General features: G+C 31.4%; 6 protein-coding genes, 2 long non-coding RNA genes and 4 pseudogenes across 9 annotated transcripts; 7 read left to right on the forward strand and 5 right to left on the reverse strand.

Moving 5' to 3' along the window:
• Nucleotides 1–4064: 4064 nt before the first annotated feature.
• On the forward strand, nucleotides 4065–10545 carry LOC114721903 (L-ascorbate oxidase-like). The gene is made up of 5 exons (XM_028908157.1): nucleotides 4065–4155; nucleotides 7881–7987; nucleotides 8523–8615; nucleotides 8949–9161; nucleotides 10432–10545. The coding sequence occupies exons 1-5, from the start codon at nucleotides 4065–4067 to the stop codon at nucleotides 10513–10515; spliced, it is 588 nt and encodes a 195-aa protein (XP_028763990.1). The 3' UTR covers nucleotides 10516–10545.
• Nucleotides 10546–16640: 6095 nt separating this feature from the next.
• On the forward strand, nucleotides 16641–22839 carry LOC114744397 (L-ascorbate oxidase). The gene is made up of 5 exons (XM_028932598.1): nucleotides 16641–16981; nucleotides 17515–17607; nucleotides 17935–18147; nucleotides 19463–19657; nucleotides 21723–22839. The coding sequence occupies exons 1-5, from the start codon at nucleotides 16712–16714 to the stop codon at nucleotides 22686–22688; spliced, it is 1737 nt and encodes a 578-aa protein (XP_028788431.1). The 5' UTR covers nucleotides 16641–16711; the 3' UTR covers nucleotides 22689–22839.
• Nucleotides 22840–23359: 520 nt separating this feature from the next.
• On the forward strand, nucleotides 23360–31186 carry LOC114722776 (L-ascorbate oxidase-like; annotated as a pseudogene).
• Nucleotides 31187–38533: 7347 nt separating this feature from the next.
• LOC114744653 (uncharacterized) lies at nucleotides 38534–39491 on the reverse strand. The gene is made up of 2 exons (XR_003740132.1): nucleotides 39460–39491; nucleotides 38534–38686 (listed from the first exon to the last, which is right to left on the reverse strand). It is a non-coding gene; the product is annotated as an uncharacterized LOC114744653 (long non-coding RNA).
• A 93-nt stretch (nucleotides 39492–39584) lies between these two features.
• Nucleotides 39585–42429, reverse strand: LOC114723677 (disease resistance protein At4g27190-like). Its single transcript, XM_028910246.1, has 2 exons — nucleotides 39724–42429; nucleotides 39585–39620 (listed from the first exon to the last, which is right to left on the reverse strand). The coding sequence occupies exons 1-2, from the start codon at nucleotides 42427–42429 to the stop codon at nucleotides 39585–39587; spliced, it is 2742 nt and encodes a 913-aa protein (XP_028766079.1).
• Nucleotides 42430–92302: 49873 nt separating this feature from the next.
• LOC114724570 (leucine-rich repeat protein 1-like) lies at nucleotides 92303–96218 on the forward strand. Its single transcript, XM_028911299.1, has 8 exons — nucleotides 92303–92519; nucleotides 92624–92657; nucleotides 93400–93519; nucleotides 93902–93973; nucleotides 94156–94299; nucleotides 94618–94689; nucleotides 94771–94842; nucleotides 96012–96218. Exons 1-8 carry the CDS (start codon nucleotides 92303–92305, stop codon nucleotides 96082–96084), a joined length of 804 nt encoding a protein of 267 aa, XP_028767132.1. The 3' UTR covers nucleotides 96085–96218.
• A 993-nt stretch (nucleotides 96219–97211) lies between these two features.
• Nucleotides 97212–99114, reverse strand: LOC114725452 (zinc finger CCCH domain-containing protein 48-like). Its single transcript, XM_028912318.1, has 7 exons — nucleotides 98851–99114; nucleotides 98460–98645; nucleotides 98227–98328; nucleotides 97981–98133; nucleotides 97671–97856; nucleotides 97479–97576; nucleotides 97212–97365 (listed from the first exon to the last, which is right to left on the reverse strand). The coding sequence occupies exons 1-7, from the start codon at nucleotides 99112–99114 to the stop codon at nucleotides 97212–97214; spliced, it is 1143 nt and encodes a 380-aa protein (XP_028768151.1).
• A 2850-nt stretch (nucleotides 99115–101964) lies between these two features.
• On the reverse strand, nucleotides 101965–105971 carry LOC114726355 (zinc finger CCCH domain-containing protein 48-like; annotated as a pseudogene).
• A 19407-nt stretch (nucleotides 105972–125378) lies between these two features.
• On the forward strand, nucleotides 125379–131533 carry LOC114714584 (L-ascorbate oxidase-like; annotated as a pseudogene).
• Nucleotides 131534–132034: 501 nt separating this feature from the next.
• LOC114727231 (L-ascorbate oxidase-like) lies at nucleotides 132035–236893 on the forward strand (annotated as a pseudogene).
• Nucleotides 138506–141634, forward strand: LOC114743187 (uncharacterized). Of its 2 annotated transcripts, none has more exons than XR_003739982.1 (2): nucleotides 138506–138705; nucleotides 140306–141634. It is a non-coding gene; the product is annotated as an uncharacterized LOC114743187 (long non-coding RNA). The 2 variants fall into 2 exon arrangements; XR_003739989.1 differs by having other exon boundaries at nucleotides 140332–141634.
• Nucleotides 236894–247330: 10437 nt separating the features above from the next.
• LOC114728105 (disease resistance protein At4g27190-like) lies at nucleotides 247331–250121 on the reverse strand. Its single transcript, XM_028915307.1, has 2 exons — nucleotides 247482–250121; nucleotides 247331–247366 (listed from the first exon to the last, which is right to left on the reverse strand). The coding sequence occupies exons 1-2, from the start codon at nucleotides 250119–250121 to the stop codon at nucleotides 247331–247333; spliced, it is 2676 nt and encodes an 891-aa protein (XP_028771140.1).
• Between the last annotated feature and the right edge of the window lie 38237 nt (nucleotides 250122–288358).

Here is a 288358-nt window from a genome sequence, read left to right on the forward strand (position 1 = left end):
GCACGTAGATGGGGAACAGCGTCCACTGCTGACCAAGGAGGCGCACGTACTTGTTGTACAACTGGCCACCTTTCTTTGTCGGTTGGCCCAACTCATTGAGCGGCACAACCACTCGTCCGCTCGTCATTATAGACAGCTCTCTGGCTGTCAGCCTCCGATAGGACCTGTTCCCCTCAGTGTCTGCAAATTTAATTAAGAAATAAATTATATATCAATAAATTAATACAATTTCTATATAAATTAAATACTGATCAAAACTTTAAAAAGTTAAATAAATACTTACCGACAAATTCCACCTTATAACCAGCCTGACGTCTCGGAGCAGGACGCTGCGCAGCCTGGGGATACTCATTCCCCTGATCCTGCTCCTCCTCCTCCTCCTCGTCAGCAGCATCAGCATCAGCATGGGGTTGCTCATCCCAGTAAAATGAGCTTCCTCAGTCCGCTCAACATCATCCTGCTCCATAAAACTGAGGATATCCTCCTCGCTAAGATCGTAGTCATGAATGCTGGGGAATGGCTCACCAGCATCATGATGAACCTCACTGGGTCCAGCTCTCTCAGGATCAACTGGGTCTTTCCCGTGTCGACGAGTCATCCTAATAACAATAAATAGTAATTATTTATAAATGAAATAAAAAGAAAAATTATTTATAAGCTACAACATAATAAAATAAATAAAATAAAACATAAATAAAAAGTATTTATCAATAATTACTATTTTTACCTGAAAATAAGGATCTGCAACTGAATCAGAACTCGAATATGTTTGTGGAGAAAATTCAGCAGAGCTTCGCTTCCAGAACGATTGAAGAAGTGAGAGTGTGGGGGGTATATATAGACCGAGAATTCCTAGCGGTTCGGTCCAAACTGCTAGAAATTTCTAGCGGTTTGGGCCGAACCGCTAGGAATTCCCAACGGTCACATGTGCCTCGGGAATTGGCTAGCGGTTCGGTCCAACCGCTAGCATTTCTGGCGGTTCGGTCCAGAACCGCTAGAAATTGCTAGCGGTTCTGGACCGAACCGCCAGAAATTGCTAGCGGTTCTGGACCGAACCGCTAGAAATTTGTAAACTCCTCGGGGAATGAAAAATATTTCTACCAGTTCATGCATCAACCGCTAGAATTTTTCGGTGTCTAGCGGTTTATTGGCCTGAACCGCTAGAAAGTAAACGCTACAAATTTGGCGCCAAGTTCCCGCCAAAGCCCGGGGAATTTTCTAGCTCTAATTTTCTAGCGGTTAGGTGGTAACCACTAGAAATGTGTGGGCAATGGTCAAACCATCTGTATTTTGCAGCGCTTTTTATAGAAACCGCTAGAAATATTTGGAATTTCTAGCGGTTTAGTTGAACCGCTAGAAATGTTCCGCTGCTACTTCAACATTTTCTTGTAGTGTATCAATTAACAAATTTGATATACATAAAATATAGTTACTCTAATTTAGATCCTTCTTATTACTAAAGTTTTTAACAAGGAAATTTTTTGTCCCATTTTTCCCTTTTTAAATAGACTTTGCATATTGTTAAAAGTATTAATTAATTTTTTAAGTATCTTTAATTACATAAAGAATATACTTCCTCCAAATTTAATCATGGGACAAAGTTAAGTACTAGTGCTTCACAATTTTTTCCGTTTGGCATGAGGGAAACAAAATGAAGGGAAACATGGCAAAAAAAATTAATGAGCTCAATTTAAAAAATTAAAGAAGTGGGCTTAAAATTTTAAGTTAATTTTGCTCGTTCTTTTACCTTGTATTTTCTTTTTTACTATAATCTCTCTTTTCTAATTTTTAAAATTGAGCTTAAAATTTTTTCTCCCCTCCTTCAATTCTCTCACACCAAACATAGGATAAGCGATGATGGTTGGCAACTTAGCATTCTCAAACTCAGAGAAAAATAACGAGAACAACAATAAATAAAGGGACAGCATGACTGAGAAAAATATATATAAACTCCATATCTTTGCTATATATATATATATATATATATATATCGGATTAAAGAAACTTTGCTTTATAATTAGGAGTTTCAGACTGAAGGAAGTGCCAGTTTAGTAAACTATACTGAGGAAGTGCCATTTGCGAAAATAATTGAAAACATGGACATATTCAATGAGAGTGATTAATTTTAACTAGTTTTTCTTTTCAAAACGAGTATCAATGATATGAATAAATGTATAAATAAAATGAAGTCGAAGCTCCTAGATGGATTGAAAAGAGATTAAAGCATGCGCGCTGACAAATAATAATTGGAGATCAAAAGCTCCATGCTCCATTATATTTATACGAGGGAAATTAAATAAATAAATAATAATATATACAAATAAATTCGAAATATGAGGGATAAATATATTAATTTAATAATATACTCGAACAAGGTAAATAGTGTATGCTTTAATGCTTTTATTTTCATGCATTAACAAAAGTAATAAAAATTAAGAAGAATTTATAAATTCCATATTTTTCTTGTATCTCCACAAAAGACATAAATAGATTATATTTATATTTTATTTTAACTAGAGTAACCTTTGTCTTGAGCATTAATGCGTATGACCCATAGAGGTTTGATCCAGCTGAAGAGACTAGTCTCTCACGATGTGATGAACTAAGGTTCAAATCCCAGTTGAGAGAGGTGCTCACATTTAGTGTCTGACAATACCTCAAATAGAATTGTCCCTAATAAAAGGATACCTGTGCTTAAAAAAAAAAAAAAATCTTTGTGAGAAAAAAAGGCAATTAGCAGGATCATATCCCTTTTTATTTTATGCAATCGTAAACTAAATCTTATTTAGATTTTACATGCATAGTGAAGATGATCATGAGCTATGAATGTTTTTATTGCATTCCATCCTAAAGTAAAACATTAATCCACTTTGAAATGATTAAAGTATTATTTTAAGCAAATTAATATATATATAAATAACTAATTTTTTTTTGGAATTATTCATAAGTTACATCATTTAAAATTTTTTTATGTAAACGTATCATTTTAACCTTCATTAAAAAATACATATATTAAATAAGAATAAAGTTAAAAAAATCAAATTTTAAGACAAAATGAGGTTTAAGATGTATCTTAATTCTGGTGAGACATGCTTGGAGTGATTTATAAATATGATTAGAGGAGTATAACTTAATAGCTAGTTCTCATAAATAATAAATAAATGGTATAATTCTACAATCATATGAAAAATTTAATAACATGGGTTATAAATAAGATAAATATGACCATATAAGAATAAACTCTTTAAATACGCAACTTGATTATTAAACAATAAGCTGCGTGGACTCAATTATTGGTCATTAGCAATTAAATAATGCCATTTAGGAGATGCTACGTTGGGTATAACCAATTGTTCCAAATAAGAAATGAGATTAATCAAACCATTAATTAAAGCAAAAGTTATGGAGATGCTGGCGAAAAAGAATCATGAGCAATAACACACAATTATCACACAAATAAAAGATAATGATTATAAAAGTGACATTATGTTGTTAGTGAGATACAACTCACAAGACGCACATAGGATTGTGGCAATGTGGTGGTCACATCTTTTATTTTATTGATTTGAATGTGACGGTGCAAACGTGGTGTGCCAAAGCTGGGATATTTTCTTAAAGCTAAATTCATCATTGATTATTATATTTATAAATAGTAATTAAATATCCCTTTTCGGAAGCCGTGTGCCTCGTTGATTGAATAAATGAAAAAAAATAATTTTATTGTTAAAATATTTCAACTTGGTAATATTTTTATTCTGCTTCAATTTATTTTTTCCATTCGATTACTAAGCTTGGGATTTGATTCAATACATTTATGCCTCATTTGGTACAGTGGAAGAGTTTTGATAGAAGTAGAAGTGAGTTTAAAACATGTTTGGCAAGTTGATGGAAGTGTGATATAATTTTTAATTAAAATATGTATTTTAATATGAAAATACTAAAATACCTCCAAAAAAAAGGCTCCACCACATACAACCACCGCCATTAAAGAACACTGTGGGAAGGGCGCAGTCAAAACCACACAAAACTTGGGCAAAAATTACAATCTAAATGGAACGAAAATCATGCTAGAACCATCAGCAACGACAGAAGGTGGGAGATGGGGACGCCTGAGATTGCGGAGGTTGGGGATGGGGACACCGGAGATTGCGGAAGGTGGGGACGCTGAACGCCGGAGAAGGCTCGTTGAGGTAGGAGGAGAAGATGGAATGGGGTATAAAAGAAAAGGACAAAGCTGGCAATATGTTAAATTATTAAGGGTATAATAGTCTAAAAATTCTGAGTTTTATAGAAGTAATCCAGTTCCCGGGGGAGTTCCATGGAACTGACTTTCAGTCCAACAAACAAATGAAGACTTAAATCAAAATATCCCAATTCCACTTCTACTTTCACTTCCTTCCTCTCAGTTTCTAGCAGGGCATATAAAGAAAATTTTTTTTATCTGTCAGAAAGACTTAAATCAAAATATCTAGTGTGTATAAAATTTTTAGAATATAACACTGATATTTTGTGTGTATAAAAATTTGTCAAGTTGTTCTCACTAATAAAATTTTTAATATGAAAATTTCCCCACTTTTCTCAAGATTTATTTGTATTGTTAAACCACGACTCTTTGACCATTGATACATACTATTTTCGGTTTTTAATATAAGATTTAGTTAACTAATTTGAAAAGATTATGAAAGTTACTAAATTACTTTTAAATGATTGCATATGTTACGTGATTTCTCTAAAATACTTATGTGTATCATTAAATTATATATCAATTTATAAATGATGCAAATTAAATTAGAAAAAAATGTTAAATATAAATACTTTAAAATAATTTAGTAACTTTGTTAGTTTCTTCAAATTAGTTAACTACTTTTTATATTAAATATGAGAGGTAGTGTGACTATATACACACAAACATATGTAATGTTAGTCAACAAATACTACTATGAAGTATGATTTTTAGACTTTGTCCAACGAATAAAAAGCCTACTTAAGTAAACCTATGCATGAATTTGTATTTCTTTACTTTATGAAAGTGAGTCAAAACTACGAAGCTTTTTTCCTGAAAATTTCTTCAAAAATATTATATTACTTTCTTTTTTTAATATGAAAGCTAATTAATTAATTTAAATAGATTAAAAAAATTAGTTAAGTTAGTTATTTATAATAAATATGTATTGTCTTCTTTAAAATATCCTTACTAATCATGTATATTAATTAGAATTACTATTTGATGAAAGTTTTAATATATACAACTACTATAAGGACTAGCTTAGAAAAAATAGTTAAATATGAGAAATATAGTGAATTGAAATGTTATATTTAAGACTAAATTGAATGTTAAACTAGCTTTTATATCAAGAATTAGAGGTAGTATATATATTATAATTTTTTTTAAAATGGAATATTTATATATATATATAAATATAGAGCATATCCATATGGATTATTTTACGTAGCTATAGACCGACCATAAAAGAGATTCATTTTTGCATCGCAGACACGCAAGGTCCATATATATTCTTGTACAGAGAAAACAGGCTGTATTCCATATAATATAATTAAAAGTACATGTGCCAAAAAAGACAATTAAAAGTACGTGAACCAAAGAAAGGATATTTTAGTACTAAAAAAAATAGTAATGAATTAATACTAGGGTTAATTAAGTGGACTAGGATTAATCGAGAACATTGGGTCACGTGTTATTATACTACTAATATATTATATATGGCACAACAACTCATGTGGGCTGGTTAAAAAAAAAAAAACAACTCATGTGGACTAGTATTAATCAAAGAGAAATTAAATGTTATGTGTGGCCAAAAGCAATCACACAAGTTTATCAAAAAGAAAATAATAAATAAATCATACAAATTAATGATAATAAAGAGTACAAATAAAGATCCTAATCATACAAATTAATGATAATAAAGAGTACAAAAATAAAGATATAATAATACAAATAATGATAATAAAGAGTACAAAATAAAGATACTCCATCCGTTCTCAAATATAATATATAGTTGTTAAAATTATGCAGATTTTTATCTGAACATTTTTAAAATTTTAAATCTATTCCAAATTAAGTAGGATTTTTTTAAAAATTATTAAGGCATGGACAAATCATTAAGCATGAATTTTTTTAAAATAAATTTTTTAAGACCAACTATATAATATGAAAGGGATATCAGTTAAAAACTTGTGTACTATATTATTTAACGGCGGAGAGTGTACATACGAGTAAATAATGAACTATTAAGCTATATACGAAAAAAACAAAAAATAATAAAATATATATTAAATTATAATTTCTCAATAATTCATCTTGAAATTATCAATCACATAATCAAATGATCGCCTATTCAAAACGTGTATTTTTCTTCTATATTTATACCAAAGAATTCCGGTATACATACAATTAAAATAAATTTTTAGTGTAAATTTATTATAGGTTTCCATTTTTTGGTGCTTCTAATATTATTCTTACAACGATTTTTTTTTTGACCTCGTTCTTACAACCACAAAACATCGCACAAAACATGCATGCAAATTATATTGAAGAATATTAATATAACGCCGGATAAAACAGTAATTAGCTAGGGAACAACAAATATGACTCAAAATATTTGAAATAGTCCAGGAGTAACCTTTTGAATGAACTAATATATAAAAATATCAAGGATGTGATTCGGTGAGAAAATGAAGGATTTGGAACATCATTACTTTTTATCTGTCAATGATGGCTTCTCTTTATTTCTCTTTAATAAATTAGGTAGGTCTCGTAGATCATACTAAAGTCGAAAATATGAGTTGTCCAATTTGTTTTTCCACTAAGTGTTATCTTTTTTTTGAGCTGATACTAAATGTTGATTGATATTGAGATGATACGTGATTTATTAAAATTAAATAAAAATACACTTTTACTCTTCTGATTTTATGTAAAATTTTAGTTTGGTCACAGTTTAATTTTATAAAGTATATAAACATATATAAAATTTTAATCTCCTATCAAAGACAATTCTATTCGAAGCACCGTTAGTACTAAACTTCTATTAAAGATTTAAGTTTTGATTCACCACGTTGTGAGGAATTAGCCTCTTTCATTCGATCCAATATTCATTGGTACCTTAATATGCTAATATTTGATGATGTCTTATTAATATTTAAAATTTTAATTTTTATATTTTTTTATTAATGAAACTAACTATATTAGTGTTGGAGGATTGAAAAAGCACTTTATAAAATTAAGAGATTAGAATCAAACCAAAAGTTAAAAAGATATAAAAACGCACTTTCATCTTGAAATTTTTTAGTTTTTTTCTTCTACTTTTCATCTATCTCTAAATAACATAAATATCTGGTTTATATACATTTTAATATTCACACAACTTTAACACTATTGTCAAAATGTTATTTGAACAAATCCATTAGATAAGCACGCCAATCAAGCAATGCCGCACGTGAAAGGCTGTGCCTTCAGAACAAAGTTATAATTGGCTGTGTCTATAAAATATTAACTCTATTTCTACAAAAAATTTTCAAAAAAAAAAAAAGATATTTACAATCTTTACAGGCATGCGAAGAAAAAGTTTCAAGGAGGTCCTCGAGTTCTCAAATATATAAACCTCCATTTAATGTTCTTTCATCACATAACTTCTTCTTTCTCCTTCCTCTTCCTCCTTGCTCAGTTTCTCTCGAGCTTGAACTCCCTTCACCAAAACGACAATGGAGGGCTTCAAAACTGTGATGCTATGGTGCGTTTTGATGTGTTTATATTGTTTGAGTCATCAGTAGAAGCAAGGGTGAGGCATTACCAGTTCGATGTGGAGTACATTTATAAGAATGTGGACTGCTTGGAGCATGTTGTGATGGGGATCAACGGCCAGTTCCCGGCCCAACCATCCGCGCCGAGGCCGGCGACACCCTCGACATCGCTCTCACCAACAAGCTTTTCACTGAGGGAACCGTCATTCATTGGCATGGAATTAGACAGGTTAGTTTCTGATACCCCATACATATAGATCCGTGCATATATATACATGCATACACACACATATATATTTATTGGAAGGGAGAGCTATATAAAATAGTGAGAGTTTTTGAATTTTGCAGCGTTGTTACATGAGTGTTTGTTTAGAAGCTAGCCGTTTCTCTCTCTCTCTGTCTCTGTCGCTAACAACAAGCACTCGTGAATGTATAAAACGATGAAAAAGGTGGCTAGGTGTGTAATTTAGATGGAGATGAATAGAAAAGAGAATATTTAAACCTAGATCTATAGGTTGCAGCTTTTCGGATGTAAATTTTATATTGTACATAAATACATAGGAAATAATTTGTAACAATAAAATTCTGAAAGCAACGGTCAGTAATGGAGGGCTAAATATTATATATATATATATATATATATATATATAAGCAACAATATAAAAACGATGTAAACCTACCTTTTAACATCAAACTATGAGTGATTGGGGGGAAAAGTTTAGTTTAATGTTCCTCAATATTTTATTTATGTTTTGTTTGTGCAGGTGGGGACACCATGGGCTGATGGAACAGCCTCCATATCCCAGTGTGCTATCAACCCAGGAGAGACATTTCATTACAGATTCAAAGTTGATAGGGTAATTACACACACAAACACACACATTGAGCTATATTATTATTTCCATCTAATCTCTTAATTAGTTGGTTTTATTATCTTTGAATCTTTAACTAAAGTGATTTACCCGAAGAGTGGAGATAGACATATATAATGATGTTTCTACTTTTACATGATCTACATGTCAAAAGCAATTGAATCATTGCGATCATGTATCTATCTCTCTCGTTGTATTGAGAGGGATTTATTTATGTTTTGGTTCATATATAATTTAAGTATTGGAATTTTAGAGTTGTGGGGTAACTAGTTAATATATAACATAATTAATCCAAGGGGGGATAATGATTTGGTGCAGGCTGGGACATATTTCTATCATGGACACTTAGGGATGCAAAGAGCAGCAGGGCTGTATGGATCGCTTATAGTGGATTTGCCAAAGGGACAGAAAGAACCATTTCACTATGATGGAGATTTCAACTTGTTGCTCAGTGATTGGTGGCATAAAAGCGCTCATGAACAAGAAGTTGGCCTCTCCTCTAATCCTCTCAAGTGGATTGGTGAACCCCAGGTAATAATTAATCATCCTCACACATACAAATATCTTTTTCTTTTTTCTTTAATCAAAAGGAAAAAGAGAGATGTAGAAAAATAAAATAGAAAAATGAGTATGAGAGAGGATGCGATCCTATTCAAATGCCACCAAGCCCACATTTTAAAGTATGGGATTGTGAGTTCGAAATCTCTCTCTCTATATATATATATGAGAGCGTGAGTTGCAGGAAAAAGAAGAGAGAGAAAGTGTGTGCGCATATGCGCATAGTTTTTTCTTTTCTAAAAGTAGCCACCCTCCTTGCATTCTATAAATGAACAAGATTAAATTAAGATGCAGGCTTTCATTCTTTTTATTAGAGAATGACTCATTTTGAATAAGTGTACAAATGTGCTAGATGACTCATTTTCACAACTCCATTTATGTAGGTGGAACTATTTCAATAAGGGTTTTTCAGGTATTTTCATAATTATTTTTTTTGTATTTATACATATAATATTTTTACAAATTCTTGATAAATTAATTAAAAATTTTTAAAAAACAATTTCTTTTGAAGTTATCTTCTAAAGAATGAATTTCATAGTTCGTCTATCTATCACTATTCATTTCTTGAATAGTGATAGATAGACGAACTGGAGACTAAAAATAGTTTCTAGGCTTCTATGTTAAGCTCGTAGTTTTTATAAGGAGATTAAGATTTCATATTCAAAATTTATATATAAAATACACAATACATGATCTGGCCTGCTTGTTATTTTAAATATTAAAAATCTAGTTTTTTATTATTAATGTATGTGTCGTCCCTTGGGTCCATGTGATAGGAAACATAAAATAAAGAGGAATAATTTGAACTCGAAGAATTAGATTCCAAAGTTGCAGATCGAAATCTTGCTGAACACTCAATAGTAAAATAAAATAATTGCTGATATGGTTTTTTAATTTAGGTATCATTGAACTTTGTCCCCTACTTCATGAAGCAACACAATCTTCAAGTCGGCAAATTATTATATACTCTCTTAGATTGATCGGTGAGACTTGTAAAATTAATTATTTTAAATATATTGGATTAGTCATACTTGTTTTTATCTGAAATCATTTAAATGTCACCTCAAAATGAAATTATACACAAATCAGTCCTATCAAGTGAAAGTAGAATAGAGATTTGCTTAATTTCAGCAGCAAAAATTAGGAGAAGTTGGTATAATATGTAATTGTAGCAAAAATGTATACTTTGGTGGCCCAAGTCTTGTTTGGATAACATAATTATGAGTTGAATTCATTATTGTAGACATTGCTGATCAATGGAAGAGGACAATTCAATTGTTCATTGGGGCCAGGCCAAATTTATGAACACAAGCCTTCCTCAATGTAACGTCAAAGGAGGGGAAGAATGTGCTCCTCAGGTTCTTCATGTTCTCCCAAACAAGACCTACAGAATTAGATTGCCAGTACCACTTCCTTGGCTTCCCTCAACTTTGCCATCTCTGTAAGTTTATCTCTCTCCGCCTCATCATATCCTTATACAGGGCACTTTTAAAAGGTTTTTTAATCATTTTGATTAGATATTTGATTGATAGTTTGAGGGACTATTAAATATTTTCCTCCATGTATATAATACATATATGTACCTATATTTAATAGGCAATATGTGAGAGAGTAAAATTTAATATGATATTAGAATTTAGAATAGTTAATAAGAATATTATTGAAAATCACTTGATTTCTATGATAATAATTAATATTTTTAACTGTTTTTTTTTTGGTACGTATGAATTAGTTAGAAATGAATTGTACTTAGAATAAAAAAGATAGATTAATTTTTAAATTTACATTAATCATGCTAAAGTGCCTATATATTTCATTCCACATGCAATGCACGTGGAAAGTATCTATTTTTTTCTATATTTTCATCTTATCTATTTTTATGTGGAAAAACTTAACAAATCACACTATTGATAGATTATGAATGATAAGACTATTTTTTAAACTATATACTGTTATTAACGAAGAGGGAATCTCATAATATGATAAGTAAAAAAGGTCATAATTGTTACTGAAATGGTGGGATTAGAATTTATTGGAAAGTCAGTTGCTAGGTGTTTGACTTCGATGTGGCCACATTAAGTGCTTTATTGTATTGTCACTTGTCACTAACAGTACCCAACCCAAAAAGACAAAGCCAGGGTCAACATATTAGAAGGAATGATCATCCGTGATTCCATTATCATGATATTAGTATAGTTTAGTCACATATAATTTAGTTTGGAATTTATTAATTATTTCAGCGTAGATTTGACACAATACTCAACAAGAATGAAAATTAATCTGTCATTGTCATTGAAAATTTTACTGAAAAGACAGATTTGCTTACTCTGATTTATGTCATTTTCATACATAAAATTTTTTATTGAAGACTTTTTTTTCTCTTACATATATAATTTTTTTAAAACTAATTTATTTAATTTATAAACAGATTTATAATTTAATATTGCATAAAAATATTTTATCACGTTACATTTGTTAAAATTAAATAATTTTTAATTTTTTTAGTATACTCAAATTATTTAAGTAACTTCTAATAATACGTATTATTTACTAAATATTAATATTTTATCTTGTAAAATGAAAAAATATGTAATATCAACTTTTGAATTATCTTGGAATTACTCATAAGTTACATCATTTAAATTTTTCTTATGTAAACGTATCATTTTAACCTTCATTAAAAATGCATATATTAAATAAGAATAAAGTTAAAAAAAATCAAATTTTAAGACAAAATGAGGTTTAAGATGTATCTTGATTCTGGTGAGACATGCTTGGAGTGATTTATAAATATGATTAGATGAGTATAATTTAATAGCTAGTTGTCATAAATAATAAATAAATGGTATAATTCTACAATCATATGAAAAATTTAATAACATGGGTTATAAATAAGATAAAAAATAAAATTGCTTTGCCTTATAAATATGACCATATAAGAATAAACTCTTTAAATACGTAACTTTATCATTAAACTTTATTATTAAACAATAAGCTGCGTGGACTCAATTATTGGTCATTAGCAATTAATTAGTGCCATTTAGGAGATGCTACGTTGGGTATAACCAATTGTTCCAAATAAGAAATGAGATTAATCAAACCATTAATTAAAGCAAAAGTTATGGAGATGCTGGCGCAAAAGAATCATGAGCAATAACACACAATTATCACACAAATAAAAGATAATGATTATAAAAGTGACATTATGTTGTTAGTGAGATACAACTCACAAGACGCACATAGGATTGTGGCAATGTGGTGGTCACATCTTTTATTTTATTGATTTGAATGTGACGGTGCAAACGTGGTGTGCCAAAGCTGGGATATTTTCTTAAAGCTAAATTCATCATTGATTATTATATTTATAAATAGTAATTAAATATCCCTTTTCGGAAGCCGTGTGCCTCGTTGATTGAACAAATGAAAAAAAATAATTTTATTGTTAAAATATTTCAACTTGGTAATATTTTTTATTCTGCTTCAATTTATTTTTTCCATTCGATTACTAAGCTTGGGATTTGATTCAATACATTTATGCCTCATTTGGTACAGTGGAAGAGTTTTTGATAGAAGTAGAAGTGAGTTTTAAAACATGTTTGGCAAGTTGATGGAAGTGTGATATAATTTTTAATTAAAATATGTATTTTTAATATGAAAATACTAAAATACCCCCAAAAAATGGCTCCGCCACATACAACCACCGCCATCAAAGAACACTTTGAGAAGGGCGCAGTCAAAACCACACAAAACTTGGGCAAAAATTACAATCTAAATGGAACGAAAATCATGCTAGAGCCATCAGCAACGACAGAAGGTGGGAGATGGGGACGCCTGAGATTGCGGAGGTTGGGGATGGGGACACCGGAGATTGCGGAAGGTGGGGACGCTGAACGCCGGAGAAGGCTCGTTGAGGTGGGAGGAGAAGATGGAATGGGGTATAAAAGAAAAGGACAAAGCTGGCAATATGTTAAATTATTAAGGGTATAATAGTCTAAAAATTCTGAGTTTTATAGAAGTAATCCAGTTCCCGGGGGAGTTCCATGGAACTGACTTTCAGTCCAACAAACAAATGAAGACTTAAATCAAAATATCCCAATTCCACTTCTACTTTCACTTCTCAGTTTCCTGCTACCAAACAGGGCATATAAAGAAATTTTTTTTTTAATCTGTAAGAAAGACTTAAATCAAAATATCTAGTGTGTATAAAATTTTTAGAATATAACACTGATATTTTGTGTGTATAAAAATTTGTCAAGTTGTTCTCACTAATAAAATTTTTAATATGAAAATTTCCCCCACTTTTCTCGAGATTTAATTGTGTAGTTTAAACCACGCCTCTTTGACCATTGATACATACTATTTTCGGTTCTTAATATAAGATTTAGTTAACTAATTTAAAAAGATTATGAAAGTTACTAAATTACTTTTAAATGATTGTATATGTTACGTGATCTCTCTAAAATACTTATGTGTATCAGTAAATCATATATCAATTTATAAATGATGCAAATTAAATTAGAAAAAAATGTTAAATATAAATACTTTGAAATAATTTAGTAACCTTTTTAGTTTCTCCAAATTAGTTAACTACGTTTCATATTAACTATGAGAGGTAGTGTGGCTATACACACACAAACATATGTAATGTTAATCAACAAATACTACTATGAAGTACTATGATTTATAGACTTTGTCCAACGAATGAAAAGCCTACTTAAGTAAACCTATAAATGAATTTGTATTTCTTTACTTTATGAAAAAGCTAAAAAAAATGAAAAGTGAAAAGTGAGTCAAAATTACGAAGCTTTTTTCCTGAAAATTTCTTCAAAAATATTATATTACTTTCTTTTTTTTTATATAAAAGCTAATTAATTAATTTAAATAGATTAAAAAAATTAGTTAAGTTAGTTATTTATAATAAATATATATTGTCTTCTTTAAAATATCTTTACTAATCATGTATATTAACTATAATTACTATTTGATGAAACTTTTAATATATACAACTACTGTAAGGACTAGCTTAGAAAAAATAGTTAAATATGAAAGATATAGTGAATTGAAGTGTTATATTTAAGACTAAATTGAATGTTAAACCAGCTTTTATATCAAGAATTAGAGGTAGTATATATATTATAATTTTTTAAAAATGGAATATTATATATATATATATATATATATATAAAAAGCATATCCATATGGATTATTTTACGTAGCTATAGACCGACAATAAAAGAGATTCATTTTTGCATCGCAGACACGCAAGGTCCATATATATTCTTGTATAGAGAAAACAGGCTGTATTCCATATAACATAATTAAAAGTACATGTTGCCAAAAAAGACAATTAAAAGTACGTGAACCAAAGAAAGGATATTTTAGTACTAAAAAAAATAGTAATGAATTAATACTAGGGTTAATTAAGTGGACTAGGATTAATCGAGAACATTGGGTCACGTGTTATTATACTACTAATATATTATATTAGGTACAACAACTCATGTGGGCTGGTTAAAAAAAAAAAACAACTCATGTGGACTAGGATTAATCAAAGAGAAATTAAATGTTATGTGTGGCCAAAAGCAATCACACAAGTTTATCAAAAAAGAAAATAATAAATAAATCATACAAATTAATGATAATATAGATCCTAATCATACAAATTAATGATAATAAAGAGTACAAAATAAAGATACTAATAATACAAATTAATGATAATAAAGAGTACAAAATAAAGATACTCCATCCGTTCTCAAATATAATATATAGTTGTTAAAATTATGCGGATTTTTTATCTGAACATTTTTAAAATTTTAAATCTATTCCAAATTAAGTAGGATTTTTTAAAAAAAATTATTAAGGCATGGACAAATCATTAAGCATGAATATTTTTTTAAAATAAATTTTTTAAGACCAACTATATAATATGAAAAGGATATCAGTTAAAAACTTGTGTACTATATTTATTTAACGGCGGAGAGTGTACATACGAGTAAATAATGAACTATTAAGCTATATAAGAAAAAACACAAAAATAATAAAATATATATTAAATTATAAGTTCTCAATAATTCATCTTGAAATTATCAATCACATAATCAAATGATCGCCTATTCAAAACGTGTATTTTTCTTCTATATTTATACCAAAGAATTCCGGTATACATACAATTAAAATAAATTTTTAGTGTGTTGGCAAAAAAAATAAATAAATAAATAAATTTTTAGTGTAAATTTATTATAGGATTTCAATTTTTTGTTGCTTCGAATATTATTCTTACAACGATCTTTTTTTGACCTCGTTCTTACAACCACAAAACATCGGACAAAACATGCATGCAAATTATATTGAAGAATATTAATATAACGTCGGATAAAACAGTAATTAGCTAGGGAACAACAAATATGACTCAAAATTTGAAATAGTCCAGGAGTAACCTTTTGAATGAACTAATATATAAAAATATCAAGGATGTGATTAGGTGAGAAAATGAAGGATTTGGAACATCATTACTTTTTATCTGTCAATGATGGCTTCTCTTTATTTTTCTTTAATAAATTTGGTAGGTCTCGTAGATCATACTAAAGTCTAAAATATGAGTTGTCCAATTTGTTTTTTTCACTAAATGTTATCTTTTTTTTTAGCTGATACTAAATGTTGATTGATATTGAGATGATACGTGATTTATTAAAATTAAATAAAAATACACTTTTACTCTTCTGATTTTATGTAAAATTTTAGTTTGGTCACAGTTTAATTTTATAAAGTATATAAACATATATAAAATTTTAATCTTCTATCAAAAACAATTCTATTCGAAACACCGTTAGTACTAAACTTCTAGTGGGGATTTAAGTTTTGATTCACCACGTTGTGAGGAATTAACCTCTTCCATTTGATCCAATCTTCATTGGTACCTTAATATGCTAATATTTGATGATGTCTTATTAATATTCAAAATTTTAATTTTTAGATTTTTTTATTAATGAAACTAACTATATTAGTGTTGGAGGATTGAAAAAGCACTTTATAAAATTAAGAGATTAGAATCAAGCCAAAAGTTAAAAAGATATAAAGACGCACTTTCATCTTGAAATTTTTTAGTTTTTTTCTTCTACTTTTCATCTATCTCTAAATAACATAAATATCTGGTATCTATACATTTTAATATTCACACAACTTTAACACTATTGTCAAAATGTTATTTGAACAAATCCATTAGATGAGCACGCCAATCAAGCAATGCCGCACGTGGAAGGCTGTGCCTTCAGAAACAAAGTTATAATTGGCTGTGTCTATAAAATATTAACTCTATTTCTACAAAAATGTTCAAAAAAAAAAAGAAGAAGATATTTTTACAATCTTTACAGGCATGCGAAGAAAAAGTTTCAAGGAGGTCCTCGAGTTCTCAAATATATAAACCTCCATTTAATGTTCTTTCATCACATAACTTCTTCTTTCTCCTTCCTCTTCCTCCTTGCTCAGTTTCTCTCAGACCTTGAGTTCCCTTCACTAAGACGACAATGGAGGGCTTCAAAACTGTGATGCTATGGTGCGTTTTGATGTGTTTATTATTGTTTGAGTCATCAGTAGAAGCAAGGGTGAGGCATTACCAGTTCGATGTGGAGTACATTTATAAGAATGTGGACTGCTTGGAGCATGCTGTGATGGGGATCAACGGCCAGTTCCCCGGCCCAACCATCCGCGCCGAGGCCGGCGACACCCTCGACATCGCCCTCACCAACAAGCTTTTCACTGAGGGAACCGTCATTCATTGGCATGGAATTAGACAGGTTAGTTTCTGATACCCCATACATATAGATCCATACATATATATACATGCATACACGCACGCATATATATTTATTGGAAGGGAGAGCTATATAAAATAGCAAGAGTTTTTGAATTTTGCAGCGTTGTTACATGAGTGTTTGTTTAGAAGCTAGCCGTTTCTCTCTCTCTGTCACTAACAACAAGCACTCGTGAATGTATAAAACGATGAAAAAGGTGGCTAGGTGTGTAATTTAGATGGAGATCAATAGAAAAGAGAATATTTAAACCTAGATCTACGGGTTGCAGCTTTTCGGATGTAAATTTTATATTGTACATAAATACATAGGAAATAATTTGTAACAATAAAATTTCTGAAAGCAACGGTCAGTAATGGAGGGCTAAATATTTTATATATATATATATATATATATATATATAAAGCAACAATATAAAAACGATGTAAACCTGACCTTTTAACATCAAACTATGAGTGATTGGGGGGAAAGTTTAGTTTAATGTTCCTCAATATTTTATTTATGTTTTGTTTGTGCAGGTGGGAACACCATGGGCTGATGGAACAGCCTCCATATCCCAGTGTGCTATCAACCCAGGAGAGACATTTCATTACAGATTCAAAGTTGATAGGGTAATTACACACACAAACACACACATTGGGCTATATTATTATTTCCATCTAAGCTCTTAATTAGTTGGTTTTATTATCTTTGAATCTTTAACTAAAGTGATTTCACCCGAAGAGTGGAGATAGACATATATAATGATGTTTTTCACTTTTACATGATCGACATGTCAGAAGCAATCAAATCATTAGGATCATGTATCTATCTCTCGTTGTATTGAGAGGGATTTACTTATGTTTTGGTTCATATAATTTAAGTATCGGAATTTTAGAGTTGTGGGGTAACTAGTTAATATATAACATAATCCAAGTGGGGATAATGATTTGGCGCAGGCTGGGACATATTTCTATCATGGACACTTAGGGATGCAAAGAGCAGCAGGGCTGTGTGGATCGCTTATAGTGGATTTGCCAAAGGGACAGAAAGAACCATTTCACTATGATGGAGAATTCAACTTGTTGCTCAGTGATTGGTGGCATAAAAGCACTCATGAACAAGAAGTTGGCCTCTCCTCTAATCCTTTCAAGTGGATTGGTGAACCCCAGGTAATAATTAATCATCCTCACACATACAAATATCTTTTTCTTTTCTTTGCCCCTATCAAACGGAAAAAGAGAGATGTAGAAAAATAAAATTGAAAAATGAGTATGAGAGAGGATGAGATCCTATTCAAATGCCACCAAGCCCACATTTTAAAGTATGGGATTGTGAGTTCGAAATCTCTATATAATATATATATATATATATATTTATATATAACATGACAGCATGACTTATAAAGGAAAAAGAAGAGAGAGAAAATGTGTGCGTATATGCGCTTAGTTTTTCTTTTCCTAAAAGTAGCCACCCTCCTTGCATTCTATAAATGAACAAGATTAAATTAAGATGCATGCTTTGATTCTTTTTATTAGAGAATGACTCATTTTGAATAAGTGCACAAATGTGCTAGATGACTCATTTTCAACAAGAGAGAGTGTGTGTATATGCATAGTTCTCCTTTTCCATTTACGTAGGTGGAACTATTTCAATAAGGGTTTTCAGGTATTTTCATAATTATTTTTTTTTGTATTTATACATATATATTTTACAAAATCTTGATAAATTAATTAAAAATTTTTAAAAAACAATTTTCTTTTGAAGTTACCTTCCAAAGAATTTCCCAGTTCGTCTATCTATCACTATCCATTTCTTGACTTCCTCATCTCACACAGACTAATAGAGACTAGAAATAGTTTCTAGGCTTCTTTGTTAAGTTTGTAGTTTTTATAAGAAGATTAAGATTTCATATTCAAAATTTATATATAAAAGACATAATACATGATCTGGCCTACTTGTTATTTTAAATATTAAAACTCCAGTTTTTTATTATTAATGTATGTGTCGTCCCTTGGGTCCATGTGGTAGGAAACATAAAATAAAGAGGAATAATTTGAACTCGAAGAATTAGATTCCAAAGTTGCAGATCGAAATCTTACTGAAAATTAAAATAATTGCTGATATGGTTTTTTAATTTAGGTATCATTGAACTTTGTCCCCTACTTTCATGAAGCAGCACATTCTTCAAGTCGGCAAATTATTATATTCTCTCTTAGATTGATCGGTGGAGACTTGTAAAATTATTCATTTTAATATATTGGATTAATCATACTTGTTTTTATCTGAAATCATTTAAATGTTACCTCAAAAATGAAATTATACACAAATCAGTCCTATCAAGTGAAAGTAGAATAGAGATTTGCTTAATTTCAGCAAAAATTAGGAGAAGTTGGTATAATATGTAATTGTAGCAAAAATGTATACTTTGGGTGGCCCAAGTCTTGTTTGGATAACATAAATTATGAGTTGAATTCATTATTGTAGACATTGCTGATCAATGGAAGAGGACAATTCAATTGTTCATTGGGGGCCAAATTTATGAACACAAGCCTTCCTCAATGTAACTTCAAAGGAGGGGAAGAATGTGCTCCTCAGGTTCTTCATGTTCTCCCAAACAAGACCTACAGAATTAGGATTGCCAGTACCACTTCGTTGGCTTCCCTCAACTTTGCCATCTCTGTAAGTTTATCTCTCTCCCCCCTCATCATATCCTTATACAGGGCACTTTTTAAAAGGTTTTTTTAATCATTTTGATTAGATATTTGATTGATAGTTTGAGGGACTATTAAATATTTTCCTCCATGTATATAATACATATATGTACCTATATTTAATAGGCAATATGTGAGAGAGTAAAATTTAATATGATATTAGAATTTAGAATAGTTAATAAGAATATTATTGAAAATCACTTGATTTCTATGATAATAATTAATATTTTTAACTGGTTTTTTTTTGGTACGTATGAATTAGTTAGAAATGAATTGTACTTAGAATAAAAAAGATAGATTAATTTTTAAATTTACATTAATCATGCTAAAGTGCCTATATATTTCATTCCACATGCAATGCACGTGGAAAGTATCTATTTTTTTCTATATTTTCATCTTATCTATTTTTATGTGGAAAAACTTAACAAATCACACTATTGATAGATTATGAATGATAAGACTATTTTTTAAACTATATACTGTTATTAACGAAGAGGGAATCTCATAATATGATAAGTAAAAAAGGTCATAATTGTTACTGAAATGGTGGGATTAGAATTTATTGGAAAGTCAAGTTGCTAGGTGTTTGACTTCGATGTGGCCACATTAAGTGCTTTATTGTATTGTCACTTGTCACTAACAGTACCCAACCCAAAAAGACACAGCCAGGGTCAACATATCTAGAAGGAATGATCATCCGTGATTCCATATCATGATACTAGTATAGTTTAGTCACATATAATTTAGTTTGGAATTTATTAATTATTTCAACGTAGATTTGACACAATACTCAACAAGAATGAAAATTAATCTGTCATTGTCATTGAAAATTTTACTGAAAAGACAGATTTGCTTACTCTGATTTATGTCATTTTCATACATAAAATTTTTTATTGAAGACTTTTTTTTCTCTTACATATATAATTTTTTAAAACTAATTTATTTAATTTATAAACAGATTTATAATTTAATATTGCATAAAAATATTTTATCACGTTACATTTGTTAAAATTAAATAATTTTTAATTTTTTTAGTATCCTCAAATTATTTAAGTAACTTCTAATAATACGTATTATTTACTAAATATTAATATTTTATCTTGTAAAATGAAAAAATATGTAATATCAACTTTTGAATTATATGGACTTATAAAAATAACAACAATGTACCTTAAAAATGTAAATAAGAAACAGATCACATGTACCTTATTAGAAAGTCAATGATATCGAGAGTTAAACCCACCTGTTTTCGGGCCGGAAAGATATATATTCAATACGTCAAAGCAATAAGATTACAGACACCAATCCAAAATACAACTTTATTTACTGTAGTTGAAAGCTTGGCCTCAAAAGTCAAAATACAACTTTCTTCTTCTTCTTCTTTTTTAACACAATTTGAGTTACAGGCGTGTCATAGCCTTTTGAAATAAAATAAATAAAAAATATGTACTGGGCCCAATGTTAAAGGCAGGACAGAACTTACTTGTTGATGAGCTTGGAGGCCAAAGTCTGGATCTAACTTTATTGTCGTTTATTTTGGTTGTCATTTGCATTATTTTAGACTTCTTTTGGTTCCACTTTAATAAATTAGATTCTATCACTTTAATAAATTAGATTCTATGTGAAAACAACATTAAATTTTATGGGTTTTTTATATTGTATATAATATTAATTAATATTAATATTGATTTTTTGAGACATTAATATTGATGTATAATTAATCCATCATAAAAAGAAATATAAAATTTTAAGAAAAAGAATGAAATTCTCTGAGTTATTTTCGAATTTAGAATAACTTTGCATTATCAGAAATGCTTCATTATATACTTGCATAAATTCTTATCCAATTATCATCTAAAGTTTAGTTCTAGTTTGTTTTTATTTTGCTGATATACGAATACACGTGCATCTTGTTCTTTAAAATCACATTACTTTCATACTCTCTAATTTCATCATCTGGCTATCTAGTTTCTGGCAAAAATGACCGAACAAATTTCATCATCTAACCAAATTATCATATATTATTTCTCTAGAATCACAAACTGGTGGTGGTGGAAGCTGACGGCAACTATGTGCAGCCGTTTGCCGTGGATGACATCGACATATACTCTGGTGAGAGCTACTCCGTCCTCCTAACCACTGACCAAAACCCTCACCAAAACTATTGGGTCTCGGTTGGAGTTCGAGGCCGAAAACCTGACACAACTCAAGCCCTAACAATCCTAAACTACAAAACTATCTCTGCCTCACAATATCCTATAATTCCACCTCCAGTGACTCCTCTTTGGAACGATTTTGAACGAAGCAAAGCCTTCACTAAGAAAATCCTTGCCCTAATGGGAACCCCACAGCCTCCAAAGTACTCAAACAAAAGAGTTCTCCTTCTCAACACACAAAATCGAATCAATGGATTCATCAAATGGTCCATCAACAATGTCTCCTTAACCCTCCCTCCAACACCATACCTAGGCGCTATCAAGTTCAACCTCAAGAACGCATTCGACCAACGACCTCCGCCAATGACCTTTCCGGAGGATTATGACATCACGGTGCCGCCAAAAAACTCTAATTCAACAACAGGAAATGGGGTGTACATGTTTCAGAAAGATGAAGTGGTGGATGTGATATTACAGAACGCAAATACGTTGAGTGCGAATAATAGTGAGATCCACCCTTGGCATTTACATGGACATGATTTCTGGGTTTTAGGGTATGGAGAAGGAAAGTTTAAGGACGAAGATATGAAGAGGATAATGAACTTGAAGAATCCTCCATTGAGAAATACGGCAGTTATATTTCCTCATGGTTGGACTGTCCTTAGGTTTAAGGCAGATAACCCAGGAGTTTGGGCCTTCCACTGTCATATAGAGCCTCACTTGCATATGGGTATGGGTGTGATTTTCGCAGAAGGAGTTCAATATGTGAAGAGAATTCCTACTGAGGCTCTTACTTGTGGCCATACAGGCAAATTTCTGATAAACAAGAACAATCACTATTAAGACTATTGAGATTTTCTATGCTTGTGAGATGTAGTAGTGTTGTAATTTTTCCTTCATAATTTTGTCCTTGTTCTTGTTCAGTGAGTGGGAGATTATTGATGACCTAATTGTAACGGGTTCAAAAGCCTATAATAATAGTGATTAAGATTTATCTTCATTCTTCACGTACCATCCATCTTTGCCATCCATTAACGTTTTCTATCTCAGATGGGTAGTGGTGTAATATATTGATGTGATAATGCAGTCTTTGGAGTTAGTTATATATGTTAGATCTATAATTAGAAAGTATAGTACTACTTCTATTTCTTAATATAAGAGCTAGTTTGACTTTTAGTTTGGTACTAAATATAAAACTTCAATCCATTTTGTCTTTCATATTTATTTATTTTTCCTAAAGTGATCTTTGTAATAGTTGCACATGCTAAAAGTTTCATCAAATGTTAAAGCTAATACACTTGATTAGCAAGTGTATTTTGGAGGAGACAGCACCTATTTATTACAAATAATTAACTTAACAAGCTTCCTTAATCTACTCAAATTAGTCAACAAGCTCTTACAATAAGGAGCGGAGTTAGTATTAAATTAGTAATCTTGAGGCCTACTTAACAAATGAATCAAAATGCTTCAAAGAATGGTTGTGGAAATAGAAAAGAATTAGGAAAACAGGAAAAATGTTAGAGGAAATGGAAGTCCCTGCGATACTTCTCCGTATTCATTTACTATATGGGCCGGCACAAGGGAGACTTTAACCAAGCCCAAATATACACATTTCAGAGCTTTTTTTTCCCCCTTCAATTTTTAATATTAATTATTTTATTTTATTATTTTGATTAATATTTTTATATAATTTCTTGATCTTATGATTATCATGATGATTTAATTTTTATGTTTTCAATTTTTTTAATATCATTTAAAATTTAAAATTGATGTTTATAACTCAATATTATATGAAAATAAGGGATCAATGTTAATATAAAAACGATATAAACCTAAGCTTTTAACATCAAACTATGAGTGACTGGGGGGGAAATAGTTTAGTTTAATGTTCCTCAATATTTTATTTCTGTTGTGTTTGTGCAGGTGGGAACACCATGGGCTGATGGAACAGCCTCCATATCCCGTGTGCTATCAACCCAGGAGAGACGTTTCATTACAGATTCAAAGTTGATAGGGTAATTATACACAAACACACATTGAGCGATATTATTATTTCCATCTAATCTCTTAATTAGTTGGTTTCATTATATTTGAATCTTTAACTAAAGTGATTTTACCTGAAGCGTGGACATGGATAGAAATATATGATGATGTGCCACTTTTATGTGATCTACATGTCAAAAGCACTCGAATCATTGCTATCATATATCTATCTCTCTCGTGTTATGTTGAGCTGGATTTATTTATATTTTTGTTTATATATAATTAAAGCATTGAAATTAACTTAGAGTTGACGGGGTAATTAGTTAATATACAAGATAATTAATCCAAGTGGGGATAATGATTTGTCGCAGGCCGGGACATATTTCTATCATGGACACTTAGGGATGCAAAGAGTAGCAGGGCTGTATGGATCACTTATAGTGGATTGAACAAAGGGACAGAAAGAACCATTTCACTATGGTGGAGAATTCAACTTGCTGCTCAGTGATTGGTGGCATAAAAGTACTCATGAACAAGAAGTTGGCCTCTACTCTAGTCATTTCAAGTGGATTGGTGAACCCCACGTAATAATTAATCATCCTCACACATACAAATGTCTTTTTTTTTTTTAATCAAATGGAAAAAGAGATATGTAGAAAAATAAAAAAGAAAAATGAGTATGAGAGAGGATGAGGCCTTATTCAAATGATAGCAAGCGCCAACCTTTAAACATTTTTAAATATGAGATTGTGAGTTTGAGCTCTCTGTGAAGGATATAATGAGTGCGTGAGTTATGAGGGGGGGAGTAAATGTGTGTGTATACATGTGCATAGTTTTTCTTTTTCCAAAAGCAGCCACCCTCCTTGCATTCTACAAATGAACAAAATTAAATTAGGATGGATGCTTTGATTCTTTTTATTAGAGAATGAATCATTTTGAATAAGTGTAAAAATGTGCTGGATGACTTATTTTCAACAAAAGAGAGTGTAAGTGTGTGCGCGCGCGCGCGCGCATGGCTTTCTTTTTCCCATTTGCGTAGGCGAAACTATTTCAATAATTATTTTTAATATTTATGCATTATTTTTTTGAACAAAATCTTGATAAATTAATTAAAATTTTAAAAATAATATTTTTTGAAGTTATATTCTAAGAATGAAGCTCACAGTTCTATCACTATTCGTTTCTTGACTTCATCTCACACAGTCTAATGGAGTCAAAAATAGTTTCTAGGCTAAGTTTTCATAAGGATGTAAGATTTCATATTCAGATTTTGTTTATGAAATACATGATAAATGATCTGGCCTACTTGTTATTTTAAATATTAAAACTCCAGTTTTTTAATGTGTGTCGTCCCTTGGGTCCATGTGATAGGAAATATAAAATAGGGAGTAATAATTTAAACTCGAAGAATTAGATTCCAAAGTTGCAGATCGAAAATCTTACTTAAAACTGACTCAATAGTAAAATAAAATAATTGCTTATGTGGCCCCATTATCCCTTGTTGGTATCTCATTTTTCAATTTAGGTATCATTGAACTTTGTCACCTACTTTCATGAAGCAACACATTCTTCAAGTCGGCTAATTATTATATACTTCTAAGGTTTCATGGTGTAGACTTCTAAGATAGATTAATTTTAAGTATGTCGTATTATTCATACTTGTTTTTATCTGAGATCGTTTAAGCTTTACCTAAAAAATAAATTATATAAACCTCTCTTGCATTTTATTAAAATTCATGGTTTATTAATTTTTGAAATATACACAAGAAGGTCTTATCAAGTAAAAGGTGGAATCCAGATTTGCTTAATTCTAGCAAAAATTAGGAGAAGTTGGTATAATATGTAATTTTAGAAAAATTTTATGTTTTGGGTAGCTTAAGTCTTGTTTGGATAACATAAATTGTGAGTTGAATTTATCGTTATAGACATTGCTGATCAATGGAAGAGGACAATTCAATTGTTCATTGAGGGCCAAATTTATGAACACAAGCCTTCCTCAATGGAACTTCAAAAAGGAGGTGAAGAATGGGCTCCTCAGGTTCTTCATGTTCTCCCAAACAAGACCTACAGAGTACAGAATTAGGATTGCTAGTACCACTTCCTTGGCTTCCCTCAACTTTGCCATCTCCGTAATTTTCTCTCTCCCCCTCTCATCATATCCTGTATATAGGGCACTTTTTGAAAGTTTTTTAAAATTATTTTTATTAGATATTTGATTGATAGTTCTAAGGACTATTAAGTATTTTCTTCCATCTACATAATATATATGTACCTATATTTAATAGGTAGTATGTGAGAGAGTAAAAATTAATATGATGTCAGAATTTAATATAATTAATAAGAATATTATTGAAAATCACTTGATTTTTATGATCAAGTTAATGCTTTTAACTGGTTTTCTTGGTATGACTGAATTAGCTAGAAATGAATTGTTCTTAGGTTAAAAAAGGTACATTAAATTTTAAATTTACATTAATCATGCTAAAGTACCTCTATATATTTCGTTCCGTTTGCAATGCATGTGGAAAATATCTATTTTATTTTTATATTTCTATCTTTATTTATTTTTATGCTAAAAATTTTAACAAATCACGTTACCTATAGATTTTGAATAATAAGACTACTTTTAATATTAGAAAGTCGGGTTATTCCCTGGTCAAAAAAGAAAGTTGAGTTATTAGGTGTTTGACTTTGATGTGGCCATATTAAATGCTTCGTCGTGTTGCCACTAACGGTACGCAAAAAGACACGACTAGGGTCAACATATATAGGAGGAATCTTCAACCGTAATTCCATATCTTGATATAATTTAGTGTGGAATTGATTATATTCAACACAGATTTGACACAATACTCAACAAAAACGAAAATTAATCTGTCATTGTCATTGACAATTTTATTGAAAAGAAAAATATGCACACTCTGATTCATGTCATTTTCATGCATAAAATTTTTGATAAAATACCTTTTTTTTCCCTTATATTTATTATTTTTTAAACTAATTTATTTAACTTTTTAAAAAATTTATAATCTAATATTATATAAGGATATTTTATCATGTTACATTTGTTAAAATTAAATAATTTTTTAATTTTCTTAATATACTCAAATTATTTAAATAAATCTATTTACTAAATATTAATATTTTATCTTGTAAAATGAAAAAAATATGTAATATCAACTTTTGAATTATGGACTTATAAAAATAACAACAATGTAACTTAAAAATATAAATGCTGGTAAAAGAAAACTTAAAAATATAAATAAGAAACATATCACATGTACTTTATCAGAAAGTCAATGATATCTAGACTTAGCCTTACCTGTTTTTTGGTCGGAAAGATGTATATATTTTATTTACTGTAGTTGAAAGCTTGATCTCAAAATACAACTTTTTTTTTTTTTTACCCAATTTGAATTATAGGCGTGTCATAGCCTTTTGAAATAAAATGAATACAAAATATGTATTGGGCCCAATGTTAAAGATACGACAGAACTTGTTGATGAGCTTGGAGACCAAAGTCGGGATCTAACTTTATTTTGTCTTTTCTTTTGGTTGTCATTTGCATTATTTTAGACTTCTTTTGGTTCCACTTTAATAAATTAGATTCTATGTCAAAACAACATTGAAGTTTATGGGTTTTTTAAATATTATATATAATAGTAATTAATATTAATATTGATTTTTTGAGACATTAATATTGATATATATATAATCCATCATAAAAAGAAATATAAATTTTAAGAAAAAGAATAAAATTCTCTGCATTATTTTTGAATTGAGAATAACTTTGCATTATGAGAAATGCTTTATTATATACTTGGATAAATTCTTATCTAATTATCATCTAAAGTTTAATTCTAGTTTGTTTTTATTTCGTTGATATATGAATCCACTGGCTTGTCAAAAAGATATACAAATACATAGTGTCTTGTTCTTTAAAATCACATTACTTATATACTCTCTAATTTTATCATCTGCTGTCTACTTTTTGGCAAAAATGATTGAACAAATTTCATCATCTAACCAAATTATCATAAATTATACTCCAGAGTCACAAACTGGGGGTGGTGGAAGCTGATTTATAAGTTGCATTAACTCTTTATTAAAATATAGCAACTTTCTAACTTACCCCTATTTAATATATATACCTTTGAAAAAATAATTATCTACATTATAATAAATGAAGAACAATATAACACATTCATGGTAAAAATTTAATAAAGTGACTTATAAATAGGAACAAAAAAAACCTTCTTTCTTTGTTCTATAAATAGGACCAGAGGAGTAAATTAAATACAGGAGATATTAGTAATTAAGATTCATCTCGCATACCATCCGTCTCTACCATCCAGTAACGTTTTCTATGATCAGATGTCTCTTGGTGTAATATATTGATGTGATAATGCAGACTGGCCCAAAAATATTTATTTACTATTTGGGCTGACATCAGGGTGAGTTTAGCTAAAACAAACACTTTTCGCTTCAGGTATCTACTAACCTGATGCCATAAGCTAACTTATGGCTTCTGTTTCACACTGAACAAACTCCATAAGTATTTAAAATGATTTTAAATTATTTTTCTTTGTATATATTAGAAATATGGTATCCTTTCCTATGTGAAATAGACACATAAATACTTTACTTTTAATCTTTTTAAATTTACGCTTTTAAAAAAATTTAATTTTTTTAAATATAGGTACTTGAGTTTTAATTAGTTTTTAATTTTCCTTTCACATGGTTTAGAGTTTTTAGTTTTTCAATAAGAACTTTGTTTCTAATTGCTTTTATAACTTATGCAAGTAAAAATTTGTAACTTTTTTTAATATATATATTTAGATACTCTTTCGGTCCTTAATATAGGACCTAATTCTTGAGTTGATTTTGGTCCTAAATATAAGACCCATTTCTTATGTTGTTAGTTTTCTCTAAATTACCTCTATGGATACTCCCCTAACCATAATCAAGTAGAAGAAGGATGAGGTATTAAGAAAGATGATTATGGTGTTTTAGGAAAAATGTGTCACTTTTCTTATAATTAACTAACTTACCTAACTTTCTTAATCTAATCAAATTAGTTAAATAGGTCTTATATTAAAGACTGTAGGAGTAAAAAGGAAGCATTTTTTATTCTACTGCATCTGGTTCAAGGCAGACCAGTAGTTGCATGTCCATTCCAAATCTACCGCGTCTGGCCCAAAATGGAACAGTCTTCATAAGCCTTTATATGTGGCATCGGATCTAGATTGGGCCTGTAGCAGTAAGTATTTTTATTTTTTTAATCACATATTACCAAAAAAAAAAACTTTGCCCTCCCCCTCCCTGGCTTATTTTCTACTGCCGCCTCTCCACTCTGCTCGATCACTTTTTGCCTTGCTTTTGTTCTATCTTCGTTCGCCTCTGGCTGTGGATCTTCGTTGGGTCTCGCCGGCGATCTTCTTCAGTGCCCCGTGAGTCTCGCTCTCACTTTACTTTCTTCTTCTCTTGCCTTCCTCTTCGGCTCTGTCCGTGGGTCTCGCCTAGCTCGGGTCTCATCAGGGGTTTTCTTCAGTTCGCCATGAGTGTCGCCTCCTGCACTCCTTTTTACTCTCATTCTATTCGTGGTTGTTCTCCCTTTCGTTCTTCCATCTCTGGCTGCTCCTTTTCATTGTATTCACGACAACTAGTTTCAAGCGTAGCTCTTAGTAAGTTTTTTTATTTTGCTTCCCATTCTGGATTCTTTTTTTGTTTGGGTTCTTTTTATTCTTGTTCTTTGTTATTTTTTCAGCCAGGTGTTGATTTTTCTATTCTGTATTCAGATGATATTTGTATTCTTGTTCTTTGTTATTTTCTGTTTATTGGTTAACTTAGTGTTGATTTTTGTAAAAATATCTGGTTGAAAATCATATGGCTTGACGATTATGGTATGTAATAATATATTGTACAACTTTTGAATACTATTGAAACAAAGTTGCTGGTCATGGTTTTTTTTTTCTTTTTAATAATGTTTTGGGGGCGTTGAGCATCTAATGATATTTTCTTTAGAGTTTATTTCCTATTTGATATCTAGAAAAAAATCATACGTTACCATTTTATGTGAATCTGTTTCTAAAATTCTGAACACCAAAGTCGGAACTGCAGCATATTTTTATGAACAAGATGATTCACTATGATTCCAAGGAAATAACAAATGTTTTGGTTGACAGATGTTTTGGGTAATATCCGAATGCAAAAATTCATTTAATTTCCAATGTTAGATTTTGACTTCCATTTTCACTTCATTTCCATTTTGACCCAAAAAAAAAACTTCTAAGTTAAAATTGCTTGGTCAGCTAAGAAATAATTTGATTGTTGTATAATCAAAGCAATGAAATCAATTTTTTTTCTTTGTTTTTCTTGGTGAAGTCTGTTGCTGAAGTTTGCTGTCTAATTGGGTTGTATTTGAAATCTGTGATATTTAAAATACTAGGACAATTTATTTAATAGATATTCTACATGGTGGAGATAGTGATAATGGTGCTGATGATGAATTGTCAACCATGTGGAACATGTGCTGTATGCATTCAGTGTAGATATAGTAGCTTGTGTTTGAACTTTGTTGAATGTTAGATGATAAGTACGTATACAAGTATCTTGATTCCTCATAGAAATGGAGTTTCGGAATTTCAATTCAAGAACATTATTGATTAACTAGTGATATTTTATCAATAAACACTAATAGGCCATAGCTAAAAAAACATTTTAAAAAATGAACCGAAAGTTTTGCTTTATAAAAACAGAGGTAATGATCCATTGTTTGTGTTGTGCTCTAGGTTTCTAAGTCATCATTTGATTTGCTTGGGTTGATTCCATAATGAAAAATGTATTGACTTATGTGTTGGAACTCTTGAAGGCGTGTTGGGTTAATTTGAGAAAAACCCACCAATTTCGCAACTTTGTACAAATTTTGTTCTCATTGAAAATTAGAAATGCATAGAAACAACTCCAATATAACATATATGCCTATTATTTACTTTGAGATATCAAGGAAAACATTTTTGTTGCCTCTTCCTGAGGGTGCGTTGGTTGCTACTGACTTTTTGTGGCCATTTTCTTTTGCATTATTTGGAGCTCTTCCTGGCTCAAATTCTTGAAAAATTTTTCAATCCTCTTAAACTAACCAAGTTCCTTAACTTTAAGTGGCATTTCTTTTCTTTTTCATGGGCTTTTTCCTTTGCAGGAATTGTTTTTATTTTATATGCTTTCTAAGATTAAGTTGTTTAAACTTTTGATCATGAAATTTGTTTATTAAATTTTAGTTGCTATCTGGGGCCTTTCTTGCTAGATATAATTGGAATGGTCAGGGGATTGGCTTTGATGTTTACTTCTCCATCCCGTGAGGCGATGCATTTGTAGCTGCTATGGAAATGATCAAGTTGTTGAGTGAGTAGATTATTCATTCATTTATTTGTTGCTCTTATATGGAATAACGTGGGCCGCAGTTTTTGCATGAATGCAATGGTTATTAACTTGAATCAATGGTCTTCAGAAGGTATGACTATACTATTTTATATTTGTTTTGTAAAGTATTTTATGAGTGGAGTCTTTTCTCCTTATTGACACCCTTCTGCTTGATCATGATGTGCAATACGGTATTATCTCCCATCTATTATGGATGATTAATAGTGAACAGCTTTAGTAATACTTTTCTTAAAAAACTTCAATGTGCTCAGGCATCAAATTCATAGAATACAACTGGTAAACGTCCAAACATACTCCTATCTTTAAAACTTGTTGCTTATTGCATTGCAAAGTAATTTACTTTCCATGTTGAGATTCAAGACGTTCATATTTTTGAGTTGTAGAAAAGCCTTTTATTTTTAATGTTTAAGTTCTAGAATGCTTTGAAAGTTTTTTGGGTTTTGACAGGAGGAGGTAATTCTTGGGATATAGTTAGTGAGAATGATCTATGGATAAGTAAAAATATTGAGTCAGACAAAGAATGTTATGTCCTTGTTAGACAAGAAGATATAGCAAAGGGGATGGGTTGCTTCATATTTACTCCCCCCTTGACCATACTAAGGTATCTCCACAATTTAGGAAGCTTTATACATGTTATGCTCTACCTGCGATTTAACAGCGATCTGTATATCCACAAAACATTATTTATTATACAGTTCCATGTTTATAATGAATTGAAAATATGGCATATGCAAGCCCTCGTGCTTGTTATTGGATCCCCTATTTGGACAAGTCCAACTACGTTTACATCTTTTATCAGTTCTAGATTTCAAGGTTATTTTTTTTTCATATTATTTGTCAGCTTTATTTTTCAAAGGTAACATCTTGTATGAAATAATGTTTTCAGGTGGAAGATTTGTCTTTGGGTTTCTCTCATTCCTGTAACAATACTTTCAGCTTGAAGAGCATGTCAGCCAAATTAGGCAGAGCATCTAGCTTTTATATTTATGTGTTATTACAAATTTATGCAGTTGCTAAAATTTAGGTTGGCTTTGGGATTTTTAGTCTTTTTGACTGACATTGGATGTGTACATATGTACAGAGATGCTTGTAAGTATTAGTTCATGAGTAATTGGCGATCATTGGATTTGTGTTTTATTATTATTATTTTTTCAAAAAATGACTACTTATGGCATCTGGTGCATTGTGTAACAGAAGCCCTAAGTTGTGCCTTATGGCGTCTGTTGCACTGGGCAACAAAAGCCGTAAGTTATGACTTACGGTGTCTATTCCTATCTTTCCCTTCTTTGCCTTCTACTACAGCTCCAATGTAGTAACGAAAGCATATTTTTGACTGAAGTGAAAAGGGGTATTTTGCACTAGTGTATAGCCTTGCCCACATATATATGTTTATTTTTTTTTCAATTTTTAATATTCATTATTTTATTTATTTTTATTAATATTTTTTATATAATTTGTTGATCTTTTGACTATCATGATGATTTATTTTTCATGTTTTCAATTTTTTAATTTTATTTAAAATTTTTACATTGATGTTTTAAACTAAACATTATATGAAAATAGGGGATATAAATGTCAATATATATAATTCCAAAAATGATTTTTCCTTATTGCAATATTATTTTTTTTTTAAAGTGAATGCCTTTTTGAATGATAAAAGTTACATTTCTTATTGATCAATAAAATTATTTTATATTTTTAATAATTAGTTTGAAAAAATAATTTAGAGACAAGTGTACGCTTTAACTTTTAATAATAGTGATCTAATAGGTGACATTTCCAAATTAATTTGAAATTTCCTCAAAATGGCAGCTTTCACTTAGGAGTGTTAATATGGGCGGTGTGACTTAAAAAAAGTCTGTGTGATGATGGGCTGGTTTTTAGCCAACCTGACTCATTATGGGGGTTGATGGGATGACTAGCCAACCCACCGACTACTATTTATGATTTTTAAAAAATATTTTCTATTTTTGAAAATTTTTTATTCAATATAAATAAAATATAATAAAATTTTTTGGTTTTCTTTCAGATACTTGATTGAAAATATCAAATAAATGATATTGGTGTTTTTTTAATTTTTAGATAGAATATAAAATATAATAATATAATTATAACAATTAATAAAATTAAAAAAATAAAATAAAAAGGAGGTAGTCAGTGACTTGGCAGGCTAACTCATGATGGGATATAGCTCTAGTAGTACGGGTTGAAAAGATTTGTTTGTTGGTAAAGCCAATCCTAATATGTCATTTTTGATAAGTTAGACTAACTCCACTTTTCTTTAAGGCTGATTGATATGAGAAAAAAAAAATGAGAGGAGAGGAGGAAAAGTTTTAATAAGCTCAATTTAAAAGTAGAAAAATGAGATTAAAAATTTTTAATTAATTTTTATTACTTTTTTTTATATTACTTCTTCTTTTTATTAAAATTTCAAAACCCCACTTTTCTATTTTTTTAAGTAGAGCTCATTATAATTTTTCTTCCCCTCCCCTTCTCTCCATTTCCCTTGTACCAAACAGTACGTTGGTAAAAATTATGAAAAACCCTTGATTAAAAACCTTTATTGACAAGAGTTCACCCAAAAAAAAATTTATTGACAAGAAGGATGTGATGAATTTAATACATATATAAAAAGCATTGATGGTCTGCAAATTTTTATACACAACATATTAATACTTTATAAAACATACTAGTGGTTTTTTTTTGGGGGGGGTATTCATGAAAATCACTTTATTTTGCGCCCCTAAAAATAGTGCACTACTGAAAATGAATGAATGATCATTCGTATATTGGCAAAAGTGTTAATTGGAACTTGAGAAAGTAGTATTTTTGTACGTGGACAACCAATCAAAGTATTTAAATAAAAATGAGACAAACGAATGCCTTCTGCAATGTCGATCGCATGCCATCACCATTCAAATGAAGCAGACTGTACAAATTATATGCCATCATCATCGTCGCAACCACGGTGGCGTCGTATTTTCGCTGCGTGACTGTAGAATTATGACAAAATGAGACATATTTAGTAGAGTAAACAATAGATCTGAGGAAAACATGCAGCATATGTCCAAAAAACAAAAAAAAACAAGAAGTTTCATCCTGCAGTTCTTCCAAAATGTGTAATCAATTACATCTTTCTGGTTGGTGTGCCATGCCAAAATTTCTAAGTTTGCGCAATCAAAAAATATAACGCCGGCAAAAACAAAAGAAGAAATTCCAAAAGAAAAAAAAACAAAACAAAACGATCCAAAGTCAAATGTGCTCACCTTTGAAGAGCCACAAGTGTGGTTTTAGAGAAGATGAGGCAGTCTCTATATGCCATCACCACCATCACCAGGACGAAGAAGACGAGGAGCATGATGACGTCGTATTTTCGCTGCGTGACTGTAGAGTTACGAGAAAAATGAGATATATTTAGCAGATTAAACAATAGATATGAGAAAAACAAACAGCATGTGTCCAAAAACGAAAAAACAAAAAGCTTCATCCTGCAGTTCTTCCAAAATGTGTACATCAATTACATCTTTCTGAGAAGAAAATGGAGAGATCACGAGGAGAGACGGTATATAAATAAGCTAAGGACGAATCTGATGACAACAATTCTCATTAATGCAGCCATATATCTGTGTTAGTATTTGAGTAGTAAATAACGTTAACTCTATTCTTATTAGTTGTAAACTTGTATTATGTCGTGAACATGCATTTGTGTGAGTTGTAAATTTAGAAGCATTCTAAATGATAATTAATTTGTGAATTTGACCCTTTACTGTAATTCTGTTTATAAATAAATTCAAAATTCAGATTGTATGGTGTGCCATGCCAAAATTTCTAAGTGTGCGCAATCAAAAAATATAATGCCGGCAAAAAGAAAAAGGAGAAATTCCCAAAAAAAAAAAACAGAACAATCTAAAGTCAAATGTGCGCACCTTTGAAGAGCTGCGAGTGTGGTTTTGGAGAAGATGGGGCAATCTATAATATCTGGATATGTCAGGTTTGGAAGTATGTTGTTGTAAAACCCTTCCTCTTGGATTTCGGGTTCGCAATTAAAAAGTCCCTTTAGTTCAGAGCACTCGCCAATGGTCAAACAATCCAACTGTGGAAGATGGCGAGTAGAGGGCAGAGAGGGTAAGAGCCATTTCAACTTTCTGCATCTCCAGACTGTAAGTTCAAAAAGTTGTGGGAAGCAGAAGGAATGAGAGGAGGATGCATTTGGAAAGTAGTGATGCTCTTCTTCTGACGACATCATTTCCTCCATCTCTTCACATTCTTCAATGCTTAGATCCTCCAAACATGGTAGGCTTCTGATCACAGTGCTTGGGAACATACACTTCAATTTTCTACATTTACTCACATATAACTGCTTAAGATTTTGGAAGACCATGAAACCGGGACCCTCCCATAGAGATACGAGGTTCATTGAATCCTTCAAATACAAGAACTCTGCTCCTGAGATCACCACCGTCCCTTTTTCTTCATTTACTGGCAATTCTTTTTCTCCATTTGACAAAGTTTGAACACTTGAAGCTTCCGTCGAAACCTGTGGCAATTACAATTTCATTTTTTTAAAGAAAAATGGACAAATTTATTCACATCAATCAAATTTAGAACATTCAAATTTTCTTTTTTAAAACCTCGATTTAAAAAAGTTAGATACATTGTAAGCATACCAAGGAAACTCCTCGCACTTTACTGATGTACAAATCTTTATATATCATCAGTGTATGGTTACAGGCAAAAAATATCAATTTATAATTGATTTCGTTTAATTTCCTATAAAATATATTTTTTATTAAAATAGTCTGTGAATCACCACGCACGCAATTATTCTTTCACTGCCATTTTTTCTGGGGTGAAATTTTATCGTCACAATTTTGATATGAAAAATTTTAAAACAATATATTTAATAAATATTAAAAAAAAAGTGAAATGAAGTCTCACAACACACACATATATATTCCATATAATTTCATCCATTGTGATCTGAAATTGAAAGAAAAGCTATTTGTGTCCATACATCAAGTATTTTTTTTCTTTCTTCACGCCCTTGAAAATCTCCTTGTAATTTATAAATTCCCTATATAATTTATACATCTACCCAAATGAGATACACACACACAGATAATGATTCTAATAGCATATATTCCATCTAATTTTGAAGACTCTAAATCAAAGTGGATATGGAATATTCATTCATACCGATACTGTTCCCAATTGTTGAAGAGCCCTTCCCAAAGTTGAATCCACAAATTTTGGGCAGTTCCCTATGCTGATGCTGTACAGCTGCACCTGAATCTGCAATCCTTGACAGATACTTTTCAAATTTGACAAATTTGTTAGCCTTATCATCCTCAAGCTGGAAAGCACAACTGCCTCACTGGAGTTCGCATCACCTTCACTGCTATGTCTAAAAATCACCTCCAGCTGATTAGCCTCAGCTATTGAGAAAGAGTCTAGTCGTGGAAGAATAATACCCGTGGACGTAGAGAAGAGTCTTTTGAGCTTGTTGCACCTCTTAACCGTCAAATATCTTAGTGTTGGGAAGTGAACGTCAGCACTGGACATGATCTGATGTTCCTCATTTTCTCCAATTATTTCCTCTAGTTCTTCACAATCAGATAAGATTAGGGAATCCAATTTAGGAAGGCTGGTGTGGAAAATAGTGCTCCTTGAGAACAAAAACTTCAACCTTTTGTTGTGAGTTACTTCTAAGGAATGAAGATGTTGAAAGCTCAAAACTTGCGTGGGAACAAGACCTCCCAGCATTTGTTGTTCTGATCTCAACATTCCTGAGTTGTTGGTTTCTTGTTCCTCATCATCACCAATCACTCGACAGTTGTGTTCAACTCCAGGACTTTGAATATCAAGCTCACCAGCATTCAGAACAGAAAGCGGAAGATTATTGAGAGCCTCATTATTATTTAATTGGTTGTATTTCAACACATACTCCCTTACAAGTCCCTGCACATAACAGAGGAGTGAAAAGTAGGCGAAATAAGATATTCTAAGTTCAGTGAAAAGGTTATGAAAAGAAAGAGATTGCAATACATTCAACATTTGTGCCTATTTGTACAGGTTAACATATGCAGTTCATTAATTTGGTAACTTTGATTTGTATGCAGGAATATATGATGTCTCAGTCACTTGCTTGTCTACATGCTAGAATCATGTTAAAACTGGAAATATATAATGCTCTGCATTGCTTAAATCCTTCTTCTTTTCAACTTCTATGATTTGAACTATCATTGATTGTGAGATAACAGGGAATAAATTGGTTGTATTTCAATGCATTCTACGTTCCTTGAAAAGATTATGAAAAGAAAGAGATTGCAATACATTCAACACTGTACCTATATGTACAAGTCAAGAGATGCAGTTCATTAGTTTAGTAACTTTAATTTGTAGGAAGGAATATATCATGTTGAAACATATAATGCACTGCATAGATGAAGTCCTTCTCCTTTTCAACTTCTATAGTTTGAACTATCATTAACTGGGAGGTAATATGGTATAAGAAAAATTTATATCATATTTGTATCAGTAGTACCAAAATAGTTACAAGTTGATCAAGTATATTGGAGAGTGAAAATAAAAGGTGTGAAAATTGATACATGTAAATAATTACAAAAGAATGCTAGATTAAATGTAGGATTGTTCGTTTTCAAACTAGCTTTTGTATGCAATATTTACAAATAAAAGATTGACAAAATTTGCAGTATTGAGAAACGGAAATGTAGAATATTAGTTACCTTTCCGGTCCAATGAATAGTTGCACCTATAATTGGCATGAAATTTGGGCAGTGATAAACCTTAACCTTGAAAAACTCCCCTGTATGCAACTTAAACCCCTGGCAGACATTAACAAGTCGTGGCAAGTTATCGAGTTCCATACGTTTCATGTTTGGGAATGTAATCTCCTTTTCACTGTCAATGTCATGATTTCCAATATTTGAGCACTTGAAAATTTCTTCAATTCGAGAAGAATCTGATATGGTTAGCAAACTTAGTTGGGGAAGTATTGAGGTAGCAGCACTGATCATGAAAATGAATTTAAGCTTGTTGCACTTAGAGATCGCCAGACTGTTCAATTTTAGCAGATCAGATTCAGCTATGGGTAGATTCTTATGAGTCTCTTCATTCCCCAAAAAAATTGCCTCCAACTCCTCACAGCAAGATATGGTTACATACGTTAACTCAGGAAGACTTTGACAAATATGAGCAGAAAAGACAACTTTTAGTCTTGTACAATTATTCAAAGTTAAGCCTTGAAGGTATTTAAATGTTGAACTTTGTTCTCCAACCCCAGTCTTATAAAGGAAAATAGATTGTACTCCACAGTTACGAAGTTCAATACGTTCTATAGCTGCCACTGACTTGCATTCTTCATTCCTCAGTTGATGGCCTCTAAGTTCCTGCAATTCCTTTGTGAAAGAGGGAAAGAGGGAAGAGAAGAAAAGAAGAGGAAATCCATCAACATAATTCCTAAAAAACGATAAATTGAGATTAATTAAAATTCTATATGTACATGTATTATTCCTGCATAGACTTAGTCTATCAATTTTTTGGTAAATTAAACAAGATCAGCCATATGCATATATAAGAAAATAGACATTTCACAATCAAGTTAAGTTACGAAGTTTTTTAGTTCAATTGGTTCAATATATATGTCGGCAAATACACACACACGTGTCACAATCAATGAAGTCAAGGAAAAATTATAATGAGGGGCCCATAAAAATCAATGTTTATTGTGGGCTATTGAAATGGTAAATAAATCGAATGGCGGAAATAACAAAATAACAAAATTAAAATTCTACATGTACATGTATTTTATTTTTTTAATGTGGAGTACGTCTAAAACAAAAGTTCTTTTTAGTAATTGCATTTTTATTTTCATATTGCAGAGTAATTCCAAACCAAAAGCAGGGTGAGACTCAAATGCACAAAAAGAATGATGTATGACTTCAGATATTTTAATTTCATTTCGTATTTTAAATAATAGAAGAACGTGAATGAATTAATTGACTGGATCATGTCTCAAGATGTATTCACTTGAACACTCTATTTGATATTTACCGCTTGCTAAAAAAATTTTTAGTCACATGAACAAAGATATCTTATTATATAAAAAGCTTTAATATTTTTTAACTTTTTTTTCCCAAATCAAGTTACAATATGTGAGGCAAACACGTACCAGATTTGGACAATCCTTCCAATCTATTGTCTTTATTGATGGCCACCTTGGATGATACCTCTCTGAGCAAATTCCGACAAGGTTTGGAAGATTTGCTAGTTTGAGGTATTCCAAAAGAGAAAGAGCTATTTGAGTCTCATCTTGATCACGCAGTGGTTGTTCTTCATCAGCATTTTCACCAAACACAAATTTCATTTGACGAGCATTTTTTATGGATAGACGCTGCAATTGTACAAAACTTTGAGCTAAGAAGACTGAGCATACAGATTCTAATTTGCAGCAATTATCAACAGACAAAATTTTCAATTTTGGGAAGCTCAAATTCTCCCATGCATCACCATCAACCTCTCCTTCTATTACATGCTTCAGTTCACTGCACCTTTCTATTCGGAGCTCTTGTAAGGACAGCAGAGTGCACACAGCAGAGACAGGGAAGAGAGATGTCAACCTCGGACAACCAGAAATATTGAGAAACTTAAGATTGCCTAAGTTGCAATCAGCAGGGAATATATGGAGCAACTGAGGGCAATTGGATATAGTTAGTCTTTCCAGCTTTTGGAACAAGCTAAAAGAAGAAAGACCACGATGTAGTTGTTGAAGATTATCCATATCTTTTAGCACTAACTCATCCAATCCTGGGGCAATCGCATCTTCATGAGTATTAATTTTGTCAACAATGCATTCCATCTCTGAACACCTTCTAAGACAGAGCTTAGTTAACTCATTCATGGCTCCAATAGCTTGAACAACATTAGGCATGAAACTTCTGCTGCCTCCCTCAAGCTCATGAAATTCAATTGCAGTTGCTCTTCGCGCAAGATCCTTGATTCTTGCAGCTAACATGGAGATTTTTAACTGACCCAAGCATAAATATCTTGTGCTTTCATTACGAGATATTGACTGTATTTCAGGCCTCCCCATTTCCAACCTATACCTTCTCACTTTCATCAAAGTAGTGGTGGCCACAAGGTATTCATAGCAATTTGCATTTTTTGAGTGTCGAAAATGCCTGGAAACATACAACTCTTCTAACTGTGAGCACCTTCCTATTACTTTGTAGCAACATTCACTTATCTTACAATCTGACAAATCTAACAACTTCAGCTTGTTTAAATTTTCAATTCCATTTGGCAATCTTTCAAACATACTTATTTGCAAGTCAAGAATTTCAAGTCTTGTAAGGCTTATCACAAAAGAGATGTCATGTAAATTCCAACCTTGCAATCGCAAAGTCCGAAGATTAGACAAGTGTTGAATTGATTGAGGTTGTAGCTCAATCCTATGCAAACACGTGCACATCATAATCAATGCCTTGAGTCCTGTAGAGCCTTCAAATGATGCATGTAATGTATCAACAAGTTTCACAGAATCTAATAATAGAAACTCAAGTTTTGGAGCACCCAGTTGAGACAAAAATTGAAATAATATACTATCATCATACCATGAAGATATAGCATAGCAATCTTTTATAACTTCATCAGAAATCAATCTATTCCATTCCTTTCCATTGTTTACCATAATGGTACTATTCTCTTGAGTTGCTACCCATAAAGCTACATCACGAACTATGTCATGCATTTTCACACATTTTTCTTTTCTGAAGTTGACAGAAAACATCAACAATGAAGAGTCAACGAGAACATTTATAGCTGCTCTAACTTGGCTCCTTGCTATTTCAAATGAGTCAGCATCTTTGCATAGGCCCAATCCAACTCCATATCTAAAAAGATCTTCAATTTCGATTTCATGATCTTCAGGAAACATGGCGCATACCAAGAACAACAACTTAGCCTCTGAATTTTTCAAGTAATCATAGCTTAACTTGAGAATAGTAAAGGCTTTATCCTCATCAAGTGGCTTTGAATGTCTCAATCTGTGCAATGCTACATTCATCTCATCAAGTCCTTTTCTTCTTAAGCACTTCCCCATGGCCACAATTGCAATGGGTAATCCCTTACATTCAGCGACAACTTCTTGAGCCACTTTTCTAACACCATCATCTACTCTACCATGAGTTTGAAATAGATCCCAAGCTTCACCTTCTGTTAACAAACCCAGGGAAATTGTTTTCTGGCAATCCATCATAGTACACACCTCTTGACGACGTGTGGTGAGAAGAATTTTACAGTTTCTTGGACCTTCATCCCTATAGGGATTCCCTATATCCTCAAGGTTCAGCGTATCCCATACATCATCTAATATAATCAAAATTTGTTTGTTTGAACTTTGTAATTTCAATGCAATTCTTCTTGCCCTACCCTCTTCAGTTTCTTGCTTCAGCTCAAGTCCCAATAAGTCCGCAATTTGACCTTGAATCTTCCTGATATTTGGAGTTTGGGTTACTGTTGCAATTATAACTTCATCACATAGCTTTGATTCTTTGGCTTTCTTTCCTATTTCCTTTACCAATGTGGTTTTGCCTGAACCGCCCATACCCCACAACCCGATCATAGAGCTATCATCATCTTGCAATGCTGCCCATAGTTCATCATGTGCTTTTTTCGTTGACTCAAAGAACATAAAACCTTTAGAAGAGTGATATTCTATGCCTTGAATAATAACAGGATGAGAAAATGGATTGAAGCGATCACTCTTTGTGTTTAGATCAATCATCCTCTGGGTTGTCTTAGCCAACTTTTTGCAGAGACAATATCTCCTCCAAGTAGGATACCATCGTCGATGACAGCCATTGTTGGCCCCTAGTTCGTCCTCCAATTCCTCCACCTCTGCTATGAGACTCTTTACATCATTCTTCCACCTGTCAACCTCACCATCAATCCTCTCAGTCCTGTTGATGGCCTCTTGAACACGTTCCTGTACCCTTCCTTGCTTGAGTATCAGCTCCTCCTTTCTGATCTGAACGTTTTTGGTGATTTTGCCGACACAGAACAAATACTGCAACCGCCGTAAAGTTGGATCCACTAGATATTCAGCAAGTTTTGCCGCTAACGACACTCCCACCTCTGCCATTTGGTATTAATAGCAACCTGAAAGGAGAGCCATTCATCATCATCAATTGACTAACTCAAAATTTCATTATGAAGAATTGAAGTATGTTAATTACGCGCTTAATGTTTCATGAAGATATCATGAAGATGAAAAGAATGATTTTTCCGTAATCCAAAGTAAAATAAGAAAGATCAAATGTCTCGGCTCAGCTTTCTCGCTCTGATAACAGGTTTTTTTGGGGCCTCTGCTATGTTCAGATATTAGAGTAACAAAATTTAATGTTTTGTGATTCTATTTTTCCCCTTGCAGATTGATGCAAAGGTGAAAGAAAGAAGAAAAAATGTAGTCTGCATGACAGCAGCAATTATCAGCCTCTAACAAGCCATTGATGCTTTGAGAACTGAGAGATCCACTTTGTAATGTAACTAATTACACTACAAAATGAGTCTTATACTTAAAACTAGAAAAATATCACAGATATAAAAAATTGTGGGCCTGTTTTGTTTTTGTTCTTTGTTTTCTTATTCTCAAAACAATTTTATAAAATTGTTTTTAAGAACAAATTTTGAAAACCAAAAACAAACAAAAAATTTTGTTTGGAAAGTAATTTTTAAAAAATCACATTTGAAAAAAAATATGAAAAATTATACTTTGACAAATGATAGTTATCAACGATAGTGATAAGCAGCGGGTAGTAGAGGAGAAGAGGAAAAAAAATTTCTCCAATTTTTCCAAAAAAGAAAAACACAAAAACAAAAACAAAAAAACATGTAAAGGTTGTTTTGGTTTTTCAGTTTTTAAAAAATATATTTTTGTCTTTTTGCTTTTTAAGACAATCAACTAAAAACAATTGCCAAACAAGTTTTTGGTTTTTCTATTTTTAAAAACAAAAAACCAAACAAACCCTGTGTTTGTGCCTAAATGCTTAGTTTCTCTTTTTCAATTGTTTTTTGTCACCTTCCTTAGCTTCTATAAATGTATGAAATTCAGATACTTTTTTCATTCCTCTGTTTAGGAAATGTCTCATTTCGAACAAGTGCTAGATTTAGTATATATTAAAATGCTAGATGACTCATTTTGACTAGTTAATTAATTAAAAGATAGTGAACGAGAAATTAAGAGATAAAAGATCAATGAGGGGAAATGTGAAACATATGTTCTCTACACACTATTGGTATTATTATCTTCTGTGTATCAATCCTTTTCTAACTATACTATATGGCTTTAGAATATTTAATTTTATTCAATTATATGACTAAAGTTCGATAGATGTACTCATTAAGAACAAAGAAATTAGTAAGTCACACTTTTTTGGGAAATATATAATATTTTAAAAGATTTCACAATGAAGTACATTCGTCATAGATGGGACTTTACAAAAGGGGTTCTCAGGTATTTTCATAATTTTTTTGTATTTTTACTTATTTTTTTAATCAAAGCTTGATAAATAAAATTTAAAAAAATATTTTTTAAGTTATCTTCATAACAATAATATCGTTAATTTCATTAATAAAAACCGTGAGCATTAAAATTTTAAACATTGACAAAATATTTTCTAATATTAACATATTAAATTTTTACGAATAATAATGATAACATGAAAAATCATTATTTATTGAATCCAACAGTATTAGAGTTAGATGAACCGAAAGATAATTGATAAAATAAGTGAACCAAATTGGAAAACGATATGACAGATAATTAATTTTCCAAATACATTAATGCAAAATATAAATTCTGAAGTTTCAAAAAAAAAAAAAGGAAATATAACATTGCCTTTTTACTTTAACTTTTACATTTGGTCCAAAGGCAGCTGGAAAGCAAGTAGATAAGGACACGGCGTCCCCAAACGCCTAATATAATAATCAAGTGGATCGCATGATTATATTGCTTTAACTTTTTTCAATTTTGATTTCATATTTTGAGGACTATAATCTTGCTCAGTTTTAGGGAAAAAGCAAAGGAAAACAAAAGAGCACTATCTTATCCAAGCCAAGATTCATCAACTCAATGTATGAACATCAAAATCTCTTTTTCTTTGCCTCTTTAATTAGGCTTTCACTCTCTGATCAGTGTTTTTCTATTTGTTATACTTGATTAAGACTTTATCTGCTATCACAACCTCAGTTCTCAAAGTATAGATAAATTGAGTGCTTTCATTTTCTTTCAACTTGGCACTGATCTGATAGAAAAACACAATCTATAACAGTAGATTTAGTTACTTTAGTCTCTAAAAATAGCTGCAAAAAGTTTAAGAGATATCTCGTGGCAAGAAAGTTACAATAATTGGTCTTATTTTTCATCAAGCTTAACGTTCAGTTTGCTCCTATATATTTAAGGATATATGAAGCAGTAAAAAGATTCCCATGCAGTATCTTTACGGAATAAAATTTTGATTTTCAAACATTTTTTTATTAGGAATCCCTTGTTGGTATGTTATTTTTTTAATCTAAGAATCACTGGACTTTGCCCCTACTTTTATGTGAAGCATAACACATTCTTCAAAACGGCTAAAACTATTATGTAATCTCTCAGATTGATTGCGGGAAACGTTTTAGGTAAATTAATTTATACAAACTTTGTTTGAAATAAAAATGTATTGAAAATTTACAGATAAGTCCGAATTATAAAAGTTAGTTACCAATAAATCATATATTCTGCAAATTGTCACAACTCACAAGATGACATGCTTATTGGAAGTGTTTAAATAAATTCAGGAGAGGGATATTGCTTCATACCGTGATAGATGAAGTTACACTTTCAGTGTAGGCTTGGAGATTTTGAAGAGTAATCACAGAATTGCACTGCGATGACCAGATCTGGTAAAATTTTTCAGAACTAGTATCTTATGTAATCCCTACAAGTGGTAGATGTACTGATTTTTTAATAAGTTCGTTCATTAGTTTGGTAAACAAAAAAAAAGGCAAACAAAATAAAGTAAATCATTATTTAGAAAGTGTTTTGAGTTGAATTAGTAGACGCAACTCTTTTTCAGTGTTCAACGTGTCTTCACTTATACTCCTCTGGTCCTATTTATAAGGCACTTCTAACATGTTTCGCACAGACTAAGAAAAACCTTAAACTTCATTAACTCTCATTTAAAATTTAATGACTTTCCAAATTTATCCCTATTTAATATACATTATACCTCATATAAACAAAGTCAACACAATTAACAATAAATAAAGGATAAAATTGTACATCCATGCAAAAAATTTCTCTCAGTGCCTTATAAATAGGACTAAAAAATACCTTCTTTCTCTGTCCTATAAATAGGACCAGAGAAGTATGTAAATATTTTTTTTTTCTATATAGCTGAAAAAGTGTTGCACGCGCCGACAATAAGGATTTTTTTTTGTGTGCCAACACATGACAAGGATAAGGTTTTTTTTTTTGGCCACTCATGCTGAGGATAAGTTGCCCTTTAATCTTTAAACAAATTTCAAGTACCTTTAATTAATAAATATTTTAATGAGGGATTTTAATCAGTTTTTCTACTTTATTTAATAAACAAATGTAAAAGTGTTTGAAGAAAATTGAAAAAAAAAAGTACTTCAATAAAAGAAAAATGCATATAAAACATATACAACTTAATGATTTGATTCTGTTTCTTTTCTTCAAGCATCATAAAAATTTTTGAGAGATAATATAAAAATATTTTAATAAAGATAGAACATGTGTGCTAGAAAAATCTTGAAATATTAACTTATTTATTGCAAAGCTATTATTCTTCCAAACTCAGGTGCGTACCGTTTCAAAATCAAAATTTTATTCCATGAAGAGCAATCTTTTTACTGCTTCAACTCCAAATACGTAACAGCAAGCTGATGAAAGGTAAATTTGAAGATGTAGAATCTGAAAAATAAGAAAGATCAATTGTTGTAACTTGATTGCCATGAGATGTAAGCTTTTCGCAGCTATTTTTAGACACTAAAGGAACTACGTACTGTTTTTGAGTGGTATTTTCTATCAGATCTGTCCCATTCTAGTTGAAAGAAGAACAAGTAACAAATGTAATATGTAAGTGACAGCTCCAGAAAACGAAAGACTAACGAGGATTTGATTTTCATACCAGATAATTAAGCTCGCAAAATTCAGCTTAAGATTCCCGGCTTGCAAATTTTCAGAGACCAGATGAACAGAATTCCACTGCGATCACCCGACTTTTCATGAGCTTGATGAGTCGTCAACTGGGTTGGAAATCACACTGCTCTTTCTTTCTCTCTCTAAAATAGAAAGCAAGGATCACAAAATGAGAAACTTAGAGGCAAAGAAAAAGAGATTTTCATGTTCATATATCACGTCAACTTGGGTTGTCAACTCGGTTGGGGCTTGGAAATGATAAGGCTCTTTCTTTGTCTTTCTAATGGACCCCAAAAATGATCCTAGGGAGAGGAGACTCCTAATGCAAAACCCCATCCTATGTACAACACATAATATTTTTATATAAAACATCATTATTATTTCCGAGGAATAAATTTTATTTTTCATTAATTAATTCATCTTATGCTCTTTCTATCTTACTTTTTTTTTTATGGTCTGCATATATTTTAGTGTCATATACAATATTATTGTAGTTTGTGGAATGCTTTTGAATTGGTTTTAATGTATTTAAATATGAATGTTTTGCATTTTAATTGAGGTCCGTATCACATCATTTTGCACTTAAATGTAAATTTGAGAAAATTCAGAAATTGCTTGGCAAAAATAATGATCTAGGTTGACTTTAAAGTTTAAACTACAAAATTTATTTGGACCTAATTTAATTGTGGTAAGTATTATCAGTTTATCATCTTACCTTTTCTTTTTTGAACGATACAGTTACCTTACTTTTTACTGTGAAAACCTATTTTAAAGCAATTGAAAAATTCCCTTTTTTTTCATAGAATTTCCCAAACCACATAACTGGTTTGTAAAGAAAGAATTACAATGAGATTCCAAAAATAGAAAATAATTATCAGTAAATTTTAATGACAAATGAGCAATTATCATTTCCTACTATGAAATTTGTTATTGTTCTATTATCATTAGGGCTTTTTAGTAATTATGTTCATTATTTGGGATTTTATAGTAATTCTCCCTAATTTAAATTTTCAAAACAGTTTATTGTGCAAATCAATATTAGAATAAAAGTATGTTTGATTTTAATAGAAATATAAAATATTTAGTCCAAAAAAATAAAAATATAAAAAAAGGGTCATTGTAGAGAAACACAGTTTTTATTCTATTGATCTAGATTTTTGTAAAACTTAGGATATTCAGGCATTAATTAATTCATGGATTGAACTAATTAATTAATAATATATGTAGTTCTCGGAGCGCACCGCTTCACCTTCAACCCAGGTACGTCCCCTTTCAAAATCAAAATTTTATTGATCTGCGACAGAAATGTTTTACTGCTTCATCCTCAGATACGTAACAGCAAACGGAAAGTTAAATTTCATGTTTTAACATATTTTATAATTAAGTAATTTAGTAATTTTCTTAATCTTTCTAAATTAATCAATTAGGTCTTATATTAAGAATTAAGCATACCGAACAAACTCTTTACCGATATACGAATGCTTATATATCTTTTTTGACCGAATACGAATGTTTATATATCAATAATGTATGATTACAGGCAAAAAAAAAAATGATACATTTCCAATTGCAGTTGCATCTATTTGATTTATACAGTGGCGGGATCCCATGTCATATAATTTTATATAAAATTTCAATTTGGTCCATTCATTTGATGAGTATTTTCTTACTCATCTAGTCATAATACGGTTAGCATCAATAATATAACGATGATTTTATGTCTCATCAATTATTATTTTAAAAATTTAAACTCAATATGTCAGCATCTGAGAATAATTTGTCTATTTTTAAAATTTCAATGTTATCATTTTTTTAATAATGTTATTATTAGATAACTAATTTTGACCTTTATCAACAAAAAAAAAAAGATACTCCTCCGGTCCTTAATATAAAATTCATTTAATTAATTTGATTAAATTAAAAAAGTTAGGTAAATTAGTTAATTCTAAGAAAAGTGACACATTTTTCCTAAAACACCATAATCATCTTTCTTAATATCTCCTCCATCTTCTACTTGATTGTGGTTGAGGGAGTATCCATAAGAGTAATTTAGAAAAATTGATAAATATGAGAAATAGGTCTTATATTTAGGATCAAAACTAACTCAAGAATTATGTTCTATATTAAGAACCGGAAGAGTATCTAATTTTGACAAAAAAAGTATCAGATAACTAAAAACGACATTTTTTAAAATTAAAAAACAAAAATAAAAGCTTGTGAGGAGTTAAACACCTATGATACATCATGTACTAGTAGTATTATTTTTCAGGCTTTCGGCTGCATATTATCCTTTTCACATATCAAAAAGCACCCACTTGGCAGCAATTATTAGCAACCAACAAGCTACTCATGTCATGCGCAGAGAATTGAGATATATATATACATGTACTCTTCTGGTTCTTAATATATAACTCAATTGTTGAGTTAGTTTTGGTTTTAAATATAAGACCTATTTTTCATATTTATCAATTTTTTCTAAATTATCCTTATGGATACTCCTTCAACCATAATCAAGTAGAAGAAGGAGATGGGGTATTAAGAAAGATGATTATGATATTTTAAGAAAAATGTGTCACTTTTCTTATAATTAACTAACTTATCTAATTTTCTTAATCTAATTAAAATTAGTTAAATATGTCTTATATTAAGGATCGGAGAAATATATTACAGAGAGATGCTCATGGATGGAAAAGCAAATATAACAATGGTGAAAGAAACTAAACGGGTGTACGTGCGTGAAAGAATAATTAAAGTTTTGGGGGGGTGGGGATGAGATGAATCTGAATCAGGCTACTCATATCATACGTAGAGAATTGATAGTGCCCTTTCGTTGTCCTTTCCTTTCCTTTTCTCTGAAAGTGAACTTTAACTTCGGCATATGAAATCAAAAAGTCAAAAAAACTTTGCCTTCCGACGATTGATTGTTATTACGCGTTTGGGGACACCTTGTCCCTACTACTTGCTTTCCATTAGACCAGATGTATAAGTGAAAGTTTAAAAAAAAAAAACAATATCAAGACTTCTTTTTCTTTTTTGCAAAATTTCCGAATTTTATTTTGCATTATTTTATCTGGGAAATTAATCATCTTTTTGTTATACCATTTTTCAATTTGGTTGCTTCGTTTTATAAGGTATCTTTGTAGCCATATGGTTAAGACTGACTAATATTGTTAGACTCAAATGATTATTTTTTGTATGAATCATTTTTTTTTTTCAAAACGTAAGTTTAATATGCCAGTATTTAAAAATATTTTATCAATATTTAATATTTTTAACATTGACGTTTCTTATTCATGATATCATGCCAAGAAAACTTAAAAGACATTTTTTTATTTGACAAACCAAAAATAAAATCTTGTGGGACCACATCGGTGATATTTTGAAAAGTTATTCTTGAGAAATTTTTAAGTAGTTTGAAAATTTTTTGAATAAGAATTATTTTTTATCATATCCAAACCTAAAATATTTTAAAATCACGTTTGAAAAAAACAAATTAAACCAAATGCAAATATACTTAAAAGCATTAGAAAGTCAAAGAAATACGCGGTGTCGCTAATGATTGTCCTTCACCGCTTTGATTGTTATTACGCGTTTGGGGACACCTCGTCCCTACTTGCTTTCCAGGTGCCTTCAGACCACATGTTAAAGTGAAAGTTAAAAAATAAAGAAAGCAATCTTATGATTTTCTTTTTCTTTTTTTCCAAATTTTCGGATTTTTATTTTGCATTAGTTTGTCTGGGAAATTAATCATCTGTTTGTTATACCATCATTTTTTTTCAATTTGGTTGGTTCATTTTATAAGGTATATTTGTAGTCATATAATTAACACTAATATTGTTAGACTCAGTTTCAAACGATGATTTTCTGTGTGAATCATTATTTTTTTCAAAAAAAATAAGTTTAATATTTTAAAATCACGTTTAAAAAAAATTTAAACAAGATGAAAATATACCTAAGAGCATTAAAAAGTCAAAGAAATGCGCGTTGTAGCTAATGATTGTCCTTCACTCACCCTAGAGGATTAGAGTATTAAGTGACAATACTGGAGTGAATTCTCAGGGCTAGATTCTTGGAAAAATTTATTTTATGGTTTTTTGTCATCCTTCACTTAATCGAAGAAAATCACCCTACAAGAAAAGCACTACAAAAAAATAGCTTATTACCGATGGAATTAACAACGAAAAAAATTATTCGATCTGTCAATAATTTTGATAGATTACCAACAGAAATTACGTTACTAAATATACCAACAAATTGCCTACAGAATTCCATTCCATCGATAATCTGACAGTAATTTCATCACTAATTTTTTAGTGATTTTGTTGCTAACTTTTGTCGTAAAATTTTAGTTCTATCACCGGCTCGTTAGTAATTCTATTGTTGACTTCCGTCAATAATCACAAGTTTTTCACGGTGAAGGCAGAAAGTGATAATTATCATAGTGTTTTTCATTATTAATCCTGCTGCCATTAAGCTATGCCTTAAACAAACGCAGGTCGCTAGTGTATTTTATTTGGCGCTAACGTGGGTTGATCCAGGCTTGTAAACTAAAGCACAAACAAAAGCAATTGGAGGATCACAACATATCCAATCTTATTAAGTAATGAGTAACTCAACAACCATTAATTAGCCCTAAACCAGAGTTAGAAAGCTACTTTTAACTAAAGTCAAAATAACTTTTATTTTGCAAATAAACCCAATTCTTGTCAATTTTTCCATTTTTCTAGACCCCAAAATACGCAACATGAAAGACAATGGTCAATGGGGTCTCTTGGCAGTTGATAATTTGGAGCTTAGTGAAATGCACTACACTTGGTTTACTTGAAGGCAGAGTTAAAGAAATTAGGGGGATCAAAGGACTCCAAATATACCCATTTGTTTATTTATTTTTTTCGTTGGAATGTACCCATTTATTTCTGTTTCTTAACCTGAATATTCATAATTCCATTTGATCATTTGGTTTTCTCTGTTTTTTTTCCCTCAAAACCTTCTTAAAAATGTGTTCAACTATTGAAGCTCATCAATAGAAATGGCCAAGTGGGAGACTCTGCAAGTACTTTCGTTAGCATTATTGGATTGGGAAATTCTATTAACGTCACCGTTTTACAAACTTTTGAAAACATACCTTTTGTAAATTTGGAGAAACAAAGCCATTTTATAGCTGGTTGGGTCACAAGATTTCCAAACACATAAATGGTCACATCATCAATCCTTCTGTGGATAAAATTTTCTAATACTATTTATATTCTAAACTCAATTTTCTAAGACTGCTCAATTAAAAAACATAAGGGAAAATTGGAGAGAAAGGCCTAGAGAAAATAATATTTATTAGTGAGGACTATAAAAATTGAAATTATTTAAAAGGACCAAAAACTTATGTAAATATAAATTTTAATTTTTTATGGAGAATAATGATTTTTTAACATCTATAAAATTTCTTATGTTTTTTAGCTTATACTGAATAGAGTTTATTAAATAGAGTTTAATTAATCAACATAAATATAGATAATATCAACATGACTTTTTTTTTTGGATACAATTACCTTACTTTTTTACTGTAAAAACCTATTTTGAAACAATTGAAAACTTCTCTTTTTATAGAACTTCGCAAACTATGTAACTGATTTTCGTGCTCATGGCAAATAGTTATGGTAAGATATATACTCTCCAAACATAATTTTAACGACTCAGCACTACTTGAAAGAAAAAAGACCTTTCACTTAGAATGGGTAGTTGAAATCGGAAAGACAATCAATGTAAAAACGGATGGTATTAAAAGCCAATATTTTTACACTGGTTGCAACACCAGTGGAGAAAATTGTTACTTTTAACACTGGTTTTTATTTCAAGCGGTGTAAAAAAAAAGAATAAAAAAATGAAAATGATCTATGATTTTATGAGATTTTATTAGATCTCATAAAATCCAGATTTCATAACATTGCAACAAACAATTTAAAAAATAAGAAATAGCATAAGCGTAGGAACAATCAGATCTAATGAGATCATAAAAAAACTAGTCAAATTTTTTTAGAAATGATATCGATTCATATTAGTTCATACAATAAAAATATATTTGTTTGACAAAATTCAAAATTATTCATCAAGCAAAAAAAAAGAAAGAAAGAGTATAAATTTAAAACAAATATAGTGGTGATGAAGATGAATACAGATCTAAGTAAATATGTGTCTAAATGACAACACAATAAGAGTTTGAGATAGCACATATTTAGAAGCAATGAGCACAAATCTTGATGGACATGCGCAAATGTTGCATTTATTTGTATGAAAAATTAATTTCTTTCTTTATATCGTTTTCAAAAGTTACCTGAATGAATGATTGCGACACTTTGAGAGAGAGGAGACTCCTAATGCAAAACTCCTTCCTATATACAACACATAATATTTTTATATAAAACATCATATAATTTCTGAGGAATAAATTTTATTTTTCACCAATTAAATTCATCTTATGCTATTTCTATTTCAATTTTTTTGGGTCTACATATATTTTAGTGTCACATACGGTATTATTGTAGTTTGAGGAATGCTTTTGAATTGGTTTTAATTTAATGTATTTAAATATGAATGTTTTGCATTTTAGTTGAGGTCTATATATTGCACTTAAATTTAAATTTGAGAAAATTCATAAATTTCCTGGTAAAAATAATGATCTAGGTCGACTTTAAAGTTAAAACTACAAAATTTATTTGGACCTAATTTAATCGTGGTAAGTATTATCAGTTTATCGTCTTACTCTTTTCTTGTTTTTTTTTGTTGTTGATACAATTACCTTACTTTTTACAGTGAAAACCTAGTCTAGAACAATTTTTTTGACCAGATAGTTTAAAACAATTGAAAACTTCCCTTTTTATAGAATTTCGCAAACCATGTAACTGGTTTTTGTGCACATCGCAACGATTACTATGGTAAGATATTCCAAACATAATTTTAACACTGAGATTTAAAATTTTTAAATAAAATATTTTTATTTTAGATTATATATCCGAAAATAATTTTTAAAAACTTTCAAAATAAAAATTAAATCTAAATGATTGAATTAGATGCAAACAATCCTTTAGGTCCTCCTTTTGCAGCTTTTCACTTGTCCCACTCATTTTCAATGGGTCAAGAAATTTAGTGGATCACAATTTTAATTATAAATGTTTTCAGTCATTTCTTTATTGGTTCGTCAACTCTTCCTTCGTCTCTTCGGATAATCAATCGCTTCAAGTCTTGGCCTCTATCAAACAATTTACTTAGCTTAACATCTTCAGAGACAATACTAATGGGATTATCTTGAAGGACATCGTCTTTCTTTATCGACGGTTCTGTCTCATTTTGATGTAGTAATAGTTCATGCTTTGTACTCTGTATTATCTAAATTTTCTCATTTTTTATTTGACTTCAGTTCTGTACTTGTCAAGATACTATCTTTTCTTTTTAATATTATCTGTACTTGTTTTTTTTGGGAAAAAGAATCAAATAATATTAAAAAGAAAAGATAGTATCTTGACAAGTACAGAACTGAAGTCAAATAAAAAATGAGAAAATTTAGATAATACATATCATCGTTTACTTTACATGGGTCTTTCTTGAAGGCACCGCATTGGTGATTACTTTCAGAAGTTATGCTAAGTAATTTCTAATTATTCTTCAAATTATTTTTTATCATAACGAATTTTAAAATCACCTTTATAAATTTAAAATAACATTCATAATCAATTTTGAAAATTATAAATCATAATTCCATGAAAATCGATTTTGTAAATTAATTTTATCAACAATCTATTATTCTCGCTGTTAATCCTTACCTATACTAAATCAAAGGGTAAGAGACTCTTTTGGAAGTTGTGAACCCCATATTTAGCGCGTGTTTGGAATACCGTTTGGGAGAGTAAACGTGCCTGGAAAATCGCACAATGCGTATTGGTGGGTCATATAGAGGTAATTTATTGTTTGGATCAATGATGGCTGAAAAGCTTATTTGCTTTGGCCAAACACTGAAGCTATTTTTTCTTACTTTTACATTGGTTGTCTTGAGTGGCTGACTTTTGGCTTATGTCATCATATTTTTTGCAACCCATTATTACACCACTTTTCATATTTACCCCCTTCTTTTTTCCTGCCAACAAGCCCCCTCTCCTCTCTCTCTGCCCCCTCTCCTCTTTCTTGTTGCACTGCGTGGGTATGTTGAATGGGTTTTCTTCTTTTTTTTTTGATGTGTTATAATTTATAAATGATCTTTTATTAGATTTTTTGGCTACCTTTGATTTTTTATTTTTTTTATTATTTGAAATTTGTATATATTTATTTATTAAATGTATAATTAAATATGTTTAAGTATTTACAGATTTTTCTCAATAATATATTAACTCCTTTTATTTTTATAATTATAATACTTTTAAATTTGTCAAATCATATATCTATAATTTTTTTAAAGCTCATCTCTTTTTTAGTTATTTTACATATAAATCTTTCTATTTCTCATCTAAACAAGTTTTAATTTGTCCAACTGACTTTTCTACAAATATCAATCTAAATATAAATCACATTACACTAGCTGAAGAATTGAAGTTGACATTCCTAATAGTCCAACTATTACCATTTATTCATTTTTTTTTTTTGTATGCACCTGGTATCTCACGCTAGCCGTAAAGAAATCTATAGGTACATACTAAGATGCATTCCCGAATCTTGAAGAGTCAAGATTTTTGATTAAACTGAAACAATCTCCTAACCAGTTAATCCAAACACTCCACGATTTACCATTAGGTTATTGGTGCGTCTTTTATGTCCTTGATTTTTCATTTGTTAATTGATGACTTATGCTTTGGCTGTTGAAATTGAACTTATTAATGAACTTGTGTCACCTCAAAAGTGTTAATATATTTCAGTCCATCGTTCCCCTGAATATTCTTTATGGTTTATCGATAATTCGTTCGCATTATGTTGGTGCATATATTAAGGGAGAGCAACTTTAATACTAATTTGTTGCATTAAGGTTTTTGTCATGATCAAAAAGGGGCAAAAAATATTTGATTCTCATGCTTTGATGATTGTAAAACTCGGAGAAGATTGTTTTGCAAAAATAAAAATATAGTCTCTATATAGTCTATGCATTTTCATAAATTGGAAAGTTAAATTTTTATCAAGACATAATTTTGTATAATCTCAATATTCATTTAATAAAATTAAAAAAATCATTTAATAAAATTAAAAAAATAAGAATCATATAATACTTGATAAGGATATTCTAACAAGCACACTATAATTCCTAAATTCATGTTAATTCAGATGACAATGATGCGCCCTAGCCCTTTTTCCGTGGTAAAAACTTTTTTTTAAAAAAAAAAATCGAACACTTTTCTTGTATTGAACTTCGCAAACTGTGTATTTTCCTCATTCAACTCTAATCAATCCTCGTTATCTTCGGGACTGAAAGCATGTGGCTGTTGTTATAGCTATGATAACTTTAATATATGAAAAGATCAAGATGTGCAATTATATATTGCAAAATGTTGGTTTTGTTGAAAATATCTAAACACCTCTTCACTCTAAAATCTATTTTTGAGCTAAAATATGAGTTTAAATGTTTCACTGTAACCTATTTAAAGAAGCTCCTCATGAGCAACTGTTATAAATTAATTTTATAAATCATAACTCAAATTTTTTATAAATCATTTCTATCAGAATCCTTTGCTTCCATGGGTAATCCAAACACATACTAAATCAAAGGTGAAAATGTATCTAAAATATTGTTGTTAAAATCGCAACTTGACTCTATAAATTTAATGTTTTTATGTTTCTAACTTATATAATATATATAACAGTGTCAACTCTCCCACTTTCTATAAAGTAATGGGGCGTTTGAATTCTTGCCCAAGTACTTTTTAAAAGCACTGTTTTACAAATTAAGATAAACTCTTTCACATAGTTATTTCATATACCGTAAAATTACTTTAAAAACCATAAATTGATTTCCGCCCAAATACCTCCTAATTTAAACTCACAAGTTGACTCTCTGAGATACCATTTTTACTAAGTTAAAGGAGTCAAATATATATTGACAAAGATAAAGTAATAAACTTCTAAGTTCATGAGCTGAGTTCACAATTTGAGCTCATATTCTTATCACAAGTTATCTTCTTTGGGACCGAAAGCGTGTGGCCATTATTATGGATATACAAGATGTGCAATTCTCTTCTCATTGGACAGAGACCACGCTATGTTATTTTTAAAAAATGTATTTTTCTATATATTTTATTTATGAGCATAAATAAATAAAAACAATAAAATTAAAATCAATTTAGACAAGATATACACTTGTTTACTTTACATGGGTCTTTCTTGAAGGGACGCATGGGTGATTACTTTCAGAAGTTATTCTAACTTCTAAGTAATTTCTAATTATTCTTAAGACCATTTTTTATCATAACAAAACATAAATTATTTTAAAATCACCTTTATAAATTAAATTTTTTTAAATAAACCATTTTTATTTTAAATTATATATCTGAAAATAATTTTTTAAACCTTCAAAATAAAAATTAAATCTAAATGATTGAATTAGATGCAAACAATCCTTTAGGTCCTCCTTTTCAGTTTTTCACTTGTCCCCCTCATTTTCAATGGGTAAAGAAATTTAGGGGATCACAATTTTAATTATAAATGTTTTCAGTCATTTCTTTATTGGTTCATCAACTCTTCCTCCTTCTCTTAAGATAATCAATCGCTTCAAGTTTTGGCCTCTATCAAACAATTTACTTAGGTTGACAACTGCGGAGACAATGCTAATGAGATTATCTCAAAGGACATCATCTTTCTTTATCAACTGTTCTCTCGTTTTGATGTAGTAATAGTTCATGCTTTGTACTCTGTATTATTTAAATTTTCTCTTTTTTTTATTTGACTTTAGTTCTGTACTTGTAAAGATACTATCTTTTCTTTTTAATATTATTTGGTTCTTTTTCAAAAAAAAAATACAAAGAAAGAAAGAAAACTCTGGTCAATCCTCGTGAGACGACCGGAGGTTCTATCTTATCTTCTTTGCCATTATTATGGTTATACAAGATGTGCAATTCTGTTCTCATTGGACAGAGACCAAGCTATATTACTGAAAAAAAAAATTGTATTTTTCTATATTTTTATCTATGAGCATAAATAAATAAAAACAATAAAATTAAAATCAATTCAAATAAGATATATACTCGTCTACTTTACATGGGTCTTTCTTGAAGGGACCGTATAGGTGATTACTTTCAGAAGTTATTCTAAGTAATTTTAATTATTCTTAAAATCATTTTTTATCATAACGAATTTTAAAATCACCTTTATAAATTTAAAATAACATTCATAATCAATTTTGAAAGCCAAAGTTGTGGGCTTCCTAGAAACATACAAATGGTTATAAATCATAATTCAATAAAAATCGATTTTATAAATTAATTTTATCAACAATCTATTATTCTCGCCGTTAACCCTTACCTATACTAAATCAAAGGGAAAAGCACCTCAAATCATTAAATCCAAATTGTAAAAGTAAAAAAAAAAAAAATTGGTTCCAACTAATTGTTGTTGGTTTCCTTTGTCTTTTATGACCCCAAAATAAGCAATACGTAATTAACGTGCCTAGAAAATCACACAACGCTCGTTTGGATCAACGATAGATGAAAAGCTCATTTGCTTCCTAACGTGGCCAAACGCTGAGGCTATTTTTTCTTACTTCTATGTTGATTGTGTCGAGTGGCTGACTTTTGGCTTACGTTATCATATCTTTTGCAACCATTATTACACCACTTTCCATATTTACCCTCTTCTTTTTTCTGCCACCAAGTCCCCTCTCCCCCCTTCCTCCTTCTTGTTGCATTGCGTGGGCATGTTGAATGGGTTTTTTCTTTTATTTTGTGTGTTGTAATTTATAAATGATCTTTTATTAAATGAGATTTTTTATTATATTTTTGCTACCTTTGATTTTTAATTATTTTTATTATTTGTAATTTTTACATATTTATTTACTCCTCCGGTCCTTAATATGAGACCCATTTAACTAATTTGATTAGATTAAGAAAGTTAGGTAAGTTAGTTAATTATAAGAAATGTGACATGTTTTTCCTAAAATACCATAATCATCTTTCTTAATACCCCTCTTCCTCTTCTACTTGATTATGATTGAAGGAGTATTTATAGGGGTAATTTAGAGAAAATTAATAAATATGAGAAATGAGTCTTATAGTTAGGATCAAAACTAACTCAACAATTGGGTCCTATATTAAGGATCAGAAGAGTATTAAATATATCTAATTAAATATGTTTAAGTATTTACAATTTTTCTCAATAATATATTAACTCCTTTTATTTTTATAATTATAATATTTTCAAATTTATCAAATTATATATCTATAATATATTTTTTAAAGCTCTTTTTTTTTATCATTTTACATCCAAACTTTTGTATTTTTCATCCAAACAAGTTTTAATTTGTTAAACTGACTTTTCTACAAATATCAATTCAAACATAAATCATATTACACTAGTTGAAAACTTGAAATTGACTTTCCTAACAGTCCAACTATTACCATTCAGTCTCTTTTTTCTTTTTTTTTTGTATGCACCCGGTATCTCCTGCTCGCCTAGTCATAAAGAATCTATAGATCCATACTAATATGCATTTTGGGATGCGGACACCCTTATAGTTGTTACCTCTATCATCAAGGTTCAATGTTGCTACATTCCCAAATCTTGACGTTGAGATTTTTGATTAAACTGAAACAATCTCCTAACCAGTTAATCCAAACGCTCAACGATTTACCATCAGGTTATTGATTCGTCTTTTATCTCTTTGATTTTTCGTTTGTTAATTAATGACTTATGCTTTGGCTGTTGAAATTGAACTTATTAATGAACTAGTGTTGCCTCAAAGTGTTAATATATTTCAGTCCGTTTTTCCTCTGAATATTCTTTCTGGTTTATCTATAATTCGTTCACACTATGTTGGCGCATGCATTAAGGGAGAGCAGCTTTGATACTAATTTATTGCATTAAGGCTTTTGTCATGATCAAAAAGGGGCAAAAATATTTGATTCTCATGTTTTCATGACTATAAAACTCGGAGAAGATTGTTTTTAAAAAATAAAAATATAGTCTCGATATAGTCTACGCGTTCTCATAAATTGGAAAGTTAAATTTTTATCAAGACATAATTTTGTATAGTCTCAATATTCATTTAATAAAATTTAAAAAAAAAGAATCACATAATACTTGATGAGGATATTCTAGCAACCACACTATAATTCCTAGAATCGTGTTAATTCAGATGACAATGATGCGCCCTAGCCTTTTTTCTGTGGTAAAAACTTTTTTTTTTAAAAAAAAACCTAACACTTCTCTTGTATGGAACTTCGCAAACTCTGTAATCAATCCTCGTTTGGACCACAAGAAGTTGTTATCTTATCTTCTTTGGGACTGAAAGCGTGTGGCTGTTATTTTAGCTATGATAACTTTAATATATGAAAAGATCAAGATGTGCAATTATATATTGCACAATGTTGGTTTTGTTGAAAATATCTAAACACCTCTTAACTCTAAAATCTATTTTTCAGCTAAAATATTAGTTTAAATGTTTCATTAAAGGAGCTCCTGATGAGCAATAGTTATAAATTAATTTTATAAATCATAATTCAAATTTTTTATAAATCATTTCTATCAAAATCCTTTTCTTCCATGGCTAATCCAAACACGTACTAAATGAAAGATAAAAATATATCTAAAATATTGTTGTTAAGATCACAAGTTGACTCTATAAATTTAATGTCTTTATGTTTCTAACTTATATATAATATAGTGTTAGCTCTCTCATATAACTAGTAATTTTTATAAAATAAGTTAAACTCACGAGTTGACTCTCTGAATGTACCATTTTTACCAAATTAAACAAGTTAAATATATATCGATAAAGATAAAGTAATAAACTTCTATGAGTTCATGATCTAAGTTTACAATTTAAGCTTATATTCTTATCACAAGTTATCTTAAACTTATGAGTTTCACAACAGCATGGTAAAATACAAATTGAAAAAAGTCAAAGAAATAACACATTGCAGCTAATGATTGCTAGTTTCTTCTTTTTCCAAACCCAAAATACTTCTCTGATCCGTAATATAAAACCTGATTAACTAGTTTGATATGTTTTTTTCCCCCTAAAACACTCTAAGCATCATTCTTAATTTTCTTTCTCCCTCTCTTACTTAATTATTAGTGGGAGAATATTATGGTTAATTTGGGAAAAAATTGATGAACATATGTGATAAATCTTATATATAGAACTAACATCAGTTTTCAAATTAGGTTCTACATTAGGTACCGAAAGAGTACACAATATGTAATTCCTTCCCTACTCCACAAAGATGAACAAATTTGGACTGGGTCATTTGGAACTTCTGAACCGCATAATTGAAGTCGCCTTTCCTAACAATCTAACTACCACAGCATATGTGGTGTATTCTAAATTCTTTGTCTGCCTCCAAAGTTTTATCCTAAGAAGTTAAAATGTTGTAATATCCTTTAGCTTGTAGATTTTCAACCACAGCATTTCTCATATTGAGATTGTATTTGTGTACTTGCTAATCTTGCCACTTTTCCTCAGCACGCTCTCATTTCTCCTGTATTGTTCATCTTCTCCTTCTTTCTTTCTATTGGCAAGATTCTTGTCACATTCCAGGCTTTCATATTATGCTGGATGTACCAATTGCCGATTTTATTACATATATGTTAACATGTAGTAACTTTATTCTTAATATAAAAGTCAGATAACTAATTTGTGAACATGAAAAAAATTAATTAAGTTAGTTATTTATAATAAATGAGTACTATCTTTCTCAAAATATCCTTTAATATAGAATTAGTTAAGTGCATTTTTAACTACCTTTTTGGTGAAAACTTTTTGACATGTGTAATTGCTCTAGAGATTATATGGGAGCAAAATAGATAAATATAAAAGATAAAAAGGATTGAGATATTATATTTAGGAATGAGGACCAAATTGAATTCCAAGTAGGTCTTATATTGGGGGCACATTGCTCATCTTAATGTCTATCATCCAGATCGATTTTAGATAGTTCAGATTCAATTTAATTTTTTATATATTTTAATTTTTTATTTTAATGGATACAAAATTCAAAATAAAAATAATGTTATAACTAACATTTTTTTGAAAAATAAATTGATCATTGAAACAAAAAACTACCCATCATTAAGAATTTTCAATCCAAATCATCCGTATCAAATTATCAAAGGTTTAAATTGCATTACAGCAGCGCTTTATATAAACAACGGAATATGCGTATATAAATAACGGAACATGCATAATATATGTTTTAAACCCAATAAGGGACCAGGGGCCAAGCAATGGGCCGATGGATCATGCAAAAGCCCGAACAAGAATTAAAACAGGAAAGTGCTGATTCCAAACCAAGGCATTGAAGGACAAGAGCACAGCTTACTTAGTAGGGAAAATATGTCAAAAAGAAACATGTTAAGGAAACAACTCGGTCTGCAAGTCACAAGATATAGAAAATTTGCCTTTTTCTTAATCAATGCCACTTTAAAATCAGCATAATTTTAAATATTATGTCTCCTTTTACCTGCAATTGAGAGGTTGCCAGTTTTATTTCGCTTTAGCGTCTACTCCTCTATTTTTTTAAATTAAAAATAGAGAAACTTTTCGAAAGCATACTTTTTTTAATTCTCAAGACAAACTTTTATTCAAGGGACTGCCACCTGCTTCTCCATATAATTGGCGTGAGAGAATATAATGAGAGTGAACGAATGTCTCTTTAAATTCCTTTCTGCTGATTTTCTTTTTGAAACTTAAATTTGAAAGTAACATTAATTCAATATAATAATATTCATGCGGGCCAATTTTTTTAATAATATTTATAGTCTAAACTCAATCCACTAAGACTGCTCAATCAAAAAAAAATCTGTGAAAATTTTAATTCGTTGATTTGGAAGAAGCATGTCACACCCCAAAAAATAAGGGATGACCGCCACAGAATATGTAAGAACTCATAGTCCTTAAACCTTCAAATAATTAAATAATTACCCCCACTTAATAATGTTATTATCACTAAATCAAGCATATAAAAGTATTTATCGTATTCACACAAAAACATAAGTTCCAAAATAATAAAAAAGGATAGAAATTTGCATATAAATTACATGGAGCATTTAAATCATAAAAACAAAACAGGTGTAAATTTAAATTTATGTCAATTAGTGGGCGTACTCAATAAATTTACAAGCTTTGATCAACAATGAAACGCTTCTACTATCAAGCTCGACAATGCTCTCTAAGGCCCAAAAATTTTTTTTCAATGAATAATGTACCATTAATGAGAACAAGATAAAGCAGTGCTTAAAAGAAAAATTACGTGCGTATTGTTTTGTAAAATAAATAATTAATGGTTATTTATAACTCTAGTAAAATATAAAAGAAAATATATAAATGATTTTAGTAGATAAAATTTACTAAACATTAAAACAACTTATGCATGAAGCCTAATCATGTAATAGTGTGAAAAACCTTTTTCGATTGAGGACTTTGAAAGAACGAGCAACAAGCGTGCACACACAATCTATGAGGGTAAGTAACTAAAGTGGTTGAAGCCACGAATACAAGCATAGGAATGATGCCACAAATATCAAGCCAGCTTGATGTTAACCATGGTGCACCAATATAAACACAGTCAATGCCACGAAAAAACACGTAGTCAAAACCACGAATATTAAATGCAGCCGAAGCCACGAAACAAGCTCAGCCAAAGCCACGAATATCAAGCGCAACTGAAGCCACGAAACAAGTGAGCTCGATAGTAATCATAGCACACCATAGACTAATAGTTTTGTTGTTAACAACCAGTGTTTTGTATTCAGTTCTCACAAAAACATTTACAAGCATGCGTAGGGTCGAAAACCATAGCAAACAAAGGTTTTCTTTGTCCATAAAATTTGTAAAATGAATATTTCATAACAAAAGACCCCAACATGAAAGTTCACAAAATCTAAAATATTTTATTCAAATTCTGTCATTGGACAAAACCATTTTTGTTTTTCAAATCTGTATTAATGGCTCGCATAAAAGCATTTCAAGATGTTAAAACAATATGATATCAATAAAGTGAAAATGAATAACAATACATTTCAAATTAAATTGTTTTGCTGAAACCATACTTGAGAAATGTAGTAGCTAAAAAATAATATAACAAATAGGAAAATATCATCTACGAAAATGTTTATGGGATGCTATTTACACACCTGCTGCGCTCTCACTATACAATTTACTCCTATTCATCAGCTTTTAAATTATATTCACTCCTTAATTCCTAATATTCAAACAATGTCATTAGTATTCCAATAATAACTTTTTATGAAATATTTACAGTATCTCACTTAATAGGATTTTCTTTTCACTAACAAGGCTTTCCTTGACTTTTACCATATCCAAACATCATTTTGAGTTTTACAAGTCACTTCACATAATTATACCAACACTTAATATATCAATATGCTCATAATTCAATTCTTAAATCAAAGCTATTGTTTATGAAACCATAATATGTTATACAAAATAAATGCATCCCAATACCTCACAATCAACATTCTACCTTTATAGCTTAAACTTATGTTACTAGAGTCATTTATTAATATTCTTCAACAACTTAACAAGTACAATCAACCACCACATAGGCATTCTAGGGTTTATAAAAATCAAGTTGTAAAACAATCATCATCATCTCAAATTGCTATCCAATCAAATTTAAGCATCCTTGTTAAGTCCCAAACCATATAAATTAGATTTCTTGATAGCTTTTGAACCTATAAATAAACATCGTACTCTGTCATTTAACAATGACATATCATTCAAGTTCAAGCATCATAGTAGTTTCACAAAAGTCTCAATATTCCATTCAATACCAATATTTTGCTTTCAATTATGCTTTCAAACATGTTATCAAACACCTAATACGCATTTAATTCGGAAATCTAAAAAAAAATGTTCCTCTTAAAACTACGGGTTCAAACCACATATATTATGTTTATAATTCAATTTTATTTAATCACCAAAACTTGATAAAGCTCAAATCTAACACCAACTAGATTTCCCGCTCCACACCCATACATGAACCCTTGGGGGGACTACTACATTAAGAAAATAGCAGCATTAAAAAAAACAGAGTAGGAGGAAGATCTCTAAATATACCAGAAAATCACACATGAATAAAAAATGTGAAGCTTTGCTTACACCTCGTCTCACGCCCAAATCACCAAAACAGAGAGGGGAGAAGAAGGTTGGTGTTTCAAAACACACCCTTTTAACCAAATCAAACCAACTAGACAGGCACAGCATTGGCAGGGCGGAAGAACGAGAGGAAAGGAAGGCGATCTCAATATTGAGAGTGGGATCGAATGAGAGCCGCTAGAAATTTCTTCTCCTCTACTTAGGGATCACCCCCGCTCCCCTAGAAAGAATGATGGAGTGATATATATAAAATAAAATATAATAAGTATCATGTTTATTTAAGGGCAATATGGAAATTTTGAGTGGTAAAGATAATAAATAAATCATCTCCTGGGTACACTCGAGACTTGAGCGGAACAAGCAGTAAGGCTCTCTTAGATTCAGTTTCAAATAAAATAATGAGATATTAATACTATTTAGTATTTAATTCCCCATATCAATGTTTTTTTCCCCTTCCTTTTTTTTAATTCAAATTCATTATTTTTATTTTTATTTAATAAATAAATATTTATTCACTACAATAGAATACACCAACTTCTCTTTTTGCATTTTATCCAAAAATTTAAATATAGATATGAAATATGCTAATATAATAATATTGTTATTATTATTACTATTATTCCTGTTACTTTTGACTATATTCATTGTTTCTTCTCTCTCTCTTTTTGATTTTATTAACCTGCTTCATCCATTAATCAATTATTGTTTAATTTAAGAGTTCTCAAATAATTCTTGGGGTCATTACAGATACTCTATATCTGGAATAACAACATGACAAGAAAATGGTTCAAGCTGACCACTCTTTGCGTTCAACTGTGTCTCTGCTGGGCTGTCTTCGCCAACACTTTGCAGAGATGATATCTCCTCCAAGTAGGACACCACCATTGGAAGCAGTTATTGTTGGCCTTTAGTTCTTGCACCAAGCTCTCCACCTCTGCTATGAGACTCACCACCTCATTCATCCACTTGTTAACCTCATTATCGATCCTCTCAGTCCTCTTAATGGCTTCTTCAACAAGTTCTTGCACCCTCCTTTGCTTCAGTATCAATTCCTCCTTTTCGATCTCAACATTTCTGGTGATTTTGCCAACACAAAACAAATATTGCAATTGGTGCAGATTAGGATCCGCCAAATATTGCTGATATTCCCACGTCATCCATTCGGATATGTAACGACAATTCCCGAAAGGTAAATTTCATGATGTAGGATAGGAAGCCTCTTACATACTTAATCGTTCTTGCTATGAGATCTAAAATTTTTCCAGCTATTTATTTTTAGACACTAGAGTAACTAAATCTAATATATTTTAGATCGTTCTTTCTGTCAGTGCGTAGTTGAACAGGAAAAAAGTAACTAATGTGGTTTGTGAGTAACAAATTCCTAGCACAACTATCAACAAGCTACTCATACTTTGAGAGCTTGATCGCGGATAGACCCTCATGTGGCAATTGGAAAACACTGATCAGAAAATGAAAGACTAAATTGAAGAGGCAAAGGAAAAAGGTTTTGATTTTCATTAAAGAGCGAGATGAACAGAATTCCACTGCAATCACCACACATTTCATAGTAAACTCGGTTGGAAATGACAGTGCTCTTTCCTTTTCCTTTATTTTCTTTTTTTAAAAATAAAAATAGCCTTAAATTTAAAGTGGATAATTTGATTAGATAAATTTTCAATTCTAATGGAACCCAAAATATGAATTTAAAATCGAAAAAGTTGAAGATATCATGAGTTCCAGTTAATAACTATCATTGGGACTTGTGATTTTTACTTTCCCTAAGACTTTTCAAGGAACAAACAAGAAATCTTGGATTGAATGTAGCCCTAGTGACGGTTGCAATTAAATAAATGATTAAATTAAATAAATGAAATAAAGAACCAAGCAGTAGAAGTTGCCTTTTCTGGGGGGGGGGGACAAGTGGCTACTATTTTGTCATCGGTTGATTCGGACTTATAAAATAATACATTGACAAAAGATAAAATAGAGAATTATTGATCAATCAAATTAGCATTATAAAAGATAAAGTTCTATGTATATATATTGTCTTATTTCTCTCTATTGTATTTTTTAAAATAATTTGGTCACTATTACTATCATATTATTTTATGCAAATAGTTTGCAAGTAATCAATAGACTTGGGAATAAAAAAAAAACATTTGCTTGGGAATAAAAAAAAAAAAAAAACAAAGTTAGAGTTATCTGAAGAACAAAACTGGTCAACCCAGCCGGCGGGATGATCATTTTGGGCGATCAGAAGACCAAAACTGAAAAAGGAGGAGGAAGGCGCATATATGAGAGAATATAATGGCTGATGTTAAAAATGAAGAAGAAAGAAGACGATAAAAAGAAATAATAAATATAATTTTTGTATTGAAAAGAGGTGGAAGTTGATGAAGGGAGCAGATACTTTTTTGTGTTCCCTTTGATGTTCTCTCTGCGAGATAATGAACATCAGTTTCACACTAAAAAAAAAAAAAAAATAACAAGGGAAAAATCCAGTAAAAATATCAAAAAGAGAAAGACAAAGAAGAAAGCGCGGCAGCTTATGTAGTACTTGACCCGAAAACCAGTATAACTTTTTTTTAAAAAAAAATTGTATGTTTTTAATTATGATAATGAGGCGTACAGAAAAGATGAAAATAGAAGTTGTTATTATTTTATTTTTTGAAATAAGAAGAGACTGCTTAAAAATAAAAAATGTAAAAGAAGAAAAAAGATGTGAAAGAGGATAATTACACATGATCCTTTCAATAAAGGCAGCCAATATAGAAAGATATATAGCATAGAGTAGTAAATAATTACACATTATCCATGGCTCCTTCTGTTTTTGTTTTTAATTAAAAAAGGAAAAAAAGGATTTCTTGACCAACTCAAGAACAGATCAATTGTCGATAAATGACGATGAAAACTACTCCAGCAATACTACTAATTTAGTCTGTTGACAACAGACTGAAAGAAACAATTAAGGAACAAGAAAAAAGGATCATTCATTTTAATTACATGATTCATTTTGTAAATAGTTTTATGCTCTATATTCATCCTCTAGAATTAAGACATTAAGTTATTGTTTGTTTTATGTTTTTAAAATATTTTTATTAAAATTGTACGAACATATATTCTATTTTAAAAAGTTATAGAGGGCCTGTTTCTTTTTGTTCTTTGTTTTCTTATTCTCAAAATTGTTTTGAAAGAACAAGTTTTGGAAACAAAAAACAAAAAAAATTTGTTTGGAAAATAATTTTTAAAAAATCACATTTGAAAAAAAATATAAAAAATTACATTTTAACAAGTGGTAGTTATCACCTGTAGTGATAAGTAGTAGGTAGTAGAGGAAAAGAGAAGAATATTTCTCCAATTTCTCAAAAAAAAAAACACAAAAACAAAAACAAGAAAACATATAAAAGTTGTTTTGGTTTTTCAGTTTTTAAAAACATATTATTGTTTTTTTTAAAACAATGAATTAAAAACAAATTGCCAAACAAGCTTTTTTGTTTTCCTGTTTTTAAAAACAAAAAATTGTTTCCAAAACAAGAAACCAAATTTTTCATGATAGATTTTGTTTTTTCATCTTCAATATAAAAAAAGGAAAACATCAAGTTTCTTATATTTATTTATGTCAAGTTGAATTCTCTATGGCCAAGTGTTATATTTTTTCGTGTGATTTTATAATTAAATGATAATATTTTAAAAATATAACTCAAGATCACATATAATTAAAAAATTTGACATAGTAAATATAAGAAACTTAACGTAAGTATTATCCATAAAGAAAAATCCCTTGTGTGCATATGTAATTTAAAGAGAGAATTACAATGAGGTTAAAAAAATAAAAAATAAATACCAATAAGTTTCAATGACAAGTGAGCAATTAGCACTTCCTACTTTGAAACTTGTCATTGGAGATTATTCTATTACTATTAGGACTTTTTAGTAATTATATTCATTTCTTGGGATTTTATAGCAATTCTCCCTAATTTAAATTTTCAAAACAGTTTGTGCAAATCAATATTAGAATAAAAATATGTTTATTTTAATAGAAATAGAAAATATTTAGTCCAAAAAAATATTAAAAAAAAGTGTCATTGTAGAGAAACACAATTTAAATTATTTTGTATTTTTAAGCTAAATTTTTGTAAAACTTAGGATATTCAGGCATTAATTAATTCATGGCCTGAATATCTTGTTCGTAGAGTGCACCGCTTCAGCTTCAACCCATGTACGTCCCGTTTCAAAATCAAAAATACTCTTCTAGTTCTAAATATAAGACTCTTATACTAGTATGTATAAGAGTATTTAAGACCGGAGGAGTAGCAACTGGAATGGTCAATTTCATGTTTTAATATATTTTATAATTAAATAATTTCGTAATTTTTTTAATCTTTCTAAATAAATTAATCGAGTTTTATATTAAAAATAGAAAGTAAGGATAGGAAGTAGTACAATTTTAGCATACCGAACAAACTCTTTACTGAAATACGAATGTTTAAATATCTTTTTTGACCGAATACGAATGTTTATATATCAATAATGTATGATTACAGGCCAAAAAAAAGCTATATTCCCAATTGCAGTTGCATCTATTTGATTTATGCAGTAGCGGGATCCCATGTCATATAATTTTATATAAAATTTCAATTTGGTCCATTCATTTTATAAGTATTTTCTTACTCATCTAGCCATAATACTGTTAGTATCAATAATATAACGATGATTTTATGTCTCATTAATTATTATTTTAAAAATTTTAACTCAATATGTCAGCATCTGAGAATAATTTGTCTATTTTTAAAATTTCAATTTGTCATTTTTTTTAATAATTTTATTATTAGATAACTAATTTTGACCTTTACCAAAAGAAAAAGATAACTAATTTTGACAAAAAAAAGTATCAGATAACAAAAAACGACATTTTTTAAAATTAAAAAAAAAACAAAAATAAAAGCTTGTGAGGAGTTAAACACCAATGATACATCATGTATTATTTTTCAGGCTTTCGGCTGCATATTATCCTTTTCACATAACAAAAAGCACCCACTTAGCAGCAATTATTAGCAACCAATAAGCTACTCATATCACACGTAGAGATATATATATATATATATATATCACAGATAGGTGCTCATGGATGGAAAAGCAAATATATATAACAATGGTAAAAGAAACTAAACGTGCGTACGTGTGTGAAAGAATAATTTTTTTGGGGGGGGGGGGAGCTTTTGCAAACAAAAAATAAAATCTTGTGGGAAGTTAAACATGTACACCCATTATATATCATTTTTCAGGCTTTTAGCTGCCTAGTTTCCTTTTCACATATAAAAATTGGAAAAATGACAGATAAAGAAGGTGGAATTTATGAAATTCCAGTTTGGGAAGCTAAGGAAATGTAAGGACAGAGAGGGAGGTCCTTCCCAAATTGGAATTTTGAAATTCAATGAAATAACAAAAATGCCCTTTGTCTTTTTTTAAAAAAAAAAAAAACTCAGCCCCTCACCGGCGGCCGGCCGCCGGCAGCCACCACCGGCGACTGGCCGCCGGGCGCCGGCCACCGGTGTGGTGGGTGCCGGTGGAGTTTTTTTTTGTATGGGAGAATATTGCAAGAAATGGTGGGGGTGGGATTTGATCCCACAACCTCTTGGTCATTTGGGCCAACAAAACGGTAGATAACCATTGGGCCATCAAAGACTTGTTAACTTTATAATGCAAACAAAAATATAAGCTGACTCTTTTACTGTGACTTCAGCCCGTGAGAACAATTTACCTGAGGATGACAAGTCTTAACTGAGAAATAACAAGTCTAAATTTGATATTAACAAAGCAACTTTTCCTGATACATAACAAGAAATAGCATGTACATTAATTAAAAATGAAAATAATTTATTTGAAAATGACTCGTCTTTATTGGAAAATGACACGTTTAAACATGAGATTAACAATATGCCTTTTCCTGATACATAACAAGAAGTAACATGTACATTAATTAAAAATGACAATAATTTATTTGAAAATGACACATCTTTACTGGAAAATAACAAGTCTAAACTTGAGATTAATAATGTGTCTTCTCTTGATACATAATCTAAACATGAGAATACATAATCTAAATTTGAGATTAACAATGTGTCTTCACTGGAAAATGACACGTCTTTTTGTTGGAACCCCCTCTTTTTTTTAATTAAAAAATGGGTTAGTTGTCCAATAAAAAGTAACAATAATAGCAGTATTAGTTGTCTTCTCCTGATTCATTTTCCTAACAATGTGTCTTCACTGGAACAATCTCCTAACCAGTTAATCCAAACGCTCAACGATTTACCATCAGGTTATTGATTCGTCTTTTAGCTCTTTGATTTTTCATTTGTTAATTAATGACTTATGATTTGGCTGTTGAAATTGAACTTATTAATGAACTAGTGTTGCCTCAAAGTGTTAATATATTTCAGTCCGCTGATCCTCTGAATATTCTTTCTGGTTTATCTATAATTCGTTCACACTATCTTGGCGCATGCATGTATTAAGGGAGAGCAACTTTGATACTAATTTATTGCATTAAGGCTTTTGTCATGATCAAAAAGGGGCAAAAATATTTGATTCTCATGTTTTCATGACTATAAAACTCGGAGAAGATTGTTTTTTAAAAATAAAAATATATATAGTCTCGATATAGTCTACGCATTCTCATAAATTGGAAAGTTAAATTTTTATCAAGACATAATTTTGTATACTCTCAATATTCATTTAATAAAATTAAAAAAAAAAGAATCATATAGTACTTCATAAGAATATTGTAGCAACCACACTATAATTCCTAAAATCGTGTTAATTCAGATGACAATGATGCGTCCTAGCCTTTTGTCTGGGGTAAAAAAAATTTTTTTTAAAAAAAAAACCTAACACTTCTCTTGTATGGAACTTCGCAAACTCTGTTTTTTGCATATTCAACCCTAATCAATCCTCGTTGGACCACAAGAAGTTGTTATCTTATCTTCTTTGGGACTGAAAGCGTGTGGCTGTTATTGTAGCTATGATAACTTTAATATATGAAAAGATCAAGATGTGCAATTATATATTGCAAAATGTTGGTTTTGTTGAAAATATCTAAACACCTCTTAACTCTAAAATCTATTTTTGAGCCAAAATATTAGTTTAAATGTTTCATTGTTATAAATTAATTTTATAAATCATAATTCAAATTTTTTATAAATCATTTCTATCAAAATCCTTTTCTTCCATGGCTAATGCAAACACATACTAAATGAAAAATAAATATATATCTAAAATATTGTTGTTAAGATCACAAGTTGACTCTATAAATTTAATGTCTTTATGTTTCTAACTTATATATATATATAATAGTGTCAGCTCTCTCATATAACTAGTAATTTTTATAAAATAAGTTAAACTCACGAGTTGACTCTCTGAATGTACCATTTTAACCAAATTAAACGAGTTAAATATATATCGATAAAGATAAAGTAATAAACTTCTATGAGTTCATGATCTAAGTTTACAATTTAAGCTTATATTCTTATCACAAGTTATCTTAAACTTATGAGTTTAACAACGGCATGGTAAAATACAAATTGAAAAAAGTCAAAGAAATAACACGTTGCAGCTAATGATTGTTAGTTTCTTCTTTTTCCAGACCCAAAATACTTCTCTAGTCTTTAATATAAAACCTGATTAACTAATTTGATTTTTTTTTTCTAAAACACTCTAAACATCATTCTTAATTTTTTTTCTCTCTTTCTTACTTAATTATTAGTGGGAGAATATTATGGTTAATTTGGGAAAAAATTGATGAACATATGTGATAAATCTTATATATAGGACTAACATTAGTTTCCAAATTAGGTTCTACATTAGGTACCCAAAGAGTACACAATATGTAATTCCTTCCCTACTCCACAAAGATGAACAAATTTGGACTGGGTCATTTGGAACTTCTGAACCGCATAATCGTAGTCGCCTTTCCTAACAATCTAACTACCACCAACCAGTCATTGGTGCATCTTTTATGTCTATAAATTTTTACTACTTGTTTGTTGTTGCTGGGCTGTTCTTGTAATTTTGGATGCCCTCCACACTCCATTATGCCCATAAGCTATTCATCTCTAAAATCTGCTTTAAATGAATGTGATCAATCATCATCCTTGACGCATATAATTTGATATTACATACAACTAACTTCAGTTTCAAACCAGCCAGGGTTCCATGCATCCAAGTAGGTTTTGACTCAGTAAACCACCAAGCTGTGCCCAACTTAAAGAAGGTCTAGGCCCAAAGCCAACCTAACCCGAAGATAGCTCTAACATGTGTGAGGGCGGGTGGGTATGGTCTTCGTTTTGAGTTTACTTGGCTAAAGTTAATGAAACAGAACGGAACAACGCTTACAGTTGGATATATGTGTGTGTGTATTCTAAATTCTTTGTCTCGCTCCAAAGTTTTATCCTAAGAAGTTAAAATGTTATAATATCCTTTAGCTTGTAGATTTTCAACCACAGCATTTCTCATATTGAGATTGTATTTGTGTACTTGCTGATCTTGCCACTTTTCCTCAGCACGCTCTCATTTCTCCTGTATTGTTTATCTTCTCCATCTTTCTTTCTATTGGCAAGATTCTTGTCACATTCCAGGCTTTCATATTATGCTGGATGTACCAATTGCCGGTTTTATTACATATATGTTAACATGTGGTAACTTTATTCTTAATATAAAAGTCAGATAATTAATTTGTGAACATGGAAAAAATTAATTAGTTAGTTATTTGTAATAAATGAGTACTATCTTTCTCAAAATACCCTTTAATATAAAATTAGTTAAGTGCATTGTAACTACCTTTTTGGTGAAAACTTTTTAACATGCGTAATTACTCTAGAGATTATATGGGGGCAAAATAGATAAATATAAAAGATAAAAAGGATTGAGATATTATATTTAGGAATGACGACCAAATTGAATTCCAAGTAGGTCTTATATTGGGGGCACATTGCTCATCTTGATGTCTATCATCTAGATCGATTTTAGATAGTTCAGATTCAATTTGATTTTTTTTATATATTTTAATTTTTTATTTTAATGGATACAAAATTCAAAATAAAAATAATTTTATAACTAGCATTTTTTTGAAAAATAAATTGATCATTGAAAAAAAAAACTACCCATTAAGAATTTTCAATCCAAATCATCCGTATCAAATTATGAAAGGTTTAAATTGCAATACAGCAGCACTTTATGTAATTAACGGAATATGCGTATATAAATAACGGAACCTGAATAATATATGTTTTAAACCCAATAAGGGACCAGGGGCCAAGTAATGGGCCGATGGATCATGCAAAAGCCCGCACAAGAATTAAAACAGGAAAGTGCTGATTCCAAACCGAGGCATTGAAGGATCAAAACTATAGTTTTAAAAGTGCTTTTAAAGTATATGAAATAAATATATAGAGGAGTTTGCCTCAATTTACAAAAAATTGCTTTTAAAAAGTGATTATTGGAGTATCCAAACACCAAGAATTAGTAGGGAAAATATGTCAAAAAGAAAAATGTTAAGGAAACCACTCGGTCTGCAAGTCACAAGATATAGAAAATTTGCCTTTTTTTTTTAATCATTGCCACTTTAAAATCAGCATAATTTTAAATATTATGTCTCCTTTTACCTGCAATTGAGAGGTTGCCAGTTTTATTTCGCTTTAGCGTCTACTCCTCTATTTTTTTAAATTAAAAAAAGAGAAACTTTTCGAAAGCATAGTCTTTTTAATTCTCAAGACAAACTTTTATTCAAGGGACTACCACCTGCTTCTCCATATAATTGGCGTATGAGAATATAATGAGAGTGAACGAATGTCTCTTTAAATTCCTTTCTGCTAATTTTCTTTTTGAAACTTAAATTTGAACGTAATATTAATTCAATATAATAATATTCATGCGGGCCGATTTTTTTAATAATATTTATAGTCTAAACTCAATCCACTAAGACTGCTCAATCAAAAAAAAATCTGTGAAAATTTTAATTCGTTGATTTGGAAGAAGCATCTCACACCACAAAAAATAAGGGATGACCGGCACAAAATATGTAAGAACTCATAGTCCTTAAACCTTAAAATAATTAAATAATTACCCCACTTAATAATGTTATTATCACTAAATCAAGCATATAAAAATATTTATCGTATTCACACAAAAACATAAGTTCCAAAATAATAAAAAAGGATAGAAATTTGCATATAAATTACATGAAGCATTTACGGCATAAAAACAAAACAGGTGTAAATTTAAATTTATGTCAATTAGTCGGCGTGCTTAATAAATTTACAAGCTTTGATTAACAATGAAATGCCTCTACTATCAAGCTCAGCAATGCTCTTTAAGGCCCAAAAAAATTTTTCCAATGAATAATGTACCATTAATGAGAACAAGATAAAGCAGTGCTTAAAAGAAAAATTGTGCACGTATTGTTTTGTAAAATAAAAAATTAATGGTTATTTATAACTCTAGTAGAATATAAAAGAAAATATATAAATGATTTTTAGTAGATAAAATTTACTAAACATTAAAACAACTTATGCATAAAGTCTAATCATGTAATAATGTGAAAAACCTTTTTTGATTGAGGACTTTGACATAACAAGCAACAAGCATGAACACATAGTCTACGAGGGCAAGTAACTAATAAGCGTGGTTGAGGCCACAAATACAAGCATGGGAATGATGCCACAAATATCAAGCGAGCTTGATGTTAACCATGATGCACCAATATAAACACAGCTAAAGCCATGAAACAATGTGCAATCAAAACCACGAATATCAAATGCAGCCGAAGCCACAAAACAAGCTCAGTCAAAGTCACGAATATCAAGCGCAGCTGATGCCACGAAACAAGTGAGCTCGATAGTAATCATAGCACACCATAGACTAACAGTTCTGTTGTTAACAACCAGTGTTTTGTATTCAGTTCTCACAAAAACATTTGTAAGCATGCATAGGGTCGAAAACCATAGCAAATGAAGCTTTTATTTGTCCATAAAATTTGTAAAATGAATATTTCATAACAAAAGACCCCAACATGAAAGTTGACAAAATTTAAAATATTTTATTCAAATTCTGTCATTGGACAAAACCATTTTTGTCTTTCAAATCTATATTAATGGCTCGCATAAAAGCATTTCAAGATGTTAAAACAATATGATATCAATAAAGTGAAAACGGATAACAATACATTTCAAATTAAATTGTTTTGCTGAAACCATACTTGAGAAATGTAGTAGCTAAATAATAATATAACAAATAGGAAAAAATCATCTAGGAAAATGTTTATGGGATGCTATTTACACATCTGCTACGCTCTCAATATACAATTTACTGCAATTAATAAGCTTTTGAATTATATTCACTCCTTAATTCCTAATGTTCAAACAATGTCATTAGTGTTCCAATCATAACTTTTTATGAAATATTTACAGTATCTCACCTAATAGGATTTTCTTTTCACTAACAAGGCTTTCCTTGACTTTTACCATATCCAAACATCGTTTTAAGTTTTACAAGTCACTTCACATAATTATACCAACACTTAATATATCAATATGCTCATAATTCAATTCTTAAATCAAAGCTATTGTTTATGAAACCATACTATGTTATACAAAATAAATGCATTGCAATACCTCACAATCAACATTCTACCTTTATAGCTTAAACTTACGTTACTAGAGTCATTTATTAATATTCTTCAACAACTTAACAAGCACAATCAACAACCACATAGGCATTCTAGGGTTGACATAAGAATAAACACACTTAACTATCAAAGTTTTCAAATGGTGTTCTTTCCAACATCAAGTTTTTTTCCTTTTCACCAAGTTTTCAATTAGAATACTCTTAATTTAACCAAATTTCTTTTCTACACAATTCCACAAACACCTTGTGTGCATTATAAAAATCAAGTTGTAAAACAATCATTATCATCTCAAATTGCTATCCGATCAAATTTAAGCATCCTTGTTAAGTCCCAAGACCAGATAAATTAGATTTCTTGATAACTTTTGAACCTATAAAATAAACATCGTACTCTGTCATTTAACAACGACATATCATTCAAGTTCAAGCGTCATAGTAGTTTCACAAAAGTCTCAATATTCCATTTAATACCAATATTTTGCTTTCAATTCTACTTTCGAACATGTTATCAAACACCTAATACGCATTTAATTTGGAAAGCTTAAAAAAAATGTTCCTCTTAAAACTACCGGCGCGAACCACATACATTATGTTTATAATTCAACTTTATTTAATCACCAAAACTTGATAAAGCTCAAATCTAACACCAACTAGATTTCCCACTCCACACCCATACATGAACCCCTGGGGGGACTTCTACATTAAGAAAATAGCAGCATTGAAAAAAGAGAGTAGGAGGAAGATCTCTAAATATATCCAGAAAATCACGTGTGAACAAAAATGTGAAGCTTTGCTTACAACTCGTCTCATGCCCCAATCACCAAAACAAAGAAGGGAGAAGAAGGTTGGTGTTTCAAAGCACACCCTTTTAACCAAATCAAACCAACTAGACAAGCACAACGTTGGCAGGGCGGAAGAACGAGAGGAAAGGAAGCAGGCGATCTCAATGTTGAGAGTGGGATCGAATGAGAGCCTCTAAAAATTTCTTCTCCTCTATTCAGGGATCACCCCCGCTCTCCCAGAAAGAATGATGATGTGATTTATATGAAATAAAATATAATCAGTATCATGTTTATTTAAGGGCAATATGGAAATTTTGAGTGGTAAAGATAATAAATAAATCATCTCCTGGGCACACACGAGATTTGAACGGAACAAGCAGTAAGGCTTTGTTAGATTCAGTTTCAAATATAATAATGAGATATTAATACTATTTAGTATTTAATTCCCCATATCTATGTTTTTTTCCTTCCTTTTTTTTTAATTCGAATTCATTATTATTATTATTTAATAAATAAATATTTATGCACTACAATAGAATACACCCAACTTCTCTTTTTGCATTTAATCCAAAATTTTAAATATAGATATGAAATATGCTAATCTAATAATATTTTTATTATTATTACTATTGTTACTGTTATTTCTGACTATATTCATTGTTTCTTCTCTCTCTTTTTTTGATTTTATTAACTTGCTTCATCCATTAATCAATTATTGTTTAATTTAAGAGTTCTCAAATAATTCTTGGGGTCATTATATATATTCTATATCTGGAATAACAACATGACAAGAAAATGGTTCAAGCTGACCACTCTTTGCATTCAACTGTGAACTCGGCTGGAAATGACAGTGCTCTTTCCTTTTCCTTTATTTTCTTTTTTTTTAAAAATAAAAATAGCCTTAAATTTAAAGTGGCTAATTTGATTAGATAAATTTTCAATTCTAATGGAACCCAAAATATGAATTTAAAATCGAAAAAGTTGAAGATATCATGAGTTCCAGTTAATAACTATCATTGGGACTTGTGATTTTTACTTTTCCCAAGACTTTTCAAGGAACAAACAAGAAATCTTGGATTGAATGTGGCACTAGTGAGGGTTGCAATTAGATAAATGATTAAATTAAATAAATGAAATAAAGAACCAAGCAGTAGAAGTTGCCTTTTCTTTTTTGGGGGGGGGGGGACAAGTGGCTACTATTTTGTCATCGGTTGATTCGGACTTATAAAACAATACACTGACAAAAGATAAAATAGAGAATTATTGATGAATCAAATGAGCATTATAAAACATAAAGTTCTATGTATATATATTGTCTTATTTCTCTCTACTGTATTTTTTAAAATAATTTTGGTCACTATTACTATCATATTATTTTATGCAAATAGTTTGCAAGTAATCAATAGATTTGTTTGGGAATTAAAAAAAAGAATAAAAAACAAAAAACAAAGTTAGAGTTATCTGAAGAACAAAACCGGTCAACCCAGCTGGCGGGATGATCATTTTGGGCGATCAGAAGACCAAAACTGAAAAAGGAGGAGGAAGGCGCATATATGAGAGAATATAATGGCTGGTGTTAAAAATGAAGAAGAAAGAAGACGATAAAAAGAAATAATAAATACTATCTCCGGTCCTTAATATAAGACCCCGTTTGACTTTTAGTTTGGTCCTAATTATAAGACCCCAATCCATTTTGTCTCTCATATTTATGTACTTTTTCCCAAGATAGTCCTTCTAATAATGATAATTTTAGCTAATACATTTAATTAGCAAGGATATTTTAGGAATGACAATACTTATTTATTACAAATAACTAACTTAACTTACTTCCTTACTCTTCTCAAATTAGTTAATTGGGTTTTATAATTAGGACCGGAGGTAGTATAATTTTTGTATTGAAAAGAGGTGGAAGTTGACGAAGGGAGCAGGTACTTTTTTGTGTTCCCTTTGATGTTTTCTCTGTGAGAGAATGAACATCAGTTTCACACTAAAAAAAATAGAAATAACAAGGGAAAAAATCCAGTAAAAATGTCAAAAAGAGAAAGACAGAAGAAAGCGCGGCAGTTTACGTAGTACTTGACCCGAAAACCCGCATAACTTTTTTTTTTTTAAAAAAAATTGTATGTTTTTAATTATGATAATGAGGCGTACAGAAAAGATGAAAATTGAAGTTGTTATCTTTTTCTTTTTTGAAGTAAGAAGAGACTGCTTGAAAATAAAAAATGTAAAAGAAGAAAAAAGATGTGAAAGACGATAATTACACATGATCCTTTCAATAAAGGCAACCAATATAGAAAGACATATAGCATAGAGTAGTAAATAATTACACATTATCCATGGCTCCTCCTGTTTTTTGTTTTTAATTAAAAAAGGATTTCTTGACCAACTCAAGAACAGATCAATTGTCGATAAATGACGATGAAAACTGCTCCAGCAATACTATTAATTTAGTTTGTTGCCAACAGACTGAAAGAAACAATTAAGGAACAAGAAAAAAGGATCATTCATTTTAATTACATGATTCATTTTGTAAATAGTTTTATGCTCTATATTCATCCTGAGAATTAAGACATTAAGTTGCTTTTTGTTTTATGTTTGAAAAATATTTTTATTAAAATTGTACAAACATATATTCTATTTTAAAAAGTTATAGAGGGCCTGTTTGTTTTTTATTTTCTTATTCTCAAAAAATTTTTATAAAATTGTTTTTAAGAACAAGTTTTGGAAACAAAAAACAAAAAAATTTGTTAAACAAATTTTTTTGTTTTTTATTTCCAAAACTTGTTCTTAAAAACAATTTTATAAAAAATTTTTGAGAATAATTTTTTTTAAAAAAAATCACATTTGAAAAAATATAAAAAATTACACTTTGACAAGTGGTAGTTATCACCTGTAGTGATAAGTAGTAGGTAGTAGAGGAAAAGAGAAGAATATTTCTCCAATTTCTCAAAATAAAAAAATAAAAAACGCAAAAACAAAAACAAGAAAACATATAAAAGTTGTTTTGGTTTTTTAGTTTTTAAAAACATATTTTTTTTGTTTTTTTTAAAACAATCAACTAAAAACAAATTGCCAAACAAATTTTTTTGTTTTTTTATTTTTTTTTAAAAAAATTGTTTCCAGAACAAGAAACCAAAATTTTCATGATAGATTTTGTTTTTTCATCTTCAACATAAAAAAAAAAGGAAAATATCAAGTTTCTTATATTCATTTATGTCAAGTTGAATTCTCTATGGCCAAGTGTTATCTTTTTTCACGTAATTTTATAATTAAATGATAATATTTTAAAAATATAACTCAAGATCACATATAATTAAAAAATTTGATATAATAAATATAAGAAACTTAACATAAGTATTATCCATAAAGAAAAATCCCTTGTGTGCATATGTAATTTAAAGAGAGAATTACAATGAGGTTAAAAAAATAAAAAATAATTACCAATAAGTTTCAATAACAAGTGAGTAATTATTATTTCCTACTTTGAAACTTGTCATTGGGGATTATTCTATTACTATTAGGACTTTTTAGTAATTATGTTTATTTCTTGGGATTTTATAGCAATTCTCCCTAATTTAAATTTTCAAAACAGTTTGTGCAAATCAATATTAGAATAAAAATATGTTTATTTTAATAGAAATATAAAATATTTAGTCCAAAAAAATATATAAAAAAAAGTGTCATTGTAGAGAAACACAGTTTAAATTATTATTCATTTTTAAGCTAAATTTTTGTAAAACTTAGGATATTCAGGCATTCATTAATTCATGGCCTGAATATCTTGTTCTCAGAGTGCACCGCTTCACCTTCAACCCGTGTATGTCCCGTTTCAAAATCAAAATTTTATTGATCTGCAACAGAAATGTTTTGCTGCCTCATCCTCAGATATGTAATACTCTTCCGATTCTAAATATAAGACCCTTATACTAGTATGTATAAGGGTTTTATATTTATATTTAGAACCAGAGGATTAGGAACTGGAATGGTCAATTTCATGTTTTAATATATTTTATAATTAAGTAATTTAGCAATTTTTTAATCTTTCTAAATTAATTAATTGGGTTTTATATTAAGGATACAAAGTAAGAATAGGAAGTAGTACAATTTAAGCATACCGAACAAACTCTTTACTGAAATACGAATGTTTATATATCTTTTTTGACCGAATACGAATGTTTATATATCAATAATGTATGATTACAGGCCAAAAAAAGAAGAAGATATATTCCCAATTGCAGTTGCATCTATTTGATTTATACAGTAGCGGGATCCCATGTCATATAATTTTACATAAAATTTCAATTTGGTCCATTCATTTTATAAGTATTTTCTCACTCATCTAGCCATAATACTGTTAGTATCAATAATATAACGATGATTTTATGTCTCATTAATTATTATTTTAAAAAATTTTAACTCAATATGTCAGCATCTGAGAATAATTTGTCTATTTTTAAAATTTCAATTTGTCATTTTTTAAATAATGTTATTATTAGATAACTAATTTTGACCTTTACCAAAAGAAAAAGATAACTAATTTTGACCCAAAAAAAAGTATCAGATAACTAAAAACGACATTTTTTAAAATTAAAAAAAAACAAAAATAAAAGCTTGTGAGGGGTTAAACACCTATGATGCATCATGTATTATTTTTCAGGCTTTCAGCTACATATTATCCTTTTCACATATCAAAAAGCACCCACTTAGCAGCAATTATTAGCAACCAACAAGCTACTCATATCATACGTAGAGAATTGATATATATATATATATATATATATATTTATATATGTATATATCAGAGATAGGTGCTCATGGATGGAAAAGCAAATATAACAATGGTAAAAGAAACTAAACGTGTGCACGTGTGTGAAAGAATAATTAAAGGGGGGGAAAAATGAGATGAATCTGAATCAGATGATAATTTTTTGTGTGAATCATTATTTTTTTAAAAAAATAAGTTTAATATGTCAATATTTGAAAATATTTTATCAATATTTAATATTTTTAACATTGGCATTTCTTATTAATGATATTATACCAAGAAAACTTAAAAGAAATTTTTTTATTTGCAAAACAAAAAATAAAATCCTGCGGGGAGTTAAACATGTACACCCATCATATATCATTTTTCAGGCTTTTAGCTGCCTAGTTTCCTCTTCACATATAAAAAATTTACCTTTTTTTGCCATCCAACTAGACAATTATACTTAAAATCATGTTAATTGAAATTATAATGAAGTTTCCTTGCCTTTTTTTTTTCCTTTTTGGTAAAAACTTTTTAAAAATATTCGCACACTTTTGTTTTGATTGAATTTCACAAACCCGGTATTTTACTACTCATCCGACGTTTCAACTCTAATCAATACACATTAGCCGACACAATGTTGCTATCGTACCTTCTCACTGGACAAAGATCAAGCTATATTATTAAAAAAAGTTATTTCATTTACTAATTCAAATTTTAACTTAACTACATTGGATGGTTTGGTGTTTTGATGATCCCTACCTTATTAACCGCAACTTCTGTATTTATTATCGCTTTCATTGCTGTCCCTCCAGTAGATATTAATGGTATTCTAACTATAAGTTGACATGACTCAATACTCCAAATTTTAGTTCTTACTGTCAATGACTAATCTGGTGTGGCCCAAAGGGGTCCGACTCAGCTATAAGGCAACCTCCAAATCAGAATTTTTCTTGTTTTTTTTTCCTTAAAAAAAAAAAAAGAAACAAGACGAGAGATTTGTGCTGTGAAGGGAAAAAAGGAAAGAAAGGCAGAGATCAGCGAGAGGGATATCGGCGACCACGAGAACGCAAGATCAACAGAAATACAGAGTTAAATTTAAAAGCAAAAAAATTAAGAGCAATTTAGATAAAATATATACTTTTTAACAAATTTAAATTTAAATGATATATGCCAAAAAAAAGGCCCAAAAAAATTGCAGAGAGTTACTCTAGCTAATTGTTGTAGCTTACATCATGCTGTGAATACTCTTTACATGGGTCTTTCTTGAAATCTTGAAGGGACCATACAGGTGATATGTTGAAAAGTTATTCTTGAGAAATTTTTAATTAATTTGAAAACAACTTTTAATAAGAATTATTTTTTATCACATCCAAACCTAAAATGTTTTAAGATTACGTTTCAAAAAAATATTAAACCAAATGAAAATATACCTAAAAGCATTAAAAAGTCAAAGAAATACGCGTTGTAGCTAATGATTGTGTCCTTCACTTACCCTATAGGATTAGAGTATTAAGTAACATTGCTGGTATGAATTCCCAGGGTTAGATTCTTGGGAACCTTTATTTTATGTTTCTTTTTTTTTTTTGTCGTCCTTCACTTAATGAAAGAAATCACACTAGGCACCACAAAAAAATAGCTTATTACTGATAGAATTAATAATGAAAAAATTACCTATAGAATTAATAATGAAAAAATTATTCGATCTGTTACTAATTTTGATCGATTACCAACAGAAATTAAGTCACTAAATTATAACGACAAATTAGCCACAAAATTCCATTTCGTGGCTAACCTAATGTTAATTCAATCTCTAATTTTTTTAGTAATTTGTCACTAATTTTTGTCACAAAATTTTAATTCTGTCATTGGCCCGTTAATAATTCCATTGTTGAATTCCGTCAATAATCACAAGTTTTTTATGGTGAAGGCAGAAAGTGATAATTGTCATAGTGTTTTTCATTATTTAATCCTATTGCCATTTTAAAAAAAAAACGCAATTTTTCCATTTTTCTAGACCCCAAAATACGCAATATGAAAGACAAGGGTCAATGGGGTCTCTTGGTAGTTGATAATTTGGAGCTTGGTGAAATGCACTACACTTGGTTTACTTGGAGGCCGAGTTAAAGAAATTAGGGGGATCAAAGGACTCCCAATATGCCCATTTATTTCTTCTTTTTCTTTTCGTTGGAATGTACCCATTTATTTCTGTTTCTTAGTGATCCTTGTTCCTCATTTTTCTTGATAATTCCTGCTGGATGAATTGTAACTATGAAATAAATTTTCTTAAATTTGTTTTCTTGACATTGGGTTAAAGCCAATCCAAAACTAATTGGCTCGATTTGGATGTACAATAGGTCCTTTAAGCTGGAGTAGACCACAAGATACTTCTTTCAAACTGGTGGATATTTTCGGTTGATGTTTAAGTCCCAACTTAGTCAGATCTTTTAATACCTATGACAAGTCATATCTGCCCCTCAAAATTAGATTTTGGTAGATAATGAGATAGAATTTTAAAAGATATTTGTAACCAAAATATTCATAATTCCATTTGATCATTTGGTTTTCTCTGTTTTTTTTTTTTTTCAAAAACCTTCTTAAAACTGTGCAATTATTGAAGCTCATCAATAGAAATGGCCAAGTGGGAGACTCTGCAAGTACTTTCGTTAGCATTATCGGATTGGGAAATTCTATTACTGTGACCGTTTTACAAACTTTTGAAAATATACCTTTTGTAAATTTGGAGAAACAAAACCATTCTATAGCTGGTTTGGTCACAAGATTTCCAAACACATAAATGGTCACGTCATCGATATTTCTGTGGATAAAATTTTCTAATACTATGTATATTCTAAACTCAATTTTCTAAGACTGCTCAATCAAAAAAAAGAGAGGGAAAATTGGAGAGAAAGACCTAGAGGGAATAATATTTATTAGCGAGGACTATAAAAATTGTAATTATTTAAAAGGACCAAAAACTTAAATATAAATTTTAATTTTAATTTTTTATGGAGAATAATGATTTTTTTAACATCTTAATAAAATTTCTTATGTTTTTTTAGTTTACTTATGTTATATTGAATAGAGTTTAATTAATTAACATAAATATAGATAATATCAATCAGGCAAAAAAACTTAATGATGTAAATGAATAGATGCCAATATTAATAATTAAATTATATATCGATGATATGGATATAAGCTTGGTTGGAAAAGGTTAATTAGTTTTTTCTCTTAAAAAAATTGAGGCAATTTAGTATTTTAAAATTTTTATTTTGACATTCGATCCTTTTAAATAATTACAATTATTATAATTCATCTTCAATAAATATTACTGGCTATAAGTCCTTCTTTCTAAATTCCACAAAGAAAAAAAATAGAATATTAAAGCCGTCTTTGAAAATTTTATTCATTGCATTGGAAGAAGCATTGACATGTTATTTCATTCGTGATCATTTTTAGGTCATTTCGACTTATTAATTCTTTTATTCAAAGGTAAGTAAAAACTCTTTTCATTGTAAAAATTAAAGCAAAAATAAAAAACTAATTATAAAAAATCATATATGCTGCCCCACAAATGTGTTAATTGAAAGTTGAGAAAGTAGTATTTGCGTATATATGGAAACAACAACCCAAGAGTAATTAAATAAAAACGATACAAATATGAATGCCTTCTGCATGTTTTGATTATTACAGGCAAAAATGCTCTTGGTGTATCCTCATCCCTCGTAGGTTTTTCTTTGCGTGACTGTACAAATATGGGAAAAATGACATTTAGAAGACTAAATAATAGATCTGACGAAAACTTACATGCAGCATGTATCAGGGAGCTAGGAGATGGGAGTATATAAATAAGGAAGAATCAGGCCTAAGGGCCACTAATCACAATAATTAGCATTATTCCAGCCGTAATTTTGTGTATAAAATCCGCTCTTTCTTTCTCTATTTTAAACTAAAAAAAAAAGGATTGCTCAATATAATATACTCTTCCCGTCCTTAATATAGAATTTAATTGTTGTGTTAATTTTGATCTTAAATATAAGACTTCTTTTTCATATTTATCAATTTTTTAAAATTATTTATATGGATATTCCCTCAACCATAATCAAGTAGAAGAGGGAGAGAGGATATTTAAAAAATAATTATGGTATTTTAAAAAAAATGTTATATTTCTTATAATTAACTAATTTATCTAATTTTATAGGTTTTATATTAAGGACCGGAATACTAATATTTTACAAATTACTACCACATAAATTTTAAATATTATTTTTTTGACAAAAATATATTATAATAATATTTTATAAAAGATTACATTTAAACTATTTATCTTTTAATTCAAAGGCGAAAAATGAGTTATATGAAGTGGTCATCGGCACGTGCGAAAAAACTTTTTAGGATTTCACGTCATGTGTCGTCTCGGTTCGCGCGTTAGTCTCAGCTGCCTAGGTTGTATGACGATTTTTGATAGACACAATTCTGAAATTGATGAGATTGTCCCTGCCAGGTAGTGACTGCATTCTACAGAGGGGTGACGCGTGTGAGGGACAAAACTGGAAAGTTACGGATAAAAGTGAAAACTGGGGAGAACACGGGAAGGCGGAGCACGGCTATAATGGCTGCGCCGCCCACATGCCGTCATCCTTAACAAATTCGTTAGAATGGGATTTTTCAAATTTTCAAAATATTCACCCATGATCCACAAAGATCATTTCCTTTCTATTTCAATTTTTTTCCCTGAATATCCATATCCATATCATCTACATATTATTTAATTATTAATCAAATATTACATATATAGTGTGAAAGCTTAAAATATCATAATATATTACTGTCCCTATCTGTCTGTATTAGAAGTTTCAAATAACTAATTTACGGATAACGAATAATTAATTCAAATTAGTTAAAAATAACAAATATATTAGAAACATACTTTTATTTTTTAAAAATACTTTTATAATAAATAAGAAAAAAAATGACAAAGAACTTGTGCGCGGAAATTGATAAGAGAATAAATAATTAATAACAAAATTGAAAAAATTGCATTAGATGTTAGAATAAACTCAAAATAAAGCTTATAAAATAAATCATGTATATCTCCAAAATTAAAGCTTATAAATAGGAGCGAAGAGAGTATTTGTGTACAATTTGACATCTTATAAATTTCAATATCAATTTAAGACTCAATATCAATTTAAAACTTATCACATATTATGGCTATAATCTTTTAAGATTATGAAAAATAAGCCATGTTATTTTTATTTATAATTTATAAGTAAATAGTGTGATTTGTTAAAATTTTATATTATGTGTGTCATTGTGTGCCTTATAAGATTCACCTCTTAAAATCATCAAGCAAACCTCATCCAATCCGCACTCATTTAACATGAACCCATGGCTTTCTCATATTCTTATCGTCAGAGTTATAGCAGCCAAGTGCTTTAATTTCCAAACATCCCTTAGAATTACCCACTTGGATCCGGCAAGAAATATGAAGTGATTTTCAAATTATACTTTCAGTTATTAATATAAGAACTAATTAGATATTTAATTTTATTCTAAATATAACTAGAAATTTCTTACCCATGCAATACACAGATTAACACATTTGATTAGATTTAAAATTCAAATAAATTGTATTATTTAAGGTGGTTTAAGATTTATTTCTTAGAGGAGTATGATTTTTTTTAATTTATTCAGATGGGATTCAAACTAAAGATGCCGAATTTAAGAAAAATAGATAAAAATTTGAAATTAACTATTTATTTCTCCATTTAAGCCTCCAATGTCATTTAATTATGATGCTTCCTATTTAATTCAATATATTCAAATCCCAATTAAGATATTATTCAAATTAAAAATTAATTATTACTACTAATTTTTCATTTAAGCCTCGAACTAAAATCTCATTTAATTCAACATATTCAAAATCCCAATCAATATGCTATTCAAATCTCGTTAATTGAATATATTTGGATTCTACAATATCATATCTGACCTATTTTTGAACGAATTGTGTATTACAAGTTTTTAAAAATATAGCTGATGATGATTGATTGATACTCTAATTTACTTTATCTTCAATATTTATTCATTTTGCTTTCAAATAATTTTATAGTAATTACACATATTAAAAAGTTTTAATGACAAAATATTTCCATACATATCATTAACAGAGGTATTTTAAAAAAATCTATTTATTACAGATAATTAATTTAGTCAATCTTTTTAATATTTGCAAATTAATCATTTAATTCTTATAATAATAAGAAGGGATAACAGCATTGTATTCCTCCAGTGCCATAGCCACCAACATGTATCACCAAACCATATCCCACTCGTTGCTCCCACTCATTGTGCCAAAATCATTCTGTCCCGTGTCCGACACCTTGCACATATTGTCAGCTCTAAAAATTTACCCTCCTAAACGTCTCTTGAGAAATTTAACTTACCCCTATCCTTGAGACTCTGTTTGGTTGGAGGGTTGTTGAGGGGAGGGGAGGGCATAAGTGTGTTTGATTGAAAAAAATAGAGGATAGGGGAGGAAAGAAATTTGTCTTTTAGTGCTCCTCTCCCTTCCTTCTGCTCCCCTCCAAATTTAGGGTTTTTTTGGAGGGAAGAAAAATATTATGTATTATATTGACTAAACTACCCCTACCAACTTTTCAATATTCCAAGCTTGCTCCTCTTATTATAAACCATTTTCTCGCTTTTATCTCTTTTCATCCAGTATTATTATACTGTGGGGGAGGTTATCGACTTACCACTTAGCTGTTTGAAAAGTCAAAGTCTGTCATCATCAGTATGCCTGCATACTTAATTTATATATATAGGCTTCACACACTGTATGATTGTTTTCTATTAAGTTCCGACCTTGTTTTGTTGATATAATAATGTAGCATGGCTTGTATTTTCCATAGATTGAAAACGAATAGGAAGAAAATACTTAAATAGAGAATAATTTTAATCAGTTTTTGAGAGTGAAACTAATAAAAATATCATGTATTGAGCAATTGAATTATTTTTCATATACACCGCTTGATATATACATATCACAATGTGTGTATATTATAATTATATATCATGACGTGTGTATTATAATCTCAGATGGTTGCAAATATGCATATATATTAATCTCAGATAGGCCACACACATGCATATATATATTAATATATACATATCATAGCATGTGTGTATTATAATTGCATAATATATACATATCATATATTTTAATACACATGCATGTGTATTATAATTATAAAATTAATGAGATAGAATGTTGAACTTTTTATCATATTTCCTAATTTTTTTTAATCACATGTAAGTGAGGTAATTGGTATTTTTGAAATTGATAAATTAAGAAATAATAATTTTGATATAAATATTGTAATAGAAGAATAAAGTAGTTTAAATATATAGATAAGGGTATACTTGTCAATTTATAATTACCTCCTCTCCTCTCTTTTTATGAACCAAACAAGAAATTTTCCCTCTCTTCCCCTCCCCTCCAACCAAACAAAACCCATGACCTCTTTCCCCTCTTTTCCCCTTCTTTTAATTAACCTCCCCTCCCTTCCCCTGCGTTGAACCAAACAAAGCCTAACATCCATGTAATAATACTCAACACACGATCACAATTTATGGCTTATTTGTATCTGTGTTTGTTTTGTACTTATAAACACTTTCATGTAAGTTGATGTATAATTCTTTTTACGTATTTATCTCATATTCTATAAATCACGATTAAAAATTCGCTTTCAAAAGATCAAATCACAATTCCAAACAAATACTTCATAAGTCCTTTCAAAAAACAAAGGGGAAAAAAAGAATTGGACTATTTGATAGGGCATGCAACCATCAAATAATTCCCCTTTTCATACTTCCTTCGCAATACTTGTAAACGCAGGCTACAAGGCTTTGCTGGCACATTCCAAGCAACCTTCCCATAGAGAGAATCCTTCATGTCTCTAAGTCCAAAACCGCCCATCCTCTATGGTGAACACTTGACTTCCAACCCACTATAGACACCCTTCGGTACACTTTAGATATCTCTTAGATTAGATTCTTCCACTCCCTTTTGACTTCATAGCACAAATTTGCATTGAGATATATATATACTCGAAAATATCTCTAACAAAATTGTTTCTAATAAGAAGATACATATACTTTAAAAAAAAATGTTGGTCTTGTGTTCATTAACCCTCTACCATGAAATAGTGACAAACACATCCGTACATATCCAAAATGTTACACATGACCCAATACCTAATTTCATTTGGGGGGTGGATAACCCTAAAAATACTTTTTAAAAGCATTTTTTTTACAAATCGATGCAAACTCTTTCACATATTTATTTCGGATACTGTAAAAATACTTATAAAATTATGGTTTTGTTTCTACTCAAACATCTTTTTAATAGGAACAATGTTATGCATTAAAAAAATAATAATGTAATTAAAAGTTATTTTGATAATCTATTAAAAACTAATGTAGTCAATTAAATAATAAAGGAAAATCCCCAAAAAAATACTTCTTAAATTTCAAAATCCCAAATCAGGAATTACTATAAAAATGTGTTGTCATTTGTTTTTCAATTATACTCAGTTGCTATCAAATTTTGATAGATAAGACTAATTTGACATTTTCAGATTGAAGAGGTATTTTTTGAAATTTTTTCAGTAACAAAACTATGGCAAATATCCCTTATATATATATATATATATATATATATATTCGACATTCCAGATTTACTTAGAACCCCTTCTTCAGCGTCAAATCAGTAATTTTTTTAACACATCATTATCGTATTTATTTACATTAATATTCATATTAAGTACAATTTTTACTTTCAAAGATATTAAAATTAAGATATTTCCATGATCATTTCAATTTTTACTTTGGAATATCATTTAAAATAATAGGAAAGTAATGATGTTAGTCATTAGAATATGTCGTAAAATTACTTCTTCTTTTAGAGGTATTGATTCCTATTCTCGACGTAAGTAATGCAACCAATATTCATGATTTTTTAACCCAGTATTATTATTGATTATTGATCTTATAAATCTCCATCTCCATTGGGTCGCTCGGAACATATAAAGTATTACCGTTAAAAGAGTAGCTGGAAAAAAAAAAAAGGAGTAAATGTATGCTCTTTTTGTTTTTTAAGAAGACGAGTAAATGTATGCTCTAAACTTAGAAATTACTCCTCCCGTACTTAATATAGTCACCAATTAGAGAATTGATATTAGTCCTATATATAATATTACCTCCGATTCTTAATATAAAACCTTATTTAGTTTTTATTTTGGTCCTAAATATAAAATGTCAATCTATTTTGTCTCTCATATTTATATATTTTTTTCCGAAAAAAACCCTTCTAATAATAATAGTTCTAGCCAACACACTTGATTAGTAATGATATCTTAAGAAAGATAACACCTATTCATTACAAATAACTAATTTAACTTATTTTTTTAATCTTGTCAAATAGTCAACTAGCTCTTATAATTAGGAATGAAAGTATTACCTATTTTATATGTTTAATGAATTTTTTTCAAACTAACCCTGTTAATATTCTGTTAATAATAATCAAGTAAAAGAGAAAGACAAAAAAAATTAAGAAAGATACTGATGGTTTAGAAAACATATAATATATTAATTAATTTAATTAATATTTTTAATCTACTCAAATTGATTAATTAAATTATATGGTAAAAAAAAGATACCCAGGAGTTTGCAACGTTGCATGGCATCCCATTGAGGAGTATTAAGAGTTTGCGCAAATTCAAATCCCACTTTCGCTGCTTCTCAGTTCTCACTGAATTGGGCGGGGAAACAAAAAAATTTGCCATTCTCAATCTGAAAATCTGGGTAAATCACAAATCTGTGTACTTTTGGACTTTGTAGAGACGAAAACGGTAGGAAAAAAAAATTAAGAAAGATAGGATTGACTTTAAAAAGTACGCCACGAACATGCTTTACATTCTAAGATTCCATTCTATTCTTATCCTCGTTCTTATTTTAATTTGATTTCAAATCTTTCTACTCAGTGAAAAGCGGCCTAAGCCATAGGTCTGTCAAGTGTGAATGGAGAATCTGTGTTACCAACACTTTCTCTAATAATTAAAAAGAAAAATCCATCTTTTACTGTTTGTGATGATATTCCCAAAGTGGATCCTGTCTTCCACTTTCTCATTTTCGAAGCTTCTCTTCATCTTCTTTGGAGCATTATTATTGAATCAGAAGTCGTAAAGCGAAACCTAACAACAGTTGTACAGTTCAATTCAGATCACAGATACTTCAGCGATGGAAGCAGCACCTACCTTCCTTTCCTTTTGGGTTTTGTTATGCTTTTCTCTACTTTTAGCTGTAAATAATCTCGTCAGTGCTAACTCCGAAGGCGGCGCACTCTACACCCTTCGCCGCAGCTTGTACGATCCGAATAACGTGCTCCAGAGTTGGGGATCCGACCCTTGTCAATCCTTGTACTTGGTTCCATGTCACCTGCAACCAGGACAACCAGGTCACTGTATGTGCATCTATCCCCTATCATTTTTCCCGCATTTTCTTCCATGCTTTTGTTCTGTGATGGATGTGAATACATTTTTTGGTTGTTTGTTTCAATAGGAGTAACTGAATTTCGGCTTTTTATGTTTAAAAGGTAGTAATAGGCACCATTCCTATGATTACAAGCAGTTTGTCTTAAGATTTGTTCATTTGTTGCCTTTTTCACCAGGGCAGAAGACATCTGTTGATTGATTGTTGTAAATTTTGTGTATTTTAGTGCACGTTAATGGTATATTCTGTCCTGACCAAAGAATTTATGGACTTAATAATTCTATTTCAGCCTCTGTATTGAATTACCTTATGCTGATAGCCTAGCGTGGCAAAGAGTGATAACCTGTATATCAGGAATATATGGACTGGAGCAACCGTGAAATGTTGTTATGGAGGCAGAAAAAATAGAGAAGGACAGGGATGAAAGCAAATGCGATGGATAATCTTCCTTCGTTGAGTCATAGAAGGGACTTCAAATGAAATCTCTCACCAAATTCCTCACCGGTCCCCTATCTTCTTTCATCCTCTACTACATGATGGGAACACGCAAAGCCCTGATCAAGGTAGATCCATAACAAACTTATTCTGCAATATGACATGATTGGACACATTAGCCATTTTGTTCCAGCTCAGCATCTTCTTGCTTCTTCCTTATCCTTTTCTATTGCTTGTCTTCCACCTGCCCGGGGGTATCGCGTACATTGCTGGATTTTTGTGGTCTGACTTAATAAAGGGGTTCCGTCTATTATAGATAAAACATGAAACTAAGCGTCATCAACTATATCATATATAAAATTTATGCATGAATATAATGACTCATTTCTCAAACTCCATGCTATGTGCAGGGAAACGTGTTTAATTATATGTAATTCTGCTATATCTATTCACTACGGAGTTGCTGCTTTATTTCTTTCTCTTCCTTTTGGGGTGTGGGGGTGGGGGAAGCGGACGGCACAGTTGGACAGGTAAGGGCAGGTGGTTATGGGTAAGCCAATCTTGTTAAGCTCTGAAGAGGCGACATCAACATATGTTTTTTCCCAGTTATCGAAGTTCTCTGTGGTGTTACCCTGTTAAATGTTCAGGATCTTTGTATAATGAAACAAATCATTACGCCTTTTCTTTGCAAGAAGAACATGTCTAAGATTGTTGACAAAAATCTCCTTTGATTCATTTGTGTATTGAGTTGGTGTCTTTGCAATTTTAGGTAGTCAATGGATTGCTTGTTTGTTCAGTTTCATAATCTTTTTTACTGGAAGAGGAATACAACGTATTTAGTTGATTAAAACCTTTCTTTATTTTCTCTCTTCGTTGATGATTCTGTTGATGGTCGTATAATATTTTCTGCAGTGATCTTGGCAACTCAAACCTATCTGGACATTTGGTACCTGAACTTGGGAACCTAGAACATCTACAGTATCTGTATGTTTTCAAATCTGCGGTTACTCTTCTGTGTTGATGCTCTGAGTCTGTGTTGGTGCTTTGACTCCAAATATGTGAAATGCCCTCACAGAAATCATCAACACATTTTTTATAGTTTTAGCTATCTTTTCTTATGAATTAAATGAAGTTGACTCCAAAATACTTTACTCATACTGATGTAGTGAGCTTTATAAAAACAATATTCAAGGAACAACGCCACCAGGGCTTGGGAATCTGAAGAACCTTATTAGCTTGGACTTGTACAACAACAACATATCAGGAACCATTCCTCCTTCACTGGGGAAGCTGAAGAATCTTGTCTTTATGTAAGTATGGTTAAATCTTTCATTGTTCTTAGAAGAATTATTAGATAGAATAGGTGATGTGGGACGAGACTCAAGAAAATTTTGTGCTCAAGTGAAAGCTATGATGGAGTCCAACTACCTTGCGTTGACTTCTGGGTTCTATAGTTGTATTGTTAGGTTCATCTTGCAGAATGTAATTAACGGACTTGCTAAAGGATTGGGAGCTCTTTGGATCTAAAGTCTTTGTTTTTGGTTTTGATTTTTGTTGTTTGAAAATTCCTTGTCCTCCATAGTTGTATTACTTTCACTGCTCTCAATAAATCAATATTTTCTTTGCAGGCGGCTGAATGACAACCGGTTAACTGGTCCAATCCCTAGGCGGCTTGCTGATGTTAAAAGCCTTAAAGTATTGTATGTCATTGTTTTCTTTATGGTGCCATTTTATGGTGGTATTCTGAAGTAACACCCATGCACTCTAACTTTTCTCTTCAGCGATGTGTCCAACAATGATTTATGCGGACCAATTCCTATGGCAGGGCCATTTGAGCATATTTCATTGAATAAGTACGTTTCCAAATATATTTATCTTCTAATTCTTAAGTATAATGCCATTGTTTTCTTGAATGGAGCAATTCATGTCGCTTTGTATTAGTGTCTGTTGGTTGCAAATTGCAGTGTGTTGCTTAAGCATTGAGAATTATTGATTGAGCATTTCAGATGTTATGGATGTCCTGGATTTTGATTGTTAATATGCTTCCTGTCCATTAGCGGCAGAACCATGCTCTGAAACTGCAAATTGGAAACTCGTGAAAGATGTTTTCAGTTTTTACACAAAATAACTGGTGGCATTTTTGTAATTTTGCATGGGTATATATGTAAAATAATTAAAGAAAATTAACTAATCTTGTCAAAATTAGAAGTCAAGTAGTACTAATGGCACTTATGTCTGGTTGATCCAAAAACAAAAGATGAACACCATTTTCACTTCATAAAACAAATGCGTTTTCTGAATAACTAACTTTTGCAAAGGAAAATGAAGAATCGAAAATCAGATAATTAGAATAAAAATTGATGTTGGACAGGTGAAAGTATCATTCTTCAGTCGCAAATATGTGACTGAAGTTGGAATAAATGTAACATGAATAATTAACCTGGAAAACAATATTGCATGAATAATTAATTTCAACATATCATGTCCCTTGCTGGCAGCCAGCTATGAATTGTACGATAGCGCTCTGGTGGAGAGGATCAGATTGTTCTTCCTGTTTCTGTAACTTTTCATTTGCTTTCATTCCTTTTTTTCTCCCCTGCACACTGATTCTGAAGGCATGGGAACCTGAGTTTCTTGCTATCATGTATTGCAAAACTGTACTTTTAATTGTCAAGATTTATATAAAATTTTATTTTGGCCTCAGTATTTTATAAAGTATCTTTTGTCCTTTAATCCAACCATCATTAGACTCAATTCATGATTTTTTGTGCCAATACTTAAGCTTAATATATCAGTATTTGAGAATGTTTTGTCAACATTTAAAATTTTAAGATCAGCATATTTTATTAAAAGTATTGGGATTAGAGGAATGAAAAAGAATTGTATGAAATTAAAGGACCAAAATGAAACCTTATGTGATGTTAAGGGACTAAAAGCACTATTAGCTGTTTGTTCTTCTTCCTAATCTATTCGCTAAAGGGGTCAATCTAAATCCTTCTTTGTTTGGGGTTCAATTCTGCAGCTTTGAGAATAACCCTCGATTGGAAGGTCCGGAGTTGTTGGGACTTGCAAGTTATGAAACAAATTGCTCGTGAATAACACAAAGCCTTGGGATCTGAATCTAAACTGAACTATACGTGTATTAGAAAATTAAATTGTGTTATCTTGTACTGTAATAGGCAGCTGAAAAAGTAGCTCCTGTTGTATGTAACTTTAATAAGTGAACTGGCTTGTCTTGTGTAACTGTGTCATGATGTTTCTACCTATGTTTTGAGACATTAATTGCAACATAGGTGCTTATTGCTGATTTTATGATGGGTATGATGTTATCATAGAGGAATTATCAAGTTGATGGACTGATCTAATCATTGTAATATCAATATATATATGTATATATTAGAGTGAAATTGAATGTTGAAATGTTTCTGCATCCTTGTATATCATAACTATTCATTTTGAGTTTCTTATTCTTTGTTTCACATTAGTGTTGGTTGTCCTTGAATAATGATTACTTAGAAAAAGTTTCTTGAGGATCTTGTTCAGCAGTTGCAAGTGAACTATCTTGTATCTTTTTCTTGACCAGGAACCATCTTATGTCTTTATTTTCAGATTTTTCAATCAAAATATGATAAATACGTAGTTCCACAAAAGCAACATTACTACTGCTACTACTGTTGTTTTTACCGTAATTGTAAACTTGTTTGATGTGTTTTATGATGATTATTTTTTTATACGCAGGTTATCTGTGCATGATCCAAAATTCAGGAAATATTTGTGGCCTCATGAGATATGCAACAAAATTTAGCATATTGATTCCTTTTCAAGAATCAGTACAATGTTTTAAAAAACTTTTCCAATTAATATCAATATCATTACAATCCATCACACAAGGGGAAAACATTTGTTTTCGAATTACTGCTGACATCATGTACATAAGTGTTTCAAATTAATTTTAATCAGTTAGCTTTATCTCTAGTTTCACAATTACCATTTAAATTTAGTTGCAAACAAATTTTAAAATGATAGAATACAAATGGGAATGAATCTATACAATTTTCACAACCAGAGTTGTTGATTGAGCTGAAATTGGAATTGAATATATCTACATAATGTTATACAAACAAAACTTGAAACAGAAAGAAACATCTTGTTTAGATCTTGTACAAGACAAGGAAAATATATACAGACTCTAAGGGTAAACATAAAGGAAAAAAATTAGGAATCATGAAGATGTGGCCATAGGCTCCGATTCATCTGCTTGCCATTTCCAGACAGTGAGCAGACCAGTGCCGTCTCCCGTGAAAAAGAGTCCACCAGGGCCTTCTTCTATTACTCTAATCTCTTGCTTTGAGAATAATCTTCCTCTTGCGGCAAACCTGACCAGAAAAAACACCCCAGATCCTATCAAGGCCTGATATATATATATATATATATATATTTATACAATATTAAAACCAAAAATAAAAATGGAAACATGAAGTCTACTCACGTTGGCATTTCGTACAGGCTAACTAAATGGTTGCTGCAGGAGCAAAACAGTATGGGTTTCCCTTTTGCATCAGTCATGCCAGTGATTCTAACCACACCCTATAATATAATATCACCAAAACTATACATTAGAATGATTTCTCACAATATAACATGCATATGAATCTCTACTGTTTATTGAAGTAAAACTCACACTTTCTTCTTGATGCGTGTACACTGCTGCCATAGTTGATTGTTCATGATCAGTTGAAGTCCAAAGCTTTACTGTGCCGTCCAAAGAACTTGAAAATAAGTATTTGTCCCAGAAAATAAGGGATGTCACTACATCATTGTGCCCTTTCAACGTCATGGTACATTGTAATGTGTTGAGGTCCCAAACCTGAAAAAAACAAGAAATCATTAAATCCTCTCAAATGAATTCAACAACAACATACTAACTCTGCTCTTTCAGTTGACTAATTTAGGAAGATTAATAAAGTTACTAACTTGAAAAAACTATGTACCTTGATGCTATGATCCACAGAACCTGAATATAACTTGTACCCAGGTCCACCAGTTAAGGAAACGACAGCTCTGGTGTGGCCGTTCAATGTTGCTACTGGTTTAAATGGAAAATTTGCTTCAGAAGTGAGTCTCCATGCATAAATAACACCATCCTATGACATGGAAACGTAGTATGAGATTATAATAAGAGAGAAGAGAACAAATATTAATGAAGTGAAAAGAACCTAGTAAAACCAATTACGTACCATAGCTCCAGTAAAAATTGTGTCGTTGCAAACAGCCATGGAAAGTACAGGACCCTTAGGTCCGTCAAGAGTGATCTCAGCAGCAGTCTGAATGTTCCATGCCTTCATATATAATAACCAAAACCACGTACAAGTTTAATTTCTGATTAATTAACCTAATGATCATATAAAAGATGAAAGACAAAACAAAAACACAATCATCATATGATCAAGAAGTTTAAGAGCTCAATTACCTTAACAGCATTCTTCAAACCAGCAAAAACCCATGAACCCATACTGATCAAACACCTTGCCTCTTCACCCAGATTTATCACATTAACACATTCACCCGTATGACAGTCCCATACCCGAAGTGTCCTATCGGTGCTACAAGAAAAGAGTTTGTCCGATCCAACTGGAAGTGTAATCCCAGTCATAATCTGTAATCATAATTCAAAGTTTAGTACTTGACCAAAAAGCTACCCCACCAATCCTTTATATATATAACAACTAAAAAGAGAATTGAACTCATTCCTAGATATAAAATCTACTCGAACAAAAAGTTACTGCATAATAAGATCCGGCAAAGAAACAAGATCAAGCATATGTACTGATATTGGCAAATAATGGAAGTCAAGTAGGTACCGTCTTGTGTTGGTGGAGCTTAGTGAGGATAGAAAGGCCATCGCCATAAAACCAAGAATGCAAGTTCCAACAGTGATCACCATGGACGCAGTTTCCATTGATCCAATATTTGCAAATTTGAGATGAATTGCCTTTGGGCTTAGAGGACCTTTTGCCGTCTGCTTCACATTTTTTGTTATTATGGGAGTAAGTGGACTGCCTCTTGCAGCGATAAGCATTATTTACCAGAAGTGGACGGCATCCTGCATTGATAAGAAGTTTCATTGCTCACAAAACGAGTTTCCCTGTAAGAAGGAAACTCACTCCTCCTTACCACTCTTGCATTATTCATTCTGCAGCAATAAATTGGGATATAGGAATTAGTTGATATGACATGATATTAAGCAATTCATACTAATCTTACCCAGTATCATTATACAGTGGACCGCATGCTAACATTATAACTTTATAATGTCCCATCCAAATAATCTTTATGCAGCCAAATATTATATTATATTAATGTAAATTGGATTTGTTTTTGCTCCCAATTCTATATAATTAACCTGAATTATGCATTTTATAAAATATGTAATATGTAATAACAAATGCTTGAAAAGGGCCTTACTGTGTAAGATATCAAAGGATCGGAGAATTACAATGATATTTCAAGGAAGGAAAATAATTATAAAACAAGCCCCTAAAGTTATTATTCTCTACTCTGAAACTTATTAATAGAAGCTGTTTAGGTTGTTATTGGACTCTTTAGTAATTATTTTTCTTCCTTAAGACTTGATGTAACTCTCCCTTTTAAAAACTGTCAAAATAATCCTAAAAGATAATTGCAGTTACAAAAATCTACTGATTTTTTTATCTTGAAAATTATAAGTCATCAAGTGAAATATTAATTATATTTTTTTTTAAAGATTGTCTCTAATTAAAACTTCAAAATTTTTTTCTCCTGTAATTCATTATTTTAACTGCTGATAATTTTAGAGTTTTTAATTTTAATAGAATTAATTACTTAAGCATATCTTTTTACGGAGAATAGCTTAATAAAAGTCCGATGAACATGTGTGGCTGTCAGTTAATTACCAAGGCAAGCACTAAACTTTGACGATGACTGCACAAAAGAACAGAAAATAGATCATGAAACAAAACTCCAAATTTCATAAGCCTCTATAAGTTTTAAGGTTTAGGATTTAGCGTTATCAAAGTTCTTTCACATATTATCAGTTAATTACCAAGGCAAGCACTAAACTTTGACGATGACTGCACAAAAGAACAGAAAATAGATCATGAAACAAAACTCCAAATTTCATAAGCCTCTATAAGTTTTAAGGTTTAGGATTTAGCGTTATCAAAGTTCTTTCACATATTTATCATATGCCGTGCAAAATTATTTATTTCACAACCAATCCAAAGAGTCTAAAATAATTCTAAGCGAATTTGATCAAATAGAAGGCATAATTTTGAAGTATTAATTGTGCGTTCAAGTATTTAATTGATAAGAACATTGACTTACCTTCACAACCGAATATCGCTCACTCTCTAATGTGACAATTCTTTGACTCTCTCTCTCTCTCTATTTTCTTCACGTAGCTCCTTCTGGCCTCCCCTGGTCCTCTTTTTATAGGAGCAGTATATTCGTAATGGCGAAGCAATTATTTTTTGAGTGATTGAAATCTTAACAAGAGATTTGATAAAATCCAGATTTCCTAATCAAATCTTCAGTTTGATCTCTATTATACAGTCATATTAAAATATTTTGAAGATAACGTGTAACCAATTAGATTTTATATACGTTGGTTTCCGAAAGTATATTTGATCTCTATAAGAGATTTGATAAAATTTATCCAACTTAATAGATGTGTTAAATCTTATATTTTTATATTTTCAATTTTTTAAGTTTTTAGTATGATTTTTGACAAAAAATATTTTTATTTATTTAAATCGAAATATTAACCTTAAATTCACTCAAATGACGGAATGAAGACTTAAAAAAAACACACAAATTAAATTAAAAAAACAAAACACTTTTATGTAGTATCTTTCTTTTCACCTGATTCAATTTTATTATTACTTTTAGCAATACATTTATATCTATCTACATATCTATATCTCCAGATAAAAACAGATACACTGGAAGTTATTAAGTGATCTCAAATCTATCCTTCTTAGAGAAAGAAATTTAATCTTGCATTTGACATGATTTTTAAGTTAAATGATTTGCCAACGTGTCTCTTCTAATCAAACTTCAAATTAAAACATCATATAGATTTTTTTTATTTCATATTAAATTATATATATATTGGTTCTGAAAATATATTTGGTCTCCATAAGAGATTTGATGAAGTTTATCCAATTATCCAACTATTTGTAGATTTGTTAAATCCTGCTTTATATTTTTATACTTTCCTTTTCACCTTGTATGCTTCAACTTTTTTATTATTTTCATTAGCAATTAGCAATACATTTATACACACATATCACTGAAAGTTAAATGATGGCCACTCTATCCTCAGAGAAACGAAGACTTTAATCTTAAATTATTATAATTTTTAAGTTAAATGATCTACCAATGTATATCTCGTATAATCAAAGTTCAAAATAAAATATCATATAAAGTTTTTTGATATCATATAAATCATATTAACTATTTTCAGACATTTATAGCAATATATGCAGCCATATAGCCATATATTAAAGTAAAGATGATTGTCGAAATGTTTCTGCATCCATCTATATAATAACTGTTCATTCATTTTGAATTTCTCATCATTTCTTTCACATCATTTCAGCAGTTGCAAGCGAACTGTATCTTGTATCTATCTTTATTGTCACATTTTTCAATCACTTAGCTTTATGCAAGTTTCACTTTCATCATCTAATTTTATTTAGTTTCAACGAGGCTCATATCTAGTTTCTTTGCAAAAATTTTACAATGATACAATACAAATGGGAATGACTCTATATAATTTTCACAACCAGAATTGTTGATTGAGCTGAAATATTCTGAAATTGAATATATATGAATATAATGTTATACAAACAAAATTTGAAATACAAACATCTTGTTCAAGACGAGGAAGATATATACAAACTCTAAGGTTAAAAATAAGAAAATAAGATTGGGAATCATGAAGAAGTGGTCATAGGTTCCGATTGATCTGCTAGCCATTTCCAGACAGTGAGCAAACCAGTGCCGTCTCCCATGAAAAAGAGTCCTCCAAGGCCTTCTTCTATTACTCTAATCTCTTGTTTTGAGAATAATCTTCCTCTTGCAGCAAAGCTAACCAGAAAAAACACACCAGATCATATCAAGGCCTGATATATATAACACTTGCAATATTAAAACCAAAATAAAAATGGGAACATGAAGTTTACTCACGATGGCATTTCGTACAGGCGAACTGAATGGTTTTTTAAGTTAAATGATTTGCCAACGTGTCTCTTCTAATCAAACTTCAAATTAAAACATCATATAGAATTTTTTTTATTTCATATTAAATTATATATATTGGTTCTGAAAATATATTTGGGTCTGTAGAAGATTTGATGAAGTTTATCCAAGTATCCAACTATTTGTAGATTTGTTAAATCCTGCTTTATATTTTTATTTTCCTTTTCACCTTGCATGCTTCAACTTTTTTATTATTTTCATTGGCAAATTAGCAATACATTTATACACACATATCACTTACCCTCTGTTTGGATAGGAAGAAAAGTTGAGAGGAAAGAAAATGAGAGGAGAGAAAATGGAAAGAAGAGAAAATTAGAGAGAAAATATTAGCACATCTTATGTTTGGATGGACAAGAGAAAACAGAAATGAAAGAAAATAAGTAAATGTATGAATGACTAAAATACCCTTTTTGTTATATCAAAACATATTTTGATTAAGATTATCATGTTACTTGATTAAGATATATTATCATGTTATTATATTTTAATATCAAATAATTTTGTAAAAAAAGAAAAAAAATAATATTTTGTGTAATGTAATACTAAAAAAACCAAAACAACAATTCTACTTGTTTTTCCTTTCATTTCATTTTAGAAGGATTTTTGCAATTTTAGTTATTTTATTTTTCAATCAAGCAAACACAGAAGAAGGATTGATAATAATAAATAAAGTGCAAAAATAAAAAAAATAAATAAGTATTATTTTGCTGAAAAAAATATGTTTTCTTCTTATTTTCTCTCCAAATATGTCCAGAAAAGCTGAGAGGAAAATAGAATGTGGGATTCACCTCATTTTCTTCCAACTTTTCTTTCCTCATCCAAACAGGAAAAAAATTACTTCTCTCTCCATTTTCCTTCCTAGTTTTCTTTCCTCCTTCATTTTCTCTCCATCCAAACAAAGTGTGAAAGTTATATGATCGCTACTCTATCCTCCCCAGAGAAAAGAAGACTTTAATCTTAAATTATTATAATTTTTAAGTTAAATGATCTACCACTGTATATCTCGTATAATCAAGGTTCAAAATAAAATATCATATAAAGTTTTTTGATATCATATAAATCATATTAACTATTTTCAGACATTTATAGCAATATATGTAGCCATATAGCCATATATTAAAGTAAAGATGATTGTCGAAATGTTTCTGCATCCATCTATATAATAACTGTTCATTCATTTTGAATTTCTCATCATTTCTTTCGCATCATTTCAGCAGTTGCAAGCGAACTGTATCTTGTATCTATCTTTATTGTCACATTTTTCAATCACTCAGCTTTATCACAAGTTTCACTTTTATCATCTAATTTTATTTATTTTCAACGAGGCTCATGTCTAATTTCTTATACTCATTTAGTTGTGCAAAAATTTTACAATGACACAATACAAATGGGAATGAATCTATATAATTTTCACAACCAGAATCGTTGATTGAGCTGAAACATTTTGAAATTCAATATATATGTATATAATGTTATACAAACAAAATTTGAAATACAAACATCTTGTTCAAGACGAGGAAGATATATACAAACTCTAAGGTTAAAAATAAGAAAATAAGATTGGGAATCATGAAGAAGTGGTCATAGGTTCCGATTGATCTGCTAGCCATTTCCAGACAGTGAGCAAACTAGTGCCATCTCCAGTGAAAAAGAGTCCTCCAAGGCCTTCTTCTATTACTCTAATCTCTTATTTTGAGAATAATCTTCCTCTTGCAGCAAAGCTAACCAGAAAAAATACACCAAATCATATCAAGGCCTGATATACATAACACTTGCAATATTAAAACCAAAATAAAAATGGGAACATGAAGTTTACTCACGTTGGCATTTCGTACAGGCGAACTGAATGGTTGCTGCAGGAGCAAAACAATATGGGTTTCCCTTTTGCATCAATCATGCCATTGATTCTAACCAAACCCTATAATATAATATCACCAAAGCTATACATTAGAATGAATTCTCACAATATAACATGCAGATGAATCTCTACTGTTTATTGAAGTAAAACTCACAGTTTCTTCTTGTTGCGTGTACACTACCTCCAAAGTCGATTGTTCGTGAGTTGAAGTCCAAAGCTTTACTGTGCCGTCCAATGAGCTTGAGAACAAGTGTTTGTCCCAGAAAACAAGGGATGTCAGTACATTAGTGTGACCTTTTAACGTCATGGTACATTGTAATGTGTTGGGGTCCCAAACCTGGAAAAAAAAAGAAAAGAAATCATTAAATCCTCTCAAATAAATTCAACAACATAATATCACATATCCTTAACAAAGCCACTACATGGAATTAATAACTACATACTTCTTGGGTCCTTAATATAGAACTTAATTGTTAAGTTGATTTAGGTTCTAAATATACAATTTATTTCTCATATATTTATCAATTTTTTTCTATATTACCCTTATGGATATTTTCTCACTATAATCAAACAGGAAAGGGAAGAAAGATATTAAGGAAGACGATTATGGTATTTTAAGAAAAATATGTTATATTTCTTACAATTAACTAACTTACTTAATTATCTTAATCTAATCAAATTAATTAAATAGGTTTTATGTTAAAGACCGGAGGAGTACCTGGATGCTATGATCCACAGAACCTGAATACAACTTGTCTCTAGGACCACCAGTTAAGGAAACAACAGCTCTGGTGTGGCCATTTAACGTTGCCAATGGTTTAAATGGAAAATTTGCTTCAGAAGCGAGTCTCCATGCATCAATAACTGCATCCTGGTACACGAAAGTGAAGTGAACATATTAGATTAGATATCAAAGACATATAATATATTAAATCAACTGAGAACAACTTAGTAATACATTTAGCAAACAGTTAGGTACCATTGCTCCAGCAAAAGTTGTCTCGTTGCAAACAGCCATGGGAAGTACAGGACCCTTGGGTCCCTCTAGACTGATCTCAGCAGCCGTCTGAATGTTCCATGGCTTCGTATATAATAACCACAACCACGTATATATTTAATTTCTGATTAATTAACCTAATGATCATATAAAGGATGAAAGACAAAACAAAAACACAATCATCATATGATCAAGAAGTTTAAGAGCTTAATTACCTTAACAGCATTCTTCAAACCAGCAAAAACCCATGAACCCATACTGATCAAACACCTTGCTTCTTCGCCCAAATTTATGACATTAACACATTCACCCGTATGACAGTCCCATACCCGAAGTGTCTCATTAGTGCTACAAGAAAAGAGTTTGTCCGATCCAACTGAAAGTGCAATCCCAGTCACAATCTGCAATCATAATTCAAAGTTTAGTACTGAACCGGGAGGAAAAAAAAATCCCTCTAATCCCTATTATAAGAACTAGTTCGGGGAATAATGGAAGTCAAGTAAGTACCGTTTTGTGTTGATGAAGCTTAGTGAGAACAGAAAGGCCATCGCCATGAAACAGGAATGCAAGTTCCAACAGCGATCACCATGAACACAGTTTCCATTGATCCAATGTTTGCAAATTTGAGATGAATTTCCTTTGGGCTTAGAGGATCTTATGCCATCTACTTGACTCTTGTCATTATTATTAAGAGGGTAAGGGGACTGCCTCTTGCATTGATAAGAAGTTTGATTGGGCACAAACTTGCAGGGCTTATTGGTGCGTTGCCCTGCAAGCCAATGGTTGGAATTGTCCCTCCAAGAGGGAACCCCATTCCTTGTATTCATTCTATGACAGATTAGAATTATTAGAACATCTCAAGTCAACTAGTCATTTATTTTTCATAAGAAAATCATAAAAATATTTAGGGAAAATTAATTTGAAAGTCCTTGTAGTTTACTTTCATTTTAAATCAGGTCCTTCTATTTTTTTTTTCTTTTTATTGGATCCTTATATTTTTTACAGTTACATCTGTTGTTGGTCCTTGAGGGTTAAATATGTTAAATAAACACTAACACCGTTAATAATTCCTGTTGGGCACCTCTGAAATATCACTCTCTCTCCCCCTCCCCCATAAACCCAAGTTCCTGCAAACTCTACTCTCTCATGCCCTCATCCCTAAGACCGTCTCTTTCCCCACCATATTTAACTTGCCATTCCTTTCCAGCTCTCCATAACACCTTTCCTTGCCTCAGTCACGAAGTCACCGCGATCCTCTTCAACCATCCTCACGGTCACGTTTCCTTCACCATCCAACTCGACCCCTGTCAGACAATTATGTAACAGAATAACATGAAAGAAAACGATAGTCTAGAAACTTGGAAGAGCTTAGAGTGAGGAATACACTTAGAGAATGATGAAAAAAAGAGGCACCTTTGAGCTCAATATATGTAGACATAAAAAGTAGCACGGGATATGATTTCAAGTCAATATATATCATCCTTATTTGTAGAATACATACTACTATATATATAGATACATGAAGAGAAATCAAAGTGTTAGTAGGAGCATGTATTATATATAGCATGGTCGCATTGAGGAAGCATATTGAAACAACTATATATGCAGAGGCTATATGAATGAAAAATGAAGGATGGCCTCCCCTGTTTTAGTACTTAAAAACAGAGGCATTTTCCATATCTTATTAAAATGTTGTTTGTAGCGTATGGAATTTTGTTGTAGACTAGTTTTAGGTGACTCATATTATTCATTATCATTCTTTGTTTGTAGAAGCATCCCAACAACCATTAACGCCGGCGACATGGTGACACCGTTGTCACCATCCACTGCAGCGGTGTTTCTTTCTTTTAAACCAGCTAAGAAGTGGGTCAAAATTCTCTCCATACAAGTTACTTTGTAGATTGTTTCCTTAAGGTATGAATAGCTCAGCATGAGAAGATCAACTTGTGTGGCTTCTTTAAGCTGCAGTCCTATCTTCTCTAATGCATTTCTGCCCGATTTGAAAAATCCAATATGTTGGCCATTTGCAGTAATCCAAAAAGATACCTAGTTGTTGTGAAGGACCCAAGGCTCTTCTGTAGGGGCAGATTGGAGAGTATAAACTCTAGCAGCTTTTTTTGTTCAGCCTCTACAGCTACAGACCAGGACGATGATGATGACGACATTAGCGACCTTCGACTTGGAAATAAAGCACTTGGAACGTAATTCTTTGCATAATACATGAAGCGGCTCTCTATGTATCTGGGGTGACATGAGCGAATGAGAGACGAGAGCTTGCTTATATATGGTGTTATGGCAGAAGGAGATGTTTCAGACATTGCTAACAGGAAGTTATTAACGGTGTTGATATTTATTTGACAGATTTAACTATTAGGGACTAACGGACTTAACGGTAAAAACTTAAAGGATCTGATAAAAAGAAAAAAAAATAAAGCATCTGATTCAAAATTGAACAAAACTGTAAGGATCTATAGATGATTTTCCCAAATATTTAAATGGGATTTTTGATCCAAACCAGTGTATAATTAGCCTGAACTATGTACTTTATAAAATAGGTAATAACAAATGCTTGAAAAGGCCAGCGTAAACATCACTATTTGTTGTTGTTGTATATGACATCTATTTAACTTTTAATTTGTCATAACTCTTAAACATCTAGTTAAATAAACAATAGTTCCTCTAATCCCCATTATAAGAAACTACTTATTAAAACTGAGTGGTCCGTGGTCCCTATTATATAGGCTATTATAAGTAGGATATTAATTACGTTTTTTCACGATTGCCTCTATCTTAATAGAATTTTTGTTTTTCATTTTCCAAGATGCAATTCATTTGTTCGAATGTAGATAAATTTAAAACATCTATTTAGGTGTTATAAAAAAAAATATCTATTTAGGTTACACAAAATAGAGACAGTTCATAAAACAGGGTTAGAACCTAGATTAAGTGTCTGTTTGGGTTAGTGTTTGCTGGCCCAAACACAGCTTATAAGTACATTAAGCCCGATTACAATATTATGGGCTGTTTGGAAGGGCTGTGAGGGGATCTAATATGGAACCAAAAGCTGGCAGTAAACGTGGCTTTTGGAGAAGCTGATTTTAAGAACTTATAGTGTTGGAAAAGTGAAGAGAGAAAAACAAAATGTGGGTCCCATTTATGTGTTTCAGAAGAAGAAGAAGAAGAAAGGCATATTTTTGTGTTATAATATGAATTTTGATCAAGAGAAATAAAATGCAAATGGTAAGTGCGTATTAGTTATTAGTTCACGTTTATTTCTTTTCTTTTCTTTTTGTAAAATTAATTCACTTATTAAAATTCACTTTTTCATATTAATTTAATTAAATTCATTGTATTATGTAAAATTATTTTTTTAATCATGTTTTATTATTTATTAAAAATTATACCTATTTTAATAATTTTACAAACAAACTTACTTTTACTTAATTATAATCCAAACAACTTTTACCGATCTCACTTTTACAAAGTAACTTTTTTAAATTGCAATTCAAATACGATTCACCTTATCCAATTTAACTTTTACTCAATCTTACCTTTTTAAAAGTCAGATCGGAAATAAGTTACTTTTTCCACTGTCAATCCAAACGGATCCTAAATAGACTAAAAAGTTATTCGGTTCATTTAGAAAAGAGTGTTTGTATATGAACAAAACTCTTGTAACATATTTATTTCATAGTGTGTGAACTGTGAAATCAAATTTCAACAAATAATTCAAATAGGCCAATTTTAAGCGAATTTGATCCAAATAGAAAGCAGAATTTTTGAAGTATTAATTGCGCGTTCGAGTGTTTAATTAATAAGAACGTTGACGTACCTTTACAACCGAATATCTCTCTAATGTGACACTTCTTTAATGTTTTCTTTCTTTAACATGACAATTCTTTAATGTTCTCTCTCTCTCTAATGTGACAATTCTTTAATGGCCTCCCTCGGCCCCTTTTTATAGACAGCAGTATCCGCATGGCAAGAGATATGAAAAATTCAGATTTCCCAATCAAATCTTCTGTTTTATTTTTATTATTCAATCTTTTTAAAATATTTTAAAGATAGCTTTCAACCAATTAGAATTTATATATATTAGTCCTGAAAATTTATTTGATCTCTATAAGATATTTGATGAAATTTATCGAACTTAATTGATATGTTAAATCTGCATTTTTATAGTTTCCATTTTTCTTTTTGCAATGCACTTAATAATATATATAGACACACACATATCTATATCTCCAGAAAAAAACAGATCCACTGAATGTTAGAGAAAGAAAATTTTATCTTAAATTTAATATAATTTTTAAGTTAAATGATCTACCAACGAGAATATCTTATAAACCCGTTTGAATCAAAATAAGTGATTTTGAAATATGTTTATTCTGTTTGGGTAATTTTTATAAAATCTCGATGAATCGTTATTTCACTTTCCTACTGCACTTTTAGAATAAACACCAAGGAGTAATTTATAGGTTTGAAGAATCTTGATCAATTTTTATCAACTGAATTTTCTTCAATTTATCTTCACACACTCTTCTGAAAATCTCTCCCCAAATGATGTTTAATAATATTTATTAAATTCATGCTTTTTTTGGTAATTATACATCCATAAGTGATTTTAATAAATGAAAATCAAGTATAATCACAATTCTTAAAGTCACTTATGAAAACAAATGTCTAAACAACAATAACGATTAACCAATATCATTTATGGCTAGTGTCACTTATAAAATTTATGATGATTTAAAATCACAGTCATTCATCGCTAATTCAGACAAGCACTAATCAAAGTTCCAAATAAAATATCATATAATTTTTTTGATTTCATATAAAATATATTAACTATGTTTTATTTTACAGATATTGATGCTTTTAAATATAATTTTACAATGTTTAATAATAAAATCATTTTTTTTATCATGAATGATTTTCCATTAAACTACCACGAAAGACAATCTAAAATCCAAATACAGTTCGGGATAAGACCAAACTAAATAAGATTGTAAAAATATCAAGTTTTGGAATTAAAATAAAGCAAAATTGTGATTTTTTAATTCTGAACATTTTAGATGTTTTCTAGAGATTTTCTTGATTGAGTTTCAAATTCTTTTATCATTATACAACTAATTGAGCCCTTAAATCAATCATCAATTTCAAGTTCAAAATCAAATATAATAGAAAATTTTTTAAATGTAAAGTTATACTGTTTAATAGACGTCTTGTGGGTATGTATTTACTTACGAATACTTAAATTAATTATAAAAAGCAATCGTATTGATCCGAGATGATCTTAGTCTTAGAAATTATAATTTGGGATAATCCCCATTAAATTCAGTTAAAATAACTAAATTCAAAATTAGGCCGTCACTTTGTACAAATTCCTAATTAGGCTAAGAGGCCTAATTAGAGATTTATGAATGTTGTTTTAAAGTCCAAAATGCCCCTTTATAATTAAAATGAGTTGTTACTTCTATATTTTTCTTCCCCTCAGATCATTTTCCTAAAATAGGAAAATAGTAAATCCATAGTAGATGACATGAAATTACAACACTGTCCTCAATTTACATCAATAATTACTGCGGCACCTTAATCAAGCCGTAAAAGGTTCTGGTCTGAAGAAGGGGTCAAATGGTCATAATCCTTAACACAATGATTTTTCAAATATTTTCTTGTTTATTCATGACCATCGTATGCCTTTTTCTTTGACTATTTTAGAACAAATTAATTATACATTATAATCCCCATCCACACTATTTCACCAGTTTTCCAAGTATACAAGGGTGTATATATTATTAAGTATATGAAGGATCGATTAATATTAAAATTGAGCAAAATCAAACCCATCGAAATTAAAATTTAACATTGAACTACGCTGTTAGATTGATTAGAGTGCCGGAGTAATTATTAATAAGGATCAAAGGTGTGTTGTAATTTCCTATCATTTACTAAAGACTTACTATTTTTATATTTGAGGAAAAGAATTTGTGAGGCATAAAAAGAATTTATGAGAGAGAAAAATATAAAGTCAACAAAAAAAATCATTCAAAAAAATATAAAGGTAACAACTCATATTTTAATTATAAAGGGGCATTCTTGACTTTCAAGAACATTCTTAAATTCCTAATTAAGCCTCTAGTCCTGATTAGGAATTTGTTCAAAATATAGGCTTGATTTTAAATTTTGATATTTTAGCTGGATTTAAATAGGATTTTTCCTTATATAATTATGAGGATAAGGATGAAATGTTAAAATATAAATTTAAAATATTAAAATCAGCCCAACTAAACCTTCTATATTTCCTCCTACTACATCTTAGCTTCTTTAATTACATCTTAGCAATTAGCAGTTGATATTTCTTTGTTTATTCTCTCTTTTTTTTTTTGTTGCCATTATTATTCTCTTTCATATTTATCTGTAAAGATTTTTCTCCAATAATATTGATTAATAATATACGATGTTCTTTATGAACCATTTTAATCCTATAATATATAATTATTTTAATTATAATTTGGTTGACTGTTTAAAAAAATATTTATTTTTGGCTCACCCTAAAATGATTCTTCACCGAAATTAAACTAGCTGATCTTTTATTTGAATAATTTGAATTTTACTAAACGCAGAAGGAAATATTTATGCAGATAAATAGCAAATATTTGGCGAATAATAGGAAAATGGGCCAAATTTTATATTTATTTTTTTAAATTCTGAATGTAGGAGATTTTTTTTTTTTTTTTTTAGTTCTGAATGTAGGAGATTTGACTGAGGACAATTTAGCATTCTTAAATTTATATTTTCGTATTCAGTTTTTCTAAATAACTATGATGTTTAATATCTCTCCAATAAATATCATAAGAAAAACACGATTTCGCATTGCCAAAAAAAAATTTTTTTTTATAAAATCTTAGTGACGAGATTATATTCAATTGGAAATTCTTGTCGTATTGAATTTTTTCTACACATTAGATCAATCTATGTTGTTGATCGAGAGTCAATATAAAAATGTTTTGAGTATATGAAACTATATTTGGTTTTTTATAATGGGTCAGATAAGAAACAGTGAATAAATCTTTCACCACCATCAAGAGTTTTAAACGGGTGGATCAAGTTGAATTTTATATTCTTCAATATTTATAATTAAAAATGATATATTAAAAAACTAATACATATTTTTTATTAATTTAATTTAACTAATTTTTTAATTTTGACGTACAAATCAGTTATCAAGCCTTCTATATAAATATAATATATAATTGGAAAAAAAATAAGTACATATTTGACCCATATTTTGTGGCGAGGAAAACAAGCAAAGCCTTCGCAGAATTTTGGGAAGCCATCTTTTGAAGAGCGAGGATATTATAAAGCAATAGAAAGACACGCCAATATACCAATATATTAAATAAAACTTATGAAAAATTATAGTCATGTAATTCTTAATGTACAACCTGATTAACTACTTGGAGTATATTAACTATTTTAGTTAAATTAGTTAATAAAATATATTTTTTCTAAAACACCCTAAATATCTTTCTTAATTCCTTCCTCCCTCCCCCCCTCCCCTATTTGATTATTATTAAATAATATTAATAGGTTAATTTGAGAAAAAAATTAGTAAACATATGAAATGGGTCTTACATTTAGGACTAACATCAACTCCTCATCAATTAAATCCTACGTGAAGGACTGGAAGAGTATTATCCATTAATTATAAATAATGAAACTTACCTCAGTGTAAAGCATTGCCAATTTGCAATCATGTTTAATTATATTGATAATATACTCCTTCGGTCCTTAATATAATATATTTTGCACCATAAAGTAGATCTTGTATTAAAGACTTGGAAGAGCATTTGGAACATGCTTGATGTTTTCTTTTTAAATGTACTAATTATTGATTATTTGTTTGAACTATTCAAGCAGCTCCTTCAATGTCTATGAAAGGTTTTATTTAATTTTTGTGCCAACTAGCACCGACACTACAAAAAAACAAGGCATTAGTGACGGAATAAAATTTTGTCGCTAATCCCTCACAAATTTCGTCACTAAAATTAGCGACAGAATTTAGTAACGGAAAATTTTTGTCTCTAAATTAGTGAAGGATTATTGACGGAATTTTATTTCGTCACTAAATTCTATCACAAGTCCATCTCTATTTTTGTTTTAAATAATTAGTGATGGAAATTAGTGACGGAAAAAATTTCATCACTAATTTTCATCACTAATCCATTACTAACTCTCAGTCTCTCACTTTGTCACTGAAATTAGTGATGGAATTTTTCCGTCACTAATTTCCGCCACTAATCTATCACAAAAAATAATAATATAAATATATAATAATTATTTTTTAAACTTATTATTAAAATAAAAATATAATATATCATAATTTTTAAATAATATTCGTATAAAATTAAAAATACAAATATTTTAAAAGAAAATAAAAATAAAAAAAAATTTATTATTTTGTTAAATATTTGTAAAATATAAATTATTAGAATTTTTTTTTCCTACCTATAAAATTCAAATTTATTCCTATATTTTTCTCTAATATATCTTAATTGTGCATATATATTTCTTATATATGTTTGTATTTGTTATTATTATATTATTTATTTTTGTATAAAATTTTGCATGTGCTTCTTAGCTCAATTGGTAAAGGCTTCATCATGTGCGCAAGAAGTCTCAAGTTTGAACTAACACTTCTTCACAAATTGAGCCAATTTGTGACTGACGATGATATGGACAAGGTGTAATATATATTAAATTGTGCATATAGTATTTATTATATATGTTTGTATTTGTTATTAGAAATATATATATATTTATTTTTGTATAAAAATTTTGCATGTGCTTCTTAGCTCAATTGGTAAAGGCTTCATCATGTGCGCAGGGGTCTCAGGTTTGAACTAACACTTCTTCACAAATTGAGCCAATTTGTGACATGACGATGATATGGACAAGGTGATGACGTGGTGGCTCATAATGATGGACACATGTGATGACGTGGATGCTATGATGACATAGCTACATGGGAGAGACGAAGAGTTGAGGTGGCGTCCAGTAATGACATGGTGGATCACAATGATGAACACGTGGCAATCACATAGACGAAGAGATGATGTGGCTGCGTGGGAGAGAGAGGAGTTGGTGAGGTGTAACCATTGATGATGTGGCGGCTCATAGTGATAGACACGTGGCGATGATGTGAATGAGGGGATGACATGACGCATTGGAGAGAGAGGAGAATGTGAGGTGTCAACCTGGTATGAGGTGACAGTTATAGATATGACACGTGGTGACAATCAATGGTTGCCATGTGGTATTTTGAAATTTACAAAATAAAAAAATTTAGCGATGGATTAGTGACGGGAATTTCCATCATCAATTTGTGATGGAATTTTCCGTCACTATCCGTCACTGTCTTGTGACAAAACTTTTGTAGGATATCCGTCACTAATTAGTGACGGATTAGTGACGGAAAATTTCCATCACTAATTTCCGTTAGTAATTCGTCACTAATTAGTGACGGAATTTTGAATTCTGTCATTTGACGAAAAAATTTTGTCGCTAATTTGTCACTAACTCAATTCTGTTTCTAATCTGTCGCTAATTTTAATTAGTGATGAAAGTTTATCACTAAATTCTATCACTAATTTCATGTTTTTTTATAGTGCGACCGAGAACATGGATTCCCAAACTCCAAACCTTTTGCAAGTTAAGTCCTTAGTTCATGGTTCGTATATATACATATGATAAATATATATTATATTATATTGTGTCTGGCAAATATATATATATATATATATAGTAGCGTATATATAATGCCTCTTTGATTAGAGGTAAAAATATTTTTCCTTCCACTTGTAAGTTATATTATTATATTTATAACACAAATGGACAATCCTGTTATTCATTTATTATTGTGTAAACTGTTAATTTCTTGAAATCTATACATATAAACAAGAATAAAATTATTAAATTTTAAAATAGAATTAATGATATATAAGCTTGATTGTGAGGAAATATAATGGAAGTATCTTATAAATTTGACTAGAAGAGTGCACGGATATACCACCCTAAGTCACCATCATTAGACTTTAGCCACCTTATTGGGATTAAGAGAAGTGGTTAATTCATTAATTTTGTAAGGAAATAGAATAAATTTCAATGTCATCCATATTTGAATAGAAAATTTTAATATTTACATTATATTTTCTATTATACTAATAACTTTAGGGGAGGAACGTGTGTAAAGAAAATATAGTTTGCATAGAAAATTAGTCACAAACAAAGGAAGGAACGTTGTGTAAAGAAAAGATAGTTTGCATAAAACATTATTTGGATATAAAGAATTAGTTTGCATATAAGAAAAATAACTTGCACATAAGAAAATTTTATTTGTACAAAGAGTAATTGAGTTGCACATTGCACAGAAGATTATTACACACAAGGAAAGATAAATTGTACATAAAGGAAGTTAAGTTGCACAAAGTCCTTAGGTTCTATTTGCCAATTAGATTTTCAATGAGGGATTTATTCCTAATTTTTCCTAACTCTAGATAGGAGTAACATTAAAAAAATTAATTAATACCCAATCAGGTAAAGCGACATTCATGCTGGTCAAAAAAGCAAAGCGACATTCATATTTTAAAAGATGTCTTGTGCTAATAATGTTTAGGGAGAGTGCATATAAATATAACAAAAGGAGCCATCAAAAGAGCTGGTTCAGATGGTAATAAATTGGCTTATAATTTATAAGGTTGTGAGCTTGAATCTTATTGTTGATATAAGGACTTTATTAGAAGGTGATCTGTGAATAACTTTGTAAGCGCTCTTTGAATTTGGAAGTATATCCTGATCCCAATAAACCCCTAAGATCCAACTCATCTAAATTTTTTTTATAAAAAAAAAAGAGCCATCAAAGTTATTTATCCCTTCAAAGTTAATAAAATTAAATGACATGCGAAAAGAGGAACATGCAACAATGTAACGCGTCCATAAAAAAATTAGTTTGAACATGAAGCAGCCTCGGCCGAAAAGTTGAAACGTCTATGAATGGTTTTAGATGCTTTCTTTTTGTTGTTGTGTATAATATGCTCATTTTTTTTATGTCGCCCGGTGAGCGGAGGGATCATGATGATCCTCTTTGATATAACAAGGCCAGCTGACACGGATCATGATGAACCAGTGGGGATTGATTCCCACGCTTTTGTTTCACTTTTTCTGTATTCTAACTTAGACTTTAAAAAATAAAATAAAATAAAATAAAGCAGCTATTAAGGACCTCCAGCTTTTTTTCTGGCCGAAGGATCTAACATTTTAGTCAGAAGAAAGCATTAATGCCCCTAAATTACAAGATGTTTAACAAATTTAGCACATTTTGATGTGTCATATTATCTTGTCCTTTATCTAATTTCTATGATGAAATTATTTTATTAATATTAATTATAGTAATTAGCACATTGATGCATGCATAGTTGGTGTAAGTAGACCAAAATTTTGTACTTCGTTTATTATTAGACTTTAAAATGGCTATTACATTTCAGGCAAAAAAAATGGCTATTACATATTCTAACCTAAGGTGTAGCTCTATGTTAAGGATATAGTGAATAATTATGTGAATAAAATAAAGGATATTCTAAATATTTTACTCTTTGAGGTCTTTAACAGAAGAGCTAATGAAAGGTTTATTTCAATTATTAATGTAATATCTTAATTCATTTTGTTTTTGAAATTTACAATTTTTTTAAAATTTTCTTATTAAATGTACATATTAAGAGATTTTTTATTAAGCGAGTAATATTCAACACAATTATTAAAAGGGTAACTTTACAGAAATCAATGCATTTTTAACAAATAATTAATTTAATTAGTTTTTTCAATCTCTACAAATAAATTATTTATAACTCCTACATTCAGGACATTTAGGATATGAGGGTATATATTACATATGTTATTATGTGAATGATTATGTTCTCAATTTCTCAGCAAAAATAAAATGCTCAGTAATAATAACTTAATCAATATTAATATAAATTAGAAATATTTATAAAAATAATATCAAATTTCAGTTTAAAATAAAAAATTCAGATGTTGAGGGGAAATAAATTCAATTTAGAACCTCATGACTTATTCTTAAGCAATCTAATGTTATTCAATTCAATTTTTGTTCTTGGTTCACTAACCTTGTGATTTGTTAAATTAAAGCTGAAAGGTTTGGACCAAAAAAAAGCTGAAAGGTTGGTGGCACTGTGTCTAGATTTTTTTGACCTTAAAGTCCTGTCTAGATTTCATATGACCAAAAAGGCTAACAAAAGCTTATGAAATATTTCAATACTTAAGGAGGTGTTTGGATAGAAACCAAACCATGGTTTCAGAAGTGCTTTTACGGATTACGAAGTAAATATATGGAGGAGGTTACCTCGTTTTGCGGAAAAGTGATTCTGAAACCTAGGTTTTGGTTTTGCCAAACACCCCCTTAATCGATTATATATTTAGATTCAATATGAATGATCTGTCTTGAATGCTTGCAGTGGTCAAAACTTCCAAAATAGAAGCCTCTTGGAACCATTTGAACGATATTGAAATTAAAAAAAAAAATGCAGCCTCAAATATTGACTGTAATAAAAGATAATGATGTCTCTGAAAAAGTAACACTGAAACCACCGTCTCTCATCCTGGTTATGGTGGTATTAACATATCATATATTGAAGTTATTATAAAAATATTCCCTCTGTCCTTTTTATAGGAAAATTTTTTAAAAAATGGTGTACAGCTTGCCATTAGAAATTTTATTGGTAACAAGATGTAATAAATTTTTATATATAGAAAGTATCAATTAAAAAATTTTATATACATAAAATATAGTTACTCTAATTTAGATCCTTCTTATTACTAAAGTTTTTAACAAGGAAATTTTTTGTCCCATTTTTCCTTTTTTAAATAGACTTTGCATATTGTTAAAAGTATTAATTAATTTTTTTAAGTATCTTTAATTACATAAAGAATATACTTCCTCCAAATTTAATCATGGGACAAAGTTAACTACTAATGCTTCACAATTTTTTCCGTTTGGCTTGAGGAAACAAAATGAAGGGAAACGGCCAAAAAAAATAATAATGAGCTCAATTTAAAAAATTAAAGAAGTGGGCTTAAAAATTTTAAGTTAATTTTGCTCGTTCTTTTACCTTGTATTTTCTTTTTTACTATAATCTCTCTTTTCTAATTTTTAAAATTGAGCTTAAAATTTTCTCTGCCCCCTCCTTCAATTCTCTCATACCAAATATAGGATAAGGGATGATGGTTGGCAACTTAGCATTCTCAAACTCATAGAAAAATAACGAGAACAACAATAAATAAAGGGACTGCATGACTGAGAAAAAATATATATAAACTCCATATCTTTGCTCTCTCTCTCTCTCTCTCTCTATATATATATATATATATCGGATTAAAGAAACTTTGCTTTGTAATTAGGAGTTTAGGACTGAAGGAAGTGCTGGTTTAGTAAACTATACTGAGGAAGCGCAATTTGCGAAAATAATTGAAAACATGGACATATTCAATGAGAGTGATTAATTTTAACTAGTTTTTCTTTTCAAAACGAGTATCAATGATATGAATAAATGTATAAATAAAATGAAGTCGAAGCTCCTAGATGGGTTGAAGATAGATTAAAGCATGCGCACTGACAAATAATAATTGGAGATCAAAGTTACCATGCTCCATTATATTTATACGAAGGAAATTAAATAAATAAATAATAATATATACAAATAAATTCGAAATAGGAGGGATAGATATATTAATTTAATAATGTACTCGAACAAGGTAAATAGTGTATGCTTTAATGCTTTTATTTTCATGCATCAACAAAAGCAATAAAAAATAAGCAGAATTTATAAATTCCATATTTTTCTTGTATCTCCCACAAAAGACGTAAATAGATTATATTTATATTTTATTTTGACTAGAGTATCCTTTGTCTTGAGCATCAATATGCATGACCAATAGGGGTTTGGTCTAGCTAAAAAGACTAGTCCCTCACAACATAATAAACTAAGGTTTAAATCCCAATTAAGAGAGGTGCTCACATTTAGTGTCTGATAATGCCTCAAACAGGATTGTTCCCAATAAGAGGATATCTGTACTTACAAAAAAAAATCTTTGTGAGAAAAAAAGGCAATTACCGGGATCATATCCCTTTTCATTTTATGCAATCATAAACTAAATCTTATTTAGATTTTATATGCATAATGAAGATGATCATGAGCTATGAATGTTTTTATTGCATCCCATCCTAAAGTAAAACATTAATCCACTTTGAAATGATTAAAGTATTATTTTAAGAAAATAAATATATATTTTTATAAATAACTAATTTTTTTGGGACTTATTCATAAGTTACATCAATTAAATTTTTTTATGTAAATGTATCATTTTAACCTTTATTAAAAAATGCATATATTAAATAAGAATAAAGTTAAAAGATCATAAAATTTTAAGACAAAATGAGGTTTAAGATATATCTTGATTCTAGTGAGACATGCTTGGAGTGATTTACAAATATGATTAGAGGAGTATAATTTAATAGCTAGTTCTCATCAATAATAAATAAATGGTATAATTTTACACTCATATGAAAAATTTAATAACATGGCTTATAAATAAGATAAAAAATAAAATTGCTTTGCCTCATAAATATGACCATATAAGAATAAACTCCTTAAATACGTAACTTTATTATTAAACAATAAGCTGCGTGGACTCAATTATTGGTCATTAGCAATTAATTAATGCCATTTAGGAGATGCTCCGTTGGGTATAACCAATTATTCCAAATAAGAAATGACATTAATCAAACCACTAATTAAAGCAAAAGTTATGGAGAAGCTGACGGAAAAGAATCATGAGCAATAATACACAATTATCACACAAATAAAAGATAATAATTATAAAAGTGACATTATATATGTTGTTAGTGGGATACAACTCACAAGACGTGCATAGGATTGTGGCAATGTGGTGGTCACATCTTTTATTTTATTGATTTGAATGTGACGGTGCAAACATGATGTGCCAAAGCTGGGATATTTTCTTAAAGCTAAATTCATCATTGATTATTATATTTATAAATAGTAATTAAATATCCCTTTTCCGAATCCGTGTACCTCGTTGATTGAATAAATGAAAAAAAAATTTTATTGTTAAAATATTTCAACTTGGTAATATTTTTTATTCTGCTTCAATTTATTTTTTCCATTCGATTACTAAGCTTGGGATTTGATTCAATACATTTATGCCTCATTTGGTACAGTGGAAGAGCTTTTGATAGAAGTAGAAGTGAGTTTTAAAACATGTTTGGCAAGTTGATGGAAGTGTGATATAATTTTTAATTAAAATATGTATTTTTAATATGAAAATACTAAAATACCCCCCAAAAAAATGGCTCCACCACATACAACCACCGCCATCAAAGAACACTTTGAGAAGGGCGCAGTCAAAACCACACAAAACTTGGGCAAAAATTACAATCTAAATGGAACGAAAATCATGCTAGAGCCATCAGCAACGACAGAAGGTGGGAGATGGGGACGCCTGAGATTGCGGAGGTTGGGGATGGGGACACCGGAGATTGCGGAAGGTGGGGACGCTGGACGCCGGAGAAGGCTCGTTGAGGTAGGAGGAGAAGATGGAATGGGGTATAAAGAAAAGGACAAAGCTGATAATATGTTAAATTATTAAGGGTATAATAGTCTAAAAATTCTGGGTTCTATAGAAGTAGTAATCCAGCTCCCGGGGGAGTTCCATGGAACTGACTTTCAGTCCAACAAACAAATAAATATCCCAATTCCACTTCCACTTCCTTCCTCTCAGTTTCCTGCTACCAAACAGGGCATATATAGAATTTTTTTTTTTAGCCGTAAGAAAGACTTAAATCAAAGTATCTAGTGTGTATAAAATTTTTAGAATATAACATATTTTGTGTGTATAAAAATTTGTCAAGTTGTTCTCACTAATAAAATTTTTACTATGAAAATTTCCCCCACTTTTCTCTAGATTTAATTGTGGATTTTAAACCACGCGTCTTTGACCATTGATACATACTATTTTCGGTTCTTAATATAAGATTTAGTTAATTAATTTGAAAATATTATGAAAGTTACTAAATTACTTTTAAATGATTGTATATGTTATATGATCTCTCTAAAATACTTATGTGTATCATTAAATCATATATAAATTTATAAATGACGCAAATTAAATTAGAAAAAAATGTTAAATATAAATATTTTAAAATAATTTAGTAACTTTCTTAGTTTCTCCAAATTAGTTAACTACGTTTTATATTAAATATGAGAGGTAGTGTGACTATATACACGCAAACATATGTAATGTTAATCAACAAATACTATTATGAAGTATGATTTATAGACTTTGTCCAACGAATGAAAAGCCTACTTAAGTAAACCTATGCATGAATTTGTATTTCTTTACTTTATGAAAAAGCTAAAAAAAGTGAAAAGTGAGTCAAAATTACGAAGCTTTTTTCCTGAAAATTTCTTCAAAAATATTATATTACTTTCTCTTTTTTTTTTTTATATAAAAGCTAATTAATTAATTTAAATAGATTAAAAAAATTAGTTAAGTTAGTTATTTATAATAAATATATATTATCTTCCTTAAAATATCCTTACTAATCATGTATATTAACTAGAATTATTATTTGATAAAAATTTTAATATATACAACTACTATAAGAATTAGCTTAGAAAGAATAATTAAATATGAGAGATATGGTGAATTGAAGTGTTATATTTAAGACACAATTGAATGTTAAACTAGTTTTTATATCAAGAATTAGAGGTAGTATATATATTATGATTTTTTAAAAATGGAATATTATATATATATAGAGAGAGAGAGAGCATATCCATGTGGATTATTTTACGTAGCTCTAGACCGACCATAAAAGAGATTCATTTTTGCATCGCAGACACGCAAGGTCCATATATATTCTTGTATAGAGAAAACAGGCTGTATTCCATATAATATAATTAAAAGCACATGTGCCAAAAAAGACAATTAAAAGTACGTGCACCCAAAGAAAGGATGTATGGCAGTGGCAAATTGCTCATTGAGACTGATTGTGAGGTCCTTTTCAAGTTGTAGTTAAACACATCATTGCGCGTTTGAAGTCTGATACAGGCACTGGTTTTGATCTTATCTCTAGATCAAGAAATAAGGCTGCAGATTGGTTGGCAGTCTCAGGTTCAAAGGGGGTGAGAGTTGAAGGTTGCTTAGTCCAACCTCCACCCCCTCTTACCAAACTCTTATCAGATGAGGAGTCTTGGTTTGATACTGTTTGCACTGCAGGATCAGATCAGTTTGCTGATGAGGAAGTTGCTCGACGGAATTCTATGTCTGGGCAGCTTAGATAGATCTGGTATTGGTTAAGGCTTTGTATCTGATTTTTCTGCTTTCTTTCTTTGTTTCGTTTGGCTCTTGTTTTTGTCTTTTTTGGTTTCAATTTTTGTGTGTTAGGTTGTATTCCTAGGCGTTTCTTGAGTGTTTTTATTTTCCAGGCTTAAGTGGCTATTAGCGTGTGTACCTTGTTTTTTGAGTATTAATAAAATGGACTCTTGTTTTTGATCCAAAAAAAAAAAACGAGGGTTAATTAAGTGGACTAGGGTTAATCAAGAACATTGGGTCACGTGTTGTTATACTACTAATATACTACCTCCGGTCCTTAATATAAGACCCTCTTTGACTTTTTGTTTGGTCCTAATTATAAGACCCCAATTCATTTTGTCTCTCATATTTATGCATTTTTTTTCCAAGATAGTCCTTCTAATAATAATAATTCTAGCCAATACACTTAATTAGCAAGGATATTTTAGGAATGACAACACTTATTTATTACAAATAACTAACTTAACTTACTTCCTTAATCTCCTCAAATAAGTCAATTGGGTCTTATAATTAGGACCAAAAGTAGTATTATATATGGTACAACAACTCATGTGGACTAGGATTAATCAAAGAGAAATTAAATGTTATGTGTGGCCAAAAGCAATCACACAAGTTTATCAAAAAAGAAAATAATAAATAAATCATACAAATTAATGATAATAAAGAGTACAAAATAAAGATACTAATCATACAAATTAATGATAGTAAAGAGTACAAAATAAAGATACTAATCATACAAATTAATGATAATAAAGAGTAAAAAATAAAGATACTCCATCCGTTCTCAAATATAATATATAGTTGTTAAAATTATGCAGATTTTTTATCTGAACATTTTTAAAATTTTAAATCTATTCCAAATTAAGTAGGATTTTCTTAAAAAAATTATTAAGGCGTGGACAAATCATTAAGCATGAATATTTTTTAAAAAAAATTTTTAAGCCCAACTATATAATAAGAAAAGGGATATCAGTTAAAAAATTGTGTAGTATATATCTATTTAACGGTGGAGAGTGTACATACGAGTAAATAATGAACTATTAAGCTATATATGAAAAAACACAAAAATAATAAAATATATATTAAATTATAAGTTCTCAATAATTCATCTTGAAATTATCAATCACATAATCAAATGATCGCCTATTCAAAACGTGTACTTTTCTTCTATATTTATACCAAAGGATTCCGGTATACATACAATTAAAATAAATTTTTAGTGTAAATTTATTATAGGATTTCAATTTTTTGGTGCTTCTAATATTATTCTTACAACGATTTTTTTTTGACCTCGTTCTTACAACCACAAAACATCGGACAAAACATGCATGCAAATTATATTGAAGAATATTAATGTAACGTCGGATAAAACACTAACTAGCTAGGGAACAACAAATATGACTTTGAAATGGTCCAGGAGTAACCTTTTGAATGAACTAATATATAAAAATATAAAGGATGTGATTAGGTGAGAAAATGAAGGATTTGGAACATCATTACTTTTTATCTGTCCATGATGGCTTCTCTTTATTTTTCTTTAATAAATTAGGTAGGTGTCGTAGATCATACTAAAGTCGAAAATATGAGTTGTCTAATTTGTTTTTTTGACTAAATTTTATTACTTTCGGTCCTTAATATAAGACTCTATTTGACTTTTTGTTTGGTCCTAATTATAAGACCCCAATCCATTTTGTCTCTCATATTTATGCATTTTTTTCCAAGATAGTCCTTCTAATAATGATAGTTCTAGCCAATACACTTAATTAGCAAGGATATTTTAGGAATGACAACACTTATTTAGTACAAATAACTAACTTAACTTACCTTCTTAATCTCCTCAAATAAGTCAACTGGGTCTTATAATTAGGACCAGAGGTAGTATCTTTTTTTTTGAGCTTATACTAAATATTCATTGATATTGAGATGATACGTGATTTATTAAAATTAAATAAAAATACACTTTTATATACGTGATTTATTAAAATTAAATAAAAACACACTTTTACTCTTCTGATTTTATGTAAAATTTTAGTTTGGTCACTGTTTAATTTTATAAAGTATGTAAACATATATAAAATTTTAACCTCCTATCAAAGACAATTCTATTCGAAGTACTGTTAGTACTAAACCTATAGTGGGGATTTAAGTTTTAATTCACCACCTTGTAAGGAATTAGCATCTTCCATTCTTCCATGCGATCCAACCTTTATTGGCACCTTAATATGCTAATATTTGATGATGTCTTATTAATATTTAAACTTTCAATTTTTACGTTTTTATTAATGAAACTAACTATATTGGTGTTGGAGGATTGAAAAAGCACTTTATAAAATTAAGAGATTAGAATCAAACCAAAAGTTAAAAAGATATAAAAACGCACTTTCATCGTGAAATTTTTTAGTTTTTTTCTTCTACTTTTCATCAATCTCTAAATAACATAAATATCTGGTGTATATATATTTTAATATTCACACAACTTTAACACTATTGTCAAAATGTTATTTGAACAAATCCACTAGATAAGCACGCCAATCAAGTAAGGCCGCACGTGAAAGGCTTTGCCTTCAGAAACAAAGTTATAATTATTTCATACAGCCCATGTGTCCATAAAATAATAACTCTATTTACACAAAAATTTTCAAAAAAAATTAAATATTTACAATCATTACAGGCATACAGAGCAAAAGTTTCAATGAGGTCCTCGAGTTCTCAAATATATAAGCCTCCATTTCATGTTCTTTCATCGCATAACTTCTTCTTCTTCCTTCCTCTTCTTCGTCCTCCTCAGGCTCTCTCAGAGCTTGAGCTCCCTTCACCAAAACGACAATGGAGGGCTTCAAAACTGTGATGCTATGGTGCATTTTGATGTGTTTATTATTGTTTGAGTCATCAGTAGAAGCAAGGGTGAGGCATTACCAGTTCGATGTGGAGTACATTTATAAGAATGTGGACTGCTTGGAGCATGTTGTGATGGGGATCAACGGCCAGTTCCCCGGCCCGACCATCCGCGCCGAGGCCGGCGACATCCTCGACATCGCTCTCACCAACAAGCTTTTCACTGAGGGAACCGTCATTCACTGGCATGGAATTAGACAGGTTAGTTTCTGATACCCCATACATATACATCCATACATATACATGCGTGCATACACACACACACATATTTATTGGAAGGGAGAGCTATATAAAATAGTAAGAGTTTTTGAATTTTGCAGCGTTGTTACATGAGTGTTCGTTTAGAAGCTAGCCGTTTCTCTCTCTCTGGCACTAACAACAAGCACTCGTGAATGTATAAAACGATGAAAAAGGTGGCTAGGTGTGTAATTTGGATGGAGATGAATAGAAAAGAGAATATTTAAACCTAGATCTATAGGTTGCAGCTTTTCGGATGTAAATTTTATATTGTACATAAATACATAGGAAATAATTTGTAACAATAAAATTTCTGAAAGCAACGGTCAGTAATGGAGGGCTAAATATTATACATATACATATATATATATATATATATAGCAACAATATAAAACGATGTAAACCCAACCTTTTAACATCAAACTATGAGTGATTGGGGGGAAAGTTTAGTTTAATGTTCCTCAATATTTTATTTATGTTTTGTTTGTGCAGGTGGGAACACCATGGGCTGATGGAACAGCCTCCATATCCCAGTGTGCTATCAACCCAGGAGAGACATTTCATTACAGATTCAAAGTTGATAGGGTAATTACACACACAAACACACACATTGAGCTATATTATTATTTCCATCTAATCTCTTAATTAGTTGGTTTTATTATCTTTGAATCTTTAACTAAAGTGATTTCACCGGAAGAGTGGAGATAGACATATATAATGATGTTTTTCACTTTTACATGATCTACATGTCAAAAGCAATCGAATTATTACGATCATGTATCTATCTCTCTCGTTGTATTGAGAGGGATTTATTTATGTTTTGGTTCATATATAATTTAAGTTTCGGAATTTTAGAGTTGAGGGGTAACTAGTTAGTATATAACAATTAATCCAAGTGGGATAATGATTTGGTGCAGGCTGGGACATATTTCTATCATGGACACTTAGGGATGCAAAGAGCAGCAGGGCTGTATGGATCGCTTATAGTGGATTTGCCAAAGGGACAGAAAGAACCATTTCACTATGATGGAGATTTCAACTTGTTGCTCAGTGATTGGTGGCATAAAAGCGCTCATGAACAAGAAGTTGGCCTCTCCTCTAATCCTCTCAAGTGGATTGGTGAACCCCAGGTAATAATTAATCATCCTCACACATACAAATTTCTTTTTCTTTTTTTTTTCATCAAAAGGAAAAAGAGAGATGTAGAAAAATAAAATAGAAAAATGAGTATGAGAGAGGATGCGATCCTATTCAAATGCCACCAAGCCCACATTTTAAAGTATGGGATTGTGAGTTCGAAATCTCTCTCTCTATATATATATGAGAGCGTGAGTTATGCAGGAAAAAGAAGAGAGAGAAAGTGTGTGCGCATATGCGCATAGTTTTTCTTTTTCTAAAAGTAGCCACCCTCCTTGCATTCTATAAATGAACAAGATTAAATTAAGATGCAGGCTTTCATTCTTTTTATTAGAGAATGACTCATTTTGAATAAGTGTACAAATGTGCTAGATGACTCATTTTCAACAAGAAAGAGTGTGTGTATATGCATAGTTTTCCTTTTCCATTTATGTAGGTGGAACTATTTCAGTAAGGGTTTTCAGGTATTTTCATAATTTTTTTTTTGTATTTATACATATATATTTTACAAAATCTTGATAAATTAATTAAAAATTTTTAAAAAACAATTTTCTTTTGAAGTTACCTTCTAAAGAATGAATTTCACAGTTCATCTATCTATCACTATTCATTTCTTGACTTCCTCATCTCACACAGACTAATGGAGACTAAAAATAGTTTCTAGGCTTCTATGTTAAGCTCGTAGTTTTTATAAGGAGATTAAGATTTCATATTCAAAATTTATATATAAAATACACAATACATGATCTGGCCTGCTTGTTATTTTAAATATTAAAACTCTAGTTTTTTATTATTAATGTATGTGTCGTCCCTTGGGTCCATGTGATAGGAAACATAAAATAAAGAGGAATAATTTGAACTCGAAGAATTAGATTCCAAAGTTGCAGATCGAAATCTTGCTGAACACTCAATAGTAAAATTAAAATAATTGCTGATATGGTTTTTTAATTTAGGTATCATTGAACTTTGTCCCCTACTTTCATGAAGCAACACAATCTTCAAGTCGGCAAATTATTATATACTCTCTTAGATTGATCGGTGGAGACTTGTAAAATTAATTAATTTTGAATATATTGGATTAGTCATACTTGTTTTTATCTGAAATCATTTAAATGTCACCTCAAAAATGAAATTATACACAAATCAGTCCTATCAAGTGAAAGTAGAATAGAGATTTGCTTAATTTCAGCAAAAATTAGGAGAAGTTGGTATAATATGTAATTGTAGCAAAAATTTATACTTTGGGTGGCCCAAGTCTTGTTTGGATAACATAAATTATGAGTTGAATTCATTATTGTAGACATTGCTGATCAATGGAAGAGGACAATTCAATTGTTCATTGGGGGCCAAATTTATGAACACAAGCCTTCCTCAATGTAACTTCAAAGGAGGGGAAGAATGTGCTCCTCAGGTTCTTCATGTTCTCCCAAACAAGACCTACAGAATTAGGATTGCCAGTACCACTTCCTTGGCTTCCCTCAACTTTGCCATCTCTGTAAGTTTATCTCTCTCCCCCCTCATCATATCCTTATACAGGGCACTTTTTAAAAGGTTTTTTTTAATCATTTTGATTAGATATTTGATTGATAGTTTGAAGGACTATTAAATATTTTCCTCCATGTATATAATACATATATGTACCTATATTTAATAGGCAATATGTGAGAGAGTAAAATTTAATATGATATTAGAATTTAGAATAGTTAATAAGAATAGTATTGAAAATCACTTGATTTCTATGATAATAATTAATATTTTTAACTGGTTTTTTTTGGTACGTATGAATTAGTTAGAAATGAATTGTATTTAGAATAAAAAAGATAGATTAATTTTTAAATTTACATTAATCATGCTAAAGTGCCTATATATTTCATTCCACATGCAATGCACGTGGAAAGTATCTATTTTTTTCTATATTTTCATCTTATCTATTTTTACGTGGAAAAATTTAACAAATCACACTATTGATAGATTATGAATGATAAGACTATTTTTTAAACTATATACTATTATTAACGAAGAGGGAATCTCATAATATGATAAGTAAAAAAGGTCATAATTGTTACTGAAATGGTGGGATTAGAATTTATTGGAAAGTCAAGTTGCTATTTTGAATGTGCTTTATTGTATTGTCACTTGTCACTAACAGTACCCAACCCAAAAAGACACAGCCAGGGTCAACATATCTAGAAGGAATGATCATCCGTGATTCCATATCATGATACTAGTATAGTTTAGTCACATATAATTTAGTTTGGAATTTATTAATTATTTCAACGTAGATTTGACACAATACTCAACAAGAATGAAAATTAATCTGTCATTGTCATTGAAAATTTTACTGAAAAGACAGATTTGCTTACTCTGATTTATGTCATTTTCATACATAAAATTTTTTATTGAAGACTTTTTTTTCCTTACATATATAATTTTTTTAAAACTAATTTATTTAATTTATAAACAGATTTATAATTTAATATTGCATAAAAATATTTTATCACGTTACATTTGTTAAAATTAAATAATTTTTAATTTTTTAGTATACTCAAATTATTTAAGTAACTTCTAATAATACGTATTATTTACTAAATATTAATATTTTATCTTGTAAAATGAAAAAATATGTAATATCAACTTTTGAATTATATGGACTTATAAAAATAACAACAATGTACCTTAAAATGTAAATAAGAAACATATCACATGTACTTTATTAGAAAGTCAATGATATCGAGAGTTAAACCCACCTGTTTTCGGGCCGGAAAGATATATATTCAATCCGTCAAAGCAATAAGATTACAGACACCAATCCAAAATACAACTTTATTTACTGCAGTTGAAAGCTTGGCCTCAAAAGTCAAAATACAACTTTCTTCTTCTTCTTCTTTTTTAACACAATTTGAGTTACAGGCGTGTCATAGCCTTTTGAAATAAAATAAATAAAAAATATGTACTGGGCCCAATGTTAAAGGCAGGACAGAACTTACTTGATGATGAGCTTGGAGGCCAAAGTCTGGATCTAACTTTATTGTCGTTTATTTTGGTTGTCATTTGCATTATTTTAGACTTCTTTTGGTTCCACTTTAATAAATTAGATTCTATGTGAAAACAACATTAAATTTTATGGGTTTTTTATATTCTATTTAATAGTAATTAATATTAATATTGATTTTTTGAGACATTAATATTGATGTATAATTAATCTATCATAAAAAGAAATATAAAATTTTAAGAAAAAGAATGAAATTCTCTGAGTTATTTTCGAATTTAGAATAACTTTGCATTATCAGAAATGCTTCATTATATACTTGCATAAATTCTTATCCAATTATCATCTAAAGTTTAATTCTAGTTTGTTTTTATTTTGCTGATATACGAATACACGTGCATCTTGTTCTTTAAAATCACATTACTTACATACTCTCTAATTTCATCATCTGGCTATCTAGTTTCTGGCAAAAATGACCGAACAAATTTCATCATCTAACCAAATTATCATATATTATTTCTCTAGAATCACAAACTGGTGGTGGTGGAAGCTGACGGCAACTATGTGCAGCCGTTTGCCGTGGATGACATCGACATATACTCTGGTGAGAGCTACTCCGTCCTCCTAACCACTGACCAAAACCCTCACCAAAACTATTGGGTCTCAGTTGGAGTTCGAGGTCGAAAACCTGACACAACTCAAGCCCTAACAATCCTAAACTACAAAACTATCTCTGCCTCACATATCCTATAATTCCACCTCCAGTGACTCCTCTTTGGAACGATTTTGAACGAAGCAAAGCCTTCACTAAGAAAATCCTTGCCCTAATGGGAACCCCACAGCCTCCAAAGTACTCAAACAAAAGAGTTCTCCTTCTCAACACACAAAATCGAATCAATGGATTCATCAAATGGTCCATCAACAATGTCTCCTTAACCCTCCCTCCAACACCATACCTAGGCGCTATCAAGTTCAACCTCAAGAACGCATTCGACCAGCGACCCCGCCAATGACCTTCCCGGAGGATTATGACATCACGGTGCCACCAAAAAACTCTAATTCAACAACAGGAAATGGGGTGTACATGTTTCAGAAAGATGAAGTGGTGGATGTGATATTACAGAACGCAAATATGTTGAGTGCGAATAATAGTGAGATCCACCCTTGGCATTTACATGGACATGATTTCTGGGTTTTAGGATATGGAGAAGGAAAGTTTAGGGACGAAGATATGAAGAGGATAATGAACTTGAAGAATCCTCCATTGAGAAATACGGCAGTTATATTTCCTCATGGTTGGACTGTCCTTAGATTTAAGGCAGATAACCCAGGAGTTTGGGCCTTCCACTGTCATATAGAGCCTCACTTGCATATGGGTATGGGTGTGATTTTCGCAGAAGGAGTTCAATATGTGAAGAGAATTCCTACTGAGGCTCTTACTTGTGGCCATACAGGCAAATTTCTGATAAACAAGAACAATCACTATTAAGACTATTGAGATTTTCTATGCTTGTGAGATGTAGTAGTGTTGTAATTTTTCCTTCATAATTTTGTCCTTGTTCTTGTTCAGTGAGTGTGAGATTATTGATGACCTAATTGTAACGGGTTCAAAAGCCTATAATAATAGTGATTAAGATTTATCTTCATTCTTCACGTACCATCCATCTTTGCCATCCATTAACGTTTTCTATCTCAGATGGGTGTGGTGTAATATATTGATGTGATAATGCAGTCTTTGGAGTTAGTTATATATGTTAGATCTATAATTAGAAAGTATAGTACTACTTCCATTTCTTAATATAAGAGCTAGTTTGACTTTTAGTTTAGTACTAAATATAAGACTTCAATCCATTTTGTCTTTTATATTTATTTATTTTTTCCTAAAGTGATATTTGTAATAGTTGCACATGCTAAAAGTTTCATCAAATGTTAAAGCTAATACACTTGATTAGCAAGTGTATTTTGGAGGAGACAGCACTTATTTATTACAAATAATTAACTTAACAAGCTTCCTTAATCTACTCAAATTAGTCAACAAGTTCTTACAATAAGGAGCGGAGTTAGTATTAAATTAGTAATCTTGAGGCCTACTTAACAAATGAATCAAAATGCTTCAAAGAATGGTTGTGGAAATAGAAAAGAATTAGGAAAACAGGAAAAATGTTAGAGGAAATGGAAGTCCCTGCCATACTTCTCCGTATTCATTTATTATATGGGCCGGCACAAGGGAGAGTTTAACCAAGCCCAAATATACACACTTCAGAGCTTTTTTTCCCCCCTTCAATTTTTAATATTAATTATTTTATTTTATTATTTTGATTAATATTTTTATATAATTTGTTGATCTTATGATTATCATGATGATTTAATTTTTTATGTTTTCAATTTTTTAAATATCATTTAAAATTTAAAATTGATGTTTATAACTCAATATTATATGAAAATAAGGGATCAATGTTAATATAAAAACGATATAAACCTAAGCTTTTAACATCAAACTATGAGTGACTGGGGGGGAAATAGTTTAGTTTAATGTTCCTCAATATTTTATTTCTGTTGTGTTTGTGCAGGTGGGAACACCATGGGCTGATGGAACAGCCTCCATATCCCGTGTGCTATCAACCCAGGAGAGACGTTTCATTACAGATTCAAAGTTGATAGGGTAATTATACACAAACACACATTGAGCGATATTATTATTTCCATCTAATCTCTTAATTAGTTGGTTTCATTATATTTGAATCTTTAACTAAAGTGATTTTACCTGAAGCGTGGACATGGATAGAAATATATGATGATGTGTTCCACTTTTATGTGATCTACATGTGAAAAGCACTCGAATCATTGCTATCATATATCTATCTCTCTCGTGTTATGTTGAGCTGGATTTATTTATATTTTGGTTTATATATAATTAAAGCATTGAAATTAACTTAGAGTTGACGGGGTAATTAGGTAATATATAACATAATTAATCCAAGTGGGGATAATGATTTGGCGCAGGCTGGGACATATTTCTATCGTGGACACTTAGGGATGCAAAGAGCAGCAGGGCTGTATGGATCACTTATAGTGGATTGAACAAAGGGACAGAAAGAACCATTTCACTATGATGCAGAATTCAACTTGTTGCTCAGTGATTGGTGGCATAAAAGTACTTATGAACAAGAAGTTGGCCTCCTTGCATTCTATAAATGAACAAAATTAAATTAAAATGGATGCTTTGATTCTTTTTATTAGAGAATGACTCATTTTGAATAAGTGTATAGATGTGCCAGATGACTCATTTTCAACAAAAGAGAGTGTAAGTGTGTGTGTATGCATGGTTTTCTTTTTCCATTTACGTAGGTGAAACTATTTCAATAATGGTTTTCAGGTATTTTCATAATTATTTCTTATATTTATACATTATTATTTTTTTTACAAAATCTTGATAAATTAATTAAAATTTTAAAAAATAAATTTTTTTGAAGTTACATTCTCAGAATGAAGTTCACAGTTCTATCACTATTCGTTTCTTGACTTCATCTCCCACAGACTAATGGAGTCAAAAATAGTTTCTAGGCTAAGTTCTTAGTTTTATAAGGATATAAGATTTCATATTCAGATTTTGCATATAAAATACATAATATATGATCTGGCCTGCTTGTTATTTTAAATATTAAAACTCCAGTTTTTTAATATGTGTAGTCCCTTGGGTCCATGTGATAGGAAATATAAAATAGAGAGTAATATTTTGAACTCGAATTAGATTCCAAAGTTGCAGATCGAAAATCTTACTTAAAACTGACTCAATAGTAAAATAAAATTATTGCTCATATGGCCCATTATCCCTTGTTGGTATCTTATTTTTCAATTTAGGTATCCTTGAACTTTGTCCCCTACTTTCATGAAGCAACACATTCTTCAAGTCGGCTAATTATTATATACTTCTAAGATTGCTTGGTGGAGACCTCTAAGATAGATTAATTTTAAGTATGTCGTATTATTCATACTTGTTTTTATCTGAGATCGTTTAAGCTTTACCTAAAAAATAAATTATATAAACCTCTCTTGCATTTTATTAAAATTCATGGTTTATTAATTTTTAAAATATACACAAGTCGGTCTTATCAAGTAAAAGGTGGAATACAGATTTGCTTAATTCTTGCAAAAATTAGGAGAAGTTAGTATAATATGTAATTTTAGAAAAATTTTATGTTTTGGGGAGCTTAAGTCTTGTTGGGATAACATAAATTGTGAGTTGAATTTATCGTTATAGACATTGCTGATCAATGGAATAGGATAATTCAATTGTTCATTGAGGGCCAAATTTATGAACACAAGCCTTCCTCAATGTAACTTCAAAAAGGAGGTGAAAAATGGGCTCCTCAGGTTCTTCATGTTCTCCCAAACAAGACCTACAGAATTAGGATTGCTAGTACCACGCCCTTGGCTTCCCTCAACTTTGCCATCTCTTGAAGTTTCTCTCTCCCTCTCTCATCATATCCTGTATATAGGGCACTTTTTGAAAGTTTTTTAAAATTATTTTTATGAGATATTTGATTGATAGTTTTAAGGACTATCAAGTATTTTCTTCCATCTACATAATATATTTGTACCTATATTTAATAGGCAGTATGTGAGAGAGTAAAAATTAATATGATGTCGGAATTTAATATAATTAATAAGAATATTATTGAAAATCACTTGATTTTTATGATCAAGTTAATGCTTTTAACTGGTTTACTTGGTATGACTGAATTAGCTAGAAATGAATTGTTCTTAGGTTAAAAAAGGTACATTAAATTTTAAATTTACATTAATCATGCTAAAGTACCTATATATATTTCGTTCCGTTTGCAATGCATGTGGAAAATATCTATTTTTATTTTTATATTTCTATCTTTATTTATTTTTATGCTAAAAATTTTAACAAATCACGTTACCTATAGATTTTGAATAATAAGACTACTTTTAATATTAGAAAGTCGGGTTATTCCCTGGTCAAAAAGAAAGTTGAGTTATTAGGTGTTTGACTTTGATGTGGCCATATTAAATGCTTCGTCGTGTTGCCACTAACGGTACGCAAAAAGACACAACTAGCGTCAACATATATAGGAGGAATCATCAACCGTGATTCCTTATCATGGTATAATTTAGTCTGGAATTGATTATATTCAACACAGATTTGACACAATACTCAACAAAAACGAAAATTAATCTGTCATTGTCATTAACAATAAAAATATGCACACCCTGATTCATGTCATTTTCATGCATAAAATTTTTGATAAAATACCTTTTTTTCCTTATATTTATTATTTTTAAAGTTAATTTATTTAACTTTTTAAAAAATTTATAATCTAATATTATATAAGGATATTTTATCATGTTAGACTTGTTAAAATTAAATAATTTTTTAATTTTCTTAATATACTCAAATTATTTAAGTAAGTCTATTTACTAAATATTAATATTTTATCTTGTAAAATGAAAAAAATATGTAATATCAACTTTTGAATTATATAGACTTATAAAAATAACAACAATGTAACTTAAAAATATAAATGCTGGTAAAAGAAAACTTAAAAATATAAATAAGAAACATATCACATGTACTTTATCAGAAAGCCAATGATATCTAGACTTAGCTTTACCTGTTTTTCGGCCAGAAAGATGTATATATTTTATTTACTGTAGTTGAAAGCTTGATCTCAAAATACAACTTTCTTTTTTCTTTGTACCCAATTTGAATTATAGGCGTGTCATAACCTTTTGAAATAAAATGAATACAAAATATGTATTGGGCCCAATGTTAAAGGTACGAGAGAACTTACTTGTTGATGAGCTTGGAAACCAAAGTCGGATCTAACTTTATTTTGTCTTTTCTTTTGGTTGTCATTTGCGTTATTTTAGACTTGTTTTGGTTCCACTTCAATAAATTAGATTCTATGCGAAAACAATATTGAATTTTATGGGTTTTTTGTAATTAATATTAATATTGATTTTTTGAGACATTAATATTGATATATATATATATAATCCATCATAAAAAGAAATATAAATTTTAAGAAAAAGAGTAAAATTCTCTGCGTTATTTTTGAATTCAGAATAACTTTGCATTATGAGAAATGCTTTATTATATACTTGCATAAATTCTAATCTAATTATCATCTAAAGTTTAATTCTAGTTTGTTTTTACTTCGTTGATATATGAATCCACTGGGTGGTCAAAAAGATATACAAATACTAAGCGTCTTGTTCTTTAAAATCACATTAATTACATACTCTCTAATTTTATCATCTGCTGCCTAGTTTTTGGCAAAAACATTTTTTTGAGCAAAATAGTTTTTGGCAAGATTGATTGAACAAATTTCATCATCTAACCAAATTATCACAAATTATTTCTCCAGAGTCGCAAACTAGTGGTGGTGCAAGCTGATTTATAAGTTGCATTAACTCTTTATTAAAATATAGCAACTTTCTAACTTTACCGCTATTTAATATATACATGTTTAAAAAAAATAATTATCTATACTATAATAAATGAATACTCAATGTAGTACATTCATGGTAAAAATTTAATAAAGTGACTTATAAATATATAAAAAAAAATCTTCTCTTTTTGCTCTATAAATAGGACTAGAGGAGTATATTAAATATAGGAGATAGTAGTAATTAAGATTCATCTCACATACCATCCGCCTCTACCACCCATTAACGTTTTCTATCTTAGATGGCTCTTGGTGTAATATATTGATGTGATAATGCAGACTGGCCCAAATATATTTATTTACTAGGCCCACATCGGGGTCAGTTTAGCAAAAACAAACACTTTTCGCTTCAGGTCTCCACTAACCTAATGCTATAAGCTAACTTATGGTTTTTGTTCAACACTGAACAGACTCCACAAGTACTTAAAAATGATTTTAAATTATTATTTTTGTATATATTAGAAATATGATATCTTTTCCTGTGTGAAATAGACATATAATTACTTTACTTTTAATGTTTTTAAATTTACCCTTTTAAAAAAATTTAATTTTTTTTAAAATATAGGTACTTGAGTTTTAATTAGTTTTTAATTTTCCTTTCACATGGTTTAAAGTTTTTAGTTTTTCAATAAGAACCTTGTTTCTAATTGATTTTATAACTTGTGCAAGTAAAAATTTGTAACTTTTTTTTATATTTAGATAAAAAGGAGGCATTTTTTATTCTCCTGCATCTGGTTCAAGGCAGACCAGTATTGCATGTCCATTCCAAATCTACCGCGTCTAAGTCTTCATAAGCCTTTATATATGGCGTCGGCAAGGAACAAAAAACCGGACCGGAGATTAAACCGGTCAAGACAGTGGGTTAAGGGTTACTGGTCAGACCGTGGTCAGACCGGGGTCGGACCGGTCATATTAAAATAATATAATTTAATTCATAATATTAAAAATATCATATTGATTATTAATCAATATATTTTTCTTGACCAGAAGAGTACTAATCAATATTTGAAAGTTGAAACAGACAAATTTGTATATTCTTCGGTTTCAAGCTAAGAGTATTTATACTTTACATATCCAGAATCAATTTCATCTAATCTCCAAAGGAAACAAAATCTATATTATTTCAGCAAAAAAAAAATTCATCAACTACTTTCTTCTCCTACTTCAAATGTTCAGAAATCAAATGGAAAATTTTTATCTTCTCCCTTCCCAAACCTTTCGACAACCAGAGAGAAAGAACAAACAAAGGCAGCTCTTTAATCCTAACAACACAACCTAGCTGAAAGGGAAAATTTTCGAGCTTACCCACAACTCAATGCACCGAAGGGACAACGCTGATCGGGATTTGAGGGAGACCTGCGACTTTGGAGTTTCGATTCTGCCTTCTGCGAATGCTAATAGTGAAGGCCAAGCAGGAGGTGGTGAGCGAGGGAGACTTGCGAGCTTAGAGCCTCAGACATGGGATGCGACTGCGAGGTGGAGGCCTGCGACTTGACTTTCGGTTCTGCGATTCTGCCTTCTGCGAATGCGAGTGGTGAAGCTGAAGCAAGACGAGGCGAAGGCGACCGCGATGTTGGGGAACGGCCGAACAAGGACCTCTGCAGCCAACGACGCCAGGGAACAGGGATCTCGGAGGAGGCGATTTTGGCTTGGGAGGGAAGAGCCGGCGCTGCGCAAAGGAGAGGAAGGGAAATGAGGGAATTCGAGTTAGTGAGTTACTCGACCGGAGGAAAAGAGAAGAAGAGCTTTTTTTTTAAAAAAATAAAACGGTGCCGTTTTGGGATTCTGAAAGGCAAAAAAAACAAACCGGGTAACCCACTGAACCGGGTTACCCGGTTTAATACCGGTTTTTCCCGGTTAAACCGGTTTTTTACCGGTTCATTAAACCTCCGGTTCACCATCCAAACCAGACCGGACTGCAGACCGGTTCACCGGTTTTCCGGTTGAACCGGCCGGTCCGGTCCGGTTTTTTTTTCCTTGGGCGTCGGATCTGGATTGGGCCTATAGCCGTAAGTATTTTTAATTTTTTTAATCACATATTACCAAAAAATAAAATAAAAAAGAGAACTTTGCGCTCCCCCTCCTTGACTTATTTTCTGCTGCCGCCTCTCCACTCTGCTCGATCACTTTTTGCCTTGCTTTTGTTCTATCTTCGTTTGCCTCTGGCTGTGGATCTTCGTTGGGTCTCGCCTAGCTTGGGTCTCATCAGGGGTTTTCTTCAGTTCGCCGTGAGTGTCGGCTCCTGCACTCCATTTTACTTTCGTTCTATTCATGGTTGTGCTCCCTTTCGTTCTTCCATCTCTGGCTGCTCCTTTTCATTTTATTCACGACAACTGGTTTCAAGCGTAGCTCTTGGTAAGTTTTTCGATTTTGCTTCCCATTCTGGATTCTTTTTTGTTTGGGTTCTTTTATTCTTGTTCTTTGTTATTTTTTCAGCCAGGTGTTGATTTTTTTAATTCTTTATTCAGATGATATTTGTATTCTTGTTCTTTGTTATTCTCTGTTTATTGGTTAACTTAGTGTTGATTTTTGTAAAAATATCTGGTTGAAATATCATATGACTTGACGATTATGGTATGTAATAATATAATTCATGTTGTACAACTTTTGAATACTATTGAAACAAAGTTGCCGGTCATGGTTTTTTTTTTTTTTTAAGATAATGTTTTGGGGGCGTTGAGCATCTAATGATATTTTCTTTAGAGTTTATTTCCTATTTGATATCTAGAAAAAAATCATACGTTACCATTTTATGTGAATCTGTTTTTAAAATCCTGAACACCGAAGTCGGAACTGCAGCATATTTTTATGAACAAGATGATTCGCTATGATTCCAAGGAAATAGCAAATGTTTTGGTTGTCAGATGTTTTGGGTAATATCCGAATGCAAAAATTCATTTAATTTCCAATGTTAGATTTTGACTTTCATTTTAACTTAATTTCCATTTTGACCCAAAAAAAAATTCTAAGTTAAAATTGCTTGGTCAGCTAAGAAACAATTTGATTGTTGTATAATCAAAGCAATGAAATCATTTTTTTTTTTTGTTTTTCTTGGTGAAGTCTGTTGCTGAAGTTTGCTGTATAACTGGGTTGTATTTGACATCTATGTGAAATTTAAAATACTAGGACAATTTATTTAATAGATATTCTGCATGGTGGAGATAGTGATAATGGTGCTGATGATGAATTGTCAACGATGTGGAACATGTGCTGTATGCATTTAGTGTAGATATAGTAGCTTATGTTTGAACTTTGTTGAATGTTAGATGATAAGTACGTATACAAGTATCTTGATTCCTCATAGAAATGGAGTTTCAGAATTTCAATTCAAGAACATTATTAATTAACTAGTGATATTTTATCAATAAACACTAATAGGCCATAGCTAAAAAAACATTTTAAAAAAATGAACTGAAAGTTTTGCTTTATAAAAACAGAGGTAATGATCCATTGTTTGTGTTGTGCCCTAGGTTTCTAAGTCATCATTTAATTTGCTTGGGTTGATTCCATAATGAAAAATGCATTGACTTATGTGTTGGAACTCTTGAAGGCATGTTGGGTTAATTTGAGAAAAACCCACCAATTTCGCAACTTTGTACAAATTTTGTTCTCATTGAAAATTAGAAATGCATAAAAACAACTCCAATATAACATATATGCCTATTATTTACTTTGAGATATCAAGGAAACATTTTTGTTGCCTCTTCCTGAGGGTGCGTTGGTTGCTACTGACCTTTTGTGGCCATTTTCTTCTGCATTATTTGGAGCTCTTCCTGGCTCAAATTCCTAAAAATTTTATCAATCCTCTTAAACTAACCAAGTTCCTTAACTTTAAGTGGCATTTCTTTTCTTTTTCATGGGCTTTTTCCTTTGCTGGAATTGTTTTTATTTTATATGCTTTCTAAGATTAAGTTGTTTAAACTTTTGATCATGAAATTTGTTTATTAAATTTTAGCTGCTATCTGGGGCCTTTCTTGCTAGATATAATTGGAATGATAAGGGGATTGGCTTTGATGTTTACTTCTCCATGCCGTGAGGCGATGCATCTGTAGCTGCTATGGAAATGATCAAGTTGTTGAGTAAGTAGATTATTCATTCATTTATTTGTTTCTCTTATATGGAATAACGTGGGCCGTAGTTTCTGCATGAATGCAATGGTTATTAACTTGAATCAATGGTCTTCAAAAGGTATGACTATACTATTTTATATTTGTTTTGTAAAGTATTTTGAGTGGAGTCTTTTCTCCTTATTGACACACTTTTGCTTGATCATGATGTGCAATATGATATTATCTCCCATCTATTATGGATGATTAATAGTGAATAGCTCTAGTAATACTTTTCTTAAAAAAAACTTCAATGTGCTTAGGCATCAAATTCACAGAATACAACTGGTAAACGTCCAAACATACTCCTATCTTTAAAACTTGTTGCTTATTACATTACAAAGTAATTTACTTTCCATGTTGAGATTCAAGACATTCATATTTTTGAGTTGTAGAAAAGCCTTTTATTTTTTATGTTTAAGTTCTAGAGTGCTTTGAAAGTTTTTGGGTTGTGACAGAAGAAGGTAATTCTTGGGATATAGTTAGTGAGAATGATCTGTGAAGAAGTAAAAATAGAGTCAGACAAAGAATGTTATGTCCTCGTTAGACAAGAAGATATAGTGGAGGGAATGGGTTGCTTCGTATTTACTACCCCCTTGACCATACTAAGGTATCTCCACAATTTAGGAAGCTTTATACATGTTATGCTCTACCTGGGATTTAACAGTGATCTGTATATCCACAAAACATTATTTATTATACAGTTCCATGTTTATAATAAATTGAAAATATGGCATATGCGAGTCCTAGTGCTTGTTATTGGATCCCTTATTTGGACAAGTCCAACTACGTTTACATCTTTTATCAGTTCTAGATTTCAAGGTTATTTTTTCATATTATTTGTCAGCTTTATTTTTCAAAGGTGACATCTCGTATGCAGTAATTTTGTGAGGTGGAGGATTTGTCTTTGGGTTTCTCTCATTCCTGCAACAATACTTTGAGCTTGAAGAGCATGGCAGCCAAATTAGGCAGGGCATCTGGGGCTTTTATATTTATGTGTTATTACAAATTTATGTAATTGCTGAAATTTAGGTTGGTTTTGACATTTTTAGTCTTTCTGACATTGGATATGTGCATAGGTACACGGAAGCTTGTAAGTATTAGTTCATGAGCAATTGGCGATCATTGGATTTGAGTGTTTTATTATTTTTTTCCCCAAAAAAATGACTACTTATGGCGTTTGCTATAGTGAGCAATAGAAGCCGTAAGTTGTGACTTATGGTGTCTGTTGCACTGTGTAACAGAAGTCGTAAGTTGTGTCTTATGACATCTGTTGCATTGGGCAACAGAAGCTGTAAGTAGTGACTTATGGTGTCTGTTCCTATCTTTTGTTTCTCTGCCTTCTACTACACGTTCAATGTAGTAATGAAAGCATATTTTGAATTGAAGCGCAAATAGTGATATATAGCCTCGCCCAAATATATACATTTTTTTTTTCAATTTTTAATATTCATTATTTTATTTATTTTTATTATATTTTTTTAATATAATTTGTTGATCTTTTGACTATCATGATGATTTATTTTTCATGTTTTCAATTTTTTTAATTTTATTTAAAATTTAAAATTGATGTTTTAAACTCAACATTATATGAAAATGGGGGATATAAATGTTAATATATATAATTCCAAAAATGATTTTTCCTTATGGCAATACTATTGTTTTTAAAAAAGTGAATGCTTAATTACTTTGAAAAAATAATTTAGAGACAAGTGTGCACCTTAACTTTTAATGATAGTCTAAGGATCTAATAGGTGACGTTAATTCATCATGTCCAAATTAATTTGAAATTCCTCAAAATGGAGTATTAATATGGGCGGTGCGGCTTAAAAAAATCTGTGTGATGGTGGGCTGGTTTTTAGCCAACCTAACTCGTTATGGGTGTTTGACGGGGTGACTAGTCAACCCATCGACTACCATTTATGTTTTTTAAAAAATATTTTCTATTTATAAATAAAATATAATGAATTTTTTTGGTTTTCCTTCAAATACTTGATTGAAAACATCAAATAAATGATATTGGTATTTTTTAATTTTTAGATAGGATATAAAATATAATAATATAATTATAGTAATTAATAAAATTTAAAAAGTAAAATAAAAAGAATTGGTTAGTGACTTGGCAGGCTAACTAATGGGGGGATATCATATGGGTCTGATAGTACATGTTGAAAAGATTTGTTTGTTAGACTAACTCTACTTTTCTTTAAGGTCTGATTGGTATAAGAAAAAAAAATGAGAGGAAGAGAGGAAAATTTTAATAAGCTCAATTTTAAAATAAAAAAAAAAGGATGAAAAATTTTTAATTAATTTTTATTAATCTTTGATATTACTTCTTCTCTTTATTTAAATTTCAAAACCCCATTTCTCTATTTTTTTAAATAGAGCTCATTAAAATTTTTCTTCCCCTCCCCTTTTCTCAATTTCTCTCGTACCAAACAGTACCTTAAAGAAAATTATGAAAAAGGCTCCATTAAAAACATTTATTGACAAGAGTTCACCAAAAAAAAAAAACGACTTTATTGACAAGGATGTGATAAATTTAATACATATATAAAAAGCATTGATAGTCTGCAAATTTTTATACACAACATATTAATACTTTATAAAACGTACTAGTACTTTGGGGGAAAAAAAACTATTCACGAAAATCCATTTATTTTGCGCCCCAAAAAATATTGCACGACTGAAAATGAATGAATGATCATTCGTAAATTGGCAAAAGTGTTAATTGAAACTTGAGAAAGTAGTATTTTTGTATGTAGACAACAAATCAAAGTATTTAAATAAAAACGAGACAAATGAATGCCTTCTACAATGTCGATCGCATGCCAACATCATTCAAATGAAGCAGAATATGCTATCATCATCATCATCATCATCATCATCATCATCGCCTCGTATTTTAGCTGCGTGACTGTAGAATTATGAGAAAAATGAGATAGATTTAGCAGATTAAACAATAGATCTGAGGAAAACATGCAGCATGTCTCCCAAAAAAAACAAAAAGTTTCATCCCGCAGTTCTTCCAAAATGTATACATCAATTACATCTTTCTGAGAAGAAAATGGAGAGATCACGGAGGAGAGACGGTATATAAATAAGCCAAGGAAGAATCTGATGACAATAATTCTCATTAATGCAGCCGTATATTTGTGTTAGTATTTGAGTAGTAAATAACGTTAAATCTGTTCTTATTAGTTGTAAACTTGTATTATGTCGTAAACAAGCATTTGTGTGAGTTGTAAATTTAGAAGCATTCTAAATAATAATTAATTTGTGAATTTGGCCCTTTATTGTAATTCTGTTTATAGATAAATTCGAAATTCAAATTGTATGGTGTGCCATGCCAAAATTTCTAAGCGTGGGCAATCAAAAAATATAATGCTAGCAAAAAGAAAAAGGAGAAAGTCAAATGTGCGCACCTTTGAAGAGCCACGAGTGTGGTTTTGGAGAAGATGGGACAATCTCTAATTTTTAGATTTTTCAGGTTTGGAAGTATGTTGTCATAAAACCCTTCCTCTTGGATTTCGAGCTCGCAATTAAAAAGTCCTTTTAGTTCAGAGCACTCATGAATCCGCAAAAGATTCAACTTTGGAAGATGGTGAGTAGAGGGCAGAGAGGGGAAGAGCCATTTCAACTTTCTGCATCTCCTGACTATAAGATATTGAAGTTGTGGGAAGCAGAAGGAATGAGAGGAGGATGCATTTGGAAAGTAGTGATGCTCTTCTTCTGATGACATCATTTCCTCCAACTCTTCACATTCTATAATCTTTAGATACATCAAACATGGTAGGCTTCTGATCACAGTGCTTGGGAACATACACTTCAATTTTCTACATTCCGTCACAGATAACTCCTTAAGATTTTGAAAGACCATGAAACCGGGACCCTCCCATACAGATACAAGCTCCATTGAATCCTTTAAATACCAAACTTTTGCTCCTGAGATCACACTGTCCCTTTTTCTTCATTTACTGCCAATTCTTTTTCTCCATTTGATGACGTTTGAACATTTGAATTTTCCGTTGAAACCTGTGGCAATTGCAATTTCATTTTTTTAAGAAAGGACAAATTTATTCACATCAATCAAATTTAGAGCATTCAAAGTTTCTTTTTTAAAACTTGGATTTGAAAAAATTAGATACATGGTAAGCATACCAAGCAAACTCCTTGCTCTTTACTGATGTACAAATGTTTATATATCATCGTGTATGGTTACAGGCAAAAAAAAAAAAATCCATTTATAATTGATTCAGTTTAATTTCCTATAAAATATATCTTTTATTAATATAGTTTGCGAATTGCCACGCACGCAATTATTCTTTCACTGCCTTTTTTTTTGGGGGTGAAATTTCATAGTCACAATTTTGATATGAAAAATTTTAAAAGAATATATTTAATAGATATTAAAAAAAAACGTGAAATGAAGTCTCACAACACACACATATATTCCATATAGTTTCATCCATTATGATCTGAAATTGAAAGAAAATCAATTTGTGTCCGTGGCATCAAGTATTTTTTTTTCCCTTCTTCACGTCCTTGAAAATCTCTTTGTAATTTATACAGCTACCAAAATGATATATATGATGATTCTAAAAAAATATATTCCATCTAATTTGAAGACTCTAAATCAAGATGATATGGAATATTCCATTCATACGATACTGTTCCCAATTGTTGAAGAGCCCTTCCCAAAGTTGAATCCACAAATTTTGGGCAGTTCTGTATATGATGATGAGGCTAGCTGCCCCTGAATCTGCAATCCTTGACAAACACTTTTCAAATTTGACAAATTTGTTAGCTCTATCGTCCTCAAGCTGGAAAGCACAATTGCCCCACTGCAGTTCGCATCATTCACTGCTATGTCTAAAAATCACCTCCAGTTGATTAGCCTCAGCTATTGACAAAGAGTCTAGTTGTGGAAGAATAATACCCGTGGACGTAGAGAAGAGTCTTTTGAGCTTGTTGCACCTCTCAACCATCAACTTTCTTAGTTCTGGGAAGTGAACTTCAGCACTGGACATGATCTGATGTTCCTCATTTTCTGCAATTATTTCCTCCAGTTCTTCACAATCAGATAAGATTAGGGAATCCAATTTGGGAAGGCTGGTGTGGACAAGTGTGCTCCTTGAGAACAAAAACTTCAACCCTTTATTGTGAGTTACTTCTAAGGAATGAAGATGTTGAAAGCTCAACACTTGCGTGGGAACAAGACCTCCCACCATTTGCTCTTCTGATCTCAACATTCTGAGTTATTGGCTTCTTCTTGCTCATCATTAACAATCACTCGCCGCTTGTGTTCAACTCTAGGACTTTGAATATCAAACTCTCCAATATTTAGAACAGAAAGTGGAAGATTATTGAGAACCTCATTGTTATCCAATTGGCTGTATCTCAACACATACTCCCTTACAAGTCCCTGCATATAACAGAGAAGTGAAAGGTGAGGGAATAAAATATTCTAAGTTCCTTGATAAAGGTTACGAAAAGAAAGAGATTGCAATACATTCAACATCTGTACCTATTTGTACAAGTTAAGATATGCAGTTCTTAATTTGGTAACTTCGATTTGTGTGCACGAATATATGATATCTTAGTCAATTACTTGTCTACATGGCAGAATCATGTTAAAACCGGAAATATATAATGCTCTGCATTGCTGAAATCCTTCTTCTCTTCGACTTCTATGACTTGAACTATCATTGATTGTGAGATAACATGGTAGAAGAAAATTTACATCGTATTTGTATCAGCAGTACCAAAATAGTCACAAGTTGATAAACTAAACCTTAGTTCGTTTGGTTTCTTTCATGAAATGCAGAATGATTCGTTTTTTGAAGCAGCTTTTTGTATGTAGAGATGTCTTGTTCATATGCATGTGAAACGAATGAATGTGTTAGACCGCAGTTCATGAGCTTAAATGAACAAAACATTGAAAACAAAAATTGAAAGTATTAAATGTTCAGCTCGCATGAATTTAATTAATTTTGCAAAAGAAAAAAAATTTGCAATATGGAGAAATACAAATGCAGAATATTCGTTACCCTCTTTAGTCCAATGAATAGATGCACCCATAATTGGCATAAGTTTTGGGCAGTCATGAACCGCAACCGTGCAAAACTCCCCTGTCTGCAACTTGAATCCTTGGCAGACATTAACAAGTCTTGGCAAGTTCTCAAGTTTCAGATATTTCATGTTCGGGAATGTAATCTCCTTTTCACTGCTATCAATGTGATGATCTTCAATATTTGGGCATTTGAAAATTTCTTCCATTTCGGAAGAATTTGATATGCCTAGAGTGCTTAGTTGTGGCAGCATTGAGACAGTAGGACCAATCATGAAAGATAAAATGAATTTAAGCTTGTTGCACTCAGAGACTTCCAACGTCTTGAATTTCGGGAGACAAGATTCAGCATTAGGTGGATTTTTCTGAGTCTCTTCATTCTCCGAAAAGATCGCCTCCAACTCCTCACAACGAGATATGGTTATAGAAGTTAACTCTAGAAGACTTTGACACATGTCAGCAGAAAAGACAAATTTCAATCTTGCATGATTATACAAGACTAGTTCTTTAAGGGATTGAAATGTTGGATATTGTTCTTCAACGCGCGTCTTATAGAGGGAAATGGATTCTACTCCGCAGTTATAAAGTTGAATACGTTCTATAGTTGCCAACGACTCGTGTTCTTCATTCCTCTGGTGGCTCTCAAGTTCCTGCAAATCCTTTGTGAAAGGAAACAAGGAATAGAAGAAAATGACATCTATTAAAATAATTCCTTAAAAACAATAAATCGAGATTGATTAAAATTCTATATGTATCATTCTTGCATAGACTTAGTCTATCAATTTTTTGATAAATTAAACAAATAAAGATAAACCATATGCATATATAAGAAAATAGATTTCACAATCAATGAAGTCAAGGAAAAATTATAAAGAGGGGCCCATAAGAGTCAATGTTTATTGTGGGCCGTTGAAATGGTAACAAAAGTTGTTATTGGTCATTGCATTTTTATTTCCGTAATGCAGAGTAATTCTAAACCAAAAGCAGAGTGAAATTCAAATGCTCAAAAAAATTATGCATGATTCTAGATATTTTAATTTTATTTCTTATTTTAAATAACAAAATGTGAGTGAATTAATTGACTAACTCATCTCTCAAGATCTATTCACTTGAACATTATTTGCTATTTTGTGGATGATAAAGAAAAAATTAGACGTGTAAACAAAGATGTCTTTTTACATAAACTAAAAAAAAAAATTAGCAATTTCAATTTTTTTTTTTTTTGCAAATCAAATTACAATATGTGAGGCAAACACGTACCAGATTTGGACAATTCCTCCATTCTATTGTCTTTATAGATGGCCCCCTCAGATGATACCTCTCTGAGCAAATTCCGACAAGGTTTGGAAGATTTGTTAGTGTGAGGTATTCCAAAAGAGAAAGAGCTATTTGAGTCTCATCTTGATCAGCATTTTCACTGAACACAAATTTCATCCGAGGAGCATCTGTTATGGATAGACGCTGCAATTGTACAAAACTTTGAGCTAAGAAGACTGAGCATACAGATTCTAATTTGCAGCAATTATCAACAGACAAAATTTTCAATTTTGGGAAGCTCAAATTCTCCCATGCATCACCATCAACCTCTCCTTCTATTACATGCTTCAGTTCACTGCACCTTTCTATTTGGAGCTCTTGTAAGGACAGCAGAGTGAACATAGCAGAGACAGGGAAGAGAGATGTCAACCTCGGACAACCAGAAATATTGAGAAACTTTAGATTGCCTAAGTTGCAATCAGCAGGGAATATATGGAGCAACTGAGGGCAATTGGATAGACGTAGTCTTTCCAGCTTTTGGAACAAGCTAAAAGAAGAAAGACCACGACGTAGTTGTTGAAGATTATCCATATCTGCTAGCACTAACTCATCCAATCTTGGGGCAATCGCATCTTCATGAGCATTGATTTTGTCAATAATGCATTCCATTTCTGAACACCTTCTAAGACAGAGTTTAGATAACTCATTCATGCCTCCGATAGCTTGAACAACATTAGGCATGAAATTTCTGCTGCCTCCCCCAAGCTTATAAAATTCAATTTCTATTGCTCTTTGTGCAAGATCCTTGATTCCTCCACTTACCACGCCGATATTTAACGGACCCAAGCATAAATATCTTGCACTTTTATTTAGATATGTAAAGTAGCGTCTTTCATGCATCCCAATTTCTAACGTATACCTTCTCAATTTTGTCAAAGCAATAGGGGCCATAAAGCATTCATGGCAATTTGTATTTCTACTATGCATAGAAATATGCAACTCTTCTAACTGTGAGCACCTTCCTAGTACTTTGTAACAACATTCACCTATTTTACAATCCAACAAATCTAACAACTTCAGCTTGTTTAAATTTTCAATTCCATTTGGCATTCTTTCAAAAATACTTCTTTGCAGGTCAAGAATTTCAAGTCTTGTAAGGCTTACCACAAAAGAGATGTCACCTAAATCGCAATCTTGCAATCGCAATGTACGAAGACTAGACAACTGTTGGATTGATTGAGATAATGATAGTCTAATACCGACCCCAAAATATGAGGGCCTAATAATCAACACCTTCAGTCCTTTAGTGCCTTCAAATGATGCATTTGACATATCCAAGAGTTTTTGAGAATGTAACAACAGAAACCCAAGCTTTGGAGCATTCAATTGAGAAGGAAATTGAAATTGTTTATTGTTCACATACCATGAAGATACAGCATAACAATTTTTCACCACTTCATCAGCAATCAATTCATTCAATTCTTTTCTACAATTTACCTCAATGGTACGATCCTCTTCAGATGCTTTCCACAATGCAAAGTCACGAACCATATCATGCATTGTCACATATTCTTGTGACTTTGTGTTGAATTTTGAAGAATGCATCAACAATGAGGAGTCAATGAGATAATTTATAGTTGCTCTAACTTGGCTCCTTGCTGTTTCAAATGAGTCCACATCTTCACATAGACCTAAACCCACTCCATATCTGAAAAGGTCTTCAACATCAATATTATGATCTTCAGGAAACATAGCACACATCAACAACAATAACTTGGCTTTCGGGGTTGCCAAATAATCATAGCTTAATTGAAAACAAGCAAAAACATCCGTCACTCCTTTATCCACAATGTTTCGCTTCGAGTTCCTCAACTGATACAACATCACCTTCATCTCATGAACTCCTTTTTCTTTCAAGCAAGTACCCACAACTACAATTGCAATAGGTAGGCCCTTACATTCTCTAGCAATTTCTCGTGCCATATCTTCTTTGGCAACATCATAGACATAATTAGCATAAGTTTGAAACAAAGTCCAAGCTTCATCTGTTTTTAACAAATGAAGTTGAATCTTCTTTTGGCATTCCATCCTGTTACACACATTAAGAATGCGTGTGGTTAGGACAACTTTGAGATTTCTTTGATGATTTCCCCCCAAGGGAATCCCTATGTGCTCAAGAGTCAGCATATCCCATAGATCATCCAGTATTATCAAAATTCGTTCTTCACTTTGTAATCGTAGTGCTATTCTTTTTGCTCTTCCCGTTTCAGATTCTTCCTTCAATACGAGCCCCAACGCATCAGCAATTTCACCTTGAATTTTTCTTATATTGGGGTTTTGAGAGATTGAAGTAGTGACCACAACTCGATCAAAGAGCTTTGACTCTTTGGCTTCCTTTCCCACTTCTGTCACCAAGGTGGTCTTCCCTGACCCTCCCATTCCCCATAGCCCAATCAGGGAGCTACCGTCATCTTGCAATGCCTCCCGCAGCTGATCAAAAGCCATTTGTGTAGATTTGAAGAACTTGAAGTTTTGAGAAGAGCGATCTTCTATATTTGGAGGAATAACAGGATGGGAAACTTGATTGAAGGAACCACGCTTTTTATTTAGATTAATCATCCTCCGTGCTGTCTTGGCCAGCTTTTTGCAGAGACAATATCTCCTCCAAGTAGGACACAACCCTCGAAGACAGCCATTGTTGACCCTCAGTTCCTCCTCCAATTTCCCCACCTCTGCTGTGAGGCTCTCCACGTCATTTATCCAAGTGTCAACCTCGTCATCAATCCTCTCTGTCCTGTTAATGGCCTCTTGGATAAGTTCCTGCACCCCCCCTTTGTTTAGGATCAGCTCCTCCTTTCTGATCTCAACATTTCTGGTGATTTTGCCGACACAGAACAAATATTGCAGTTGCTGTAAAGTTGGATGCACCAAATATTCGGCAAGTTTTGCCGCTACCGCCACTACCGCCTCTGTCATTTAATATAAATAGAAACCTGAAAGGAGAGCCATTCATGATCATCAAATGATTAACTCGAGATTTCAGAAATTGGGAGTAAGTGACAGCTCCAATTCCTACCACTGATACTGAGAATTGAGAGTGCGACAGCAGATAGAAACTTAAGTATAACAAATAGAAGACGCTGATCAGAAAATGAGAGACTAAAGAGGCAAATAAAAAAGGGTTTTGATGTTCATACCAGCTAAGCTATGTTCAGATATTAGAGTAACAAAACTCATTGTTTTGTGATTCTTATTTTTCCATAGCCGATTAATGCAAAGGAGGAAGAAAGAAAGGCGAAGAAAGTATTTTGCAAATGATAGCTGCAATTATTAGCAACTAACATGCTTACTCATACTTTGAGAATTGAGAGAATGTATGGAAAAACAAAGAGGACAATGTTAAAACAACATATATAAAAAGAAACATGTGAAAGAATAAAGTGGGAAAAAATGAGTGTCTGAATCAGGAGAGGGACATTGCTTCATACCACTGATGAACTTGAACTTTCAGTATTGGCTTGTAGATTTTCAAGAGTAAGAAGAACAGAATTGCACTGGTTAATAGCAACCTGAAGCAACAGCCATTCATGATCATCAAATGATTAACTCAAGATTTCGTTTTGAAGAATTGAAGCTTCTTAATTAGGTACTTCATCTTTCATGAAGATAGCATCAAGATGAAAAGAATGACAAACACAAAAGAATTCAAAGATATCATAGATAGATGCTTATGTAAGGAAAACAAATAGAACAATGATAAAAAATAAAAAACAGAAAAGGAAACAACCGAAATATTAAAATAGGAAAAAATGACACACTGATTCAAGAGAGGGATATTGCTTTGTACCGTGATAAATTTTGCACTTTCAGTCTTGGCTCGTAGATTTTCAAGAGTGAGAAGAACAGAGTTGCACTGCGATGACCAGACTAATAAGTCGTCAACCAAGTTGGAGCTTGGAAGTTGGGAGTGATAGTTTGTAGGAAGGAACCCGTAAGTAACTACAACAAACAGAAAACACTGACCAGACAATGAAAGACAAAAGAGGCAAAGACGAAGAGGTTTTGATGTTGATACCAGAAAATTAAGCTTCCACAGTATAACTGAGTTGATGGTTCAGGGTTTGCAAATCCCCAAGAGCGCTAGCGAGATGAACATGAATGTAAGAATTAATTATATGTTATATAATTAATTGAAAAACTTAATTATATGAACACTATGAAATCGAAATTGAAAAACTTCAAGAAATCATGCGTTCCACTTGATGTCCCTGCTACTCGTTTTCCACTGCCTTTAGAGCAAATGTAAAAGTTAAGCAATCATATGATTTTCTTTTTGGAAACATCAAAATTTTCATTTTGCATTAATGTATGAGGAAAATTAATTATATGTTATACTCCTGTTATCATGAATGTAAGAATTAATTAACTAATTTGATCAGATTAAGGATATTAGTTAAATTAATTAATAATTAATATGATATATTTTTTCTAAAACACTCTAAGCAACTATCTCAATTCCCTCCCTCCCTCTCCTACTATCATATATCTCTCAGATTGATTGAGGGAGATGTCTTAGGTAAATTAATTTTAAGTAGATTGAATCAATCACGCTTGTCTTGGTCTGAAATCATTTGAGTGTTATCTCAATGCTTGGAATTTATATAAATTTTCTTTGAAATAAAAATATATTTAAAATTTACAGCTAAGTCTGAATTATAAAACTTAGTTAGCAATAAATCCTATATTCTGCAAATTGTCACAAATCACAAGATGACAAGCCCGTTGAAAGTGTTTAAATAAATCAGGAGAGGGATATTGCTTGATACCCGTGATAGATGAAGTTACACTTTCAGTCTGGGCTTCGAGATTTTGGAGAGTGATCACAGAATTGCACTGCGATGACCAGATCTGGTAAAAATTTTTAGAACTAGTATCTTATGAAATTCCTACATATTGCACGTGGTAGACGTACTGATTTCTTAACAAGTTAGTTTGTTAGTTTGGTAATCCAAAAAAAAAACGGCAAATAAAATAAATTAAATCATTATTTAGAAAGCGTTTTGACTTGTACTAGTAGATGCAACTCTTTTTCAGTGTTCAACGTATCTTCACTTATATGTAAATATCTTTTATCTTCTATATAGCAGAAAAAGTGTTGCACTTGCCAAGAATAAGGATTTTTTTTTTTTTGGGGTTCTTGCCGACACATGACAAGGAAGAGTTTTTTTTTTTTTTTGGCCACTCATGCCGAGGATAAGTTGCCCTTTGATCTTTAAACAAATTTCAAGTACCTTTAATTAATAAATATTTTAATGATGGATTTTAAGCAATTTTTATACTTTATTTAATAAATAAATAAATGTAAAAGTGTTTGAAGAAAATTGAAAAAATTTACTTTAATAAAAGAAAAATGCATATAAAACATATAAAACTTAATGATTTGGTTCTGTTTCTTTTCTTCAAGCATCATAAAATTTTTTGAGAGATAATATAAAAATATTTTAATAAAGATCGAACATGTGTGCTAGAAAAATCTTGAAATATTAACTTATTTAAGGTAAAGCTATTTCACTTACAAACTCAGGTGCGTGCCGTTTCAAAATCAAAATTTTATTCCATGAAGAGCAGTCTCTTTACTGCTTCATCTCCATCCAAATACGTAACAGCAAGCTGATGAAAGGTAAATTTGAAGATGTAGAATCTGAAAAATAGGAAAGACAATTGTTGTAACTTTATTGCCATGAGATGCAAGCTTTTTGCAGCTATTTTTAGACACTAAAGGAACTATTTACTGTTTTGAGTGGTATTTTCTATCAGATCTGTGCCATGCAAGTTGAAAGAAGAACAAGTAACAAATGTAATCTGTAAGTGACAGCTCCAGAACATGAAAGACTAACGAGGGTTTGATTTTCATACCTGATAATTAAGCTTGCAAGATTCAGCTTAAGATTCGCGGCTTGCAAATTTTCAGAAACCCAATGAACAGAATTCCACTGCGATCACCAGACTTTTCATAAGCTTGATGAGTCGTCAACTTGGTTGGAAATCACACTGCTCTTTCTTTCTCTCTCTAAAATAGAAAGCAATGGTCACAAAATGAAAAACTTAGAGGCAAAGAAAAAGAGATTTTCATATTCATACATCACGTCAACTTGGGTCGTCAACTCGGTTGGAGCTTGGTAGTGATAACGCTCTTTCTTTGTCCTTTCTAATGGACCCCAATAGTGTGAAATCAAAGTTGAAAAAGTTGAAGAAATCAGTGCGTTCCAGTTTACTGTTATTACTTTTCTGAAGATGCAATTCTCTGAAATTTCAGAATTCTTATTTTGCATTTGTTTGTATGAAAAATTAAGTACTTTTTATATCAGTTTCAAAGTTACCGAATGAATGAGTGCGACAGTCTGAGAGAGAGGAGAGTCCTAATGCAAAACTCCTTCCTATACACAACACATAATATTTTTATATAAAACGTCATTATAATTTCCGAGGAATAAATTTTATTTTTCATTAATTAATTCATCTTATGCTCTTTCTATCTTACTTTCTTTTTTCTGGTCTGCATATATTTTAGTGTCATGTATAATATTATTGTACTTTGTGGAATGCTTTTGAATTGGTTTTAATGTATTTAAATATGAATGTTTTGCATTTTAATTAAGGTCCATATATTCGCTCACATCATTTTGCACTTAAATTTAAATTTGAGAAAATTCAGAAATTGCTTGGCAAAAATAATGATCCAGGTTGACTTTAAAGTTTAAACTACAAAATTTATTTGGACCTAATTTAATTGTGGTAAGTATTATCAGTTTATCATCTTATCTTTTTTTTTTTTTTTAACTATACAGTTACCTTACTTATTACTGTAAAACCCTATTTTAAAGCAATCGAAAAATTCCCTTCTTTATAGAATTTTCCAAACCATATAACTGGTTTTTAAAGGAAGAATTACAATGAGATTCCAAAAATAGAAAATAATTATCAGTAAATTTTAATGATAAGTGAGCAATTATCATTTCCTACTGTGAAATTTGTTATTGTTCTATTATCATTAGGGTTTTTTTAGTAATTATGTTCATTATTTGGGATTTTATAGTAATTCTCCCTAATTTAAATTTTCAAAACAGTTTATTGTGCAAATCAGTATTAGAATAAAAATATGTTTGATTTTAATAGAAATATAAAATATTTAGTCCAAAACAATAAAAATATAAAAAAAGTGTCATTGTAGAGAAACACAGTTTTTATTTTATTGATCTAGATTTTTGTAAAACTTAGGATATTCAGGCATTAATAAATTCATGGATTGAACTAATTAATTAATAATATATGTAGTTCTCGGAGCGCACCGCTTCACCTTCAACCCGGGTACGTCCCGTTTCAAAATCAAAATTTTATTGATCTGCAACAGAAATGTTTTACTGCTTCATCCTTAGATACGTAACAGCAAACGGAAAGTTAAATTTCATGTTTTAACATATTTTATAATTAAGTAATTTAGTAATTTTTTTAATCTTTCTAAATTAATTAATTGGGTCTTATATTAAGAATTAAACATGCCGAACAAACTCTTTACCGATATACGAATGTTTATATATCTTTTTTGACCGAATACGAATGTTTATATATCAATAATGTATGATTACAGGCCACACAAAAAAATGATACATTCCCAATTGCAGTTGCATCTATTTGATTTATACAGTAGCGGGATCCCATGATGTCATATAATTTTATATAAAATTTCAATTTGGTCCATTCATTTTATAAGTATTTTCTTACTCATCTAGTCATAATACGGTTAGTATCAATAATATAACGATGATTTTATGTCTAATCAATTATTATTTTAAAAATTTAAACTGAATATGTCAGCATGAGAATAATTTGTCTATTTTTAAAATTTCAATGTTATCATTTTTTTTAATAATGTTATTATTAGATAACTAATTTTGACCTTTATCAACAAAAAAAAAAAGATACTCTTCCGGTCCTTAATATAACACACATTTAATTAATTTGATTAGATTAAGAAAGTTAGGTAAATTAATTAATTATAAGAAAGTGACACTTTTTTCTTAAAACACCATAATCATCTTTCTTAATGTCCCTTCCCTTTTCTATTTAATTATGGTTGAAGGAGTATCCATAGGAGTAATTTAGATAAAATTAATAAATATGAGAAATGAGTATTATATTTAGGACCAAAACCAACTCAAGAATTGAGTCCTATATTAAGGACAGAAGGAGTACCTAATTTTGACAAAAAAAGTATCAGATAACTAAAAACGACATTTTGTAAAATTAAAAAACAAAAATAAAAACTTGTGAGGAGTTAAACGCCTATGATGCATCATGTACGATTAGTATTACTTTTCAGGCTTTCGGCTGCATATTATCCTTTTCACATATCAAAAAGCACCCACTTGGCAGCAATTATTAGCATCCAACAAGCTACTCATGTCATGCGCAGAGAATTGATATATATATATATATATATATATAGACACACATATACACATATATACATATATTCTTCTGGTCCTTAATATAGAACCTAATTGTTGAGTTGGTTTTAGTTTTAAGTATAAGACCTATTTCTCATATTTATCAATTTTCTCTAAATTATCCTTATAGATACTCCCTCAACCATAATCAAGTAGAAGAGGGAGATGGGGTATTAAGAAAGATAATTATGGTATTTTAAGAAAAATGTGTTACTTTTCTTATAATTAACTAACTTATCTAATTTTCTTAATCTAATTAAAATTAGTTAAATAAGTCTTATATTAAGTATCGGAGAAATATATCACAGATAGATGCTCATGGATGGAAAAGCAAATATAACAATGGTGAAAGAAACTAAACGGGTGTGAAAGAATAATTAAAGTTGGGGGGGGGGGGGGGGATGAGATGAAGCTGAATCGGGCTGCTCATATCATACGTAGAGAATTGATAGTGCTCTTTCGTTGTGCTTTCCTTTCCTTTTCTCTGAAAGTGAACTTTAACTCCAGCATATGAAATCAAAAAGTCAAAAAAATTTTGCCTTCCGACGCTTGATTGTTATTACGCGTTTGGGGACACCTTGTCCCTACTGCTTGCTTTCCATTCCAGGTGCCTTTAGACCAGATGTAAAAGTGAAAGTTAAAAAAAAGAAAAAAAATCTTAAGACCTTCTTTTTCTTTTTTGCACAATTTCGGAATTTTTATTTTGCATTATTTTATCTGGGAAATTAATCATCTTTTTGTTATACCATTTTTCAATTTGGTTGCTTCGTTTTATAAGGTATCTTTGTAGCCATACGATTAAGACTAACTCATATTGTTAGACTCAAATGATTATTTTTCGTATGAATCATTATTTTTTTTCCAAAACGTAAGTTTGATATACCAGTATTTAAAAATATTTCATCAATATTTAATATTTTTAACATTGACGTTTCTAATTCATGATATCATGCCAAGAAAACTTAAAAGACATTTTTTTATTTGACAGACCAAAAATAAAATCTTGTGGGACCACACAGGTGATATTTTGAAAAGTTATTCTTGAGAAATTTTTAAGTGGTTTGAAAAAATTTTTAATAAGAATTATTTTTGATCATATCCAAACCTAAAATATTTTAAGATCACGTTTGAAAAAAAAAATTAAACCAAATGCAAATATAGTTAAAAGCATTAGAAAGTCAAAAAAAATACGCGGTGTCGCTAATGATTGTCCTTCACCGCTTTGATTGTTATTACGCGTTTGGGGACACCTTGTCCCTACTTGCTTTCCAGGTGCCTTTAGACCACATGTTAAAAGTGAAAGTTAAAAAATAAAGAAAGCAATCCTGTGATGTTCTTTTTCTTTTTTTTTCTCCCAAATTTCCGGATTTTTATTTTGCATTAGTTTATCTGGGAAATTAATCATCTGTTTGTTATACTATCATTTTTTTCAATTTGGTCGGTTAATTTTATAAGGTATCTTTGTAGTCATATAATTAACACTAATATTGTTAGACTCAGAGTCTCAAACGATGATTTTCTGTGTGAATCATTATTTTTTTCCAAAAAATAAGTTTAATATTTTAAAATCACGTTTAAAAAAAATTTAAACAAGATGAAAATATACCTAAAAAGCATTAAAAAGTCAAAGAAATACGCGTTGTAGCTAATGATTGTCCTTCACTCACCCTACAGGATTAGAGTATTAAGTAACATTACTGGTGTGAATTCCCTGGGCTAAATTCTTGGAAACCTTTATTTTATGGTTTTTTGTCATCCTTCACTTAATGGAAGAAAATCACCCTGCAAGAAAAGCACTACAAAAAATAGCTTATTACTGATAGAATTAACAACGAAAAAATCATTCGATCTGTCACTAAGTTTGATAGATTACCAACAGAAATTACATTGTTAAATATACCAACAAATTGCCTACAGAATTCCATTCCATCGATAATCTGACAGTAATTTCATTACTAATTTTTTACTGATTTTGTCGCTAACTTTTGTCATATAATTTTAATTCTATCACTGGTTCGTTAGTAATTCCATTGTTGAATTCCGTCAATAATCACAAGCTTTTTACGGTGAAGGCAGAAAGTGATAATTATCATAGTGTTTTTCATTATTAATCCTACTGCCATTAAGCTATGCCTTGAACAAACGCAAGTCGCTAGTATATTTTATTTAGGCGCTAACGTGGGTTGATCCAGGCTTGTAAACTAAAGCACAAACAAAAGCAATTGGAGGATCACAACAAATCCAATCTTATTAAGCAATGAGTAATTCAACAACCACTAATTAGCCCTAAACCAGAGTAAGAAAGCTACTTTTAACTAAAGTCAAAATAACTTTTATTTTGCATAAAACTTTTAAAGAAAACAATTTTAATATAACAGTTTTTATATTAAAAAAGGCCCAAAACAGAGGGCAAATAAACCCAATTCTTGTCAATTTTTCCATTTTTGTAGACCCCAAAATACGCAACATGAAAGACAATGGTCAATGGGGTCTCTTGGTAGTTGATAATTTGGAGCTTAGTGAAATGCACTACACTTGGTTTACTTGAAGGCAGAGTTAAAGAAATTAGGGGGATCCAAGGACTCCAAATATACCCATTTGTTTTTTTTTTTCCCGTTGCAATGTACCCATTTATTTCTGTTTCTTAACCTGAATATTCATAATTCCATTTGACCATTTGGTTTTCTCTGTTTTTTTTTTCCCTTCAAAACCTTCTTAAAAATGTGTTCAATTATTGAAGCTCATCAATAGAAATGGCCAAGTGGGAGACTCTGCAAGTACTTTCTTTAGCATTATCGGATTGGAAAATTCTATTACCGTCACTGTTTTACAAACTTTTGAAAACATACCTTTTGTAAATTTGGAGAAACAAAACCATTCTATAGCTGGTTTGGTCACAAGATTTCCATACACATGAATGGTCACGTCATCAGTATTTCTGTGGATAAAATTTTCTAATACTGTTTATATTCTAAATTCAATTTTCTAAGATTGCTCAATCAAAAAAAACAAAAAAGGGAAAATTGGAGAGAAAGACCTAGAGAAAATAATATTTATTAGCGAGGATTATAAAAATTGTAATTATTTAAAAAGACTAAAAACTTAAATGTAAATATAAATTTTAATTTTTTATGGAGAATAATGATTTTTTAACATCTATAAAATTTCTTATGTTTTTTTAGTTTATATTGAATAGAGTTTAATTAATCAACATAAATATAGATAATATCAATCAGGCAAAAAAAACTTGATGATATAAATGAATAGATGCCAATATTAATAATTAAATTATATATCGATGATATGGATATAACCTTGGTTGGAAAAGGTTAATTGGGTTTTTTCTTTTAAAAAAATTGAGGCAATTTAGTATTTTAAAATTTTTATTTTGACATATGATCCTTTAAATAATTACAATTATTATAATTCATCTTCAGTAAATATCACTGGCTATAAGTCCTTCTTTCTAATTTGCACCCAAAAAAAGAATATTAAAGCCGTCTTTGAAAATTTTATTCATTGAATTGGAAGAAGCATTGACATGTTATTTCATTCTTGATCATTTTGAGGTCATTTCGACTTATTAATTCTTTTAAGCAAAAGTAAGTAAAAACCCTTTTCATTGTAAAAATTAAGGCAAAAATAAAAAAAAATAATTATAAAAAGTCATATATGCTGCGTCACAAAAGGTGTTGATTGAAAGTTGAGAAAGTAGTATTTGTGTATGTATGGAAGCAACAACCCGGAGTATTTAAATAAAAATGATACAAATACGAATGCCTTCTGCAATGTTTTGATTATTGAATGCAATAATGCATCTTCAAGTGATCAACAGAAGCAGACCGTACTAATTCCCTGCTAGGACCATCCCCATCCGTCGTAGGTTTTTCTTCGCGAGACTGAGCGAATATGAGAAAAATGACAGTTAGAAGAGTAAATAATAGATCTGAGGAAAACATATATGCAGCATGTATCGGGGACCTAGGAGATGGTATATAAATAAGAAAAAATCAGGCCTGAGGGCTACTAATCACAATAATTAGCATTGAATCTGTTTCACATTTAGTTGTAAATTTGTATTATGTAAACGGTAAATGCTGACTGTCTACTAGCAAACATGCATTGTGTGAGAGGTAAATAATTAATTTGTGAATTTGGCCCTTTACTATAATTCTTTTTATAAATAAATTCAAAAATCAAAAGACACAAAACTTTGTATGGTGTGCCATGCCAAAATTTCTAAGTGTGCGCAATCAAAAAATATAACACCGGCAAAAAAAAAAACAAGAAGAAATTCCAAAGGAAAAAGAAAAAAACAGAACAACCTAAAGTCAAATGTGTGCACCTTTGAAGAGCCGCGAGTGTAGTTTTGGAGAAGGTGGGACAATCTCTAATATCTGGACGTGACAGTTTTGAAAGTATATTGTTGTAAAACCCTTCCTCTTGGATTTCAGGTTCACAATTAAAAAGTCCTTTTAGCTCAGAGCACTCATCAATCCACAAACGATCCAACTGTGGAAGATGATGTTGAGTAGAGGGTGGAGAGGGGAAGAGCCATTTCAACTTTCTGCATCTAAAGACTGTAAGATATTTAAGTTGTGGGAAGCAGAAGGAATGAGAGGAGGATGCATTTGGAAAGTAGTGATGCTCTTCTTCTGACGAAATCATTTCTTCCATCTCTTCGCATTCTTCAATCTCTAGCTCTCACAAACATGGTAGGCTTTTGATCACAGTGCTTGGGAACATACACTTCAATTTTCTACATTCACTCACAAATAAATATCTAAGATTTTGGAAGACCATCAAACCGGGACCCTCCCATACAGATACGAGGTTCATTGAATCCTTCAAACGCAAGTACTCGACTCCTGAGATCCCCACCGTCCCTTTTTCTTCATTTACTGGCAATCCTTTTTCTCCATTTGATGAAGTTTGAAAATTTGAATATTCTGTCGAAACCTGTGGCAATTGAAATTTCATTTTTTTTAAAAGGACAAATTTATTCACATCAATCAAATTTAGAGCATTCAAAGTTTCTTTTTTAAAACTTGGATTCCAAAAAATTAGATACATCATAAGCATACCAAGCAGTATATGGTAACAGGCAAAAAAAAATCAATTTATAATTGATTTAGTTTAATTTCCTATAAAAATATATTTTTTATTATAATAGTTTGTGAATCACCAGGCACCCAATTATTCTTTCACTACCATTTTTTTGGGGGTGAAATTTCGTAGTCACAATTTTGATATGAAAAATTTTAAAGGAATGTATTTAATAAATATTAAAAAAACGTGAAATCAAGTCTCACAACACACACATGTGTATTCCATATAATTTCATCCATTGTGATCTGAAATTGAAAGAAAATCAATTTGTGTCCATTTATCAAGTATTTTTTTCTTCTTCACGACCTCGAAAATCTCTTTGTAATTTATACAGCTACCAAAATGATATATATGATGATTCTAATAATATATATTCCATCTAATTTTGAAGACTCTAAATCAAGAGGAGATGGAATATTCATTCATACCGATATTGTTCCCAATTGTTGAAGGGCCCTTCCCAAAGTTGAATCCACAAATTTTGGGCAATTCCATATGCTGATGCTGCTCAGCTGCACCTGAATCTGCAACCCTTGACAAACACTCATGAAATTTGGCAAATTTGTTAGCTCTATCATCCTCAAGCTGGAAAGCACAACTGCCTCACTGTAGTTCGCATCACCTTCACTGCTATGTCCAAAAATCACCTCTAATTCCTCACAATCAGATAAGGTTAGGGAAGTTAGCTTGGGAAGCCTGATGTGGACAATAGTGCTTCTTGAGAACAAAAACTTCAACCTTTTATTGTGAGTTATTTCTAAGGAATGAAGATGTTGAAAGCTCAAAACTTGTGTGGGAACAAGACCTCCCAGCATTTGTTCTTCTGATCTCAACATTCCTGAGTTGTTGGTTTCATCTTCCTCATCATCATCAATCACTCGCCACTTGTGTTCAACTAGAGGACTTTGAATATCAAGCTCTCCAATGTTTAGAACAGAAAGTGGAAGATTATTGAGAGCCTCATTGTTATCCAATTGGCTGTATCTCAACACATACTCCCTTACAAGCCCCTGCATATAACAGAGAAGTGAAAGGAGAGGGAATAAAATATTCGAAGTTCCTTGAAAAAGTTATGAAAAGAAAGAGATTGCAATACATTCAACATCTGTACCTATTTGTACAAGTTATGCAGTTCATTCATTTGGTAACTTTGATTTGTATGCAGGAATATATGATGTCTTAGTCAGTTGCTTGTCTACATGCTAGAATCATGTTAAAACTGGAAATATAAAATGATCTGCATTGCTGAAATCCTTCTTCTCTTCAACTTCTATGATTTGAACTATCATTGACTATGAGATAACATGGTATAAGAAAAATTTATATCGTATTTGCATCGGCAGTACCAAAATAGTCACAAGTTGATGCCATCGTTCATTTGGTTTGTTCCATGAAATGCATAATGATTCGTTTTGAAGCAGCTTTTTGTATGTAAGGGTGTCTTGTTCATATGCATGTGAAAGGAATAAGTGCATATGACTGTAGTTCATGAGCTTAAATGAACAAAACATTCAAAAAAAAAAAATGGAAGTATTAAATATTCAGCTCGCATGAATTTAATTAATATTGCAGAAAAAAACATAGAAAAATATTTGCTTTATGGAGAAATTACAAATGCAGAATATTAGTTACCTCTTTAGTCCAATCAATAGTAGCCCCTCTAATTGGCATAAGTTTTGGGCATTCATGAACCTTAACTGAGCAAAACTCCCCCGTCTGCAACTTGAATCCTCGGCAGACACTAACTAGTCTTGGCAAGTTCTCAAGTTCCATAAATTTCATGTTTGGGAATGTAATCTCCTTTTCACTACTATCAATGCGATGATCTTCAATATTTGAGCAGTTGAAAATTTCTTCCATTTCAGAAGAATTTGATATGGCTAGAGTGTGTAGTCGTGGCAGCATTGAGACAGTAGGACCAATCATAAAAGATAAAATGAATTTAAGCTTGTTGCACTCAGAGACTTCCAACCTCTTCAATTTCGGCAGACAAGATTCAGCATTAGATAGATTTTGAGTCTCTTCATTCTCTGAAAAGATCGCCTCCAACTCCTCACAGCCAGATATGGTTACAGAAGTTAACTCTGGAAGACTTTGACACATATGAGCAGAAAAGACAAATTTCAATCTTGCATGATTTCTCAAGACTAGTTCTTTAAGGGATTGAAATGTTGGATATTGTTCTTCAACGCCTGTCTTATAGAGGGAAATGGATTCTACTCCACAATCATGAAGTTCAATACTTTCTATAGTTGTCAATGACTTGTGTTCTTTATTCCTCAGTTGATGGCTCTCAAGTTCCCGCAAATCCTTTGTAAAAGAGGACAAAAAGGAATAAAAATAAACGACATCTATTAACATAATTCCTAAAAAACAATAAATCAAGGTTGATTAAAATTCTATATGTACATGTATCACTCTTGCATTGACTTGGTCTATCAATTTTTTTTTTGGTAAATTAAACAAATAAAGATCAACCAGATCCATATATAAGAAAATAGATTTCACAATCACTGAAGTCAAGGAAAGATTATAAGGAGGGGCCCACAAGAGTCAATGTTTATTGTGGGCCGTTGAAACGGTAAGCAAAAGTTGTTATTGGTCATTGCATTTTTATTACCATAATGCAGAGTAATTCTAAACCAAAAGCATAGTGAAATTCAAATGCTCAAAAAAATTGTGTATGTTTCAGATATTTTAATTTTTTTTTAATTTTCAATAACAAAATGTGAATGAATTAATTGACTAAATCATCTCTCAAAATTTATTAACTTGAACATTATTTACTATTTTGTGGACGATAAAAAAATTTGTCGTGTGAACAAAGATGTCTTTTTACATAAACTGAAAAAAAAAAAAGCAATTTATGGCAAATCAAATTATAGTATGAAAGGTGAATGCATACCATATTCGGACAATCCATCCAGTATACTCTCTCTATAGATGGAAACCTTGGATGATACCTTTGTGAGCAAAATCCGACAAGATTTGAAAGATTTTCCATGTGGAGATATACTAAAAGAGGAAGAACTAACTGATTCTCATCTTGATCATGCATTGGTTGTTCTCCACCAGCATTTTCACCAAACACAAATTTCATCTTAGGAGCATTTTTTATGGATAGATGCCGCAATTGCACAAACCTTTGAGCTGAAAAGACTGGGCATATATATTCTAATTTGCGGCAATCATTAACAGATAAAATTTTCATTTGTGGGAATCTCAAATTCTCCATTGCATCACCACCACCTTCTCCTTCTATTACATGCTTCAATTCACTGCAACATTCTATGTGGAGTTTCTCTAAGGATAAAAGAGTGCATGCGGTGGAGACAGGGAAGAGAGATGTCAATATTGAACAGTTAATAATTTCAATAAACTTAAGATTGCCTAAGTTGCAATCAGCAGGGAATATGTGGAGCAGTTGAGGGCATTTGACTATACTTAATCTTTCCAGCTTTTCAAACAAGCTAAACAGAGAAGGACCACGATGTAAATGTTTAAGATTATCCATATCTTGTAGCTCTAACTCATCCAATCTGGGGACAATTGCATCTACGTGAGGAGTAGTTTTGTCTGTAATGCATTCGACCTCTGGACACCTTTGAAGACCAAGTTTATTTAACTCATTCATGCCTCCTACAGCACGGATAATATTAGGCATGAAACTTTTGATGCCCCCCTTAAGCTCATAAAATTCAATCGCAGTTGCTCTTTGTGCAAGGTCTTTGATTCTTGCACCTAACATAGAGATATTTAGCTGACCCAATCGTAAAAATCTTTTGCTTTCATTATGAAGCAACAAGCAGGTCCTACCATACTCCCCAACTTCCAAATTATATCTTTCTAATTTCATCAAAGCAGATGGGCCTAGAAGGTGTTCATAGCAGTTTCCATTTTTTATATGTGGAGAATGTAAGGAAACATACAATTCTTCTAACTGTGAGCACTTTCCTATTACTTCATAACAACATTCATCTATTGTGCAACTTGACAAATCTAACAACTTCAACTTGTTTAATTTTTCAATTCCATTCGGCAGTCTTTCAAATTTACAATATTTCAAGTCAAGAATTTCAAGTCTTTGAAGACTTACCACGAAAGAGATGTCATGTAAATCCCAACCCTGCAATCTCAAAGTTCGAAGATTAAACAAGTGTTGGATTGATTGAGGTTGTAGTTCACTCCTATGCCGATAAGCCATGCATATACTCAATGCCCTGACTCCTTTAGTGCCTTCAAATGATGCATGTGACATATCCAAGGATTTTCTTGAATATAACAATAGAAACTCAAGTTTTGAAACATCCAATTGAGAAGAAAATTGAAGTAATTTGTTGTTGTCATACCAAGAAGATATGGCATAGCAATTTTTTATGGCTTCATCAGCCATCAATTCATTCAATTCTTTCGTACAATTTACCATGATGCTACGATCCTCTTCAAATGCTTTCCATAATGCAAAATCATGAACCATATCATGCATTGTCACATATTCTTTTGACTTTGTGTTGAATTTTGAAGAATGCGTCAACAATGAGGAGTTAATGAGATAATTCATAGTTGCTCTAACTTGGCTCCTTGCTGTTTCAAATGAGCCTACATCTTCACATAGACCTAAACCCACTCCATATCTGAAAAGGTCTTCAACACTAATATTATGATCTTCAGGAAACACAGCACACATTAACAATAACAACTTGGCTTCTGGGGTTGCCAAATTATCATAGCTTAGTTTAAGACAAGCAAAAGCATCCCTTACTCCTTTATTCACATTGGTTGCCTTCGCATTCCTCAACCGATACAACATTACCTTCATCTCATCAACTCCTTTTTCTTTCAAGCAAGTACCCACAGCTACAATTGCAATGGGTAGGCCCTAACATTCCATCGCAATTTGTCGTGCCATATTTTCTTTTGCAGCATCGTTGACATTAGCATGAGTTTGAAACAAAGTCCAAGCTTCATCTTCTTTTAACAAATCAAGTTGAATCCTCTTTTGGCATTCCATCAAGATACATACATCAAGACTGCGTGTGGTTAGGACAACTTTGAAACTCCTTTGATGATTTCCCCCCATGGGAATCCCTATGTCCTCAGGATTCAGCACAGCCCACAGATCATCCAGTATTATCAAAATTCGTTCTTCACTTTGTAATCGTAGTGCTATTCTTTTTGCTCTTCCCGTTTCAGATTCTTCCTTCAATTCGAGCCCCAACGCATCAGCAATTTCACCTTGAATTTTTCTTATATCTGGGCTTTGAGAAATTGCAGTTAGCACAACTCGATGAAAGAGCTGTGACTTCTCGGCTTTCTTTTCCACTACTCTCATCAAGGAGGTTTTCCCTGACCCTCCCATTCCCCATAGCCCAATCATGCAGCTACCGTCATCTTGCAACGCCTCCCACAACTGATCAAAAGCCATTTGTGTGGAGTTGAAGAACTTGAAGTTTTGAGAAGAGCGAAATTCTATATTTGGAGGAATAACGGGATGGGAAACTTGATTCAAGCAACCACACTTTGTATTTAGATCAATCATCCTCCGTGCTTTCTTAACCAGCTTTTTGCAGAGACAATATCTCCTCCAAGTAGGACACAACCCTCGAAGGCAGCCATTGTTGGCCCTCAGTTCTTCCTCCAGTTTCTCCAGCTCTGCTATGAGGGTCTTCACGTCATTCTTCCACTTGTTAACCTCATCATCAATCCTTTCTGTCCTGTTGATAGCCTCTTGGACAAGTTCCTGCACCCTCCCTTGCTTCAGGATCAGCTCCTCCTTTCTGATCTCAACATTTTTGGTGATTTTGCCGACACGGAACAAATATTGCAGCTGCTGTAAAGTTGGATGCACCAAATATTCGGCAAGTTTTGCCGCTATCGACACTCCCACCTCTGTCATTTAATATGAACAAACACCTGAAAGGAGAGACATTCATGATCATCAAATGATTAACTCCAGATTTCAGAAATTGGGAGTAAGTGACAGCTCTAATTCCTTCCACTCATACTTCGAGAATTGAGAGTGCGACAGCAGATAGAAACTTAAGTATAACAAATAGAAGACGCTGATCAGAAAATGAGAGACTAAAGAGGCAAACAAAAAGGGGTTTTGATGTTTATACCTGCTAAGCTATGTTCAGATATTAGAGTAACAAAACTCATTGTTTTATGATTCTTACTTTTCTATAGCTCATTAATGCAAAGGTGGAAGAAAGAAAGGGGGAAAAAAAAAGAAGTATTTTGCAAACGATAGCTGCAATTATTAGCAACTTAAATGCTACTCATACTTTGAGAATTGAGAGAATGTATGGAAAAACAAATAGGACAACGTTAAAACGACATATATAAAAGGAAACATGTGAAAGAATAAAATGGGGAAAAAGGGGAATCTGAATCAGGAAGAACAGAATTGCACTGTTAATAGCAACCTGAAGCAAGAGCAATTCATGATCATCAAATGACTAACTCAAGATTTCGTTTTGAAGAATTGAAGCTTCTTAATTACGTACTTCATCTTTCAAGAAGATAGCATCAAGATGTGAAAAGAATGACTAACACAAAAGAATTGAAAGATACCATAGATAGATATTTATGTAAGGAAAAACAAATAGAACAATGATAGAAATAAAAAACAGAAAAGGAAACATCTGAAATATTAAAGTGGGAAAAAATGACACACTGATTCAAGAGAGGCATATTGCTTCGTACTGTGATGAATTTTGCACTCTCAGTCTTGGCTTGAAGATTTTCAGGAGTCAGAAGAACAGAATTGCACTGCGATGACCAGACTGATAAGTCGTCAGCCATGTTGGAGCTTGGAAGTTGGGAGTGATAGTACGTAGGAAAGAACCCAGAAAATGAAAGACAAAAGAGACAAAGAAGAAGAGTTTTTGATGGGGGAAGACGTCCTAGGTAAATTAATTTTAAGTAGATTGAATCAATCACGCTTGTTTCATTCTGAAATCATTTGTGTTACCTCAATTCTTGGAATTTATATCCATTTTCTTTGAAATAAAAATGTATTGAAAATTTACAGATAAGTCCGAATTATAAAATTTAGTTACCAATAAATCCTATATTCTGCAAATTGTCACAACTCACAAGATGACTTGCCCGGTGACAGTGTTTAAATAAATTCAGGAGAGGGATATTGCTTCATACCTGCGATACATGAAATCACACTTTCAGTCTGGGCTTGGTGATTTTGGAGAGTGATCACAAAACTGCACTGCGATGACCAGATCTGGTAAAAAATTTTAGAACCAGTATCTTATGAAGTATTAACTCATTTATTTTAAAGCTAATTTTCTTCTAAACTGATGTGCGTACCGTTTGAAAGTCAAAATTTTTTTCCATGAAGAGCAATCTCTTTACTGCTTCATCTCCAAATACGTAACAGCAAGCTGATGAAAGGTAAATTTGAAGATGTAGAATCTGAAAAATAAGAAAGATCAATTTTTGTAACTTTATTGCCATGATATGTAAGGTTTTTGCAGCTATTTTTAGACAATAAAGGAACTATGTACTGTTTTGAGTGGTATTTTCTATCAGATATGTGCCATGCAAGTTGAAAGTAGAACAAGTAACAAATGTAATCTGTAAGTGACAGCTCCAGAAAATGAAAGACTAACGAGGGTTTGATTTTCATACCAGATAACTAAGCTTGCAAGATTCAGCTTACGATTCACTGCTTGCAAATTTTCAGAAACCAGATAAATAGAATTCCCCTGCGATCCCCTGACTTTTTATGAGCTTGATGAGTCGTCAACTTGGTTGGGAATCATGCTGCTCTTTCTTTCTCTCTCTAAAATAGAAAGCAAAGAAAAAAAGATCTTCATATTTTTGGGTCATCAACTCGGTTGGAGCTTGGAACTTGGAAGTGACAAGGCTGTTTCTTTGTGCTTTCTAATGGACCCCAAAAGTGTGAAATCAAAGTTGAAAAAGGGTTTTTTTACGCACATGCTATCAACAGTAAAAGTAATTACCAAGATGCTATAAGATCAAAAAATTTTACCAAAATGCTGCAGGAGAAATCGTTCACGGTGAGAACGATTTTGGATTTGCAAAAAAATGGTTCAGCGCAGGATGAATTTGCCTTTCATGTGGTTCGACATTTATTTTTTTAATAAAATAAAAAATTGAAATCAGTTGCTTCAATGAACGATTTTAGCTTCACCTCTGACACCTATTTTCACTACTATTTCCCACATTTTTCCTCCGCCTCTTCCCTTCTTATCATCTATTCTCCACCTTTTTTTAAAAATCATTTTCCTTCATATTTTTTTTGGGTTATTAATTAATTATCAGAAAAACGCGCCCCCTCATCCTCTTCTCCGTAAAATAATTTTATTTTGATGAACCATTTCATATTTATTTTCATCCCCACTCGTTCAAGGCATGATCCATATAAGAATTATACAATAATAATTAGGAAGGTTTATGCAACATATGTTTTAATTTTGAAATAAGTCAGTGTAATTTTTTAAAATAAAAGGGATGTCTTTGTAAATATAAATGGCTGGACAATAGGTTTTATATTAAGGTCCAAAGGGATTTTTTTTAAGGTCATTCTCCTTAATTTTTTTCTAAAACAATGAGTCCTATTTTCCAGCCATTCATATTTACAAAGACATCCCTTTTCCTAAAACAATAAAAATATATTTGTTTGACAAAGTTCAAAATTATTCATCAAGCAGAAAAATAAAGAGTATAAACTTAAAACAAATATAATGGCGATGAAGATGAATACAAATATAAGCAAATATGAGTGTCTAGATGACAACACAATAAGAGCTTGAGATAGCATGGATTTGGAAGCCATGGGTACAAATCTTGATGGACATGCCCAAATGTTGCATTTATTTGTATGAAAAATTAATTTCTTTCTTTATATCGTTTTCAAAAGTTACCGAATGAATGAGTGCGACATTCTCAGCGAGAGGAGACTCCGAATGCAAAACTCCTTCCGATATACAACACATAATATTTTTATATAAAACATCATATAATTTCTGAGGAATAAATTTTATTTTTCATCAATTAAATTCATCTTATGCTATTTCTATTTCAATTTTTTTGGGTCTACATATATTTTAGTGTCATATATAATATTATTGTAGTTTGTGGAATGCTTTTGAATTGGTTTTAATCTGATGTATTTAAATATGAATGTTTTGCATTTTAATTGAGGTCCATATATTGCACTTAAATTTAAGTTTGAGACAATTCATAAATTTACTGGTAAAAATAATGATCTAGGTTGACTTTGAAGTTTACACTACAAAATTTATTTGGACCTAATTTAATTGTGGTAAGTATTATCAGTTTATCGTCTTACTCTTGTTTTTTTTTGTTGATACAATTACCTTAACTTTTTACGGTAAAAACCTAGTCTAAAACAATTTTTTTGACCACATAGTTTAAAACAATTGAAAACTTCCCTTTTTATAGAATTTCGCAAACCATGTAACTGGTTTTTGTGTACATCGCAACGATAACTATGGTAAGATATTCCAAACATAATTTTAACACTGAGATTTAAAATTTTTAAATAAAATAGTTTCATTTTAGATTTTATATATATAAATAATTTTTTAAAAAACTTTAAAAATAAAAAATTAAATCTAAATGATTGAATTAGATGCAAACAATCCTTTAGGTCCTCCTTTTCAGTTTTTCAACTGTCCCACTCATTTTCAATGGGTAAAGAAATTTAGGGGATCACAATTTTAATTATAAATGTTTTGAGTCATTTCTTTATTGGTTCATCAACTCTTCCTTCTTCTCTTCGGATGATCAATCGCTTCAAGTCTTGGCCTCTATCAAACAATTTACTTAGCTTAACAACTTCGGAGACAATACTAATGGGATTATCTTGAAGGACATCATCTTTCTTTATCGACGGTTCGGTCTCATTTTGATGTAGTAATAGTTCATGCTTTGTACTCTGTATCATCTAAATTTTCTCATTTTTGATTTGACTTCAGTTCTGTACTTGTCAAGATACTATCTTTTCTTTTTAATATTATTTGATTCTTTTTCCAAAAAAAAACAAAGAAAGAAAACTCTAGTCAATCCCTGTGAGACGACCAGAGTTTCTATCTTATCTTCTTTGGGACCCAAAGCGTGTGGCCATTATTATGGTTATACAAGCTGTGCAATTTTCTTCTCATTGGACAGAGACCAAGCTATATTATTAAAAAAAAAATAATTGTATTTCTCTATATATTTTATTTATGAGCATAAATAAATAAAAACAATAAAATTAAAATCAATTTAAATAAGATATATAATCGTTTACTTTACATGGGTCTTTCTTGAAGGCACCGCATAAGTTATTGCTTTCGGAAGTTATTCTAAGTAATTTATAATTATTCCTAAAATCATTTTTTATCATAACGAATTTTAAAATCACCTTTATAAATTTAAAATAACATTCATAATCAATTTTGAAAATTATAAATCATAATTCCATGAAAATCGATTTTGTAAATTAATTTTATCAACAATCTATTATTCTCGCCGTTAACCCTTACCTATACTAAATCAAAGGGTAAGAGACTCTTTTGGAAGTTGTGGACCGCAGACTTAGCACGCGTTCGGAATACCGTTTGGGAGAGTAAACGTGCCTGGAAAATCGCACAACGCATATTGGTGGGTCATATAGAGGAAATTTACTGTTTGGATGAATGATAGCTGAAAAGCTTATTTGCTTCCTAAGGTGGGCCAAACACTGGTTGTTTTGAGTGGCTGACTTTTGGCTTGCGTCATCATATTTTTTGCAACCCATTATTACACCACTTTTCATATTTACCCTCTTCTTTTTTCTGCCCACAAGACCTCTCTCCTCTTTCCTCTCTCTCGTTGCACCGCGGCTATGTTGAATGGGTTTTTTTTTTTAAATTTTAATGTATTACTCCTTCCGTTCCTTATTATAAGAGACAAATAACCGAATTACGTTAATCAAAAAAGAAATTAAAATTAGTTAAAAACAATTAATGTGTAAAAAGTATAATTTGTTTTCCAAAAATGCCCTCATTAATAAGGAGAGAGAACATGAGAGAGAACAATAGTAAATTATTAAAAGAAAGAGAAGTGGGAAGGAGAGAGAGTGTGAGTTGGAGACAATAAATATAGATAAAATAGGAAATTAACACAGAAAAGTAGAGACAACTTTTAAGTGTCTCTTATATATAGGAACATGTCATAAGCATCAAATGTCTCTTATAATAAGGAACGGAGGGAGTATAATTTATAAATGATCATTTATTAGATTTTTTGGCTACCTTTGATTTTTAATTTTTTATTATTTGTCATTTGTATATATTTATTTATTAAATATCTAATTAAATATGTTTAAGTATTTACAGATTTTTCTCAATAACATATTAACTCCTTTTATTTTTATAATTATAATATTTCGAAATTTGTCAAATCATATATCTATAATTTTTTTTAAAACTCATGTCTTTTTTTGTCATTTTAGATATAAATTTTTCTATTTCTCATCTAAACAAGTTTCAATTTATCCAACTAACTTTTCTACAAATGTCAATCTAAATATGGCTGTTGTTATGGCTATGATAACTTTGGGACTGAAAGCATGTGGCTGTTGTTATGGCTATGATAACTTTAATATATGAAAAGATCGAGATGTGCAATTATATATTGCAAAATGTTGGTTTTGTTGAAAATATCTAAACACCTCTTAACTCTAAAATCTAATTTTGAGCTAAAATATTAGTTTAAATGTTTCACTGTAAGCTTTTTAAAGAAGCTCCTGATGAGCAATTGTTATAAATTAATTTTATAAATCATAATTCAAATTTTTTATAAATCATTTCTATCAGAATCCTTTTCTTCCATGGGTAATCCAAACACATACTAAATCAAAGGTGAAAATGTATCTAAAATATTGTTGTTAAAATTACAACTTGACTCTATAAATTTAATGTTTTTATGTTTCTAACTTATATAATATATATAACAGTGTCAACTCTCGCACTTTCTATAAAGTAAGGGGGCGTTTGAATTCTTGCCCAAGTACTTTTTAAAAGCACTATTTTACAAATTGAGATAAACTCTTTCACATAGTTATTTCATATACCATAAAATTACTTCTAAAACCATAAATTGATTTCCATCCAAACACCTCCTAATTTAAACTCACAAGTTGACTCTCCGAGATACCATTTTTACTAAGTTAAAGGAGTCAAATATATACTGATAAAGATAAAGTACTAAACTTCTAAGTTCATAACCTGAGTTCACACACTACAAAAAAACAGACTTTAGGCGACGACACCAAAAAGTCACCGCTGAAACTAAGACTTTCAGCGGCGACACTTTTGTTGCCGCTGAAAGTCTTGGTTTTAATAGTGGACTTTTAGCGGCGACTTTTTTATTTTACAATATTAATAAACAAATTCAATCTGGCTCAGCGGTAAGAAGATTGGACGCGAAAAGAGGCGGTCACGAGTTCGAACCTGGAAGAAGACACATTTAAGGTGAAAATATTTGGATGATGACGTGGCGAGGAGGAGTGATGTGACAATGACGTGGAGGTGGCTAGTGATGACGTGGTGGTCGGCGGTGATGATGTGGCCGCCGATGGCGATGACATGGCGGTCGACGGTGATGACATGGCACCGGCGGTGATGATGTGGCATTGGTAAAGCCAATTCTTTTTAGGTATTACTTTTATCGGCGACAAAAAAGTCGCCGCAGAAAACACTTTTGGTGGCGACATTTGTCGCCGTTGAAAAGTCTTTTAGCGGTGACAAGAATGTTGCCGCCAAAAGTGTCTTTCAGCGGCGACATTATTGTCACCACTAAAAGACTTTTCAACGGCAACAAATGTCGCCACCGAAAGTGTTTTCAGGGGCGACATTTGTCGCCGTCGAAACTTCTAAAAGTCGCTGCTGAAAGTATTTTTTAGCGGCGACTTTTTTAGTCACCACTGAAAGTTTTCAGCCACAGCTGCTACGATAATGACTTTTCAGCGGTGACTTGTCGCCACAAAAAACTTTCAGTGGCGACTTTTATACTTTCAGCGGCAACTTTTGTCGCCGCTAAAAGTCAATTTTTTTGTAGTGACAATTTGAGCTCATATTCTTATCACAAGTTATCTTCTTTGGGACCGAAAGTGTGTGGCCATTGTTATGGTTATACAAGATGTGCAATTCTCTTCTCATTGGACAGAGACCACGCTATGTTATTTAAAAAAAAAGTATTTTTCTCTATATTTTATTTATGAGCATAAATAAATAAAAACAATAAAATTAAAATCAATTTAGACAAGATATATACTTGTTTACTTTACACGGGTCTTTCTTGAAGGACCACATGGGTGATTACTTTCAGAAGTTATTCTAACTTCTAAGTAATTTCTAATTATTCTTAAGACCATTTTTTATCATAACAAAACTTAAATTATTTTAAAATCACCTTTATAAATTTAAAATTTTTAAATAAAATATTTTATTTTAGATTATATATCTGAAAATAATTTTTAAACCTTCAAAATAAAAATTAAATCTAAATGATTGAATTAGATGCAAACAATCCTTTAGGTTCTCCTTTTCAGTTTTTCACTTGTCCCACTCATTTTCAATGGGTAAAGAAATTTAGGGGATCACAATTTTAATTATAAATGTTTTGAGTCATTTCTTTATGGTTCATCAACTCTTCCTCCTTCTCTTAAGATAATCAATCGCTTCAAGTCTTGGCCTCTGTCAAACAATTTACTTAGCTTGACAACTGCGGAGACAATGCTAATGAGATTATCTCGAAGGACATCATCTTTCTTTATCAACTGTTCTCTCGTTTTGATGCAGTAATAGTTCATGGTGCTCTGTATTATTTATATTTTCTTTTTTTTTATTTGACTTCAGTTCTGTACTTGTAAAGATACTATCTTTTCTTTTTAATATTATTTGGTTCTTTTTCAAAAAAAAGAAAAAGAAAAAGAAAGAAAACTCTAGTCAATCCTCGTGAGACGACCGGAGGTTCTATCTTATCTTCTTTGGGACCGGAAGCGTGTGGCCATTATTATGGTTATACAAGATGTGCAATTCTGTTCTTGTTGGACAGAGACCAAGCTATATTATTTGAAAAAAAATTGTATTTTTCTATATTTTTATTTATGAGCATAAATAAATAAAAACAATAAAATTAAAATCAATTTAGATAAGATATATACTCGTCTACTTTACATGGGTCTTTCTTAAAGGGACCGTGTAGGTGATTACTTTCAGAAGTTATTCTAAGTAATTTTAATTATTCTTAAAATCATTTTTTATTATAACAAATTTTAAAATCACCTTTATAAATTTAAAATAACATTCATAATCAATTTTGAAAGCCAAAGTTGTGGGCTTCCTAGAAACATACAAATGGTTATAAATCATAATTCAATAAAAATCGGTTTTATAAATTAATTTTATCAACAATCTATTATTCTCGCCGTTAACCCTTACCTATAATAAATCAAAGGGAAAAGCACCTAAAATCATTAAATCCAAATTGTAAAAGTAAAAAAAAAAAAAAAAAAAAGGCTCCAACTAATTGTTGTTGGTTTCCTTTGTCTCTTATGACCCCAAAATACGCAATACGTAATTGACGTGCCTAGAAAATCACACAACGCTCGTTTGGATCAATGATAGCTGAAAAGCTCATTTGCTTCCTAACGTGGCCAGACGCTGAGGCTATTTTTTCTTACTTCTATGTTGATTGTGTCGAGTGGCTGACTTTTAGCTTACGTTATCATACCTTTTGCAACCCATTATTACACCACTTTCCATATTTACCCTCTTCTTTTTTCTGCCACCCAGTCCTCTCTCCCCACTTGCTCTCTCTTGTTGCATTGCGTGGGTATGTCGAACGGGTTTTTTCTTTTATTTTGTGTGTTGTAATTTATAAATGATCTTTTATTAAATGAGATTTTTTATTATATTTTTTGCTACCTTTGATTTTTAATTATTTTTATTATTTTTAATTTTTACATATTTATTTATTAAATATATCTAATTAAATATGTTTAGGTATTTACAGATTTTTCTCAATAATATATTAACTCCTTTTATTTTTATAATTATAATATTTTCAAATTTATCAAATTATATATCTATAATATATTTTTTAAAGATCATGTTTATTTTTTGTCATTTTACATCCGAACTTTTGTATTTTTTATCCAAAAAAGTTTTAATTTGTTAAATTGACTTTTTTACAAATATCAATCTAAACATAAATCACATTACACTAGTTGACTTGAAATTGACTTTCCTAACAGTCCAAATATTACCATTCAGTCTTTTTTGTTTTTTTGTATGCACCCGGTGTCTCCTGCTCGCCTCGTCATAAAGAATCTATAGGTCCACACTAACATGCATTTTGGGATGTGGACACTCTTATAGTTGTTACCTCTATCATCAATGTTCAATGTTGCTGCATTCCCAAATCTTGAAGTTGAGATTTTTGATTAAACTGAAACAATCTCCTAACCAGTTAATCCAAATGCTCAACGATTTACCGTCAGGTTATTGATTCGTCTTTTATCTCTTTGATTTTTCGTTTGTTAATTAATGACTTATGCTTTAGCTGTTGAAATTGAACTTATTAATGAACTAGTGTTACCTCAAAGTGTTAATATATTTCAGTCCGTTTTTCCTCTGAATATTCTTTCTGGTTTATCTATAATTGGTTCACATTATGTTGGCGCATGTACTAAGGGAGAGCAACTTTGATACTAATTTATTGCATTAAGGATTTTGTCATGATCAAAAAGGGGCAAAGATATTTGATTCTCATGCTTTCATGACTAAAAAACTCGGAGAAGATTGTTTTTTAAAAATAAAAATATAGTCTCGATATAGTCTACGCATTCTCATAAATTGGAAAGTTAAATTTTTATCAAGACATAATTTTGTATAGTCTCAATATTCATTTAATAAATTTTTTTTAAAAAAATAAGAATCAGATAATACTTGATAAGGATATTCTAGCAACCACACTACAATTCCTAAAACCGTGTTAATTCAGATGACAATGATGCGCCCTAGCCTTTTTTCTGTGTCAAAAACCTTTTTTTTAAAAAAAAAAACCTAACACTTCTCTTGTATGGAACTTCGCAAACCCTGTATTTTCCCTATTCAACTCTAATCAATCCTCGTTGGACCACAAGAAGTTGTTATCTTATCTTCTTTGGGACTGAAAGCGTGTGGCTGTTATTATAACTATGATAACTTTAATACTACCTCCGGTCCTAATTATAAGAGCCAATTAACTAATTTGAGGAGATTAAGGGAGTAAGTTGAATTAGTTATTTGTTATAAATAGGTGTTGTCTTTCCTAAAATATCATTACTAATCAAGTGTATTTGACTACAACTATCATTATTATAAGGGTTACTTTGGAAAAAAATGTATAAATATGAGAGGCAAAGTGGAATGGGGTCTTATATTTAGGACCAAAATAAAAGTTAAACAGGGTCTTATATTAAGAACTGGAGGTAGTATATGAAAAGATCGAGATGTGCAATTATATATTGCAAAATGTTGGTTTTGTTGAAAATATCTAAACACCTCTTAACTCTAAAATCTATTTTTGAGCTAAAATATTAGTTTAAATGTTTCATTAAAGGAGCTCCTGATGAGCAATTGTTATAAATTAATTTTGTAAATCATAATTCAAATGTTTTATAAATCATTTCTATCAAAATCCTTTTCTTCCATGGCTAATCCAAACACATACTAAATGAAAAATAAAAATATATCTAAAATATTGTTGTTATAATCACAAGTTGACTCTATAAATTTAATGTCTTTATGTTTCTAACTTATATATATAATAGTGTCAGCTCTCTCATATAACTAGTAATTTTTATAAAATAAGTTAAACTCACGAGTTGACTCTCTGAATGTACCATTTTTACCAAATTAAACGAGTCAAATATATATCGATAAAGATAAAGTAATAAACTTCTATGAGTTCATGATCTAGGTTTAGAATTTAAGCTTATATTCTTATCACAAGTTATCTTAAACTTATGAGTTTGACAACGGCATGGTAAAATACAAATTGGAAAAAGTGAAAGAAATAAGACGTTGCAACTAATGATTGCTAGTTTCTTCTTTTTCCAGACCCAAAATACTTCTCTGGTCCTTAATATAAAACCTGATTAACTAATTTGATATTTTTTTCCCCTAAACACTCTAAATATCATTCTTAATTTTCTTTCTCCCTCTCTTGCTTAATTATTAGTGGGAGAATATTATGGTTAATTTAGAAAAAAAATTGATGAAGGATAAATCTTATATATAGGACTAACATTAGTTTCCAAATTAGGTTCTACATTAGGTATCGAAAGAGTACACAATATGTAATTCCTTCCCTACTCCACAAAGATGAACAAATTTGGACTGGGTCATTTGGAACTTCTGAACCGCATAATTGAAGTCGCCTTTCCTAACAATCTGACTACCACCAACCAGTCATTGGTGCATCTTTTATGTCTGTAAATTTTTACTACTTGTTTGTTGTTGTTGGGCTGTTCTTGTAATTTTGGATGCCCTCCACACTCCATGATGCCCATAAGCTATTCATCTCTAAAATCTGCTTTAAATGAATGTGATCAATCATCATCCTTGACGCATATAATTTGATATTACATACAACTAACTTCAGTTTCAAACCAGCTAGGGTTCCATGCATCCAAGTAGGTTTTGACTCAGTATACCACCAAGCTGTGCCCAACTTAAAGAAGGATCAACTCTAGGCCCAAAGCCAACCTAACCCGAAGATAGCTCTAACATGTGTGAGAGTGGGTGGGTATGGTCTTCGTTGAGTTTACTTGGCTAAAGTTAATGAAACAGAACGGAACAACGCTTACAGTTGGATGTGTGTGTGTGTGTGTGTGTGTGTGTGTGTGTGTGTGTGTGTGTCTAAATTCTCTGTCTCCCTCCCAAGTTTTATCCTAAGAAGTTAAAATGTTATAATATCCTTTAGCTTGTAGATTTTCAACCACAGCATTTCTCATATTGAGATTGTATTTGTGTACTTGCTAATCTTGCCACTTTTCCTCAGCACGCTCTCATTTCTCCTGTATTGTTTATCTTCTCCATCTTTCTTTCTATTGGCAAGATTCTTGTCACATTCCAGGCTTTCATATTATGCTGGATGTACCAATTGCCGATTTTATTGCATATATGTTAACATGTAATAACTTTATTCTTAATATAAAAGTCAGATAACTAATTTGTGAATATGAAAAAAATTAATTAAGTTAGTTATTTGTAATAAATGAGTACTATCTTTCTCAAAATACCCTTTAATATAAAATTAGTTAAGTGCATTTTTAACTACCTTTTTGGTGAAAACTTTTTGACATGTGTAATTACTCCAGAGATTATAGGGGGGCAAAATAGATAAATATAAAAGATAAGAATGATTGAGATATTATATTTAGGAATGAGGATCAAATTGAATTCCAAGTAGGTCTTATATTGGGGCACATTGCTCATCTTAATGTCTATCATCCAGATGGATTTTAGATAGTTCAGATTCAATTTAATTTTTTATATATTTTAATTTTTTATTTCAATGGATACAAAATTCAAAATAAAAATAATTTTATAACTAACATTTTTTTGAAAAATAAATAGATCATTGAAAAAAAACTAACCATTAAGAATTTTCAATCCAAATCATCCGTATCAAATTATGAAAGGTTTAAATTGCATTACAGCAGCACTTTATATAAATAACGGAATATGCGTATATAAATAACGGAACATGCATAATATATGTTTTAAACCCAATAAGGGACCAAGGGGTCAAGTAATGGGCCGATGGATCATGCAAAAGCCCGCACAAGAATTAAAACAGGAAAGTGCTGATTCCAAACCGAGGCATTGAAGGACAAAAGCACAGCTTACTTAGTAGGGAAAATATGTCAAAAAGAAACATGTTAAGGAAACAACTCGGTCGGCAAGTCACAAGATACAGAAAATTTGCCTTTTTCTCAATGCCACTTTAAAATCAGCATAATTTTAAATATTATGTCTCCTTTTACCTGCAATTGAGAGGTTGCCAGTTTTATTTCGCTTTAGCGTCTACTCCTCTATTTTTTTAAATTAAAAAAAGAGAAACTTTTCGAAAGCATACTTTTTTTAATTCTCAAGACAAACTTTTATGCAAGGGACTACCACCTGCTTCTCCATATAATTGGCGTATGAGAATATGATAAGAGTGAACAAATGTCTCTTCAAATTCCTTTCTGCTAATTTTCTTTTTGAAACTTAAATTTGAAAGTAATATTAATTCAATATAATAATATTCATGCGGGCCAATTTTTTTAATGATATTTATAGTCTAAACTCAATCCACTAAGACTGCTCAATTAAAAAAAAACTGTGAAAATTTTAATTCGTTGATTTGGAAGAAGCATCTCACACCGCAAAAAATAAGGGATGACCGGCACGGAATATGTAAGAACTCATAGTCCTTAAACCTTAAAATAATTAAATAATTACCCCACTTAATAATGTTATTATCACTAAATCAAGCATATAAAAATATTTATCGCATTCACACAAAAACATAAGTTCCAAAATAATAAAAAAGGATAGAAATTTGCATATAAATTACATGGAGCATTTATGTCATAAAAACAAAGCAGGTGTAAATTTAAATTTATGTCAATTAGTAGGCGTACTCAATAAATTTACAAGCTTTGATTAACAATGAAATGTCTCTACTATCAAGCTCGGCAATGCTCTCTAAGGCCCAAAAAAAGTTTTCCAATGAATAATGTACCATTAATGAGAACAAGATAAAGCAGTGCTTAAAAGAAAAATTGCGCACGTATTGTTTTGTAAAATAAAAAATCAATGGTTATTTATAACTCTAGTAGAATATAAAAGAAAATATCTAAATGATTTTTAGTAGATAAAATTTACTAAACACTAAAACAACTTATGCATGAAGTCTAATCCTGTAATAGTGTGAAAAACCTTTTTCGATTGAGGACTTTGACAGAACGAGCAACAAGCATAAACACATAGTCTATAAGGGCAAGTAACTAATAAGCGTGGTTGAAGCCACAAATACGAGCATGGAAATGATGCCACAAATATCAAGTGAGCTTGATGTTAACCATGGTGCACCAATATAAACATAGCTGAAGCCATGAAACAACGTGCAATCAAAACCACGAATATCAAATGCAGCCGAAGCCACGAAACAAGCTCAGTCAAAGCCACGAAAATCAAGCGCAGCTGAAGCCACGAAACAAGTGAGCTCGATGGTAATCATAGCACACCATAGACTAACAGTTCTGTTGTTAACAATTAGTGTTTTGTATTCAGTTCTCACAAAAACATTTGCAAGCATGCATAGGGTCGAAAACCATAGCAAACGAAGCTTTTCTTTGTCCATAAAATTTGTAAAATGAATATTTCATAACAAAAGACCCCAACATGAAAGTTCACAAAATTTAAAATATTTTATTCAAATGCTGTCATTGGACAAAACCATTTTTGTTTTTTAAATCTATATTAATGGCTCACATAAAAGCATTTCAAGATGTTAAAACAATATGATATCAATAAAGTGAAAATGAATAACAATACATTTCAAATTAAATTGTTTTGCTGAAACCATACTTGAGAAATGTAGTAGCTAAATAATAATATAACAAATAGGAAAATATCATCTAGGAAAATGTTTATGGGATGCTATTTTACACACCTGCTACACTCTCAATATACAATTTACTCCAATTAATAAGCTTTTGAATTATATTCACTCCTTAATTCCTAATGTTCAAACAATGTCATTAGTATTCCAATCATAACTTTTTATGAAATATTTACAGTATCTCACCTAATAGGATTTTCTTTTCACTAACAAGGCTTTCCTTGACTTTTACCATATCCAAACATCGTTTTAAGTTTTACAAGTCACTTCACATAATTATACCAACACTTAATATATCAATATGCTCATAATTCAATTCTTAAATCAAAGCTATTGTTTATGAAACCATACTATGTTATACAAAATAAATGCATTGCAATACCTCACAATCAACATTCTACCTTTATAGCTTAAACTTACGTTACTAGAGTCATTTATTAATATTCTTCAACAACTTAACAAGCACAATCAACCACCACATAAGCATTCTAGGGTTGACATAAGAATAAACACACTTAACTATCAAAGTTTTCAAATGGTGTTCTTTCCAACATCAACTTTTTTTCCTTTTCACCAAGTTTTCAATTAGAATACTCTTAATTTAACCAAATTTCCTTTCTACACAATTCCACAAACACCTTGTGTGCATTATAAAAATCAAGTTGTAAAACAATCATCATCATCTCAAATTGCTATCCGATCAAATTTAAGCATCCTTGTTAAGTCCCAAGACCAGATAAATTAGATTTCTTGATAACTTTTGAACCTATAAATAAACATCGTACTCTGTCATTTAACAACGACATATCATTCAAGTTCAAGCGTCATAGTAGTTTCACAAAAGTCTCAATATTCCATTTAATACCAATATTTTGCTTTCAATATTGCTTTCGAACATGTTATCAAACACCTAATACGCACTTAATTCGGAAAGCTTAAAAAAAATGTTCCTCTTAAAACTACCAGCGCGAACCACATACATTATGTTTATAATTCAACTTTATTTAATCACCAAAACTTGATAAAGCTCAAATCTAACACCAACTAGATTTCCCACTCCACACTCATACACGAACCCTTGGGGGGGACTTCTACATTAAGAAAATAGCAGCATTGGAAAAACAGAGTAGGAGGAAGATCTCTAAATATACCTAGAAAATCACGTGTGAACAAAAACTGTGTAAGCTTTGCTTACACCTCATCTCATGCCCAAATCACCAAAACAGAGAAGGGGGAAGAAGGTTGGTGTTTCAAAACACACCCTTTTAACCAAATCAAACCAACTAGACAGGCACAACGTTGGCAGGACGGAAGAATGAGAGGAAAGGAAGCAGGCGATCTCAATGTTGAGAGTGGGATCGAATGAGAGCCTCTAGAAATTTCTTCTCCTCTACTCAGGGATCACCCCCGCTCTCCCAGAAAGAATGATGGGGTGATATATATGAAATAAAATATAATCAGTATCGTGTTTATTTAAGGGCAATATGGAAATTTTGAGTGGTAAAGATAGTAAATAAATCATCTCTTGGGCACACGAGACTTGAATGGAACAAGCAGTAAGGCTCTCTTAGATTCAGTTTCAAATATAATAATGAGATATTAATACTATTTAGTATTTAATTCCCCATATCTATGTTTTTTTCCCTTCCTTTTTTTAATTCGAATTCATTATTATTATTATTATTTAATAAATAAATATTTATGCACTACAATAGAATACACAATAGAATACACCCAACTTCTCTTTTTGCATTTAATCCAAAATTTTAAATATAGATATGAAATATGCTAATCTAATAATATTGTTATTATTATTACTATTGTTACTGTTACTTCTGACAATATTCATTGTTTCTTCTCTCTCTCTTTTTGATTTTATTAACTTGCTTCATCCATTAATCAATTATTGCTTAATTTAAGAGTTCTCAAATAATTCTTGGGGTCATTACAGGTATTCTATATCTGGAGTAACAACATGACAAGAAAATGGTTCAAGCTGACCACTCTTTGCATTCAACTGTGTCTCTGCTGGGCTGTCTTCGCCAACACTTTGCAGAGATGATATCTCCTCCAAGTAGGACACCACCATTGGAAGCAGTTATTGTTGGCCTTTAGTTCTTGCACCAAGCTCTCCGCCTCTGCTATGAGACTCACCACCTCATTCATCCACTTGTTAACCTCATGATCGATCCTCTCAGTCCTCTTAATGGCTTCTTCAACAAGTTCTTGCACCCTCCCTTCCTTCAGTATCAATTCCTCCTTTTTGGTCTCAACATTTCTGGTGATTTTGCCAACACAAAACAAATATTGCAATTGGTGCAAATTAGGATCCGCCAAATATTGCTGATATTCCCACGTCATCCATTCGGATATGTAACGACAATTCCCGAAAGGTAAATTTCATGATGTAGGATAGGAAGCCTCTTACATACTTAATCGTTCTTGCTATGAGATCTAAAATTTTTCCAGCTATTTATTTTTAGACACTAGAGTAACTAAATCTAATATATTTTAGATCGTACTTTCTGTCAGTGCGTAGTTGAAATATGGTTTGTGAGTAACAAATTCCTAGCACAACTGCCAAGAAGCGACTCATACTTTGAGAGCGTGATCGCGGATAGACCCTCATGTAGCAATTGGAAAACACTTATCAGAAGATGAAAGACTAAATTGAAGAGGCAAAGGAAAGAGGTTTTGATTTTCATTAAAGAGCGAGATGAACAGAATTCCACTGCAATCCCCACACATTTCATAGTAAACTCGGTTGGAAATGACAGTGCTCTTTCCTTTTCCTTTATTTTCTTTTTTTAAAAAATAAAAATAGCCTTAAATTTACAGTGGCTAGTTTGATTACATAAATTTTCAATTCTAATGGAACCCAAAATATGAATTTAAAATCGAAAAAGTTGAAGATATCATGAGTTCCAGTTAATAACTATCATTGGGACTTGTGATTTTTACTTTTCCCAAGACTTTTCATGGAACAAACAAGAAATCTTGGATTGAATGTGGCCCTAGTGAGGGTTGCACTTAGATAAATGATTAAATTAAATAAATGAAATAAAGAACCAAGCAGTAGAAGTTGCCTTTTCTTTTGAGGGGGGGGGACAAGTGGCTACTATTTTGTCATCGGTTGATTCGGACTTATAAAATAATACACTGACAAAAGATAAAATAGAGAATTATTGATGAATCAAATGAGCATTATAAAACATAAAGTTCTATGTATATATATTGTCTTATTTCTCTCTATTGTTTTTTTTTGAAATAATTTTGGTCACTATTACTATCATATTATTTTATGCAAATAGTTTGCAAGTAATCAATAGATTTGTTTGGGAATTAAAAAAAAGAATAAAAAACAAAAACAAAGTTAGAGTTATCTGAAGAACAAAACCGGTCAACCCAGCCGGCGGGATGATCATTTTGGGCGATCAGAAGACCAAAACTGAAAAAGGAGGAGGAAGGCGCATATATGAGAGAATATAATGGCTGATGTTAAAAATAAAGAAGACGATAAAAAGAAATAATAAATATAATTTTTGTATTGAAAAGAGGTGGAAGTTGATGAAGGGAGCAGATACTTTTTTGTGTTCCCTTTGATGTTTTCTCTGTGAGAGAATGAACATCAGTTTCACACTAAAAAAAATAGAAATAACAAGGGAAAAAATCCAGTAAAAATGTCAAAAAGAGAAAGACAAAGGAGAAAGCGCGGCAGTTTACGTAGTACTTGACCCGAAAACCCGCATAACTTTTTTTTTTAAAAAAAAAAATTGTATAATTTTAATTATGATAATGAGGCGTACAGAAAAGATGAAAATTGAAGTTTTTATCTTTTTCTTTTTTGAAGTAAGAAGAGACTGCTTAAAAATAAAAAAAATGTAAAAGAAGAAAAAAGATGTGAAAGAGGATAATTACACATGATCCTTTCAATAAAGGCAACCAATATAGAAAGATATATAGCATAGAGTAGTAAATAATTACACATTATCCATGGCTCGTCCTGTTTTTTGTTTTTAATTAAAAAAGGAAAAAAAGGATTTCTTGACCAACTCAAGAACAGATCAATTGTCGATAAATGACGATGAAAACTGCTCCAGCAATACTACTAATTTAGTTTGTTGCCAACAGACTGAAAGAAACAATTAAGGAACAAGAAAAAAGGATCATTCATTTTAATTATATGATTCATTTTGTAAATAGTTTTATGCTCTATATTCATCCTTAGAATTAAGACATTAAGTTACTTTTTGTTTTATGTTTTAAAAATATTTTTATTAAAATTGTACAAACATATATTCTATTTTAAAAAGTTATAGAGGGCCTGTTTGTTTTTGTTTTTTGTTTTCTTATTCTCAAATTTTTTTATAAAATTGTTTTTAAGAACAAGTTTTGGAAACAAAAAACAAAAAAATTGTTTGAAATTTTTTTTAAAAAAATCACATTTGAAAAAAATATAAAAAATTACACTTTGACAAGTGGTAGTTATCACTTGTAGTGATAAGTAATGGGTAGTAGAGGAAAAGAGAAGAAGATATCTCCAATTTCTCAAAATAAAAAATAAAAACACAAAAACAAAAACAAGAAAACATATAAAAGTTGTTTTGGTTTTTCAGTTTTTAAAAACTTATTATTTTTTTTTGTTTTTTTTAAAACAATCAACTAAAAAAAAAATTGCCAAACAAGTTTTTTTGTTTTTCTATTTTTTTAAAAAAATTATTTGCAGAACAAGAAACCAAATTTTTCATGATAGATTTTGTTTTTTCATCTTCAACATAAAAAAACAAGGAAAATATCAAGTTTCTTATATTCATTTATGTCAAGTTGAATTCTCTATGGCCAAGTGTTATATTTTTTCACATGATTTTATAATTAAATGATAATATTTTAAAAATATAACTCAAGATCACGTATAATTAAAAAATTTGACATAATAAATATAAGAAACTTAACATAAGTATTATCCATAAAGAAAAATCCCTTGTGTGCATATGTAATTTAAAGAGAGAATTACAATGAGGTTAAAAAAATAAAAAATAATTACCAATAAGTTTCAATGACAAGTGAGTAATTATTATTTCCTACTTTGAAACTTGTCATTGGGGATTATTCTATTACTATTAGGACTTTTTAGTAATTATGTTTATTTCTTGGGATTTTATAGCAATTCTCCCTAATTTAAATTGTCAAAACAGTTTGTGCAAATCAATATTAGAATAAAAATATGTTTATTTTAATAGAAATATAAAATATTTAGTCCAAAAAAATAATATATAAAAAAAATGTCATTGTAGAGAAACACAGTTTAAATTATTATGCATTTTTAAGCTAAATTTTTGTAAAACTTAGGATATTCAGGCATTCATTAATTCATGGCCTGAATATCTTGTTCTCAGAGTGCGCCGCTTCACCTTCAACCCGTGTACGTCCCGTTTCAAAATAAAAATTTTATTGATCTGCAACAAAAATGTTTTACTGCCTCATCCTCAGATACGTAATACTCTTCTAGTTCTAAATATAAGACCCTTATACTAGTATGTATAAGGGTCTTATATACTAGTATAAGGGTCTTATATTCAGAACCGGAGGAGCAAGAACTGGAATGGTCAATTTCATGTTTTAATATATTTTATAATTAAGTAATTTAGCAATTTTTTAAATCTTTCTAAATTAATTAATTGGGTCTTATATTAAGGATATAAAGTAAGAGTAGAAAGTAGTACAATTTAAGCATACCGAACAAACTCTTTACTGAAATACGAATGTTTATATATCTTTTTTGACCGAATACGAATGTTTATGTATCAATAATATATGATTACAGGCCAAAAAAAAAAAGATATATTCCCAATTCCATCCATTTGATTTATACTGTAGCGGGATCCCATGTCATATAATTTTATATAAAATTTCAATTTGGTCCATTCATTTTATAAGTATTTTCTCACTCATCTAGCCATAATACTGTTAGTATCAATAATATAACGATGATTTTATGTCTCATTAATTATTATTTTAAAAATTTTAACTCAATATGTCAGCATCTGAGAATAATTTGTCTATTTCTAAAATTTCAATTTGTCATTTTTAAAATAATGTTATTATTAGATAACTAATTTTGACCTTTACCAAAAGAAAAAAGCACCCACTTAGCAGCAATTATTAGCAACCAACAAGCTACTCCTATCATACGTAGAGAATTGAGATACATATATATATATATATATATATATATATCAGAGATAGGTGCTCATGGATGGAAAAGCAAATATAACAATGGTAAAAGAAACTAAACGTGTGCACGTGCGTGAAAGAATAATTAAAGTGGGGGAAAAAATGAGATGAATCTGAATCAGATGATAATTTTTTGTGTGAATCATTATTTTTTTTTAAAAAAATAAGTTTAATATGTCAATATTTGAAAATATTTTATCAATATTTAATATTTTTAACATTGGCATTTCTTATTAATGATATTATACCAAGAAAACTTAAAAGAAATTTTTTTATTTGCAAAACAAAAAATAAAATCCTGCGGGGAGTTAAACATGTACACCCATCATATATTATTTTTCACGCTTTTAGCTGCCTAGTTTCCTTTTCACATATAAAAAATTTACCTTTTTTTGCCATCCAACTAGACAATTATACTTAAAATCATGTTAATTGAAATTATAATGAAGTTTCGTTGCCTTTTTTTTTTTTGCCCTTTTGGTAAGAAAATTTTTAAAAATATTCGAACACTTTTCTTTTGATTGAATTTCACAAACCTGGTATTTTACTACTTATCCAACATTTCAACTCTAATAAATACACATTAGACGACACAACGTTGCTATCGTATACCTTCTCACTGGACAAAGATCGAGCTATATTATTAAAGAAAATATTTTTTTTACTAATTCAAATTTTAAGTTTACAATAATTCGGTATTCTAACTATAAGTTGACATGACTCAGTACTCCAAATTTTAGTTCTTACTGTCAATGACTAATCTGATGTGGCCCAAAGGGGTCCGACTCATCTATAAATCAACCTCCAAATCAGAATTTTTCTTTTTTTTTCCCTAAAAAAAAAAAAAAAAAAGAAACAAGACAAGAGATTTGTGCTGCGAAGGGAAAAAAGGAAAGAAAGACTGAGATCAGGGAGAGGGATATCGGCGACCACGAGAACGCAAGATCAACAGAAATATAGAGTTAAATTTAAAAGCAAAAAAAATTAAAAGCAATTTAGATAAAATATATACTCTTTAACAAATTTAAATTTAAATGATATATGCCAAAAAACAAGAGCCGAAAAAAATTGCACAGAGTTACTCTAGCTAATTGTAGCTTACATCATGTTGTGAATGCTTTTTACATGGGTCTTTCTTGAAATCTTGAAGAGACCATAAGGTGATATGTTGCAAAGTTATTCTTGAGAAAATTTTAATTAATTTGAAAATAACTTTTAATAAGAATTATTTTTTATCACATCCAAACCTAAAATGTTTTAAGATTACGTTTAAAAAAAATTAAACCAAACCAAAATATACCTAAAAGCATTAAAAAGTCAAAGAAATACGCGTTGTAGCTAATGATGGTGTCCTTCACTCACCCTATAGGATTAGAGTATTAAGTAACATTACTGGTGTGAATTCCCAGGGCTACATTCTTGGAAACCTTTATTTTATGTTTTTTTTGTCATCCTTCACTTAATGGAAGAAAATCACCCCACAAGAAAATCGGTACAAAAAATAGCTTATTACTGGTAGAATTAATAATGAAAAAAATTATTCGATCTGTCACTAATTTTGATAGATTACTAACAGAAATTATATCGCTAAATATACCGACAAATTACCTATAGAATTCCATTCCATCGCTGGCTGTGATTTCATCGCTAATTTTTTAGTGATTTTGTCGCTAATTTTTGTCATAAAATTTTGATTCTGTCATTGGTCCGTTAATAATTCCATTGCTGAAGTCCGTCAATAATCACAAGTTTTTTATAGTGAAGGCAGAAAGTGATAATTATCATAGTGTTTTTCATTACTAATCCTACTGCCGTTAAGCTATACCTTAAACAAATGCAAGTAGCTAGTATATTTTATTTAGGCGCTAACATGGGTTGAGCGAGGCTTGTAAACCAAAGCACACTAAAAAAAGAAATTGGAGGATCACAACATATCTAATCTTATTAATTAATAAGTAATTCAACAACCACTAATTAACCCTAAGCCAGAGTAAGAAAGCTACTTTTAACCAAAGTCAACATAACTTTTATTTTGCATAAAACTTTTGAAGAAAACAATTTTAATAGAACAGTTTTTATATCTAAAAAAGGCCCAAAACAAAGGGCAAATAAACCCAATTCTTGTCATTTTTTCCACTTTTCTAGACCCCAAAATACGCAACATGAAAGACAACGGTCAATGGGCTCTCTTGGTAGTTGATAATTTTGAGCTTCGTGAAATGCACTGCACTTGGTTTACTTGGAGGCTGGGTTAAAGAAATTAGGGGGATTAAAGGACTCCAAATATGCCCATTGATTTCTTCTCTTTTTTTTTTGGGGCCGGAATGTACCCATTTATTTCTGTTTGTTAATAATCCTTGTTCCTCTTTGTTTTTTTTTTTTTGATAATTCCTGTTGGGTAAATTGTAATTATGAAATAAATTTTCTTAAATTTGTTTCCTTGACATTGGGTTAAAGCCAATCCAAAACTAATTTTACTCGATTTGGATGTGCAATGGGTCCTTTGAGCTGGGGTAGGCCACAAGATACCTCTTTTAAATTGTTGGGTATTTTTGGTTGACGTGCAAGTCCCAACTTAGCCAGATGTTTTAACACCTATGACAAGTCATATCTGTCCCTTAAAATTAGATTTTGGCAGATAATGAGATAGAATTTTAAAGGATATTTGTAACCTGAATATTCATAATTCCATTTGATCATTTGGTTTTCTCTGTTTTTTTTTTTGGTCAAAACCTTCTTAAAAATGTGTACAATTATTGAAGCTCATCAATAGAAATGGCCAAATGGGAGACTCTGCAGGTACTTTCGTTAGCATTATCAGATTGGGAAATTCTATTACCGTCACCGTTTTAATTACAAACTTTTGAAAACATGCCTTTCGTAAATTTGGAGAAACAAAACCATTCTATAGCTGGTTTGGTCACAAGATTTCCAAACACATAAATAGTCACGTCATCAATATTTCTGTGGTTAAAATTTTCTAATACTATTTATATTCTAAACTCAATTTTCGAAGACTGCTAAATCAAAAAAAAAAAAGAGGGAAAATTGGAGAGAAAGACCTAGAGAGAATTTAAATGGACCAAAAACTTAAATATAAATATAAATTTTTTATGGAGAATAATGTTTTTTTTAACATCTTCATAAAATTTGTTATGTTTCTCAGTTTACTTATGTTATATTGAATAGAGTTTAATTAATTAACATAAATATAGATAATATCAATCAGGCCAAAAAACTTAATGATGTAAATGAATAGATGCCAATATTAATAATTAAATTATATATCGATGATATGGATATATATATAACCTTGGTTGGAAAAGGTTAATTGGTTTTTTATTTTAAAAAAATTGAGGCAATTTAGTATTTTAAATTTTTTATTTTGACATTTGATCCTTTTAAATAATTGCAATTATTATAATTCATCTTCAATAAATATCACTGGTTATAAGTCCTTCTTTCTAATTTCCGCCCAAAAAAAAAAAGAATATTAAAGCCATCTTTGAAAATTTTATTCATTGAATTGGAAGAAGCATTGACATGTTATTTCATTCATGATAATTTTTAGGTCATTTCGACTTATTAATTCTTTTAAGCAAAAGTAAGTAAAAACTCTTTTCATTGTAAAAATTAAAGCAAAAATGAAAAACTAATTATAAAAATTCATATATGCTGCGCCACAAAAGGTGTTAATTTTTTTTGGGGTACAACAAAAGGTGTTAATTGAAAGTTAAGAAAGTAGCATTTGTGTATATATGGAAGCAACAACCCAAGAGTATTTAAATAAAAATGATAAAATACGAATGCCTTCTGCAATGTTTTGATTATTGCATGCAATAATGCATCTTCAAGTGATCAACAGAAGCAGACCGTACTAAGTCCCTGATGGGACAATCCTCGTCCCTCGTAGGTTTTTCTCTGCGAGACTGTACAAATATGAGAAAAACGACATTCAGGAGAGTAAATAATAGATCTGAGGAAAACAATAATTAGCATTATTCCAGCCGCAATTTAAGTAGTAAATAATGTTAAATCTGTTTTATATTTAGTTGTAAATTTGCATTATATGAACGGTAAATGCTGACTGCCTACTAGTAAACGTGCATTGTGTGAGAGGTAGATTTAAAAGCATTCTAAATAATTAATTTGTGAATTTGGCCCTTTACTGTAACTCTTTTTATGAATAAATTCAAAATTCAAAAGACAAAAAACTTTGTATGGTGTGCCATGCCAAAATTTCTAAGTGCGCGCAATCAAAAAATACAATGTCAGCAGAAGGAAAAAGAAATTCCAAAGGGATAAAAAAAAACAGAACGATCTAAAGTCAAATGTGCGCACCTTTAAAGAGCCGCGAGTGTGGTTTTGGAAAAAATGGGGCAATCTCTAATATATGGATCTTTCAGATTTGGAAGTATGTTGTTGTAAAACCCTTCCTCTTGGATTTTGAGTTCACAATTAAAAAGTCCTTTTAGTTGAGGGCACTTTTCTATCCACAAACAATACAACTGTGGAAGAGGTTGAGTAGACGATGGAGAGGGGAAGACCCATTTCAACTTTCTGCATCTCCAGACTGTAAGTTCAACAAGTTGTGGGAAGCAGAAGGAATGAGAGGAGGATGCATTTGGAAAGTAGTGATGCTCTTCTTCTGATGACATCATTTCCTCCATCTCTTCACATTCTTCAATGCTTAGATTCTTCAAACATGGTAGGCTTCTGATCACAGTACTTGGAAACATACACTTCAATTTTCTACATTCCTTCACATATAACTCCTTAAGATTTTGAAAGACCATGAAACCAGGACCCTCCCATATAGATACAAGGTCCATTGAATCCTTTAAATACAAGAACTCTGCTCCTGAGATCACCATCGTCCCTTTTTCTTCATTTACTGCCAATTCTTTTTCTCCATTTGATGAAGTTTGAACATTTGAATTTTCCGTTGAAACCTGCGGCAATTGCAATTTCATTTTTTTAAGAAAGAACAAATTTATTCACATCAATCAAATTTATAGCATTCAAAGTTTCTTTTTTAAAACCTGGATTTGAAAAGATTAGATACATGGTAAGCATACCAAGCAAACTCCTCGCTCTTTACTGATGTACAAATGTTTATATATCATCCGTGTATGGTTACAGGCAAAAAAAAAAATCCATTTTATAATTGATTCAGTTTAATTTCCTATAAAATATATCTTTTATTAATATAGTTTGTGAATCACCACGCACAGAATTATTCTTTCACTGCCATTTTTTGGGGTGAAATTTCATAGTCACAATTTTGATATGAAAAGTTTTAAAAGAATTTATTTAATAAATATTAAAAAAAACGTGCAATGAAGTCTCACAACACACACACATATATATTCCATTATATTTTCATCCATTGTGATCTGAAAGTGAAAGAATATCTATTTGTGTCCATGCATCAAGTATTTTTTCTTCTTCTTCACGTCCGTGAAAATCTCCTTGTAATTCATAAATTCCGTATGTAATTTATACAGCTACCAAAATGATATATATGATGATTCTAATAACATATATTCCATCTAATTTTGAAGACTCTAAATCAAGATGATATGGAATATTCATTCATACCGATATTGTTCCCAATTGTTGAAGAGCCCTTCCCAAAGTTGAATCCACAAATTTTGGGCAGTTCCATATGCTGATGCTGCTCAGATGCGCCTGCATTTGCAACCCTTGACAAACACTCATCAAATTTGGTAAACCACCTAGATATATCTCCCTCAAGCTGGAAAGCACAATTGTCTCACTGCAGTTCGAATCACCTTCACTGCTATGTCTAAAAATCACCTCTAGTTGATTAGCCTCAGCAATTGACAAAGAGTATAGTTGTGGAAGAATAATACCCGTGGACATAGAGAAGAGTCTTTTGAGCTTGTTTCACCCCTCAACCTTCAACTTTCTTAGTTTTGGGAAGTGAACTTCAACACTGGACATGATCTGATGTTCATCATTTTCTGCAATTAGTTCCTCCAGTTCTTCACAATCGGATAAGATTAGGGAAGCCAATTTGGGAAGGCTGGTGCCGACAATAGTGCTCCTTGAGAACAAAAACTTCAGCCTTTTATTGTGAGTTACTTCTAAGGGTGTTCATGAAGCCCAGTAGCCCGCTATGCCCGCCCAAGCCCGCAAAAAAATGCCCAACCCGTCCTAAAAAAAATAGCCCAAAAGAACTATTGGGCATGTTCGGGCTGGGTAAACTGTTGGGCAGGGCTGGGCATCGGGCACGGTATGCTGCCCTGCCCATTTGGCCCTGCCCGCAAAAATATATATAATTTTATTTATATATATATTTTATTTGCCTCATATTTATTTCCTAAATCAAACGCATTGTTGTATCAATATTCAGTATTCATTATACTTATTTAATTTTGAATGATTTTGAGAGTTAGAAAGTAGAAAAATAATTAAGTTTAATAAAATATACTAACAACATTTTTTGTCATAGTCCACTCCTCTTAGTTACTACAAAAAGTAGTTTCATAGTATATTAATTAGTAATAACAAAATTAAGGCTAAGTTTTCATTTTAATAAAGTTACATTAGATTATTTAGAAGGATATAAATAATTAGTTAATTAATATAGTATATTGACTTGTTGGGCATAGAAGCCCGCCCTGCCCAGCCCGCATTTGCCCAGCCCAAATTTATTAGGGCTTTTCATGGACAGGGCTGGGCAACGGGCTGCATTTTCCAGCCCGTTCATTCTTCGGGCTGGGCATCGGGCAAGGGTCCCGCCCTGCTCAGCCCTGTCCATGTGCAGCCCTACTTACTTCTAAGAAATGAAGATATTGAAAGCTCAAAACTTGGGTGGGAACCAGACCTCCGAGCATTTGTTGTTCTGATCTCAACAATCCTGAGTCATTGGCTTCTTCTTCCTCATCATCACCAATCACTCGGTAGTTGTGTTTAACTCCAGGACTTCGAATATCAAGCTCTCCAGCATTCAGAATAGAAAGCGGAAGATTCAGAGTCTTGTTATTATTTAATTGGTTGTATTTCAACACATACTCTCTCACAAGTCCCTGCATATAACAGAGGAGCGAAAAGTGGGCAAAATAAGATATTCTAAGTTCCTTGAAAAGATTATGAAAAGAAAGAGATCTAAGCGATTGCAATACATTCAACATCTGTACCTATTTGTACAAGTCAAGAGATGCAGTTCATTAATTTGGTAACTTTAATTTGTATGCAGGAATATATCATGTTGAAACACATAATGCACTGCATAGATGGAATCCTTCTTCTTTTCAACTTCTATAGTTTGAACTATCATTGACTGTGAGGTAACATGGTATAAGAAAGATTTATATCATATTTGTATCAGTAGTACCAAATAGTCGCAAGTTGATCAAGTATATTAGAGAGGGAAAATAAAACGTGTGAAAATTGATACATGTAAATAACTACAAAAGAATGTTGGATTAAATGTAGGATTTTTTGTTTTCAAACTAGCCTTTGTATGCAATATTTGCAAATAAAAGATCGAAAAGATTTGCAGTATTGAGAAACGGAATGCAGAATATTAGTTACCTTTTTAGTCCGACGAATAGTTGCAGTCATAATTGGCATGAAATTTGGGCAGTGATGAACCTTAACCTCGAAAAACTCCCCTGTATGCAACTTAAACCCTGGGCAGACATTAACAAGTCGTGGCAAGTTATCGAGTTCCATACGTTTCATGTTTGGGAGTTTTATCTCCTTTTCACTGTTAATGTCATGATCCTCAATATCTGAACGGTTGAAAATTTCTTCTATTTGAGAAGAATCTGATATGGTTAGAGTGCTTAGCTGGGGAAGTATTGAGGTAGCAGCACTGATCATGAAAATGAATTTAAGCTTGTTGCACTTAGAAATCTCCAGACTCTTCAATTTTAGCAGATGAGATTCAGCTATGGGTAGATTCTTATGAGTCTCTTCATTTCCCAAAAAAATTGCCTCCAACTCCTCACAGCAAGATATGGTGATAGAAGTTAACTCAGGAAGACTTTGACAAACATGAGCAGAAAAGACAAATTTCCGTCTTTTACAATTTTCCAAAATTAATACTTAAAGGTATTTAAACGTTGGACTTTGTTCTCCAGCCCCAGTCATACAAAGGAAACTAGATCGTCCTCCATAGTTACGAAGTTCAACACGTTCTACAGCTGCCACTGGCTCATTCCTCAATTGATGGCCTTTAAGTTCCTGCAATTCCTTTGTGAAAGAGGGAAAAAGGGAAGAAAAGAACAGGAAAACATCAACATAATTCCTAAAAAACGATATAATTCCTAAAAAAAAATGATAAATTGAGATTAATTAAAATTCTATATGTACATGTATTATTCTTGCATAGACTTAGTCTATTAATTTTTTGGTAAATCAAACAAGGTCAGCCATATACATATATAAGAAAATAGATATTTCACAATGAAGTTAAGTAACGAATTTTTTTAGTTCAATTGGTTCAATATTTATGTTGGCAAATACATACATACATACGTGTCACAATCAATGAAGTCAAGGAAAATTATAACGAGGGGCCCATAAAAGTCACTGTTTATTGTGGGCTGTTGAAATGGTAAATAAATCAAAGGGTGGAAATGACAAAATAACAAAATTAAAATTCTACATGTACAGATATTTTATTTGTTTAATATGGAGTACGTCTAAAACAAAAGTTGTTATTAGTAATTACATTTTTATTTTCATATTGCAGAGTAATTCCAAACCAAAAGGAGGGTGAGACTCGAATGCACAAAAAGAATGATGTATGATTTTAGATATTTTAATTTCATTTCCTATTTTAAATAATAGAAGAATGTGAATTAATTAATTGACTGGATCATGTCTCAAGATGTATTCACTCGAACTATTTGACATTTAACGCTTGCTAAAAAAAATTTAATCACATGAAGAAAGATATCTTATTATATAAAAAGCTTTGATATTTTTTAACATTTTTTCTTTTTGCAAATCAAATTAGAATGTGAGGCAAATACGTACTAGATTTGGACAATCCTTCCATTCTATTGCCTTCATAGATGGCCACCTTAGATGATATCCCTCTGAGCAAATTCCAACAAGGTTTGGAAGATTTGTTAGTGTGAGGTATTCCAAAAGAGAGAGAGTTACTTGAGTCTCATCTTGATCACGCAATGGTTGTTCTTCATCAGCATTTTCACCAAACACAAATTTCATCTGAGGAGCATTTGTTATGGATAGACGCTGCAATTGTACAAACCTTTGAGCGAAACAGACTGAGCATACAAATTCTAATTTGCAGCAATCATCAACAAACAAAATTTTCAATTTTGAGAAGCTCAAATTCTCCCATGCATCACCATCACTCTCTTCCTCTAAAACAGGCTTCAGTTCACTGCAACTTTTTATTCGGAGCTCTCGTAATGACAATAGAGTGCACATAGCAGAGACAGTGAAGAGAGATGTCAACTTCGGACAACTGGAAATATCGAGAAACTGAAGACTGCCTAAGTTGCAATCAGTAGGGAATAAGTGGAGCAACCGAGGACAATTGGATATACTTAGTCTTTCCAGCTTTTGGAGCAAGCTAAAAGAAGAAAGACCACGATATATTTGTTGAAGATTATCCATATCTTCTAGCACTAACTCATCCAATCTTGGGGCAATCGCATCTTCATGAGCATTGCTTTGGTCAATAATGCATTCCATCTCTGAACACCTTGTAAGATAGAGTTTAGATAACTCATTCATGCCTCCAATAGCTTGAACAACATTAGGCATGAAACTTATGCTGCCTCCCTCAAGCTCACGAAGTTCAATTGCAGTTGCTATTTGTGCAAGATCCTTTATTCTTGCACCTAACATGGAGATATTTAACTGACCCAAGCATAAATATCTTGTGCTTTCATTACGAGATATCAAGCATATTTCATGCCTCCCAATTTCTAACCTATACCTTCTCAATTTCATCAAAGCAGTGGCGGCCATAAGGTATTCATAGCAATTTGCATTTCTTGAGTGTTGAAAATGCATGGAAACATACAACTCTTCTATCTGTGAGCACCTTCCTACTACTTTATAACAACATTCACCTATGCTACAATATGACAAATCTAACAACTTTAGCTGGTTTAAATTTTCAATTCCATCTGGCATTCTTTCAAATGTACTTCTTTGGAAGTCAAGAATTTCAAGTCTTGTAAGGCTGACCACAAAAGAGATGTCACGTAAATTCCAACTTTGCAATCGCAAAGTTCGAAGATTAGACAAGTGTTGGATTGATTGAGGTCCTAATAGTCTAATATTGGACTGAATATAGGGGGCAGTAATAATCAACACCTTGAGTCTTTTAGTGCCATCAAATGCATTTGATATGTCCAAGGGTTCTCTTGAACGTAACAATAGAAACTCAAGCTTTGGAGCATCCAATTGAGAAGGAAATTGAAATAGTTTATCATTCTCATACCATGAAGATACAGCATAACAATTTTTCACCACTTCATCAGCAATCAATTCAGTCAATTTTTTCCTACAATTTACCTTAATGGTATAATCCTCTTCAGATGCTTTCCACAATGCAAAATCACGAACCATATCATGAATTATCACATATTTTTGTGACTTTGTGTTGAATTTTGAAGAATGCATCAACAATGAGGAGTTAATGAGATAATTTACAGTTGCTCTAACTTGGCTCCTTGCTGTTTCAAATGAGTCTACATCTTCACATAGGCCTAAACCCACTCCATATCTGAAAAGGTCTTCAACACCAATATCATGATCTTCAGGAAACATAGCACACATTAACAACAACAACTTGGCTTCTGGGGTTGCCAAATAATCATAGCTTAATTTAAGACAAGCAAAAGCATCCCTCACTCCTTTATTCACATTGATTGATTTTGCATTCCTCAGCTTATAGAACATTAAATTCATCTCATCAACTCCTTTTTCTTTCAAGCAAGTTCCCACAGCTACAATTGCAATGGGTAGGCCCTTACATTCCATAGCAATTTGACGTGCCATATCTTCTTTAGCAGCATCGTTGACATTAGCATGAGTTTGAAACAAAGTCCAAGCTTCATCTTCTTTTAACAAATCAAGTTGAATAATCCTCTTTTGGCAGTTCATCAAAATACATACATCACGATTGCGTGTGGTTAGGACAACTTTGAAACTTCTTTGATGATTTCTCCCCAAGGGAATCCCTATGTCCTCGAGATGCAGCGTGGCCCATACATCATCTAGTATTATCAAAATTCGTTCTTCACTGCGCAATCGTAGTGCTATTCTATTTGCCCTTCCCATTTCAGATTCTTCCTCCAATTTGAGCCCCAAGGCATCAGCAATTTCACCTTGAATTTTTCTTATATTTGGGCTTTGAGAAATTGCAGTGAACACAACTCGATTAAAGAGCTGTGACTCCTTGGCTTTCTGTTCCACTACTTCCATCAAGGAGGTTTTCCCTGAACCTCCCATTCCCCATAGCCCAATCATAGAGCTTCCGTCATCTTGCAATGCCTCCCACAGCTGATCAAAAGCCTTTTGTGTAGAGTTGAAGAACTTGAAGTTTTGAGAAGAGCAGCGTTCCATACTTGGAGCAATAACATGATGGGAAAATGGATCCAAGCGATCACTTTCTGAATTTAGATCAATCATCATCTGCGTTGTCTGAGCCATCTTTTTGCAGAGACAATATCTCTTCCAAGTAGGACACCACCCTCGAAGGCAGCCATGGTTCGCCCTTAGTTTTTCCTCCAATTCCTCCAACGCTGCTATGAGGCTCTTCACTTTATTCTTCCACCTGTTAACCTGACCATCAATCCTCTCAGTCCTGTTGATGGCCTCTTGAACACGTTCCTGCACTCTCCCATGCTTCAGGATCAGCTCCTCCTTTCTGATCTCAACATTTCTGGTGATTTTGGCGACACAGAACAAATATTGCAGCTGCTGTAAAGTTGGATGCACCAAATATTCAGCAAGTTTTCCCGCTACCGACACTACCACCTCTGTCATTTAATATAAATAGAAACCTGAAAGGAGAGCCATTCATGATCATCAAATGATTAACTCAAGACTTCAGAAATTGGGAGTAAGTGACAGCTCCAATTCCCACCACTCATACTTTGTGAATTGAGAGTGCGACAGCAGATAGAAACTAAAGTATGACAAATAGAAGGTGCTGATCAGAAAATGAGAGACTAAAGAGGCAAATAAAAAGGGGTTTTGATGTTCATACCAGCTAAGCTATGTTCAGATATTAGAGTAACAAAACTCATTGTTTTATGATTCTTTTCTATATCTGATTAATGCAAAGGTGGAAGAAAGAAAGGGAAAAAAAGGGTATTTTGCAAATGATAGCTGAAATTATTAGCAGCTAACATGCTACTCATACTGTGAGAATTGAGAGAATGTATGGAAAAACAAATAGGACAATGTTAAAACGACATATATAAAAGGAAACATGTGAAAGAATAAAGTGGGAAAAAATGAGAGTCTGAATCAGGAGAGGGACATTGCTTCATACCACTAATGAACTTGAACTTTCAGTATTGGCTTGTAGATTTTCAAGAGTATGAACAGAATTGCACTGGCTAATAGCAACCTGAAGCAAGAACCATTCATGATCATCACATGATTAACTCAAGATTTCGTTTTGAAGAATTGAAGCTTCTCAATGACGTACTTCATCTTTCATGAAGATAGCATCAAGATGAAAAGAATGACTAACACAAAAGAATTCAAAGATATCATAGATAGATGCTTATGTAAGGAAAAACAAATAGAACAATGATAAAAATAAAAACCAGAAAAGGAAACATCTGAAATATTAAAGTGGGAAAAAATGACACACTGATTCAAGAGAGGGATATTGCTTCGTACTGTGATAAATTTTGCACTTTCAGTCTTGGCTTGTAGATTTTCAAGAGTGAGAAGAATAGAATTGCACTGCGATGACCAGACTAATAAGTCGTCAACCAAATTGGAGCTTGGATAATTGGGAGTGATAGTACGTAGGAGTAAGTCAGTATAATAAATAGAAAACATTGACCAGAAAATAAAAGACAAAAGAGGCAAAGAAGAAGAGGTTTTGATGTTGATACCAGATAATTAAGCTTCCTCAGTATAATTGAGTTGATGATTCTGGGCTTGCAAATTAAATTTTGAAGAGTGCTAGCTTAATGAACAGGATTCGACTGCAATCACCACGCTTTTCTTGAGCTTCAGTGGTCAGTTCGGTTGGATACGATAGTCCTCAAAGTATGAAATCGAAATTGAAAAACTTCAAGAAATCATGCGTTCCACTTAATGTCCCCACTACTTGTTTTCTAGCTGCCATTAGACCAAATGTAGAAGTTAAAATGAAAAAGCAATCTTATGATTTTCTTTTTGGAAACTTCAAAATTTTCATTTTGCAATAATGTATAAGGAAAATTAATTATATGTTATACTCTTCTAGTCATTAACGTAAGACTTAATTAACTAATTTGAGTAGATTAAGGATGTTAGTTAAATTAATTAATATGATGTGTTTTTTCCTAAAAGACTCTAAGTATCTTTCTCAATTCCCTCCCTCTCTCTCCTACTATTATATATCGCTCATATTGATAGGGAGAGACGTCTTAGATAAATTAATTTTAAGTAGATTGAATCAATTACGTTTGTTTTAGTCTGAAATCATTTCAGCGTTTCCTCAATTTTTGGAATTTATATAAATTTTCTTTGAAAGAAAATTGTATTGAAAATTTACAGACAAGTCCGAATTATAAAATTTAGTTACCAATAAATCCTATATTCTGCAAATTGCCACAACTCACAAGATGACTTGCCCGTTGAAAGTGTTTAAATAAATTCAGGAGAGGGATATTGCTTCATACCTGTGATAGATGAAGTTACACTTTCAGTCTGGACTTGGAGATTTTGGAGAGTGATCACAGAATTGCACTGCGATGACCAAGTCTGGTAAAATTTTTTAGAACTCGTATCTTATGAAATTCCTACATGGTACAAGTGGTAGATGTACTGATTTGTTTAACAAGTTCGTTTCTTAGTTTGGTAAACATTAAAAAAAAAAAAGGAAAATAAAATAAAGTAAATCATTATTTAGAAAGTGTTTTGACTTGAATTAGTAGATGCAACTCTTTTTCAGTGTTCAACGTATCTTCTCTTATGTGTAAATATCTTTTATCTTCTATATAGCAGAAAAAGTGTTGCACTTGCCAAGAATAAGGATTTTTTTTTTGGCCAACACATGACAAGGATTTTTTTTTTTTTTTTTGCTACTCATGCCGAGGATGAGTTGCCCTTTGATATTTAAACAAATTTCAAGTACCTTTAATTAGTAAATATTTTAATGATGGATTTTAAGCAATTTTTCTACTTTATTTAATAAACAAATGTAAAAGTGTTTGAAGAAAATTGAAAAAATGTACTTCAATAAAAGAAAAATGCATATAAAACATATAAAACTTAATGATTTGATTCTGTTTCTTTTCTTCAAGCGTCATAAAAAATTTTGAGAGATAATATAAAAATATTTTAATAAAGATAGAACATGCGCGCTAGAAAAATCTTGAAATATTAACTTATTTATTGTAAAGCTATTATTCTTCCAAACTCAGGTGTGTACCGTTTCATCAAAATTTTATTCCATGAAGAGCAACCTTTTTTTCTGCTTCATCTCCAAATACGTAGCAGCAAGCTGATGAAATGTAAATTTGGAATCTGAAAAATAAGAAAGATCAGTTGTTGTCACTCTCTTGCCATGATATTTAAGCCTTTTTGCAGCTATTTTTAGACACTAAAGGAACTATGTACTGTTTTGAGTGGTATTTTCTATCAGATCTGTGCCATGCAAGTTGAAAGAAGAACAAGTGACAAATGTAATCTGTAAGTGACAGCTCCAGAAAATGAAAGACTAACAAGGGATTGATTTTTTTACCAGATAATTAAGCTTGCAAGATTCAGCTTAAGGTTCCCGGCTTGCAAATTTTCAGAAACTGAACAGAACTCCACTGCGATCACCCGACTTTTCATGAGCTTATTGAGTCGTCAACTTGGTTGGAAATCATGCTGCTCTTTCTTTCTCTCTCTAAAACAGAAAGCAATGATCACAAAATGAAAAACTTAAGAGGCAAAGAAAAAGAGATTTTCATATTCATATATCGCGTGAACTTGGGCCGTCAACTCGGTTGGAGCTTGGAAGTGATAAGGCTCTTTCTTTGTCCTTTCTAATGGTCCCCAAAAGTGTGAAATCAAAGTTGAAAAAGTTGAAGAAATCAGTACGTTCCAGTTTACTGTTATTACGCGTGTAGAACTTCTGATATTTATTTTTCTCAAGGTACAATTCTCTGAAATTTCAAAATTCTTATTTTGCATTTGTTTGTACGAAAAATTAATTACTTTTTTAATATCATTTTCAAAAGTTACTGAATGAATGAGTGCGACAGTCTGAGAGAGAGGAGAATCTTAATGCAAAACTCCTTCCTATATACAACACATAATATTTTTATATAAAACATCATTATAATTTCCACGGAATAAATTTTATTTTTCATTAATTAATTCATCTTAAGCTATTTCTATCTTCCTTTTTTTTTTCCTGGTCTGCATATATTTAGTATCATATACAATATTATTGTAGTTTGTGGAATGCTTTTGAATTGGTTTTAATGTATTTAAATATGAATGTTTTGCATTTTAATTGAGGTGCATATATTCCCTCACATCCTTTTGCACTAAAATTTAAATTTGAGAAAATTCAAAAATTGCTTGGTAAAAATAATGATCAAGGTTGACTTTAATTAATTCATGGACTGAACTGAATAATTAATAATATATCTTGTTCTTAGAGTGCACCGCTTCATCTTCAACCCAGGTACGTCCCGTTTGAAAATCAAAATTTTATTGATCTGCAACAGAAATTTTTACTGCTTCATCCTCAGATACGTAACAGCAACCGGAAAGGTAAATTTCATGTTTTAATATATTTTATAATTAAATAATTTAAATATTTTTTTAATCTTTCCAAATTAATCAATTGGCTTTTATATTAAAGATAGGAAGTAGTACATTTTAGGCATACTGAACAAACTCTTTACTGATATACGAATGTTTGTATATCTTTTTTGACCGAATACGAATGTTTATATATCAATATTGAATGATTACAGGCCGAAAAAATGATATATTCCCAAGTGCAGTTGCATCTATTTGATTTATACAGTGGCGGGATCGCATGTCATATAATTTTATATAAAATTTTAATTTGGCCATTTATTTTATAAGTATTTTCTTACTCATCTAGCCATAATACTGTTAGTATCAATGACCTAACGATGATTTTATGTCTCATTAATTATTATTTTAAGAATTTAAACTCAATATGTCAGCATCTAAGAATAATTTGTCTATTTTTAAAATTTTAATGTTGCCATTTTTTTAATAATTTTATTATTAGATAACTAATTTTCACCTTTACCTAAAAAAAAGATAACTAATTTTGACAAAAAAAGTACCAGATAACCAAAAACGACATTTTTTAAAATTAAAAAACAAAAATAAAAGCTTGTGAGGAGTTAAAAACCTATGATACATCATGTATTATTTTTTAGGCTTTCAGCTACATATTATCCTTTTCACATATCAAAAAGCACCCACTTAGCAGCAATTATCAGCAACCAGCGAGTCACTCATATCATACGTGGAGAATTGATAGTGCTCTTTTCGTTTTCCTTTCCTTTCCCTTTCTCTGAAAGTGAACTTTAACTTGAGCATCTGAAATCAAAAGGTCAAAAAAAATCATGCCTTCCGACACTTGATTGTTATTGCGCGTTTGGGGACACCTTGTCCCTACTACTTGCTTTCCAGGTGCCTTTGGATCAGATGTAAAAGTGAGAGTTTAAAAAAAAAAAAAAAGCAATCTTATGACTTTCTTTTTCTTTTTTTTTTGGCAAAATTTCGGAATTTTTATATTGAATTAGTTTTATTTGGGAAATTAATCATCTTTTTGTTATATCATTTTTTTCAATTTGGTCGGTTCATCGACTCAAAGTCTCAAACCATGATTTTCCGTGTGAATCATTTTTTTTTTCAAAAAATAAGTTTAATATTTCAAAATCACGTTTAAAAAAAATTTAAACCTGATGAAAATATACCTAAAAGCATTAAAAAGTCAAAGAAATACGCTTTGTAGCTAACGATTGTCCTTCACTCACCCTAGAGGATTAGAGTATTAAGTAACATTACTGGTGTGAATTCCCTGGGCTTGATTCTTGGAAACCTTTATTTTATGTTTTTTTGTCATCCTTCACTTAATGGAAGAAAATCACCCTACAAGAAAAGCACTACAAAAAAAATAGCTTATTACTGATAGAATTAACAATGAAAAAATTATTTGATCTGTCACTAATTCTGATGGATGGAACTATTCCTAGAGGAGTTTTCGGGTATTCTTCATAATTACATTTCGTATTTTTACTTATTTTTTTATTGTTTTCTTAAATTTTTTTTTTGAAGTTATCTTCTGTAGAATGAAATTTTCACTTTACAACAATTTTACAGTTCGTTTATCTATCGTTATTCATTTCTTGATTTCATCAATCTCACGTAGAAAAATGGAGATTTCACATCAAAGCCTGCAAAGTAGAACGTTGCATGATCTGGCTTACCTTTTTTTTTTTTTTAATAGAGGCCTGCTTGTTATTTTAAATATTAAAATTTAAACTTTTTGATGTACTGTCGCCACTAAGCCCATGTGACGGGAATAAAAAAATAAAGAGAAATAACTTGAAGTCCAAGAGCAAGATTCCAAAATTGCGGATGTGGATCTTGATCATTGCACCTAATTAACATAAACATGTGTAAATTAACTGGTTCAGCCATAAAGCTCTAGTTGTTGGAATGACTGAACACCCAAGAGGGGGGGTGAATTGGTTGTTGATTAAAATTAAAAATCTTTTCGCAATGTAATGAAATTCATAAGCAATTCTGAGTATAAAAAATAATGAATCGACATAAGCATAATCATAGTAGTAAAATGGTTTAGCTGGAAATATAAAGAGGTAAGAGAAGAGAAGATGCAAACAGTGATTTATCCTGGTTCGGTCCTCACTGACCTACGTCCAGTCCTCAGGCTCCCCCTGAGATTTTCAATCGACTATCTCCCTCAAGTTTAACACGGGTACTTGAGAACCACTACAATCACAAGTTTGATCCGGGCACTTGTGATGCCACTTACAATTCTTAGACTAACCAGTCTATTCAGCAGCAACCTCACACCGAGGTAAATACTCCCCCTTACACACCGTAAGGATACAATCTAGCAATGATAAAGAAAATTGAATATTTCTTCTCTCAAAGAAGTGATAGATGAAACTTAAGCACGTTTGGGAAACTCTCCTCTCTATCTCACGAATACATATGTTTTAGTCTATGAAGTACAGAGACAGGGAGTTTTCTCTCGGAGCTCTAAATGAAAATATATTGATTCGGCATTTTAACATTTGATGTTGTAAGCTCAGACTCTTCTCTTCTTTCTTGTTTTGAATGCTCTTCTATTTATAGATGATGTTGGATACTTGACCGTTGAGCATTTTCTTCTCGTTTGGCTTGAAGAATATGACCGTTGAAACTAGCCGTTGGAAGCTTCTGACCAAAGTCGATTCTTCACATCATAAATTCGTTGTGGCTCTTTTCCTGAAATAATCTTCCTCAAATCAAGTGATAAGTATATGATAATCTTAGAAATAATAAGTTGGAAAACCTGGAATCAATCAGTTGTTAAATGTGCTGAGTAATAACTGATCGTGCTTGATCAAAGTGATGTTCGATTACTACTTGATCGAATAGGTTATCGATTATTCTGAGTGAAAGCTTTTGAAACAGATAACTAATTTATCAATCAAGTGATGGAACAATGATTTATCGATCAAGTGATCGATAAAATGCAACAGAGACACTTATGCTAATATGTAAACCAGATAAAAATCAGAGTCACTTTTGATCATAAATCACTTAGCAAAATAATCAAGATGATCATGCATACTAAAAACAGTTTGAAAGAAAATAGATAATTAAATGTGAGAAACATCATAGCTAACTCAAATTGAACTGAAGGAGTTCCATGATCGATCAGTTAATCGAATACTTGTTGATCGATCAGATTATCGATAATCCAAATGTTACAGAAATGAAACTTCAGTTAATGTTACACATTATCGATAAACTCATGATCGATAATGTTATCGATAAACACCATGTGAAAAATATTCAGTGAAGAGCAGAGACTAAGTGGATTGATCGAATAGGTGATCGATAAGTGAATGTTCGATCATGTTATCGATAAAATGTGAGACAGAGACTTTATCCTGAAGCTTGTTTATCAATCATGTTATATGAAAAAGAACTATTCAGAAAGATTAGATTATCGATAATGTTATCGATAACTTGGTTAAGTAAGAGCAGATAAAATACTGATTATCGATCATGTGATCGATAACTTGGTGATCGATAATGTTATCGATCAGCAGCTATGATGAGTACCTGCATTCAGAGAGTCAGTGAGCAATGTTCGATCATATTATCGATAAATGAATGATCGATAATGTGATCGATAAATGGAGACTAAAGCAAAACATAGAATGAGTACAACGCATTACCATTTATCTGTCTTCTCATCGATAATCTATTTATCGATCATGTTATCGATAAATGCCTATTTATCCATAACGCTAATCTTATTTATCAATCAAGTGATCGATAAATACATTAATCCATAACGTTATCCGAAAACCATTTATCCAACAGGTTATAAAATCTCAATAATACATATGAAGATAAAAGAGAAGAATTGAAGAGATAGTACCAGGAACTCAATAAAGTGATCGAGTATGTAGTTGCTTGATCAGGCTCGAGTAACATCTGATAATGGCTTTTCATTTCCTCATTTCTTCTAGTGTTTTTACCCAATAACATGTTTGAGTAGCATGTTGCTCGAGAGCTTAATCAATCAATGTAGAACTTCTGGTCTTTGCCTCAATAAATTCGAATTCTGATTCAAGCAGAACGAAGGTCAACTTTGAGTGATCATAGCTCTTCCAATTCAACTCCAAATTTTTCAAATGAACTATCCCCAGAAAGCTCTTTGAGTCTACTTTCTAATGCAACAAGAATCACCCAAAATTCGTTGTGGTTACAAAGTTATATTCATCACAGTGACTGAAGGTCGGAATCAAGGCGTTAATCCATACTGCAATGTTTCGAGCAACATATCTCCCTCATACAAAACTCTTTGAAGTTGATTTTGGTGTCCATCAACCGTGTTCTGAGTCTAGTTTCATATGAATCAAGTTTCACCTTAAACGGATTTGTGGTTTGAGAGATATTGAAGAATTACCGAACCTATGTCAGAGCTGAACGAAGAACAGAGCATAACAGAGGATGCATTTTATCGATAACTTGATCGATAAATGGATGATCGATCAAGTGATCGATAATTGCCCATGAAAATCACCTCTGAAGCTTATTTTCCATATTTATATGAAAGGTGACTCAATATATGATTATATAACTTCCGGTTTGTGCATTTGAGCTTCCGATTGAGCCATTCAAACTTCTGATTGAGCATAACAACCTTTAACATCAAATCTATGAACTTGAATCTTGATATTTCCATTCGGTCTTGCAAGTTCTTCTTTTCTCAATCTCTCTTCTTCTTCTTCCTCTTGATCATTCTCGACAACTCAAAGTTCAACATAATAACTCTTTTCTTTTCTTGAGGAAACTACACAAGATATTAAGTATGATAGTTAGTCAAAATATGAGATAAATAATTTATGTAAACTTTTTGCTCTATTATTTGACATCATCAAAACTAATCATATCTAACACTAGTGTCATGTGCATTGTCACGCGTTCTTGTGGATGCACGTTGATCTTTGAACAAAAGCATCGAGAAACGAGATGATTTTATAGTGGAAGAATTGGAATCTAGATATTAATGAACTCCGTTTACAACTCCATTATTACATAATCGTATCCATCCTTTTGAAATTTGTTAGTCATTTGCATCCTCCAATCCTAAATATAAGATGGAGGGGATTGTCAAACATAAATTCTCCACTCATTATTACTATATTATATTTTGTATGTATAACTGCATGGCTTTAGCTGGTCTAATGTGATTCCATTAATATGAATGACGGAGATAGATTTACCCGTTAAGAATTAATTTTTGAAAAATATATGATATTTTAAAACACCTACTTATTTATGTGGATGGAACTATTCCTATAGGGGTTGCCGGGTATCCTTCGTGATTACATTTCGTATTTCCACTTATTTTTTCATTGTTTTCTTAAATTTTTTGTTTGAAGTTATCTTCTCTAGAATGAAATTTTCACTTTACAACAATTTTACAGTTTGTTTATCTATCGCTATTCATTTCGACTTCACCAATCTCACGTAGAAAAATGGAGATTTCACATCGAAGGCTGCATAATAGTACGTTGCACATGATCTGGCCTACCTTTTTTTTTTTTTAATAGAGGCCTACTTGTTATTTTAAAATATTAAAATTTAAACTTTTTGATGTACTGTCGCCACTAAGCCCATGTGATGGGAATTAAAAAATAAAGAGAAATAATTTGAAGTCCAAGAGTAAGATTCCAAAATTGCAGATGTGGATCTTGATCATCGCACCTAATTGACCTAAACAAATATGTTAATTAACTGGTTCAACCATAAAGCTCTGGTGTCATGTGCATTGTCATACGTTCTTGTGGATGCGCCTTGATCTTTGAACAAAAGCATCAAGAAACGAGATGATTTTGTAGTGAAAGAATTGGAATCTAAATATTAATGAACTCCGTTTACAACTATTAAAATTCACAAAACTCACATTATTACATAATCGTATCCGTCCTTTTGAAATTTGTTAGTCCTTGGCATCAAAACATTTACTTGAGTTTTGGTTTTGTTAGTGACATATATTGAACCCGTTTTTGCTTGAGTATTAACTCTTCCTTCCTGGTCTCGACATTTCTGGTGATTTTGCTGCCACAAAACAACTATTGTCACTGAAACCACCTCAGCTATTCGAATATCATGATCAGAATGAGTTATATCAAGTCACTTATGAACACCTTCTTAAAGTTATAGAGGGGAAGCTTGCTTGTTTGATTATCCCAACTTGACCGTCAAGGCTTGTTACTTTAAAAGTATTATTTAAAAAGAAAATTTTACATGTTATTCTGTGTAATATCATTTCAATTTCAAATTTGAATATTTTGTATAGTCTCAATATTCATTTAATAAACAACAATAAACCTTATTCTAATAGTTGGATCAGTTATATATATGAATTTGTATGGTGTTATTGTGCTTTATTAATAAACAAATCCTTAGATAAATTGTTAACTAAAAGTTTAGCACAATAATTTTATTAAGTATTCTTTTTGGTCTTTTTCTACTCATTTTCGAAGGATTTCGTACCTTTTTTTTTTTTTTATCTATCATCCTCATTAGCACCTCCAATAACCTTCTTTATACATGTTGTTCACTCAAATAATTTTCTATCATTTTCACTTCAATAGATGTCATTGCAACTGTTCCTTATATATATATATACTCATCATGAATCTGTTTCTTGTACATATGACCATACAATTCCAATATGAAATTATATAAACCTTTCTTTGCATTTTATTAAAATTCATAGTTTATTCAATTTCAACATAAACGTACACAAATCTCATGAAATGAAAATTGCACGGAGATTTGCTTAATTCTATCAAAAATTGGGAGAAGCTCGTATAATATATTCTTCGGGTTGAGAAGACAAACAACCAGTAACAGATAGATTTTTTTCCAATTCACTATAACTTTATACTACCCTCTGTTATTAATATAAGAGTTAAATAACTAATTTGCTAATAATAAGAAAAATAGTTATGTTTGCTGTTTGTAATAAATGTGTATTGGTTTTCATAAAATACCCTTATTAATCATGTGTATTGTAACTTCTCAATGACAATCTTCTTATTATGTGCAATTAATAGAATACTTTGGGTAAAGAATTATAAAGTTAGGAGAAAAGAATAGATTAAGATCAAAAGAATAGATTAAGATCTTACATTTCTAATCAAAAGAAATTTCTTGTCTAGATCACATATATAGAATCGGTGTTAGTATTTGGAGCTCCTCTGAGAAAGAGAGATGTCAAGACGGCCTTAGTGAGAAACTAGTACTTAGTCTTTGGAGCTTTTGTTGCCTCCCTCGATGCTTACAAAATTGAATTTCAGTGTCCCTTTGGACAATACCATTGGTTACTGCACCTCACATAGACACAATTACATTTAATTAACTGATGACTCAACAATAAAGCTCTTTATTGTGTCATGTGCATAGTCACATGTTCATGTGCATGCGCGTTGATCTTTGGAGAAAGCATGAAGAACGGGATGATTAGTTAGTGAAATAATTGGAATCTAAACTTAGTTTATATTGATCATTCAACTCCATTTACAATTATTATATTAAAATATACAATTCCATTATAACATAATCGTATCCATCCTTTCGAAATTTGTTGTCATTTGTATCAAAACGCCGTTTACTTGAGTTTTGTTGTTGTTAGTGGCCTATTGAACTGGTTTCAACATTTCTCGTTATTTGGCTGATCACAGAAAACAATTATTGCAACAGATATACACCACCTCAGCCATTCATAAATATATATATATATATATAAACATACAGCAACCTAAATGATTTTATAGTTTCATGCATGATGTAGAATAGAATCATCTTAGTTAAACGGTTAAGCCTTTCTCAATGCAATGTCAAAGAAGGTTCTCTCTTTGTGTCCCCTAACTGTGCCATCTCTATAAGTTTCTCTAGCAGTTTCTCAAAAAAAGCTCCAAAGATAAACTATATATTATTCATATTGTGAAAATAGTATGTTATTTTTATACATTTTATATTATAATTACATATGGTTGTGGATGATGAAAATTTTATTAGTTATTGAATTTTAATATTTTATCTTGTAAAATGAAAAATATACGACATCGACTTATAAAAATAACAATGATGTAACTTGAAAATATAAATAATACAATAATACAAAGCTAAGCACATCTTTCGCACTGCTAAGAAACATGTCTATTGTGCTCTTTAACAAGTCAGTGATAGCTAGATTTAGCCCCACCCCGTCTAAAAATATTAGATTGACAAATCAAAGATATAATTCATGTTGATTACCTAATTCTTGTATAGTTTAGAACAATAATGGATTTAAGCAAGTTTGCATATACCATATATGTTAATTATATTCTTCTAGCTTTCATTAACCCTATGTGATTAGAATATTAGGTAACATTAGTGCAAATTCTTTGAACTAGATTCCCAATTCCATTCGGAAACCTTACCTAACACTTTAAAAAAAAAATTGGCGTAAAAACAGATATGACCCACGTGGAAAGGAATGAAATTAAAAGGTTTTTAAAAAAGAAAGGCCAATGCATAAAGGAAAAACAGAAAGTGACAATTAATCATAGTGGGTTTCATTCTTAATCCCACTACCATTAATCTGCCTCAAACAGATGCAAGTGGCTGCTCTATTGTATTAGGAGTTCGCATGGGATTGATCCAGGCTTAACTAAAGCACAAACAAAAGCAACTGGAGGATTACATCATACCTAACCTAATTAATAAATAATTCAACGATCATTAATCAGCCCTAAACCAGAGTAATTAAGAAAGGTACTTTTAACCAAAGTCAAAATAATTTTCCATTTTTCTGGACCCCAAATACGCATTATGTAATTCCTTCCCTAGTCCCAAAGATCAATAAATTTGGACCGAGTCATTTGGAACTCCTGAACCACATAAGTGTAGATTGTTTTGCAAAGATGAAAATATACAGTTAACAGAAAGAATGAGGCTAAAGAATCAAATCAATCTCCAAAAGATTGAAGATTTACAAGGATCTATTCAGTCTAAAAATGTTCAACGTAGTTGAGAAATTTATAACAGAGTAAATCTAAAGGCTTTTCAAAAAAATGATTTTCTTAATGCCAAGTCTTCGTAAATTAATCATATCCGGCTTTCTAATTCATTCTATTTACAATTATGCATTTTTGTGGACAATCACACACACACTGAATTATATTATTATTTTCATCTAATCTCTTAATTAGTTGGTTTTATTATCTTTGAATCTTTAACTAAAGTGGTTTTACCTGAAGTGCGGAGATAGATAGCAATATATGATGATGTGTTCCACTTTTACATGATCTACATGTCAAAAGCAATCAGATCGTTACTATCATGTATCTATCTCGTTCATTGTATTGTGAGGGATTTATTTATGTTTTGGTTTATATATAATTCAAGCATTGGAATTAATTTAGAGTTGTGGGGGTAATTAGTTAATATATGACATAATTAATCCAAGTGGGGATAATGATTCGGTGCAGGCAGGGACATATTTCTATCATGGACACTTGGGATGCAAAGAGCAGCAGGGCTGTAGGATCACTCATAGTGGATTTACCAAAGGGACAGAAAGAACCATTTCACTATGATGGAGAATTCAACTTGTTGCTCAGTGATTGGTGGCATAAAAGCACTCATGAACTAGAAGTTGGCCTCTCCTCTAATCCTTTCAAGCGGATTGGTGAACCCCAGGTAATAATTAATCATCCTCACAAATACAAATATCTTTTTCTTTTTTTCCTGTCAATTGGAAAAAGAGATATGTAGAAAAATTAAAAAGAAAAATGAGTATGACAGAGGATGAGGCCTTATTCAAATGATATCAAGCGTCCCTCTTTAAACATTTTTAAGTATGAGATTGTGAGTTTGAACTCTCAGTAAAAGATACAATGAGTGCGTGAGTTATGATGGAAGAGAGAGAGAGAGAGTAAATGCGTGTGTATGCATGTGCATAGTTTTTCGTTTTCCAAAAGTAGCCACCCTCCTTGCATTCTATAAACGAACAAAATTAAATTAAGATGGATGCTTTGATTCTTTTTATTAGAGAATGACTCATTTTGAATAAGTGTGCAGATGTGCTAGATGACTCATTTTCAACAAAAGAGAGTGCGAGTGTGTATGCATGGTTTTCTTTTTCCATTTACGTAGGTGAAACTATTTCAATAATGGTTTTCAGGTATTTTCATAATTATTTTTTATATTTATACATTATTTTTTTTATCTTTTACAAAATCTTGATAAATTAATTAAAATTTTAAAAAATTAATTGTTTTGAAGTTACATTCTAAGAATAATGAAGTTCACAGTTCTATCACTATTCGTTTCTTGACTTCATCTCACACAGACTAATGGAGTCAAAAATAGTTTCTAGGCTAAGTTCTTAGTTTTATAAGGATATAAGATTTCATATTCAGATTTTGTATATAAAATACATAATATATGATCTGGTAGTCCCTTGGGTCCATGTGATAGGAAATATAAAATAGAGAGTAATAATTTGAACTCGAGGAATTAGATTCCAAAGTGGCAGATCGAAAATCTTACTTAAAACTGACTCAATAGTAAAATAAAATAATTGCTGATATGGCCCATTATCCCATGTTGGTATCTTATTTTTCAATTTAGGTATCATTGAACTTTGTCCCCTACTTTCATGAAGCAACACATTCTTCAAGTCGGCTAATTATTATATACTTCTTAGATTGCTTGGTGGAGACTTCTAAGATAGATTAATTTTAAGTATATCATATTATTCATACTTGTTTCTATCTGAGATCGTTTAAGCTTTACCTAAAAAATAAATTATATAAACCTCTCTTGCATTTTATTAAAATTCATGGTTTATTAATTTTTAAAATATACACAAGTCAGTCTTATCAAGTAAAAGCTAGGATAAAGATTTGCTTAATTCTAGCAAAAATTAGGAGAAGTTGGTATAATATGTAATTTTAGCAAAATTTTATGTTTTGGGTAGCCTAAGTCTTGTTTGGATAACATAAATTGTGAGTTGAATTTATCGTTATAGACATTGCTGATCAATGGAAGAGGACAATTCAATTGTTCATTGAGGGCCAAATTTATGAACACAAGCCTTCCTCAATGTAACTTCAAAAAGGACGTGAAGAATGTGCTCCACAGGTTCTTCATGTTCTCCCAAAGAAGACCTGCAGAATTAGGATTGCTAGTACCACTTCCTTGGCTTCCCTCAACTTTGCCATCTCTGTAAGTTTCTCTCTCCCCCTCTCATCGTATCCTGTATATAGGGCACTTTTTGAAAGTTTTTTAAAATTATTTTTATAAGATATTTGATTGATAGTTTTAAGGACTATTAAGTATTTTCTTCCATCTATATAATATATATGCACCTATATTTAATAGGCAGTATGTGAGAGAGTAAAAATTAATATGATGTCAGAATTTAATATAATTAATAAGAATATTATTGAAAATCACTTGATTTTTATGATCAAGTTAATGCTTTTAACTGGTTTTCTTGGTATGACTGAATTAGCTAGAAATGAATTGTACTTAGGTTAAAAAAGGTACATTAAATTTTAAATTTACATTAATCATGCTAAAGTAACTATATATTTCGTTCCGTTTGCAATGCATGTGGAAAATATCTATTTTTATTTTATATTTCTATCTTTATTTATTTTTATGCTAAAAATTTTAACAAATCACGCTACTTATAAATTATGGGGGTGTTTGGATGAAACCAAATCATGGTTTGGAGAGTAGCTTCTAGAGAATAGATTTTGTGAAAAAAGTGATTCTCATAAAGTGAGAGTGTTTGGATAGTTGTTATTAGAAACATTTTTTATATATGCAAATTACTAAAAAAGACATAAGTTAATATGATAATTACTTAAAAAATAGATTTTATAATATATTTTAATTTGAAGAAATAAAATTGTTAATAATATATTTTTACCAACATAATTAATAATATATAAGATAATGTAATTAATAAATAATTAATATGTGTATATATATTTATAAAATATAAGATTAAATATGTTTATAAAAAAATAATTGAATGGTGTTAAAGTTGTATTACCGTTTGAATCTACTCTGATAGGCACAACCATACTCTCCAATTTGAGCTAGAAGTAGAATGTATTCACTTCTTCTGAAATCACGATTTTGAGCCCAAAACCATGGTTTTAGTCCAAAACCATGATTTGTCAATTTCTTCCCATGTTTGGCAAAATTTGGAACCCAAACCATGGTTTGGGTTCCAAAACCATGGTTTTGAAAGTTGGCCAAACAGGCCCAATAATAAGATTACTTTTAATATTAGAAAGTCTGGTTATTCCCTGGTCAAAAAAGAAAGTAGAGTTATTAGGTGTTTGACTTTAATGTGGCCATATTAAATGCTTCATCGTGTTGCCACTAACAGTACGCAAAAAGACACAACTAGGGTCAACATATATAGGGTCCGTTTGGTAGGGCTTTTAGGGGCTTAAAAGTAGCTTATTTGTGGTGTAAGCCCGATTGGAAAAATCATGGTGTTTCGTTGGGCTTGAAAAAAAAAGGAGCTTGTAGAATTTAAGCTAGCAAACGTGCGTTATGGCTCAAGCTGAATTTTCTGGCTTATTGGATTAGTTTAAGAGCTTATTCTTTTATCATTGAGTTGTCAGATCGTTATTCTTCTCTTTCTTCAGCCAATATTCCCTCATTTCTTCACCTCTTCTTTTTTTTTTTCTTTTGCCTCAGAGCTCTCCAGTCTCCACAACTGCCAACTGCCTGCCCTCATCCTCTGTCGTGTCCTCCCCAAAACCACCGAGACTTGGTTGCCAGTGAGCTCCGTCACATCTCCGCCGTGAGGTCATCGTGTTGGGTGTGGCTTCGAGTGACTGAGAGCTTGGTCCTTCATCACGACTCCACCTTATCCGAGCTGCTGTCACAGTCTCCAACCTAGGTTGTTGTCGTGTTCTGGTGTATGTAAGGTGTGTGTCGAGATCTTAGCCTCCTAGTCGAATAGAGTGTCCGATCTACCTTTGGCAAGGTTTGGTTGGTACGATCTGTGACAGGTTGGCTGGTTCCTATTTTTGTGTTGGTTTTCAGTGAATATGGAAGTGATACGCGATTGATCCAAGCATATGGAGTTGTGTGTGTGTTGATCTGTGTGTGAGCTGATTGAACATTTGCTTTTCATCCCCTGTTGATTGCTGAAACTATCGTCTTCCCTACTATCCGTGATGATCGAACCACCATGTTGTCCTATTTTTTTCCCTTTTGGTTCAGTGTTGTGTTCCCTAAAATGGTCATCGTCCCTGCTGTCAGTCAGGGCCACTCCCTTCATCAGTGGAAGCAAGGAAATTTGGTAACTGAATTGACTAAAAATCATTCTCCTTCCTCCCAGAATACTTCATCTGCAGCACCACCGTCTTGTCCTTTTCCCCCCTTCTAGTTTAGTGCTCTGTTTCAGTGAAATGGCAGTTGTCCCTGGAGTCGATCAAGGCCACTCTGTTTGCTATCGTCCTTGCTATCATTCAATGCTGTGTTTCAGTGCTCTGTTTGTTGAATCTGATTATTTGATGTTGAATCATCTTCAGGCTTCTATGTACTCTTTTTATAATGTTTATAGAAATTTAACAAAAAGAATTGTTGAGTTCTTCTGTGCTATATGAATTTTGGAGCTTGAGGTTAATGTATTGGCTTTCCTTTTTCTCCTGTTCTACATCTATCTCTCTTTGCGAATGGGACTACTGGAGCTTCCACATGATGAAAATCTCTGAACATGAACAAATATATACATATATATATATAAAAGGAAAAATGTGGGAGATTTGTTGGTTAAAAATAATACTTTTATTAAGTTGTTACTAAATAAATTTTTATGCTAATATGTTAGCAAAACAAAGAAGTTCTAATTTAGACAGGTTTGGTTTTAATTTGGTTATAAATACTTGGTGGATATTTTCCGTATGAATATCCTGATTTTGTTTTTAAAAAATTTAGACATAATGTCTATAATAAATAAGTCAAATACTAAATTACAGGTAAGTGGATGTTAGGATAAAGAATTGATTCTACTTTTAAGATGAGGGATTCTTGTGTCATAATGAGAAATGGTTTAAGAATGATAGATCCTAATCCAAACACAATGGTGGAACAAAATTGTATCATTCATGTGTGTGTGTACATATATATTTTTTAGCACAGTTCATGTATAATTTTTAATATTGTATCATGCTTAATACAAATGTTTAATGTGTCTAGCAATACGTATATGTGATGTTCAATTTGGTAATTTATTATTTATTTATTTTTATCATTTAATATTTTAATAATAATTTTTAAAAAAAACTTAGTGGTTAAAAAAAGAAAATGGGGGAAGATGAGAAGAAGGAAAGACAAGGTTTTCAAAGCAATGAATAAATAGTCTAGTGTCATCCTAATCCAACCACTTTTTTGTCTTGGGATTTCTTCTTAATTTTAGGTGAGAAAAATATGCAAATAACATATATTTTTGTTTGGGTAGAACTTATTTCTTACATAATGTAGCTTGAGCTTGAACATTTTTTGTGCTTTGTTTGCTTCTGTTAGTCTTATTTATATTATTTTCCACCTAGAAATGGATAACAAAAAAGGAAAAGCGAGTTGGGATCCATACGCGATGAAAATTCTAACCGATGTTTGTGCCGAGCAAATAGTGCACAAGAAACGCCAAGAAACATCATTTACAAGGCTTGGTTGGAACAAAATTGAAAAGAATTTTCGAGAAAGGAGCGGAAAAATGTATGATAGGAAGCAACTGAAGAATAGATTTGACATTTTGAGAAAGGATTGGAAGTTGTGGGAAAAACTTATGTTTGGGGAGACTAGCATTGGTTATGATGTAGCAACAAATAGGATGTTGGCCTCCAATGAGTGGTGGCAGTAAAAATTAATAGTAACTATTTATGTTGGTTGAGTTTTAATTTTGAATATCAATTTAGTCATCACTTACACTTGCCTAATTACGTTAATGTAGGTAGACCCCAATTTCAGGAAATTTAGACATCACGGGTTGATGTTTGTATTAGATCTGATGAAAATATTCAAAGATGTTGTGGCTTCGGGAGAGTACATGTACACACCATCAGCCTCACAGCCTCAACCAGCATTTGCTCCACAACCTGACACAGTAGAGGAGGAGGATCTTTATAGAGTCGGGCACGACCAACAGGAAGGGTCGGGGGACAGTGAGGATGAAAATTTCAGTGTAGACCCAACAACCAATATAGGGGTCACAGATGACTTCGCCGGTTGCAACTTAAACAACCTCGCGAGTACTGGACCAAGTGGCTCAGGAAGCTATGGAAAGAAGAAGAGGGGTGAGACATCTGATTTGAAGAAGAAGAAAAAAGTTGCTGCGTCTACTAAAATTTCTGATAGCCTTAGTGTTATAGTAGCTACTTATGACAAGTGAGTAGCAGCATTGGTTAAAGATCCCTAACTAGTTGACAAGGTTTTGGCACACCTAACTAGCCTTGAGGAGCTTAATGATGACCCTCAACTATATTATGCATGTGCCAAGAAGCTTACGCGGTTGAGGTGGGCTAGGCGAGCCTATTTGGGGTTTATGCATGATAGACGCAAGTTGTTGGGGTGGTTGATACCGGTAGCACAAGACCCAGACACATGGAAGGGACCTGCAGAATAGAATTTAGTTTAGGACTTTGTTGTTTCACTGTTGTTGTTGCACTTGTTAACTTGAACTAATTGCTGTTTTAACCTAAATTGATGTGGCCTATTGTAGGAACTGTTCATCAAATAACTTGACCGCAAGTGGACGGGTCGCAAGTAATATAAAAAGTATCGTTCCCTCAGAGACTAAGGCTAGATGAGTTGAAAAATCATAATTGTGTATTTGATTAGGTTAAGTGAAATAATTGTTGTAAAAGAGTTTGTGAAATGAAAGTTAAGAAAACAATGGTTTAAAGCAGTATAAAATCAAATCGACCTTGAAACAATTAATAGACTAGGGTTATTCTTCACTAAAGTACTTCATGAAACTGGATTAATTACTTCTCAAATAGTGTTTTACAATAAATTCAGTTAGCCTGGGTTTATAGAATTGATTAAGCTTTCTCAAGTGAAAACCAAATGTTGCAAACACCATTAAAACACAGCAATCTCTTGCTTTTGTTTGAAAAGGTTGCTCTTTAAAAACCAAAACCCATTTAGTCTATGCTAGGTCAACAAATACATCTCTGATCAATCGACAAACCATCTATTCACTCAATTAAATTTCTGGACTAGCATGTTTTTACCTAAGTTCACGATTTAGTTTAACTTTCTCAAGTTAAACTAATCAATCAATCAATCCAAATGATGGCCAGACAAAAGGAAGCATTAAGCTTAAAGTAAAAACAACTGAATATTATCATTAACACTAAAGAGATAGTAAAACCCAAGTCTCAATCCATACAATAGATCAAAATAACCCTAGAAAAATGGATTTAGCTATACATATCAAGTAAAGAACTACAACTATAAGAGTATCTAGTAGTCATAGCAAAAACAAGAAGGGAAGAAGAAGGAAACCCAGAAAATTCAAGATACAAGCTTTGAATCTCTTCTAGCTTCAAGCCCAAAGGTTCCAAGCCTCCAAAACTCCAAACCCTAGCAGAGCCAGCCTCCAAAATTGCTCCAAAAGTCGAACTCTCCCAGAAAACCCCAGTGTCCACCTCTATATGCCCTAATTTTTTAAGTTAGGAAGTAAAACGCACAGCTGCGAGGGGCCAGGCGCCGTGGCGGATTGCTTCAGGCGCCGCGGCGCACGTGATAATCGGCCGCGGCGGATTTCACCGAACAGGTTGCTTCCGAGGTGGTTGGGTGCCGCGGCGGATTTCACAGAGGCGCAGTCCTCCCTTTCTGTGTGATCCGCCGCGGCGTTTTCTTCCATAGGCCGCGGCGGATGGCTTCTTTTCAGCTCTTTCTCCATTCTTTACTCTCCTCAGGCTTTGTTTCCTGCAAAATTGACTTATAAACCCAATAAAAGAATGTTAAATCAGCTTAATTCAGTAGGAATTTTGAGAGGTTATCACACCCCCAAACTTACACTTTTGCTCGTCCTCGAGTAAAACAACAAACCAGCGACTAAGTGACAAAATTGCACATTGAAGATTGTAGGAACAGTTGTATCCTCATTAAATGCTCAAGACACTATACAGGATAGGAAATTACTGAATCACCCAAAGAAACAAGTTTCATGAACTTAAAACAAACTTTCAATGATTTTGGAGTGTGAGTGTGTGTATAGAGTCAATGAGCATCTCTTAAGATACTGTTTCAGTGGAATGAGAGACTTTAGCCAACATACTAACCTTCAACCGTATCTTTCATAAGCCTAACTTCTTCTCTCTCTCTGTTTACAACTCACCCCATATACATTTGAAATCAAAGGGACTTTTCGGCTTATAACGTGGCCAAGAGGTAATGGCTTAGGAAAGAAAGGGGAAAGTAGATCATACAAATACTTTGAGATAAATAGATATTCAACAATCAGAACTTACTTCAACCACTTTCATTCTCCCAAACTTGTACCACAATTATTTGTATATAGATAAGTATACATATTTATTTTTTTTTTTTTTTGTTTTTTTTTGTTTTTGTTTTTTTTTAACAACTATTACAACTTAGCACCTAACACTTTAACTTGTCAGAATAATTGACTACCCTTTCCAACCTTTCAAAATCTCCACATTTCATCAAACCCCTTATCCTTTCAACTTCCATTTATCTCAAAGCTAGGGATTTCATGGTTTTTCTCAATTGGTTTTGGGTTAGGAAGAGGTTAGGGTTTGAAACAAAACTTGAACATATATACTTTTTTTTTTTTTTTTTTAAAGCTCAAAGCATGGGTTCAAAGGATAAAACCTATAAGGTCAGCTTGAAAGGCTCAAACGCATTTAAGAACTGCCCTAATCCTTTTTCAAATTCATATAGAACAAACTATAAACTTTGAGAAATCAGAAAAAGGTTATGAAACAATTTAGTTGAAACAAAAGTATATAGGCTAAATTATCCACTCAACCTCAACATAACCCCTTGAAATGTCTTGACCCTTTTAGTGCATTAGCTTCTCCAAAATTAAAGAAACATAGGTTTTAACCTCACAAATCAAGCATCGAAGAGCAATTCAAAACTTCCTATCAAGCATAGTAACCAAGCATTTTGTTCAATCATTGGACCATTCATACATCCTCAACTACCACTTGCCCCTTCAGCTTATATTTCATAAAATCAACCGAGCAAAAATTTAAGCTGACAAAATTTCTACTGTTTCAGCTGTTTCAAAATTTTCTCAACAAAATGACCTTTCAAAAATTTTCAAATATAACCCTGTTATCCACAAAATTTTCAAATTTAATCCTGTTATCCACACAAAAATTCCTATTATCCAAAAATTTCAATCCTCACCCCCAAACTTAAAATTGACTGTGTCCTCACTGTCAACAAGGGGAAGTAAAGATCAGGGCATGCAGGCAGAATTGAAAAAAACAATAAATTCGCTGCATGAAAGGTCAAAATTTCGCTTTGCTTCCTGTACAAGTATATCAGTATGCACAACTATCAATAGTATCATCATCAGATAAGCATTATGAAATCATCAATTACTAAAGACATCCACAAATTAATCAATCAAAAGATCTGTTAACCATTCACATTTCAATCATTTCGCAACAGTTAACGCTGTGAAAATCAGCAATGATAGATATTGGTCAACAGTCAGAATCAGTTCAACAGGCCATCAGTAGCCTTGCCAGAATCATAGAAGCAAATAACACACAAAATAGACCAAAATGCAAGAAAATTCATAAACACACAAAATGACAAAAGCAGCAAAGCAAGCAACAAAGCAGCAGAAATGGCCCCAGCTAGTCCTCCTCCTCCTCAGAATGCTGATCCCCCTGATCCTCATCACCCTCTGCATATGGATCGACAGCCATATCATCGCCCGAGCCAATACCAGCCCCAGAAGTTCCAGCTTCATGTTCTCTTCCGGTGACTCTGCCTCAGTGCTTGTATCCTCCACATCCGGCGCGTCAATGTCCAATTTCCTTGCAATCTGGACTAATAGCTCCTCCATGCGCCTTTGTCTACGTCTCCTGTGACGTATCTCTCTGTCCAATTTCTCATGAAGGAGATCCAAGCTTTTAGTGGTAGGGTCAACACTGGCACTGGCTTGAGCTTCCTGTTGCCTCCTATATTCGTCTGGGAATTGTTCAGCAAACAGGGCTTCAGTGATCCGTTGTTGTTCTCGTTCAGGCACCAGATTAGAGTAGTTGAATGGTGAAACAGGTTTGAACTTTCGGTCTTTGTCTTTCCACTCTACCCCGCTTTAGATAGCAGATCCGAGATGAGGTGAGGCATGACGAGATTTGTATTGTGGGCTCTGCAGGCATCCCAGATAGCATCAAAAATCAATTTTGGTACATCTACTGTTGCCTTGATCATAAGTAGATAAATCAGGAGTGCCAGATTCCTTGGGGCTTCACTGAGATGCGTGGTTGGCATAATGTTTCTTGTGACAATATGCAACCAAATTCTGGCCTCCGGTATCATGTCTTTTCTCATAATATATGCCTGGCCTCTCTTAGGCCGCACCCACATTCCAGCAGAACCTGTGAGTGTTGCTGAGATGGCATCGAGGGGAATCTCCTTCTGATGGTTGAGATAATACTGATATTGGCACTTGTCCACCTCGGGAAGCTCATAGTGATCTCTGATGCGTAATGGAGTAATGAGGAAACGCTGGTACCTATAAACATCTCATTACTCAAGTTTGTAGCCACCCTAACATAGAATTTTCTGACCAGCTTCTCATTCCCTTCACCTTTGGGACCAATCAAATTGAGAGATTGAGCTTCCTTGCTTTTTTATAGAACCCGAATTTATTTTTGCACGGAAATTCTCTTTCTTGATGCAAACCTCTTTTCTCAATGAGCTCTTTAATTGGAGGATCAGGGGAGGTGGCACGGGCTTTCTTCCTGGGGGCCATTGGATTGTTACCTGCTAAGAGAAAACAAACAAAGCACACCACACACAAACTAAGCACAAAAACAAAGAAAAAAAGAAAACTAACCTAATAAAAAAAAACTATCCCCCAAACTTAAATCAAGGAGCTAGACCACAATCTCACCATTACTTAATCCCTTTCTCAACCTGAGTTATAAAATACCTCCAATTCAAATCAAGTTTACAAAGGTTCTCCTATATCTGGTGATTTCAAAATCAGATAACCATCAGTAGCTACCAATTGAAACTAATTTCACTAGATCAGAATAACATTTCCAAATCAGCTACAAGTGAAATAGAACAACATAACTTGGGTAATGAACCGGTGTTATTGGAAAATTTAGACAAGCATATCATTTTCTCAAATTAGGTCCAAGCTATGATCATTCAATTTCACATGTATCACATTTTATCAATACATGTTCACAGATAGTTGGGCAATAAAGAATTATCACCTAACCACAATGTAACCTCAGAGAATCAAAATGCCCTCATCTAGAGTTCTAAAATCATCTAACCACAATGCTCAACCCTACATAAACTAAACTAAAGAAATAAAAGAGTAAGAAAGAATACCTATTCGGTCGACTAAGGGAGAGGAAAGAGGAAGGTGCCGACGGTGAGGGGAGAAAGGAGGGCGACGGCGGTAGAGAAAAGGACTGGCGGTGGAAGACAGAGAAGTTCGACGACCGGCGACCGGCGACGCGAGCCTGATGGGCGACGGAAGACTGCGAGGCGACGGGAGAGGGAGAGAAAATTGGGCTGGAATGAATGAATATTTCGAAAATGAAAGGGAGAAGAGGAACCGACGGGGTATCTAATAGAAAGGGGGTGCTTGAAATTGGGATTGGGAGTGAAAAGACCAAAGGGTTAGGGTTTTAAAATTAAATCAATGAATCTACCCTCAAAACCGGTCAGATACAGGGGCAAAGTGGGTATTGAGACAAATGAGCAAGGCTAAAACGGGGAACACAAATCTTAAATGCGAGAAGGCGCCGCGGCGCCTTTCACAGAATTGCAGACCCTGGGTAAAGCAAGAGCGCCGCGGTGGATTAAGCAAACGCCGCGGCGGTTTTTACCGAGACGAACCTACAACCTAGGACTAAGGCGCCGCGGCGGATTGACTCAGGGGCCGCGGCGCCTATACAGAACGGGCACTCTGAAGAAGACTAGGCGCCGGGCTTCTCATCAAACACGCCGCGGCGCCTCACACAGAGAAGGCATAAAATGAAAAATTAATAAACACAAACTGGACCTACCACAATCAAGCACCCTACACATAATAAAACAAGACTAAACACAAGCATAAGCATAAAAACAAACACAAGACAAACAACCACATAAAAGCAAAACCCACAAGTCTCAATTTAACACAAATTCAAACCAATCAAGGTCAATGCCACTGCTGGAGATTAAGGTTAGGTGCACTTCCCTGGTTGCGCTAATTAGAAATCAACCACTCCTGCTAAGCTCCAAAGTTTGAGGAATAAACCAAAAGGCCTACAAAAACAAAGATCAAACATAAATCTACTAAAACAAAACCGAAATAAAAGAAACACATAAAAGGCAAGTTTAGAGCTTGGGTTGCCTCCCAAGTAGCGCTTGGTTTATAGTCTTCAGCCTGACTCTTCAGCTCTGTTATGATTGTTCAGCAAAGTAGATCGTAGAAACTTGACGATCCACTTTTCCACCCCAATAATGCTTCAAACGTTGGCCATTTGCATGAAATCTTTCACCTTTTTCATTTTCCAGCTCCACCGCACCATGGTTAGCAGCTTGTACCACAGTGAATGGCCCTGACCAACGTGATTTGAGTTTGCCCAGAAATAGTCTCAATTTGGAATTATGAAGTAACACCTTTTGCCCCGCTTCAAAGACCTTGGGATAATTTTCTGATCATGATACTTCTTGGTCCGTTCCTTATAGAGCCTTGCACTTTCATAGGCATTAAGGCGAAATTCCTCTAACTCATTCAGTTGTAGGAGCCTTTTTGCACCAGCAGCTTGAAAGTCAAAGTTGAGCTTTTTTATGGCCCAATAAGCTCCATGTTCCAATTCTACAGGCAAATGACATGCTTTTCCAAACACCAACCGATAGGGAGACATCCCAATCGGAGTTTTATATGCTGTCCTGTAGGCCCAAAGAGCATCATCCAGTTTTAATGACCAATCTTTTCTTGTTGCACCTACTACCTTCTCAAGAATGCTTTTGATCTCTCGGTTGGATATTTCTGCTTGGCCATTTGACTGAGGATGATAAGCCAAAGTTACCCTGTGCTTTACACCATATTTCTTCATCAGAGCTTGAAATTGATGATTGCAAAAGTGAGAACCACCATCACTAATAATAGCCCGAGGTGCTCCAAATCTCGTGAAGATGTTTTTCTTTAAGAATTTGATCACCGTTTTAGCATCACTGGATACACATGCAGTAGCTTCAACCCATTTCGAGACATAATCCACAGCAACCAGAATGTACTCTTGATTTAGAGACTTTGGAAACGGGCCCATGAAGTCAATTCCCCATACATCAAAGAGTTCAACTTCCAGAATATTATTCAGAGGCATTTCATTCCTTCTTGATATGTTTCCCACTCGTTGACATCGATCACATCGAATCACAAAGGCATATGCATCTTTAAATAGTGAAGGCCAATAAAAACCACTTTGAAGGACTTTGGCAGCCGTTTTCTCTCCTCTAAAGTGCCCACCATAAGCTGAAGAGTGGCAACACTCTAGAATATCTTGCTGCTCAACTTCCGGAACACATCTTCTTATCATCTGATCGGCACATCTTTTGAACAAATAAGGTTCTTCCCAGAAGTACATCTTTGCATCGTGAAGAAATTTCCTCTTTTGATGGGAGTTAAGGTCTAGTGGCAGAGTTCCACAAACCAGATAATTAACCAGATCTGCATACCATGGAGTAGTTGAGTTATCCACAAAGAACAAGCATTCATCGGGAAAAGCTGCATTGATCTCTTGACAATGATCATGTTGAGCTTCACTACTTAATCGAGATAGATGATCGGCCACTTGGTTCTCAGTGCCTTTCCTATCAACAATTTCCAAATCAAATTCTTGAAGCAAAAGGACCCATCGAATTAGGCGTGCCTTGGAATCTTTCTTGGTAAACAGATACTTTAGGGCAGAGTGGTCCGTATAGATAGTCACTTTGGTGCCCACAATATAAGACCGGAATTTCTCACAAGCAAACACCACTGCAAGCAATTCTTTCTCAGTAGTAGTGTAGTTAAGTTGGGCATCATCCAAAGTTTTACTAGCATAGTAGATGGGATGGAAGACCTTATCTACTTTTTGTCCTAGAACTGCTCCAACGGCAAAATCACTAGCATCTGCCATAATGATGAAGGGTAGCTCCCAATTAGGTGCCACTAAAATGGGTGCTGAGGTGAGCTTCTTCTTTAATTCCTCAAAAGAGTTCATACAAGTGTCATCAAACTTGAACTCCCTATCTTTCTCCAACAAATTGCACAAAGGCTTAGTGATTTTAGAGAAATCTTTAATGAAACGACGGTAGAATCCTGCATGACCCAAGAAACTTCTAATACCCTTAACACTTGTTGGTGGAGGCAATTGCTCAATAACAGATATCTTTGCCTTGTCAACTTCTAGGCCTTGTTTGGATACTCGATGACCAAGGACAATGCCCTCTTGCACCATGAAGTGACATTTTTCCCAATTCAGAACCAAATTAGTTTCTTCACATCTTTGCAAAACAGCCGCCAAATTATTTAAACAACAATCAAAAGAATCTCCAAAAACAGAGAAGTCATCCATGAACACTTCAATTGTTTTCTCAATCATGTCAGCAAAGATGGCCATCATGCATCTTTGAAATGTTGCTGGAGCATTGCAAAGACCAAATGGCATTCTTTTGAAAGCAAATGTGCCATATGGACAAGTAAAGGTTGTTTTCTCTTGATCTTCTGGGGCTATTACAATTTGGTTGTATCCTGAATACCCATCCAAGAAACAAAAGAATTCTTGCCCAGCAAGTTTATCCAACATCTGATCAATAAATGGCAGCGGGAAATGGTCTTTTCTGGTTGCTGTATTTAACTTTCGATAATCCATGCAAATTCTCCACCCAGTCACAGTACGAGTTGGAACTAGCTCATTTTGGGTGTTAGCCACTACAGTTATACCGCCTTTTTTAGGGACGCATTGAACTGGGCTCACCCATGAACTATCAGAAATAGGGTAGACTATTCCAGCAGAAAGCCATTTAAGGATCTCTTTCTTGACTACCTCTTTCATAACCGGGTTTAATCTCCTTTGATGCTCAATAGAAGGTTTGTGACCATCCTCTAATAAAATCTTGTGCATACAAATAGAAGGGCTGATCCCTTTGATGTCAGCTATAGACCACCCAATAGCTTTCTTGTGGTGTCTCAAGACCCTTAACAGTTTCTCTTCTTGCAACGTGGACAACTGAGAAGAAACAATCACAGGTAATGTAGTAGAATTACCCAAGTAGGCATACTTGAGATGTGATGGTAAAGTCTTCAACTCCAACACCGGCGGTTCATCAACAGAAGGCTTTAGAGGAGAGCTCAAAGCACTAGTCACATCCAGAGGCTCAAAAGTCTTAGCTTTTCGATACGGAAATGCTTCAATACTCATCATTTCTGCATAAGCTTCAACCTTGCCATCAATACTACTTGTTTCTCCAATCAACAATGCTTCTAATGGGTCTTTGGTCAAAGAGTTAATCAGCTCCTCTTGCACCGTGGAATCAATCACATCAATACAATTACAGTGAGCAGAATCATCTGGAAACTTCAAGGCTTGATTCATGTTGAATATCACCTTCTCATCATTTACTCGCATGGTGATCTCACCCTTTTCTACGTCAATGAGGGTTCTTGCAGTAGCTAAAAATGGCCGTCCCAAAATAATGGGGATATTCCAATCTACCTCACAGTCTAACACAATGAAATCAGCTGGGAATATGAATTTGTCTACCTTCACCAAGACATCTTCTACAATCCCTTTTGGATATGAGATACTTCTGTCAGCAAAGAGCAATGTAACTGTTGTTGGCCTTGCTTCACCCAAATTTAATCGATTAAATACAGCTAGAGGCATCAAGTTAACACTTGCTCCCAAATCACATAGGGCTTTTCCATTGAAGTGTTTGCCTATGTTACAAGGAATATAAAAGCTGCCTGGATCTCTCAGTTTGGGTGGGAGTTTTCGCTGCAAGATGGCACTACAATCTTCAGTCAGAGCCACCGTTTCAAATTCACCAAATCTCTTCTTTTTGGAGAGAACATCCTTAAGAAACTTAGCATACTTAGGCATCTGCTCTAATGCTTCAGCAAACGGGATGTTGATGTGTAATTGCTTAAACATGTCCACAAATTTCTTGAACTGGACATCTTCATCTTTCTTCTTGAACCTTTGAGGAAATGGAAGCGGCGGCATCTGTGTAGCAAGAGGGGGAGTTGTCTTCCTCTTTTTATCATCAACCGTTTCACCCTCTACCTTCTTTCCTCGAACCACATCAGTGAGATTTTCTTCTGTTTGTTTCCTTTTCTTGGTTTCTTCCTCTTCTACTATACCACCTTCTTCTGAAAGCTCATTTGTATCAAGATCAGTCACCATACTGTTAGTGATGTCCTTGCCGGTCTGACTAGGCCTCTGAATGTCAGGTAATTGCTTTCCACTTCTCAAACTGATCGCTTTGCACTCTTCATTACCATCCCTTTTTGGATTGGGAATGGTATCACTTGGTAAGCTGCTTCTTGTGAGTACATTCATTTGTGAAGCCAGTTGACCCATTTGCACCTCAAGATTCTTGATGGCAGTTTCATGGAGAGAAAATGTTGCCTTATTCTCAGCCCTTGCAGATTCTTGATTGGCCAATAATTGAGCAAACATCTTCTCAATTTTGGAATCTTCCTTTTGAGGATGCTGCTGTTGCAATTGATGTTGCTGTGGTTGACCATGAAAACCAGGAGGCCCCATTTGTTTAGCACCAGATGGTAATATTTGTGGGGGATTCAAACTTGGCCCATTTCGCCAAGAGAAATTTGGGTGATTTCTTAAATTTGGATTGTAAGTTTGAGAATAAGGGTTCCCTTGTGGTCTTCTTTGCGCATTATTCATATAATTGACTGTCTCCAAGGTGTATGGGCATTGATCAGAATGGTGTTCCTCATTACAATGGTCACAAGTGTATCCCGGAGCCTGAAGTGCATGAACTCCTACAGCATTTCCTTTCTTAATCTGCAATTCCAGATTGTCAAATCTCTTAGATATTGCTTCAAGTTGCGATGCAATATCCCTTGATGATGAAGAACTAGGCTCCTTATATCTCCCAGAACTTTGCCTTCTTTTGTTATACTGTTGCATAGTGCTAGATGCCACCTCTTCATACAGTTCATATAGCTCATTTACCTTCATCTTTCCGATTCCTCCGTTTGAAGCGGTATTCAGCATTGTCACTGTCTGATCATTCAACCCATTCCAGAAAGCTTCCATTAGAACATATTTCTTCTGCTCATGATTTGGACAATTTCTCCACATATCCTTAAATCTTTCCCAAGCCTCATAAAATAACTCATCCGGATGCTGCTCGAAAGAAAGCAATTCACCCCTTAATGTAGCACGTTTGCCCCTTGGAATAAATCTGCCCTTGAACTTAGACACAAGATCATCCCAAGTCTTAATGGAGTGTTAGGTAAAGAATTCAACCATGTTTTCGCCTTGTGAGATAATGACATGGGAAACAATCTCAATCTCAGTGCATCTTTAGTAACCCCAGTTTGTTTGAAGTTCTCACAAACCTCTATAAACTTGGTCAAATGCTCATTCGGATCATCCTTAAAATTTCCTTCAAAAGTACCCATCATCCCCAGTAGTTGAATCATAACAGGCTTGATTTCAAAATTCCTGGCTTGAATGTCTGGTAACCGGATACTTGAGTGAAAAGTCTGCCCTTCTTTATCCAAATAGTCATCCAGGGTGTACACATCGTTCTCATCTTCCTCCGCCATGTTTTCTTCTGATTCTGATTCAGGTGGTGGTGGTGGTGGCGGCGGCGGCGGAAGTAACTGAGTTTGTTGTTGAATCTCCGGTGTGTTTTCAGTTTCTCCCGACCTGGATACTTCTTCAGTAACTTCTTTCACAATAACTTCCAGTCTTCCTTGCATGCGTCAGGGGTTACCTGCACATTCAAATCAAAAACAAAAGTATCAAACTTATCAAGAGAAATGAACAAAAATAAACTACTGCTACTACCTATAATTACTACAAATGCTAACTGGAACTTAAGCGTAACCAAGCACACAATAAGGACAATCAACCTCAAAAACTCTAGCCGTTAGTCCCCGGCAACGGCGCCTAAAACTTGTTCACCAAATAACTTGACCGCAAGTGGACGGGTCGCAAGTAATATAAAAAGTATCGTTCCCTCAGAGACTAAGGCTAGATGAGTTGAAAAATCATAATTGTGTATTTGATTAGGTTAAGTGAAATAATTGTTGTAAAAGAGTTTGTGAAATGAAAGTTAAGAAAACAATGGTTTAAAGCAGTATAAAATCAAATCGACCTTGAAACAATTAATAGACTAGGGTTATTCTTCACTAAAGTACTTCATGAAACTGGATTAATTACTTCTCAAATAGTGTTTTACAATAAATTCAGTTAGCCTGGGTTTATAGAATTGATTAAGCTTTCTCAAGTGAAAACCAAATGTTGCAAACACCATTAAAACACAGCAATCTCTTGCTTTTGTTTGAAAAGGTTGCTCTTTAAAAACCAAAACCCATTTAGTCTATGCTAGGTCAACAAATACATCTCTGATCAATCGACAAACCATCTATTCACTCAATTAAATTTCTGGACTAGCATGTTTTTACCTAAGTTCACGATTTAGTTTAACTTTCTCAAGTTAAACTAATCAATCAATCAATCCAAATGATGGCCAGACAAAAGGAAGCATTAAGCTTAAAGTAAAAACAACTGAATATTATCATTAACACTAAAGAGATAGTAAAACCCAAGTCTCAATCCATACAATAGATCAAAATAACCCTAGAAAAACGGATTTAGCTATACATATCAAGTAAAGAACTACAACTATAGGAGTATCTAGTAGTCATAGCAGAAACAAGAAGGGAAGAAGAAGGAAACCCAGAAAATTCAAGATACAAGCTTTGAATCTCTTCTAGCTTCAAGCCCAAAGATTCCAAGCCTCCAAAACTCCAAACCCTAGCAGAGCCAGCCTCCAAAATTGCTCCAAAAGTCGAACTCTCCCAGAAAACCCCAGTGTCCACCTCTATATGCCCTAATTTTTTAAGTTAGGAAGTAAAACGCACAGCTGCGAGGGGCCAAGCGCCGCGGCGGATTGCTTCAGGCGCCGCGGCGCCTATTACAGAATGGCATTGTGACTCAGGCGCCGCGGCGCACGTGATAATTGGCCGCGGCGGATTTCACCGAACAAGTTGCTTCCGAGGTGGCTTGGGCACCGCGGCAGATTTCACAGAGGCGCAGTCCTCCCTTTCTGTGTGATCCGCCGCGGCGTTTTCTTCCATAGGCCGCGATGAATGGCTTCTTTTCAGCTCTTTCTCCATTCTTTACTCTCCTCAGGCTTTGTTTCCTGCAAAATTGACTTATAAACCCAATAAAAGAATGTTAAATCAGCTTAATTCAGTAGGAATTTTGAGAGGTTATCAGGAACTTATTTCTTAATGACTAAGTAATATATCCATGCTAATTTCTACTTGTCATCTATATGTTTGCTTTTCTGTTTGCAGTACGAAAATTATTTACACTTTGTTTTTTTGATAACTATAATGTTTACACTTTGTTGTCAAGTTAACAAGTTGTTGGGGTGGTTGATACCGGTAGCACAAGACCCAGACACATGGAAGGGACCTGCAGAATAGAATTTAGTTTAGGACTTTGTTGTTTGATTGTTGTTATTACACTTGTTAACTTGAGCTGATTGCTGTTTTAACCTAAATTGATGTGGCCTGTTGTAGGAACTTATTTCTTGATGACTAAGTAATATATCCATGCCAATTTCTACTTGTCATCTATATGTTTGCTTTTCTGTTTGCAGTATGAAAATTATTTACACTTTGTTTTGTTTGGTAACTACATGCTTACACTTTGTTGTCATCACAGTTTCAAGGTTAATTCTAGAAATGGCTAATTGGAATGATGATTCACCATGGAATGAAGATACTATGCAGAATTGGAATAACGATTAATGGTGGAATGAACATGACCATTCAATACGGTTATCCATGATTAATGAAGAATTAACACAATATGAAGCAGTAGGTGCATTGGTTGGTCATTATTATGAAATGTATATGTTTAAACAACCCTGCAGAACTAGTGAGCTGACAAGAAACTTATAGGTACAAGGCACTATGGAGGGGCATGATGATTGATGTCCAGAAATGTTTAGAGTGGAAAAACATGTTTTCCACCTCTTATGTATTAAATTGGAGGAACATGGTTTACAAAAGTCTAAGTATGTAGAAATTGAAGAAATGGTCACGATGTTTTTAAACACAGTTGCACATGGACAATGCAATAGGATGATACAGGAACGGTTTCAACGTTCAGGAAAAACTGTAAGTAGGCACTTTCACAATGTATTGCAAGCTTGCCTTAGCCTATCGAGTGAACTTATTCACCCCATAGACCCTACATTTCATGGAACTCATAGAAGAATTGAGAACAATCCATGTTATTATTCATTTTTTAAGGACACAATCGGAGCAATTGATGGCACTCATATATAGTGTGTTGTCCCTATTGTAAAATGAGACAAATTTATTGGCAAAAAGGGAAATCCATCACAAAACATTATGGCTGCATGTGATTGGGATATGTGTTTCACTTTTGTCTTGGCAAGATGGGAGGGATCTGCACATGATGCTCGTATATTTGACAGTGCTATTACAAATTCATTTCTTAGTTTCCCTCATCCACCTCCAGGTATATATTTACGTGATCCAATCATGCATCTTTTTTAATGATTTCATATTTTTATTCATTTCACAATCTCTCAAATTGTTTCATGAATCATTAGGGAACTATTACTTGGTTGATGCAGGGTATCCAACACCAAATAGATATCTAGGTCCATACAAATTTGAGTGCTACCACCTTGCAGACTTTTAACAACAAGTAGGATTCCAAAATAGTAACGAAGCCTTCAATTATTATCATTCCAGTTTAAGATGCACAATAGAAAGAACATTCGGTATTTGGAAGAATAGATTTCAAATCTTACAAAACATGCGTAGTTACGACTTCCAAACACAAATGTACATGGTTTGTGCAACAATGGCCATTCATAACCTTATAAGGAGACATTTAAGCTCCGACTTCTTTTTTGAACAAGCTGAAAATGGTAATATAGTTGGTGAACATGATCAGGCTAAAGCTAGTCAACCATCGTCTCCAAATGTTATATCACAGTCTTCATCGCATATGAATTGCATCTGTGATGCAATCAGAAACCAAATTATCCATAGCTTATCAATTAATTGATTATTATGTAATATTATTTCATTTCACTACTGCCAATTGGAGTTCAAGACATTTTTATCCATTCAAATTATGTTTAGCTTTATATTAGCAATATATTTTTTCATTTCGCTGATGCATTCAAATTTAATTCACTCAATCAATTTCACTTCTTCATATTAAATTAATTTAAATTTATTGTATTATGTCAATTCATTTTTTTTATCATGTTTCACTTCATATTTTAAATATTTCTTATGATTTCTCTAAATTTTTTAATTTTAATTCACTCATTAAATTTCACTTCTTCGTTATATTATCTCAATTCATTTTTCTTTCATCTTTCACTTTATATTTAAAAAAAATTTTATGATTTCTCTTAAATTTTAAAATTTAATTCACTTCTTCATATTAAATTATTTTAATTTCATTGTATTATGTGAAATCAATTTTTTTTAATTTTTTTTATTAAAACTCATAACCATTTTGGTCATTTTACAACCAAACTTATTTTTACTCAACCATAATCCAAATAACTTTTTACCAATATCACTTTTGCAAACTAGCTTTTTTGAACTCTAATCCAAACACAATTTAACTTATCTAATTTAGCTTTTACCCAACTTCACTTATTCATAAGCTACTTTTTCAATAAGTAGCTTTTTCAATCACTGATCCAAACAGAGCCATAGGAGGAATCATCAACCGTGATTCCAATATCATGATATAATTTAGTCTGGAATTGATTATATTCAACACAGATTTGACACAATACTCAACAAAAACGAAAATTAATCTGTTATTGTCATTGACAGTTTTATTGAAAAGAAAAATATGCACACTCTGATTCATGTCATTTTCATGCATAAAATTTTTGATAAAATACCTTTTTTCCCTTATATTTATTATTTTTTAAACTAATTTATTTAAATTTTTAAAAAATTTATAATCTAATATTATATAAGGATATTTTATCATGTTACATTTGTTAAAATTAAATAATTTTTTAATTTTCTTAATATACTCAAATTATTTAAGTAAATCTATTTACTACATATTAATATTTTATCTTGTAAAATGAAAAAAATATGTGATATCAACTTTTGAATTATATGGACTTATAAAAATAACAACAATGTGACTTAAAAATATAAATGCTGGTAAAAGAAAACTTAAAAATATAAATAAGAAACATATCACATGTACTTTATCACTTTATCAGAAAGTCAATGATATCTAGAATTAGCCTTACCTGTTTTTTGGCCGAAAAGATGTATATATTTTATTTATTGTAGTTGAAAGCTTGATCTTAAAATACAACTTTCTTTTTTCTTTTTACCCAATTTGAATTATAGGCGCGTCATAGCCTTTTGAAATAAAATGAATACAAAAAATAAAATGAATACAAAATATGTATCCGGCCCAATGTTAAAGGTACAACAGAACTTACTTGTTGATGAGCTTGGAGACCAAAGTCGGGATCTAACTTTATTTTGTCTTTTCTTTTGGTTGTCATTTGCATTATTTTAGACTTCTTTTGGTTCCACTTTAATAAATTAGATTCTATGTGAAAACAACATTGAATTTTATGGGTTTTTTAAATGTTATATATAATAGTAATTAATATTAATATTGATTTTTTGAGACATTAATATTGATATATATATAATCCATCATAAAAAGAAATATAAATTTTAAGAAAAAGAATAAAATTCTCTGCGTTATTTTTGAATTCAGAATAACGTTGCATTATGAGAAATGCTTTATTATGTACTTGCATAAATTCTTATCTAATTATCATCTAAAGTTTAGTTCTAGTTTGTTTTTATTTCATTGATATATGAATCCACTGGCTTGTCAAAAAGATATACAAATACACAGTGTCTTGTTCTTTAAAATCACATTGCTTACATACTCTCTAATTTTATCATCTGCTGTCTGGTTTTTGGCAAAACTGATTGAACAAATTTCATCATCTAACCAAATTATCATAAATTATTTCTCCAGAGTCACAAACTGGTGGTGGTGGAAGCTGATTTATAAGTTGCATTAACTTTCTATTAAAATATAGCAACTTTCTAACTTATCCCTATTTAATATATATACCTTTAAAAAAATAATTATCTACACTATAATAAATGAAGAACAATGTAGTACATTCATAGTAAAAATTTAATAAAGTGGCTTATAAATAAGAACAAAAAAAAACTTTTTCTCTTTGTTCTATAAATAGGACCAGAGGAGTATATTAAACACGAGAGATAATAGTAATTACCTCACATACCATCCGCCTCTACCATCCATTAACGTTTTCTATGATCAGGTGGGTCTTGGTGTAATATATTGATGTGATAATGAAGACTGGCCCAAATATATGTATTTACTATTTGGGCCGAAATCGAGGTGAGTTTAGCTAAAACAAACACTTTTGGCTTCAGGTTTCCACTAACCTGATGCCATAAGCTAACTTATAGCTTCCTTTTAACACTGAACAGACTCCATAAGTATTTAAAATAATTTTAAATTATTTTTCCTTGTATATATTAGAAATATGGTATCCTTTCCTCTGTGAAATAGACACATAATTACTTTACTTTTAATCTTTTTAAATTTACGCTTTTTAAAAGAATTTAATTTTTTTAAATATAGGTACTTGAGTTTTAATTAGTTTTTAATTTTCCTTTCACATGGTTTAAAGTTTTTAGTTTTTCAATAAGCACCTTGTTTCTAATTGATTTTATAACTTATGCAAGTAAAAATTTGTAACTTTTTTTTTTTAATATTTAGATACTTTTTCGGTCCTTAACATAGGACCCAATTCTTGAGTTGATTTTGATTCTAAATATAAGACCCATTTTTTATATTTATTAGTTTTCTTTAAATGACCTCTACAGATATTCCCTCAACCATAACCAAGTAGAAGAGAGAGATGGGGTATTAAGAAAGATGATTATGGTGTTTTAGGAAAAATGTGTCACTTTTTTATAATTAACTAACTTACCTAACTTTTTTAATCTAATCTAATTAGTTAAATGAATCTTATATTAAGGATCGGAAGAGTAAAAAGGAGGCATTATTTATTCTACTGCATTTGGTTCAAGGCAAACCAGTAGTTGCATGTCCATTCCAAATCTACCGCATCTGGCCCAAAATGAAACAGTCTTCATAAGCCTTTATATGTGGCATCAAATCTAGATTGGACCTGTAGCCGTAAGTATTTTTAATTTTTTTAATCACATATTACAAAAAAAAAAAAAAGAACACTTTGCCCTCTCCCTCCTAGACTTAAGGCCCGTTTGGCAGAGCGATCAAAATTTCTCATAAGCACTTTTTACATAAGCCGAGACAAAACTCTTCTCACATGCTTGTCTCGTATTCCGTAAATTACTATTGAAAAGCAGCTTATAACTTACTTATGTTTCTGCTGCCGCCTCTCCACTCTGCTCGATCACCTTTTGCCTTGCTTTTGTTCTATCTTCATTCTCCTCTGGCTGTGGATCTTCGTTGGGTCTCGCCGGCAATCTTCTTCAGTGCCCCGTGAGTCTCGCTCTCACTTTACTTTCTTCTTCTATTGCCTTCCTCTTCGGCTCTGTCCGTGGGTCTTGTCTAGCTTGGGTCTCATCAGGGGTTTTCTTCAGTTCTCCCTGAGTGTCGTCTCTTGCACTCCTTTTTACTTTCGTTCTATTCATGGTTGTTCTCCCTTTCGTTCTTCCATCTCTGGCTGCTCCTTTTCATTGTATTCACGACAACTGGTTTCAAGCGTAGCTCTTGGTAAGATTTTTTATTTTGCTTCCCATTCTGGATTCTTTTTTGTTTGGGTTCTTTTTATTCTTGTTCTTTGTTATTTTTTCAGCCAGGTGTTGATTTTTCTATTCTGTATTCAGATGATATTTGTATTCTTGTTCTTTGTTATTCTCTGTTTATTGGTTAACTTAGTGTTGATTTTTGTAAAAATATCTGGTTGAAATATCATATGGCTTGACGATTATGGTATGTAATAATATGATTCATATTGTACAACTTTTGAATACTATTGAAACAAAGTTGCTGGTCATGGTTTTTTTTTTTCCTTTTTAATAATGTTTTGGGGGCGTTGAGCATCTAATGATATTTTCTTTAGAGTTTATTTCCTATTTGATATCTAGAAAAAAATCATACGTTACCATTTTATGTGAATCTGTTTTTAAAATTCTGAACACCAACGTCGGAACTGCGGCATATTTTTATGAACAAGATGATTCACTATAATTCCAAGGAAATAACAAATGTTTTGGTTGTCAGATGTTTTGGGTAATATCCGAATGCAAAAATCATTTAATTTCCAATGTTAGATTTTGACTTCCATTTTCACTTAATTTCCATTTTGACCCCAAAAAAAAAACTTCTAAGTTAAAATTGCTTGGTCAGCTAAGAAACAATTTGATTGTTGTATAATCAAAGCAATGAAATAAATTTTTTCTTTGTTTTTCTTGGTGAAGTCTGTTGCTGAAGTTTGCTGTATAACTGGGTTGTATTTGACATCTATGTGATATTTAAAATACTAGGACAATTTATTTAATAGATATTCTACATGGTGGAGATAGTGATAATGGTGCTGATGATGAATTGTCAACGATGTGGAACATGTGCTGTATGCATTTAGTGTAGATATAGTAGCTTATGTTTGAACTTTGTTGAATGTTAGATGATAAGCACGTCTACAACTATCTTGATTCCTCATAGAAATGGAGTTTCAGAATTTCAATTCAAGAACATTATTAATTAACTAGTGATATTTTATCAATAAACACTAATAGGCCATAGCTAAAAAAACATTTTAAAAAATAAACTGAAAGTTTTGCTTTATAAAAACAGAGGTAATGATCCATTGTTTGTGTTGTGCCCTAGGTTTCTAAGTCATCATTTAATTTGCTTGGGTTGATTCCATAATGAAAAATGCATTGACTTATGTGTTAGAACTCTTGAAGGCATGTTGGGTTAATTTGAGAAAAACCCACCAATTTCGCAACTTTGTACAAATTTTGTTCTCATTGAAAATTAGAAATGCATAGAAACAACTCCAATATAACATATATGCCTATTATTTACTTTGAGATATCAAGGAAAACATTTTTGTTGCCTCTTCCTGAGGGTGCGTTGGTTGCTACTGACCTTTTGTGGCCATTTTCTTCTGCATTATCTGGAGCTCTTCCTGGCTCAAATTCCTGAAAATTTTTTCAATCCTCTTAAACTAACCAAGTTCCTTAACTTTAAGTGGCATTTCTTTTCTTTTTCATGGGCTTTTTCCTTTGCTGGAATTGTTTTTATTTTATATGCTCTCTAAGATTAAGTTGTTTAGGTTTTTTATCATGAAATTTGTTTATTAAATTTTAGCTGCTATTTGTGGCCTTTCTTGCTAGATATAATTGGAATGGTCAGGGGATTGGCTTTGATGTTTACTTCTCTATGCCGTGACGCGATGCATATGTAGCTGCTATGGAAATGATCAAGTTGTTGACTAAGTAGATTATTCATTCATTTGTTTGTTTCTCTTATATGGAATAACGTGGGCCGTAGTTTCTGCATGAATGCAATGGTTATTAACTTGAATCAATGATCTTCGAAAGGTATGACTATACTATTTTATATTTGTTTTGTAAAGCATTTTATGAGTGGAGTCTTTTCTCCTTATTGACACCCTTCTGCTTGATCATGATGTGCAATACGGTATTATCTCCCATCTATTATGGATGATTAATAGTGAACAGCTCTAGTAATACTTTTCTTAAAAAACTTCAATGTGCTCAGGCATCAAATTCATAGAATACAACTGATAAACGTCCAAACACACTCCTATCTTTAAAACTTGTTGCTTATTGCATTGCAAAGTAATTTACTTTCCATGTTGAGATTCGAGACATTCATATTTTTGAGTTGTAGAAAAGCCTTTTATTTTTTATGTTCAAGTTCTAGAGTGCTTTGAAAGTTTTTGGGTTATGACAAAAGAAGGTAATTCTTGGGATTTAGTTAGTGAGAATGATCTGTGGAGAAGTAAAAATATTGAGTCAGACAAAGAATGTTATGTCCTCGTTAGACAAGAAGATATAGAATAGGGAATGGGTTGCTTCATATTTACTACCCCCTTGACCATACTAAGGTATCTCCACAATTTAGGAAGCTTTATACATGTTATGCTCTACCTGCGATTTAACAATGATCTGTATATCCACAAAACATTGTTTATTATACAGTTCCATGTTTATAATGAATTGAAAATATGGCATATGCGAGCCCTCGTGCTTGTTATTGGATCCCCTATTTGGACAAGTCCAACTACGTTTGCATCTTTTATCAGTTCCAGATTTCAAGTTTATTTTTTTCCATACTATTTGTCAGCTTTATTTTTCAAAGGTAACATCTTGTATGAAATAATGTTTTCAGGTGGGGGATTTGTCTTTGGGTTTCTCTCATTCTTGCAACAATATTTTCAGCTTGAAGAGCATGCCAGCCAAATTAGGCAGAGCATCTGGCTTTTATATTTATGTGTTATTACAAATCTATGCAGTTGCTGAAATTTAGGTTGGCTTTGGGATTTTTAGTCTTTCTGACATTGGATATGTACATGGGTACAGAGATGCTTGTAAGTATTAGTTCATGAGCAATTGGCGATCATTGGATTTGTGTTTTATTATTATTATTACTTTCAAAAAATGACTACTTATGGCATCTGTTGCGCTGTGTAACAAAAGCCGTAAGTTGTGCCTTTTGGCGTTTGTTGCACTGGGCAACAGAAGCTGTAAGTTGTGACTTATGGTGTCTGTTCCTATCTTTCGCTTCTCTACCTTCTACTACAGCTCTAATTTAGTAACGAAAGCATATTTTTGACTGAAGTGAAAAGGGGTATTTTGCACTATTGTATAGCCGTGCCCAAATATATACATTTATTTTTTTTCAATTTTTAATATTCATTATTTTATTTATTTTTATTAATATTTTTTATATAATTTGTTGATCTTTTAACTGATGATTTATTTTTCATGTTTTCAATTTTTTAGTTTTATTTAAAATTTTTAAATTGATGTTTTAAACTCAACATTATATGAAAATAGGGGATATAAATGTCGATATATATAATTCCAAAAATGATTTTTCCTTATCGCAATAATACTTTTTTTTAAAAAAAGTGAATGCTTTTTGAATGATAAAAGTTACATTTCTTATTGATCAATAAAATTATTTTATATTTTTAATAATTACTTTGAAAAAATAATTTAGAGACAAGTGTAAACCTTAACTTTTAATAATAGTCTAGGGATCTAATAGGTGACATTTCAAAATTAATTAGAAATTTCCTCAAAATGGCAGCTTTCTCTTAGGAGTGTTAATATGGGCAGTGTGACTTAAAAAAAGTCTGTGTGATGGTGGGTTAGTTTTTAGCTAACCTAACTCATGATGGGGGGTTGATGGGGTGACTAGCTAACCCACTGACTACTATTTATGTTTTTTAAAAAATATTTTCTATTTTTGAAATTTTTTATTCAATATAAATAAAATATAATAAAATTTTTTGGTTTTCTTTCAAATACTTGATTGAAAACATCAAATAAATGATATTGGTATTTTTTAATTTTTAGATAGGATATAAAATATAATCATATAATTATAACAATTAATAAAATTAAAAAAAATAAAATAAAAAGGAGTTGGCCAGTGACTTGGCAGGCTAACTCATGACGAGACATAAGTATGGTAGTACAGGTTGAAAAGATTTGTTAGTTGGAAAAGCCAACCTTGATCCGTTATTTTTGGTGAGTTAGACTAACTCTACTTTTCTTTAAGCCTGATTGGTATGAGGAAAAAAAATGAGAGGAGATGAGGAAAAATTTTAATAAGCTCAATTTAAAAAGTTGAAAAAATGGGATTAAAAATTTTTAATTAATTTTTATTACTTTTTTATATTACTTCTTCTCTTTATTAAAATTTCAAAACCCCACTTCTCTTTTTTTTTTACATAGAACTCATTAAAATTTTTCTTCTCCTCCCCTTCTCTTCATTTCCCTCATACCAAACAGTATGTTGGGAAAAATTATGAAAAACCCTCCATTTAAAACCTTTATTGACAAGAGTTCACCCAAAAAAAAAAATTTATTGACAAGAAGGATGTGATGAATTTAATACATATATAAAAAGCATTGATAGTCTGTAAATTTTTATACACAACATATTAATACTTTACAAAACGTACTAGTACTTTTGGGGGGGGACTATTAACGAAAATCCATTTATTTCGCGCCCCAGAAAATAGTGCACTACTGAAAATGAATGAATGATCATTCGTATATTGGCAAAAGTGTTAATTGAAACTTGAGAAAGTAGTATTTTTGTATGTAGACAACGAATCAAAGCATTTAAATAAAAATGAGACAAATGAATGCCTTCTGCAACGTCGATCGCATGCCATCACCATTCAAATGAAGCAGACTGTACAAATTATATACCCACCATCATCATCACCACCACCACAATGGCCTCTCATTTTTAGCTGTTAGACTGTAGAATTATAGGGAAAATGAGATATATTTAGCAGAGTAAACAATAGATATGAGGAAAACATGCAGCGAGTCTCCAAAAAAACAAAACAAAAAACGAAAAGCAAAAAACAAAAAGTTTCATCCTGCAGTTCTTCCAAAATGTGTACATCAATTACATCTTTCTGAGAAGAAAATGGAGAGATCACGGAGGAGAGACGGTATATAAATAAGCCAAGGAAGAATCTGATGACAATAATTCTCATTAATGCAGCCGTATATCTGTGTTAGTATTTGAGTAGTAAATAACGTTAAATCTGTTGTTATTAGTTGTATTATGTGGTAAACATGCATTTTTGTGAGTTGTAAATTTAGAAGCATTCTAAATAATAATTAATTTGTGAATTTGCCCCTTTTCTGTAATTCCGTTTATAAATAAATTATAAATTCAAAATTCAAAATTCAAAATTCAAAATTCAAATGGTATGGTGTGCCATGACAAAATTTCTAAGTGTACGCAATCAAAAAATATAACGCCTGCAAAAAGAAAAAGAAGAAATTCCAAAGGAAAAAAAAAATCTAAAGTGAAAAGTGTGCACCTTTGAAGAGCCGCGAGTGTGGTTTTGGAGAAGAGGGGGCAATCTCTAATAATTGGATCTGTCAGGTTTGGAAATATGTTGTTGTAAAACCCTTCCTCTTGGATTTCGGGTTCGCAATTAAAAAGTCCCTTTAGTTCATAGTCACATTTTTTATATGAAAAATGTTAAAAGAATATATTTAATAAATATTAAAAATAAAGTGAAATGAAGTCTCACAACACACACATATATGTTCCATATAATTTCATCCATTGTGCTCTGAAATTGAAAGAAAAGCTATTTGTGTCCATACATCAAGTATTTTTTTTCTTCTTCACGTCCTTGAAAATCTCCTTGTAATTTATAAATTCCCTATATAATTTATACAGCTACCCAAATGAGATATATATATATATATATAATGATTCTAATAACATATATTCCATCTAATTTTGAAGACTCTAAATCAAGATGATATGGAATATTCATTCATACCGATATTGTTCCCAATTGTTGAAGTGCCCTTCCTAAAGTTGAATCCACAAATTTTGGGCAGTTCCATATGCTGATGCTACTCAGCTTCACCTGAATCTGCAATCCTTGACAAACACTTTTCAAATTTGTCAGCCGTATCTTGCTCAAGCTGGAAAGCACAATTGCCTCACTGCAGTTCGCATCACCTTCACTGCTATGTCTAAAAATCACCTCCAGTTGATTAGCCTCAGCTATTGACAAAAAGTCTAGCTGTGGAAGAATAATACCCGCGGTCGTAGACAAGAGTCTTTTGAGCTTGTTGCACCTCTCAACCATCAACTCCCTAAGTTCTGGGAAGGGAACTTCAACACTGGACATGATCTGATGTTCCTCATTCTGTGCAATTATTTCCTCCAGTTCTTCACAATCACATAAGATCAGGAAAGCCACTTTGGGAAGGCTGGTGTGGACAATAGTGCTCCTTGAGAACAAAGACTTCAACCTTTTATTGTGAGTTACTGTTAAGGAATGAAGATGTTGAAAGCTCAAAACTAGCGTGGGAACTAGACCTCCCACCATTTGTTGTTCTGATCTCAACATTCCTGAGTTGTTGGTTTCTTCTTCCTCATCATCACCAATCACTCGGCAGTTGTGTTCAACTCCAGGACTTCGAATATCAAGCTCTCCAGCATTCAGAACAGGAAGCGGAAGATTGAGAGCCTCATTATTATATAATTGGTTGTATTTCAACACATACTCCCTTACAAGTCCCTGCATATAACAGAGAAGTGAAAAGTGGGCGAAATAAGATATTTCTAAGTTCGTTGAAAAGATTATGAAAAGAAAGAGATGTAAGAGATTGCAATACATTCAACATCTGCACCTATTTGTACAAGTCAACAGATGCAGTTCATTAATTTAGTAACTTTAATTTGTATGCAGGAACATATCATGTTGAAACATATAATGCACTGCATAGATGAAATCCTTCTTCTTTTCAACTTCTATAGTTTGAACTATCATTGACTGTGAGGTAACATGGTATAAGAAAAATTTATATCATATTTGTATCAGTAGTACCAAAATAGTCACCAGTTGATCAAGTATATGAGAGAGGGAAAATAAAAAGTGTGAAAATTGATACATGTACATAACTACAAAAGAACGCTGGATTAAACGTAGGATTGTTTGTTTTTCAAACTAGCTTTTGTTTGCAATATTTGCAAATAAAAGATCGACAAGATTTGCAGTGTTGAGAAAAGGAAATTTAGAATATTAGTTACCTTTTCAGTCCAATGAATAGTTGCACTTATAACTGGCATGAAATTTGGGCAGAGACGAACCTTAACCCAGAAAAACTCCCCTGTATGCAACTTAAACCCCTGGCAGACATTAACAAGTCGTGGCAAGTTATCGAGTTCCATATGTTTCATGCCTGGGAATGTTATCTCCTTTTCACTGTTAATGTCATGATCCTCAACATCTGAGCACTTGAAGAGAAGAATTTGATATGGTTAGAGCGCTTAGTTGGGGAAGTATTGAGGTAGCAGCACCGATCATGAAAATGAATTTAAGCTTGTTGCAGTAAGAGATCTCCAGACTCTTCAATTTTAGCAGATCAGATTCAGCTATGGGTAGATTCTTACGTGTCTCTTCATTCCAAAAAATTGCCTCCAACTCCTCACAGCAAGATATGGTTACAGAAGCTAACTCAGGAAGACTTCGACAAATATGAGCAGAAAAGACAAATTTTAGTCTTTTACAATTATTCAAAGCTAATTCTTGAAGGTATTTAAATGTTGGACTTTGTTCTCCCATCCCAGTCTTATAAAGGAAAATGGATTGTACTCCACGTTACGAAGTTTAATACATTCTATAGCTGCCCCGGACTTGCATTCTTCATTCCTCAATTGATGGCCTTTAAGTTCCTACAATTCCTTTGTGAAAGAGGGAAAAAGGGAAGAAAAGAAAAGAAGAGGAAAACCGTCAACATAATTCCTAAAAAACGATAAATTGAGAATAATTAAAATTCTATATGTACATGTATTATTCTTGCATAGACTTAGTCTATCAATTTTTTGGTAAATTAAACAAGATCAGCCATATGCATATATAAGAAAATAGACATTTCACAATAAAGTTAAGTTACGAATTTTTTTAGTTCAATTGGTTCAATATATATGTCGGCAAATATAGACACAAACGTGTCACAATCAATGAAGTTAAGGAAAAATTATAATGAGGGGCCCATAAAAATCAATGTTTGTTGTGGGCTATTGAAATGGTAGATAAATCGAATGGCGGAAATAACAAAATAACAAAATTTAAATTCTACATGTACATGTATTTTATTTTTTTAATATGGAGTACGTCTAAAACAAAAGTTCTTATTAGTAATTGCATTTTTATTTTCATACTGCAGAATAATTCCAAACCAAAAGCAGGGTGAGACTCAAATGCACAAAAAGAATGATGTATGATTTTAGATATTTTAATTTCATTTCCTATTTTAAATAATGGAAGAACGTGAATGAATTAATTGACTGGATCACGTCTCAAGATGTATTCACTCGAACACTATTTGATATTTACCGTTTGCTAAAAAATTTCTTAATCACATGAACAAAGATATCATATTATATAAAAAGCTTTAATATTTTTTAACTTCTTTTTTGGCCAAATCAAGTTACAATATGTGAGGCAAACACGTACCAGATTTGGACAATCCTCCCATTCTATTGTCTTTATTGATGGCCACCTTGGATGATACCTCTCTGAGCAAATTCCGACAAGGTTTGGAAGATTTGTTAGTGTGAGGTATTCCAAAAGAGAAAGAGCTATTTGAGTCTCATCTTGATCACACATTGGTTGTTCTTCATCAGCATTTTCACCGAACACAAATTTCATCTGAGGAGCATTTGTTATGGATAGACGCTGCAACCGTCCAAACCTTTGAGCTAAAAAGACGGGGCATACAGATTCTAATTTGCAGCAATTATCAACAGACAAAATTTTCAATTTTGGGAAGCTCAAATTCTCCCATGCATCACCACCACCCTCTCCTTCTATTACATGCTTCAGTTCACTGCAACTTTCTATTCGGAGCACTTGTAAGGACAGCAGAGTGCACACAGCAGAGACAGGGAAGAGAGATGTCAACCTCGGACAACCAGAAATATTGAGAAACTTAAGATTGCCTAAGTTGCAGTCAGCAGGGAATATATAGAGCAACTGAGAGCAATTGGATATACGTAGCCTTTCCAGCTTTTGGAACAAGCTAAAAGAAGAAAGACCACGATGTAGTTGTTGAAGATTATCCATATCTTCTAGCACTAACTCGTCCAATCTTGGGGCAATCGCATCTTCATGAGCATTGATTTTGTCAATAATGCATTCCATCTCTGAACACCTTCTAAGACAGAGTTTAGATAACTCATTCATGCCTCCGATAGCTTGAACAACATTAGGCATGAAATTTCTGCTGCCTCCCTCAAGCTTATAAAATTCAATTTCTATTGCTCTTTGTGCAAGATCCTTGATTCCTCCACTTACAATGCCGATATTTAACGAACCCAAGCATAAATATCTTGCGCTTTTATTTGGAGATGGAAGGTAGCGTATTCCATGCATCCCAATTTCTAACGTATACCTTCTCAATTTTGTCAAAGCAATAGGGGCCATAAAGCATTCATGGCAATTTGCATTTTTTGACTGTAGAAAATGCATAGAAATATACAACTCTTCTAACTGTGAGCACCTTCCTAGTACTTTGTAACAACATTCACCTATTTTACAACCCAACAAATCTAACAACTTCAGCTTGTTTAAATTTTCAATTCCATTTGGCATTCTTTCAAACATACTTCTTTGCAGGTCAAGAATTTCAAGTCTTGTAAGGCTTACCACAAAAGAGATGTCACCTAAATTGCAACCCTGCAATCGCAATGTACGAAGACTAGACAACTGTTGGATTGATTGAGATAATGATAGTCTAATACCGAACCCAAAATATGAGGGCCTAATAATCAACGCCTTCAGTCCTTTAGTGCCTTCAAATGATGCATTTGACATATCCAAGAGATTTTGAGAATGTAACAACAGAAACTCAAGCTTTGGAGCATCCAATTGAGAAGGAAATTGAAATTGTTTGTTGTTTGCATACCATGAAGATGCAGCATAACAATTTTTCACCACTTCATCAGCAATCAATTCATTCAATTCTTTTCTACAATTTACCTTAATGGTACGATCCTCTTCAGATGCTTTCCACAATGCAAAGTCACGAATCATATCATGCATTGTCACATATTCTTGTGACTTTGTGTTGAGTTTTGAAGAATGCCTCAACAATGAGGAGTCAATGAGATAATTTATAGTTGCTCTAACTTGGCTCCTTGCTGTTTCAAATAAGTCTACATCTTCACATAGGCCTAAACCCACTCCATATCTGAAAAGGTCTTCGACACCAATATCATGATCTTCAGGAAACATAGCACACATTAACAACAGCAACTTGGCTTTTGGGGTTGCCAAATAATCATAGCTTAATTCAAGACAAGTAAAAGCCTTCCTCACTCCTTTATCCACAATGTTTGGCTTCGAGTTCCTCAACCGATACAACATCACCTTCATCTCATCAACTCCTTTTTCTTTCAAGCAAGTACCCACAACTACAATTGCAATAGGTAGGCCCTTACATTCTATAGCAATTTCTCGTGCCATATCTTCTTTGGCAACATCATAGACATAATTAGCATGAGTTTGAAACAAAGTCCAAGCTTCATCTTCTTTTAACAAATCAAGTCGAATCTTCTTTTGGCATTCCATCCTGTTACATACATCAAGAATGCGTGTAGTTAGGACAACTTTGAGACTTCTTTGATGATTTTCCCCTAAAGGAATCCCTATGTCCTCAAGAGTCAGCACATCCCAAAGATCATCCAGTGTTATCAAAATTCGTTCTCCACTTCGTAATCGTTGTGCTATTCTTTTTGCCCTTCCCGTTTCAGATTCTTCCTTCAATTCAAGCCCCAATGCATCAGCAATATCACCTTGAATTTTTCTTATATCTGGGCTTTGAGAAATTGTAGTTGGCACGACTCGATCAAAGAGCGGTGACTCCTGGGCTTTCTTTCCCACTACTCTCATCAAGGAGGTTTTCCCTGACCCTCCCATTCCCCATAACCCAATCATGGAGCTACCGTCATCTTGCAATGCCTCCCACAGCTGATGAAAAGCTATTTGTGTAGAGCTGAAGAACTTAAAGTTTTGAGAAGAGAGAAATTCTATATTTGGAGCAATAACAGGATGGGCAACTTGATTAAAGCGACCACACTCTGTATTTAGATCAATCATCCTGTGTGTTGTTTTAGCCAACTTTTTGCAGAGACAATATCTCCTCCAAGTAGGACACCACCCTCGAAGGCAGCCATTGTTGGCCCTTAGTTCTTCCTCCAATTTCTCCACCTCTGCTATGAGACTCTCTACATCATTCTTCCACTTGTCAACCTCACCATCAATCCTCTCAGTCCTGTTGATGGCCTCTCGAACACGTTCCTGTATCATCCCTTGCTGGAGTATCAGCTCCTTCTTTCTGATATCAACAGTTCTGGTGATTTTGCTGACACAGAACAAATATTGCAGTTGCTGTAAAGTTGGATCCACCAGATATTCAGCAAGTTTTGCTGCTACCGACACTCCCACCTCTGCCATTTAGTATTAATAGCAACCTGAAAGGAGAGCCATTCACCATCATCCATTGACTAAGTCAAAATTTCATTATGAAGAATTGAAGCATCTCAATTACGTACTTAATATTTCATGAAGATATCATCAAGATGAAAAGAATGATTTTTTCCCTAATCCAGAGTAAAACAAGAAAGATCAAATGTCTTGGCTCAGCTTTCTTGCTCTGATAACATGTGTTTTTGGCGCTTCTACTATGTTCAGATATTAGAGTAACAAAATTTAATGTTTTGTGATTCTATTTTTCCCTTGCAGATCGATGCAAAGGTGAAAGAAAGAAGAAAGAATGAAGTCTGCAATTGACAGCAGCAATTATTAGCATCTAACAAGTTATTCATGCCTTGAGAATTGAGAAACCCATTTTGTAATGTAACTAATTACACTACAAAATGAGTCTTGCATTTAGGACCAGAGAAGTATTACAGATATAAAAAAAAAGTGTGTTTGTGCCTAAATGCTTAGTTTCTCTTTTTCAATTTTTTTGTCACCTTCCTTAGCTTCTATAAATGTATGAAATTCAGATACTTTTCATTCTTTTGCTTAGGAAATGTCTCATTTTGAACAAGTGCTGGATTTAGTATATATTAAAATGCTAGATGACTCATTTTGACTAGTTAATTAATTGAAATATAGTGAAAGAGAAATTGAGAGATAAGATCAATGAGGGGAAATGCGAAACATATGTTCTCAACACATTATTAGTATTATTATCTTTCGTGTGTATCAATCCTTTTCTAAGTATACTATACGGCTTAAGAATATTTAGGGTGTGTTTGGATGAAACCAAACCGTGGTTTGGAAAAGTGATTCTGGAAAATAGATTCTGGGGAGAATAGATTCTGTGAAGAATAGATTTTGTAAAGAAGTGATTCTGAGAAGTGAGAGTGTTTGGATAGTTGTTATCAGAAATACTTTTTATATATACAAATTACTAAAAAAAGACATAAGTTAATATGATAATTACAAAAAAAAATAAATTTTATGATATATTTTAATTTGAAGGAATAAAATTGTTAATAATATATTTTTTTACCAACATAATTAATAATACATAAGATAATATAATTAATAAATAATTAATATGTATATATATATATTTATAAAATATAATATTAAATATGTTTATAAAAAATATGTTTATAAAAAAAATAACAAGATACATATCCTATAGGCTCTCACACTCTCCCTTTTTTCTCCAAAAGCAAAAAATTTTTGCTTTTTCCAAAACCATGGTTTTGGTTTTTGGGTAGGTGTTTGGGTGACTTAATCTCCAAACCATGGTTTGGGGTGTCACCCAAACACACCCTTAATTTGATTCAATTATATGACTTAAGTTAGATAGATGTACTCATTAAGGACAATGAAATTAGTAAGTTACACTTTTTGAGAAATATATAACATTTTAAAAGATTTCACAATGAAGTACATTAGTCGTAGATGAGACTTTTCAAAAGGGGTTTTCAGGTATTTTCATAATTTTTTTTGGTATTTTTACTTAATTTTTTTTTACCAAAGCTTGATAAATAAAATTTAGAAAAGTAATTTTTTTTAAACTTATCTTCATAACAATGATATCGTTAATTTCATTAATAAAAAACGCGAGCATTAAAATTTAAAACATTGACAAAATATTTTCTAATATTAACATATTAAATTTTTATGAATAATAATCATGACATAAAAATCATTATTTATTGAATCTAACAGTAGATTCAGTTACTTTAGTGTCTAAGAGATATCTCATAGCACGAAAGTTACAATAATTGGTCTTCTTATTTTTCATCAAGTTTACCGTTCAGTTTGGTGCTATATCTTTATGGAATAAATTTTGATTCTCAAATGGGATAAATAATAAATCGATTTGCCCAAACTTTTGTGGAAGTAAAAATATGAGACACTTTTACATTTTTTTCTAATTAGGAATCCCATGTTGGTATGTTATTTTTTTAATCTAAGAATCATTGACCTTTGCCCCTACTTTTATATGAAGCATAACACTTTCTTCAAAACCACCAAAACTATTATATAATCTCTCAGATTGATTGGGAAAGACATCTTAGGTAAATTAATTTATACAGACTTTCTTCGAAATAAAAATATACTGGAAATTTACAGATAAGTCCGAATTATAAAATTTAGTTACCAATAAATCCTATATTCTGCAAATTGTCACAACTCACAAGATGACATGCCCATTAAAAGTGTTTAAATAAATTCAGGAGAGGGATATTGCTTCATACCTGTGATAGATGAAGTTACACTTTCAGTGTGGGCTTGGAGATTTTGAAGAGTAATCACAGAATTGCACTGCGATGACCAGATCTGGTAAAATTTTTCAGAACTAGTATCTTATGAAATCCCTACAAGTGGTAGATGTAATGATTTTTTAATAAGTTCGTTCATTAGTCTGGTAAACAAAAAAAATAAGGCAAATAAAATAAAGTAAATCATTATTTAGAAAGTGTTTGACTTGAATTAGTAGATGCAACTCTTTTTCAGTGTTCAACGTATCTTCACTTATATGTAAATATTTTTTTTCTACATAGCTGAAAAAGTGTTGCACGCGCCGACAATAAGGATTTTTTTTTTTTTGTGCCAACACATGACAAGGATAAGGTTTTTTTTTTTTTGGCCACTCATGCTGAGGATAAGTTGCCCTTTAATCTTTAAACAAATTTCAAGTACCTTTAATTAATAAATATTTTAATGAGGGATTTTAATCAATTTTTCTACTTTATTTAATAAACAAATGTAAAAGTGTTTGAAGAAAATTGAAAAAAATGTACTTCAATAAAAGAAAAATGCATATAAAACATATAAAACTTAATGATTTGATTCTGTTTCTTTTCTTCAAGCATCATAAATATTTTTGAGAGATAATATAAAAATATTTTAATAAAGATAGAACATGTGTGCTAGAAAAATCTTGAAATATTAACTTATTTATTGCAAAGCCATTATTCTTCCAAACTCAGGTGCGTACCGTTTCAAAATCAAAATTTTATTCCATGAAGAGCAATCTTTTTACTGCTTCAACTCCAAATACGTAACAGCAAGCTGATGAAAGGTAAATTTGAAGATGTAGAATCTGAAAAATAAGAAAGATCAATGATGAAAGGTAAATTTGAAGATGTAGAATCTGAAAAATAAGAAAGATCAATTGTTGTAACTTGATTGCCATGAGATGTAAGCTTTTTGCAGCTATTTTTAGACACTAAAGGAACTACGTACTGTTTTGAGTGGTATTTTCTATCAGATCTGTCCCATTCTAGTTGAAAGAAGAACAAGTAACAAATGTAATATGTAAGTGACAGCTCCAGAAAACGAAAGACTAACGAGGATTTGATTTTCATACCAGATAATTAAGCTCGCAAAATTCAGCTTAAGATTCCCGGCTTGCAAATTTTCAGAGACCAGATGAACAGAATTCCACTGCGATCACCCGACTTTTCATGAGCTTGATGAGTCGTCAACTTGGTTGGAAATCACACTGCTCTTTCTTTCTCTCTCTAAAATAGAAAGCAAGGATCACAAAATGAGAAACTCAGAGGCAAAGCAAAAGAGATTTTCATATTCATATATCACGTCAACTTGGGTTGTCAACTCGGTTGCAGCTTGGAAATGATAAGGCTCTTTCTTTGTCCTTTCTAATGGACCCCAATAATGATCCTAGAGAGAGGAGACTCCTAATGCAAAACCCCATCCAATATACAACACATAATATTTTTATATAAAACATCATTATTATTTCCGAGGAATAAATTTTATTTTTCATTAATTAATTCATCTTATGCTCTTTCTATCTTACTTTTTTTTTTTATGGTCTGCATATATTTTAGTGTCATATATAATATTATTGTAGTTTGTGGAATGCTTTTGAATTGGTTTTAATGTATTTAAATATGAATGTTTTGCATTTTAATTGAGGTCCATATATTCGCTCACATCATTTTGCACTTAAATTTAAATTTGAGAAAATTCAGAAATTGCTTGGCAAAAATAATGATCTAGGTTGACTTTAAAGTTTAAACTACAAAATTTATTTGGACCTAATTTAATTGTGGTAAGTATTATCAGTTTATCATCTTACCTTTTTTTTTTTTTTTTGAACGATACAGTTACCTTACTTTTTACTGTGAAAACCTATTTTAAAGCAATTGAAAAATTCCCTTTTTTTTTAATAGAATTTCCCAAACCACATAACTGGTTTGTAAAGGAAGAATTACAATGAGATTCCAAAAATAGAAAATAATTATCAGTAAATTTTAATGACAAGTGAGCAATTATCATTTCCTATTATGAAATTTGTTATTGTTCTATTATCATTAGGGCTTTTTAGTAATTATGTTCATTATTTGGGATTTTATAGTAATTCTCCCTAATTTAAATTTTCAAAACAGTTTATTGTGCAAATCAATATTAGAATAAAAATATGTTTGATTTTAATAGAAATATAAAGTATTTAGTCCAAAAAAATAAAAATATAAAAAAGGTGTCATTGTAGAGAAAACACAGTTTTTATTTTATTGATCTAGATTTTTGTAAAACTTAGGATATTCAGGCATTAATTAATTCATGGATTAGAACTAATTAATTAATAATATATGTAGTTCTCGGAGCGCACCGCTTCACCTTCAACGCTGGGACGTCCCGTTTCAAAATCAAAATTTGATTGATCTGCAACAGAAATGTTTTACTGCTTCATCCTTAGATACGTAACAGCAAACGGAAAGTTAAATTTCATGTTTTAACATATTTTATAATGTAGTAATTTAGTAATTTTTTTAATCTTTCTAAATTAATCAATTGAGTCTTATATTAAGAATTAAGCATTCCGAACAAACCCTTTGCCGATATACGAATGTTTATATACCTTTTTTGACCGAATATGAATGTTTATATATCAATAATGTGTGATTACAGGCCAAAAAAAAATGATACATTTCCAATTGCAGTTGCATCTATTTGATTTACACAGTAGCGGGATCCCATGATGTCATATAATTTTATATAAAATTTCAATTTGGTCGATTCATTTTATAAGTATTTTCTTACTCATCTAGTCATAATACGGTTAGTATCAATAATATAACGATGATTTTACGTCTCATCAATAATTATTTTAAAAATTTAAACTCAATATGTCAGCATCTGAGAATAATTTGTCTATTTTTAAAATTTCAATGTTATCATTTTTTTAATAATGTTATTATTAGATAGCTAATTTTGACCTTTATCAACCAAAAAAAAGATACTCCACCGACCCCTAATATAAGACTCATTTAATTAATTTGATTAGATTAAGAAAGTTAGGCAAATTTGTTAATTATAAGAAAAGTGACACAATTTTCCTAAAAACCATAATCATCTTTCTTAATATCCCCTCCCTCTTCTACTTGATTATGGTTGAGGGAGTATTCATAGGGGTAATTTAGAGAAAATTGATAAATATGAAAAATGGTTTTTTATTTAGAACCAAAACCAACTCAAAATTGGGTCCTATATTAAGGACCAGAGGAGTATCTAATTTTGACCCAAAAAAAAAGTATCAGATAACTAAAAACGACATTTTGTAAAATTAAAAAACAAAAATAAAAGCTGGTGAGGAGTTAAACACCTGTGATACGTCATGTGCTGGTAGTGTTATTTTTCAGGCTTTCGGCTGCATATTATCCTTTTCCCATATCAAAAAGCACCCGCTTGGCAGCAATTATTAGCAACGAACAAGCTACTCATGTCATGCGCAGAGAATTGAGATACATATATACACACACGTATACTCTTTTAAGGGTGTGTTTGGGTGACACCCCAAACCATGGTTTGGGAAATAAATCACCCAAACACCCACCCAAAAACCAAACCATGGTTTTAGAAAAAGCAAAAATTTTTTACTTTTGGAGAAAAAAGAGAGAGTGTGAGAGCCTATAGGAATAGGATATGTATCTTGTTATTTTTTTTATAAACATATTTTTCTATAAACATATTTAGTCTTATATTTTATAAATATATATACATATTAATTATTTATTAATTATATTATCTTATGTATTATTAATTATGTTGGTAAAAAATATATTATTAACAATTTTATTCCTTCAAATTAAAATATATCATAAAATCTATTTTTCTGTAATTATCATATTAACTTATGTTTTTTTTAGTAATTTGTATATATAAAAAGTGCTTCTGATAACAACTATCCAAACACTCTCACTTCTCAGAATCACTTTTTTACAAAATCTATTCTTCACAGAATCTATTCTCTCCAGAATCACTTTTTCAAACCACGTTTCATCCAAACACACCCTTAGTCCTTAATAGAGAACCAATTATTGAGTTGGTTTTGATTTTAAATATAAGATATATTTCTCATATTTATCAACTTTCTCTAAATTACCCTTATGGATATTCCATCAACCATAATCAAGTAGAAGAGACAGATGGGGTATTAAAAAAGATGATTATGGCATTTTAAGAAAAATGTGTCACTTTTCTTATAATTAACTAACTTACCTAATTATCTTAATTTAATTAAAATTAGTTAAATAGGTCTTATATTAAGGATAGGAAAAATATATCACAGATAGATTTTCATGGATGAAAAAGCAAATATAACAATGGTGAAAGAAACTAAACGGGTGTAGGTGTGTGAAAGAATAATAAAAGTGGCGGGAAAAATGAGATGAATCTGAATCAGGCTACTCATATCATACGCAGAGAATTGATCGTGCTCTTTCGTTGTCTTTTCCTTTCCTTTTCTCTGAAAGTGAACTTTAACTTCAGCATATGAAATCAAAAAGTCAAAAAAAATTTGCCTTCCGACACTTGATTGTTATTACGCGTTTGGGGACACCTTGTCCCTACTACTTGCTTTCCATTCCAGGTGCCTTTAGACCAGATGTAAAAGTGAAAGTTAAAAAAAAAAAAAATCTTAAGACCTTCTTTTTCTTTTTGCACAATTTCGGAATTTTTATTTTGCATTATTTTATCTGGGAAATTAATCATCTTTTTGTTATACCATTTTTCAATTTGGTTGCTTCGTTTTATAAGGTATCTTTGTAGCCATACGATTAAGACTAACTCATATTGTTAGACTCAAATGATTACTTTTCGTATGAATCATTATTTTTTTTCCAAAACGTAAGTTTGATATGCCAGTATTTAAAAATATTTCATCAATATTTAATATTTTTAACATTGACGTTTCTAATTCATGATATCATGCCAAGAAAACTTAAAAGACATTTTTTTATTTGACAGACCAAAAATAAAATCTTGTGGGACCACACAGGTGATATTTTTGAAAAGTTATTCTTGAGAAATTTTTAAGTAGTTTGAAAATTTTTTTAATAATAATTATTTTTTTTATCATATCCAAACCTAAAATATTTTAAAATCACGTTTGAAAAAAAAAATTAAACCAAATGCAAATATAGTTAAAAGCACTAGAAAGTCAAAAAAATACGCGGTGTCGCTAATGATTGTCCTTCACCGCTTTGATTGTTATTACGCGTTTTGGGGACACCTTGTCCCTACTTGCTTTCCAGGTGCCTTTAGACCACATGTTAAAAGTGAAAGTTAAAAAATAAAGAAAGCAATCCTGTGATGTTCTTTTTCTTTTTTTTTCTCCCAAATTTCCGGATTTTTATTTTGCATTAGTTTATCTGGGAAATTAATCATCTGTTTGTTATACTATCATTTTTTTCAATTTGGTCGGTTAATTTTATAAGGTATCTTTGTAGTCATATAATTAACACTAATATTGTTAGACTCAGAGTCTCAAACGATGATTTTCTGTGTGAATCATTATTTTTTTTCCAAAAAATAAGTTTAATATTTTAAAATCACGTTTAAAAAAAATTTAAACAAGATGAAAATATACCTAAAAAGCATTAAAATGTCAAAGAAATACGCGTTGTAGCTAAGGATTGTCCTTCACTCACCCTGCAGGATTAGAGTATTAAGTAACATTACTGGTGTGAATTCCCTGGGCTAAATTCTTGGAAACCTTTATTTTATGGTTTTTTGTCATCCTTCACTTAATGGAAGAAAATCACCCTGCAAGAAAAGCACTACAAAAAATAGCTTATTATTGATAGAATTAACAACGAAAAAATCATTCGATCTGTCACTAAGTTTGACAGATTACCAACCGAAATTACATTGTTAAATATACCAACAAATTGCCTACAGAATTCCATTCCATCGATAACCTGGCAGTAATTTCATTACTAATTTTTTACTGATTTTGTCGCTAACTTTTGTCATAAAATTTTAATTCTATCACTGGTTGGTTAGTATTCCATTGTTGAATTCCGTCAATAATCACAGCTTTTTAACGGTGATAGTATTAAGTAAGTGATAATTATCATAGTGTTTTTCATTATTAATCCTACTGCCATTAAGCTATGCCTTGAACAAACGCCAACGACTTCATCGGCGGCATCTGTGACGGTCATCGGCGAACCTTCCCTCTTGTTCATCCACGACGGCAATGATAACCTTGAAGCATCAGGTTCTTCGACGTCAAATCTAGATCAGGTCAAGCCTTCAAGTTCGAGCTCAGATGTGACGGTCGCCGGTGACCTTCCCCCTCTTGTACGACAATGCTTGACTGACGACCCTCCTTCCATTCTTCTGAATCTCACCCTCATCCCCTGCGTCATTCCCACTTCTCAACCTCTTCATCTTTCTTGCTCTCCCCTTGCATGTTAAAGACGAGTTGGATCTCAACATTCCTTCCTTCCTTGCGATTCCTGAAGCTACTCAAATGATCTCAACTTCCCTTGCTTCGTCTTCTGCGATTTATTTCACTTTTGCCTTTGATCGCTCCGTCTTTGCATCTGCCATATATTGGGGTTGAAGATGAATTTTTTTAATCTTTTGTTCTGGGTTTGATTTCAATGAGATCAATCATTAGTAGGTTTATTTTGTTATTTGGATTCTGGATGAACTTGTTCATGTTAGAAGTTCACTTCTTTGGGAGCAAGCCCGGTGAAGAAGACGATGAATAGGGAAAGTTTTTTCAGTTGGGCATTTTGATACTTTTACGTTTAAATTAATATAAATTAAAAATAGTGCTACACTGCTATGATCAAACCAAACACACTTTAAAACTTACTTCCTCTTCCACTTTCATTTCGACTTCCACTCCCATCAAAAACTTTTCCATTATACCAAACAGGGCATAATATCCTGACAGGCGGACACGCAGCACGTTGCGAGCTTCGTAAGTTGCTTTGTGAGCATAATGGCTGGTAAGTATTTAAATATGAATGTTTTGCATTTTAATTGAGGTCCATATATTCCCTCACATCATTTTGCACTTAAATTTAAATTTGAGTAAATTCAGAAATTGCTTGGCAAAAATAATGATCTAGGTTGACTTTAAGTTTTAAACTACAAAATTTATTTGGACCTAATTTAATTGTGGTAAGTATTATCAGTTTATCATCTTACCTTTTTTTTTTTTTGAACGATACAGTTACCTTACTTTTTACTGTGAAAACCTATCTTAAAACAATTGAAAACTTCCCTTTTCTATAGAATTTCGCAGACCATGTAACTGGTTTTTGTGCTCATGGCAATGATAGTTGTGGTAAGATATACACTCTCCAGACATAAATTTTAACCACCCAACACGACTTAAAAAAAAAAAAAAGAAGAAGGTATTTTACGTTGATTATAATGGGCATTTGATATCGTAAAGATGATTACTGTAGAAACGGGTGATGTTAAACGTTTGACTTTTTTAAACCGGATGCAAAACCAGTATTGAAAATGTTACCTTTAACACCAGTTGTTATTCCAACCGGTGTAAAAAAAAATAAAATAAAGAATAAGAAATAAGATATGTGATTTTATGAGATAGATCTGATAAAATCCCAGAAGAAGCTGTGATTAATGAGACCTAAAAAAAAAAAACTAGCCAAGTTTTAGAAATGATATTGATTCATGTTGGTTCATACACTAAAAATATATTTATTAGGAAAAGTTCAAAATTATTCATTAAACAAACAAATAAAGAAAAAGTATAAACTTAAAGCAAATATAGCGGTGATGAAGATGAGTACAGATCTAAGCAAATATAAGCATATCGATGATAACACAATGAGAGCTTGCGATAGCATGGATCTAGATGCAATGAGCACAAATCTTGACACCATGAGCTAGCACAGATCTAGATGGACACGCACAAATTAGGATGGTGTGACCATGGATCTCTGCCTGATGATCGTGGAGAAGTCAATGAACTTGAAGATGACAAGAAGATGAAGAAGTCACAACACAAAGAAGAAGAGCATGAAGGAGGACTAGTATTGAGGTTATTGGTGAATGAAACGTAGAAAAGAAATTGCAAAAGAACTTAAAGAGATTACGAGAGAATAAAATTTGATTTAAAAGAGGTAGTTGCAAAATAAAGTAGGTTAAACCTTTACATTTTAAATCACCTTTAGAAAGTGTGTAATATTATTTTTTTAAAAGATATTTTAAAAACTTTTTACACTGGTTATAATAAATATCTGATGTGAAAAGTATATTTTAGACCGATTATATGAAAAATCAGTCTAAAAAACCTGCAAATTTTTTTTTTAAAAAATATTTTTAATACTTTTTACACCGGTTGCACAAACAACTAGTGTAAAAAGTATATTTTACACAGATTGTATGTAGAACCAGTTAAAAAAATCTATTAATATTTACAAAAATGCCATTAGTCACTTTTTTAACCCGCAACAAAAGGTTTTGATTAGGTGGTGTAAAAAGAGTTTTTTTTTTTCCTTCTAGTAGTGCAGATTTAAAATTTTTAAATAAAAATATTTTTTTAAAAACTAACCGTTAAAATATTTATTTTAGATCATGTATATATTAAAATAATTTTTAAAAAATATAAAATTAAAAAATTAAATCTAAATGATTCAATTACTCCCTTTTTCTCTTTGGGTAATCAATCGCTTCAAGTCTTGGCCTCTATCAAGCAATTTGCTCAGCTTAACAACTGGGAGACAATACTGATGAGATTATCTTTAAAGACATCATCTTTCTTTGTCAATTGTTTTCTAGTTCATGCTTCATACTCTGCATTATCTAAATTTTTTCATTTTTATTTGATTTCAGTTCTGTACTTGTAAAGATATTATCTTTTCTTTTTAATATTATTAGATTCTTTCAAACAAAAAAGGAAAAAGAGAAAGAAAACTCTAGTCAATCTATCTTCTTTGGGCCGGGACCGGAAGCATGGGGCTATTATTATAGTTATAACTTATGTAAGGTCACTGAGAAGAGCAAGATGTGCAATTCTCTTCTCATTGGACAGAGACCAAGCTATATTATTAAAACAAATAATTGTATTTTTCTATTTTTTATTTGTGAGCATAAATAAATAAAAACAAATAAAATTAAAATCAATTTAGATAAGATATATATTCGTTTACTTTACATGGGTCTTTCTTGAAGGGACCGCATAGGTGATTACTTTCGGAAGTTATTCTAAGTAATTTCTAATTATTCTTAAAACCATTTTTTATCATAACGAAACCTAAATTATTTTAAAATCACCTTTATAAATTTAAAATAAAATTCATAAGCAATTTTGAAAACCAAAGTTGTGACTTCCTAAGAAAAATACCCAAACATCCATTATATATCATCCTAAAATGAATCATATACCCAAAATCAAACTTCTTTATAGTGTCTATTTGGATTAAATTTATAATTGACTATATATGGCAAAATATTGGTTTTGTTAAAATTATTCATTATGGTAAAATGTAGTTTTGAACTAAAATATTGGTGAACCATAATCTATTTAAAGGAGTTTCTGATAACCAATTGTTATAAGTCATAATTCAATAAAATCGATTCTATAAATTAATTTTATCTAAATCTATTATTCTCGCCGTTAATCCTTACCTATACTAAATCAAAGGAAATGTACATAAAAGCATTAAAATCCAAATTGAAAAAGTTAAAAAAAAAAAAAAAAGGGTTCCAGCTAATTATTGTTGGTTTCCTTTGTCTTTTATGACCCCAAATATGCAACATGCAGTTGATTAAGAAATTGGGAGAGAGTCATTTGGAAGTTGTGGACCACATATTTACTTGAAGACGTGAAGTTGACTTGCCAACAGTCAAAGTACTACCATTTAGTCTTTTTTTTTTTTGGGGTATGCAACCGATATCTCATACTAGTCTCTTGTCACATTATAAAAAAACTTATTACCAACAGAATTAGCGACAAAAAATTATTCCATCACTAATTTTTGACGGATTAGCAATGAAATTTCGTCGTTAAATTTAGTGACAGATTAGAGATGAATTTCATTTCGTCACTAAATTTCATTACTAATCCGTTGAAAAATCCGTCAATAAATATTTAGAGACAATTTTTTTATCAGAACTTTTTGTCTCTAATTCCCTTGCTAATTTTAATTATAAAATTTTTAGCGATGGAAATTGGCTACTAAATGATTCTGTAGCTAAATTGTTTGTTACAAAAAATTTTATCACTAATTTTGTCGCTAAGTCTATTCCATCACAATTCTGTCACTAATTTTAAATTTTATTATTTTAGATTATAATCTTATAACAATTTATATAACAATATAATTAAGAATATAATAATTTAAATATATTTTCAATTCTAAAATAGATTGATATATTTGTGACGTTGGTGTTAATGAAGGTATCATCATTATTTATCTCATCATTAAATATATGCTGAGAATATGGAGACAATTTCTTAGAAAACTTATTTATATTTCAGTAAAATTAATTCCTCTTGATTATTAATAATAATTAAATAAATATGATAAGAATACTTATAACTTTCTCATACAAAGTGATATAAGAAAGAAACAATTCGAAACCAAAAAATAAATTTATATGAAGACTTTCATTTATGATTATAAATCAAACAAATGATATAATTAATAACATATGATATATACTGACTTTGGTCTTCAACGCAAAAATAAATGATATATACAAAGGTTTTTAAGAAGAAAAAAAATTATATAGGATGCATATATAAGTAGGAGAATGTTATTTATTATAATCTATTCAAATCATTTAATTTTTGATATAGAATAATTTATTAGATTTCATTATAGTAGTTATTTTTTGAATAACAAGATTTTTTTTACTAATTATAAATGGTTTTCATCAAATATATAAACACATATAGAGAATATAATATAATGTAATATAACATATATAATTAAATTATATATCTTATCAATGTTAATTAAAAATTAAATTTAAAAAAATATTTATGAAAAACATATATATTTTAAAATTCAAATTAGTGTCATTAGAAATTAATATTATATTAAAAGTATTTTTAAAAAATAAAATATTATAAAATAAATAACAAATATTTAGAAATTATTTTTTCATAGAAATAGTTAAAATTAAAATTATCATAGTTACTTTTTAGTTTTAATATATAATTATATACAATTGTTTGGGTAAAAAATATTATATATATTTTGATTAAATAGTTAGCAAGTTCATTGCAATTCAACTTATAAAGCGGCTCACTTTGAGAAAGCATTATATGGTGGCATGCGAGATGGTGACCTATGATGAAAGGTGAGGTAGCAATGATGTGTGGAGGTGGCCAGCGGCTTCACCAACGATGAGGTGGTGCTGGTGGTGGTGCCACATGGCATTTTAATTTTTTCCCCCCTAAGAATCAGGTTAGCAACATTTGTGATGGAAAATTTCCGTCACTAATTAGCAATGAATTAGTGACGAAAATTTTTTATTGATAATTAGTGATAGAATTTCAATTCCATCGCTAATGCAATTGGTAACAGAAGAACTAGCAACAGAACAAAATCCATTGCTAATGCAATTTCGTCACTAATCTATCATTAAATAAAAATTCCATCACTAATCGTATGTGTTTTTGTAGTATCATAAGGAAATCCACAGGTCCATACTAATATGCATTTGGGGGATGTGAAACTCTTATGGTTGGTACCTCTATCATAGTGGTTCAATGTTGATGCATTCCCAAATCTTGAACTCGAAATTTATGATTAAACTGAAACAATCTCCTAACCAGGTAATCCAAACGCTCAATGGTTTACCATTTGGTCATTGGTGCGTCTTTTGTGTCTTTGATTTTTCATTTGTTAATCAATGACTTATGCTTTGGCTATTGAAATTGAACTTACTCTTCCGGTCCTTGATATAAGAGCTAATTGACTAATTTGAGTACATTAAAAAAATCAATTAAGTTGATTATTTGTAATAAATAGGTGTTATTTTTTTCTAAAATATCTTTGCTTATCATATTTATTAGCCAAAACTACTATTTGATGAAACATTCAACATATGCAATCACTACAATGACCACCTTAGGAAAAATAGATAAATATAAGAGATAAAAGGGATTATGGTCTTATACTTAGAACCAAATCAAAAGTTAAACTAACTCTTATATTAGGACGGAAGGTAGTATTAATGAACTTGTGTGACCTCAGAGTGTTAATATATATTTCAGTCCATTGTTCCTCTGAATATTCTTTCTGGTTTATCTATAAGTCGTTCACATTATGTTGGTGCATATATTAAGGGAGAGCAACTTTAACACTAATTAGTTGCATTGAGGTTTTTGTCATGATCAAAAAAGGGTAAAAATATTTGATTCTCCTGTTTTGATGATTATAAAACTCGGGGAAGATTGTTTTGCAAAAATAAAAATATAGTCTCGATATAGTCTATGCATTTACATAAATTGGAAAGTTGAATTTTTATCAAGACATAATCCTGTATACTCTCAACATTCATTTAATAAAATTAAGAAAAATAAGAATCATATAACACGTGATAAGGATATTCTAACAACCGCACTATAATTCCTAAAATCATATTGATTCAAATGACAATGACGCGTCCTAGCCTTTGTTCCGCGGTAAAAAATTTTTTTTTTAAAAAAAAAAAAGTCGAACGGTTTTCTTGTATTGAACTTCGCAAACTGTGTATTTTCCTTATTCAACTCTAATCAATCCTCGTTGGATCACAAGTTGTTATCTTATCTTCTTTGGGGGGGGCTGATGTGGCTGTTATTTGCCTTACTTATAAACTAATATATAATTTAATAACACATAATTATTTTAGAGAGATCATATAACACATGCTATAATTAAGTAATTTAGTAACTAATTTCTCAATTTTTTGAAATTAGTCAGTTATGTCATACATTAAGGACATGAGTTAGCATATTCTTGCTTTCTCATGTGTACCTCCACCAACCCAATATGATTAGAATATTAAGAAACATCAGCGCAAATCCTCTCAGAAAAATATCCAATTCCATTCGAAAACCTTACCAAACACTTGGCGTACCAATAGATATGGCCCACGTGGAAAGGAATGAAATTAAAAGGTTTGTTAAAAAGAAACACTAATGAATAAAGCAGAAAGTGGTAATTAATCACAGTGCGTTTCATAATTAATCCCACTACAATTAATCTGCCTTGAACAAATGCAAGTGGCTCCTATATTTTATTTAGGGGTTCACATGGGGTTGGTCCGGGCTTGTAAACTAAAGCACAAACAAAAGCAGCTGGAGGATCGCAACATATCTAATCTAATTAATTAATTATTCAGCAATCACTAATCAGCCCTAAACCAGAGTAATTAAGAAGGCCACTTTTAACCAAAGTCAAAATAATTTTCCATTTTTCTGGACCCCAAAATACGCAATATGTAATTCCTTCCCTACTCTGCAAAGATCAATAAATTTGGACTAAAAAGTCATTTGGAACTTCTGAACCACATAATTGAAGTTGCCTTTCCTAACAATCCAACTATAGTGCCAACATTCATTGGTGCATCTTTTATGTCTTTGAATCTTTTGTTTTTCATTTGTTAATGAATATATGCTTTTGCTTTTGAAACTGATCACTTATGAAGGATCTTATATACCTTGTTAATATGTTTCAGTTCATTGTTTCTAATCTATGGATCGGAGATATTCTTTCTGATTTATCTATAATTCGTTCTCAATTATGTTTGTGCACAGATTGATGATTGCAAAACATGGAGAAGATTGGTTTGCAAAGATGAAAATAAATAGTTAATTGAAAGAATGAGGCTAAAGAATCAAATCAGTCTACAAATGATTGAAGAGTACACGAAGGTCTATTATATTTGGTCTGAAAATTTTCAACTTAGGTAAGAAATTTATAACAGAGTAAATCCAAAAGGTTTTCAAAAAGAAATGATTTTGTTAGAGCCAAGGTCTTCATAACTTAATCTTATCTGGTTTTAAAATTCATTATATTTACAATTATGTATTTTTGTGGGCAATCACATCTTGTTCTTGATATTCTTGGTTTGTTGACAAATACTTGGCTGTGTTTATCAACAAGCGCCTTCTTCTAAAAAAAAAAAAAATTATTGACAATCGCCTTGCTTTGTTTTGCTCTGTTGCGCATTTCTTTTACTTTTCAAAGGTGACAAGTACCTCAAATTGAATTTTTTTTTTCACTTTTCACTAAATCTATTGTTATAGATTGTATTTTTTTTTTTTAATCAGATCAGTGCCATGTTGAAAGAAAAACAGGTACCACACGTTCATACCAGATAAGCTTCCACAATATGAAAATAAGCAGTTGGACATTTCCTTGCTCTGTTCTGTTCTAAGAAAGCTGTGTCAACTATTTCAGCTGATGGCATTGGCCCAGTTTGTTGATAAATCTTCTGCTTTTGGGGTAGTCTGTTACCTATCAAATGCAACAATTACTTTCTTGTGCCCAACGACTAATAAGTATTTCTGCTATAAATAGACTTTTATTGAATGATTTTATCTACCTTTGAACTGTGCACTAACTTATTTGCCTTTGAGTTGACATTGCCATGTCATAAACACTCGAAATTACCCTGTTCTTCAATGTCTATCACACTTACTCATTCTATGAGGTCTTATCCTGATCACCCGGTGATCATTTACTTTCTTAACACTTGACAGGAATGGTTATTAAAGAGAGAATGAAGAAGGTGATGCATGATGTTCTTAAAGTACAAACAATACTTTCTTTTAGGCTTAATTCGTTCTCACCTTTCTTATTTTATAGAGTGCAGATTGGACTGACTGGTGATTTTCTTTTAGGATGCAATAAAAATCCTTGAGTATGGATTGTACGCCAACACTCAAGTCAAAACAGTAATAGCCTTTATAAATGATATTTATCTTTATCTCTGTATGCACTTAAAGATAAGGGTAATAGATTTGATGTTGTATGTTTGTGTAGTGTTGTGTGCAAATAGAGTGATAGCGAGGGGTTTATATAGATCATAAAATGATGTTTTGAAGAGATACTTCTTGGAGCAATACTTCTTTAATTAAAAGTCACAGTTATATATTGGTTTATGAACCAGTTAATTTAGGTAACCAAAAGTTATTTAATATTATTTTTATAAAGAGTTATACTTTTTCGGTACGTAGGGTTACTTTAAAAAAGCAACACAATTTTTCACCCGGTGTTGATTATCATTGATTTACATAGATGTTTACAGAAACTAAAGAGAGACAGCCTTGATGACTTTTAGCATTGTAATTCCTTATATAACCTTTTCTTTGATTTCTCAAATTTACAATGGATGGAATCCTTTATTAATGTCTAATACATGATCTAACCCTATAATCCAACTCCCTACCAACAAGCCGAAAACAAAACGCATAACAAAACCAGAGTTATTCATGACCACATGCAAGATGCAACCTTTTTTAGGCATGGGAGTGGACCACCGTCCTTATTCTACATATGGGTGTACCAGAGAATGTCTCTTTCATTTTTGCTTGTTTTTTAATTAAATTTAAATGTGAAATTAACATCAATTAACTTTAATAACATTAATGCACACAAAATTCTTAAATAATATTTATATTTATAATTTAAACTCAATCTCCTAAGACTGCTCAATAAAAAATAAAGAGTTACAGTATAAATTTGTCTCGAAAGTTTATACTCAAAAGTATTGGGTACCTAAATTTTTTTTCAACACAAATTTGTCCTAAAAATTTAAAATTATAGCCATTTTGTCTTATACTGTTAAAACACTAACACTGATCATTAAAACGGTAACATTGATCAGAACATTTTTAATGACAGTATAGATAAACTTGCTACGATCTTAAATTTTTAAGACAAATGCATACAAAAAATACTTTCCGGTGCCCAATGTTTCTAAGTGAAAACTCTTGGGTAATAAATAATTCAAAGTCATTGAAAATTTTATCCATTGATGTTGATGATAATAGAAAAGGCATTGACAATTACACGCATTGAAAAACTTAATTACATTGCATCTAAAACGAGGCTCATAAAAGAAGTCGTCCGTTGCTTCGTTTTCATCATGACCGCCAACTGTACAAATATGAGAAAAAATATAATGACAATCTCCAAATCAATTTACAATAGTCATTTACCAAGGTAAAGAATATATCTAATCAATATGATATGTAATAATCATTAAACTTGGAAAAAATAAACAATGAAAAATCTTTTTTTGTGAAATTTTTTAAGGGTGTTGTTGAAAACGTGTTTGTGGAGGAGAATTTAATTATATGATATAAATGGTCTAATAACAATATAATCTAATATTCTAATTAAAGAAATTGTTAGATGTGCCACTGGATATAAAATAAAAAATATAACGTTGAATCTCTCGATATATTTATTAATTTGTTTAAACTCGAATAAATAGCTCATTTTTTCTTATTTAATGAAATTATTTTACATTTCAGTCTTTTAACTAAAATATTTGAATATTTAATATTTAAAAAGCATTATTATTTTTATACGCAAAATATTTATTATTTATTTTACATTTCAGATTTAAAATGAAATTATATAAATTTCATAATAACGAAAATCATGCGGCTTTGGCAAAATGAAATGATACAATATAACTTCCATAATCCAGAAAATCATGCCATTTTAGCCTAATTTATGCATTTTTATAGAAGCCAAACTTTTTCACACAACTCCCCTCTTATCCGATATATGTGCCATGGATTTTGAGAATAATGAAGTATGATATCAAACATGATTTTATTTTTGAAAATTTTGAATCCTGAATTACAAAGTCCTATATATGTGGTTACCTCCACCGCAATTTCAATACATAGTTAATTAAGTAAAACCACATGAGACCCAGACCCAGACGATACATGACATCACAATTAGTAGTATAAGCGTGATAGTGATAAGTGATAATAATCGGTCCTCTCAATCAGAAAACCATATGATATAAGAACCATATAAAAATATAATTTCTTATTCATGTAGAGTTAACAATATTTTATTTAATTTTTTTGTTTTCTCAATTGCGAAATTATATGATTTAATCAATATGATATATAATGATCATTAAACTTGGCAAAAACAAAAAACCAGTGAAAATTCTATTTTGTTATTGCCAAATTTTTGGAAGGTGATATTAGGAATGTGTTCATGGAGGGAAATTTAATGATATGATATAAATAGCCCAATAACAATATAATTTAGTATTTCTAATTTAATGTCTAATATTTTAATGGAAGAAACCATTAGTCGAGTGACTGGACACATGTCGAGAGAAAGGCTGTTGGCTACTCTACTTTTTTGGAAAGATGTTCATGGTGGAAATCTTAATTATATGATACAAATAGCCTGATAACAAAATAATCTGGTATTTCTAATTTGTATTATTTTAATGTATTAAATAGTTAGTTGAATGGCTAGACTCGTGTCAATAGAAGGGTTAGTGACTACTCTACATTTATATATATATATATATATATATATATTGACATTGATTATAATGATTTTCCTTGGCTTTTTTTCTTTTTGGTAAAAACCTTTTTAGACAAAAATCAATTTTTTTTCTTTTTATCGAATTTCACAAGCCGCGTCTCGACGCAAATCTATCCGGCGGACATAATGTTGATAAGATACGACATGATGTTGCTATCTTATCTTCCCGGTGGACAAAAATCAAGCTATATTATTAAACAAAACAGTAATTTATTTTTCAATATTTTTTATTTAGATGCATACATAAATAAAAACAAAAAAATTAAAATTAATTTCGATAAAATATGTAATTTAAACTGATTCTATTTAAAAAGGAATATAAATAAACATGATATTTCAAAGATATGTTATAATTTTCAATTAGCACAGGCCATGGTGACCCATGATTAATTAAATAATCACGTAGAGGAAATTGCACCATCAAAAATTTAACTTTATAATATTATAACATTCTTTACGGTCAATCAAGTAGCTCAATATTATTATCCTTTGTAATTGCTCCTTTTGTTTTTTTTAATTAAAAAATAGATTTCTTGACCCACTCAAGAACAGACCAATTATATTGTCAATAAATGACTTTGAAAACTACTCCTGCAGTACTAACTTAGTTGGTTCCCTAAACACTGAGAAATCAAAGAGATAATTCATTTTGATTATCTAATTCTTTTATAGTTTATAACAAGGGTTAATATAATCTTTGATTTCTCGAGTTTATTCTTATTTTGGTTTTGATCTTTCAAATTTCAAATTATAGATTTTAGTACCAAGGGACAAAATGGTCCACATGTTTACTGAATTATAATGATCAATATTTTAAAAGCTAAAATACATATAACTCCCCTCAACTTTAACCCAATTGCATATAACTTCTCTTATCTTTAAAAGTTTAGAAATCAGACCTTTAACTTTCTGATATTGATCATCAAACCATTGCCATTAAAATGATGGTTAAATTTAATGGAATATAAGCCACATCAAATTATTTAAAATTTCATGTTTTCTGTGTTTTATTGATTTATTCTAAATAGAAATTTAAAACATCGCTAAAAAGACAATTTTGCGATCCCATTATTTACAATCCCTAATTGCTAATTCTCCTGGCCTTGGACAACACTATTGTCCTGCTTCGTCTGTCTTCTAAATTTTACTTGAAAAGCTACCTTCACCCCAGCATTTATGATTTGGGGAAAGCGAAATGCGACCCACTGGCCTCTGCCCCAAGCAAGCCCGGGAAGAGACAATCTCAGATTTTTTTTTTTAAAAAAAATTTTCTTCTCAAAATCTCATATTTTTCCTTAAATCAAATAATGGATAATTCATATTTCATATTTTATAAAATTATTATTATAATATTATATAAATAGAAGAGAAAAGGTGGATATTTACTTTTTAAAATATTAAATCTGAATTATTTATTTTTTTACTTCAACAATAGAGATAAAATTATTGGAGAAAAAGAGATTCTAAAAGCATCCAGACCCACGCAAGCCTTTCTTTGATCTTTCCCACTTTTAGATATCACTTCAAATTGCAGATTCCATTCCAAATAAGTTCAACTGAACGCCACTAAATTTTATAAATGCAATATGTTTTATTATATTCTGATTTATCTTCAGTTATAATACCATATATTTTCGTCATCTTCTTATCTATTGTGGGACCAGGTTATTTATTTAAAAAGTTAGTTACTTTTTTTATTCTAAATATATAAGTTATATAACTAATTTATAAATATTAAGAAATAATTAAATTATTTATTTATTAAATATGTGTGTTAAGTTTTTTTAAAACATTTTTTTAATTACTCGCATTGGGTATTACTCCATTACTGAACCTTTAAATATGCGCAACCAATAATGAGAATAAAAAAGAGAATTATAAATTTAAAAAATAAAATAGATCAAAATTTTATATCTGTAATTAAAATAAATTTTTTTAGTAGGTTTTATATTTAAAAAGAGAGGAAGTATTTTTTTTTCATTTCATTATTCTATATACCAGTTTTGACGTCATGCTTTGGGACTTTTTCCCGGGATTCTCCCCTTCCTTCCCAACCCTCACTACTATGTTAGCAGTGTTCTCTTCTCTTTTCTTTTGTTTTTTTTTTTTTGAAATAAGAGTATTCTCAAATCATATTAGACTTGAGACTAATTCCTTTCAGATCTTACGCAGTTAAGGAACAACTCTCCCAACAAATATGTTTTTCGAGACTCAAACTTGTATTCTCTTTCTTATGGGAGTGAGATTGCTATTATCTCAACCAACAACTTATTTATTAGTAGTGTTTTTTTTTTCACTTGGCAAGTTTCAAAGCTTCAGTTTTAATAACTTTATTAAGGTTAATAGAGTAATGTAAAATGGTTATATTCAGATAAAACCACACCTAAAGTTCGTAAAGGCGGAATCTACTTTTCATGCTTCAGCATTTTCCAATAAATTCGAATATGAGGTTCGATAAAAAATAATTTATCTTCTAGATCCTTATAAATATAATTAAGAAAAAAGATAATAGCAGAACCAATTAAAAGTGGGGAAAACCAAATGAAAATTAATTAATCAAATAATGAACTAGAATGCATGGTAATTAAGCCTTTTGCACGGCAATCAAAAGTGCATTCTATCGCCTGAGTCCTGAGCAATGAACATGGATGAACACTGTAAGATTGGTGACGTGAGGAAGGAAAGAAAATGAAAAAGAGAGTTAAAAAAATAAATAAAAATAATTCATACTATTATTTTGAAAATAGGGAAAATATATATTATTATGAATAATAAATATAAAAAAGATGTAATGAACATATAACTTTTAAGGGAAAATTAAAGAGAAGGACTAATAGAGAGTGATATTTAAGGGAGAGGACCATAAAAATTAAAATTATTTAAAAGGACCAAATAGACAAATATAAATATTAAAATACTACATTGTTTCTAGTGAAGCCTTCTACATTTTTTCCCCTATATATCCTCCTATATTTTATTTTTAAAACTAATGCAAATTAATAAATATTACTAAATTAAACATAGTTTCTCTCAAAATTTACAACTTACATAAAAATTAATTAAAAAAATACTCAACTATTGTTCAATCACGCAAAAACTAACGTTTTATTTTCTTTATCAAAAGTTAAAATTTCTTTATAAAACCATCATAGACTTTCATTAAAATAAGAGTTATAGAATTTTATTAAAATTTAGATTATTATATAACTTATTATATAAATAATTTTAAAAAATTTAAATAAAGTGATTTCATTAAATTTCTTAACATTCCTTGAATTTTTTATTTTAAAATCTGGTATAAATTTCTTATAAAATAAAAATAATAAGTAATACAAATTTTCTTTGAATTTCTTAAAACATAAAAATTAATTAAAAAAATACTCAAATATTGTTCAATCACGCAAAAACTAACGTTTTATTTTCTTTATCAAAAGTTAAAATTTCTTTATAAAACCATCATAAACTTTCATTAAAATAAGAGTTATAGAATTTTATTAAAATTTAGATTATTATATAACTTATTATATAAATAATTTTAAAAAATTTAAATAAAGTGATTTCATTAAATTTCTTAACATTCCTTGAATTTTTTATTTTAAAATCTGGTATAAATTTCTTATAAAATAAAAATAATAAGTAATAAAAATTTTCTTTGAATTTTTTAAAACCATGTATATAATAAATTATATAATAATCTAAATTTTAATAAAATTATATAATTTTTATTTTCAAGTAAAATTAGTGACAATTTTAAAAAGAAAATTTTATTTTTTTATAAAGAAAATAAAACTTTAATTTTTACATAAATAAACAATGTTTGCATATTTTTTAAATAGATTTTAACGCAGGTTGAAAACTTTGAGAGAAATCAGTTTAATTTAGTGAAATTGGTTGATTAGTATTAGTTTAAAAATAAAATATAAGAGGGAATATAGCAGAAAATGGAGGAGATTTGGATGAAGAAAATATGTTATTTTTAAATTTATATTTAAATAATTTTAATTTTTATGATCCTCACCCATAAATATCACTCTTTATTGGTCCTTCTCTCTAATTTTCTTTTCTTCCTTTTTTTAAAAATTGTTGAACTTTCAATGCTACTAGTAGTGGGAATTTCGGGCTACTGTGTTCGACTCAAATAATTTGATTCTGAATCAACGCAATAAGATGCAGAAAAGAATGGCCGCTGGCTTTGAACGGACATGATCTTGTGGTGCAAATTCAAGGTTTTCGCTGCCAGGGCTTTACTTTTTTGAGAGATGAAAGACGATAAACAATACAGTGGCAATGATACATCATCTAAGGTAAGGGAAAATTAATGTCGCGTGTTTGAGAAGGGAAAACAAATCAAGGGAAAGGGGCAAGTTGACTTTGGGAACCAGACTGAGAGTCAGAGGACGGGGCCAAACAAGGTGATGGCAATTAGGGATTATTATGAGCAGGAATGTAGGATTACGACATTCTCCTTTTAGTAAGTTCTGAATTTTAATTTGGAACAAATAAATAAAATATAGAAAAAAAATTACATGCATTTGCAAAGTAATTTTAAATAGTCTGATGTGAATTATATTCGGCATTTTAACGGCAGGGGTTTGATGGTGAAGGTTTGGAAGTTGAAGGTGTAATTTTTAAATTTTTAAAGGTAAGGGAAGTTATGTACAACTAGGTTAAAGTTGAGGGGAATTATATATATTTTAGTCTATTTTAAATGAAAAGAAACTCGAAGAACCAAAATCAAAATGATAGCAAAATTGAAGAACCATAAATTATATTAAACCTATAACAATAGTAGATCCATTTAAGTTTGCATATACCAGACATGTTAATTATATTCTAGTTTTCTCATGTGTCCTTCACTAACCCTATGTGATTAGAATATTAAGTAACACTAGTGCATATTCTATCAGAATTAGATTCCCAATTCCATTCGAAAACCTTACCTAACAATTTAAAGTAAATTGGCGTAATAATAGATATGGCCCACGTGGAAAAGAATGAAGTTAAAAGCTTTTTAAAAAAGAGGGACTAATGCATAAGGGAAAAGCAGAAAGTGATAATAAATCATAGTGGGTTTCATTATTAATCCCACTACAATTAATCTGCGGTAAACAAATGCAATTGGCTGCTCTACTTTATTTAGGGGTTGATCCAGGCTTGTAAACTAAGAGGAATTCTTAGGTACTCCCAGTGTACCACATCATATAAACACTGCCCAATAAAAATACACCAACTCCATAAATGTCAGTCTACATGTCACCTGATGTGGCAAGTTAAGAGAAGTTTATATGATGTAGTACACAGGGAGTACCTAAGAAATTCCTCTGTAAAGTAAAGCACAAGCAAAAGCAACTGGAGAATCCCAACATATCTAATCTAATTCATTAATTATTCAGCAATCACTAATCAGCCCTAAACCAGAGTAATTAGGAAAGCTACTTTTAACCAAAGTCAAAATAATTGTCCATTTTTCTGGACCCCAAAATGCACAATATGTAATTCCTTCCTTACTTGACAAAGATCAATAAATTAAATTTGGACTAAGTCATTTGGAACTTCTGAACCACATAATTGAAGTTGCCTTTCCTAGCAATCCAATTATAGTGCCAACCGTTCACTGGTGCATCTTTCATGTCTTTGAATTTTTCTTTTTTCATTTGTTAATGAATATATGCTTTGGCTTTTGAAACTGATCACTTATGAATGATCTTGCATACCTTGTTAATGCATTTCAGTTCATTGTTTCTAATCTAGGGATATTCTTTTTTGATTTATCTATAATTCGTTGACAATTATGTTTGTGCACATATTGAGGGGAAGCAAGTCTCTCTAGTACTAAAAGGAGAAAAAAAACGTTAGATTTCCATGTTTTGATGATTACTAAGCATAAAGAAGATTGCTTTGCGAAGATGAAAATGTATCGTTAATTGAAGGAATGAGGCAAAAGAATCAAATCGATCTACAAAAGATTGAAGAGTTACAAGGATCTGTTTGGTCTGGAAATTTTCAACGTAGGTAAGATATCTATAAGAGAGTAAATCTAAAAGGTTCTAAAAAAATGCATTTTCTTAAAGTCGAGTCTTCATAACTTAATCTTATCTGGTTTTCAAATTAATTCTATATATTCACAGTTATGGTATTTTTTCCCAACAATAACATCTTGTTGTTGATATTCTTGAAGGTTTATTGACAAGTGATTCAGTTTATCGACAAGCGGTTTCTTCCCCAGAAAAAAGAAAAAATTTATTCACAGTCTCTTGTTTTTGTCATAACTGACTGCCAACAATTTCAGGCGATGCTTTTTGCAACATTTTTTTTTTTTGGTCTACAAGTTGCTTTTTGCAAACCTGTCAAATTCATTAGTTACGGTTGATAAGGGAGCAACAATTTTTTTCTTGTGCCAACGACCAAGTTTTTCTACCATAAATAGATTTAATTGAATGATTTCATCTGCTTCTTCTATTCTTCTAAGCTGTGCATTGACTAAGGTGAAAATATGAAAATATTGTACAGAGGCACAAGATTCATTTAATCTTTTTTTTTTTGGGCCCAGATCCATTTAGGGTGTGTTTGGATGACTTCAAACCGTGGTTTGGAAAAGTGATTCTGGAGAATAGATTCTGTGGAGAATAGATTCTGTGGAGAATAGATTCTGAGAAAAAGTGATTCTGAGAAGTGAGAGTGTTTGGATAGTTATTACCAGAAGTGCTTTTGACATGTGGAAATGACCAAAAAGGGTATAAGTTAATATGATAATTATATAAGGGATAGATTTTATGATTTATTTTGATTTGAAGAAATAAAATTGTAAATGAAATAATTTTTACTAACATAATTAATAATATATAAGATAATATAATTAATACATAATTAATATGTGTACATATATTTATAAAACATAATATTAAATGTTTATAGAAAAATGATTTTTTTTAGAACAGAAAAATATTAATTTTGTTTAAAGATTGTAAACGTGAAATCCCATAACATTTTTTCATAACTACATGTATAATAACCTCTGATGTTTAATACAATTAATTAATTAATTGTCACCACACATATATATTCATAAAATATAAGAGTGAAAAATATTTTTAGAGAAGATGAATTATTTTGTTGCAAAATAGAATAAACACGTCTTAAAATAATTTATTAATTATTCAAGTAAGTAATAATTAGCTTGAGAATATAAGGCATAATATTAATAAGAGAAATATAAATAAAGAAGTGTCATAATCATTAAGATGATGCATCGATACAAAGCATTTGTAATAGGTTTTGTTTTTAACTACATATTACAATCTATGATAAAAGGAAATAAATAAGACATGACTACTATCCTCGTATTGAATTAACAAGTTCGTCTCTTATGCTGTCACGAACCTGAGCCATGTAAGATGAAGATTGAATTGATGAATGTATACGTGAAAATCTAACCCCATCATCATCATCTTCTGCATAAGTACCTTCTTCTTCCAACTGAACGAATCCAGGATCAGTAATAGATGTCATTCTAATAAAATTATGTATAGCCATCGTTGCACAAACGATTTTAACTTGTGTTTCAAAATCATAAGATGGCATGTTTTGTAAGATTGCGAACTTTTTTTTCCAAACTCCGAAAGTTCTTTCAATTGTACTTCTTAAACTTGAATGGAAATAATTAAAGATTTCATTGTCATTTTCAAACCCAGATGTCCTTCGAAAATCAGGCAAATGGTAACGCTCCCGTCTGTATGGGCCGAGATATCCATTCGGTGTTGGGTATCCAGCATCCACCAAATAATATTTTCCTATATAAAAAATGAAATTATTGTAAATTATGTTTCTATTGTTAAGCTAAATATAAAAAAAAATATAGGAAATAAAAAAATACCTTCAGGTGGATGGGGAAAGTTCATTGAAGGAGTTGTGAGGGCATGATCAAATATCCGAGCATCATGTGCGCTACCTTCCCATCCGGCCAAGACAAAAGTAAAACACATGTCCCAATCACAAACCGCCATGACATTTTGTGACACTGTTCCTTTCCTAGAGATAAATTTAGTTTGATCTGTTGCACTGACAACGCAGGAAACATGTGTGCCATCAATTGCTCCAATAGCATGTTTAAAAAAAGGCCAGTATTTACCAAACCGAATTTTTGTATGAACATGCCGGAATGTTGGATCTTTTGGTTTGATATTAGACATGGCAAGTCTACAGCATGCCATTAGGACATTATGAAAATGTCTGCTAATTGTCTCCCCTGAATGTTGAAATCTTTCTTGCTGCATTCTGCTACTAAGTGCATGCCCAACGGTATGTAAAAACATTGCAACTGATTCATGTATCCCTATATTTTTAGTTTCTTTTAGACCATGTTGTTGCAATTGTTCCACCAGACTTAAGAACACATCCCGTTCCATCCTAAACATGTTATAACAACGACTGGAGTTGCCATCTAAAACATCCCTTACCCATATGCAGCCTGTATAAGCACTTGTATGCTGAGGCTCCTTACACAAGTTCAAAGTAGCGTATGCACCAACCAATGCTGCAACTTTGTTAACTCTTTTTTTCCGTCCCTTAGCATGCTCTTCCACATGTTTAATTTCATCATCCATATTCGTTTTATCCTGTGCACATACACATAAAGTTTAGAATTCCTACGTAGAAATTACGAAACATTTATAAAAGTTACAGAGTTGTCTGATTCATATAACAATCCACTGGTCACATAAAACATACACATATGGAACTGTCTAATATAATAAACAAGTCATAAATCCCTAGTAAAATGCTCTAAAATGAGTAGAAGCTGTTCCTTCTGATCCTTCAGAGCTGCATACATTTCTCGTGCATCCTGCCGTTCCATAAGGAGTTGTGTGCACCGTCTAAAGAAATCAGGATCACTGACAACTTCAGGAACTGTTTTCAGGTGAGACAGGACTCCCCTAATTGAAACCTCATAAGCACGCGCTTCTTCTTCCAACCTTCTAGCTTCTGCTCGTGAAATGACCTCATTTCCACGCTCGGCCTCAGAAGTATTTGTTTCAGCAATCTTGCTAATTGCATCCGCTATTTTCATAGAGGGAGATGTGCGTTTCTTCTTGACTTCACTCTTCCTTCTGACCCCCAGTGAGCTACTAGGTCGACTCCTACCTCTGCTTGTACCCCCACCACTGGTATCCTGCCTCAATTCAGTGTTGCCTCCACTACCTCCACTATTATCATTGAAGTTCACTGTGTTAAATTCCCCACTTATACCAGTTGGTGCACCTAAAATTTCATCACTATCTCCGGACCCTTCTTCCAAATCTTCATTCGGTGTTCCTTCACTTGGAAGTGTCATGGAAGAAGGTGCCCATGCTTGTGGTCCAGTTGCAGCCACACTTCCAAATAGTTGCGTCAATTCATCCCTAAATTGAAGTCCTCTTTCTCTGAATTTTTCGTAGTTTGGAACTTCCTGCACATTAGATACCAATAATATCATAAAATATTCCAAAAACAGTAAATATACACAAAGCATTAACAAGTAGAGAAAATGTAAGATCAAAAGGTTCAATAATTACCCTTATTTTTCTCTCCCACCAATCATCAGTTGCACTGACAGTATTCCTTTCAGTATCCCATCCCAATCCTGTCTCACGAAGCAGCCTATCCCATGTCTGCCACTCCTTTCGTAGGGAATCATATTTATTCTTAAATTGACCTTTTTCATACACTCTTCCAGTTTTGGCAGTAAAGTTATCACCAAGAATATCCCAAGCTTTCTTTGTTAAGCTAGTACCTTTTCTTTCCCCTTGTTGCACAAGTTCAATGCAGAGGTCAATAAACACTTTTGTAGTTCGTAGGTCCCAGGAAGCTTTCACCGTATTCTTACGCATTATGCTATAGCACAATTATAACTCTTCAGTCATCCCAGGTTAATCAACTCAAAATCAATTGAAATAACAAAAATCATATTGTCTACTGTAATAGGTGAAAAAGTTGATCACATTTTAAATCTCAATTCCTTCCTACCAAACCAAGTGTGACAAAAATTAACAAACACAAAAAATTTCTAATTTTACATGGTTGGAAAAAATACACCCCCTCCTTTCTAAACTTCATTATTTGTTTTTACTTCAAAATACTAAAAATTTTAAAACGTCCAAAATAACATGTTAATTAAATAACATTATAAAGCACATTATTGTTTTTACAAAATAACATGTTGCACAAGCCTTTCATAATATTTTTTAAAAATTATATCCTTATCAGATTTGTCAACCGAAAATAAAAAAACTACCAACATAAACCTTTGACCAAAATACAAATCACTTCCTTCAATATATATACATGGATTTCAGTTGTGATTTCATTTTTCCTCACTCTCAAAAGTTGGCCATAAATTTATCAAAATCCTTAATACAACAATACAGAACAATACAATTCTTATCTCATCCCAAATCAGATCAACTCTTAACAAATAATGTTCATTATCACAAGTACTATCCACGGCAAAAAAAAAAAAAAACCAAAGTCTCGACTTCACAGCTTCTTCTCCGGGGGAAATCTGGACTACAGCAGGAAAAACAAATTGCATTGAATTTATATAACAATTGCCAGACTTTCTCATCCATATACGTCCCCTGCCTCCAGAACCAGACATTGATTACCATAATTTGTTCCCTCTTTGTTTCATAAAATCAGAACCAATTTACCAAACGAACATACCATTTATAATCCCCAGCACATGAAGCTCAATTAAAGAAATCCAAAAACACCATAAACCCCGAAACAATCCATGGCAAAAAACGAACAAGATCTTCGGCAATAACCATTGATCAAAATCTGCCGAATGACGCACAGGAAGACCAAGGAATATCCAGACAACAATTATACATCGCTTGGATCCACTAGGCATACAAAGCTGAAATCGAAGGCCACGGTTGAAAAATAGAACCGAGAGGAAGCTTGCAATTGAAGAGGATATACAGCCAAATCATTCCAATTCAACATACCACAATCAATAAACTAATAGCCACGGTTGAAAAAAAATTCATATCACTTCCGGATGACAGACCGAAAATAGAGGAGGGACCGAATCAGAACCACCGAACCAGAATCATAAGCAAGAAGCTGATAGATCAATGAATGGAGGAAATACGAACAGAATTTTGGGCAATCACCAAAGAGAGCTCACCGGCCGAACTGAAGAACGAAGATTGGAGACAGAGGATGGATGGATCGGAGCTTCCTTTGGTTTTGGCGAGCCGAGAAACGCACGACCACCCCTGTTTTCGCGAGGCCAGGACGATCTCACCGGTGTCGAGTTTCAGAGCAGCGACGGCGAACACTCGAGCTGGCGATGAAGCACGGCCGAAGACGCGACCCGATGATGAAGCGGCGAAGAGACGAGCTGATGATAAGGGCCGAAGGGTCGAGCTTCGAGCTGAGTCCGATCGTTCGGCGAAGAGGAGGAGTGTCGGCCAGCGAAGAAGAGAGGGATCTGCGAAATTGCCTACCGGAGTCGTTGCTGAGGGTCGACCTTGAGCTGAGAGCAATGTTCGAGCTGTCGAGCTGAGGAGCTGGTCGAGCTGAGGAGCAAGCGCAGTGTGTCGAGCTGAGGAGCTGGTCGAGCTGAGGAGCTGGTCGGTGTGTCGAGCGGAGGAGCTGGTCGAGCTGAAGAGAAGAGTGTCGGCCAGCGAAGAGAAGAGAAGGATGATTCAAAGTGTCGGCCAGCGAAGAGGAGGTCTGGGGTGTTTTTGGAATCACCAGTAGGCGTGCCCGATTTTTTCCCACAAGTGACAATTTCCAGCTTCTGGTGAAACCATGGTTTCACCGGGTGAAACCATGGTTTACAATTTTTTGGGGCCTGTTTGGGTAGCATTTTCCCCAAACCATGGTTTGGGCCCCCAAACCATGGTTTGGGGTGCTACCCAAACAGGCCCTTAATCTTGAAGAAAGCTTTTTGGACTGGATTTACCTCACATTGTTTGAGACCCAAACATTGTAGTTGCTGAGTTGATTTGTTTCTTATCTCTCTTGTTCATTCATCTGTTATCACCCAATTCGCTCTCTCTTGAATGGCCTCCAAATTAATAAGGGAAAATTTCACTGTAGGACCGCAGAAGACAATTAATATCAAAGAGCCCCCAAAACTTTCTGAAACCTCACTGCAGGACCAAGGGACCAATCTGATATTAATTCCACAAACGAAATGACGCCACTGCCCCTCATTTTAGAGTGAGATTACAATAATACCCATCTCTTTTTATTTTATTAAAAAATAAATATTTACCGGAGTTACTGTTCCGGCCACTGGAGGTCGGAGGTCCGGCCACCGGCGCTCAGGTGGCCGCCGTCGGGGTCCGGTCACCGGTGGCCGGAACAGTAACTCCGGCAGGACCTCCGGTGGCCGGAGTTTTTTTGTTTAAAACAAAGTGTCCAAGGGAGGGTTTGAACCCAGGATCCCTTGGCACACCAAAAGACTTGTAACCACCAAGCCAAGCAACCCATTCAATCATAAAATGCAAATAAAACTATATATAACAAAATAAACGCAACAGTCCAAATGTAAGTGAACAAGTGAAATTAGACGATTTACAAGTGGAATTCATAAATTTGCAACAAAAATTAGGCAATTTACAAATAACATAATAGAAGTCATAACCCAAAATGCAAGTCTTTAAGTGCAAATGAGCAAGCAAAATTTGAAGATTTACAATAAAAGTTTATGGATTTACAACCCAAATTTGGAAAATACAAGAGAATTCACAACCCAAAATGTAAGTGTTTGAGTGTAAGTGAACAAGTGAAATTAGACGATTTACAAGTGGAATTCAGAAATTTACAACAAAAATTAGGCAATTTACAAATAACATAATGGAACTCACAATCCCAAATACAAGTGTTTAAGTGTAAATGAGCAAATAAAATTTGAAGATTTACAACAAAAGTTTATAGATTTGCAAGTGAAATTCGACAATTTCACTTGCTCATTTGTACTTAAACACTTGCATTTGGGGTTATGACTTCTATTATGTTATTTGTAAATTGCCTAAGTTTTGTTGTAAATTGTTGAATTACACTTGTAAATCGTCTAATTTCACTTGTTCACTTACATTCAAACACTTACCTTTTGGGTTGTGAATTCTTTTGTATTTCCCAAATTTGGGTTGTAAATCCATAAAATTTTATTGTAAATCTTCAAATTTCACTTGTTCATTTGCACTTAAACACTTACATTTGGGGTTATGACTTCTATTATGTTATTTGTAAATTGTCTAATTTTTGTTGTAAATTGCTGAATTACACTTGTAAATCGTCTAATTTCACTTGTTCACTTACACTCAAACACTTACATTTTGGGTTGTGAATTCTCTTGTGTTTCCCAAATTTGGTTGTAAATCCATAAACTTTTATTGTAAATCTTCAAATTTCACTTGTTCATTTGCACTTAAACACTTGCATTTGGGGTTATGACTTCTATTATGTTATTTGTAAATTGTCTAATTTTTGTTGTAAATTGCTAAATTACACTTGTAAATCGTCTAATTTCACTTGTTCACTTACACTCAAACACTTACATTTTGGGTTGTGAATTCTCTTGTGTTTCCCAAATTTGGTTGTAAATCCATAAACTTTTATTGTAAATCTTCAAATTTCACTTACTCATTTACACTTAAACACTTGCATTTGGGGTTATGACTTCTATTATGTTATTTGTAAATTGCCTAATTTTTGTTGCAAATTTCTGAATTCCACTTGTAAATCGTCTAATTTCACTTGTTCACTTACATTTGGACTGTTGCGTTTATTTTGTTATATATAGTTTTATTTGCATTTTATGATTGAATGGGTTGCTTTGCTTGGTGGTTACAAGTCTTTTGGTGTGCCAAGGGGTCCTGGGTTTAAACCCTCCCTTGGCCACTTTATTTTAAACAAAAAAAACTCCGGCCACCGGAGGTCCCGTCGGAGTTACTGTTCCGACCACCGGTGACCGGACCCCGACGGCGGCCACCTGAGCGCCGGTGGCCGGACCTCTGACCTCCGGTGGCCAGAACAGTAACTCCGGTAAATATTTATTTTTTAATAAAATAAAAAGGGAGGGGTATTATTGTAATCTCACTCTAAAAATTAATATCAGATTGGTCCCTTGGTCCTGCAGTGAGGTTTCAGAAAGTTTTGGGGGCTCTTTGATATTAATTGTCTTCTGCGGTCCTATAGTGAAATTTTCCCAATTAATAAACTCAAAGAGGACTTCTCTCTTCTGCCAGAAAATATACCTTCTCTTAAATTCTGTGAATTAAATTCTGATGCTTGAGTTCGTACTGTGTGTTGGAGACTGGAGTAATGGACATTGAGTAGGTAAGCCTTTTGAGCCTGACAAAAATGGTTCGAATAACTTGAAAATCTAATAGAAATAGAAAATAACAAGAAGCTTTCGAACAACGCTTGATATAAAATGCTTTGGGTTGGTTTGCAAATATTCATTAATTTCAATTTCATACTTTAAAATTAAGACATTAAATTGCTTTTTGATTTGTGTTTTATACTTGATACTGTATACTAATGTAAGCGAGCAAACATTTTTATTAAAATTGTATATGTGTACATGTTATTTTCAAAACTTATTGAGATTTTTCATAAAACAAAAGGCAAATTATAAAATTTTATTAGTTTTACTAAATAAGTTTGGGGTTTTAAATCTTCAGCATAAAGAAAAATCCCTCCTAGTTAAAACTGAAGGTGAGTATAATTTATTATTCGTTCTCAAAAAAAAAATCTGCAAATCAATTAATGTGGAGATTCATTTGATTATACTAGAGCACATAAAAATTAAATCAATCTTATTGATTGGTTTTGGGATGAGGACGGTAGGAATAAAATTTCTTTGACTAAAATACATGTCTGATCTTCTAAATTTATATCAAATTTTAGTCTGATCACTTAAATATAAAAATTGTATTTTTAGTCCTTTAATTTTAACGCTCAGTTTTTTAATATGAAATGCTAACTTAATAAATTTAAATGGTGACTCTCTATAATTAAATGCTTATAAATCATGCTCTAAATTAATTTTTTAATATAATCATTATACTTTATTTTTTAATATTTATAATATTTTATCATATTTCTAATTTTCTAAATACTTAAATTTTAAATTAGCAAAATGATTATATTGTTTTGGAAATAGAATAAAAATGATTATACAACCTCTTATCCTTAATATAAGATATAGTTAACTAATTTAGGAAGATTAAGAAAACTAAATAAATTACTTTAAAGTATTATATTTATCATTTTTTAACAAATTGCCCAACTATAAACTGATATATAATTTAACGATATGCTATAATTAAATAATTTATTTATCTTTTTTAATCCCTTCAAATCAATCAAGTGGATCTCATATAAGGATCAAAACTAGTATTAAAGAATAGTTAAAACTCAAAAAAATATTTTGTTGGCATTTAATTGTGGAATTTGCAGCACCAAGCTTTCTATATATTAATAGAGTCATTTTAATGTTTGTGAATCACTAAATGCCATGTTTCTCTCATGAAAAAATTGGGATTTTTTATATTTCAAAACCTAAGTCATTTGAGACCAGAATCCCAATGCAGGCTTTGAACATGAAATTAACATTGGAATTCATCGTTAAAATAATTCAAACTTCAATAAAAGCTCACGAGTGATTCAAAATAGCCCTATTTTTGACTTAATTTATTATCACCTAGAATGATTTCATATTATGAAATCTTATAATATTATGTTAAAATATAACAACCCGATCAATGGTACTTGCGCTTGGCAATGCTCTCATCCTTATGGAGGATACAAAAGTGTGTATGTGTATATAACAAGTATTTACTACTTGCCAAAATAACTATAGTGTAAACATAATAAATAATCCACATATTCATACAAAAAGAAGCAAGAATTCTGCTATTCTCATAGCCCACCTCTTCTTTTGCTATTTCTTTGCCCTTGCTACTACTACAGCCCTGACTGTATTACATGTAAGGGAGGGTGAGATTTTGAAGATTCTCATAATAGTAGTTTCCATCAAATAAATGTGCAGATTACAAAAAGTATACAAAACAAGCCAAAGTGGAATATAACCTTGCAAACTAATACAATTAAGTTTTTATGTGCAATAACATATAGACAAGCTGAATATATAATGCACAAATAACTGGTAGATACTGCATCATTTTTATTAGTTACACGTGATCACGGCTAAATAATTCATGTAAGAATTAAGGATTACATGTTCTCATGCTTTAAAACAACAATATGGCACAACAGACATGTAACAATCATACATAGTGTAAATAAGAAAGAACTAGTACTTTGGGTCTCCTTGCTCCCAAATCAAACCTGATTTCCTTCTTTTTACGTTGTGTCCTTGGTGGGCTTATGCAAATGTCAAAACCTCTCTCATATAGGGGTAGGCTAACCGCTTAATCCAACTACTGTCCATGAAATTGAATAACTTTTCTTAATTCCCAGTTTTCTTTAACCTCTACTCTTACTTAATGATTGTCATCTCTGGTAAAAAAAATTTTTTTAACTTAAATATTACAGTAAGGACAATTTTTGTGTCCTATTCACTAGGCCGGCGTGGAAAATAAAAAGCGTGTGTATATATATTACAATGTCCACAAATGACTTTACAACCCTTAACGACTCTCACTCAATACATGCATACATAGATGCAAATATGTATATGTTTACAAGCCCACTTACTTGAGTTTAAATCGCCGATTAAGTTGAATCTTAATGGCCCCTTTTGACATTCATTCTCAAGCTTTCAAACCAATCAAACTCCAACTATTGATCAATAAATTTTGCCATTACTAGCAAGATCTGGCCGAGAGACCAGTGTGTATTTAAGTCTAATTATTTAGACTTAATTTAATCAAATTTAGTTTTACCGTTTGATTTAAATTAATCAACTCAACTATTACTTGACAAGCTTGCTCGATACACACTGTATGTTCAACTTGAATAAATCATTCTTCATTATCCTCAACATTTCGGGCAACTTATTCTTTTGGTTCTAGAATTGTTCTCAGATTTGAGAATTATGCTCAAGTAATCATTCTAGTATCCTCAAGTTATATAGCACCATAGAGATCTTTAGTCATTTATCATTAACCTCAAGCTTGTTCTCTATAACTTAAAGATCAAAACAATGTCTTAACACTGAAAGCATATTCCAACAGTTTTAAAAACTTGCTCAAGAATCCAAGTTTTTGACCAATGAGTTCCTTCTTTTGACTCTTTGTTTGACCTTCCCAACTTCCAAGAATACACACATACAAGTCCTAAAATCTCAACTTTATTCTATCTTTAAAATATTTTCTATTAACACTTCATATTAAATCTGGAAATTATTTTCCAGCTTTGAAAATCATCATCATAGCACTTTAATAAATTTCTAGCCATATTTCAAAACACCTTTATATATTACAACTCTATTAGCCTTCCTTTCAAAGTTTCTAAACTCAACTTTATAACTTAAAATAGTTGTTCAACATCTAAAGATACTAAACAGTAACTATATATTGAGTATTCATAGCATCACAAGCCTATAAACATATATGTATTTATATCTCCAGTGATTCAAATAACTTTACACTTAATCTGGAAATATTCTCTAAATTTACAAACATACTTCAACATTCACAGTTCAACCCATAGCGATCTCTAACACCTTTAGACAATGACTCGTAGTTCATAATCATGAATCAGCCAAACCAAATCAAATTCCAGCTTCCATTCACTTTCCTAACTGTTACTTAATACCCCTAATGCCTCAAACTAATCCTACTTTCAATCTGAAATTATTTTCCCACATTCAACATTCTTCAAATCATTATCTTATTGCTTTCGAACCTGATTTAACAAGGTAGAATATTTATTTAACAATAAAAAATTTCCAAAACAGTGAGTTATCATCACTTTTTCAATTGGAAAAATTTCCCTTCTAAGGTCCACACCAAATGGCATACATATATATAGATATATCTCTATATATCTATATATCTATGTGAGTATAGAACCAAATTGAAATTATTTTTCACCTTCAAAAGTCTCACACAACCATCTCAAGTAACTTTTGACATCAAGAGACATTTAACAATAACATATCTTGATCTTAATCATTCCATCACTTTCATTTCCAATCCACCTTTTAGAAACCTCAAACGAACCTCAAACAATGATTTCAAATTAATTTTAATTACCTTTTGTAATATGAAAGTTATTCCTATTATGGAATCTTCCAGACATGTTTACCAAATAAGATCTAACAATATTCATCCTCCTGTCATACTAAATTAACATCTTTGACCACTCTTTCGTCACTTTATAAGCAATTTGAACTATATTACGTACCTCTGGTCTCCTCCGTCT

Source organism: Neltuma alba, unplaced genomic scaffold (genome assembly GCF_004799145.2).
Source record: "Neltuma alba isolate B1F8T4 unplaced genomic scaffold, ASM479914v2 tig00000105_pilon, whole genome shotgun sequence".
In the NCBI taxonomy this organism is placed as follows: Eukaryota; Viridiplantae; Streptophyta; class Magnoliopsida; order Fabales; family Fabaceae; genus Neltuma; species Neltuma alba.

Excerpts from the sequence above, each read along its gene's own strand:
- LOC114721903 (XM_028908157.1), top strand. The coding sequence starts at position 4,065 with ATGCTAGAACCATCAGCAACGACAGAAGGTGGGAGATGGGGACGCCTG. Across the intron at positions 4,156-7,880 it reads GACACCGGAGATTGCGGAAG|TTCCCGGCCCAACCATCCGC; the intron begins GTGGGGACGCTG and ends ATCAACGGCCAG. Across the intron at positions 9,162-10,431 it reads AGTGGATTGGTGAACCCCAG|ACATTGCTGATCAATGGAAG; the intron begins GTAATAATTAAT and ends TCATTATTGTAG.
- LOC114744397 (XM_028932598.1), top strand. The coding sequence starts at position 16,712 with ATGGAGGGCTTCAAAACTGTGATGCTATGGTGCGTTTTGATGTGTTTA. Across the intron at positions 18,148-19,462 it reads AGTGGATTGGTGAACCCCAG|ACATTGCTGATCAATGGAAG; the intron begins GTAATAATTAAT and ends TCATTATTGTAG. Across the intron at positions 19,658-21,722 it reads CCCTCAACTTTGCCATCTCT|AATCACAAACTGGTGGTGGT; the intron begins GTAAGTTTATCT and ends TTATTTCTCTAG.
- LOC114723677 (XM_028910246.1), bottom strand. The coding sequence starts at position 42,429 with ATGGCAGAGGTGGGAGTGTCGTTAGCGGCAAAACTTGCTGAATATCTA. Across the intron at positions 39,621-39,723 it reads ATTGCTGCAAATTAGAATCT|AACAACCACTGCGTGATCAA; the intron begins GTATGCTCAGTC and ends ATGCTGATGAAG.
- LOC114724570 (XM_028911299.1), top strand. The coding sequence starts at position 92,303 with ATGGAAGCAGCACCTACCTTCCTTTCCTTTTGGGTTTTGTTATGCTTT. Across the intron at positions 93,520-93,901 it reads CGGACGGCACAGTTGGACAG|TGATCTTGGCAACTCAAACC; the intron begins GTAAGGGCAGGT and ends TATTTTCTGCAG. Across the intron at positions 93,974-94,155 it reads CTAGAACATCTACAGTATCT|TGAGCTTTATAAAAACAATA; the intron begins GTATGTTTTCAA and ends ATACTGATGTAG.
- LOC114725452 (XM_028912318.1), bottom strand. The coding sequence starts at position 99,114 with ATGAAACTTCTTATCAATGCAGGATGCCGTCCACTTCTGGTAAATAAT. Across the intron at positions 97,857-97,980 it reads CTGTGGATCATAGCATCAAG|GTTTGGGACCTCAACACATT; the intron begins GTACATAGTTTT and ends TGTTTTTTTCAG. Across the intron at positions 97,577-97,670 it reads ACACGCATCAAGAAGAAAGT|GGTGTGGTTAGAATCACTGG; the intron begins GTGAGTTTTACT and ends ATTATATTATAG.
- LOC114728105 (XM_028915307.1), bottom strand. The coding sequence starts at position 250,121 with ATGGCAGAGGTGGGAGTGTCGGTAGCAGCAAAACTTGCTGAATATCTG. Across the intron at positions 247,367-247,481 it reads GTTGCAGTGAACTGAAGCAT|CTCAAAGGTTTGGACGGTTG; the intron begins GTAATAGAAGGA and ends CCGTCTTTTTAG.